At 35.7% G+C, this 280510-nt stretch overlaps 36 protein-coding genes, 8 non-coding genes and 3 pseudogenes across 53 annotated transcripts in view; 28 read left to right on the top strand and 19 right to left on the bottom strand.

Moving 5' to 3' along the window:
- The window catches only part of LOC130709907 (tubulin alpha-5 chain), a 2590-nt gene extending 1085 nt beyond the window's left edge, over positions 1-1505 (top strand). Inside the window, exons 3-4 of the mRNA XM_057559037.1 lie at positions 1-353; positions 952-1505. The exon at positions 1-353 is cut by the window's left edge and continues 156 nt beyond it. Coding sequence (XP_057415020.1) covers positions 1-353; positions 952-1264 — 666 coding nt within the window. The 3' untranslated portion in view covers positions 1265-1505. The remainder of the gene's footprint in view (positions 354-951) is intronic.
- Positions 1506-3208: 1703 nt separating this feature from the next.
- Positions 3209-3281, bottom strand: TRNAE-CUC (transfer RNA glutamic acid (anticodon CUC)). The gene has a single exon. It is a non-coding gene; the product is annotated as a tRNA-Glu (tRNA).
- A 375-nt stretch (positions 3282-3656) lies between these two features.
- Positions 3657-4819, bottom strand: LOC130710019 (ethylene-responsive transcription factor ERN3-like). The gene has a single exon (XM_057559169.1). The coding sequence runs from the start codon at positions 4670-4672 to the stop codon at positions 3992-3994; it is 681 nt and encodes a 226-aa protein (XP_057415152.1). The 5' UTR covers positions 4673-4819; the 3' UTR covers positions 3657-3991.
- Positions 4820-5096: 277 nt separating this feature from the next.
- LOC130710017 (uncharacterized) lies at positions 5097-13380 on the bottom strand. Its single transcript, XM_057559168.1, has 20 exons — positions 11956-13380; positions 11600-11803; positions 11122-11226; positions 10946-11011; positions 10692-10856; positions 10513-10587; positions 10275-10429; positions 9740-9875; positions 9573-9642; positions 9309-9436; positions 8936-8992; positions 7981-8166; positions 7782-7874; positions 7043-7128; positions 6881-6947; positions 6717-6783; positions 6503-6639; positions 6248-6339; positions 6085-6151; positions 5097-5746 (listed from the first exon to the last, which is right to left on the bottom strand). Exons 1-20 carry the CDS (start codon positions 13186-13188, stop codon positions 5582-5584), a joined length of 3354 nt encoding a protein of 1117 aa, XP_057415151.1. The 5' UTR covers positions 13189-13380; the 3' UTR covers positions 5097-5581.
- A 4078-nt stretch (positions 13381-17458) lies between these two features.
- Positions 17459-27592, top strand: LOC130715472 (peptidyl-tRNA hydrolase, mitochondrial). Its single transcript, XM_057565577.1, has 8 exons — positions 17459-17791; positions 17880-17964; positions 18063-18130; positions 24147-24197; positions 24293-24366; positions 26659-26717; positions 26804-26880; positions 27001-27592. The coding sequence occupies exons 1-8, from the start codon at positions 17684-17686 to the stop codon at positions 27130-27132; spliced, it is 654 nt and encodes a 217-aa protein (XP_057421560.1). The 5' UTR covers positions 17459-17683; the 3' UTR covers positions 27133-27592.
- Positions 27593-31051: 3459 nt separating this feature from the next.
- LOC130714324 (uncharacterized) lies at positions 31052-32878 on the top strand. 2 transcript variants are annotated; one of them, XM_057564223.1, is made up of 4 exons: positions 31052-31869; positions 31973-32232; positions 32454-32607; positions 32683-32878. In XM_057564223.1, the coding sequence occupies exons 1-3, from the start codon at positions 31321-31323 to the stop codon at positions 32458-32460; spliced, it is 816 nt and encodes a 271-aa protein (XP_057420206.1). In that variant the 5' UTR covers positions 31052-31320; the 3' UTR covers positions 32461-32607; positions 32683-32878. The 2 variants fall into 2 exon arrangements, with proteins under 2 accessions (XP_057420206.1, XP_057420207.1); XM_057564224.1 differs by lacking the exons at positions 32454-32607; positions 32683-32878 and having other exon boundaries at positions 31973-32378.
- A 5456-nt stretch (positions 32879-38334) lies between these two features.
- On the bottom strand, positions 38335-41067 carry LOC130713371 (protein FAR1-RELATED SEQUENCE 5-like). The gene is made up of 3 exons (XM_057563141.1): positions 38806-41067; positions 38652-38720; positions 38335-38553 (listed from the first exon to the last, which is right to left on the bottom strand). The coding sequence occupies exons 1-3, from the start codon at positions 41065-41067 to the stop codon at positions 38335-38337; spliced, it is 2550 nt and encodes an 849-aa protein (XP_057419124.1).
- An 857-nt stretch (positions 41068-41924) lies between these two features.
- Positions 41925-52469, top strand: LOC130712067 (uncharacterized). 2 transcript variants are annotated; one of them, XM_057561901.1, is made up of 4 exons: positions 41925-44417; positions 51575-51631; positions 51718-51794; positions 52119-52469. In XM_057561901.1, exon 1 carries the CDS (start codon positions 41925-41927, stop codon positions 43092-43094), a length of 1170 nt encoding a protein of 389 aa, XP_057417884.1. In that variant the 3' UTR covers positions 43095-44417; positions 51575-51631; positions 51718-51794; positions 52119-52469. The 2 variants fall into 2 exon arrangements, with proteins under 2 accessions (XP_057417884.1, XP_057417883.1); XM_057561900.1 differs by having other exon boundaries at positions 51495-51631.
- Positions 52470-60658: 8189 nt separating this feature from the next.
- Positions 60659-63691, bottom strand: LOC130713369 (uncharacterized; annotated as a pseudogene).
- Positions 63692-71242: 7551 nt separating this feature from the next.
- LOC130714641 (IQ domain-containing protein IQM2-like) lies at positions 71243-75070 on the top strand. Its single transcript, XM_057564562.1, has 9 exons — positions 71243-71445; positions 71989-72496; positions 72588-72702; positions 72817-72882; positions 72984-73072; positions 73185-73272; positions 73508-73747; positions 73870-73971; positions 74081-75070. Exons 2-9 carry the CDS (start codon positions 72033-72035, stop codon positions 74864-74866), a joined length of 1950 nt encoding a protein of 649 aa, XP_057420545.1. The 5' UTR covers positions 71243-71445; positions 71989-72032; the 3' UTR covers positions 74867-75070.
- A 3264-nt stretch (positions 75071-78334) lies between these two features.
- Positions 78335-81539, top strand: LOC130714224 (vacuolar protein sorting-associated protein 29). Its single transcript, XM_057564120.1, has 4 exons — positions 78335-78592; positions 78736-78904; positions 79916-80053; positions 80954-81539. Exons 2-4 carry the CDS (start codon positions 78773-78775, stop codon positions 81242-81244), a joined length of 561 nt encoding a protein of 186 aa, XP_057420103.1. The 5' UTR covers positions 78335-78592; positions 78736-78772; the 3' UTR covers positions 81245-81539.
- A 778-nt stretch (positions 81540-82317) lies between these two features.
- Positions 82318-84871, top strand: LOC130713810 (uncharacterized; annotated as a pseudogene).
- A 905-nt stretch (positions 84872-85776) lies between these two features.
- Positions 85777-90434, bottom strand: LOC130713702 (probable hexosyltransferase MUCI70). Its single transcript, XM_057563502.1, has 8 exons — positions 90242-90434; positions 89844-89953; positions 89559-89738; positions 88676-88744; positions 88383-88582; positions 87853-88268; positions 86652-86836; positions 85777-86245 (listed from the first exon to the last, which is right to left on the bottom strand). The coding sequence occupies exons 2-8, from the start codon at positions 89923-89925 to the stop codon at positions 85875-85877; spliced, it is 1503 nt and encodes a 500-aa protein (XP_057419485.1). The 5' UTR covers positions 89926-89953; positions 90242-90434; the 3' UTR covers positions 85777-85874.
- A 918-nt stretch (positions 90435-91352) lies between these two features.
- Positions 91353-95912, top strand: LOC130714935 (protochlorophyllide-dependent translocon component 52, chloroplastic-like; annotated as a pseudogene).
- Positions 95913-96979: 1067 nt separating this feature from the next.
- LOC130711936 (protochlorophyllide-dependent translocon component 52, chloroplastic-like) lies at positions 96980-101234 on the top strand. The gene is made up of 7 exons (XM_057561727.1): positions 96980-97586; positions 98396-98583; positions 98918-99003; positions 99097-99260; positions 99362-99550; positions 100288-100478; positions 100746-101234. The coding sequence occupies exons 1-7, from the start codon at positions 97062-97064 to the stop codon at positions 100999-101001; spliced, it is 1599 nt and encodes a 532-aa protein (XP_057417710.1). The 5' UTR covers positions 96980-97061; the 3' UTR covers positions 101002-101234.
- Positions 101235-102342: 1108 nt separating this feature from the next.
- Positions 102343-127422, top strand: LOC130715916 (PLASMODESMATA CALLOSE-BINDING PROTEIN 3-like). Its single transcript, XM_057566072.1, has 4 exons — positions 102343-102740; positions 125457-125720; positions 126441-126471; positions 127106-127422. Exons 1-4 carry the CDS (start codon positions 102410-102412, stop codon positions 127209-127211), a joined length of 732 nt encoding a protein of 243 aa, XP_057422055.1. The 5' UTR covers positions 102343-102409; the 3' UTR covers positions 127212-127422.
- Positions 127423-129503: 2081 nt separating this feature from the next.
- LOC130710385 (uncharacterized) lies at positions 129504-131774 on the top strand. Its single transcript, XM_057559619.1, has one exon. The coding sequence runs from the start codon at positions 129746-129748 to the stop codon at positions 131498-131500; it is 1755 nt and encodes a 584-aa protein (XP_057415602.1). The 5' UTR covers positions 129504-129745; the 3' UTR covers positions 131501-131774.
- Positions 131775-133401: 1627 nt separating this feature from the next.
- LOC130716384 (small nucleolar RNA Z196/R39/R59 family) lies at positions 133402-133489 on the bottom strand. The gene has a single exon (XR_009012000.1). It is a non-coding gene; the product is annotated as a small nucleolar RNA Z196/R39/R59 family (small nucleolar RNA).
- Positions 133490-133790: 301 nt separating this feature from the next.
- On the bottom strand, positions 133791-133869 carry LOC130716383 (small nucleolar RNA Z195/SNORD33/SNORD32 family). The gene has a single exon (XR_009011999.1). It is a non-coding gene; the product is annotated as a small nucleolar RNA Z195/SNORD33/SNORD32 family (small nucleolar RNA).
- Positions 133870-133958: 89 nt separating this feature from the next.
- On the bottom strand, positions 133959-134040 carry LOC130716422 (small nucleolar RNA U31b). Its single transcript, XR_009012035.1, has one exon. It is a non-coding gene; the product is annotated as a small nucleolar RNA U31b (small nucleolar RNA).
- A 275-nt stretch (positions 134041-134315) lies between these two features.
- On the bottom strand, positions 134316-134396 carry LOC130716420 (small nucleolar RNA U31b). Its single transcript, XR_009012033.1, has one exon. It is a non-coding gene; the product is annotated as a small nucleolar RNA U31b (small nucleolar RNA).
- Positions 134397-136210: 1814 nt separating this feature from the next.
- Positions 136211-140479, top strand: LOC130710585 (glucan endo-1,3-beta-glucosidase 4). Of its 3 annotated transcripts, none has more exons than XM_057559906.1 (5): positions 136211-136519; positions 137189-137317; positions 137672-138919; positions 140138-140165; positions 140265-140479. In XM_057559906.1, exons 2-5 carry the CDS (start codon positions 137251-137253, stop codon positions 140404-140406), a joined length of 1485 nt encoding a protein of 494 aa, XP_057415889.1. In that variant the 5' UTR covers positions 136211-136519; positions 137189-137250; the 3' UTR covers positions 140407-140479. The 3 variants fall into 3 exon arrangements, with proteins under 3 accessions (XP_057415889.1, XP_057415888.1, XP_057415890.1); XM_057559905.1 differs by having other exon boundaries at positions 137181-137317; XM_057559907.1 differs by lacking the exon at positions 136211-136519 and adding an exon at positions 136855-136981 and having other exon boundaries at positions 137181-137317.
- A 253-nt stretch (positions 140480-140732) lies between these two features.
- On the top strand, positions 140733-142616 carry LOC130710587 (uncharacterized). 2 transcript variants are annotated; one of them, XM_057559909.1, is made up of 3 exons: positions 140733-141277; positions 141364-141534; positions 142297-142616. In XM_057559909.1, exons 1-3 carry the CDS (start codon positions 141143-141145, stop codon positions 142309-142311), a joined length of 321 nt encoding a protein of 106 aa, XP_057415892.1. In that variant the 5' UTR covers positions 140733-141142; the 3' UTR covers positions 142312-142616. The 2 variants fall into 2 exon arrangements, with proteins under 2 accessions (XP_057415892.1, XP_057415891.1); XM_057559908.1 differs by having other exon boundaries at positions 142287-142616.
- Positions 142617-154205: 11589 nt separating this feature from the next.
- Positions 154206-160041, top strand: LOC130715067 (methanol O-anthraniloyltransferase-like). Its single transcript, XM_057565067.1, has 2 exons — positions 154206-154995; positions 159903-160041. The coding sequence occupies exons 1-2, from the start codon at positions 154558-154560 to the stop codon at positions 159987-159989; spliced, it is 525 nt and encodes a 174-aa protein (XP_057421050.1). The 5' UTR covers positions 154206-154557; the 3' UTR covers positions 159990-160041.
- LOC130715068 (constitutive photomorphogenesis protein 10) lies at positions 159989-161980 on the top strand. Its single transcript, XM_057565068.1, has 4 exons — positions 159989-160175; positions 160251-160324; positions 161041-161188; positions 161546-161980. The coding sequence occupies exons 1-4, from the start codon at positions 159989-159991 to the stop codon at positions 161641-161643; spliced, it is 507 nt and encodes a 168-aa protein (XP_057421051.1). The 3' UTR covers positions 161644-161980.
- Positions 161981-162888: 908 nt separating this feature from the next.
- On the top strand, positions 162889-168534 carry LOC130715066 (probable CoA ligase CCL12). The gene is made up of 14 exons (XM_057565066.1): positions 162889-163339; positions 163432-163561; positions 163659-163918; positions 164237-164438; positions 164591-164631; positions 165532-165660; positions 165826-165899; positions 165975-166195; positions 166306-166400; positions 166475-166691; positions 166952-167077; positions 167654-167752; positions 167850-168056; positions 168151-168534. The coding sequence occupies exons 1-14, from the start codon at positions 163050-163052 to the stop codon at positions 168262-168264; spliced, it is 2205 nt and encodes a 734-aa protein (XP_057421049.1). The 5' UTR covers positions 162889-163049; the 3' UTR covers positions 168265-168534.
- A 5890-nt stretch (positions 168535-174424) lies between these two features.
- LOC130711134 (F-box/kelch-repeat protein At2g44130-like) lies at positions 174425-175913 on the top strand. The gene has a single exon (XM_057560630.1). The coding sequence runs from the start codon at positions 174580-174582 to the stop codon at positions 175624-175626; it is 1047 nt and encodes a 348-aa protein (XP_057416613.1). The 5' UTR covers positions 174425-174579; the 3' UTR covers positions 175627-175913.
- Positions 175914-177242: 1329 nt separating this feature from the next.
- On the top strand, positions 177243-180876 carry LOC130711132 (uncharacterized). 2 transcript variants are annotated; one of them, XM_057560628.1, is made up of 13 exons: positions 177426-177633; positions 177712-177807; positions 177921-177998; positions 178136-178216; positions 178310-178529; positions 178614-178672; positions 179066-179115; positions 179211-179298; positions 179391-179657; positions 179767-179859; positions 179975-180079; positions 180204-180320; positions 180402-180876. In XM_057560628.1, exons 1-13 carry the CDS (start codon positions 177568-177570, stop codon positions 180465-180467), a joined length of 1386 nt encoding a protein of 461 aa, XP_057416611.1. In that variant the 5' UTR covers positions 177426-177567; the 3' UTR covers positions 180468-180876. The 2 variants fall into 2 exon arrangements, with proteins under 2 accessions (XP_057416612.1, XP_057416611.1); XM_057560629.1 differs by lacking the exon at positions 180402-180876 and having other exon boundaries at positions 177243-177633; positions 179795-179859.
- A 1869-nt stretch (positions 180877-182745) lies between these two features.
- On the bottom strand, positions 182746-184838 carry LOC130712046 (probable polyamine transporter At3g13620). Its single transcript, XM_057561872.1, has one exon. The coding sequence runs from the start codon at positions 184317-184319 to the stop codon at positions 182898-182900; it is 1422 nt and encodes a 473-aa protein (XP_057417855.1). The 5' UTR covers positions 184320-184838; the 3' UTR covers positions 182746-182897.
- A 1596-nt stretch (positions 184839-186434) lies between these two features.
- LOC130714690 (probable polyamine transporter At3g13620) lies at positions 186435-188321 on the bottom strand. The gene has a single exon (XM_057564612.1). The coding sequence runs from the start codon at positions 188059-188061 to the stop codon at positions 186634-186636; it is 1428 nt and encodes a 475-aa protein (XP_057420595.1). The 5' UTR covers positions 188062-188321; the 3' UTR covers positions 186435-186633.
- Positions 188322-189962: 1641 nt separating this feature from the next.
- On the top strand, positions 189963-193010 carry LOC130715284 (uncharacterized). The gene is made up of 3 exons (XM_057565362.1): positions 189963-190305; positions 191063-191446; positions 192159-193010. Exons 1-3 carry the CDS (start codon positions 189963-189965, stop codon positions 192869-192871), a joined length of 1440 nt encoding a protein of 479 aa, XP_057421345.1. The 3' UTR covers positions 192872-193010.
- Positions 189964-190035, bottom strand: TRNAG-UCC (transfer RNA glycine (anticodon UCC)). The gene has a single exon. It is a non-coding gene; the product is annotated as a tRNA-Gly (tRNA).
- A 1241-nt stretch (positions 193011-194251) lies between the features above and the next one.
- On the bottom strand, positions 194252-201682 carry LOC130710984 (serine/threonine-protein phosphatase PP2A catalytic subunit). The gene is made up of 11 exons (XM_057560404.1): positions 201370-201682; positions 198741-198797; positions 198485-198568; positions 197630-197701; positions 196978-197049; positions 196521-196561; positions 196135-196201; positions 195182-195373; positions 195014-195103; positions 194830-194937; positions 194252-194699 (listed from the first exon to the last, which is right to left on the bottom strand). The coding sequence occupies exons 1-11, from the start codon at positions 201454-201456 to the stop codon at positions 194634-194636; spliced, it is 936 nt and encodes a 311-aa protein (XP_057416387.1). The 5' UTR covers positions 201457-201682; the 3' UTR covers positions 194252-194633.
- A 6474-nt stretch (positions 201683-208156) lies between these two features.
- On the top strand, positions 208157-212332 carry LOC130711501 (F-box/kelch-repeat protein At1g55270). 2 transcript variants are annotated; one of them, XM_057561165.1, is made up of 3 exons: positions 208157-208270; positions 208348-208559; positions 210766-212332. In XM_057561165.1, exons 2-3 carry the CDS (start codon positions 208497-208499, stop codon positions 212014-212016), a joined length of 1314 nt encoding a protein of 437 aa, XP_057417148.1. In that variant the 5' UTR covers positions 208157-208270; positions 208348-208496; the 3' UTR covers positions 212017-212332. The 2 variants fall into 2 exon arrangements, with proteins under 2 accessions (XP_057417148.1, XP_057417147.1); XM_057561164.1 differs by having other exon boundaries at positions 208196-208559.
- Positions 212333-214548: 2216 nt separating this feature from the next.
- LOC130712029 (uncharacterized) lies at positions 214549-215186 on the bottom strand. The gene has a single exon (XM_057561850.1). It carries the CDS (start codon positions 215129-215131, stop codon positions 214655-214657), a length of 477 nt encoding a protein of 158 aa, XP_057417833.1. The 5' UTR covers positions 215132-215186; the 3' UTR covers positions 214549-214654.
- Positions 215187-216482: 1296 nt separating this feature from the next.
- On the top strand, positions 216483-219692 carry LOC130713655 (uncharacterized). The gene is made up of 2 exons (XM_057563439.1): positions 216483-217078; positions 219468-219692. The coding sequence occupies exons 1-2, from the start codon at positions 216590-216592 to the stop codon at positions 219510-219512; spliced, it is 534 nt and encodes a 177-aa protein (XP_057419422.1). The 5' UTR covers positions 216483-216589; the 3' UTR covers positions 219513-219692.
- A 2603-nt stretch (positions 219693-222295) lies between these two features.
- LOC130711554 (mediator of RNA polymerase II transcription subunit 10b-like) lies at positions 222296-226719 on the bottom strand. Its single transcript, XM_057561228.1, has 6 exons — positions 226567-226719; positions 225551-225806; positions 225368-225448; positions 225163-225265; positions 224954-225043; positions 222296-222619 (listed from the first exon to the last, which is right to left on the bottom strand). Exons 2-6 carry the CDS (start codon positions 225787-225789, stop codon positions 222548-222550), a joined length of 585 nt encoding a protein of 194 aa, XP_057417211.1. The 5' UTR covers positions 225790-225806; positions 226567-226719; the 3' UTR covers positions 222296-222547.
- Positions 226720-228365: 1646 nt separating this feature from the next.
- LOC130711552 (non-specific lipid transfer protein GPI-anchored 6-like) lies at positions 228366-229946 on the bottom strand. The gene is made up of 3 exons (XM_057561227.1): positions 229478-229946; positions 229189-229287; positions 228366-228749 (listed from the first exon to the last, which is right to left on the bottom strand). Exons 1-3 carry the CDS (start codon positions 229815-229817, stop codon positions 228601-228603), a joined length of 588 nt encoding a protein of 195 aa, XP_057417210.1. The 5' UTR covers positions 229818-229946; the 3' UTR covers positions 228366-228600.
- An 8192-nt stretch (positions 229947-238138) lies between these two features.
- LOC130716136 (S-protein homolog 21-like) lies at positions 238139-238715 on the bottom strand. Its single transcript, XM_057566337.1, has one exon. It carries the CDS (start codon positions 238672-238674, stop codon positions 238270-238272), a length of 405 nt encoding a protein of 134 aa, XP_057422320.1. The 5' UTR covers positions 238675-238715; the 3' UTR covers positions 238139-238269.
- Positions 238716-244290: 5575 nt separating this feature from the next.
- Positions 244291-245922, top strand: LOC130709956 (PLASMODESMATA CALLOSE-BINDING PROTEIN 2-like). The gene is made up of 3 exons (XM_057559092.1): positions 244291-244713; positions 244862-244901; positions 245765-245922. The coding sequence occupies exons 1-3, from the start codon at positions 244383-244385 to the stop codon at positions 245829-245831; spliced, it is 438 nt and encodes a 145-aa protein (XP_057415075.1). The 5' UTR covers positions 244291-244382; the 3' UTR covers positions 245832-245922.
- A 662-nt stretch (positions 245923-246584) lies between these two features.
- On the top strand, positions 246585-252283 carry LOC130710597 (PLASMODESMATA CALLOSE-BINDING PROTEIN 1-like). Its single transcript, XM_057559924.1, has 3 exons — positions 246585-247170; positions 247336-247369; positions 251765-252283. The coding sequence occupies exons 1-3, from the start codon at positions 246828-246830 to the stop codon at positions 251988-251990; spliced, it is 603 nt and encodes a 200-aa protein (XP_057415907.1). The 5' UTR covers positions 246585-246827; the 3' UTR covers positions 251991-252283.
- Positions 252284-252782: 499 nt separating this feature from the next.
- On the bottom strand, positions 252783-257919 carry LOC130713367 (uncharacterized). Its single transcript, XM_057563139.1, has 12 exons — positions 257627-257919; positions 257313-257457; positions 256977-257072; positions 256256-256332; positions 255994-256073; positions 255780-255840; positions 255022-255089; positions 254731-254941; positions 253887-254018; positions 253729-253806; positions 253504-253623; positions 252783-253140 (listed from the first exon to the last, which is right to left on the bottom strand). Exons 1-12 carry the CDS (start codon positions 257792-257794, stop codon positions 252964-252966), a joined length of 1413 nt encoding a protein of 470 aa, XP_057419122.1. The 5' UTR covers positions 257795-257919; the 3' UTR covers positions 252783-252963.
- Positions 257920-260292: 2373 nt separating this feature from the next.
- Positions 260293-266023, top strand: LOC130713794 (vacuolar protein sorting 38). 3 transcript variants are annotated; one of them, XM_057563597.1, is made up of 6 exons: positions 260293-260667; positions 261092-261298; positions 261757-261937; positions 262812-262960; positions 263839-264066; positions 265760-266023. In XM_057563597.1, the coding sequence occupies exons 1-6, from the start codon at positions 260476-260478 to the stop codon at positions 265880-265882; spliced, it is 1080 nt and encodes a 359-aa protein (XP_057419580.1). In that variant the 5' UTR covers positions 260293-260475; the 3' UTR covers positions 265883-266023. The 3 variants fall into 3 exon arrangements, with proteins under 3 accessions (XP_057419580.1, XP_057419581.1, XP_057419583.1); XM_057563598.1 differs by having other exon boundaries at positions 260526-260667; positions 261070-261298; XM_057563600.1 differs by having other exon boundaries at positions 260530-260667; positions 261043-261298.
- On the top strand, positions 264608-264736 carry LOC130716418 (small nucleolar RNA U19). Its single transcript, XR_009012031.1, has one exon. It is a non-coding gene; the product is annotated as a small nucleolar RNA U19 (small nucleolar RNA).
- LOC130716431 (small nucleolar RNA snoR138) lies at positions 264929-265073 on the top strand. The gene has a single exon (XR_009012044.1). It is a non-coding gene; the product is annotated as a small nucleolar RNA snoR138 (small nucleolar RNA).
- A 2259-nt stretch (positions 266024-268282) lies between the features above and the next one.
- Positions 268283-271058, top strand: LOC130714590 (small ubiquitin-related modifier 1-like). The gene is made up of 4 exons (XM_057564498.1): positions 268283-268454; positions 268825-268920; positions 269811-269963; positions 270839-271058. Exons 2-4 carry the CDS (start codon positions 268825-268827, stop codon positions 270902-270904), a joined length of 315 nt encoding a protein of 104 aa, XP_057420481.1. The 5' UTR covers positions 268283-268454; the 3' UTR covers positions 270905-271058.
- Positions 271059-274711: 3653 nt separating this feature from the next.
- On the top strand, positions 274712-279260 carry LOC130714329 (TBC domain-containing protein C1952.17c-like). The gene is made up of 9 exons (XM_057564230.1): positions 274712-275034; positions 275132-275224; positions 275655-275759; positions 276089-276238; positions 276793-276891; positions 276983-277111; positions 277536-277715; positions 278149-278265; positions 278844-279260. The coding sequence occupies exons 1-9, from the start codon at positions 274771-274773 to the stop codon at positions 279003-279005; spliced, it is 1299 nt and encodes a 432-aa protein (XP_057420213.1). The 5' UTR covers positions 274712-274770; the 3' UTR covers positions 279006-279260.
- The last annotated feature ends 1250 nt before the right edge of the window (positions 279261-280510 follow it).

The following is a 280510-nucleotide window of genomic DNA, read 5'->3' as shown; positions in this document are numbered from 1 at the left end:
AGGCTTATCTCTCAGATCATTTCCTCATTGACTACCTCTTTGAGGTTTGATGGTGCGATCAATGTAGATATCACTGAGTTTCAGACTAACCTTGTGCCTTATCCTCGTATCCATTTCATGCTTTCGTCCTATGCGCCGGTTATCTCTGCTGCTAAGGCCTACCATGAGCAGCTTTCGGTGCCTGAGATCACCAATGCGGTGTTTGAGCCTTCCAGCATGATGGCGAAGTGTGATCCTAGGCATGGGAAGTACATGGCTTGCTGTTTGATGTACAGGGGAGATGTTGTTCCGAAGGATGTCAATGCTGCTGTTGCCACCATCAAAACTAAGAGGACTGTTCAGTTTGTTGATTGGTAAGCATTCATGAACAATTGAATTGTATATTGTAATGGCGAGTGGTATTGCTTTGTGTTGTTTGGATATGTTTGTAGAAGATTTGTATAAGTAGTGATAAGCAAACTTGTTGGTAAGATGTTGTATAGTATATCTGCATGTTTGGAAACTTGTTCAGGTACCTTGATTGAGCATTAGATCCCGCTTCAAAGCACAAGCTACACGGCTTAGCTTCTATGAAGTTTATGTGATTCTGAGGCTTCATAGCCAAAATCTATTTGATTTGGATTGCAATGGTCTTTTGATTGACATGATTAATAATATGCAATTATTACTTTATCTTATTTATGTAGCTGATAGTAAGTATTTGGATATGTATGAAGAAAATTCATAGAAGCAAGGATAATGAAAGTAGATCAGATGTAGGATAGTTTGATAGTTAGAGGTAGAAAAGTGAATAAGGAAAACAGCAGCTGAATTATTTTGTATTTGGATAATCAGACATGATTTGTGATATGCTTATTTCGTTATTTGATAAATGTAGCTTACTTTACATAATGGAAAGAGCTGTTGTTGTTTGTAACATGTGTTCTGACATGATAAAATCTCTAATGATAGGTGCCCAACTGGTTTCAAATGTGGTATCAACTACCAGCCTCCTTCAGTTGTACCTGGTGGTGACCTTGCTAAGGTGCAGCGGGCTGTTTGCATGATCAGTAACAACACTGCAGTTGCTGAGGTGTTCTCTCGCATTGACCACAAGTTTGATCTCATGTATGCCAAGAGGGCCTTTGTCCACTGGTATGTTGGTGAGGGTATGGAAGAAGGGGAGTTCTCAGAAGCTCGTGAAGATCTTGCTGCTCTTGAGAAAGATTATGAGGAAGTTGGTGCTGAGGGAGCAGATGATGAAGAGGAAGGAGAGGACTACTGATTGCTTTAATATTTTGTGACTCAAGACATTTTCCTTATAATTGTTTCAAGTAAGGAGGGCAATGCTTCGTTACATTGCCCTCCACCCGTTTTGTTCTTTTTTGTTCATGTGTGATATAGTTCCCATTATTCAATCTGTGAAATGGCCAACATTATGTTTCTGATTTAGGATATGCTGTTTGCGACTTCAGTTGTGTTCATGTCAAAAGTTGATTTTCGATAAGTTTACTCAATTTCTGCTAGATTTACGATTTGATTATCTCAATTACTCAAGATGTACCGTGCAAAACTTGCTACCCCCTCCCCAATATGCAATTTCTTGTTGTTCAGGGAATCAAGTTCGGCTAGATGCAATTTTTATGCACTTGGTGCCCATTTGGATCCAGTTCACCTGAACCAATTATGGCTTGTAACTTGTCATTTTACATATCTTCATTTTTGAATCGATCGGTGATATGGAATGGATTCAATATCTTGTGGATATGTATGGATAGGTCATAGGGAAATAAGAATGTCCTCCACTTCTTTCTGATTGCTTGTCAAATTGCAAGTCATATTTTCTTTGTTATTGCCTTGTAGCATTTTCTTTCTATTAGAACACAGCACTCACAATTAATGGATATCAAAGAAAGTGTAGTTAAAGTAGTACCCCCGTTCATCTGTGCTCCAGCCGCTTCAGAGATCCTCTAACTTCTTCAACTTAACTGGGAAGTTTGTCTCCATCATGCCCCAAGAGTGTGCAATGCAGTGGGCATATAAATTGGCCAAATTGGCTTACCTGTAAAGTTCTCAGTACATCTCACTCACAGTAGGACAATTTTTTTATTTTAAAATAAAATTGGAAATAACTTGTCATGTTGGATGTCATGCTTTAAGTTGAATAAAAAATGTACTAGAATTTAATATTGATACAGTGACAGTTAAGCAGAGACGGGACCAGAAAAAATGAGTAAGGGGACAAAAATTTAAAACACTACATAAAATCAAGAATGACTTATTGAATAAGACAATATAAAACTATTTCCTTGCTGTTCTCCATTAACTACAACAATTTCTCAACTTCCTTTGTCATGTCAATTACACATCCTTTTTCGGCACTTTTGTTTATTCATTTGTGTCCTGCAACTTGACTATTTGGTCCTCATAATTGAAGGCCATATATATTTCATTCCAATCCACCAACACCTTACCCAATGTCTCCAGCCAAGTCACTCCTATTCATATTCACTCCTCCAAGATCCAACACATATACATTTATGGTAATATGGATTTCTCTAATTGCATTATTAAACCAAAACACTCACCTTTTGTCACAACTCTATGATCATCACCGGGGCCACTCTTACCTTTTTAGAAAAACTCACCTCTATATCCAAGGCTGAAGTGATATATGAGAATTGATGAACTTGAGACTTACTCCATTTTCAACTGATACAACTAAAAACGCTCATTTAATTCTTTCTAATATACTCTAAATTTTTGCCTTTGAAAGAACATTGTTTGAAATAATATCCCCAAGGTATTCAATTATAGAGCTTTTTGTTGTATTTAATTGCTTTTGTAATTTTGAACCAGGTGAGATTACTATAGGCGGTAAAGTTCTCCTTATCAAATATTTAAGGTAGTATTCACAGAGACTAAAACCCGAAACATCTGATTAAGCTAGACCGACCCGGCAACCCCGAAATAGTTAATCTATTGTTTGTTGGTGGTTGTATTCTTACAACATAGTGGAATTTTATGTAAAAATATCCATCAACTAGTTATATTAAATAATAATCTCTATCAACTAGCTTTTTTTATTTGATCAACTAGCTTTTGAGTTATTTGTTGTAGATGATGGGGCCATGCCAGTGTGTGCTGAAATCACGTTCGTTCCTTGACGGAAAATGACTACTTGTGTTGTTTACAACAGAATGAAAAAAAAAAAAAAAAAAAAAAGAAATTCCGTTGCCGGGACTTGAACCCGGGTCTCTCGGGTGAGAGCCGAGTATCCTGACCAACTAGACTACAACGGAATGATGTGATAAGTACCGTATTTAATATATGTAAACTACACATAACTATATTTGAATGGCTATTAGATCCTTCATAATTTTATGGTAAAGAACTTTCTATAATGGATATGATCATTTTTCCAAATTCTTTTGTTGTAAGACGATGGCTAATGATGCTCAACAAGTAAGTGATGTGTTAACTCCACCAAAGACTCAATCTCAATTAAATCTATCCACCAAGTGGCCAATACCCCTTCAACTTGGTGTGGATTGTGGATCACTTCAATTACAACACTAAGGGTGGGTTTGGTCATTTTAACACATGTTGAGGGACAGTACAAATAGGATAATTCGATGTTGATTTCAGTTTGGCCTTGGTTTCAAATTGAGAACATGTTAGTTATGTAAAATTCTCCAAATCAACAAATCACTCAAGAAAATAGGACAATATGAATAATCGAGTTACAACACTAATCAATGCACATCATGAGTATCTTTTGTTTTGTTATACCTACCTTCCATACGTGTATTATATACATGATTGATCCCTAAATAAAATGAATCTTGCACTAATGAGTCATGGAGAAGGACCAATCGGTGTAAAGAAAAATCATGTAAAAATATGGTATACAAATTGCGGCGCACACTAAGGCACAACCAAGTACAAACCATGAATGGTTTCTCAGAACTCCTTTCATTATGTGTATCACAAAGGGATAAGAAGATGGACATCAAGTGAAGTTCAACAAACTGGAGAGAGGATAATTGACATCATATTCATACTTAGATTCATATGCATCCTCCAAGTAGCACTCATTCATGCCATAAACCGAGGTTGACAAGTGTCGTTCTACATCCAAATCATATTTCGGTATTGGTAACTCGTTAATCCTCTGTTGGGGTAATGGCCAATAGCAATCAAAATGGGATGTATTTGGTGCGACAGACATTGAGCAGTTGATCACATTCATATCTAACCCATATGGATTATCAGAGACTTGGTTCTGAACCGTAAACAAAGACAAATTCTCACCACTAGTACATGCAGAATTATTGTCTTCCATGACCATGATGCCATTTGGACTAGCTGCAACAGAATCAGCAACTTGGAAAGTAGGATTAATCATAATGTTATGGTTTCGAATTTGGTTTGAGATGGCTTTACGATCAAGTAGTTTTCTGAGTTTTAGAGATATAGGAGAATTGGCAGCAATGCCATGAGTGGAGAAGTTGGTGCGAGTGTTTGAACCTCTGAGGAAGCAAGCAGCCTCATCGTAAGCTCGAGCAGCTTCTTCCGCGGTTTGATAAGTCCCAAGCCATAATCTGATCTTCCTAGATGTGTCTTTGATCTCTGCTGCCCATTTCCCAGAAGGCCTTTGTCTCACACCAAGAAAATTGGACTTGCTCTTCATGATCCTTGCTTGCCCTTTTGTTTTTGATATTTCACACACAAGATAGCCAAAACACAAACATATAAATATGCGTGCGCAAGTTTGAAATAGAAAAACTCAGCTTACATTCTCAGTTTGTTTGGAGTAGTGGAGAGCTCGTTAAGTCTTGACCCTAATATCTAAATGTGGGGTTAGTACTATTTGGCTTGTAAGTGTAGTGGTTGACTGGTTGTTGCCTAATTCGTGATGACCACTTAGATAGAATATTTTAACTTTCTCACCTAAATTTTAATATACTTATTCTATAGAAAAAATAATAAAAAACACTTGTTACATTATTTCCAACTAAAAATCACGCCACTTGTTCTAGTTGTAGAAAAGCAAACGAGCATGCTTTTCCCTTATTGTCCACAAATTATTGATTGGATAAACAAACAATCAAACATGTCTGCAACCTTGATGAATAAATAGCATGAGTATTTCATATGATACATTTCATATTATCTGATAATTTAGAAAAAAAAATACACTTAGGCCAAAACTGCACGAATTGCCCAACAGACAACCCTATATTCTCACGCAATATGCGAAGAATAAAAGAAGGAACAGAATGAGAAGCTCCCATGCCCTCAACTGTCTAGCCTCCACTTTAAGACTCAATTGCACCAGTAACACTTGTAATATACACATTCTACAGAAAGATCCCTTTCTCAATCACAATTGACTCTGCATTCTCAAAACTGAAGCCATGTATGTGGCTATAAAACACCATGCAAGAATGAATGATGGAAACCATCTTATGGTGAAAAGAATGGATAACAAATAGAGACCACCAAACTGGAAAAAGCTTGTTTCCAAAGAGAAACACCAATTGCCAACCCAGATGCTTATGAAGAAATGATGAACTGTAATGCAGCAAATGTATGAAAACTATGACGAAAGGATGGATTGTAATGCAAGCTGTTGCTGCGGTTGCAAGGATGACCAAGTAGAAGCTAGAGTAGCAGGTGGCAAAGTTTGCTGAAGCTGTCTGAGTAAATTAATCATACGGCCAGCTGTTTGTTCAGTTGCAAGGTCTTTACCAGCACATAAAACCTATTTCACATAAAAACAGATTCCATTAAATGGACGAACAATATCAGGCAAATCCAATAAGTATTACCCCCAAAATTTTGATTGTTTCTCTTTCTGGAGGGAACACAATGCTGCTCATTATATTTACACACAGTAAGTTGCTAATCATGTGAAAAAGTAAACATATGCATGACTGGTCAAAACAATCTAAGTCTCCATATTTTATAGCTTTCTTTCTATGTAGCTCTTTAAACAAAAAAATCATGCTAAAGTCTATGACTAACCCCCCCAGGAAAAAAAAAATCTTCCTTCTTGGAAGGCACAGGTATGCAGTGGCAAATTCAAGATAAAAAACTAACCTCAGCGAATACCGAAACTATCTTTGGAAGGTACTGATTGTTTGGGCCTAACAACTCCCTGTCAGACCTGCAGATAAAAAAGAATAACAATTGGACTTTGAAACATTGGAAAAAGAAAGTGCAGGAGTATATCACAATTTAAAACAAGAGCTGAGCCCCTAACCTCTCAGCCATTGAACAAAGTTGATCATGAACAACTTTGGCCTCAATCAAATCACCTTTTATCGGCAAACAGTTCAACCATGCGGGAACCACCTACAAATATTAACAGAGGATATAAGCAAAAACATTAGCTGAACAGATGTTATCTACACAAAAAAACAAACTAAGCAAAAACAATGAATAGATCATAATATTGCTGGACATGATTGAGATGATAAAACGCAAATGCAGGTCATCACCAAGGATAAGTAAATACCTGGGTTGAATCAATACTGTCACGATGAAATTGGCAAATTTTTCCCAGAGCAGAAACTGCATTGTCATATGCCATAACATTATCTGATTGAAGAGCATTAGGATGTTGGATCACAGCATTTAACCTCGAAAGAGCCTCTGCAATAAGCCACTAACATGTCATTCAATATTGTACAGCTTTATTCCAAGTTTATTATTATTGAAACAAGATGTACCTCCAACCAGAGGTTTAAACACAGAACCACCAAACTCTGCACAAACACCAAGGCCATATACAGCCGCCTGCACAAAGACAAAATACCAACATTAACCATCAAACAGTTTAAGGAATCAAAATGGTATTCAAAGTGTTAACCAACAGAGCATGACTGATACTAACCTGTCTGACATCAGGAGTCTCATCATTACAAGCCTCCAACAGGAATGGGAGATATGTGTCATAATACCTGTTAAATTATCATTGTAATAAAATGAAGTTGATAACATAATGATCACTATCACTGCACGCTGAAGTGGGAATATAACAAAATAAAGTACTTACTTCACAGCTGCTTCACGACACTGCTCTGCAACATCATCAAAAATGCAAATTGCAATCCTTCTTTCTTCTGGAGTCTTGTCCCTTCCCTATATCCAAAGCAATAAACTAAACATTACAAACATGAAATAAATGTCTTAATTGTTCTAGAAAAATTAGACTCGAAAGTAATCAACAGGCATAAATCCTACTGAAATCAACTTTGCAAGAGAATAAACCATTCAAATTGCAGAATGATACGGAAATCAACTAGTTGCAAGAGAATAAACCATTCAAATTGCAGAATGAAACACAACAATAGTCACTCACGCAACCTTAGTCACAGTTGAACAAAATTTCATAATTTCATGATTTCAAGAATTAATAGAAGAAATCCTCGCAGGCTAAGTCCAATGGAGAATGAAGTAATGTGGGTTCAGAGATCATAGAAAAAAAAACTGAACTAGAAGCCAAGCACAGATACATGCAAACATGTGCACAACAGGTTTTTATCTATAAATCTTTACATAATGTGGCGCTCTCCTCCTGACTTGGCCAGGGTAATATCACTCAGATTCTAGTAGAATCTACATTTTTTCTCATCTTTGTAATTTAACAGCTAAAGCTGAGAAAATAAGTAAAATATAGATATAGAATCACACAAGAGATAAGGCTGAAAGGCCAGCCAAATGAATAAGCAGAATGAAACATTAATAGAAAAACTAATGAAATATAGATATGGTAACTTGCTGGAAGAACTTACCCACATAGGTGTCAAATATGATGACAGTTGATCAAAGAAAGGCAAGAAGGAGGCTTTGAAGGTTTTGATCAAGGTGCCCAATATCTCACCCACCTGAGACAATGTATAAATAGTTTAAAAGGGTGACAAAAAGCTGATCTGCATAAACCTGAACTTAAAGGAAGGTTTATAGTATTTTAGATGAGTATAAATAACTAACTTGATCAAAAACTTCTTCCTCTTGTTCATTTTCCTCCTTAATCAGCTCCACCTCTTCAGCATCAAAATCTTCAGCTTGGGCCCTCTCAGCTCTCTCTGTTTTTCTACTTGAACTAGCTGTGATCACCTGTTTTATCTCATCAACAATGGATCGGACCTGGCTTTCATCCAAAAGCATTCCAGAGATCTAAAAACCGAAACAAAAAGATCAGAACACATCCAAAATGGATTTTTACTAAATGCACTAATGAAGACAACTGAGACAGAAGGAAGGTGATACAAAAGAAAGAGCTAATTGTTTGCAAGCGTTTCATAAAACAATTTATTTAACCACTGATGCACAACAATCAACAAAAGCAAACAACGCACTTGAAATTGAAGAAACTGAGCAATAAATATAGTGAACAAAGTGAGATGAAGACTGCATGGACGAGAAATTACCTCACCTGATGAAAAAATGCAGTTGAATATGAACATATATAAAGCAATAACAAATTGATGTGCAAGACAAATTAATGAGCAGCCACCATGCAAGTATAGGAGTGCCAAATTTTTGCACTGACATATCCTAATTCCTAACAAAATCCACAAGCCTAGAAAATCCACAATAAGGACAAAGTGAAGGGCGCCCAATTATCGGGCATTAATGAGTCAGGAAGTTGTTTCAGTGTGATTGACAAAGTTTGTAAGTAATTCAAATGAATAACAATGTAAAACGTCTAACAAACCAATCATAAATCAGGACGTAATCAAACTGTTAAATTTTGTTTCTACATACCAAGTACCAACAAACAATGGAACCTTGCACAGATTCCACAGACAGCATCATCATTGAATTTATTTTTTATTAATAAAGATCAGCATAAACAGTGCCAAGGTATACTCAACAGCCCTAATTTTGTAAACAAACTGACGAACACACAAGATATATGATCAAGTTATCTCGAGAGCCAAACCTGTAAGCATTCATTTAATGACTCCAACATACTTCCGCAGATCTCTGTGTCAGGTTCCTACAAGTGCATGAAGGAGGGAGAACTTTAGAAAGAAAAATGCCAATGTTAAACACAGCCAAGTCAAGGAAAGTGCATCCTGAATATCACCTAGATTAATCATGCCTGGACTGGCTCTTGTAAACTAACAAAAATGTACATGCTGCACTCAGAAAGAATCGTTGGCTTATATTTTGAACCTATGAGGTTTGGTCATAGCCCTTATGCAACGACCCAAACCCCCCACCGGAAGGCCAACCCGAGTGGGTTACTTACTACATAGAAAGGATTGATTTTGGCCTATATGAAAGAATGGATAAAGTTGAATGACAATTACCTTATGCAATGCTTCCACCAGAGCTGGGATGATACTGTCAGTCAAAAACTTCAAATAGGACACATCCCGGCCCTGAGATAGCCCTTTCTCTATAGCTAACTTCGCAGATCGCAATAGCTCCGGCATTGCTAAAGATATTAGAAATGATAAAAATTGAAACAGTTAGGGGAATGACATAAGGCACATGCACAGAAGAAACTGCAAAGGAAATATCACAGATAAAAAAAAAAGATGCACAGGCATAATCATTATTATTTCTTATACCTGAAACAGCTGCTTTTCTAACCTCCTCATGGAAATAAAATTTAAGGAGCGGAACTAGAGTTCCTGCAACCTACATCACAAACAAATTATTGGTAAGAAAAAACTGTAGAGTAACACTAAAACAAAACTTATTGTGTAAAGGTGTACAATAGTGGCAGAAGTCTAACCTGATCAATCCATGGAAAGAATCCTTCCTTCAGCTCATCAGCATAGCAACACAACATGTTGCATGCTGTAGCTTTTTCCTCTAGAACACTAGTCTTGATACCAATTCTTTTGTCCCCGAGAGTGATAGTCTCCATACTGTAAGGAACAAATTAAACATGGTTGGATTTGTATTGTCAAACCAAAAATGCACCAAAGCATACTTTTGATTCTCCAGTTAAATGAAACTGGTACTAGCACTCAAAGAGAAGCAAGCGTAGATAATTATGTGCATATTAGGATTTTATGTGTGTTTGCACAGATGTGGGGGGCTTGAACATTTGATTTTGAAGAAAAAAGGAAGAGTAAAACACAGGAACCCTAATACAAAATTTAGTTGAGCTACAAAACATTAAAATCCTAAACCCTAGTGCCAACACTATCAGCAAACATACAAGACCAAAATGACAGCAAAATTGTGTGATAGATGGGGTACATTATGCAATGATAATTGTTAATTGTTTAAACTTTTATGAAGAGAAGGACTAAAATGGAGACCTTTCATCATCAGAGTCCTCAATTTCATTGTCCGAGTCTGCTGATGTAATTGTGACATCCGGCTTAAGTGAAGCAGATTGAATCAATGGTGGCATGACAAATTCCATGTAAGGAAGAAAATCTTGTCCTAGACACTTGCAGAGTCTAGCCCATGCCTGTGACAAATTAAAATTGTTGAGACAGACCATAGTCCAATTGGCACTTTATGTACAAGCTATCAGTAAAATAAAAAGCCTACCTGTAGCATGTAACTTGTTGTTGGATCATCGGTCTCCATTTGAGATACTTGCAGGGACATGAGAACTTCCATGACCTAGTAAAGAACCAGAATATGCAGGGGATCAGAGATCTAGCTGACAAGAGAAACAGAAGTACTTAACAGAAAATAAACTCGACCCAGAACCAATAACTACCAACCTGTTTAGCATCAGCCCGGAACTTCTCCTTCCCAACAGCCATTCCAACCAAACTTATGCACTCCATAGATTTGGCACGAAGCATACGGTTAGACTTATCAGTTGCATTCACCAATATAGCCTTAAGATATGGCATGACGGCATCATAGTATTTTTGGAAGTGTTCCTGAGGATGGCCATAGTATTGATTGAGTGATCTGAAGAAAATAAATTATAGAGGCTGAAGAATGCAGATTATAACTTTGTGTAGAATACCTGAGATGAATCAGCAACTGATGCCAAAGCAGTTAAAGCACCCTCTTGCACCATTTGCTTACCATTCTGAAACACATAAATATCCAAAACTAAATGAAGGAAAATGAAATCATATGATGATTAAGCCAAACGACCATAATAACATTACAATTGAGAATAATATTACATAACCATACCTGAAGGAGTACAAGCAATTTACTAACAATTCCATCCAAATATGGTGTTAAAATATCAGGCGTACAATTCTCAGTGAAGTTGAGCACTGCAGAAGCAGCATGTGCCTGTGTAAACAAATCACAAAAACGTTTGTACTATGAAGCATATTTAATTGAAATAAGATAACTTGAAGTACAACATTCACAAATCTGACAGACTATGATGAATAAAATAAACAAAGATGACTAAAAAACTCAATTGATAGGTTGAACACTGACACCATATTATCATATACTCTATCCTCAACCAACTATAACATACGCAGACTAATGCTCGTTATCAATGTTACAGTTAAATAGTTCATATTTGTGTGAAGTTTTATAGCAATAACTGCTCACATTTTCCATTGAAGTTTAAATCATTAACTTAACCCAATGCTTTCATTTGATCATTGTAGGAAAACCCATAGACCAATTAAAATTAATAAGGGCAGCTAACCTGCACACGAGGGTTTTGAAAATCATCCATGGCAGAAGCTAGTGCTGGCAACACCCCTTGATGGTATTTAACTTGCAAATCTGGACCCAAATCAGTGGAGAGTTGCCCAATTGCATTGATTGCTGCCCATCTTACACGGGGATGTTGATCTGGAAATGAGTTCAGTACCATAGCCACCACTTGCTCCAAATTTTTTACCATCACCTGAAGCAATAAGTACACCAATGATTCAAACTCAAAATCACAATTTACAATGCACAGCAAAACCTATTAGTAACAAAGGAGCTATGATTGTGTGGAAAAATTAAAAAAAGCACAACAACAACAGCAGTGAATTCCAATAGCATCATCACTACCTTTGAGCAACCCTCTGCTATTTGGGCGAGCGCAATTAGTGCAGCATGGCGATTCTGCCACTCAGTAGCAGCTAAATAAGCAGGCAATTGTTCAGAAGCAACAGGAACAATGGTATTTCCACCCAATGATATAGCAAGCCTATCCAAGCACTCTTGTCCAACACTATAATTGCTCGTTTCACCAGCATCCTCGTCTTCAACTTCCGCGCTATGCCAAGCAGGATCATCCTCAACATCCAATAACATCTTCATGAGAATGGCAAACAACCTGCTAATAAACTGTGGCAGCTTCCTCATCATACCCGGGGCACGCTCCCTAGCCTCAGCAAGAGTAATAACAAATTCAATTGCCAGATGCCTCGTTCCTTCCTCCAACGACTCAGCCTCCGCAATCTGAAGCATAGCCCCCACCACATCAACAATCTGCCTCCGGAGAAACCTCGGCTCCGTGCCCGCGAGCTCAATGAGCAACTCAAGCGCCTCCTGCGCAGTAGCCTCCTGGCCGGAATTCAGCGCCTCCGTGAGCGTCCGCATCATGGCAGGCAGCAAGTCCTGGAACCGGTCACGCTCGGCCGACCCGGAGAGGCACTGGATGAAGTTGATAACCGCGTTGAGAGCCGCGATTCGAACATCAGGATTCACACCATTGGATGTGAGGCACTGCAGGAAGATATCATGGAGGTGCTTGATGTGCGGCGTGAGCGATTCACCGATGTACTGCGACAATTGCGCGAATATCAGAAACGCGGACTCCTGAAGCTTAGGCGAATCGGAGGAAACGCACTGGAACATAAACGGCAGAAGCTCCGGCCATCCGTTATCAGGGAGAATACCGGAGGCGAGTTCGGAGATGGTATCACAAAGCTTCTTCGATATGGATTTGGTGCTTTCTGTTTGAATTGACGAGAGGAGGATTGATTTCAGTGTGGATTGCGTCTGCGGGGAGAGGCGCGGCCAGAGGTAGGAGTCATCGCGGGTGAGCTGCTTGCGGAGGAGGATGGCGGACATGGCGCGGGCCTCCTGGAGCGGCGAGGAGTTAAGGAGGTGGCCGAGCTTCAAGGATAAGGTATCAGGATCGGTTTGTTTGCAGAGATTGAAGAGCGCCTCGGCCTGAGAACGCTCCTCATTGGAGGCCGTCATGAGTTGAGAGATCAGGCTCTCAAACTGCGATGGATCCGCGCCGAGAACAGCCGCCAGTTGCGCTTGCTGGAGCTGAGTTGACTCGGGATCCATGGCGGCGAGTCTGCAAATCCTAGGGTTTTCTGATGAGGATGGATAGGTGTTGAGATCAGTAGTCTGTGTTGATAATAGCGCTGTTGTTTTTATACGGTTGTGGGTTTTGGTATTGGTGTCAGAGAGAGAGTGAGAGGGCAATGAGAATGGCGCTGTGAAATTGGGAAAAGGGTTTTGTTTTGAGTTACGGTGGGTGGAGTGTGGCTCAACTGGTAAACGTTTTGGGTGAAAAGTGGGGCTACTTAGCGCAACCCAACTTCATTACTGGATCATGTTTATTAGCTGTATTAGGTTTTTTAGGTCATGAATCATCATTAGGGTTTTGCCTTTTTTTTCTTTTTAAATCTATTTCCTAGTTTTCAAAAGAATATATTTTCTAACCATATTAAAAAAACATTTAATTTGTTTAAAATCCTTCCATCAATTTCTGAAAGATAACTCGAGTGATAAGAGTCAATAAACAAATAGCAATTTCCACTTGCATACGGGGATCCCGCGAGAATTGTCCCATATGGGCTTCGATATTGGCAAATTTTCCTATAGGGAAGGGAATAAAAATCCCCTTGAGACGAGTTTGGGGATGAGGGTGGATATCACCATCTCGCCCTGCCGGATCCCTGTCTTGTATACATAGGTAAAAATTCAATAATACCCTTAATAATAAATTCAATGTTATTTGAACTTAATTATATATTATCATGAAAGTCAACATGTTTAATTCTTATTTGTGGTTTTTATATTTAATCATTTACGGTCTAGGTAAAAATTTACGTATTTTTTATATTTAATTTAGTTTTATTTTATTTTTAATGATGTGTTAATGAAACCCGTGGGAAAGTAGGGATTGAGGATGGAGCGAAAATTCACCCGACCACAGGAATGGGAAGTCGAGATGGAGACATGGAAGAGATGGGGGGCGGGAGTGGGGCACTCTCCGTCCCCGCTCGAGCGGGTGCCATCGTGGACATATGAGTTTGGAAGAAGGAGGTCCAACGATCAACCCTAAAAGCTGTAATTTATTTTTCTGCTGTACCAAAAAAAAATCTTACATTGATGACAATTATTAATTATTTACTAATGAATTTAAATGTTATTATTGTAATAAATATTAACCGCACCATAATAAAATATTAACTATAAAATCTCTCGTACACATAATTGAAATATTAAATATAAAATTATCTAAAAAATTTACATCAGAAATATAAATTATATTATCAATAGATTGATCACATGACTTTCTTCTCCCCAACTCATTTGTCTCTCAACTCTTACCACTTGAGTTATCATTCAGAAAAGTTTTCTTGCACTAATGAAAATACTGATAATTATTAATTACTTTTTATTGTTAATTATTTTAAAATTTAATTCTAAAACCTCACACGCATATAATTAAAATATAAAAATTATTTAAAATAATTTCTATCAGCCAAAAACATTCAAAATTAGTAACATTGAGGACTTGAGGTAAGTCATTTTTTAATATTAAAAAATAAAATAGTCAGTTACACAATCGTACTTTCTGACTATATTAAGAAAATATCAAAAAACTTTAATTGTATTATATGGTATTTACTTTTAACTATTATGAAAATAAATATATAGAATAAAGTAAATTAATTTGATATATATAGTTATATACTCTATATGGGATGTAATTAATGAGCATGATAATTTTATGTGAGAATATGAGAATAAATCACGACAGTTATATTTAATCATAAACGGTTCAGATTAAAGCAAATTATTAGTCATGTGATATTTTAATTTAAATCATTGATGATTAAATATAACAATCGTGATTTATTTTAATGTATATGCAAATTATTTAACACCAAGTATCAAACTTGTAGAGTTACACTACTTAATAACTTTTTACATAATGAAACTTGTCAATCCAATTATTGAGGTTTAATATAAAAAGTTATAAAGTGATGTAAGTATTAGGTCGATTTCAATTGATACATTTCTATATAGTGTAACAATGCTGCTTTTACTTTAAAAAAAAATGCTGCTTTCTACATTATATTCATTATAAAACGTTGTATACTTTTTTTTTGTCAAACTGCTTACATTGAGATTTGATTTCAGTTCAGGGGCGGGGTTCGGGAAAGTGGGGGAATAATTTTGTTTAGATTATAGTATAAAATCTTACATATGAAACTTCCATCCTATTTCAATCTTAATTCTACTACTAAAGCCATGTCATGAAAATAATTATTTCAACAGTTGAAGCCAAATTAATGGAATGATAGGTTGAGAAAATGATTTGGTTAAATCCATGTGATGCATGTTTGATTAAAAAATTACGAAATAAAATAAAATGATTTGGACCCATTGATTAGGGTGCTTTATTCGAATTGATATCGTCCAGCTACAAAAGTATAAAAAGTTAGAGAAACCAGCAAAAAAATGGACGGCCAATTTGATAATGAAGGACTGCGGGGCATTCATCACATGCCGGAATTTCAAGATTTATTTACAAAATTGTTTTCTATATTTGTATTGTTGATCATCAAAGTATCACTTTTTAGTTCTTACATATATTCATATCAGTAGTTTTTTCTTTGTACTGGTTCTAGTAATTTTGGGTTGATTATATTTCTGGTCATTGAGTAGTAAAGCAGTTTAGTTTTAGTCTAATAAGTAAAGTTACAAAATTGTTCCTACGTTTAAGAGAAATACCTAAGGAGAGAGTTCATACGAGGTTGTTTATGTTCAATCAAAGCTTATATGGCACGCGCATGTGTTATAAGAAAGACTAAAATCAAACTTCAATTTTACATCTCGTCATCCACATATAAAAACATTAAACAGAGAAGCCAAAAGACTCACCATATCATATAACGTCCATAACAAAGATTCAATAGATGGGAGCTTGAAAATTGATTTCCTACCTTCCGAAGCGGTGAGACTGTCCACGTGACATCACTGGTCATATAGTCTTTTGTAGTTTTCATCTTTATACTCGTAAGCATCGATGAAAATGGATGGTGATCAGAAAGTCCAACCAATCACTAAGACAAGTGTTGAAGTCACGAAAATGAATATCATGTGACGATCGTTGGCTCTGGTACTCTCAATGGTGATGATTATGACTTAATGCCTTCTCGTTGATAATACTTGCGAAGACACTTTGACGTTCAAGTCACAAGGTGAAGATGAAGACAACTATAAACTTGAGAACTAGAAAAACATACATGTTGCTCTCTTCTTAGCTTCCTTAAATAGATCGAGGTAGGCGAGGTTGAGGTAGCATCATCATGCCACTCTACATTCCTTGTAGAATCCTTTAATGCATACCCTTTGATCTCATTGAGGCTTGGATGATCAGCAGTGGGGCTTGTCGAGGTTTATGTGTTGATCGATATGTGATGATCATGTAAACGTTGCATATTAACTTGTGTGCAAAGATCAAAGGTGTTAGGGATAAATATGCGTTGTATCGTGCTTGTGGATAACATACATCGTGACCATAGGGCCGGCCAAACACTAAATGATGCCTAAAACCAACTTTAAAGTGAGGTCTTTTTGACTTAGTATTCATGTTTGGTTTTTTGGGGGGCCTTTTTACTTAGTAAAAAAATATTTTCTGAGGCATTTTTTCCTTAGTAAAATTTTTTTTGAGACCTAAAACCCTTACTTGGGTGACTTTACCCTTGGGGCGACCCTGCGTGACCAGTCCTCTGATCCTTTATGCGTTCTTTAAGTTTTAGGAGATGAGGGGTGAGGATCTGATGAGCAATCTAGGTGCCAACTTGTCCTTGGGTGTAAGCGTGTAGCACCCTGCCTTGCATGACGCTTTTGCCAATGGCTCTGAGGCGACAAAGGTATCTTTTCGACCTTTACTTTAATTGTCCTGCCTGATTTCATTAAGCATGACAGTGTGGAAAGAGGATGGTTAAGTGAGTTCTTCTTAAGCTTTCATTAGGTTTTTTAAAATGTCCGATTAACTAAAAATACTAGGTTCAGACTATTAAAAAACTAATTTGACTTGATAGGATAGTCTCTTAACATAATATTATTTTTATTAATAATATAAATAAATGAAAATGTAATGATATGTAAAAGTATCTGTTAACTTACTTATTTAAGAGAACATTTTTCTATTAAGCTTGCAAAAAGACTGATAGTGGTCTAGTAGGTCAGATCAAACCTTAAAGTGGGGCATATCACAAGCCATAAGTCAAACTTGAGCCACGAAATGAGAATGCAAATCAGGCTGAACAACCAAAAAAAAAAAAAACTTATCCCGTCCTTGGTTAAGTTATCCGCGCAAACCGCCCGGTCCGAACCTTGAACCGCGATTGAACTGCCTCAAAAACTTGGCTGATTCGATTCGATTCGATTTCTGGTCCTTGTAAACGGAAGTACGGAGCAGTAGTGAGTATCTGGCTATCTGCGGCGTGCAACCGGTGGAGCAAAGTGTCTGATTCTAATTCATTTTCTCCAGTGTCACAGTTTGGTGAGAGTGGAATCTTCCCTTCACCATCACATGCTCAATCGGCTAAGCAAGCGGTGCTTCTCCACCCTCGCTCCACGCCCATGGCTTTTCGTAGGGTTGGGCAACCCTGGCGACAAGTACAAAGGAACCAGACACAATGTACTCACTCTTCTTCCTTTTCAATTTCTCATGCTTATAGCTTCTGCTCACAATCTGTTAAATTCGAGAATGTTTTCGTCTGAATCAGGTCGGATTTGAGATGATTGATGCGTTTGCTGAGTCACAGGGGATTCAGATGAATGAACTTCATTCCAAAGCCATTTTTGGAAAAGGTATCTTCGCTAATCGCTGCATGCATTTGATGTTCCTCTTTTATGTTTGTTTCTCTTTCAGTACTCGTTGTAATACATGAATGAATTTAGGGTAGCAGGTTTTGTTGGTGAAGTTCCTGTTTTCCTTGCAAAGCCTCAAACTTACATGAATCTCAGCGGTGAATCGGTAAGTAATTTAGATCTTCTACACTTAATTTTCCTCACACGCATTTACTTATATAGCTATTCTCGTCGGCGTATTGAAATTCACTCTAATTGATTGGCAATTTGATATTGTTGTGAGGTTAATGTGTACCATTGATGATTGTAAAGGAAGCTAAAAGATTGAGAGAAGTCCATGAGATTAATATCATGGTCACTACGATATGAAAATTTAAACAAATTTCCATAGTGACAGAAAGGACAATGTTTAATTCTGAAGTATCTTCTCCATTTAAATACAATATCTGTGGACTGGTAGAGCTTAGAGGGTATGAAAGCTAGGTTGACACTTGACAATGATGATTTGATGACGAATTGCTGAGCAAATTATGGATTGGTCATAGAAAAGGAGCTTCTAAGATTAGTAGTAACGGACATTAGACTATATAGAGAGGATAGTCTAATGGGTACCATTGATGATTGTAAGGGAAGCTAAAAATTGAAAAATCCATGAGCTTAATGTCATGGTCACTATGAAAAGTAAATTTCGAAATTGATAATGGCGGCTAGAGGAATGACTGGGAAAGGAATAAGAGACAATTGAAAGGAATAAGAAAGTGATAGGGAAAGGTAATTTTCTAAAAGTGTACTATGGATTAGTAATTCTTCTGTCAAATAGAGGTCCTCAGTGAATACCATTAAAATCCCCTCTCCCTTTTCCTGTAAAACCCAAGAAAAAGGAAAAACAAGATACTTCTATGACTGACTGCTTACTTCTTTCGTGAATTCCTATCTGCTTGCTGGTTTTATTTGTATTGAAGTTACTGCTGACTATTTGCTGGCACAAGGTATTATACTAAGATCGATTATATGGAAGGTTTCTATTTTTTAGGTAGCATAAACTGATAGGAGAAGAAGTGAAAGAGAGGAGAAAGAGAGAGAAAGAGAGAGAAGGGAACTGAGAATTGAGATTAGAGAGATAAAATTCTTGTTACAACTAACATAACATCTCTAACTGCCTAATGGCCTTATTTATACTACTTTGCTGCCAGCTGTTATGACAGCTGTTCTAATTCTTATTTAACAGATGCTAACAAGTGCATCATATTCCTAATTAACAGATGCTAAGTGATGCTAAGTGCATCATATCCCTCCCCTTAAAACTCTCCTTGACCTCAAGGAGAAGCAGTAACATCAAAGAAGGGGAACTGCTGTTCAGCTTATATAGCAATTCCCAAGTGGCCTCTTCTGCACTTTCCCCTTTCCACTGCACTAAGACTTCAGTAACAGCTCTATGGTGTTTCTGCACAGAGCGCCTCTTCAAAATCTTGAATGGTTCCTTAGGATTATCCATGCTGCCCCAATCTTCCGGAAGAGGATAAAGAGAAACTGTAGCATCTGGGCAAGGTTTCAGCAGGGAAACATGAAAAGTGGGATGAATGCGTGAGGTAGCAGGTAAATTGAGGGTGTAAGCAACCTTGCCTACACGATGTAGTATCTGATATGGGCCAAAGAAACGAGGGGACAGCTTTTGTGAAGCCCTAGAAGTGAGAGAGGATTGCCTATAAGGCTGGAGCTTCAAGAAAACCCAATCTCCAACTTGAAATTCTCTATCAGACCTGTGTTTATCAGCCAAGGTCTTCATGCGAGCTTGAGCTCGAGCCAAGTTACCTTGCAACTTGTTGATCATCTCCTCTCTAGCAACAAAGCTTCTGTCCACAGCATCCACCACAGTGCTTTGAGGGCAGTAAGGTAAATGCAAGGGGGGCGGCTGACCATAAACAACTTCATAAGGGGTAGCTTGGATTGCAGAGTGAAAAGTGGTGTTATACCACCATTCTGCCATAGGCAGCCAAGCAGCCCACTCCTTTGGTCTCTGCCAAGTCATGGCCCTCAAGTAATGTTCCAAGCAACGATTGAGGACCTCACTCTGCCCATCTGATTGAGGATGATAGGCAGTAGACAAGCTCTGAGAAATGCCCAATTGTTGCAGAAATGCTGCCCAGAATTTGCTAGTAAAGAGGGGATCCCTGTCACTCACTATATTTGCTGGGGCTCCATGAAGTTTGTAAACATTGTTGATGAACACCTCAGCCAAAGTGGAAGCTGAGAAAGGATGTGACAAGGCTATGAAATGAGCATACTTACTAAGCCTGTCAATAACCACCCATATGGTGTCCTTGCCATGGGACTTGGGTAGCCCTTCAATGAAGTCCATGGCAATACTTTGCCACACTCCATCAGGTATAGCCAAGGGCTGCAGCAAACCTGGAACAGCATGAGGTTCATACTTGCATCTCAAGCAAGTCTCACACCTTTGAATAAACTCAGCTACACTCTTGCTAAGTCCTTTCCAATAAAATAAGGACTTGATCCTATGAGTAGAAGCCCTTATACCCGAATGCCCCCCTTGATGAGAGGAGTGCAACCATTGCAAAATAACCAATCTGACTTGGTCATTATTGGGAACTACCAATCTGTGTTTCCTGAAAAGGAAACCATCCACCACCCTGTAATGAGGATGCTGGTCAGGAGAAGCATTCACCTCTTGCATAAGATCCTTGAGGGAAGAATCTGCAACATAGGCTTGTTGTATTAGATCCCACAATTCTGAAGAAATGGAAGAGACTGCCAAGTGTAGCAACTCTCCATGATTGGCCCGGGATAAGGAGTCCGCAGCAACATTGTCCTTTCCCTGCTTATACCTAATTTCATAAGATAGACCCATCAATTTAGTAACCCATTTATACTGTGCAGGTGTAGACAACCTTTGTTCCAGTAAAAATTTCAAACTATGTTGATCCGTTAAGATGAGGAAAGGTTGAAGAGACAGATATTGGTGCCATTTAGACACTGCATGCACAAGTGCTAGTAATTCCCTGTCATAAACTGATAGCAACCTATTCCTGGGAGAAAGAACCTTGCTAATAAATGCAATAGGGTGCTTGTCTTGCATCAGAACTGCCCCAATTCCTGTACTGGAAGCATCAGTCTCCACTACAAATGGCTTAGCCATATCTGGAATAGCCAATACAGGAGCAGTACTTAAGGCTTGTTTGAGCTGATTGAAAGCATGGGAAGCCTTATCAGACCAAATGAAGGCATCTTTCTTGAGTAAGTCAGTGAGAGGTGATGCTAGCATGCTGTAATTTTGAATGAATCTTCTGTAGTAACCTGTGAGGCCCAAGAAACCTCTGAGTTGCTTAAGTGTCTGAGGTTCTGGCCACTCTTGAACTGCCATGATCTTGGCTGGATCTGTAGTAACCCCTTCAGGAGTAATGAAGTGGCCCAAGTACTCAATTCGAGTAGTAAAGAAGGCACATTTACTTCTCTTGACATAGAAGGAATGAGTCTTTAAAACAGTGAAAACATGTCTAAGGTGTGCCACATGCTCAACTATGGACTTACTATAGACAAGGATGTCATCAAAGAAGATGAGCACACACTTCCTTAATAGACTAGCAAAGATGACATTCATGGTACCTTGAAATGTGGCTGGGGCATTGGACAACCCAAAAGGCATGACCACATATTCATATTGTCCACCATGAGTCTGAAATGCAGTCTTAGCTATATCTTCTGGTTTCATCCTTATTTGATGATAACCAGACCTAAGGTCCAATTTAGAGAAAATTTGAGCACCCCCTAGCTCATCCAGCAAATCTTCAACAAGAGGAATAGGAAATTTTGCTTTAACTGTCATGTCATTAAGCTTCCTATAGTCTACACACATCCGCCAGCTGCCATCCTTCTTCTTAACCAAGACCACAGGAGAAGCAAATGGAGAAGAACTAGGTTGGATAACCCCTGAATCCAACAGCTCTTTCACCATGTTGTCAATGACATCTTTCTGTGCAGGAGGGTACCTATAAGGTCTCAAACTAACTGGGTTGGACCCTTCCTTCAGAACAATCTGGTGGTCATGGATGCCTCTGAATGGGGGTAGCTGTGTAGGCTCCTCAAAAACATCCTTAAATTCCTCTAGGACAGTGGTTTTATGTTCTTTAGTTGCAGGATCCTCAGGTTCCTCTAAGCCAAGAGCACAACACACTTTCTCTTGGGAACATGGAAACAATTGTAGCATAAAACAAAAGCTTTCCTCAGCTACAATTTGATTAAGTTTAGCAGCTGAAACTACTCTATCCTTCCCACTCTTATCAGCTTGCAATCTCACCTTAAGGTGTCCCATATCAAATTCCATAACAAGGGCTTTGAAATCCCATGATATAGTTCCCCACTGAGTTAACCATTGTAAGCCTAAAATCAAATCAAAACTACCTAAAGGAAGAGCAATAGCACTAGTGAAGAAATCATACCCTTGCATCTTCAACTGTATTCCATCACATAGGCCTGTACCTTGCATGACTCCACCACCTGCTACAGTAACTTGTAAAGGCTTCAGTAGAGGATGCACGGGTCTAAGGTAGCTCAGGCCTTCCTTGCACAGTTTTTGATCAATGAAGTTGTGTGAGCTTCCAGAATCAATGAGGACATGAATCCTCTTCTTTCCTATCCATGCAGTCAACCTCATCAAAGGATATTCAGAGTCCCCATGTATGGCATTCAAGGATAATGTAGGAACAACTGGTTCAGAATCAACAGAACTTGCAGAGTCAACAGCTTCTGGTTCACCTTCCTCAACCTCCATTAAGAAAACTTGGAGCTTCTTCCTTTGCGGACAATCATGCCCTGGAGAAAATTTCTCATGGCAGAAGAAGCACAAATTTTGTGCTCTATGTTCTTCCATCTCTTTAGGAGATAATTTCCTCTGAAATGTGTAATTAGGTTTTCCTAAAATTCCTTTCTGATTGGAATCACCCCCTGGTTTCTTCTCTGGTAACTTCTTCTCAACAAATGAAGAGTTTCCGCGCTTGTCAGACCATGCGCCGGTGCTTCTGACACCCGAAACAGTGCGTTTCTGGAGCAATTCGATGCTCCTCTCCTGCAATTTCGCGATTCGTGTAGCTTCAAGCAACGTCCTTGGTGCAAACATCTTCACACCATTGCTCAACTCAGCACACAATCCACCCAAGTATACTTGCAATTTCTGAGGTTCTGACAAATCTGTACGCGCAGCCAAGGTATCAAAAGCCTCTTGATAATCTTCTAGAGTTCCAGTTTGAACCAGGCGCTTAAGTTCCTCTAATGGTGAATCGAATTCAGTACCAAAACGCACCTTCACTGCATCGCTGAACTGCATCCAAGAAACTGGACCAGTCGTGCTCTGTTCCAAGGTCTGGAACCACCGGAAAGAACTCTCGTCCATTGCGATGCTAGCAATCGCTACCTTCTCTGCTTCCGGCGTGTTGTCAAGCGTGAAGAATCGTTCGCACTTCACAAGCCACGATTCAGCTTCGTCGCGGTTGAATTTCGGAAAATCCAATCGCGTCAATCGCGTCGGCATGCGGTGCTCGCCGTCGTTCGCGCCTCTCCGCCGCGACGACATCTCCGTCATCTGCAACCCGAGGCCTCGCATCGCCTCCTGGAACCCGTTCAGTTGGAGCTCGAACCTCTGCTCCAGCTCACGCAAATGCCTACTGATGCACGGCTCGATCGTCGCCGTAATCCGCTCCTCCGCCTCACGGATTGAGCTCTGCAACCTCGTCGCTTCCGCCATTGGTCACCGTGAATCGAGTGCTCTGAATACCAATGATAGGAGAAGAAGTGAAAGAGAGGAGAAAGAGAGAGAAAGAGAGAGAAGGGAACTGAGAATTGAGATTAGAGAGATAAAATTCTTGTTACAACTAACATAACATCTCTAACTGCCTAATGGCCTTATTTATACTACTTTGCTGCCAGCTGTTATGACAGCTGTTCTAATTCTTATTTAACAGATGCTAACAAGTGCATCATATTCCTAATTAACAGATGCTAAGTGATGCTAAGTGCATCATAAACTGGTTTCATTTGGTTGTATTGTTAATATTTAGCTACATATGAAGCCTTGTGCTGATTATTATTAATATTATACTATGTCTCTTCATTTTCTGCCTGCTAAAGAAATATTTTATTAATTTAACTATGGCTCTTCATTTTACCAGACAGGACCACTGGCTGCTTATTACAAGTTGCCTCTTAATCAAGTGCTTGTGGTAAGTTATTCTACATTCCTAAACTTTTTTTTTCAAGTGTCAAATTGGCGATAGGTGTATGGTTCTTTATTCAATCTAGAGTTTTTTTTATGCAGTTCCATGATGACTTGAACTTGCCTTGTGGGGTGCTTCGTCTTTATGACAAAGGAGGTCATGGGTGCCACAAAGGGTAATACACTGTGATAATTGTGAAGAAAATTTAGTGTTATTTTTATCCATATGTTTTTATCTTTTACAGGTATAGTTTACATTGACCATGATAAACTAATTTCCTAACACAAGTACATACTCCTGTGGATATATTATGGTGTTTGTCACGTATTAGATTATATAATTCACTAATAACATAACCCAATGAATATCTGGTGAAATCTTTTTTTTTGATAGGCAAATGTTAGTTAGTAATGTTAGTAAATTAGTCCCTCCTCAGGGTTCGAACCCTGGACCCTTCACCCTCATCCCACCCAACCCTTGTGTCCCTAGCTCTTTACCACTTGAGCTATCCCTAATATGTTAATGTTATCGTAGCCATAATCCAATAATCATTATGTTCGATTTCAATTCTAATTTTTGTTATGATGATGATCTAGAAGACCTTCTAGGTAGGTGTATATTGTGATGCAGATAACCCTTGCTTTTATATAATCAGCAATTCAACCTCGTTGAAATATATGGATATTTTTAAGCCCTTATTTGAGTTGCATCATGGTTTTTGAGGGATAAAATCCCATTACTTAATAATTCTTTTCCATTGACCTTATATATTCATGTTTCAGATCTTAGTCTCTCCCTCATTTGAATAGTTCATATTTTTACATGTCTTCTTTCATTGTCTCTCACGGTGAGAAGCGTCTTGGACTTGTACTGCTGTAACACATTGATTATATATTTTATTGTCCCATTTAATTATTGCCTTATCAAGCATTTTGCAATCTTTGTTCTCTTCTAAATCTACTCGGATTTCTGTAACTTGAGCATGTTATCCTAGTCTCCTCTTTCTTTGTTCTGCACTTCAGTTTTTGAGGCATTTTCCTCCTAAGTATTTCCATTTTCACTTGTGGCTTTTTGTCCCATTTAATTGTTGCCTTACTAGGCTATTTGCATCTTCCAGGGGGATAGATGTAAGAACTGGTACCAAGACTGTAAAGTGAAACTCAACAGTGAAGAAAGAATACCCTAATCAGTACCAATGTGATGCTGAATTAGGAATTGATATGATATATGTAGAAGAATACAAGTGGTTCTTGAGAGAACAGAGATACCGCCAACTCCGAATGAGTCAGCCCCAACCAAGCCTCTAACTTCCCCAAAAACTAACCAACTTCTCCTCTAGGCAAGTATTTATATCTAACTCACAGCTAACTGAAGTATTATTTACATTCCAGTTACTCAGTTAGACTTCTCACTAACTCTATTAGTTAGACATCCTTCCTATTCCTCCTAACATAGACTTTCTGGACAGCCGGTCTAACCTTGTTCCTATCAATACCCCTGTAAAAGAACCACCTTGTCCTCAAGGGAAAAGTAGGGAATTGCCTCTTGGACTTGAGCTGCTAACTCCCAAGTGCTGTCACAAGTAGGCAATTGAGCCCACTTAACCAACACCTCAATATGGCCCGTGTGGGAAGATCCTTGCTGAACACCAAGATATCATCAAAGAATACAAGAACAAATCTTCTAAAAAAGAAAGCTCTCAAACCAGCGGGAGGGACGTCGCCGGAGATGGCAGATCGTCCACCGGCAAGCCGCCAGACTTTGTTACCGGGATTGGCGGCAGTTGGTTTGCACATCGCAAAGTTGGTAGAGCTGTGACGAGACAGGAAAAAATGTACACAGCAAAGTAAGGAAAACAGAGGATAAAATTGGACTTCCAATGTTGGGTTAAATGTTGACCATAAGGCCCAAGCCCAAAGGACAGAAAAAAAGAGAAGGGCCTTATAGAAAATAGATTTAAATGCTTGTTGGACTAGAAGCAAAACAGGTCCAATAGATACTTTAAAAAAACAGGGGTCAGATGGAATGGGCTTAAGGGAAGAGAGATGCACTCTTCTCTCTAACTACACATACGGGCATCGATTGGAATTTTTTGCATGCTCTATCTTTCTCCTTCTGTAAATGAACTATTAGGATTCTGTGTGGAAAAGAGTCTTTCTTTTTTTGTTTTTTCATTATCAATTCATAGTGGAAATATAACTTCACCATTATTAATGATATTTTCACTTGTTCAGGGGGCATAAATTGTCATATTTCATTGCTTCATTATTTTAGGTGAAAAGGAAAATTATTTTTCGTAGTAGCAACTAGCAAGCAGGTTTTTGTGATTCAACAGCATTGTTTACAAAATGAGTTTCTGCTGGAAAATGAGTTCATGGAATCTTTTCAGCCCTGATTTTTTCTAATCAAGTGCTTGTCGAGTACTATCTCTCATCTTGTACTGTACTCTTGCTTTTCACTGAACCAGGCTGAAGAGTGTGATCTATCACTTCAGAGGAAATAGAGAATTTCCTCGGCTAAGAATTGGTAAGTACTTTTGTTGCAAACCCTTTGTTCTTTCCCTACTTTTCAGATCACTACTGATTATTATTTTCAATTTATTTTGTTACTAGGGATTGGGAAGCCTCCTGGGCAAATGGATCCTAAAGCATTTTTGCTTCAAAAGTTCAATGTAACAGCTAGACAAAGAGTAAGTTCTTGGTTCACTGCTCAATGCACTGCAGGTTCCCTCCTTTAATGAAGGTTTCAGGTGGACTTTCATGGTTCAACTTAAGTGATTTCTTTTTCTCTTGTATTTCCCGTTGGACAGATTGATGAGGCTTTGCAAGAGGGTGTTGATGCATTGAAGATCCTTCTATCTAGAGGTTTGGAAGTAAGTGCAAAAAGGTTTAACAAAGAGCAGAAGTATAAGCACTTAAGAGTGCAGACTTTACCAGTTTGATAGGATTCCATGAAGGCAAGTTGCGGTATTAATTAGTATGATTAGCTCTTCGCTTTTTAGGTTGCAATAGATTGCTTGAGCACGTTTGAATGTGTAAAACTTAGGGCTGAATTTTGTTAACATTTCAGAGGCATGTATAGCTTTTCAAGTGATTTGATACCAATTGTTTTCCATCTTGAAATCTGATTGATTGACCGTGTAAAAAATCTTTACACCGTCAGTGCATTAGTGTATCATGCAGCACAACGTTATGGGCCGAAGAAGAAGACAGTTGAGTTATTGCAGCCAGCTGTTCTCATGATACGCGCCATCATGCTGGAAAACTCAGAAACTGGCTTTCAATATTTAAACTATGGACTCATTTTGCTGATTAAAGAAAACATTGGAGTAATTTCCATGTGTTCCTCATCCCAAAGGGAACTTATTAAAAGAATTAACAGATTGATTTTTCGTTGTACTATATGCTGGCTCTGTACCTTTCGCATGTTTCTTTGCTAGCTAGTATTCACACTTCATATTATGTTTAGGATTCTTAGGAAAAAGACCACAACACTAGCGCCTCAAGAACGAGGTGCCGTAGTAGCCATTCGTCAATTAGCGAATTTTTGAAAATTCAGTATGTAAGAAGTTAGAAAAAATAAACTACCGAGTGTTTGAAAATTCAGTTGATGAGTTATCGGGTTATAAATCCAAATAATGTTAGTGCGTACCTTTGGACTTTTTAAAAATTCGGTACAATTTTAATTAAATTTCAAGGAAACATAAGTTTATAAAGTGTCTCGGAAACAATTAAATTTTTTAGTGTACTGATTACTAATTCCGGATAGGAGTTCCAAAAAAAAAAGATTACTAATTCTGGATAGGTTAATAGCGAAAAGTTAGGGTTGAGTTTTAGGTTTTGCCTAGCGTGGGCAAACTGACCCACGGTGGATCAGTTCAACTTTCCACCATTGGATTTAATGTTTTTTATTTGAATGGTTCAGACCAGCTAATAATAATTCATTAATTAAATATATACAACTTTACTAAAATACCCTTGTCTCTTCCAATGCTTCCTTCAATCCCACTACCGTCCTTGACCCACTATGCTCCCACCGCCAATCACCCTCAACCTACCAGCACCGCCACCATGGATCCACCAAAATCCCAGATCCGAAGTTGAAGCAACATGCAATCCCATCATCTCCACCCAAACCCAGATCTGGTGCCACCGTTACCTAGATTTGAACCCTCTTGCTCTAGTATGACACCACCAAACCTGTTTCAGTAATCAAGTCTTGTTCTGCTTAATTTTACCATGCAATGTAAATTAACATTCTTCAAGTTTTGGATCTCTGTTCAGATAATATTCTCGTTATTTTAAAATTAGTGTGTTGGTGATGATGGAAGGAGAAATATGGAAAAATTTGAGCAAGAAAGGTTATTTTTGTCTTATCACAGATATAGTCAAATTGACCCACGGTAGGCACAGTCGAGTTTTAGAGGTGATTGACAAAGTTAAAAGTTATACAAAGTTTTTATTTTTGAACTAAGTTATACAAAGTTAATCTCATGACTGAATGCAAGCTTTTTAATGCCATGAAATACAACAGGCCCGTTTGGTGCGACGTATAGTATAATGCCTGATAGTATAAGACCTGATAGTATTAGGCCTGATAGTATAAGCCCTGATAACTTTCTTATACTATCCAACGTTTGGACATACTCTGTATAATTTACCATATCGTTTAAATTAATGCAATTTTATGTTTAATGAAGTATTGAATAATGATATATAATAAAAATCAAATGTGGTGGTGATTATAACTGTGGTGGCGGTGGTAATGGAAGTAGTGGTAGGTTGGTGGTGGTGGTGGCAATGGTGGTAGGTTGGTGTTGGTGGCGGTGGTGGTGATAGTGGAGATAGGTTGGTGGTGGTGGTGGCAACGATGGTGGTTGTGGTGGTGGCTATGATAGTGTGGTGGTGGTGGTAAGGCGGTGGCGACTACAGTGGAGGGTGAAGGCAATGGTGGTGGTGATGGCGATAGGGTGGTGGTTGTGGTGTCGGTGGTGGCAATAGAGTGGTGACGACGATTATGGTGGTGGTGGCCCTAGGGTGGTGGTTGTGGTGTCGGTGGTTGCGGTAGGGCGGCGGCGGTGGCGGCAACACCGGTGGTGGCGGTGGTGGTGATCGGGTGGTTGCGGTGGTGGCAGCGATGGTTGTTGTGGTGTTGGCGACGATAGGGTGTGGTGGTGGTGGTAAGGCGGTGGCGACTTAGTAAGGTGTCAGCAACGGTGGAGGGTGGAGGCAATGGTGGTGGTGGTGGCGATAGGGTTGTGGTTGTGGTGTCGGTGGTGGCAATAGAGTGGTGGCGGCGATTATGGTGGTGGTGGCGGTAGGGTGGCGGCGGCGGTGGTGGTGGTGGCAACACCAGTGGTGACGGTAGGGCGGTGGTGGCGGCGACGGTGATCGGGTGGTGGCGGTGGTGGTGCCAATGGTGGTGTAAGTTGGCAGCAGTAGAGGGTGGTGGTGATGGTGACTTATACGTCACAACCTTATCATGCCTTATCCATCACTCACATGATGAATTAAATAATACGTCATTTTAACGTATAAGGGGACTTTGATGGATAAGTTTATGAGTTTAATTTCTATGCACCGACGGTGTAAAGTTTTTTTACACCGTCAACCAATCAGATTTCAAGGATGTGAGAAAATCTCGCATTTTATTTAATTTCCTTAATTGATGTGGCACATCCTTAAAATCTAATTGGTTGACGGTGTAAAATAACATTACACCGTCGGTGCATCAAACTTTTTCTCTAAGTTTATACAATACAATGTCATCATCAAACAATTGATAAACTCATAATGTATTATATAAGCTTATACTATCATGCCTAATATGGCGTGCCAAACGAGCCCTACATATGACTATAATTTAGTCATATTTAATATTTAATTGGTGCCTTCTGTGGTGCCTCCTCCCAGGCGCAGGTATGGTGCCTCTGCCTATTTGGACCAGTAAGAATGTGGCATGTATTAAATGAGTTGACTTTTTTTTTTTTTTTTCTGAAATGAATTAAAATAATAGGAAATGATTTTCAGAAAATATGGTTTTATAAAAATAAAATATTTATTAATTTGCTAACAGGTCCCTCAGTTAATTAGTTACCACAGTAAAAGTAATACCCTCATTTGAATTGATGTGACTATTGATGTTCCCTCTGTTTTGATAACTGATACACTTCAATATTTTCATCATTTCTCAACACCATCTTCATCCTTCCCAAAGCAGAACATTCCAGAGAAAGAGAAGTGTGAGAGACTGAGTGGCGGAGACGACGAGAGTGATCGACGGTGGAACGGCGGTGGAATGCGACGACGAGGACCGACGGTGGAACGCGACGACGTGAGAGAAGAAGGCGCCAGCGATCTTCGCGATTTCAACATCACGGTATGTTCTTCATCTTTTCTTTTCGTAGTTTTGATCTTCAAGTATTCTCTTCTGGGGTTTGGATCTTAATGAAAGAATGGTTTTTTTCTCAGGGTTTGTGTTCTGATATCGTTCTCATATCTTTGTCTGAGTTAAAGTTTTGATGTTTTGATGTTTACGGTTATTTTTCATAACTTGTAATTACAATTATTCCGAATAGGCTGTAGATTTGAAAACCAACCTTGTATATCACATGCATGTCATTCCCCTTTCTTTGTCTGCATTAAAGGTTTGATTTTTATGTTATTTATGGTTTGTAGATTTGTTATGGAACCTTGTTTATCACATGAGTGTTCTTTTTTTGGTGGGTTGAACCATATTTTTATGTTGATATTGAATTTTAAACGTCTGTGTTCACATTCTTAATCTGTGCTTTGAACTGATTATTTGTGTTTTTGAAGAGATGAGTCAAACAAGTGCTTATGGCCCTTACACACCTGGTTTCAATACTGTGATAAAGTTAAACCTGGTAATTTTTAGCTCCTTCCATTTGTGTTGGTATAGTTATATGGTTTAAACATCAATTTTAATAAGTTTTATTGGAAAAACATTAGGATGACGTGGAAGTTCCATTAGAGTTTATTGCACAATACAAATCTATGCTGGGAAATCATGTTGTGGTTAGGGATCCTGTAGGGGGGAGTTCACCTTTCAGTTGGTTGTGGGTAATAATGGAGGTTTGCTCATTGATGTTGTGGTCAAGTTTGTAAAAATGTATGATTTGAAAAGATATCATTGGGCAGATTTCTCCTATTGTGGAAAGAACAAGTTTTCTATCAGGATATTTGATAGACTGATGAATCAAATAAGCTATGATGCTGGCCCTTCTGTAAGGCAACCTGATGTTGGGAGTTCAGGTAAGAATGGTGAAGAGGTGGTTGTGTCTGATGTTGGTGATAAGGATGAAGTTGGTGGGGAAGTTCCAGTGGCTGATGTCGGTGGTAAGGTTGAAGTTGGTGGGGAAGTTTCAGTTCCAGTGGCTGATGTTGGTGATAAGGATGAAGATGGTGTGAAAGTTCCAGTTCCAGTGGCTGATGTTGGTGGGCAGTTTATGGATGTGGATAACATTGAAGAGAATGATGTAATTATGATATCAAGTGATGATGAGGAGGATGATGGAATTGTGCAATTAAGTGATGAGGAGGAGGATGATGGAATTATGCAATTGAGTGATGGTGAGGAGGATGATGGTGTGGAGAGGGTTATTCATAATTTTGATAAGGTCATTAGCAGCTATGATTCTGGTGGAGGCCAGACAATGGTAAGAACTTGTTTTTACATTGTAGTGCTACTTGTTTTTAAAATTTCATTTGCTGTATGTGATATCTTACAATCTAATACAATGTTTATTTTTTTATTTTCAGGCATTGCCTAAGTTGTATGTGGTGAATCATATTAGGGCAAACTGGGAGAATATCGTTCTACAAACCCCTAGGGGTAGAACTTATAGTTGTCTGCTGAAAAGAAGGAATCCAAGGAAGATTGATACTCCAATCCACATTGCAAAGGATTGGTATCAATATGTGAAGGATCATGAGTTGAAGTATAGGGATGTTGTGCACTTTAGGCCAGTTAGCACTCACAACAATTTGGTTAATGTTACCATTACCCGTGGGCAGCCGTAGTGAGTTTGATGTTTTGTTGATTTCCTATTATTGTTTTCAGTTTGGACCTTGTATGTTTTGCCTTTGTTTTGTGCAACTTTTGGACTGGCTTGATGCCCCTGGCTTGTTAGACCTTTTTGGATATGTTTTGTGCAACTTGGTGTTTTATGGATCTTAGTTAATCAATGACTTTATATGTTATTAAAGTTTCAATTATTTACTTATTAGTATATTTTTGTAGTGTATAATATATGGCATCTCAATCATTCTCTTCGACACAAAGAAGAAATGGGATTGCTGATGGAAGGCTCTGTACTTGCGGCCTTACCCCAGCCCTAAAGACTTCATGGTCCAGTAGTAATTATGGACGAAGATATTTTCAATGTCCTTTGAAGGTAAACAAGGAGTTTTTGTTATGTATTCAGTTTGACAACAAGGAATATATAACTTATGAACTTAAATATACGCAGGCTTGTGGGTATTATGATTGGCTTGATCCCCCTGTGCATGGGCAAGTTGTTGAAGCCCCCATGACTGCTGCTGTGACTCCTGGTCAAGTTGTTCAAGCCCCCATGACTGCTGCTGTGACTCCTGGTCAAGTTGATGATTGCTTTGAAGGATTAAAGAGGGCAGAAGCTTTGATCTCTGACTACAAGAGAAGGGAACAAATGTATTTCATCGTTGTTGTTGTCTCTTTGGTAGTTGATGTGCTACTTATTTTGTTTAAGTGATTTACACAAGCTTTGGATATGTAAAACTGTTTTTGAGAAGTGGTCACATGTATGTGTACTCTTTTTGAATTATTAACTCTTTTATGAGAAGTGCTCACATGAGTCCTCTTTTTAAAATATTAACTTATCTAAATTTACATTTTTTAGTCTACATAATAATTTAATGAAACTGTGTAAGTAGATGATGAGAAACCTCCCAAGATGACTATGATAAAACTATGTAAGTAGATGATGAGAAACCTCCAAAAATGACTATGATAAAACTATGACAAAAGAGCATACAAAAGAACCAAGAACATTTGCTATATTAAGTGAAAACTGGTCCAAATAAAATAGTGAGTAAGTAGTGCTCTTGTCAAACTTGACTATGATTTACTATGTCAAAAGATGTTACTATCGCTATGAAACATGTTTTCAACTGTTTTTAAGTGAAAATGGGTCAAAATAAGGTTGCTCTTGTCTAAGTTAGGTTGATCTTTCTATTGCTATGAATCATGTTTTTATTTTCAGTAGAAAATGGTCCAAATATAATACTAAGTTGCGCTCTTGTGTTCTTGTTTAAGCTATAGCTATTATTGCATTTGAAGAAAACATGATCTAATAAACATGATATAAGACAACCAACGCATAAAAATTTATAAAAGGGTTTTTTGGCAACTAGTGCCTTAACAGGCAAAATTTGGCAACTAGTGCCTTAACCTGATGAACAAAATTTGGCAACTACAAGTGCCCTGAAAAAGGATTCAATGCGTCCACGCTTGCGCATACACAAAGATAAAGCACAGAATAAAAAACATAGATTGTGTCTAACAATAACCAAGATTACAAAATCAGCAAGTTTTTGGCACCCCTTTCTTCTTGTTTCCAGCTTCTGATATCCTGTTGTAGTACACCAATGATTTTGATAGCATAACTCCTTGAAGCAAATTATGTGAATGGAGAACAAGGTCCACAGCAAGTTTCAATCTTGTGAAGTTATCAACCTCTATCTTGTATCCATTTATCCCCATCTGGTTCATCCAAGTTGCAACAAAAACTCCACAGTCGTTTCTGCATGACAGAAAACAATTTTCAATCAGTGAGTTACATGGTTTCAAAAGTATAAAAGAATTAAATTGTTATATGTAACTTACGAATCTTTCTTTTGAACCATAAGCCCTTCTGGGATAACCATTTTGAATTCAGACACAATAGGCTTAGGGCTATCATCGATGAGATAAAATGACTGGTCTTGCAGAAGTTCTTCCAAATAAATACACTACGAGCAACAAGTTTTCTCTTAGTAACAAAATTAATAACACAAATCATGTAATCAAAAAAGTAAATTCATTATAAGGTTATACCAGTAGTTTGGTACGCCTAATTCTGGCAAGCATCCTGCCTTCTTCCGGATAGCTGTCGAGATACACTACTTGCTCATTCTTAAAGTCCAGGACTATAAGGTACCAGTGCTTATTGTCGTCGTTAACAGGAACAAATATCTGGCAGAAAGCAACCATGTAGATAAAGCTCAAACAAGCTACATTTTGAATGAAATAATATGTTACACAATTATTGAGTTACCTTTTCAAGAAGGTCTACTTTCCCCATGAAATTTGCCTTAATTAAAATCTTCATAGAATTAGGGTTTGTAGTCCATGACAATATAGCTTGCTACAGTGGAAAAGAACAACTTCAGTGAACTTTATATTTCATTTCTATTAAACAGAACTTGCCATTAAGAATGAGCAGATGATATTACCGAAACATTTGTTGGGAAAAACCATATGGGTGGATTTTGATTAAAAGACCTCTCCTTCTTGGTCAACAAGCAAGCGAGCAAGTTAAGCAAATCCGTCACCAACTTTCCTTTTGGTTTCAGGCACTGCAGCACACCACGGGTTCCATCCGAGAAAGGGATTTCAGGCTTCACCAAGGCCTCTTTCCTGCCATGAACATAACATGCATATTAAATTAGCTCTTCTACTGAGTATCAAAAAATAATTTAACTACGTAAATAAAAACTCAGACATTTTACCAAGCCATGTCATCTTTATTGGCCTTCTTAAAGATATAAGATGCCACAACCGTCTCAGCATAAGATAGTTGGAATGTGTTCTCATTCTTGAATATCTTGTTCAGGAACTACAAGATACACATGTATGACAGTCAATTTAACAAGTAAAGTTCTTAATTAATGGGTCAAAATTTTAAAAAAACATAACTTACCGGTGGAACATAATGAGGGGTAACTATTTTCAGGTTTTTGGGGGATTGAAAGTCAGCATTGGTAATTTGGTTTTCTGGATTTGTGTCCTGTGACGTAACAGGTGGGCTGAAAAGCTTCCTAACAAGTGAACTGTGATTTTCTGTAGATGTTGGTGCGATCTCAACGGTTTCAGTTTGGATTTCAGTATTTGGTGTTGGTAGGTCAGCAATAGGTGTTGGGAGTTCAACCGTTGGTGCAACAAACTTTTGCATGATTTTCTCTATCGCTTCAGGTATTGGTTCAACTGATGAAGATGGATCTAACTGTGTTCCTTCTGTGGGAAGAATCTGGACACATTTGGACTTTATCATTGTCTGTGTCAACCACCCAATACTAGCCATAATAGCTTCCATGTTTGCCCCCAACGTATTAAATTTCTCTTCATTAACCACTCCCTGCATTGTAAAATATAAAAAAAAAATTAAACCTTGGCTATAGGTTTCACAGCTGTAATTTAAGCAGGGATTCAAGGGTTTCCTAATTTGAATCCATTATATGAAGTTTAATTTGGCATACTACTATGGTAAGCAAGGGAATAAGATGCGGAAAATTCAACTGAAGCAATTTAAGCTATTTAAGTGAAAAGTAATTCATTTTACTTCAAAACATACCTTTTTTTTCTTGTCATCTTCTTGTTGATCACCATAATATGGAAGATTCATGTTCAGCTGCAGCCCAGAATCTTGATTACTGCAAATAAGATATGAATGTCAAAAACCTACGAAACCTAATACATAAACACGACATAACAGAAACATAGTTTTAGATGAGTAACACTGATTACCTCGAAGATATGAGTACCAAAGAAGGGTTAGCGTTCTGATTTGGGACGGTGAAATCCAAGTCCGGCGAATTGACGGAGATGCAATCCACTTCTCGACGATTTCGCTTCCGGTGGCTTCGTCGAACAACTAGGGCTCCTTTCGTTTTCATGGTAGACATCAATCAGATGATTTTGGACCGTAAATCTTCCACTCCTTGTTAGACTCTGAATCCCATTCATAATTGAAGCAATTTTATAGTACTAGGGGGAATTGATTGAAACCCTAAACCCCTTTACGAGTTTTGAGGCTGGAAGCTCAAACAACAAAGCTGCAATCAATTTTCCTCATTACTCCCCCTCTCATAACCCTATCAAGCATGCGGCCTCTCCATATTCCAATTTTGGAGCCACCGAAAGTGCTTAACTTCACCATCTCCTCACCTTCCATTTTCGAAGCTTTATGGCACCATGGTTAGGAAGTTAAATGTTTTTTAATTTTTTATATTTAACTTATTTTAGAAATAATATTTATAAATAGGTATAAAAATTATTTATTAACATTATTTATTAATAAATACTATATAAATAATATTTAATGGTACAAGCTTTAAGTTTGACCTAATATGGAGAGCGGCGGAGCAATAAGAGACTCGGCAGAGCTTAAGAAGGATAAAGGCCTAATATGAAGATTCGGTCTTACTTAAGCTTTAAGTAAGCCCTAATATGGAGAGCGGCAGAGCAATAAGAGTCTCGGCAGAGCTTAAGAAGGATAAAGGCCTAATATGAAGATTCGGTCTTACTTAAGCTTTAAGTAAGCCCTAATATGGAGAGCGACAGAGCAATAAGAGTCTCGGCAGAGCTTAAGAAGGATAAAGGCCTAATATGAAGCTTCGGTCTTACTTAAGCTTTAAGTAAGCCCTAATATGGAGAGCGACGGAGCAATAAGAGTCTCGGCAGTGCTTAAGAAGGATAAAGGCCTAATATGAAGCTTCGGTCTTACTTAAGCTTTAAGTAAGCCTTGCTGTGGAGAGCGACGGAGCAATAAGAGTCTCGGCAGAGCTTAAGAAGGATAAAGGCCTAATATGAAGCTTCGGTCTTACTTAAGCTTTAAGTAAGCCCTAATATGGAGAGCGACGGAGCAATAAGAGTCTCGGCAGAGCTTAAGAAGGATAAAGGCCTAATATGAAGCTTCGGTCTTACTTAAGCTTTAAGTTTGACCTAATATGGAGAGCGGCGGAGCAATAAGAGTCTCGACAGAGATTAAGAAGGATAAAGGCCTAATATGAAGCTTCGGTCTTACTTAAGCTTTAAGTTTGACCTAATATGGAGAGCGGCGGAGCAATAAGAGTCTCGACAGAGCTTAAGAAGGATAAAGGCCTAATATGAAGATTCGGTCTTACTTAAGCTTTAAGTTTGACCTAATATGGAGAGCGGCGGAGCAATAAGAGTCTCGGCAGAGCTTAAGAAGGATAAAGGCCTAATATGAAGCTTCGGTCTTACTTAAGCTTTAAGTTTGACCTAATATGGAGAGCGGCGGAGCAATAAGAGTCTCGGCAGAGCTTAAGAAGGATAAAGGCCTAATATGAAGATTCGGTCTTACTTAAGCTTTAAGTAAGCCCTAATATGGAGAGCGGCGGAGAAATAAGAGTCTAAGTTTATTAATATGAAGCTTCGCACGACCTTAAGTTTAAGTTTATTAATCTTAACTCAATTAAATACTCGCATTAACTCAATTAAATATTTATGTTTACAGTTTCATTTCAATAGTTACTTCTAGCTTAGTGGTTAGTAGCATCCTATATTTCCCACATGTCCTAGGTTTGAATACTCCTATAATAAGTTTTTAATTATTTTTTTATTTGGTTATCCACTCAATAGCAACCAAACCGCATTAACCGTATTAAACATATTATTTAACTGTTTGTTAGTAATAATGAGTGGTATCCCAGTGGTAAATATCCTCCTGTTGGTTCTACATGTCCCTGGTTCAAATCTCATGTTCTTCTTTTTTTTACCCATTTTGTACAGATTATTGCAAACAAACTATAACATTGGTCTTTTTTATACAAGTACTGGATTGCATAAATATGGCACAAAGATGGTACCTGAAATATTCTAAACTAAGCATTTGGATGAAAAAACTCAAAAACTATGAATTAATAATTCAGCAATAAAATTCATTGGTCCAACATTCAATCATAATAAGTTCAAGACTTCATAAACAAAAAATACTTCAAAATCAGCGAGGACTTCAATAACATAGCCATATTAGTTCCCAGCAAAAATTACATGAAAAAAAACAGGTCCATTAATGGTTTAAGCAACACAATGCAATAGCAATTCCAAGCAAAATTCAGAGCCACATCCAATATTCAGTCTTCTACTGAGTGCCATAAGGTGATTGCTGGTATGAAGCAAAAGGATGGAAAGATTGTAAAATCTGGCTCGCAGGGAATTGGGGAAACAAATTGAACCCACTTGGGAAACTCATTGGAGGGGCTTCAATATCAGCTTGAGGTTGCTCAATAGTTGGTGACACCATAGCTTGGGAACTTCCAGTGTTGCGTTTAACATCATTTTGGGTTCTTCTATCTTCCACCTAAAATTCACAGCCAAATATAAACCATAAACAACAATTTTACAACAGAACAAGCCACTCAAATTTATACAACATAGTAAATATGACATATAACATGCCTTTCTTTTGGCTTTGACTGTACTCATTGAACTGGGCCCTCCATTATCTCCTCCTAATGATGGCACAGGCTGTATACAATTTAAAATATTAATGTCATACACATGGTAATTGGCTGCAAAATAATCCAATAGAAAAATTATACAAACAACTTACAGTATCAGCAGTGTTATCACCATCAATTTCAACAGATGAATCTTCATCTTCTTCAGCATCTGCAAAACTTTCTCCAACTTCATTACCCTCAAATAATGTAGGACATGTCCTGATTGTGTGGCCACCCTTTCTGCAATTAGAGCATAGCCTTTTCGTCTTCTCATACTTCTTCTTCCGTGGAGCGCCCTTTGTTTTGACAACAGCTGGGTCACCAATGACAAATAAATTGGTTGCAGCAGAATTGGGATGGCGACGTTTCTGAAATTTCATGACAAGCTTGTATATGTCCTCGATAACATTTGAGAAATCAAAAGAGTCATCAGCACCATATTCACTCAGAAATTTGCATGCAGCAGAAATTGCACCTCTACGCAGCATTTTCATTCTATCAGTATCAACCTCCATAGCAGGGATAGATTGTAATGAATCAGCCTTTGCAGTCTTCAGCCACCTTTTAGAAACAAGACTAGCAGGGAATTCATTCATGTTCTCAGTTCTCATTGCACATATAATGTGAGAACAAGGTATGCCAACATATTCAGAAAACCCACAATCACAATCAAACATGTTCTGATTCTTGTCATAAATGACCAAGAACTGAGTGTTTGGATGACGACAAATGCTAAACTTTATCATCACTGTGGTACCAATCTCTGATCGTTCAACAAGATTAAGGTTAAGTGCTCGTTGAATCATATGTCTCACTTCCCTAAACATATTCAATGTCAACAACTTTGCTGCCCCTTGTTCAATGTGACTCAAAGCAGTAATCAAGACATGCTCACCATAACTTGACTTGAAATCAGAGGCTAACTCATTATGCCTATACTCCTCCACAGCTCTCTCAAAGTTATAAATGAAATCAAGGATGCTATTTTTGCACTGCACATACCTCTTAATAAATGAGTTAATGCCTTCACATAGAGAGGTAGTCCTGATACCGGAAAAAAATTTCTCTCGCATAAACGCAGTTGCCCACATCTGCCTAGTTTCATACGTCTGTTTAATCCATTTTTCCTCACCAATACCATACTTTTCAATCACTTGCAGCCATTTAGTTTCAAAACATTCTGGAGTGAAATTCCCATAAATCAAAGTCTTAAATTCATTCAAGAAATCTGGAATCTTAATTTTCTCAAGACAGTTTTGCTGAATATGCCATCCACAAAGCCTATGAGTAGCATTAGGAAACACAACCTTCACTGCTTCACGCATAGATTTGTCTCCATCAGTCACAACAGCTTTGGGTTGCTTTCCAAACATAGCTTCATCCAAGGCTTTCAGGACCCATTTGTAAGTCTCAATGGTCTCATCACAAACCAAGGCACATGCAAAAATTGTAGTCTCCTTGTGATGATTGTAGCCAGAAAAGATAACAACCGGTTTGTTGTACTTGTTCTTCTTGTAGGTGCTGTAAAAAACAATGACATCTCCAAACGCTTGGTAATCAAGGCGACTTGTTCCATCGCACCAAAACAAGTTTTCAAGATTTTCTTCACCTGATCTTGTGAATTTGAAAAAAAACATGGGATCCTTCTCCCCCTTACGCTGCAAATAACTCAATGCACTGGCTGCATCTCCAGCACCTAAACTTATCCTTTTCTTCTTATCAACATGATTATATAAGTCCTTTTTCAGAAAACCCACCGATTCATGCCCACCTTTCTGACCCATCAAAAGCCCCATTATGTTGCAACTTCTCACCCCATACAGCTTTAGACTGTCTACTTGAGCCTTGTCACCATCAGTCAATCCCCTGAATGAGGGCATCAAATGAACGTGGGATGCAGGTGTCAACCCATGATTGTGTTCTGGTTCAAATAGCACAACCTTCCACTTGCTTGAGTCTGCATGAAAACGGACACGGAACTTTGCTGGGCAAGCCACTCTGGTAATAGGCTTTGCTTCTTTGACTCGGCTAACCTTATTCAAATGCTTCTCATGTCTCTCACCTTCCCTATTACACACCAATTGACGACTAATAATATTACCCTTTCGATCACGACGGACATCATCTTTCCTTGCACCAAAACCTTTGAAATGGGCATAGTGTTGGTAAAATTCAACAGCATCCTTCTCAGAACAAAACACCAGCTCCCTTATCTCATCAGCTGTCAAGTCAGGGATTAATTTGCAACGATCTGGATTAGAATTCTCATTATTGCCATTGCCATCATCAGCCACTGCCACAGAATCATCATCCTCACTCATACCTCCATCATTAGACAAGTCAATAGAGAAATATTCATTCACATCTGCCATGGCAGCAAACCTATGCAACAAAACCAATAAATAAGTACAACACAAAGATTTTAAATAAACAAAACCTGATTTTCGAAAACAATGAAATCAATTTTGTAAACCTTAAACGAAAAAAATTTCATTCAGATTTTTTAAACCCTAAACCCACCGATTCAAAAGCCTAAACCCAAAAGCACAATACCCAAAATGCGATTTAAACCATAAACCCAGATTCAAAACCCACAAATATAAGAACCCCTGAATTTGAAATCAAACAACAACAACGAATAATAGATTAGGAAAATGCGATTTTAGAACCAAAACACACTAAACCCAGATTCAGAAACGGACCGTGCTATTTGATGAAGAAGCTGGAACGTGAAGAAGCTCGAACGACAATGAAGAAGCTGATGGCGACAATGGTCCTCGTCTGCGAAAAACGAACGATGAAGAAGCTGGAAGGTGAAGAAGCTGATACTATTTAGGGTTCAAGGAAGAAGAAGAAGAAAATGGGTTGAACTCAGAATACGAATAAGCTTGGTAAAAATTCTCAATGATGGTTAAAAGATAATATACAACTTTCAAACAATTGCTAAAAGGCCCCTCTGAAAATAAAATATAAAACATTTTTGATTTTCTAAAAAACAATTCAAATTTGAACAGAAAAAGAAAATTTGAAAATACTAATACACATGGCAGCATATTATTTGCTAAAAGGGTTGGAGGCACCACACCCTTAAAAAATAGGGAGGCACCCCAGAATTTGCCTATTTAATTTTATTTATTTATTTATTTCTCGACAACACTATTTCTTATTAGTCGAAAGGAGTCAGTGTTCTCTGTCGTTTTTAAGGTTTCGAGAATTACTGCGTTGTTGGATGAGTCGAATCTCCGATCTCATGTTTCACGGTCACCGTCGTCTCAGAGGTTTTCTCCACCGCAACACTTTCTCCCAACCACCACCACCAACCTCAAAATGTCAACTGAAACCCTTCTTCCCCTACCCATTATCAATAGTATCTCATAACTTGTTCTCAACCACTTGTGATTCTTCTGATAAACAATCCTTCACCGTTTCCTACTTGACAAACACTTGTGGCTTCTCATCCCAAGCTGCTCTCAAAGCATCCAAGCGAGTTCGTTTCAACGACGCAAACAAGCCCGATTCGGTTATCGCCTTCTTCACAAACCATGGTTTCTCCAACTCTCAGATACACAGCATCATTCGCAGGGTACCAGAGGTTCTTCTATTCGACCCCACCAAAAGGGTTTTGCCAAAGTTTCAATTTCTAGCCTCCAAAGGTTCTGACATTGTCACCACTGTCACTAGGACCCCGTATTTCATGCTTAAAAGCCTCGAGAATCACATAATACCTGCATTTCAATTTGTAAGGAGATTCTCTCCATCTGATGAAAAAGCAATAGTTTGTGCCCTTTTTGGTTCCACTAACATTACTATTCATCACATGAAATCAAAAGTTAAATTGTTGCTTGATATGGGAGTCACTCCCGCAAACATATACCTTTTGCTTATTACTGGGCCCTCTTTGCTCAGATGTGCTGACTTGAAGGAGGCTGTGGAGGAACTCAAGGGATTGGGATTTCATCCCTCCAAAGCGCTTTTTGTGGTAGCATTACAGGCCAAAAGGGCTATAACCAAATCTCTTTGGGATGCCAAACTCGATGCCTTCAAGATATGGGGCTGGTCTGAAGATGCTATTCTGGATGCATTTAGGAGGAATCCCCACATTATGCTATACTCAATCAAAAAAGTTAATGCAGTCATGAGTTTTTGGGTTGGCTATCTTGGTTGGGACCATTCAGTGCTTCAAGCACAGCCGGCTCTTTTTGGATTTAGTTTGGAGAAAAGGCTTAGGCCAAGGGCTTCAGTTCTCCAGTATCTTCTCTCCAGAGGTTTGATCAAGAAGGATGCTAGCTTAACTACACCATTTATGTATACTGATAAGTTGTTCCTGCAAAAGTTTGTGAATAGTTTTGAGGAGGAGGAAACATCTAAGCTACTAAGTCTATATCGGGAAGAACACTAGCATCTAGCACTCACTTAGAGCCTTCTGTTTAAGTCACAATTCTGATCTATATCACTAATTTGATATTTTGCATTTAAGTGGTGCAAGAAAATTATTTGTTTCATGGTTAGAGAATTTGTTTCTTTCATTGCACATATGTTCTGTTTCAAAGAGGTGGATGGATTCATGTCTAATTCTCAGGAATCATGGATTAGAACGTTGCTTGAAGAGTGCAAGTAGGTAAATGATTCAAATGTCCTTTCCCTTGTTTTGGCAGTTCAATTAAGCCGAAGCAGAATGATAAAATATAAAAAAAATGCTTGTCTGGCCTAGGGAAACTTGAGTGATTGAATAGTTTATTCTGACTATGTTGTAAGCTAATTTTGTCGTGAAAAGTGCATAGCATCCCTTCTCTCATATCTTTTTCTTGCCAAATGACACGTATTGAATGGAGTTGTAGATACTATTCATAAAGAAGTTAAAACTATAACTGTTGCTTGGAATTTGGGGATTTGTTGAGAATTTTGACCAGGTCCCTGATATCATAAGTTCATTCAGATCTTGTTCTTTGTTTATCAATGTATGCGTTACACCTTTGAACTGTATAAGTCATTTTTGCTTCAAGAATTTGTTTCCTGTCTGAAAAGAAAAACATATCTGAGTTCAAGTTTATTGATTTGTTGGTCTAACCGGCTGAGGTTAAGCTGAGTTGTATAACCATGGACACAGACATGCGGCGGGCATGGTGTGTGTGTGTGTGGAATAATATCAATTTGCTTCTTCTTCTTGGCTGGTTCCACTTGTGTGTGTGTGTGTGAGCGGGAGTGGTGTGTGTAAATAAAAATGAGATTGAATTGCTCTAGATGGATGAGTGGTGGGAATGGATCCTTCCCCTCTCTTTCTAAAACATCTCTTTCTAAATGTTGATAAATAGCAAGAAACTTATCAGTAGTCATGGATGCTCACAAATAGGACAATAGACATATTTTGATGAAGAAGGATGCTAGATTAAGTAATCCATTTTTTTACTGAGGAGTTGTTCCTGCAAAAGTTTGTGACAAGTTTTGAGGAGGAGGAAACATCTAGGATACTAAGTCTATATCAGGGAAGACGTGAGCACCTGACTCTCGGTTAACTTAGAGCCTTCTGTTTAAGTCACAATTCTAATCTATATCACTAATTTGATATTTTCCACGTAAGTGGTCCAAGAAAATTAATTGTTCCATGGTTGGAAAAGTTGTTTTTTTTTCAGTGCACATATGTTCTTTTTTCAAACAGGTGGATGGATTCATGTCTTATCCTCAGGAATCATTGATTAGAACGTTGCTTGAAGAGGGCAAGCATGTAAATGATTCAAATGTCTTTTCCCTTGTGTAAGCAGTTCAATTAAAGCTGAAGCAGAATTGATAAAATATAAAAATGCTTGCCTGGCCAAGCGAAACCTGAAGTGAGTGATTGAGTAGTTATTCTGACTATGTGGTAAGCTAATTTTGTTGTGAAAAGCTTTTCTATGCACTATAGTATCCCTTCTCTCATATCTTTTTCTCACCAAAGGACAACGACTTTTGTTATGAGTTTGAAGAAAGTTTATTCTTCTTATATGACACTTGTTGTTCGGTTGTTTTGCATGCAATAAGGGGATAATGCACATTTTGTTTCTCTAAATAGTGACTTCATGTTAATAAGGTTATGTTTAGTTTTAGCAACGGATGGGTAGGTACGTGTTAGTTACAGACAGCTTTAGTATTATATTTGAAGAAGGCTAGAAACAAACTCTTTTTGATAAGTTTTGTAACTGATGTAATCCCTGAAGAGTATGTTAAGAACATGAAGTTTGTTAGTCTGTTGCTGGTATTGTAATATTCTATTATAGTAAAATGAGAAGGTATGTCAAAAGACCTTCAGGCCTCCGATAAAACACGTATTGAATGGAGTTGTGTTAGGTTAGATGAAACAACAAGATGATACTTAGAGGGAAGAATGGAATAAACTGCAATTGTATTAGCAGAAAAGGAATTGCAGAGATAACAGAGAATAGAAAAAGTGTTGATAAAGACTATTATCAACCCCAAAAAGCACTACGGCTTCCCTCTCACTAGTGAGTCTAATTCTCTCTCTATAACAGAAAATAAAGATCAATGATGATGATTCCTCACTCTACTCTCTCCCCCTTATATCATAACTAACTTAATATTCTCTTCCTCAAATATCTGCCAGCTCAGTCTCTTGTAGAACCTTCCCACGCTTCCTCTTGTAAACTCTCCAAACCTTGGGCTTCTTATTGTTCACATCAAGGCCCACATCCTCGCTATCATCAAGGCCTGCTTCATCACTCAGGTTTCTAACAATTCCACCCCCCTTAGTTACAGCCTTGTCCTCAAGGCTAAAATCTGGAAATTGGCCTCGAATAAAGGCATCATCTTCCCAAGTAACATCATCAGCAGACTTGTTCTTCCACTGGATTAGACTTTGGGGCACTGAGATCCCTCCTTGAATGATAGTCCTGGTACCAATAACTTGCTCCGGGTAAACTTCATCCTCAGGGTTGAGCTCCAGCTCCTTGGGGAGTTCCCCTTGCACTGAATAATTCCCAATGGCTTTCTTCAGCAAAGATACATGAAATACAGGATGTATCCTTGACTGAGCAGGTAGCTGAAGCTTGTAAGCAACCTCCCCTACTTGTTCGATGATCTGGAAAGGTCCATAAAAACGTGCAGCTAACTTAGGATTAATCCTCCTTGCCACTGAATGTTGCCTATGGGGTCGTAGCTTGAGAAAAACCCATTCTCCAACCTCGAAGTGAACCTCCCTTCTTTTCTTGTCTGCATACTTTTTCATCTGCTGTTGTGCCCTCAACAAATGAGCCTTCAACTGATTCAGGGCCTCATCCCGGTCACACAGCTCCATAGCCACAGCAGCAACCTTAGTCTCATTGCTCAGAAAACGAAGAATACTTGGTGGCTGCCTACCATAAACCACCTCAAAAGGGGTCTTCCCAATGGACACATGATAAGTAGTATTGTACCAGAATTCAGCCCATGGTATCCAATGAGACCATGTCTTAGGCTGTTCAGATGCAAAACAGCGCAAATAACTCTCTAAGCATCGGTTAGTGACTTCAGTTTGTCCATCCGTTTCTGGATGGTAGGCTGAATTCATCCTCAATTGAGTACCCTGCGGCTTGAACAGTTCCATCCAAAAGTGACTTACAAATAGAGGGTCCCTATCACTAATGAGAGACAAAGGAATCCCATGCAGTCTGACAACCTCTCGCAGAAATAACTCAGCCACTGATTTGGCAGTGTAAGGATGCTTCAGCAATAGAAAATGACTGTACTTGGATAGTCTGTCCACTACTACAAGCACTGCCTCAAACCCCTTAGACTTAGGTAATCCAGTGATAAAGTCTAATGACAGATCCTCCCAAATTGCATTTGGGATTGGCAAAGGTTGAAGGAGTCCTCCGGGAGAAGTGGCTGCATACTTCTGCCTTTGGCAGATGTCACAAGCTCTAACAAAATCTCTTACCCTTTTTTGCATTCCTGGCCAATATAGATTAGCCGCCAGCCTCTTGTAGGTTCTAAGAAACCCAGAATGCCCTCCCGTAGGTGTTTCATGAAATTCCTGCAGCAGTAAAGGTATGGACGGTGAATTAGAAGATAGCACCAATCGTCCTTGGTAAAATAAGATGTCTTGTTGGATGGTGAACCCTGACTTAGCTTCAGGATCCTTCGTGACTGCCTCCACTGTTTTCTGCAGATTAGCATCTTGTCTAACTTCCTGTAGCAGCTTCTCCCCATCCAACCAAGAGGGGTAAGATAACATAGCAGCCAATTCCACATCACCATGGCATCGTGACAAAGCATCAGCAGCCTTGTTCTCCATACCTGGCTTATATTTTACTTCAAATTGATAACCCAAAAGTTTGGCCAACCAACACTGTTGATCAGGAGAAGTCACCCTTTGCTGCAGGAAATGTTTCAAACTCTTATGATCAGTATAGACCACAAAAGGTTTTCCTAAGAGGTAATGTCTCCAGTGTTGAATTGCAAGCACCAAAGCCATCAATTCTTTTTCATACACAGATTTGGACAGATTCCCATCAGATAAAGCTTTGCTGAAATAGGCTATTGGCTGCCTCTTCTGCATCAGAACAGCACCAATACCTCTCCCTGCAGCATCACATTCGACCTCAAAAGCCACAGCAAAATTAGGTAACACTAGCACAGGAGGAGTTGTCATAATCTGCTTGAGTAGATTAAATGCATCCAAGGCTTCTTTTCCCCATACAAAGTTGTTTTTCTTGGTCAATTCCGTAAGAGGTTTAGCAATCTTCCCATAATCCTTCACAAACTTTCTATAATACCCTGTAAGCCCCAAGAAACCACGAACTCCTTTAACAGTCTTAGGCTCGGGCCACTCCAAAACACATTGGATTTTGCCAGGGTCTACTGCCACACCTTCCCCAGATATGATATGGCCAAGATAATCAATCTGACGACAGCCAAACTTGCATTTTGCCTTGTTAGCCACAAAGCAATGTTGTTCCAGAACTGATAACACTATCTTCAAATGCCCCAAATGCTCAGTTTCAGTTTTGCTGTAAATTAGAATATCGTCAAAGAATACCAACACAAAACTTCTGAGAAAAGGCCTGAAAATGTCATTCATCGTGGCTTGGAAAGTGGCAGGTGCGTTCATTAATCCAAAAGGCATCACAAGATACTCATAATGTCCATTATGAGTTCGAAAAGCGGTTTTCTGGATATCATCTTCATGAACACGAATTTGATGGTAACCAGCCTTCAAGTCCAGTTTAGAAAAAACTGTAGCTCCATACAACTCATCCAACAATTCATCTACAATGGGAATGGGGTACTTATCGGGGATTGTAGCTTTATTCAGCGCCCTATAGTCCACACACATCCTCCATGAGCCATCTTTCTTTTTAACTAAGATGACAGGGCTTGAGAAAGCACTCATGCTAGGCCTGATTATCCCTGCGGCTAACAACTCTGTCACTTGCCTTTCAATCTCTTCTTTTTGATGGTGAGGGTATCTATATGGCCTCACATTTACAGGACCATGTTCTGGAAGTAACTTGATCTGATGCACCTGGCTTCTTACAGGAGGTAGAGAGATTGTTTCTTGAAATACTTGTGAAAACTGGCTGAGTAAATTAGCCAATTCCTCATGTCCTGTAGTTGCTTGGGCAGACTTCTCAATTCCATGATGAATCCACCTCCAATCTTCATCTCCTCTTCTATGCTTGTCCTCGAGGAAAGAGTGGAGGCAACTTTGCATCACTTGGTTATTACCCTGGCCCTGCAGATTGATCAATCTCCCTTCATACAAAAATTGCATCGAAAGGTCTTTCCAATCTGACAACACCTTCCCCAGAGTTTTCAACCAAGATACTCCCAACACAACATCTAACCCTCCTAAGTCCAACACCAGAGCATCCACCACAAAGAGTTGAGGTCCCAAATCAATTCTGACCCCTTCACAAATTCCTTGAGAAAATACCTTATGACCATCACCCAACTTGATTTTCTTCGCTGCACGAGCCACCGGCAGTCCTAGAGCTGTTGTGACCTCTGGCGAAATGAAGTTGTGGCTAGCCCCACTGTCGATTAGAACCACCACATCGATGCTGTCAATTTTCCCAGAAATCTTCATCGTGTGGCAATCTCCCATCGTTCCCAGCACTCCCATCATAGTTAACTTGCACTCAGCCTCAATTTCCTCTTCATCCCCCTCAATTTCAGTGGCCTCGAGAGCTATGATTTCTCCCTCTTCGTTCAATCCCTCATCGTCACCCAAAATCAGAACCCGCATCGAGCGTTCGGGACACTTGTGAAGAGTGGGATGATACTTTCCTCCACACTTGAAGCACAACCCCTTTGCTCTCCGATCTGCGATTACATCGCTCTGGATGCCTCGAACCCCTTTCCAGCGATCAGGCGACGAGGTTTGGGTGGTGTTTTCTCCCTTTCTACCTGTAGAGCTCAACGCTGGCGTCGAAATTGAGTTCGACCCAGTAGAACCCGAGAAACCCATTTTCTGGGTCGGGTTGCTCCAACTCGTGGTAGATCGGGTAAAAGGTTTGGGCTGCAACCCGCTGGACTCGACTCAGCCCATGCGATTCTTCCCATAGCTTCGAGTTCCGTCATCGTCTTCCTCCTTCAACTCATCTTCAACATCCTTAGCCATCCTCATCAGCTGCATTCGATTCTGGGGATTCAAGGTTCTTACCCGTCGTCGGATTTTTTGCTTCAATCCACTCATGAAGTAACCTAGATACTGCTCCTCAGGTAAACGACCCACTTGGGATGAAAGCAGCTCAAATGCTTCCACAAAAGCCTCCACCGATCCGGTTTGACGGAGTGTAGATAACTCCTCAAACGGATTCTCCAGTCGCCTTCCTCCATACCTCGCAATCAAAGCCTTCTTCAATTTCTCCCAGGAAAGGTCATCCTCTGTTTCCAGCAACAAATTGAACCAGTGGATTGTGGAACCTTCCATGCTCAATCGAGACAGCTTCACTCGCATCTCATCAGGAGTGTTTTGCACGTCAAAATAGATTTCTGCGCGCGTAATCCACGCCACGGGGTCCTCACCTTCAAACACCGGAAGTTTTACCTTCTTACCAGCAAGACGAGACTCGCTCTGCGATGATTCAACAACAGAGGTCTCACCTTTCTGAGTCGCTCCCTTCTGGCTTATCTGCTTGCTGAGTTCGGTTAAAACCAAGCTCTGTTGTTGCAGCTGTATAGCAAGTTCTTGCAACGTGGTGGTCACGTTCCCCATCTGTGCCTCCAATGCATCAATTCGATCTCCCATTCTGAGTCTCGTTAGCATCTACGTTCACTGGTTACCGCGACGTATTGATCCGGCAGGTCGGACCAATTGTTAGGTTAGATGAAACAACAAGATGATACTTAGAGGGAAGAATGGAATAAACTGCAATTGTATTAGCAGAAAAGGAATTGCAGAGATAACAGAGAATAGAAAAAGTGTTGATAAAGGCTATTATCAACCCCAAAAAGCACTACGGCTTCCCTCTCACTAGTGAGTCTAGTTCTCTCTCTATAACAGAAAATAAAGATCAATGATGATGATTCCTCACTCTACTCTCTCCCCCTTATATCATAACTAACTTAATATTCTCTTCCTCAAATATCTGCCAGCTCAGTCTCTTGTAGAACCTTCCCACGCTTCCTCTTGTAAACTCTCCAAACCTTGGGCTTCTTATTGTTCACATCAAGGCCCACATCCTCGCTATCATCAAGGCCTGCTTCATCACTCAGGTTTCTAACAATTTGTAAATACTATTCATAAAGAAGTCAAAACTATAATTGTTGCTTTGAATTTGGGGATTAGTTGAGAATTGTGACCTTGGTCCCTGATATCATAAGTTCATTCAGATCTTGTTTTTTGTTTATCAATGTATGTTTTTCACGTTTGAACTGTATAAGTCATATTTGCTTCAAGAATTTGTTTCCTGTCTGGAAAGAAAAACATATCTGATTTCTGGTTCATTGGTTTGTTGGTCTAACTGGCTGATGTTATGCAGAGTTTAGTGAGAGTATCTTTGGGATCATTTTGTAATTGAGAGTATGAGTATCTTTGGGATCATTTTGTAATTGAGAATTAGGAAAAGTTGCCAAGACTCTCAAGTCACTCCACAACCATTGTAGTTTCTATTCTAGATTAATATCAATTTTTTTCTTCTTATTGCCTGGTTCCACTTCCAGTCACCTATCTGAAAAGAAAATATAAAATTAGATTTTGTTGCTCTAGATGGATGACTGGTGGGAATGGATCCTTCCCCTCTTTCTAAATATTGTCAATTAGGTAGAAACTTATCAGTAGTCATGAATGCTCAAATAGGAAGATTGACACACTTTTTAGTTGTAATGTGAAAATTGATCATCTGCTGATTAATTCTCTTGCTGCAAACGCTTGCACTAAATAGTAAACGTTAATCATGAAATGTGCTTCACTCTCATAAATGAGGACCAAACTCTGACCTCATAATTAAGGGAAGAGAGATGCACTCTTCTCTCTAAATACACATACAGGCATCGATTGGAAATTTTTGAATGCTCTATCTTTCTCCTTCTGTAAATGAACAGTCTATTAGGATTCTGTGTTGAAAAGAGTCTTTCTTTTTTTGTTTTCATTATCAATTCATAGTGGAAATATAACTTCAACATTATTAATGACATTTTCACTTGTCAAGGGGGCATATATTGTCATATTTCATTGCTTCAATATTTTAGGGGAAAGGAAAATTATATTGGGCGAAAAGGAAAATTATTTTTTGGAGTAGCAACTAGCAAGCAGGTTTTTGTGATTCAATAGTATTGTTTACAAAATGAGTTTCTGCTGGAAAATGAGTTCATGAAATCTTTTCAGCCCTGATTTTTTCTGATCAAGTGCTTGTCTCGAGGACTACCTCTCATTTTGTACTGTACTCTTGCTTTTCACTGGACCAGGCTTCAATGTGATCTATCACTTCAGAGGAAATAGAGAATTTCCTCGGCTAAGAATTGGTAAGTACGTTTGTTGCAAACCCTTTGTTCTTTCCCTACTTTTCAGATTACTACTGATTATTATTTTCAATTTATTTTGTTACTAGGGATTGGGAAGCCTCCTGGGCAAATGGATCCTAAAGCATTTTAGCTTCAAATGTTTAATGTACCAGCTAGACAATGAGTAAGTTCTTGGTTCACTGCTTAATGCACTTCTTGTTCCTCCTGTAATGAAGGTTTCATTTGTATTCTCATGTTCAGGATCCAGAAATTTTGAGTTGTGGGGGAAATATATATACACACATACATAAAAATAAGTAGTGGGGGCAAATTATACATATAGTAGTAGAAAAATAAAATTTTTGTAAGACAAATATTACAAACAACATATACTATTAAGGAAACATCAAAAGAATTGTGGGGGCAAATGCCCCCATAAGCTATAAGGTGGATCCGTCCCTGCTCATGTTTAGTGATTTCTTCTTCTCTTATCTTTCATGTTGGACAGATTGATGAAGCTTTGCAAGAGGGTGTTAATGCCTTGAAGATCCTTCTATCCAAAAAACTTGGAAGTGAGTGCAAAAAACAAGGAGCAGAAATATAAGCACTTGCGAGTGTGGATTTTAACAGTATGATAGGATTCGATGAAGGCAAGTTGCATTGTTAGTATGATTAGTTTTTTGCATTTCAGGTTGCAATAGATTGCTTGAGTACTTTTGGATGTGTAAAACGTAGGGCTGAATTTTATAAACATTTCAGAGTTATGTATAGCTTTTCAATTGATTTTATACCAACTTTTTCCCATCTAAAAATTTGATTCATTGACCGTGTAAAAAATCTTTACACCGTCGGTGCATTAGTGTATCATGCAGCATAACGTTAAGGGCCGAATAAGAAGACAGTTGAGTCATTGCAGTCAGCTGTACAGTTCTTATGTTACGCAGCCACCATGCTGGAAAACTCAGAAACTGGCTTTCATTATTTTAACTATGGACTCATTTTGCTGATTAAAAAAGAAAACAGTGGAGTAATTTCCATGTGCTCCAGCTCCACATCCCAAAGGGAACTTATTAAAAGAATTAACAGATCTGATTTTCCGTGGTACCATATGCTGGCTCTGTACCTTTCGCATGTTTCTTTGCTAGCTAGTATTCACACTTCATATGTCTAGGGATTCTTATGCAGCCATGGTTCATTAATGTTCATGAAATGCAATTAATAGTCACAGGCAAAATAAATGTATAGCCACCACCCTGTTTATATTTTAATAGGTTGCATAATGTTTTATGAGATGCTGCATGCAGATCCTCAGGCAATTCCTTTGTTTCTTTATTTTTAGTTATTTTTAAAGGATTTTTTTATACTAGTTTTTGATTTATTAATAATTTCATTTGCAACTGACATATTTTCTTTAATAATTATAAAATATTACCTTGTTTTTATTTGCTTCTTATTTGAGGATATTATGATTTTCAATTCTCATATGATTCTTCACAAATTCATAAAAATAAGAAGAAAAATAATGTGACATTTTCTATGTTGTTAATGAAAGCATAGCAGCTGATAGAAAGACATCAAACACTACCTTTCACATGTCTGTTTTATGGAAATCCAATTTGCTTTTACTAGTAATCATAAAAATGAAACTTTTTATTTACAATGTTCAAATGCATTTTTTTTGCTAATTTATAGTTATAAGAATGTCACTTTTTATGTGGACAAATTTGATAGGTGAAATGTAGGTATGAAAACAAGAAGCAAAACTAAATGCCAATGTTTGGGTGAAAATGATCAGAAGGAATCCATTACAAGGAAGTAGGAAGTATGAGAAAAAATATTTAAATTGAAACAAGTAAGTTGTCATTATATTAACAAGCTGTGCATGTTGATCCAGCTCGTGCAATAATGAAAATTTAATTAATGCGTATTGTTATCCGATAAGGAAATAGTGATGGTACCTTTGGTTGGTGGTTTGTTTCAATTGTTTGTGCATGAATCATATATATGCCAGCTTGTTGTTTATTTGTAGTTCATCCTATCTTCTGACTTTTGAAAAATTCACTTCCTAGCTAGCAGATCCTGTTTTTGGACAGTTTTTGAGATGATTAAAAGTCACATTATCAAATAATTAATCATCTCGTTTTGGGAACTAGGATTAATTATTCAATTTCTAGCTCGATCAATTTTTAGAGTTCTTTAGTTCACTAGGTTAATTACAACTTGATAGAACTCAAACAAAACCACATGGTGCCTGCAACATTGAGACGAAACAATGTGCAGGCGTGCAGCTAAGCTGATCATCTTGGTCTTTTTCTAACCTTTGATTTATTAATATTCATATGGTTGACAAACAAGAATTATAGCATTCAAAATTATTAGAAGCATAATTAGCATTAACAAATTTTTCATGATCCAAAAAACCATTAGCAAATTTTTCTTCCATCATAATTTGGTGTATGTAACTCGAGATTTTTCGGGCCATTCATTAATTATGACTACGAATATCATTGGAGAATTATTGAATTAAGAACGTTTAATTGGTTTAATATAAATTTAGTTCAACCACTGGCAAAGTGAAATATTTCTTCCTGGTTTTTTTATAGCTGTAGGTGTTTGCGAAATCATAAAAACCTGCTTCTAATTAATTAATTTGCTTTTGCATTATTCATGCAATTCTTACATAATCAACGAGCATGCATTTCATGCTGTACATAATTGAATTCATGTGATCTTATTTTATTTTATATGTGATCACTCTATTCAATGGGTGTTGTCGCAGTTGCTAGAAGTGGTTGTTTGAACTCCTAAGACTGAGAGTTCGATCTTTAGGAGCTGCATCCGTAGGTAGACTTTTGTCATTCACCACACTCAGGACTAACAAGATTTTCTCAAAGAGAATATATACTTGTGGTTAAAACCAAAAAAAAAATGACACCAACGACATATGAGTCACATACATTCATACAAATTTCACGCTCCAAATCAGATATCTGGCTCCTAAAAGTGAGTGGTGCGTTGAAATGTCTCACATTAACTAAACATATATATATATATATAATCAAATTAGTGTTCAACAACACGTTTTTTTTTTGGACATAATTAGATCTATTCAATTGACGATAAGTCTATGTGATTAATTCAATTTCAATTAATGAGCAATAGTTATTTTGCAGATTTTATTTTATTTTATTTGCATATATATGCATGTTATCTTCCACTCTTACATTAGTTACATATTTCACAATCCACACATAGAATTGAGTGGGCTTAATTGCACTTTTGCTCCCTGATCTTTCACCTTTGTGCGATTTACCTCCCTCATCTTTAAAATGAGCGAATTCCCTCCCTCTTCTATTAATATGTGCGATTTAGGCCCTTCCGTTAGTTAGCCGTCCAATTACTAACGGCGGTTGCTATTTTCACCCTCCCTTTTACTAACCACACCCCTATATCAGAAATAAAAATAAAAATAAAAATAAAAAAGGAGGTAAATTGCACAAAGGTGAAAGATCAGGGGGCAAAGGTGCAATTAAGCTAAAAAATAAAAAAATAAATGAAATAAATTAAATAAATTAAATACAATTAATAGAAAATAAAAAAAAAAACTGAAAAAAAATATTTTTATAAAAATCAAAGAAAAAATAATAAAATAAATGAAATAAGTTAAATACAAATAATAGAAAATGAAAAAACATTTTTATAAAATAAAAAAAAAAAGCTGAAAAAAATATTTTTATAAAAATCAAAGAAAAAATGTTTTTATAAATTCAAAGAAAATAAAATATTTTTTTTAATTGAAGATAGAAATTTAAAAATAAAATAAAATAATAATTATTTTTAATTTAGTGTAGGTGGTGCAAATAGAAACAAATTCTTCTTTTATTTTATTTTTAAATTTCTATCTTCAATTAAAAAAAATATGTTATTTTCTTTGACTTTATAAAAACATTTTTTTCTTTGATTTTTATAAAAAAAAATTCAGTTTTTTCTTTGATTTTATAAAAATATTTTTTCATTTTCTATTAATTGTATTTAACTTATTTCATTTATTTTATTATTTTTTCTTTGATTTTTATAAAAATATTTTTTCAGTTTTTTTTAATTTATAGTTTTTTTTATTTTCTATTAATTTTATTTAATTTATTTTTTATTTTTTTATTTTTATTTCTGATAAGGGGGTGTGGTTAGTAAAAGGAGGGTGAAAATAGCAACCACCGTTAGCAATTGGACGGCTAACTAACGGAAGGGCCTAAATCACACATATTAATAGAAGAGGGAGGGAATTCGCTCATTTTAAAGATGAGGGAGGTAAATCGCACAAATGTGAAAGATTAGGGAGCAAAAGTGCAATTAAGCCAATTGAGTGTCTCGGACTCGTAGTACTCCTACACTGTTTCAAATTTAATTACTAGTAGCAAGTTAGCATCATGGTTGACTTCTACATATCTAATCTACTGCACTGAAAGCATTAATTTTATTAATTCCCCTCAAACACACACCGAGGACTCAGGAGGCACGCGTTGTGGAAAAAATTCAAAAAAATGCTTGTTGGACAAGTACTTGTTTGGTTGTTGACCTTAAATATTTGCAGTGAACACTTGTCAACTCCACTCTCAAACAGAATGGGAAAAATACAAGGAAGTTATGTATATATACGTGTATATAAATCTATGATCACTATAACAGCTTAATTTCCAGTGATCCAGATCCTTTTTTTTGGCTGTGATATACAGATCAGACTAATCAAGTCAAACATATATAACATAATTTCAAGCAACTTCCTGGATATTTCCAAAATTCATTTAAAATTTTATTTGCTTTATTGTAGAAATGCCAAAGCACATCAATGAGACCAAGTCACCGACTTGCCTTACAAGGATCATGGACCGACCACACAGATTAGATTTGGTGCATGCAGTGGCAGAATGTAAAGGGTCTAGCTATAAAAAGATTAGAACAAAGAAAAAATGAGAAGAAAAGAAAGGGTGAATTCAATGATTAAGACCTTTTCTTTTGGTTTATGGTCTAAGGATTTCATTAATTCTTTTGGTTTATGGTATAAGGATATATGAAGAAAACATTGTGGAATGTTTCTTTGGGTACAGAAACATTGTGGAATATGAGTGCAGAAGATTGTATGGAAGCTTAATTAATTTCGCAAACAGTACCCTAGCTAACTTAGGAACATATACGATTTTTTCCACAACAATTATTATCCATGAGAGGCAAATCTATTGGAATCGAAAATATTCATATCATAGATGAGCTAACTCTTAATAGTCATTACCATCGAAACTAGTAATCCATTTTAGAAAGCTAGAGAAGTCAGAAGCAAAAGAACTTGTACCAATTAATGAGCCAACATAGAATTCACTAAGAGAATTAGACATTATACAAAACCTTAACCATATTAAAGTGAGGTTTCAATTTACGGTTGAATTAATTTTCAATATTCTCCTTTTTAAATGCGAGTCACTATAGCAACCACATTACTTTTCTTCACTTCAACAATTATTTGTACCGTCATTCATTTCATTTGTGTCAATGGGCCTCGCCGTTGAGTTTGTCATTACATTGCAAAGAAGATTTTTAATATGAATAGTTAGTTACATCAACCATCGGGTTTTACACATAATTTTTCAATAATCAAATGATACAAATATATATCATCACTTAGGAACTTAATTCACGTGTGTTGAATATCATCATTGCTTTCACATTACATGGAACTAGTTTAGGTTAATAAATGGTGATTTTTATGACTATTTGACGAGTTCAAAAATATAGATTGCCCGGTTGGTCAAAAATAAATTCTCAAAATTAAAGCAAGACATAAAACGACATCACTGTTTGGTCAAAAAGAAAAAAAGAGGTGATGCCGTGGGTCTAAAGAGAGATTCTATTATACAGTGTCATTGCTGCTACTTGTAATTTTAATTTGTAGCTAGTACAACACTTTTTGTACGTGTGTGACTATTGACAATTGACCCAAATCAAAGTTCTCGCTCTTGACAAGCTGTTTGCACAATAGGGGCATCGATCTTTCTGCTTCAAAAGCGATTAAGCGAGTTCTGGTGAATCATTATTTATGTAATATTCAACGTGCTGCTCCATGTTAAAATTAATAGGTTAAAATTATGTATCTCTAATTCCACATCAAAATTTAATATAGTAAATTCTAACTTCTTAATTTTTTTAAAAGGCCAAAAGAAATATATTAATAAGAAGAAGCACAAGGGGTGCTTCACCCAAAAAATACAAGATATACACGACAACTCTAACTTCTTCATTTAATTTGAAGATGAAGTGATATGATGGCAGTAACCTCTTATCCCTTCATTTATGCATCTCCTCTTCTCACAGAAGCTCCAAGCTTTCGATATATGGGCAATGAGGCTGACGATTAATTTAATCAGGTTTTTAGAAGGTTTCCTTTGAAACAGACTGCTATTAGAATTGTTTCAGTGTTGGCGGAGGAAGGCAGAGGACACCTCTTATTTAGATTCAATTCTTAGAGATTGTCGTTATTTTGTTTGTTGTTTTATCTTACGTGAATTCAGTGTGGGTGGAGAAGATTCCTTCCTAGGTATCTCATCTTATGAGCGTAGATGTAATGACTTAATTGCCTTTTGATGGTTTTTAATATATGTTTAGTTATCTTTCTAGAAAAATTGACCATTAATATATTGAGATACATGAAATCATATTGGCGTTGATGTTAAATTAAGCATGCAGATGATCTCTGTTTTGTATGGTAAAACATTTGTATTTACATTTATATGAAGATTAATTAAAGGACTATAGAACTGGGCGAGCCCCCCATCCCCTAGAGGGACTCGCCCGGGGACGGACCAGACCCAAGAGAAGGGAACTCGCCAGAGGCGAGGGAAAGGACTTAGGAGATTAGGGACCCCTCTTAGGAAAAGCGCTAGGGGCGGTTGATATATGTAAGGGAGTTGAGGCAAGCGAAGTACGGCCCAACAAACCCCATTAGTAGCAAAATTAAGGCTTTGTGTGACCTTTGTAAATTAAAGGGATTTTATGATCATTGAAGATGAATCACAATTTCTTAATTAAATCTTAAATAACTAATTTTTAATAATAATTTAATTAGTAAATTACATTTATTTGCTATGACAACCGGCGAACCACGTCAATTAATGAATGTCTCAACCGTCATTTTTGTAAACAATTGAATGTCAATCTAATAGAAAGACCTAATTTTTACAAAGTAAAAATTTTGGGACCAAATTAAAATCCCAATTAAGTTTTTTTTTTCACTTGTAATTGTAATGCGTGGGCTTACCCATATTCTCAACTACAAAATCTCAAAACAAAAACATAATCAAACAACTTGAGAGTTGAGTTTGTTCATGTCATAGCTTATGGTTGAAACTTGAAAGTTAGGAGTGGGACTAATAAATATAATATTTGTCTTTTTCTGAACCGGCTTTAACCGGACATGTCTTGAATTAATGGTGATTTGTCCTTCCAAACAAACATGATGAAAATGATAGTTACACATCAATTTTTGCGTTTATATATACCACTTTATACGCTATTTGCCTCACTCAACATTTTAAATATTAAAATTAGACACGTAATAGTTTCAAAAAAATAAAATTAGACACGTAATAAAAAAACAAAAGTAATGTACAAATATCATTGTCATGATTCATGAACTCTTTCGTTATAGTCAATAATGTAAATAAAGACCTTTTTGTATACATTTTAATAAATTCTATCTGATTCTGATCATATCAGCTAGTTTAATTTATTGTATTTTTTACGCGCTAGCTAGTTTATTATTGTAGATGATGATGAATTGATGATGATATATATGTGCAAATTATGTATGGTTAATTTTAATCAAAGTCATGTTACCAACACGATATTAAGAATAACTAGTCATTTTCACCCGTGCGTTGCACGGCGATTAAGTTTATTTTGTAGATATATTTGTAGAATACCAAATAACAGAGAGTAGATTTAATCATGTATGTGAATAGACCAACGTAAAAATTTTAAATAGACTTCGTTGTATGACCTACCAATGTCAACACATGAACAATATTTTTTTTATGAAAGCGAAATGAATATTAGTAAGAAAATGCTTGAGGCAAAATAACTCAAGGCAAGAGTAACGTACAATCTGAAACAGAATGATTCCTGACAAAACCAAGTGCTTAACAGTGCACCAAACCCACCACCAACCCGCATGATGGCTTCTAACATGTTCCCAAGAAGGAGTCTCGTTAAAACCTTACTGAGAAAACCCCATTGGGAGAAAAAACTCAGTAAGGAAAAAGAGTACCACCAACTTGGAAAAGCCACCACGCAACTATAAAACATGAGGAATAGCCCAAAAAGCAACTGGAAATTCGTGTACAGTAAAAACAACAATATTCCAATCTCTGTAGCATCAAAACAGCTAATAGAAACAGCAACCAGACGAAACAGCAGCAACAACAATCAGCAAAACAGCATCCAGCAAACCCAAACATCAACCAACAGACAGCAAAACAGCAAACCGGACCAAAGGAACAGCAACAGCAGCTTCAGCAACAACAAAGCAGAAATCTGCAACAGCAACATCAATCGCAAAAAACAGCAAACGGCTAACAGGAAAACAACAATATTATAAATCAGGTTTTTACAGAATGCGTTGCAAAATCAAACAAATTAACAAATGACAAAAATGTCAACAACATGATCGCTTAATAGAACTTGCTGACCATGTTCAGTGATAATGACTTCAGACTTGAAGTTGAATTTTGCTACCAATTCAATATTTGAACAACATAACCTACAATGGAAAAAGTAGATATAACAGTAATAATTAGTAAGCAATACAAAGATGAACTTGATATATCATTTGAAAATTAAAAACAAACCTTATAGCAAATGAATTATCCTTCAAGTTAGATGGTCAATAAGCTGCTTTACTTTTATTTTTACTGTCAACAATTAAAACAAATACACTATCAGATTTGGTATTTAAAAAAATATAAACCCAACAAAATTATAGTAAAAAACAGCACTTACATATCAAATATTTTCAAAGACTTCTTGGTAGACAACGTTGCGGGTAGTGTTAGAAACTACTCCTTGGTCATCTAGGATTAGTATCTTCAAACCTTTTCTAGATTTAACCCTTGATAGTGCAACATATAATTGCCCATGAGTAAAGACATGCCTTGGCAAATACAGTCCAACATGAGATAAAGACTGTCCTTGACTTTTATTTATAGTCATTGCAAAACATAAAGTAACAGGGAATTGTCTGCGCTGGAATTTGAATGGAATATCAGAATTAGATGGAGTTAAGCTCATCCTTGGAATAAAGGTTGTTTCTCCCATCGTGTTTCTGTTTAGAACAGTAGCAACAATAATATATTTAGTCAAAGCGTTGACTATCATTCGAGTGCCATTACACAACCCTGCAGCTTGGTCAATGTTTCGAATGAGCATGATAGGAACACTGACTTTTAGTTTAATCTAATGGTTTGGGATTCCGGAGCATTTGTAATCATTTAAGAATTCAGATGTAAATCATTCCGCAATGACACCCGAATCTTCATCGGACTTGCATGGAGTATCACAACTAAAGTACTATGTTTCCTCCCCAGGAATCATAGCTAACATAAAGTTGTTTATTTCCTCTACACTTTCAAGTGTTGGTGCAAGGATTGCTCTTTCTTGGAAGAATGAACTTTTTTCCTAATTCATCAAAAGTTTCAGATATGAAAAATTTACTATTTCAAGTAATGGATCCTTACACGGTTCAATAAGAAGATCTGGAGGAATCTCAATGAGTGATTCGGCTTCATCAATGGTTGTAACTGTTCCGTCTCCCACTTGAAGCAACCAATCAGCAAACTCTTTAATTTCTGCTGCTGAAGAAGATGAGTTAGCATTCTGCAATCTCATATTAACAGTCAACTTCATTACCTTGCAATGCTTCCATAGATATGAAGAATTGATAGTAGAACCCACAATCTCCGAACGGCTTCCTTTGGAAATAACAGGGAGTATTGGTCTAAAGTCGCCTCCTAGTACCACAACTTTCCCTCCGAATGGAATGTCATGACCATAAGTAGATCTAGTCTTCATAATGTCATTTAGAGATCTGTCCAAAGCTTCAAAGCAATGTTTGTTCACCATAGGTGCCTCATCCCAAATAATTAGGCTTGCTTTTTTCAATAATTCAGCTTTTGGGGAACCTTGACGGAGATTACATGTTGATATCTCATTTATTGAAATAGGAATAGAGAACCTGGAATGAGCAGTTCTACCTCCGGGTAATAACAGCGATGCAATTCCGCTGAATGCGACATTTAACACAATAAGGCCCCTTGAACGCAAAGCAGCAGATAAGGTGTTCCAAACATATGTTTTCCCAGTTCCTCCAAAACCATATAGAAAAAAGAATCCCCCATTATCAGATAATACAGCATTCAAAACATTTTTATAAACTTCCTCTTACTCTGAAGTAAGGCAACAAACCAATTCTTCATGAATCTTAAGCATTTCATCTTTATTGTAATTCAACTCATCTGCAACGAATCTATTTTCAAAATTATGTGCTTCAGTAAATTTAGGATATGGCAAACATGGAAATTCCTTCAGTGACCTTCCATTTCCTTGAATAATTTTTTCAATCTCTATCAAACATAGGTTATTTAATTCTTCATCATCTATATGCAGATCTGAATGAAAGCACAAATATAATAGTTAATTTCAATTTCATTACCAAGACAAATTGGTAAAGTTTATTAAGTCGTTTCATTACCAAGACATATTGATAAATTTAATTATGGAATATGAGCTATTCGTGTATTAGTATTAATTTACCGAAGCATGTTAGAATCAATTATGATTGTTTTAAAAAAATAGAATAAACATAAATTTAAACATTGAGCAGTGTCTTAAGTAAATTAAAAATGATTGAATACCTGGAATGTTGAGAGTTTTCCTTCTGTCATTTTAAAATCGATGTCCAATATATTTCAAAAATAGTAATTCCAATGCAAATTGGAGATAAAACTTAATTATATCTTGTGATAACTTAACTATAAAAAAATTGTTAAAATAAATCAACAATATTTGTGATAACTATTTCAGAATATAATTTACCTAGCACGGAGAGGGGCAGCTTCTTGAATCTGAGGATTAAAAAGAACCCTAGTAGCACCATAAACGTTTTGAATGCTAGCCTTACCTGTAAAAAAGTAATTAAAATTAAAAGTAAACCACGTTTAAATAATTCAAATCTTAGTAACTTCTGAAAAATTAATTAATACCTTTGAATGGCTTGATCTTAGAACACTGTACAACCACAACAACATTTGTTGCATCAACTGATGAAAGATAACCAATGACCTCAGAAACATATTTCCCGAAAAAAGCACATTCAACACGAACCCTAATCACAAAAATAGTTTTATCATTGAACTTTCATAATGGTAAAATTAGGATCGATCTTTTGAATAAACAAAGAACATGAGGTGTACCCATCTTGATCAAGTTCTATAGTTATCCTCTTCTGTTTAGTACCATCTTTTTCGAACTCATGTTCTCCACTCGCGCCCGTCAGAATTCCAATTACATCTGGTGAAAAAAGTATTAAAAAATTGTAAGAGAAATTAATTACTTTTTTTTGAAAAGATCAAGATGTTGCAGAAGAGTAAATACCTATAAGGAATGATGTATCAAGGTCCTTATACATAATGTCAGCAAGTGGAACGAAAGAGTACGACGTTATGTTGATAGCCTTGTTAGGTAGTAATCGTACAGAAGTCTGAATATCAAAGTTGATCTTGAATGGATGATCGGTCGGGCGAAAATCACGTCCGCTCTCGCCCACACCAAAGTAGGAATGCATAAGAAAAATAATCTTAAAAAAGTTTAAATAATCAAAAAATAGTATACTTTGTCATCCATCAGTATCATGTCCATTGAAAAGGGTAGCTTTGAGCCATATAGGCTCGGACTAAGTCATAGATGACTGACTTTGGTAACAATTGTCCAGGTTTCTTTGGAGGCATCCACCTTTGCCAGATCGTCGATCCTTGAAGCCATCAAAAAGGAGGTTAAGTTGAAATATGCAAGGAATGATGGAAAATGCTGGAAATGATGGAGGAGAAATGTCACATGAGGGGTGTATATATATATATATAGTCTGAATGAAGGGTTTGCGAAATTGAATTATTTCCCTATGATTGATCAGTATTAAACGCACGGGTCAACAAATTTCCTATTATGACATGGTATGTGTTTGTAATGCGTACATAAAATCAGCGTTTTTTTCCCCTATGGTTGATCCTGTTATAATTTATAATATTTGAATTTTTGTTTATATGATGAAATAGATCCAATGAATATTCGTGTGTGTCCATAGAATCTAGTGGCCATGATTCCATCATTTATTCGTTCAAAATTTCATGATTGAAAAAATTATGTTAAGCAATTGAATGGGCCGAATGGAATTGTCATAGCCTCGTCATCACTCATAATTTTCCAATTAAGACACGTCATCACTCTAAAAAATTATATGAAATTATAGCCTCGTGAATGGAATTATATGAGTGAATGGAATTATAGCCTCGTCATCACTCATAATTTCCCGATTGAATGGGCCGAATGGAATTGTCCATTGAATGTTAAGAAAAAATTATGTCAAGCAATTGAATGGGCCGAATGGAATTGTAAAATTATGATTGAAAAAATGTCAAGCAGCAAAACAATAGTAACGTAATTTTAGTAAAGTCAAGCATTTAATACTAATTTTCCATGTTCCAGCGCAATTTTCCAATCGGATTCTTAACCAATTCCAGATTGATCTCACTTGGTTTCATTTCAAAACGTGTGAATTAATGTGTATTAATGTGTTAATTAAATGTGCGAAATGCTCATTTCATCAAGCATTTAATACTAATTTTACTGATTTATTCCATCTTTTATTGTTTGCGTTGAAAATTATTAAATGGGTGTATTAATGTGTGAATTAAATGTGCGAAATGTTCTCTAGCTGTGACACTTGTCAGCCAGAGAGATGGGGTTGAGGAGAGTAATTCTTAGAGTGACATGTGTTATAAAATAGTGGATAACGATTTTGTTTTATAAAGTATATAGATGTCAAGCAATTGAATGGGCCGAATGGAATTGTAAAATTATGATTGAAAAAATGTCAAGCAGCAAAACAATAGTAACGTAATTTTAGTAAAGTCAAGCATTTAATACTAATTTTCCATGTTCCAGCGCAATTTTCCAATCGGATTCTTAACCAATTCCAGATTGATCTCACTTGGTTTCATTTCAAAACGTGTGAATTAATGTGTATTAATGTGTTAATTAAATGTGCGAAATGCTCATTTCATCAAGCATTTAATACTAATTTTACTGATTTATTCCATCTTTTATTGTTTGCGTTGAAAATTATTAAATGAGTGTATTAATGTGTGAATTAAATGTGCGAAATGTTCTCTTGCTGTGACACTTGTCAGCCAGAGAGATGGGGTTGAGGAGAGTAATTCTTAGAGTGACATGTGTTATAAAATAGTGGATAACGATTTTGTTTTATAAAGTATATAGATTATATTTCATATCGCCAACTGGCAAATAAAGATGTAATGCATTAATTAGTTCAAAAAAAAAATTGTAATGCATGTCAATGAATAAATTACTGTTTTTGGCTTTACCTGCCGCCGTTTCTATTCTTCTTTTTTGTTCAAAGAACAAGAAAAAGGGTCCCAATTTAATTCCAAGCCTCTTAAGAAAAACAACCATCTAGTTCTGACACACCGGTAGCAAAGAATGCTATATTTAATATAAATTCAAATATTTGCCAATCAAGAAAATCCTCACATTTTAATTAAGTTAATTTTTCGAAATAGAGTTACCTCTCCCTTAGCCTCCCTAATTACAATATTAGTAACTTTTATGGATATATAAAATAATAAACAACCTATTCATTAATATTTTTTTTACAACCGGCCTCAATTGAAAATGTGTGTATGAATAAATCATGAATTATCATTCTAACTCGACACAATATGCATGGTAGTTAAGCAAGTAGATAGAAGCAGAAAGGTGGGGGTTTGGCGGTAGAAGATAGCGTAAGCATGACCTAGAAAAGAATCAAATCAAGAGAGCAAGGAAGCAAAATCCAGCAAACGTCAACAAATGAATTAAATTATGGGATGGCTAGAGTTTGACTTCATAGTAACACTACTATTGTAGTAGTATGAGACTGCTTCCACGTACGGTCAAAACAAATTAAACACACTTAAATAAATAAACTCACTTAATTCGTTTGATCATCAGATAAGTCGGTGTTTTTGGTTTTGCGCGTTGCCTCTATCTCTTTGCTTTGCTTTTTACAAGAAGCAGTAGTAGGCACTGACCATCTGCTGAATCTGAAAGAGACCATAATTAACACATCATAAACCAACACACTTTTCAGTCCAGCTGGGAGCTGGCTTTATTTATTAATTCACCATCACCAGCAGCATGCACTCCACCTACATGCATACGTCTTGCTTTGTTAAGCCTATAGTTTTATTAATTCTTATTCTATTATATAGATTGAATGAATACAATATATATATATATATTTGTAATTGAAAATTTGAATAAACATTGTATATTTTTAACTTTTTTATATGAAAGAAAAAGGTAAAACCTATGTCTTGTAAAAAAAGGTGGTGGTGTCTTCTATTCTAATATATATATATTCTAACAATGACTAATTGTACTTATTTTAATTTTTATCTGGTGATCATAAATAATTAAATATTGATTGAATTAATTTTTAAATTTGAACTCTCTCTAGCTTGAGAAATTAGATGAAGTGCTAGTTTAGTAAAAATCAAGTCATAAAAGGATGGGTCCAGTTGGTCTGAAGGAAAAATAGAATCAAGAAGAGTGTCGTGGAAATCAAGAATTACATGTTTGAAAATAATTTTCCTAAAGTAAATAATCAATCTAGCTACCATGTCTATCAAACTTCATATCTTGAATAAAAAATCACCTCTCCTTCACAAGTTTTCACAGCTGTGTATGAGAGGAAAACTTTTCTTGTTGGACCTGTAGTAATTCCCCCCATCCTCTATGTTTTGATGCTACTGTCGCCAAATCAGGAAAAATGAGATTTACATGCCAAAGTCATATACCTAATTTTCTTTCGGTTCCTTCTAAATTCATGCTAAACAAAAGCTAGTCAATCTGTGATTTTTTATAACATACATTACTTAAATTGGAAACATGCCAAACCATTTTCATCACTCTCGTTACCTAATCAAAGAAAACTGATAACCTTTCCTAACCAAATCCGGTTATCAACTTCTTGTTGGTTTAACATGTGTAATAAGCTTTTGTTTGCTATCTTTAATTTATGAATACTCATAGGCCAAGCCTGAAAGGTGTGATACTGTGATTACTGAAATTAAAATATTCACCACACTACAATTTTTAAAGCACACTTCCATTTCGATTGAACCTTAATTTGAGCATATCAGAAAGTACCCATATGCTGGTCTGGAGAAACGGTACGGTGTTACAGAGGCGTCCCGTGTCCCACTCTAAATTTGACACGTGCACATTCATTTAAGGATCATTGCATGGAGATCTGAACTATGACAGTTGGAAGTGACAATGTTTTGTCCATCTATTAATTTGCAAATAAATTCGTATCTATTAGAAAACCAAATAATCAATTAATTTACCATTTTTACGAATCTTAAAATATAGACATAAAGTTGATTACTTCCTTTGTTGACTTACAGGTATTCATCTGTGCATGATGTCATTTGATATGAAGGAAAAAGGATTAATTTAGGTTCCATTATGGTTCATGTTGTCACTTTATCAATTTCCCTTGTGGTCCATGTTGAGACAGGTCGTACGTACGTGAATTGTTCATGAATTTGTTTTCAGAATATAATTGAGATATATATAGTATCGGTTACTCATAAGATTTGTTTTGGTTTTTGTCTGATTCTTATCAAAACTTCATTCTTCAACAATTGTAATAATTTTTGTTTCGTGTAGATATAATATAATGTACTACGCTGTGTAAGATCTAAGCAAAACAAATTACTCTGTATCATTAATTTGTTGTCCTAAGATATAAGCAAAACAATCAAGATATATAAATTAAAAACCATTATATGATTTAGTCTTTCATCTTCAAGTTTTCTAATTTTCTGATGATAATACTTGATATTTTGGTTATTATTATTGGATTATTATAACTAATTTTTTATTCAAAATCAAATGTCACAATTTCTAGAGTGAATTATAAAAATGGGTTGAACGTACCACACCCGGTTCAAAGACAAAATAAAATAATTAAAAACCTTATTTAATGAAAATAAACTAATCTACCACTAAATGATCAATTAACAAACTGGGTCAACACCCTCCAATATAATCTCTTGTATGAAACGAAAGATCCTTTTGGCCTTGTTAATCCATTATTTATAAGTCTTCTGAATTTGAAATGTTATTTAAAATTAATTAAATGACCGAAAGATGAAACACACACCAGCAGATTCCAACCGATGTTTCCTTAATTACCACCTAAAGTAGTCATTTTCAATTTCTGTAATAATAAACAAGAAGAAAAATAGATAAAGAAGTTTAGTTTAATTATATTTATTTATATACATGCTTATGCTGTATAGCACTTCCCGACACCGTACGCTTACATACAATTATATACAATTATTATAATAACATGTGTCTGGTTTTTGGGTTGCGCGTTAATCATTCTCACCAGGAAATTTGTAGTCATAAAACATAAGTATAAGCAAAGCTAGTAAATAGTTAATCTGGTGAAAGTTGTGAGTGCTCATGATTTTATCTTTGGAAGATAAAAAATGGTTTAAAATAATATTTGAATGTCTAAAAATCAGCCACGTTAATCTATCCCCTTAAATCATTTAGTCAAAAATTTAATGAAATTGATCTTTCACCTTCAATTTAATCCTTACGTTCTCCACACCACCACCCCTAACCCTCCCCCCTAAACTCAGACTTAAATTTAGTTACTTGTGGAGTACATATGCTAAGTCACAGCAAAAGATGGATGCCATGACAAAAGATACACGATACAAGGGCAATGGATGCAGTGGTGGTACGTAGGTGGTAGGTGGCGTGTCGGCACAACAGAGAGCGATGTGTCATCATGATTGAGTGCAGTGCTTCGACACTAGTGGCAGAACGGGGTTGCGTTGCCGTGGAACTGGTGATGTAAGGGGAAGGAGGGTGTGACCGAGGGTGACAAGGGAGAGAGAGTCGACACTAAGTCGTGGACCTACCAAATGGGTCGGCTGAGTTCAACTCAACATCGCGGTCATAACAAAATTAGTGTTGGCAGTGATGAATCACCACTAATTGACATTGGGCGAACGCTAAGTTGGCTGGTGGCTTATAGTACCATCAGTCCATCCGACGTTGGACTTAAATGTAATTAAGCTTTCACTTAACACTTTGCATTAGCTTAAATGCTAAAAATTAGAGTAAAATACACTCACCCCCCTCAAGAGTTAAAGGAATATTCCGTTAGCATCTTTTGGATGATGTTAAAGGGGTGAGGTGGAGTGAAGATTTCAGAGAAGAATTGAGCTAAGTGTAATTATGAGATTATTATTGGGGTGGAGTGTATATTTTGGATAAAAATGGAGTTAAGTGTTATTCTCACAAACCTTGAGGGAGGTGAGTGTATTTTACTCTAAAAATTATCATCGACCCGGCCGACCCAACACTAAAACATAAAGCAAATTTTAAAGTGAGACTTTATTACCTAAATTAAGACTATATCAAACTTTATTTTTGGGGGCCTTTTTTACTTAGTAAAAAAAAATTGGAGGCCTAAAACCCTTACTTGGGTGGCTTTACCCTTGAGCCGGCCCTGTCATCAACGTTTAGATTGATAATAAATTTTGAAATTTCTTGTAGTGAAATGTGACACTTCTTCATTTTATTTATAATCTGCAGGTGACCGATGAGCGTAAGATTTAAAAAATTTATCTTCCACCCCCAAATATAAGATGTTTTGTACATTTAAATATTTTCTCTTACACTAAATATATATGCCATGCATTTAAGAGCCACTTTTTGTTGTTATTAGCCAATAATGCAAGTTCAAGTCTAGTTGCCGTGGGACATCCTGAAAACATTAATTAGGAAGTTTCTGTTGGCTTTCACATCCGAAAAAACATATATATAATCAAATTAACCATAGTTTTGGAGGTACCTTAATGAGTATCTCAAAAATAAAAAAAATTGAAACACTTTTCGTCATCCATTAGTCACTACCAAATCAGCAAGGTTCATGTCACAAATTCAATTAGATACATACTTTAATTTATTGGTTAGTTTTGGAATAATTATATTCAAAAGCTTGATGGTTAAGCTAACATAGACTGAGTTAGGAGAATTATCTGAGATGACTTAAGCTCTGACGGAATGGTTGATTTATTCTGATAAAGTCAATCTCATTCTCACTTGGATGAAAAATTGGAGTTTACTTCGAGACTTTGTCATGAAAATGACCCCCCGTATAAGAGAAGAAACAAAAGGCTACCTAGGAAAGGACTGTTTCCCAGAAAAAATGTGAACAATTTCTTGGGAGGTTTGGTCATATGTGAAAACGAAAAAATACATTAAGTCAAATCACAAAATACACTTTCTTATGTAGCAAAGATCAAAATGGCCAAAATGAAAGTGGATATACTGATTATAGTATATATAGTACTAATTAACGTATTAATAAGACAATAACCAACAAACATATATATTTTTTGAAACTAACAAACATATATTAAACTAACCGATGTGGTTAGAGCTAAATTAGTGTAGAGAGACATAGATAGACAAGAGACATGGGTGTTCTTGTGAGTCGTGACGGTTCAGAATATGTTGTGTTTGTCTTTCATTCAGCTTTAAATATTGGTGATGAAATAAATAATTCAATGAAATTAAGAAGTCAATAATTAAGTATTTAAAATTTCATTTTATTTGTAAAAGATAAAATTTCAATATTAAAGTGTTCAAAATTAGTTAATAATGACATTGGTTCTAAATTTTAATATATATTAATCTCTAAAGGGAGGAAAATGTATATTTTGAAATATAAGGGGAAAGAAAATATAAGTAAGCTTTTCTAAAAAAAAGGGATATTTTTTATATCTCATTCGATGATCTAAGTTACTCAATAAAAGCTCACCAAAGTGATTCAAAGTGAATTGAGAATTTGATTCTTATAAGCCACACTGTTTAACAAGATAGTCAAAATTTCTCAATGTGTGAAAAGAAGTTATTTATTTTTCAATGTGTATTATCATCTTCTTTACATTACTTTTGGGGACAAACGAATCTACCTAATATATATATGCAGGGATCTGCTGGCAAAACAAAATAAGAAATCACAGTCTTTCTAAAAAAGAAAAGAATTTCAGAAAAAGTAAAATAGAAAATGTGAGTTTACTTGTCGCCACCACGTGGTTGGAAACACTGTTTCTTTCTCTCTCTAGTTTCCTACCTCGTCCACACTGTCTACCCCACTTTCTCTCTCTTCACCCTCTACCGTCTCATATCATGTATATATATATATGTATAAATTACTAAGGAATCAAGGATCCCATTCATTCATTCATTCATTCCTTCATTACCATCCTTTACAACTTCAAGCTAGCTAGCTACTTCAATTTCCCAGCATTACCATTTCAAAAGATTACATCATTATATCTTACTTCATCCTCATCCAAGTTGAATATCCACTACAGATTCTTATCTTATTCCTTGGCTTTTGGTTTTCTTTGAATCTTGAGGTACCCTTCTTCCCCCCTCATATCACTTTGTTGCTCTAAATTTTCCTTTTATTCTTTAACAATCTACTTCAATGATGGTTTGTTATCATGGAAGAAAATTTCCCATTTCTGCATTGAATGCCAATATTCATTTTTTGATAAAGATCTTTGCTTGTCCTTAACTGGGTTAATCTCAGATATTTGATTTGGAAGATTGTTGGTTCTTTTTGGAACCTGTTTTAATAGAATGAAATGGTGTTCCCTTGGTGTTATGCTTCACTTTTCTTAAATTTTATTTGTTTGGCTAAAAATGGAAGCTTTTGTTAATGGGGTTTGCGGATCCGTGGTGATTTATTGAGATTTCTTTTTCATTTTCTAGTAACATATATTGATTCTTTTTGCATTTCTAAATTTCCAAAATTTGTTACTTTCTCATATGGATTTATGTGGTTGTGAGGTGAACAAGCATGCTCTTAATTTGCATTTCATAGCAATGTTCATAGCATTAATAAACTGATGCAATCAATGTTTATCTTGTACTCAAATTGATTTTCCAATTTTCAGGAACAGGTCTTGCACAAGCTTCAGCAGATTGGTTTTGTTGTCATATGGGGATTTCCTTTTCCCTTTCATGCCCATTTGTGAATTACAGTGATGTGGAAGATGACTTAGACTCAGTAATTGTAAAATCCATTAACTTTGGCAATGATGAGATCAGAACTCCGCTACGGTCAGTTAGTTTCAAAGATCAAGATTTAGAACCTACCATCCTTAAATCTCTAGGTTCTGGAAAGATGACAATAGAGACATCTGTGAGCTTCAAATCAAAAGATTTGGAGAACATGATCTCAACCAGAACCCTCTCATTTGACAAAGAGAAAAACATGCCTATCTCAAAGATTTGCAACAGCAAAGAAATGGAGGCAGAGTGTCAAGTGGAAACAATCCAATCAGCACTTTTGAATCCAAACAGCCCCAAACACATTGCTGCACTTAAATTGCAAAAAGTATACAAGAGCTTTCGCACAAGACGAAAGCTAGCTGATTGTGCAATTCTTGTTGAACAAAGCTGGTACTTTTTTATTGCCTTGAGAACCTCTTACCTTCTTTACATTACATTTTTATGTTTCTAACATCTTTTTAATCTTTAATTTTGTAAATAGGTGGAAGCTCTTAGATTTCGCTGAACTCAAGCGCAGTTCTATATCTTTCTTTGACATTCAGAAACATGAAACCGCCATTTCACGTTGGTCTAGAGCTAGAACTAGAGCTGCTAAGGTACTTTTGTCATGGTTTTGGAGTTTTATTTATTCTATTGTTTGAAATGGCAATTGTGATAATCAAATTTTCAAGCTTTTCGTAACTGAATTAAACTTGTCTTTGTCATTGCAGGTTGGAAAAGGTTTATCAAAAGATGACAAAGCTCAAAAGCTTGCTCTGCAGCACTGGCTTGAAGCGGTTAGTCAAACATGATTTCACTAGTTCTTTGTGACTTATAAATTGATTTGTTGGTCATTCTTCAATTGTGACTTACTGAGATGTTCTTACCTGTGATATAGATTGACCCGCGCCACCGCTATGGACATAATCTACACTTTTATTATGATAAATGGCTTCAGTGTCAGAGCAGAGAACCCTTCTTCTACTGGTAACATTCTTTGTAAATCATGTTTCTGGGTTTCAACTTATGTTACTGTATTTATATAGATCTTGAATCACAAGAGTTTGAAATTGATTAAGCTTCTTCCTTGAAATTTCAGGCTAGATATAGGAGAAGGGAGGGAGGTAAATCTTGAGAAGTGCTCTCGCTCGAAACTTCAAGTACAATGCATTAAATATCTCGGTCCGGTAAGGTTCTTCCACTTATGTGATTATCATTCTTGTAGACATATTTACATAAAAACATGTTTGAATCGGCTTCCCTTTTCTAAGAATCAATTCTTACAGATGGAAGTTACTCATAGAAGCTTCTTCCCATAATCGATTTTGGCTTTAGAATCAATTGTAGAAGAATTTCCAAACATGTACTAAGCTACCTTTGATTTGAATTTTTATTAAATGTTTTCATTTTTCTTTCTACCAGATGGAAAGGTTGGCCTATGAAGTTGTTGTGGAGGATGGAAAGTTCTTCTACAAGCAGTCAGGGGAGCTCCTTCACACCGGTGATGAAGATGCACATGCCAAGTGGATTTTTGTTCTTAGCACATCTAAGACACTGTATGTTGGCAAGAAGACAAAAGGTTCATTTCAGCACTCTAGCTTCTTGGCTGGAGGAGCTACATCTTCTGCTGGCCGACTCGTGATTGAAAATGGTGTCTTGAAGGTATAAATCTGGCAGAAGGCTCGTGATTTTCTTTCCCTTTTGCTGTATTCTTATTACCAGAGTGACTGATTATGCATGTTATGTGCTTAGTTAACAATAATTTTGTTGTTTCTTTTCAACAGGCAGTTTGGCCTCACAGTGGTCATTATCGTCCGACCGAAGAAAATTTCAAGGAATTTATTGCATTCCTCCAGGAGAACAAAGTGAGCCTTTCAGATGTCAAGGTATTCACAACTTAAAAAATACAGGCTTTGCATTATTTTCTGGTTTTGATCTGTTATTACATGATGTGAAGGAGCATGTTTTGATGAAATTTATTTTGCTTGTACTCAGATGGCTCCGGTTGATGATGTTGATGAATTCTGTTCACTGAGTCGCCTTGGTCATCTTAGAAGCCACTCGTCCGAAGAGGACTACCCTGAGAACATCAATGACTTGGAGACTGAAGAGGCTATTGTCCAATATTCAGTTCCAGAGAGGGCCAATGTGATGGAAACTGAGGAGGATTCTTCATCGGTAGAGCCTAGCACAAGTCCATTCAAGATGTTTAGAAGAGAATTTCCAAATCTTGAAATACCAAAAAGGGGCCAAGTGTTTGAAGGACTAGAAAATGAGAGTAGAGGTTTTGTGCAAGAAACAGCACAAGAATTTGTACCAGAGTCAGATCTCACAATTGCGAAGGAAAACTTTTCTGATGAAGACGGTGATGATAGTGGCATAGAAATCATTCCGCAGGAGTCAATACTCAAAAGAATCAACTCGCACAAAGAAATGAAATCATACCAACTGGGAAAGCAGTTGTCTTGCAAGTGGACCACTGGAGCCGGTCCGCGAATCGGGTGTGTGAGGGACTACCCTTGTGAGCTTCAGTTCCGAGCTTTGGAGCAAGTTAATCTGTCTCCGAGAAGCGGATCCCGAACTAAATCAGCCTTTGCTCCTAGAAGCACCACTGGATTGGCCTCTAGTGCTTCAACTCTAGCTATTTTATATGGGGACACAAAAACTGAACCACAGCTTGAAAATCAAAGCATGTTCCAAAGAGGTGATTTCAGTTCAAGATCAGAATTCTCCCCTTTGATCAGAGGATCATCAGTGATACCAGTTATTCATATGGCATGAATTAATAGGATTTCCCCATTGTTTCATTCTTTTCTGTGAATAGGTAACAAAAATATGAAATTTTGTTATTCTTTCCATTAATTATCACATAGGCATTCTTTTTACACTCATGTCTGTTCTGACATGTATATTATAGGATGAAAGTTGTAACATTATTTTAGGGTCTATATGCCCCCCAATATAAAGGAAACATTTTATCTTCCACCATTGAACTTGATTACTGAACTAAAAAGTTACTTCAGGTTCCTGGATTCAAATATATTATTCTGCTTTCACTGAAATTTAAATCCAATCCACATTTATTGAAATGCAGTTGAGAGACATGTTTGGACTTCAAGTGTCTTATCCTGTTTTCCACAAAAGGTCTCTCTAATCAAGTTCTAAATGACCCCATGAATCATTACTCTTAGTTGAAAAAAATCTCTACAACCTTCAGATGTTAATTGACACTGAGAAGTTTTATTCAAGCCAGTATTATTAATTTAGAAAAGAAAATTAGTCACCATTCAAGTTGTTATTACTTAGTCTTAGAGAATCTTGGCTTAGACTAAACTATGAACTCGGATTCCACATTCTTCTCCAAGCTCTATAGAGAAAATTTTTAATCATTGATTTATACATAATTGACCAAGATTGAGAAACTGAAAAAGCAAATTGTTAATTTAAGATATCATGAGTCATTTTTGTATAGCTGGAGAGAATCCAAGCTAGCTAGCATATCATACCTATGAGACCAGATTGACTTCATCGACTTTTAAGGGAAGGAAATAGCTGAGTTAGGTTGATTATATAACTTAAAAAGTTCTATGAGTGGTCATCATGGTCAGCCAATAACATGATGAATCTAGACTTTTCACCATCTTGAGAATTTGAATTAAACAACAAATTTCATTATCCATTATAAGGGCTTTTTGGTCATATCCCTATTCCATATAGAGCTTTTAATGGTTGTGGGGCATTTCTGTAAGGTGACCGACCACATTTTTTTGATTTCAGTGACATCACTCAAGAATTGGAAGAGAGTGTCTTCTTCAGCCAACCGACATTGCGAGATTTCTATTGAATATAATTATCTTAATGATTATTGCGGCATCTTGTACAGTGACAGACCATATTGTCTGATTTCAGTAACATCACTTAAGAATTGGAAGAAAGTGTCTCTTCTTCATGAATATCAACCGACAACGCGAGATTTCTACTGAATTTCATTAGTTTAATGATTAATGAAAGAAAGATTTGGAACTCATTAAATGGTGTGAATGGTAACAACATATAATAAAAGGGGACTAATTAAGCACTAAGCAAAAGGAAGAGATACTCACTTTGGTATTGTAGGCTGATCTAGGGGAGTTATTTTGACTTTAGCTTGGTTTCCTACCTTTACCATAAGAACACTTTGTACCATGGCATGAAGTCATGAACAAATGTGAAAATGATGATATCAATGCAAGTATGCAACCACCACTTCAAGACCATCTTAAATGCAGCTGTTTATTTATAGTATAGAAAAGTAATACAAACTCCCAAAACCACTCCTTGTACATTGTGTAGTCGTTGTGAGTTGTTGCATTACATGGTAACTGTTCTACGCCGCGTATTGTCGGTCATGATATGTGCCAGTGCCACTATTCATTCAATATATAAAGAAAATCTATACGAGTTGTTGCATTGCATGGTAACCATTTTTTTTCTCTGCAATATAATTGACTGGTCCGGGTGAGGGTGATGGTGAATCTTTCTATTCAAATTTAACTAGTGGCGTTTTAAAAAGTGGTGAATATATAACTCTCTCAACACTTGTAATTTTGTATAAACATTTATTTTATATGATGATGAGTTTAAGTCATAGTTTATTATCCCAAAATGATCCTTAACATACTGTTTTGTTCAAAGGAAGGGAGGGGAGGGGAGGGATTTTAATGGAGGGGAGGGGAAGAGAGGGGAGAGATTTTAATACTTATTATGTTTGGTTCATGGGAGGGAAGGGGAGAGAAAATAACTTATTTTTATTTTGTTCATAAGGGGAGGGAAGAGATTATATAATTTAAATTACTTTTATACCCAATAAAAATATTTACTTGAATTACAATGCCATTACAATATAATCAAAGCAAACAGAAACGTAACAGACCCAATTTTAAGACAAAAACAGAATGGCAGAGTCCCAAATCGCCAAAGAACAGAGTCGGAAATTACAACCAAATCAAGGGCAATCAGAAACTCGACCACGTCAGGAAAGAAACTCCAAATCGTCAAAGAAACAGAGCCTCGATTAAGAACGCAAAAAACAGACCCAATTTTAAGCAAAGCTGAACCAATTTTTCCACCCAAAATAAGGGCGAACAGAGCCACGAATCTTCCAGAGTCGGAAACCAAATAAGAACACCAAAACCGGCACACTACAGAGGCGAAACACCGCCAGACCATGCAAAAGAGGCGGTTGCAGAGAGAGGGGCTGGCAGTTGGTATGAAGAAGGAAGTAAATAAAAGAAGGGAAACCCAGGATAAAAAATTAAAAATTGTAATTTTTAGATTTGTGTAGGGTTATTTTTGTCTGAAATTTATTTCCCCTCCTAATTCCCCCACTTTTGGGGGGAACAAAAAATTGAGGTTGGAGGGATTTTGCTCCCCTCCATTTCCCTCCCCTCCCCTCCTAAAGTTTGAACCAAACAAAATCAGATTTTAAAAATCCCTCCCCTCCCCTCCCCTCCCATCCGTTCTCCTCCAACCAAACAATCCAAATGATAACTCAAGTAGTAAGAATTAGATGACATATTGGTTAAGTGAGAGAGGTATAGAGTTCAATTATTAGAGGATGCAATTTATCTTTCTAATATACAGAAAAACGTCATAATTTTTTTATTAATATTGCGTTAATTTTTTTTTTGTTATGGCTATATCAAAGTCATACATGAATAATTTTATATTATTATTCATAACGCACCCACGTAAGAGACCATAGATTAATCCCTAGAGTCTGGAGATTGATCCCTGGACCTCCCCTATCTCTTACCACTTGAGATTTCATTTGGTAACTATTTCTAACAACTTTTCAGTTATTCAGGATTGTATGAGTTTTCTTGGCTTATTTGACTTTGTTGATTTATCCTTTGTCCGTAGACAAGGAAATAATTGTGCTGATTATATGGCTCGGAACGCCTATAGCATGTTACAGGCAGATCTTTTGGCTTCCATCCCGCTTTGGTTTAATTTAAAGGTTGCTACGTTAAAAAAAAAACTATAACTTGAGAAAAACGAACGGGAATTTTTCTCTAAAACAAAGAACAAAACAGAGAAAGAAAGTAAAGTCTGGCCCACAAGTTAACAAAAAATGTTTCATGGAAAAAAATTCACGTTTTTCCAAAAAAAACTCTTGGGGTTTAGGGTCTTAACGGCCCATAAAGATGACATTGGGTCCTAACTTATAATAGGAGGTATAGGTGACCGGTTGTAAAAACTAAGATTCCAAAAATACCCTTTTGTATTCTCCTCTCTCTTAGCCTTCCACGATCACAACCCATTTTATTCTGGTTCCCCTCCTCCACCACCAGCTGTCACCACCGTGACAGAACCCTACCGTCCCCGCGCCGGAACCCTCCGTAACAACCAACCACCAAACCGATTGAACCCTAATCCCCAAATTTCGAAAGTCAAATTCCGCTGCAACGTTGCTTTTTGATTCAAACATCGTCTATATCCCACTTGTCTGTTAATCGATCAACTCAGGTAACGCTAATCCATTTCGTATTTTTCCTCGTTGATCTGCATATCATGTGTTATATATTTGTCTATACGCATTATGTTGAATTAATTGTTATAGCAATTTGTCACTGTTCTTTGTGTTTATGGGCAGTATTTTGTTTGTGCAGATCCCAAAAGTCAACTGTCAGTTTTCAATTGTTGAAGATGGTTCTGGTCTTGGCACTAGGGGATTTGCACATACCCCACAGGGCACCTGATCTTCCTGCAAAGTTCAAATCCATGCTTGTCCCTGGCAAGATCCAGCACATCATTTGTACTGGAAATTTATGTATCAAAGTATGTTTATCTTTCGAAATTAGTATTTATGATTCTGATTGTCTGTTCCCATGCTAGGTTAGAATAGAATTGCCTCAACTTTCTATTTTTCAAATTCTATATTATGAGATGACAAGGGACAGGGGTATAAAGCTCATTTTTTTTGTGACCAGTCGTTTACCGCTTAATGCAAGCACCTGCGACAAAGAGATTAGTCACTACTGTCGGCGGTCGATACCCTGGGCTCACCGAAAAAAACATTAACAACCATTAACCAAAGCCTTTTCCCTGTTGGATACATGGATCAGATGATACCATTATAACCTTGTATGAATCATATGTCGTTTGCTGCAAAGAAGGAATTATTTTTCGCTTAAAATCTTGTAGTTGTAGGATTTGAGCTCGTTAGGAATGTTTAACTCATACAGTCTGAGCGTGAACTTCAACATATAGTTGTAGGACACATCCAATTTCGTTCTTTCCCATTATCTATGTTGTGTTCAATGTCTTTGTCATTGTCTGACCTTACTTCGGTAGAAAGTAGATGAAAGATGGACAACTAGTAAAGTTGGGTACTTGTAGGCTGCTGTATGGAAGGCTTGCGGCTAGTGGCGAAGCCATTTGGGGCCTGGTAGTATGCTTCTTGATTTTTGTATAACATTCATTGTCCACCATTTCCGCAGGGCAAGCCAAGTCTCTTTTCTTTTTGACCACCTCTCTTAAGAATTAAGTTCAATGATACTGTATTATTTATGACCACAAAAGGGTTGAATAATGATTATATGTTCTATAAATCTGCCTTTGGTAGCATGTGTACTGTCATATTACTATGGCAGTATGGCACTACTTTTGTTCATGTGTTATTATCCCCCTTTGCATTGCATCAATTATCCATTTGCATCCACCAAAATAATTTAGTACATTTGTTATGGTTCTATATTCTTTATATGGTATTTTTTTATTCGTATATGGAAATAGATGAGCTTTTAATGATAAAATTTGTAAGTTAACTTTTACGTCATTTATGTTCAGGAAGTCCATGACTACTTAAGGACTCTTTGCCCAGACTTGCATATAACTCGTGGTGAGTATGATGAAGAGACAAAATATCCGGAGACTAAGACACTAACCATTGGCCAATTTAAGCTGGGACTATGCCATGGTCATCAGGTCTGATATTTTTTTTTTTGACTCAGATATTATTTTCCCCATTTCACTTCTAGATATTAACAGTTTAAGATTTTCTCGGTAGTGATAGGGGGCTGCACTTTGGGTTTCTTGATCAAAAATATATGATTTTAGGCAACTGTAAGAAGTTTGTGGATTGGGGTAGTAATATGAAGAGCATGTTTACTTTTCGTATCGAAAGCGCCTAAACGGATTAGCATGAGTAGTGTGTCATTGGGTGCAACAGACTTTCAACCTCTGGCAACAAGTAAACAGTCACGTTAGAAATAATTTCTGTTGCGTAGATTACCTTGCTGCTTCAATCTGAGATGAATGATTTTGTTCTTTAGGTTGCACTTGTATAGGTTCAATTGCTTTCTCATCTTCTGTTTCTTTATATTTTTACTAACAGATGCAGTTTACATCTGATAGAAAACCTTGGGCTGAATGACCTAGAGGGATTTGGTCGCAATCAGTTATTAGGGCTGAGCCCGAGTAAGTCATCCATGTGGAAGGTATATAAGTATATTCCAGAAAGTGGGCTAAGCATTGAGGAGGTGTTTTTGTCTTTTATGGGGATCTGCTGACATGGCCAAGTTAGTTAGGCCAGCAACATTTTAGGGATGGTGGGGATAGGTGTGATGGTCTTGAAGGAAGTTTTCTAATTGTTGATTGAGAGAGTCTCCAGAGGAGCTCATGCTCTGGTAATCATAACAGTGATAATAATAGTTGGAGCACTATCAACATCTGTTTTATTTTATTTTGTTCTAGCTGCAACTTTTTCCAGTCGGTCAGTGGTTGAATTTTTTTAGGAATCTGTTATTGGTTCTGTGTAGAAGAGACTGAAAATGTGCCTACTATGTATTGTGATATGATGCTTATGAGTTCTTAATGATTGTGAAGGTTATTCCATGGGGTGACCTCGACTCACTGGCAATGCTACAGAGGCAACTTGGTGTAGATATCCTTATCACAGGTCACACCCATCAGTTTACAGCATACAAACACGAGGGTGGCGTGGTTATAAATCCAGGCTCTGCAACAGGTGCCTACAGCAGCATGACTTATGATGTCAACCCAAGTTTTGTTCTTATGGACATTGATGCCCTCCGTGTCGTAGTTTATGTATATGAACTTATTGATGGCGAGGTTAAGGTTGACAAGATTGATTTCAAGAAAACATCTACAAGCTAGTCTGCGCATTGAACACTTATTTTGTTGATACTCACTTTTATCTTTCTTTTTCCTATTTGGATGTTTAGTTTTTTTTTCTCTTCAAACTTTTCAAGGGTGTACTGTGTTTCTAAGGTTTATATTGCTTTGAACAGTGTATTTGGCCATATCATATAGGATTCTTAGGATTTGATCAATCTGTGATCTATTCGAAACTTGTATGACTGATTAGCAATGACTTTGTGTACTCTTGTTATCAGTGATTGGCACAAGGATGAGACACAGCAATAACAAGTTATTTGGCTTTTAAGGAAAAGCGACATAAACATGTGGTTATTCGAAGCATCCGCTATTTGTTCCTTGTTTATTAGGATCAGTTTGTAAAACAACTACTATTCAAAATGAAGATATTATTATAAAAGTGAGTATTCAAGGTCTGCATGAGCTTGAGCTTCTCACTTAATACTTGGAGTCACTTCTTTACAAATTTCTCCATTGTCGTGATCTTATGATCATTTTTCTCTAACTGGTATTCCTCTGATATGTCTTTCACATACAACGCATGCTTATCATCCTGTGCTTCATGACGGTGACAAGTGCTCTACCTGATCTACTTCTCCCCCTCCCTTCCTGCGTCCCCCTCACAATCTACTCCGCCCAACCTCATGGGGAAGACAGCACGATGTTCGAGGCTTCTCACTTGGGTTCCGTCTAACTGGTTAACCATTGGTTTCATTGGTTCATATCGTCATCACCTTAAACATTGTTTATTCTTTTTGAAAAATCTGTTACCAATAAGATTTGAACCTTGGACTTAGGAAGTTTTGTTCCATCAAGTTCTAATTAGACTATCCTACCAGTAAACATTGTTGATTCTTGTTTTCGATTATGATATGTTGTTTTATATTACTAATATACTAGCATAGTAATAAAAATTATAAAATAAATAAATATTTATTAATCATTTTTTTTAAAGAGGATAAATAAGTCGGTCGGTACATTCTTTGTCTAAGCCTTTTTAATTATATAGCATGTAAAAAAAATTAGAATATATGAGAAAACAATATAATGCCAAAGTTAAGAATTTAGAATTTTAGATAGTTGTTTACAACAAGAAGTCTTATAGATAGATAGGGTTTGCACCTAATTAAATTAAAATCGAATCAAATTATTCCTCGGAAGCTTTTCATTTTATATTGCTGATCCTCAATCTTCGTCTCATCACTGCAATCTTTTTCCCCTCGCAGGTTAACCCTAATTTTCCCCTCTGAAATTTTCTTTGTTATTAATTTTCCTTTGCTGTGCGTTGTTGTTCAACGAAATAGTCACCTGTGATTCTGCGTTCGTAAGTAAACTACTACTCGTTACATGATTCAGTGCTTTCTGATAACCAATTTGCTTTAATTCTTGTGTTCTGTGATGATTTATATGAAATTGCTTGTGAAACTGGCTGATTAGTAGTGATTAAGTGCATCAAGGTTTGCAATTTTCTGAAATTTAGTTATGAAGCTTCTGATTTAGTAGTAGATATCTGTAATCCTGATCAGAATTCATAATTTTTAAATACAATTGGACATTGCAATTATTTTTCATTATGTATTGCTATGATGAAAAAATAACATTAGCTGTAAGGAAAAAACTCATAGTAGTCAATCGCGCATGACCCCCAAAAATGAAATCCCAAACAAGTTTCAAGGTTTGCAATTTTGAAACTTGTTTCATAATTGAAGAGCTTTTTTTTTGTTTTATTGGGTTTTTCATTGGGGATGCTGCATAGTTTAGGTCAGGATTTGTCAAGAATGAAGTTTTGAATGATGATCATTAGACTAGGGTGAGTAAGAAGTTGAAACAATGTTTTTTTACTAGATATTGCTTCATTGTTTCTGACATGTTACACTTCAATTATTGAATTTCAATTTGGTAAGTCTCATCACTTAATGTTTTTTGGTTGTTTGATGAAAGGTAGATTTGTTTTAAGCTGCAACATCTCAAGTTTCAGAAATGCCAAAAGTTAGAAGAGCACAGTCCCCATCTATTGATTCCAGTCGAGCATATCCTTACCCTTCCAACTCCAAAAATGTAGAGTCACATAACCCTATGAATTTTTCAGGATCAGTTAATGAAATGAAAGAATGGGAGGACGCTAGGTGTTCTATTTGCATGGAACACCCTCACAATGCAGTTATTCTGAAATGTTCTTCCCATGAGAGAGGTTGCCGACCCTACATGTGCAATACCAGTTACCGGCACTCCAACTGCCTTGACCAGTTCTGTAAGTCATTTGCTTCTCATCTTTCATCCGCAATACTGGAAGAAATTCCTCTCACAAGCTCAGCCTCTCATGGTAGGGACGTTCAATCAGAGCCCGGGAACTCCTTTCGACGTGGGAGCGAGTTGAAACCAAAGCTTAGCTGCCCTCTTTGCGCCGGGGAGATATATACGGGTATATGGTTTCAGAGGCTGCTCGAAGTTACATGAATTCTAAACCAAGGAGCTGTTCTTCTGAGACATGTGTGTTCCAGGGAACATATTCAGAACTCAGGAAGCATGCCAGGTCTGAACATCCTTATGTTCGACCGTCGGAGGTGGATCCGTCACGACAGTATGATTGGTTAAGGATGGAACAGGAAAGGGACATGGAAGATCTTTTTAGCACAATCCATGCAAGTTTTGGTTCAGAAGAAAGGGACATGGAAGATCTTTTTGGCACAATCCATGCAAGTTTTGGTTCAGAAGAAAGGGACATGGAAGATCTTTTTGGCACAATCCATGCAAGTTTTGGTTCAGAAGAAAGGGACATGGAAGATCTTTTTGGCACAATCCATGCAAGTTCTGGTTCAGAAGAAAGGGACATGGAAGATCTTTTTAGCACAATTTATGAAAGTTCTGATTCAGAAGAAGGGGAGATGGAAGATATTTTTAGCTCATTCCATGCAAATTCTGGTTTTGTAGAGACCATTTGGGGTCTTGGTGACTTGATGTCCTTGTTCTTTGACATCTGTTTCCCCAGGGAAGATGCTGACGGGATGGCTAGTTTGTTGTCTAGTTCAAGGCCAAGAGTGTCATTACATGACAGAAGGGTATCAAATGATGCACAGGAAAATCTGTCTGCTAGATGGAGATCCAATTTACCTTCACCCCATCAACTGGAGAGGATTCATAGAGGAAGATGGACAAGTAGTTTATCATCGTCATCACGTAATCTAGAAGCAAATCGTACGGCTAGGTGGAGAACAAATTTAACATCTTCATCACGCAATCTAGAGGCAAATCGTACAGCAAGGTGGAGAACAAATTTAACATCATCTTCAAGAATGCCCCGTGACGATTATAGAGAGATGAGTCCTGGGCCCAGAACATCCTCAACCAGGATGCCTCGGGCCTCACATGTTGCTCAGAGTAATCCTCGGAGTAATGCTTCTTCTTCGGGAAGGAATCGTGGTGGTCGTCGTCAATTACGTTGGCGTGATCAAAGATGGTCTACATACCATAACCAGCCATGAGTGGGAGTAGTTGATTATTCTGGTTCTCTGTTACATATATAACTACGAAACTTTACTTTTGCTATCGATTGTGGAGATACTTCAATTATCATTTAGCGTCATTTTATTGGATGATTTGGATCAGTGAAATTGCATTCCAACTGAATTTTTTTTGTCATTCGTTATACTTATACTGTTAAAACTTTAAGTGTGAATTAGCGATCAGCTTTTCAGCTCTAGAAAAAAAGTCATAAAAAATTACTGAAAGCAAAATTTATCCGACAGTCAAAAGGCAAACGCCCTTTGGAAAACTAGAATTTAAACCTCACTCAAAATTATAACTTAACTATAGTGAAATCTAAGCAAAACTGAATATGAAATGTATAACTGTAGTTATCTGCTCTGAAGCTTTAATAAAACACTCGACAATAATCATCTTCATTATCTTGAAGATAATTGACATGAGGACTTGACGTGGCTTCTTCTCTTTTGATGTCATTGACTTGTATTGATCTAAGCAACTGCAGTCTTGATTCAAACTCTTCTTGTGTCATTGCATAAGCTAATTCTGCCATAATCTTGGACTTTTCTTGTTGAAACTAAACTTCCTTGTCACATTGTATTTGTGTTGGCGAGGATTGTGATGACTCAAGCTGTTTTTCAACTAATTTGGCTAAGACTATAGAGTCTAGCCCATTCATTGAACTTTTGCTTTTGAACTAAACAAATATTGAACTTGATCCACCACTCAATTCTTAGTGTGATCAAAACAATCAAGTACTTATGTCAAACAGTAATCCCATGCATCTCCCATGACATGATGCATGTGATACATAGCTGTGAAAGCCGTCAGGTAATTATCCTTTGGGGAAACTTCTCTTTAAAATATTGATACGTTTTGAGTAAGATGTATGCCAAAAGTAGAAGCAAGGAAGATTGGGGCGCGGATATGAAGAGTGCTCCAATAACATGGGAGATTTGACTGAGTTTTCACAATCACAATTCTAGTTATTGAGCAAATGAGAGGAAGGGTAAAAAGACAAATATAGCTTTGTTTTTAAACTCTAAAAAGAAGCTTGAAGAGCTTTTACTTTACTTTCATTAAAAGATTAAACAAAATCAACATCAAGAGATCATTGGAGTAGATGTTAAAACAATAAACAGAAATGTCAGCCAGCTTTTGATGTTCTTGTTACATTTGGCAGAACAACTGAATCAAGATCCCCTGGATAAGGGGTAAACAAGCCTAATCCTCCCCTACTTTCTTTTAAATTGCTATGCTTCTTAAGTTGATCCAACTCTTTAACCCATTCAATGGGAGAAGAGTGCTCTCTTGTGTGAGGGTGCAACACAAAAATTGAATTGTATTCACAGTTTGGAAACATGAAGAATTTGAAGGCATCGCCTAATCTGTACGCGACATAGCCGAAGCTCAGTTGATCTCTGGGAGTGAAGAGGTGAACCTCATTGAACCACAAGCAACTAAACAAGTTGTTGATGGAAGTATGTTCGCGAATGATAATGGCTCCCTCTGGGACATCTGAAAAATCATAAATTATTATAACAAATATAACATTACTGTGCACAAATACAAGTACTTGACATGCAGTTCACTAGTTGAAGCCTACATAAAGCATTGACATTGGCACACCATACATATCAACTGAAGTCAACAGAGAAATAGATAAGCTCATATTCGCATGGTATTTTCTGTGTGACCTTTCATTTGAACCAAACAGGTCATTTATTGACAGGAACCCAAATTTTGAGATTTAAGTCCAAAGGCTTACTTTCTATGGTTATTTTGATTTTTGGCAGACTAACCATGGCTCAGGTGTAAAAATTCCACAGATTTCCCCTTAGAAGTTAGAATATAATCCCAAAATTGTTGAAATCAAACAGTCAACATAAAATACAAAACCAGGAACTCTCGATTCCTGTCTTACCACTAACAGTCTTTTTATCTAAACTCCATGGCTTCATTCCCTCATAATAGTAGATTTTCATATGTAGATCAATAAGGGGCCGTGCATATCGCTTTCTCCTCTTGTTTGCATCAGCCTCCTCATATATACTGCGGTGATGCTTATGTTGAGCAATGGCAAATGAATGCTTCCCTCGCCACAGGTATCTGCATAGTAAAGATAACCTTACAAAGTTACAGTCATCACAATATCCAACATCAAGATTCTAACTGTTCATATAAGGTGTAACAAGTGCCTTTATTACTTTGGGGCTTGGACCCCTTGTGGTGTTGAGTGTTTTCAAAATGTAAAATCCTATATCACATGACATGAGAAACAAAAAGGCGCATAGAAATGGTTGGCAGATTATACATCAATGCAGATGCAGTAAGCTCTGATGATGAAACTTTAACGGAAGAGATTATGCCAATGGTTTCACTGTAGTTTTTCCTGTTGGTTGAAATATAAACGCTTTTTCAAAGTTATCCTGCTTTATATTTTGGAAACTAGGATTTCTTGTGCAATGTATAATTATATGAACTGATGCTCTCCAACAAAACTACATATGTTGTTATCCTACAAGGATCTAAGTGTCAAATGCAAATAAACACAAGGGAAGTAACCCTGGGGAAAAATATTTGTTCTGGTATAAAACATCAATATTAACAGTTTCAAATAACATTTTTTATTTGTTTGGGAGGAAGGAGGGGGAGTGTTAGTGTCAAACTAATCACAAGAGGTGACTTGGGAAATCCATTAACACACATTACAAGAAAATTCCAAGCAAACATATATTTTGCTTCTATAATGCACCAACTTCGTGATTATAAATCTCTAAGCCTATATACAAGACAAACAGGAACACAAAAAATTCAAGATTGAACCCTTCAAATCGATGAGCCTACGAATGGTTATTGTGTAATTAACTGGTAAGAGCATGAGATATGTCATCAAATTCAAAACAAACATCATCCAAGCCTTTACTAGGTGAGGCCCAACCCTAGACAGGTGGTGGAAACTATCAAGCGTCGGTAATATCAAATTCAAAACCAAATGCTTTTTTCTCTTATCCTTCTAACAAGAAACAAAAAGATAGCAGTTTAAATAACTATCAAGAGAATCAGATTGAAAAGTCCATATTATCACAAAGCCTAGGCATACACTATGACAACGGATACAGTACCTCTCAAGGATAAGCAATGGATCCACGATCAACTCCATTTTACCATCAATCCATATACTATACTGTGCTTGAGGGAATAACCTGTGGGTCAAAATTTTAGGAACCTTCCCGTTCCTTCTTGGTTCATCATAAGGTTGATTCTTAAGAAGCACAAGTCGCCAAATTCCCACCCATTTTCCACCAGCATTGTCTTCTTTGACAGTACTATTTTCCCTCATGAATTTTAAAGATACTTCATCCACCACCATAAGAAAGCAAAAAAGCTTCTTTGAGCGATCGCTTATATTTGATGGTTGATGAGGGATGTCATAGCCATCAAAAATACCAGATGCCACGACAAATTTGCACTTCTTAACATATTTGATGTCTAAAGGATCCATGTCAGCACCACCACCTTGGATAAATCCACAGTGCACCTGAGGGATGAAGTGAATGGGAACCATGACATATTTATGGTGGCAACAACAACATAATCTTACAAAACTGTGAAGCAATTGCAATTAAAATGGACTGAATCAAATTATGGTTACCTTCATATTTGATTTTAGTTCGAAACTCTGCTCCCTCTGTTTCCAACTTTGATGGCCTCCAAACAGAGGAGATGACTGAGAACCATTATGTGGAACCTCATCTTCCATAACATACAATAATTTTTTGACATCATTGTCAGGAGTTCTTCCAGTTGGGATAACTATCTTATCAGGGTCATTGGAAAGAGGAATTGGACACCCTAATGAATACAGGTAGCATCGATATCAATCATTAGTTATTATTTGGCTAAGTCTAAAAAGAATGGATGGATGAAAAACTGCCAAAATCTTACTGTGAGGTTTTGATACAAGTCCCATAGTGTCTAACATGGTATAAACCTTGCTATCTTTATTACACATAGCTGCAGGTCAAGTAGAAAATTGCTGAATTTTCAGAAATGATGACATAATATTGTAATTTTGGAGAAGAAAATAATTGATAAAGAAAGAATGCCTATGTTGAACAATCTTTCCTTGAAGCATGCCTTTTAATAACCTAACAGAACCTCCAACCAAGTGATTATCCTGTATTCCTACTCATAGGTCATAGCAAGTTTGAATCTAAACCCATCAATCAAATTCTAGGTATTTTCGCTTCTAATGTTAGTCACAAAGAGCTATATATAAAATTATAAAATATAAGACAAGTGCGCAGTCCTATTTCCCTTGACGAAAGCCCTCTTAACCATCACGTGAAAGGAAAAATAACAAGAATGAGTTGCATTAAATTCAATTCACTACCAGGATGCATTCTAGAATTCTTATCCTCAAATATAAATTTGGTAAGCAACCTACTACACAGTTAGTACTAGCGTACTACTAGATAAATATGCTTTTTTTTACAACTAATAGATTAGAGAGAGAGAGAGAGAAATGAATCTCCAAACTGTTCTTTTCAAAGGCCAGTGTTTATGTAAGGCAAGAAACTTCCTATGACTGATGATTTTCTAATACCAGGCATCATTAAATTTTGCAGGCATAGTGTAGCTATAAAGCTCAAAGCTAAAATATAAAATGATGTTATTCATTCCCGTTTACCTAGTTCCAAATTATCATCATATTAAAAATAGACAGAAATGAAAAAGTCTATGTTATGACAATCAGAAGGGTTACAGACAAGAGAAGAACTTAAGAAGACTCCCAAGAAGTAACCAAATGTATTAAAAGATTACTAACCTGATAAAAAGGAAACAGAAGATTGACAAGACCATATATGGAACAACAATGCAATAAGAATTAGTAACATCCACAAGATCCCTATTACAAGAATCAATCGAATAAACCCTTTCTTCCAAACAATCTTCATGGGGTAATCTTGGGGTACCCTCCCTGAGGAAAAGAAGCCCATTTCAAAATCTGCATTACCAACAAACAAACTTGGCTTATCCACCAAAGACAATCTAACTAATGACTTCACCCACATTTAGAAAAAAAATATACTTGATAACAGCCCTTCCTGACCTTTAGCTTGTGGATTTTGATTACTTCGGTCTCCTCTTCGATTTAGGCGCGAAGAAAGAGACTTTTGAAGATCAACCTCCATATTTGATTCTTCCTTCAACTTATCATTACTGCAATTGCATAACAAAAAGTTGAAAATATAAGCAATAGATACACACACACACACAAACACAGTTATGGAAAGGCATTATTAGCATCTGAAATGAATGACAAGGAAAACAATACTAGAACCCCATGCATATAGCAACTAATAACCCCATAAACTCCTTGAGAAGATTCAATCTGAACTAATTAAAAAACAAAACTTTGACATAGAAAAGAGTGAAAGCAAGGGAGAAAAAGAAAAGGGTAAGACCCAAATGGAGATTAACATTGGTATACTGAGAAGAAGCTGATACCTGGCAATGGTGAAGGTTATGATGACAGTGACACAAAGGAAAAGGAACAGATCTATGTGTAATTCAAGCGAAACAATCGAATCAGAGGAGGCGAATCGAGGATCTACTGCGTCTATGCCTTCGTCACTGGTCGGTCGTGCTCAATTTCCAAGCTCTTAAGGACGAGGAAGAAGAAGAAGAAGACAGACACAGATATTGTAATTTGCCATTCATTTGAGGGGTAAATATGTCATTTAAGAGGTAATTTCAGAATCCCATGCCTATTCATTCATGTCAACCCTTTCAAAAAATTAAAACATTTGAAAAAATACAAAATGCATACTTTAATTTAAAGAGTAGTAACGTAGACTAAGTGTGTGGGAAGAACTCTCGAGTTCGATCATACACAATACACTATAAGGAGGGATAAAAAGTCTTAACTGTGACTAAATCCTAAATTTGGTGGCATCCAAAAGGTGATCGGGTACCAAATGTTTATACAAAAAAAAAGAGTAGTATGTATTTTTTTCCATCCGCAACATAAAATGTACTATGATTTATGAATATGTGTGAGGACGACACTAATAGATTTTTCTTTTTATCTGACAATAATGTTTTGTTAACACTTCCACTTATGAGAATGAGATCTAAGAATAGAAAAGAGATAAATGAGATGTGATGATATAATGGGAATAGAAACATAAAGTGAAAATGAAATGAAAGAGGAAGTAGAGTGTGAATGATTTAATGCTATTTATCTAATTCAACAATTGTTTGACCTAATTTTCTTTTAGGAAGCTATATTTAGTTAAGAAAAAAAAGTTAACTGTTCACTTTACTTGTTTTGCAAGGGAAGCTAGTAGCAACCTTCCATAAATAATGAACCACTACTTTCCATCTAAACTTGTAGTTGTTTGTTAACCAATCTTGGCATTGTCATTGCTGATCATGTCTTAACTATCCTTTAGTCTGTTCATTATTCGTTTGCCATTACTTCTTTAGACTCTTGCTGGCTTTTTGATCATTTATCAAAGGCCAGCTACCATGTGATTAAATGTTAATTATTCCTTTGTTTAGGTTCCTCTCAATTCAAAATTCATTGAAGACAAGAAACAATAGCCAAATGCACATAATGGTGTCTTTCCTCACAAAATTGAATTATAAAACCGAGCCTCTAGTTTCATTTCATTACATAGAAATGAACACAAACGTGAACCAATTGTCTCAACATTTCCTGAGTTAAAGTGTTTTAACTAAAGCTTGTAGTGTTCTTTATCTGTTGACTAAAGCTTGTAGTGTCCTTCCATTGGTTAGTTTGTAGAAGGGAACATGGAAGCTGCAGTAGCTTTTTCTGTTCATTCACTTCACATCCCATCAGCTGCACTTGGAACATCAAACCCACTTAGGAAATCCATGTTCTTGAGCACACAAGTCAATTTACCACTTCCATTAGTTCATAGGAGAAATTCAAAATCCAAGATTTTCGCTGCATTATCACCATCTCAACTGACAAAAACCAGTAACATTCCCAAGGATGGGCCAGGAGTTGGATCCCATGCAGAGAAATTTGACTGGTACTCACAGTGGTACCCTCTGATGCCAATTTGTGACCTTGACAAGAGAACACCTCATGCTAAGAGAGTGCTGGGAATCGATGTGGTTGTTTGGTGGGATAGGAATGAGGGTGCTTGGAAGGTTTTTAATGATGCTTGTCCTCATAGATTGGCACCTTTGTCTGAAGGAAGGATTGATCAATGGGGCAGGTTGCAGTGCACATACCATGGTTGGTGTTTTAATGGCTTAGGAGAATGCAAGTTCATTCCTCAAGCCCCTCCTGAAGGCCCTCCGGTAAGTGCTCTTGATCATAATCAGTAGTCACTTAGGAAGGTTGTGTTAGGCTTTCAGCATAAAACTCGCCAGTATCTTTAATATAGATTTGTGATCCATTTAGACGACCTCACCTAGTGGGATAAGGCTATGGTTAGCTACAGATTAAACAATTTTATGCTTCTTTTGCTGTGTAGAAAGTAGCCAGAACAAATTTGAGAAGTCTTCTTAACTAGTCATTTTTAGTCCCCTAGTCTGTAAACAATTCTAACAGTTAAATAGGTCCTCAAAGATTCTAATGAAATTCATTTGAGTTTCTAATTTTCTTTTTCAAATATTCATGTTAGTCCTTACAATGAGCAGATTTTCCTTTTGCATGATAGACATGAAAATCCACCCATTTTTCTGATAGTCTCCTATATCTTCACGAAGCAGAGTAAAAAAACACATCCAAATCTTGTTTTCTACATCTATTATGGAATATGCTATCACTAATATTTGATTATTGGCATCTTAGGACACTGCAGACAACAATTGTCCACTAAAATACCCTTTCAGGAAACATTCAAGAAGGCTAATAAAAACTATCAAGCAGCCATAAATCCACTCTTACAACCTTCAAGACAAACATAAAATCTTTGGAATTGTGGTGGTGCATCAGGCATTGGGATCACATTCAAGTTTACCTATGGTCCTAGATTACTTTTGAGAATCTGAGGGGAATAATCCCATATCTTGGCATATTGTCCTGCTTCACTTTCCTCCACCAACTTCCTTGCCTCCTTCCCAGACTTAAATCTTAATATTATCCAAATGCACTTGAAACTCTCATATAATCAAAATGCTGATTGTGATTCATATTAGGTTGTGTTCTAGAGACCTTTCTCCATCCACGGAGAATCTTCCATCCACATTCTTTCACTCTTCAAATTGCTCGGGGCCCTCTGATCATTCCTATGCTACTTAATCTATCCCCAACTGCATATAGTGTTATCCTTAAAAGTATTCTAAGTAACTCCATCTATAAACTCCATTCCTATCTCCAAAGACATATGCCTAAAACCAACCCCCTCATTATATAGTGGAAAAGTTCTTTTATCTCTTCTGTAATCCTCATTATCTGTACTTAAGGGAATTCTTAACTCTTCACAATGTTAACTCAAATACCCTTCATTTGATAACGTCTCCGTCAATTAAATTGAGATCCCTCTACATGTTCAATATCTTTCATGTTCTAAGCATAATCCATTCTAACTTCCGTTCTATCAGGTACACTTAATCCAAAGTTTGAGTTTTTGTAACCCTTTTTTTCTCAAAATTGTTAAATGCCACCAACTAAATTTCCTCTACTTGTGATCACTGGTGCAATAGACCAGAAGTATGGAATATATAAGGGTTGCAGTAGATTGATTCTTCTACTGTTTGTTATCTTCTCTCCCTCTCAGCCTAATAGTCATATGCTTTCTGAGTTAACTTCATGTTAATGTGCCTGGAACATTTCAATGCTTATTAGCTTTTCATTAAAAAATGTGCAGGTTCATACCTTTAAAAATGCATGTGTAGCTGCTTACCCAAGCACTGTGCAGAATGATATCTTGTGGTTTTGGCCAAATACTGACCCTCAATACAAAGATGTTATTGCAACAAAAAGACCCCCTTTCATACCAGTCCTGGATGATCCATCGTATAGTAGATCAATGGCAACCAGAGACATTCCTTGTGGGTATGATTTCATGACTAGAACCTATGATATTTCCTGTTTTGTAGAACTCTTGCACATTTGTACATGGCTCACTACTTTCTTTGAACTAAGGAAAAAAATGGAAGCTCCTCTAATGTAATTGTTGCATGTAATATAATTATCTTAGCTGATTCTGGAAGATATAAACACAAGCATTACATTGAGCATAACCGAGAGAGTTTTTCTCCTTTTTCGCCTTTGACATGATGGTATGATGAAATGTCTGCAAGAAAAAAAGAATATAATTTGCATGCTAGGCCACCAGAAACCATTTTCCCTACTTAGTATATTTTTCTAGCTGAATGAATGTGCAATTTCAGGTATGAGGTGCTGATTGAAAACCTTATGGATCCTTCACATATTCCATATACACAGTACACACTATGGGTTAACGCGTGCGCCAATACATATGTTGGGCTTGGTTAACTTAACAGATAAAGCTGATAGAGAAGGAGGAAGACCACTTGAATTGTCAATTGAAGAGTTTAATGTCAATGGTTTCAGAGCTAACCAGGGTTTGTTGTACAAAAGCAAATTTATGCCACCATGCATTTTTTATGCATATCATCCTGATGAAGATGCTTCATCTGCTGAAACCCAGGTGACATGTTTAGTATATATGGTCTTTAGATTAGATAATACCTAACCAGTTTTTAAGGGTGTTGCATAATATGTGTAAAACTTATTGCAGAAATCATTAGTTAAGAAGAAATCTGCAGTAGTCGTTGTTTGTATTCCAGTTAGTCCTGGTAAAAGCAGATTGATATGGAGCTTCCCAAGAAACTATGGAGTGTGGATTGACAAAATTGTACCACGATGGTTGTTCCATCTGAGACATAACCTGATTCTAGATTTAGATTTATATCTTCTCCATCTTGAGGTAATTGCTGTAATGATTCATAAATTATAATTATATTGACTTGTTGGTTCCATCAGTCTCCTTTTTCATCTACCAGTTATTACAAGTTCTGATGATCCCATAAACAAAACTATCAACTGATTTAGAATATTTTGTTATCATATAGCGCAATGACAGAAAAAAAATTAGTTTTACCATAGCAATATCAAATTCAAATTCAATCCCTGGCTGGGGCATTTTTTCAACAGCTTAGGTTATTCTGTCTTTTTCTTAATAGTAACCATAGTGGTTGCTATGTGGACTTTATCCTAGTAAAAACAGAGAAAAAAGTTTGATTCCTCATGTTTGGTTATTAAACTCTTTTGATAGGAACATAAAATAATGGATGTTGGTCATGCCAATTGGAAAAATGCTTGTTTTGTGCCAACAAAGGCAGATACCTTTGTGATTGGTTTTAGAAAGTGGTTAAAGAAGTATGCAGGTGGTCAAGTTGATTGGAGAGGAAAATATAAGGGTGGGGTTCTTCCTCCAACACCTCCTAGAGAACAGCTTTTGGACAGGTAGTAACTCTCATAAGATTGAACTTGAACATGGAAACTTGGCCAAGGTCTCGGTTCCTGGCCAGTCCAGTTCTAAAAACATTTTGACATTCTTCATCACAAATGAAATTTCAACAGGTACTGGAGCCATGTTGTGAACTGCAGGAGTTGCAATTCTGCTTATAAGAGCCTCAAAGTGGTTGAAGTCATGTTGCAGATCATATCCGTTGCTTCAATTGGGATTTTTGCCACAATGAAGCAGGGTGGAATGTCAGTGGTAACAAGGAATTCAATGGTTGTATTTGCAGTACTATCATTTGCCTTGTCTCGATGGTTAGCTCACTTCATATACAAAAACTTCCATTATCATGACTACAACCATGCCTTTCGCTGAGGTGTGTTCCCAAAGTTCTTCATGTCCAACTATGTATGTATACAGTGAAGCTCTCCAAGAACAAAGCCACCAAATATAGGTACTTCGGAGGAGTGTGCATATATGTCAGTGTTTGAATCAAAGAAAAAATTATAAGTATGCAGTTTGATATTTTTGGAGGCATGGCACTGCTCCCTGTGGCACTCCTTCTTGATTACCGCACTGTTGCATTTAGTGTCAGAATACCACTGTATACTTCCTTGTTAGTTAAGTTACTAAATTGATAAGTATTGTTTCTTTTGTATTGTTTTTGTTTGCCTACAAAAAGGCAAGATACTGTATGAGAACCAGTATAAAAAATTGAATGCAAAGAAACATTTCTCTTACTCTCTCAAGGATTGTGAGTGTGTGTGAGTTCAAAAAATTTGTTCCCCTGATCTTAAATTGGCATAAGAGCTTGAGAACATGGTAATATGAGCGTCAAAAATAAATGTGAATCATCAGAGAGCTTTCACCCCACAACTAATTACAATATTGTTGGTTCAATCTCAAATAAGATGGGAAGCTTGATTCTATTGCAATTAGGTGGGTTACTCTTGTGAGATCCTAATTGTATTGAGCCTTTGGGCTTACCAGGATTGCCTGGACTACTAATGCAATTAGGTTTTTGGACCAAAAATAGAAGATCACAAATATGTGAAGCTTTATTGAACCAGATACAATAAGGGAAACCTTCTTACTTTGACCAAAAAAAAAGGGGATGAGAGTTGATGACACTGTTCATCAAGGTGTAGATTATTCGAACCACAATGTGTGGCGTCGTGGTTAGCTCACTTTATCCTTAACCATGAGATTAGAGATTCAATCTTCGGTCACGGGAATGAGGCGCATTTTGTGATTAGCTATTTACCACTTAGTACGAGTATTTGCGGTGAGAGAATTAGCCATCACTGTCAGCGGTGGATACTCTCGTCTAACAAAAATTTATAAATTATTCAGATTGGTAAAATTGCAAATGTTAGAATCTTATTGAAGTTGTCATATAAAGGATATAAAGGAGTATAATTACATGAGTCAATTTTTTGTATAATAACATTTGGTAACATACAAATACGTTGCTAAATCAACATATTTGGGTTGAGGATTGTCATAGATACCTTTCTTTGCTTATGATGTTGAACACTATGTTTCAGTTGGTTAATTGATTTCTTATTTCCTCAAATAAAAATGAATGAGCTGACATGGAAAAATATACAGATCTTATATCCAGCTCATAATTTCAATTTCAATAAAATACAAATACACACTCATGTCCAAATAAATTGTAAAAAAAAAATTAAAAAAAAAATTTCTAACAATCTCTTATCCTTTAGTTTGTTCTTGTGGCTCTTGATCACACACGCAGCCTTGTGATCACTCATCAAGTTATTCAGTTTCACTTCATTACATGTTCAAGTGTTCTCCTTTATCTGTTGCCACTTTCCTGTCTTGTAGAAGACAACATGGAAGCTGCAGTAGCTTTCTCTGTTCGTTCACTTCACATTCCAACACCACTCGAATCATCAACCCCACTTAGGAAATCCATGTTCTTGAGCACACAACTGAATCCACCACTTTCATTAGTTCATGGGATCACTTCAAAATCCAAGCTTTTCACTGCATTATCACCCACTCAGCTGACAGAAGAATCCAGTAGTAATAATCTTCCTGAGGATGAGCCAGAAGTTGAAGCCAATTCAGAGAAATTTGACTGGTACTCACAGTGGTACCCTCTGATGCCAATTTGTGACCTGGACAAGAGGGCACCTCATGCCAAGAAGGTGCTGGGAATTGATGTGGTTGTGTGGTGGGATAGGAATGAGGGTGCATGGCAGGTGTTTGATGATGCTTGTCCTCATAGATTGGCACCTTTGTCTGAAGGAAGGATTGATCAATGGGGTAGGTTGCAGTGTGTGTACCATGGTTGGTGCTTTAATGGCTCAGGAGATTGCAAGTTTATTCCTCAGGCACCCCCTGAAGGCCCTCCGGTAATTACTCTTGAATCTTTGATCATAATTACTAGTTAGTATGTTGTTGTAATGTGGTTTATTTTATTGAACAATTCTATGCTTCATTTCCTGTGTAGCTAGTAGCCGGAACACATTTGAAAATTCTGTTTTAACTAAACTTTCAGTAGTCCCTGCCATCATAAGATTGTAACTTGCTTGCATGTTTGGATACACGGTAGAAAAGGTCAAGCCAAAGTCAAGGTGGACATAAGCAATTTCCCTTAGAACTGTCCACCATGATTTTGGCCTCACTGTGGTTTTCCACCGTGTATACAGACATGCATGCAAGTTACAATCTTTTGATTGTCATAATTGATAACGCCCCAGGTAAAATTTTAAGGTGGGATCATATTGGCCTCAACTCTTACATATCCTTCTAGTTGAAAAATAACATCTCAGAAAAATTGGGGGAAAAAACTCTTAGCTAGTGAATGTATGTTGGTCAAATACGGGTCTTATCGCATTTATCTAATGATGAGCAGGTTGTGTGACTCTTTTTGAAACTCAGGAGGTAAATCATACATGATCCAGATCCAGAGCTTGTGTTTTTGTACCTCGTTTTTCTCAAAATCTTTAAATGCCACCAACTCAGTTTCTTCTACTTGTAATTCCTTGTGCAATCAACTAAAACTATGGAATCTAGATTGGTTGCAGTAGATTGATTCTTCCATTGCTTGTTATCTTGTCTTCCTCTCAGCCTAATAGTAATATGCTTTCTGAGTTAACTTCATGTTAATGTGTGTGGAACATCCGAAGCTCATTCGCTTTTGCCTTAAAAAAATGTGCAGGTTCATACGTTCAAAAAAGCATGTGTCGCTGCTTACCCAAGTACTGTGCAGAATGATATCTTGTGGTTTTGGCCAAATACTGACCCTCAATACAAAGATATCATTGAAAGAAAAAGACCCCCCTACATACCAGAGCTAGATGATCCATCGTATAATAGATTAATGGGAAACAGAGATATTACTTATGGGTATGATTTTAAGACTAGAACCTATGATATTTCCTGTTTTGTATAACTCTAGACATCTGTACATGAGCTCACTTTCTTTGACCTAAGAAAAAAAAATGGAAGCTCCTCTAATGTAATTGTTTTTGGTTGATAATTATATAATTATGTTAGCTGATTCTGGAAGATTCAAACACAAAAATTACATTATGCATATCAAGAGAGTTTTCTCCTATTTGTCTTTGACATGTTGTGATGAAATATCTGCAAGAAAAAATATATAATTTTCATTCTAGGGCATGAAAACCATATTCTCAACTTAGTATATTTTTCTAATTAAATGAATATGCAATTTCAGGTATGAGGTTCTGATTGAAAACCTTATGGACCCTTCACATGTTCCATACGCACACTATGGACTAATGCGTACACAACAACCGAAAGGCAGGCATATAAGATAAATCTTTTTAACACCACTACATTTCTGTTTACTTGATATATGGCACTTACATGTGTAGGTGTTGTTTAACTTAACAGTGAAAGCTGATAGAGAAGGGGGCAGGCCACTTGAATTGTCAATTGAAAAGCTAGATATCAATGGTTTCAGCGCAGATCAGGGTTGGAGCAAAAGCAAATTTATGCCACCATGCATTTTCTATGCATATACTCCAGATCAACCTGCATCATCTGCTGAAACTAAGGTAACTTGTTTAGTAGATATGGTTTTTAGATTACAATTAATAGCCGGCCAGTTTTATAAGGTTGTTGCGTAATATCATATTATGTGTTAAACTTAATGCAGAAACCATCATTTCAGAAGAAATTTGGTTTGATCTTCATTTGTGTTCCAGTTAGTCCTGGTAATAGCAGATTAATATGGTGCTTCCCGAGAAACTTTGGACTGTGGATTGACAAGATTGTGCCTCGATGGATGTTCCATGTGGGACAAAACCTGATTCTAGATTCAGATTTATATCTTCTCCATCTTGAGGTAATTCCTATAATGATTCATAAATTATATGTTCTGTTGACTTGGTAGTTCTATCAGTCTGCTTTTTCCTCTACGCGTTATTATAAATTATACTGATCAAATAAACTAAACTATCACACTGACAGATTTAGAATATTCTTTTAAACCGCTACTTCAGCCAACATATATAGCCCAGGTTATTCTGCTTTTTTTTTAGTTCATAAGGCCAACGGCGGCAAAATTTCTGATCAAAATATTAGGTGATGATATTTTCACTAAAATGCTTGGTATTTGTAAGCATAGTGGTTGCATTCAAGTGGTATTTTAGGTTAGATGTAAATAGTGCATTCATATTCTCTACCTAAATTATTTTTCTGCTGGTCGAATTGTTGAGGAAGATTTTATCTTAGATTGTAGCTAATAAATAAGTCAATATTACAATCTATACTTCAGCTTTTATGATTGAATGTCTTTTAGAATAGTGAAAAAATTTCTCAACAATGATGCAAATATCAAAGTCTTACTAATTTATGTTTTAACAACCAAGTTCTAGTGTGTCTCTGCATGTTTCCATTGGTATTATGTTCTACACCTGACCAAAATTGGCTACCTTTGTTTCTTTCTCTTTCTACTTCCCCTTCTTTTCTGGCTTGTTTTATTTCACCATGTTGAGGTGTCAACAGAGCAAAAGTATTATATCCCTGGAAAACAATTTCATGGTTTGATTCCTCATATTTGTTTATTAATTATTTTTATAGGAACAAAAAATAATGGATGTTGGTCAAGCTAATTGGCAAAAGTCCTGTTTTGTGCCAACAAAAGCAGATGCCCTTGTGGTTGGTTTTAGGAAGTGGTTAAAGAAGTATGCAGGTAGTCAAGTTGAATGGAGAGGAAAATATAGTGGGGGTGTTCTTCCTCCAACACCACCTAGAGAACAGCTTTTGGACAGGTAACTCTTGTAAGATTGCACTTGAACATCGAAACGTAGGAGTTCATGGTTTCAATTTAGTTATTTGTATTTCAAGAAGAGTGACAATATCATTCAATATGTGAAGTTTTAAAGTAAAAACTATGAATATTTACTGACAATTCAAATGCATATATGCTAATAAAAAAAGTGGAAAGCTTTTCTTTTGGGGTGAGGGAGTTGCTTCCTTAGCCCCTTGAAAGCTCAGTTCCTGGTCCTGACATTCTTCATAACATTAATTTTCCACAGGTACTGGAGCCATACTGTGAATTGCAGGAGTTGCAATTCTGCTTATAAGAGCCTCAAAGTGGTTGAAGTCATGTTGCAGATCATATCTGTTGCTTCAATTGGGATTGTTGCCACAATGAAGCAGGGTGGAATGTCAGTGGTAACAAGGAATTCAATGGTTGTATTTGCAGTACTATCATTTGCCTTGTCTCGGTGGTTAGCTCACTTCATATACAAAAACTTCCATTATCATGACTACAATCATGCCTTTCGCTGAGGTGTGTTCCCAACGTTCTTCATGTCCAACTATGTATACAGTGAAGCTCTCCAAGAACAAAGCCACCAAATATAGGTACTTCGGAGGAGTTCTTGAACTTATGTACATGCATATGTGTATTAATTAAGTTCAAAATCTTCAAATTCATATGTATTATTGGCTAGTTAAAATGCTAAACAACATCACCTATAGAAGGAATAATCATGTTTTCAATGTACCAGAGATTTCATCAAGTGATGCAGAAACTTGCATCATGAGTCAGGGAACTCAGATCTAAAGGGGATCAATATGAAACAAGGATTTTATCACAAAGAACCCATTAATATGAATGTGATTACTGATACTTTGAGCAAGAAGTTCATAGGTAGAAACCAATGGTGAATAAGTTCCAAGTTCATAGGTGACTTCTCCCGTGAGGTCACTTCCCAAGTGATAGTCTTATACCTATATTGCAATGAATTGTTACTATTAAATCTTAAAATTCATTCTTAATTGTATAGTCTCATACTTATATAGCCTAAGATAATTATTTTGAATTGCGATATCATATATAATTCGTGTATTTAGTTATCGATATTATTTTTAAAGTTGAATTTTGAAAATGAATTTATTCAAGCGAGGCGTCGGATTATCTTGTTGATCTTGTGATAGGGATTCTCATGTTGTTTTGACTAGAAAAGTATTGGTTCTTTAGTTGTCCGTGTGACGCACCTCGCTTTTTTAGGAACTTCTCGGATGAACTGTCACTTGTGAAAATAATAAGTTTTAATTTTGAACTCACAAAATGGTCATTATTTTTGAAATGTTACTAATGTGACCCATGGTTGCCAAATTGGAGCGTTACAAAAATACTATACATATTAAAAATTATAGAATAATCATTATAATTTTTTTATAATTGTAGAATATAGATTGATAGAATTAGAAGAACGTGAATTTTTACATCAAAAAGATAAACTACAGTCCCCGCCAAGGTTATCCCTCAATTTTCTCATCCTCAACTTATATGTCCACCAATTTTTACTACTTAAGCTATCGGACAAGAACATGAAATATTAACTATATAAATAAATATGACAGTAATGGTACAAAAGGTCAAACCTCTTATTTAAGTGTAAAATTAATAAGTCTTGACTTTAAAAAAATAGTAAAATTAATAAGTCTTGACCATTAAATCCAACAATAAATAACAAATATTAAATATTATTAGGTAATGGTCAATGTCAAACTTTAATGCTACAAACTTAGTAACGTCAAAACTTGAGACTTGAGATTACTTATTTTCATATATATAGAAGTCCTTGTAAGAGAGTGAGAGAGAACAAATTGCAGAGAGCAAAAGTGTTCATTCCTTTAGGCATAAAAAACATTTCATACCTCTCTAGTCCTTGATTATAAACTTTCTTCAATGGCGACATCTTTTGCACCACAAAACTCGTTTTCTCTATTGTTATTAATCATTGTCATCACAGCAAGAACCATGAATTTGATGACTGTAGCTGCAACTTGGTGTGTAGCGAGGAGTACTGCTACCCCAGGTGAACTACAAGTAAGTTTAGACTATGCATGTGGACATGGAGCTGACTGCAGTGCCATTCAGCCCGGTGGAAGCTGTTATGAACCAAACACCATCTACAATCATGCTTCATATGCTTTCAATAGCTACTATCAGCACATGCATCAAGCCCCTGACTCGTGTTCGTTTGGTGGCACAGCCACCATTGCCCTAACTGATCCTAGTATGTTGATATCCTTTTTCTCTTTTATTACATATAAAGTACATGCTTAGAAATTATTTTACAATTGATTTTAAAGTCAAAATCAATTATAAGGAAAATTTTCTCTTAGTAGCTTCTAGATTTTAGAATTAATTATTGGAAAAGAAAAGTTAATCCAAACCTGATATTAGAGTTATAGGCGTAAAAAGTCCCAACACACTCGAATAGTTTTTAATTGCATATGTTATCATATTAGCAGTCATATCATAATCTTAAAAATCTTAAAAAGTTACAGATAAATGCATCTGATATAATTTTAATTCAATATTTACAACCATAATTGCGACCACTATAGTAAGATTTTGGAGGATTTCATAGCAGCATCACAACTAGAATTGTTGATATTATTAAACATATTCAGCTCTTCCTAAACACAAATTGTGAGAATCATGATCCAGATAAGGAAAATTACAAAGGAGAAATTAAGAGCTAATTCCCTTCTCTGCCGTTGCACAAATCATGGGCAAGGTTCTTCACATTAATGGTATTTAAATACCAATTATTTGGTCCATTACCGTTGCATAAATCATGGGCAAGACTCTTCACATTAATGGTATTTAAATACCAATTACTTGGTCCATCACTGTTGAACAATTCACGTATGATTACCAATTATTGGATCATTACTCCTTTCCTTTCTTAGAAATCAGCCGTTGCTGTGCTTAAGTCAATATATAGTGCTGCTGCAGCTTTATGTAAAAAATCAAGACAAGAAACAAGCAAATAAAAGTGTTCACGTTTTTATCCTTTCCCAACTCTGTGCCCATGATTTGGGAAAGGATAAAAACGTGAACACTTTTATTTGCTTATTTCTTGTCTTGATTTTTTACATAAAGCTGCAGCAGCACTATATATTGACCTAAGCACAGTAACGGCTGATTTCTAAGAAAGGAAAGGAGTAATGATCCAATAATTGGTAATCATACAAACGTGAATTGTGCAACAGTGATGGACCAAGTAATTGGTATTTAAATACCATTAATGTGAAGAGTCTTGCCCATGATTTATGCAACGGTAATGGACCAAATAATTGGTATTTAAATATCATTAATATGAAGAACCTTGCCCATGATTTGTGCAACGGCAGAGAAGGGAATTAGCTCTTAATTGCTCCTTTGTAATTTTCCTTATCTGGATCATGATTCTCATAATTTGTGTTTAGGGAGAGCTGAATATGTTTAATAGATATACCAACTACATTTATATGTGATTTTCTAGAATATTAAAATTAGTGACACGCTCGCGATTGCAATTACAGTTTCAAACGTTGGTAACTGATATGACTGTAATTACAATCAAGATAAAGTTGTAATGACTAAAATATCTCAATATAAAGATTTTAATTGTAACCGGAGAGCGCAATTTAAGTCATTACATTGTTGGTGATGAATTATATATATTGTAGATTTGTTTAATCATGTGATATTTTTTCTTGGTGTGTATAGGTTTTGGGCAATGTGTGTACCCTCCTCCTCGACATTCTCAAAGGTACATAATATTTTCCTTAAATAGTCTTGTAGAATTTGATTGGTTTTATACTTATTACTATGTTGCCGTAAATGCTTTGGTCAAACAGTACAACATCAAGTAAAAATATGTATTGTGTGAGATTCCATATGCGTGCAAATAAGTAATATTTGTGTGGGATTCCATTTTAAACTGGTTAAGTGATTTCTATTCCTTGATCATGAAGTAAAAACGAATTCTCGTTTTTCAGTTGTATTTTTATCTTCTGCTATTTTCTGTTCAGGCTCGACTTGCTGAATATGATAGATAAAATTTGAGACAAGACTTCATATTTTTATAACAAAAAAATTATTTCGCATGTTTTACATCATGTTAATCGTTTTGTTCCATATTTAAATATTCTTCTATAACCGATTTTGAAGTCAAAATCAATTATGAAAATAGAGTTACATGAGTAGCTTCTTAATGTTAGTATTGATTATGAAAAAAAATGATCTATATCTCCTGCTATTAAGTATTGAGCCTTGAGAATATTTTCAATGGTTACTTCAATTACTTCAATGGAGTACTTGACAATTTATGGAGATCAACTAATAATTGCTTTAATTTGAATCTATGCATAGGTTTACTGAAGGAACAAGCACATCAATCACAATGCAAGCAAAAGACAAACAAAGCGCAACCATTGACTCCAAGCCTAAGACTTTCTCTGCTCAACGCCCACATTAATAGTTGTATATATATATATATATATATATATATATATATATATGTGCATTAATTACTTCGAAGATTTACTCTTTATAAGAATAACATAATAATACTCAATAAGAATCATTTATCATACCTGAGTTTTGCATGAAAGTTAACTTTAATATTTTACAATGAGTTTAATTATTATACACTGATATCGTAAAAAAAATTATGTAGATATTCAATTAAAATATATCAATTTGTCATATTACGGTTAAATTTAAATCTAAAAATATTTAACATGAAAAATAGAAAGCTGTGATTTAGAGCATTAGTAAAACTATTTGTTTCTTTTTTTTTTTGAACTCAAAACTATTTGTTTCAAGGTTCCTAATATTTAGGTTAATTTGTTTCTAGTGAGAAATTTCGCTTCTCATCACATAAGAGTAATACTTAGTATTATGAAAAACTTAAATACTGAATATGATAGATAAAATTTGAGACAAGACTTCATATTTTTATAACAAAAAAATTATTTCGCATGTTTTACATCATGTTAATCGTTTTGTTCCATATTTAAATATTCTTCTATAACCGATTTTGAAGTCAAAATCAATTATGAAAATAGAGTTACATGAGTAGCTTCTTAATGTTAGTATTGATTATGAAAAAAAATGATCTATATCTCCTGCTATTAAGTATTGAGCCTTGAGAATATTTTCAATGGTTACTTCAATTACTTCAATGGAGTACTTGACAATTTATGGAGATCAACTAATAATTGCTTTAATTTGAATCTATGCATAGGTTTACTGAAGGAACAAGCACATCAATCACAATGCAAGCAAAAGACAAACAAAGCGCAACCATTGACTCCAAGCCTAAGACTTTCTCTGCTCAACGCCCACATTAATAGTTATATATATATATATATATATATATATATATATGTGCATTAATTACTTCGAAGATTTACTCTTTATAAGAATAACATAATAATACTCAATAAGAATCATTTATCATACCTGAGTTTTGCATGAAAGTTAACTTTAATATTTTACAATGAGTTTAATTATTATACACTGATATCGTAAAAAAAATTATGTAGATATTCAATTAAAATATATCAATTTGTCATATTACGGTTAAATTTAAATCTAAAAATATTTAACATGAAAAATAGAAAGCTGTGATTTAGAGCATTAGTAAAACTATTTGTTTCTTTTTTTTTTTGAACTCAAAACTATTTGTTTCAAGGTTCCTAATATTTAGGTTAATTTGTTTCTAGTGAGAAATTTCGCTTCTCATCACATAAGAGTAATACTTAGTATTATGAAAAACTTAAATACTGAATATGATAGATAAAATTTGAGACAAGACTTCATATTTTTATAACAAAAAAATTATTTCGCATGTTTTACATCATGTTAATCGTTTTGTTCCATATTTAAATATTCTTCTATAACCGATTTTGAAGTCAAAATCAATTATGAAAATAGAGTTACATGAGTAGCTTCTTAATGTTAGTATTGATTATGAAAAAAAATGATCTATATCTCCTGCTATTAAGTATTGAGCCTTGGGAATATTTTCAATGGTTACTTCAATTACTTCAATGGAGTACTTGACAATTTATGGAGATCAACTAATAATTGCTTTAATTTGAATCTATGCATAGGTTTACTGAAGGAACAAGCACATCAATCACAATGCAAGCAAAAGACAAACAAAGCGCAACCATTGACTCCAAGCCTAAGACTTTCTCTGCTCAACGCCCACATTAATAGTTGTATATATATATATATATATATGTGCATTAATTACTTCGAAGATTTACTCTTTATAAGAATAACATAATAATACTCAATAAGAATCATTTATCATACCTGAGTTTTGCATGAAAGTTAACTTTAATATTTTACAATGAGTTTAATTATTATACACTGATATCGTAAAAAAAATTATGTAGATATTCAATTAAAATATATCAATTTGTCATATTACGGTTAAATTTAAATCTAAAAATATTTAACATGAAAAATAGAAAGCTGTGATTTAGAGCATTAGTAAAACTATTTGTTTCTTTTTTTTTTTGAACTCAAAACTATTTGTTTCAAGGTTCCTAATATTTAGGTTAATTTGTTTCTAGTGAGAAATTTCGCTTCTCATCACATAAGAGTAATACTTAGTATTATGAAAAACTTAAATACTGAATATGATAGATAAAATTTGAGACAAGACTTCATATTTTTATAACAAAAAAATTATTTCGCATGTTTTACATCATGTTAATCGTTTTGTTCCATATTTAAATATTCTTCTATAACCGATTTTGAAGTCAAAATCAATTATGAAAATAGAGTTACATGAGTAGCTTCTTAATGTTAGTATTGATTATGAAAAAAAATGATCTATATCTCCTGCTATTAAGTATTGAGCCTTGAGAATATTTTCAATGGTTACTTCAATTACTTCAATGGAGTACTTGACAATTTATGGAGATCAACTAATAATTGCTTTAATTTGAATCTATGCATAGGTTTACTGAAGGAACAAGCACATCAATCACAATGCAAGCAAAAGACAAACAAAGCGCAACCATTGACTCCAAGCCTAAGACTTTCTCTGCTCAACGCCCACATTAATAGTTGTATATATATATATATATATATGTGCATTAATTACTTCGAAGATTTACTCTTTATAAGAATAACATAATAATACTCAATAAGAATCATTTATCATACCTGAGTTTTGCATGAAAGTTAACTTTAATATTTTACAATGAGTTTAATTATTATACACTGATATCGTAAAAAAAATTATGTAGATATTCAATTAAAATATATCAATTTGTCATATTACGGTTAAATTTAAATCTAAAAATATTTAACATGAAAAATAGAAAGCTGTGATTTAGAGCATTAGTAAAACTATTTGTTTCTTTTTTTTTTTGAACTCAAAACTATTTGTTTCAAGGTTCCTAATATTTAGGTTAATTTGTTTCTAGTGAGAAATTTCGCTTCTCATCACATAAGAGTAATACTTAGTATTATGAAAAACTTAAATACTGAATATGATAGATAAAATTTGAGACAAGACTTCATATTTTTATAACAAAAAAATTATTTCGCATGTTTTACATCATGTTAATCGTTTTGTTCCATATTTAAATATTCTTCTATAACCGATTTTGAAGTCAAAATCAATTATGAAAATAGAGTTACATGAGTAGCTTCTTAATGTTAGTATTGATTATGAAAAAAAATGATCTATATCTCCTGCTATTAAGTATTGAGCCTTGAGAATATTTTCAATGGTTACTTCAATTACTTCAATGGAGTACTTGACAATTTATGGAGATCAACTAATAATTGCTTTAATTTGAATCTATGCATAGGTTTACTGAAGGAACAAGCACATCAATCACAATGCAAGCAAAAGACAAACAAAGCGCAACCATTGACTCCAAGCCTAAGACTTTCTCTGCTCAACGCCCACATTAATAGTTATATATATATATATATATATATATATATATATGTGCATTAATTACTTCGAAGATTTACTCTTTATAAGAATAACATAATAATACTCAATAAGAATGATTTATCATACCTGAGTTTTGCATGAAAGTTAACTTTAATATTTTACAATGAGTTTAATTATTATACACTGATATCGTAAAAAAAATTATGTAGATATTCAATTAAAATATATCAATTTGTCATATTACGGTTAAATTTAAATCTAAAAATATTTAACATGAAAAATAGAAAGCTGTGATTTAGAGCATTAGTAAAACTATTTGTTTCTTTTTTTTTTTGAACTCAAAACTATTTGTTTCAAGGTTCCTAATATTTAGGTTAATTTGTTTCTAGTGAGAAATTTCGCTTCTCATCACATAAGAGTAATACTTAGTATTATGAAAAACTTAAATACTGAATATGATAGATAAAATTTGAGACAAGACTTCATATTTTTATAACAAAAAAATTATTTCGCATGTTTTACATCATGTTAATCGTTTTGTTCCATATTTAAATATTCTTCTATAACCGATTTTGAAGTCAAAATCAATTATGAAAATAGAGTTACATGAGTAGCTTCTTAATGTTAGTATTGATTATGAAAAAAAATGATCTATATCTCCTGCTATTAAGTATTGAGCCTTGAGAATATTTTCAATGGTTACTTCAATTACTTCAATGGAGTACTTGACAATTTATGGAGATCAACTAATAATTGCTTTAATTTGAATCTATGCATAGGTTTACTGAAGGAACAAGCACATCAATCACAATGCAAGCAAAAGACAAACAAAGCGCAACCATTGACTCCAAGCCTAAGACTTTCTCTGCTCAACGCCCACATTAATATATATATATATATATATATATATATATATATATGTGCATTAATTACTTCGAAGATTTACTCTTTATAAGAATAACATAATAATACTCAATAAGAATCATTTATCATACCTGAGTTTTGCATGAAAGTTAACTTTAATATTTTACAATGAGTTTAATTATTATACACTGATATCGTAAAAAAAATTATGTAGATATTCAATTAAAATATATCAATTTGTCATATTACGGTTAAATTTAAATCTAAAAATATTTAACATGAAAAATAGAAAGCTGTGATTTAGAGCATTAGTAAAACTATTTGTTTCTTTTTTTTTTTGAACTCAAAACTATTTGTTTCAAGGTTCCTAATATTTAGGTTAATTTGTTTCTAGTGAGAAATTTCGCTTCTCATCACATAAGAGTAATACTTAGTATTATGAAAAACTTAAATACTGAATATGATAGATAAAATTTGAGACAAGACTTCATATTTTTATAACAAAAAAATTATTTCGCATGTTTTACATCATGTTAATCGTTTTGTTCCATATTTAAATATTCTTCTATAACCGATTTTGAAGTCAAAATCAATTATGAAAATAGAGTTACATGAGTAGCTTCTTAATGTTAGTATTGATTATGAAAAAAAATGATCTATATCTCCTGCTATTAAGTATTGAGCCTTGAGAATATTTTCAATGGTTACTTCAATTACTTCAATGGAGTACTTGACAATTTATGGAGATCAACTAATAATTGCTTTAATTTGAATCTATGCATAGGTTTACTGAAGGAACAAGCACATCAATCACAATGCAAGCAAAAGACAAACAAAGCGCAACCATTGACTCCAAGCCTAAGACTTTCTCTGCTCAACGCCCACATTAATAGTTGTATATATATATATATATATGTGCATTAATTACTTCGAAGATTTACTCTTTATAAGAATAACATAATAATACTCAATAAGAATCATTTATCATACCTGAGTTTTGCATGAAAGTTAACTTTAATATTTTACAATGAGTTTAATTATTATACACTGATATCGTAAAAAAAATTATGTAGATATTCAATTAAAATATATCAATTTGTCATATTACGGTTAAATTTAAATCTAAAAATATTTAACATGAAAAATAGAAAGCTGTGATTTAGAGCATTAGTAAAACTATTTGTTTCTTTTTTTTTTTGAACTCAAAACTATTTGTTTCAAGGTTCCTAATATTTAGGTTAATTTGTTTCTAGTGAGAAATTTCGCTTCTCATCACATAAGAGTAATACTTAGTATTATGAAAAACTTAAATACTAAATAGGAAAATATAAACATTAATCCTAAATTTAACACAAACACCAATTTCTTAGCGTCAAAAAAAAAACTCAAAAAGTAACTTCAAAAGCTTCATGTTAAGTGTTAGTGATAACTAGTATTAATCTCGCGTCATGCACTGATGAAATACGAGTACAGTGTCAACATACATCATATATTTTCATAGGGAAAACTTACATACAGTTGCTTATGTGCTGTTTGACCTGTTTGTCAATCAAAATATGACATGTGTTAATTTTTTTCCACATCAGATTTAAGAAAATATCACCCACTTCATCTCCTTCCTCTAACATTGGTGTCGAACGAGTAAATGCCCAAACTAGCATCACCAAGACCATCTGTCCATAAATTCCCCTAATGCCAAAAGCCACCATCTCCAATTTTCCCCCACAACCAATTCCACACCAAATTTGACAAAACCCCAAAATTAAAGCTCACCCATCACCCATGTAAAAGGGGCCAGGGATGCTGCACAACTCAACACACATGGGAAGAAGGAAATACAGAGGGAGGAGAAGGATTGAGGGAGAGCAACGTTGAGAGGGGGAGAGTGATCCTGGGACCCTTGACGGCACGGCGGAGACTGGGTGCGTATGGGGTTGAGGCGGCGAAGGAAGGGAAGGCTCACACGATGGGAAGTCCCCCTTGGTGCGGTGGGGCTCTGTTTATGTGGTTCCTGGGTTGTTCACTATGAAGGGAAGGCTGCGATGGCTAGGGTATCTGCTGCTGGGTTGTGGTAGCTAAAATGGAGATGGTGGTTTTGGGCAGTTAGAGGAAGAAGATGAAGTGGCTGGTGTGGGTGTGTGGGATTTTGATAAACCTGATGTGGAAAACAATTACACATGTCATATTTTGATTGACAAACAGTACAAACAGCACATAAGCAATTGTATGTAAGTTTTATTTATTCTCTCATTTTTTCTTTTTTAAATACGTATATCACATATTAATTTTTTTTTCTAATACTAGTTACATTATAATACCATTTTTTTCTAATTTGTTATGTTTTGAATCAATATACCAAAATCATTTTAATTTTACATATATGACAACATAAAATACAAAAAAATTGAATCAATTTCCAAATCACTCATTTAAAACTACTTGATATCAATTTTTCATGACATATTTGATATCATTTTGAACGTAACATATTGCATTTATTTTTTTGTAATATAAAAAATAACTATCATTAGAAAAGACTTTGTCAGCATTTATCTTAATGATGAAAAAATCACAATTAACTTTTATTAATTGTTCTAATGTCATTAAAAATTATTAAATGTCAAATTAATATTGTAGTTATTTTTGAAAAAACTCACAATTGGTTTTTGCTAATTATTCTAATGTTATTAATGACTATTAAATGACACATTAATAAATTATTTATTCTCAAAAATATGAAAGTATTTAATATTTAAATTACTAAAAAAATCAGAAAATATAAACATTACATCATATACCAACTAATTATAATATGAGAGAGAAAACTTATGAAGAAAGACAAAAAATGAGGGGGTCACACTTATCGAAGTTATCACATTTTGGTTTCGAAAATAATATAGGATTAGTTTGTTTCCCACAAGGTCCGGCGTGGTAATTTTTGGTGTTATGCGTGCGGTTGTTCGGTTTTTGTAAGGTTGGTCCTTGCACTTCTTGAGTTTTCGCGGAGGTTTTTGAGGCGACGGTTCCCTTTTGGACTCAACGACTTGCTCCATGCAAGTTTTTAGTTCATGGATCTCCTTGTCGACTGCGGCAGCGGGTTTGAACGTGTTTGGAGGCTTTTATTGACGATATTCGTCATCGTCTGAGGGCTGAGTGTCCCATTTATGGTAAGGGTCACATGAGTTGGTAATGATCTATTCATTACTATAACAAAATCCAAACCAATAAAAAAATTCTCAAATTGGTTTAGAACGGATATCATGTTTGATAACTTTCAAACTAGAACCGAATCAAGCTGATGATGCTCAGGTCCGATGGATTGATCATATCTCAATTAAAACAATATTAAATGTAGAATATAAAATGCAAAAAATATATAATAAAAATAACATGAAGTAATGTAACTTGGTCTTAAGTTAATCAAACAACAAGGTATTGAAGTGAATCAACCAGCAAAGTACTAATTTTCCTTGACTATATTGTTTTTCTTAAAAGTTATATTCAATCGTAATAAAGTAGATATATGTTTATTTGTCAAAGATTATGTGAACATCAGTTCTCCAAACAAATATTGATTTCAACAAATGCTCACTCTTAGTTAAGAGCAGTAGGGACATGGAGATTTCAAAAAAATTAGTGGATCATGGAGATTTAAGTGATTAACCTACGAAGAGATGAGAGTAAAATCCAAAACTTGACGGATATGCCCACCCGCAAAAGAAAGAGTGGAATTTAGTAAATGTAAAGGCTTCGTTTTACAAACTCAGAAGGAAGTGGTAACAGTGAAAACACAGTGAAGCAAGGTGAAGAAAGAAACACAGTGTGTGAATCGGTGAGTGACTCACCGCCAGATTCAGATCCACCATCGCCATCATCATCACCAATGATGAGGACAAGGACAAGGACAAAGGTCATGGAGCACTAAAAGGACTTGGAGGACCAATGACTAGGGCAAGGGCTAAAAGGGCCAAGGAAGCACTTCAACAGATGATAGCATTAGCTCTTGAGGAAGGAACCAATGTGCACGAACTTGAGCCCAAATTGGTGAATTTCCTCATGAACTATGAAGAGGAAGTCGTCCAAGATCAGCCCAATTAATTGGAGCTGAGTTCGAATTTTATTTCTAGTTTTTTTTTCAATCCAATAAGTCCCTAATACACCAAGGATGCATTAGCAATTAATGGACCTGAAGTGGAGGCATGTGGGGCGTGAATAAGAAGGCTTTAAGGGAGGAATATTCCAAGTTTGCATCAGCTCTTGATGGCTGAAGTAAAACTCCAAGAATCTCTTTCAATTGAAGTTAATTTCCTGTTTTTGTTTAATGTAATGAGAGAAAGTTTAGGGGCTGTTACAAGCTGAGCTTGACCAGCTCATTAGGAGTTTTTATTTGAATTTTCAGCTCAGAATTGGATGTTAAAACTCCATAATTAGTCATTAATTGGAGTTAAGATCATGTCTCACCTTTGTAATTCAAAACAAAGCCAAACTCTTTTAAAAGGGAGGGACGGCCAAGCATGGAGATCATGAATGAATAAGATTATTTTTTTTCTGAGTTAGTTCAGTTTGTTGAGAGTGATTCTCATATCCCTTGAGTGATTCAGGACCTTGACTTATCAAAGGTTTGCCACCACCTTTGTGTGACGTCTGCACTTCCATATCCATAAAGTTCCATTCCAATTCTGTCCATCTTTTCCTTGCACGAAATTCTTCTTTGTTTTTCCCTTCCAACTCTGATTTCTCAAGTCCTAAAATCATCCTAGACGATCCATCAAGCCCTTGCATCAACTTGGGGCATATCATGAGTGATGTGTGAGAGGGACTCACACTTGAGGGGGAGATTGTTGGAATCAAGTGTTAGAGTCAAGTCCCACATTGGAAAAGTCAAGGTAAGAGGGAGAGTTTATAAGGAGATGAACCCATAAACCTAATGCCTTAAGGTTTTGGGTTAAGATGTGGTGTCCAAGATCTCTTATGTGTTTCCCCTCGACCTTGCCCCATGGGTCCTCGTCGTGACTCTCCCCAACAAGAATGATATGCCCCAAGTTGATGCAAGGGCTTGATGGATCGTCTAGGATGATTTTAGGACTTGAGAAATCAGAGTTGGAAGGGAAAAACAAAGAAGAATTTCGTGCAAGGAAAAGATGGACAGAATTGGAATGGAACTTTATGGATATGGAAGTGCAGACGTCACACAAAGGTGGTGGCAAACCTTTGATAAGTCAAGGTCCTGAATCACTCAAGGGATATGAGAATCACTCTCAACAAACTGAACTAACTCAGAAAAAAAATAATCTTATTCATTCATGTTCTCCATGCTTGGCCGTCCCTCCCTTTTAAAAGAGTTTGGCTTTGTTTTGAATTACAAAGGTGAGACATGATCTTAACTCCAATTAATGACTAATTATGGAGTTTTAACATCCAATTCTGAGCTGAAAATTCAAATAAAAACTCCTAATGAGCTGGTCAAGCTCAGCTTGTAACAGCCCCTAAACTTTCTCTCATTACATTAAACAAAAACAGGAAATTAACTTCAATTGAAAGAGATTCTTGGAGTTTTACTTCAGCCATCAAGAGCTGATGCAAACTTGGAATATTCCTCCCTTAAAGCCTTCTTATTCACGCCCCACATGCCTCCACTTCAGGTCCATTAATTGCTAATGCATCCTTGGTGTATTAGGGACTTATTGGATTGAAAAAAAAAACTAGAAATAAAATTCGAACTCAGCTCCAATTAATTGGGCTGATCTTGGACGACTTCCTCTTCATAGTTCATGAGGAAATTCACCAATTTGGGCTCAAGTTCGTGCACATTGGTTCCTTCCTCAAGAGCTAATGCTATCATCTGTTGAAGTGCTTCCTTGGCCCTTTTAGCCCTTGCCCTAGTCATTGGTCCTCCAAGTCCTTTTAGTGCTCCATGACCTTTGTCCTTGTCCTTGTCCTCATCATTCCCTCCCTCTTGAAAAGGATTTGACCTCAAATCAAATTCTCCTCCATTTGCATCGAAGAGAGATAAATCAGAGACATTAAAGGTTGAGCTGATGTTATACTCACCTGGAAGCTCTATTTTGTAGGCATTGTTATTGATTCTCTCAAGCACTTGAAAAGGTCCATCCCCTCTAGGTTGGAGTTTGGATTTCCTTTGTTCTGGAAACCTTTCCTTCCTCATGTGCACCCAAACCCAATCTCCGGGTTGGAACACCACCTCCTTTCTTCCCTTGTTAGCTTGCCTAGCATAACTCTTATTCTTTCTCTCAATTTGAGCCTTCACACGCTCATGCATCTTCTTGACATATTCAGCTTTGCCCTGTCCTTCCTTGTGCTTGAAAACAGAAATGTTAGGCATAGGCAACAAATCAAGAGGAGTCAAAGGGTTAAATCCATACACTACTTCAAATGGAGAGCAATTGGTAGTGCTATGGACAGCCCTATTGTAAGCAAATTCAACATGAGGCAAACACGCCTCCCAAGCCTTTAAATTGGCCTTAAGGACAGTCCTAAGCAAGGTGCCTAGGGTCCTATTAACCACCTCAGTTTGCCCATCAGTTTGTGGGTGGCAAGTGGTAGAGAACAAAAGTTTAGTGCCTAACTTCCCCCATAAAGTCCTCCAGAAGTGACTTAGGAACTTGGTGTCCCTATCACTAACTATGCTTCTAGGCATCCCATGAAGTCTTACAACTTCTTTAAAGAACAAATCAGCAACGTGACAAGCATCATCAGCTTTCCTGCAAGGAATAAAGTGAGCCATTTTTGAAAACCTATCAACAACCACAAAAATGGAATCCTTACCATTCTTTGTTCTAGGGAGGCCTAAAACAAAGTCCATAGACAAGTCAACCCAAGGGTATTCAGGGATTGGCAAAGAAGTATACAAACCATGTGGCATCACCTTAGACTTAGCCTTCTTGCAAACAATGCAATGTTCACAAAACTTGATCACATCATGTTTCATTTTGGGCCAATAGAAATGTTCCTGTAAAGTTTCTAGAGTCTTTTGGACTCCAAAATGACCCATTAATCCCCCAGCATGGGATTCTTTAACAAGCAGTTCTCTAATGGAACTTTTAGGCACACACAACCTGTTTTCCTTAAATAAAAATCCATTGTGCCTATAAAATCCATTTTGAGAAACTTTCTCACAAGCCACAAAAATTTCAGCAAAGTTATCATCTTTTTCATACATTTCTTTCACATGTTCAAGTCCTAGCAATTTAGTCTCTAACATGGAAAGCAACACGTGTCTCCTGGATAAAGCATCAGCCACAATGTTACTTTTCCCTTTTTTGTGTTTTATGACATAGGGAAATTGTTCCAAAAATTCAACCCATTTGGCATGCCTTTTGTTCAACTTACCTTGCCCCTTCAAGTATTTCAGCGACTCATGATCACTATGAATCACGAATTCCTTGGGCAAAAGATAATGCTGCCAAGTCTTCAAAGCTCTCACCAAAGCATACAATTCCTTATCATAAGTAGAATAGTTAAGGGCAGCTCCGCTTAACTTTTCACTAAAATAAGCAATTGGGTGGCCTTCTTGAAGCAACACAGCACCAATACCTACATTTGAAGCATCACATTCAAGTTCAAAAGATTTAGCAAAGTTAGGTAAAGCAAGTATAGGTGCATGGGTAAGCTTATGCTTTAGGGCAGCAAAGGCCTCTTCTTGATTCTTTCCCCAATGAAAACCCACATTCTTTTTCACCACTTCATTTAGGGGTGTTGCCAAGGTACTAAAGTCCTTTACAAACCTCCTGTAGAAACTGGCCAAGCCATGAAAACTTCTTACATCACCCACGGATTTAGGAGTGGGCCACTCTTGAATGGCTTTGATCTTTTCCTCATCAACCTGCACTCCTTTCGAACTCACAACAAAACCAAGAAACACAACATGGTCAGTGCAAAAAGTGCATTTCTCAAGATTGGCAAACAATTTTTCCTTTCTAAGCATACTCAAGACAGATCTTAAGTGCTCAACATGCAGCTCAAGAGTAGTGCTATAGACCAAAATATCATCAAAGTACACAACCACAAATTTCCCAATGAATTCCCTCAAAACATGGTTCATTAGTCTCATAAAAGTACTAGGTGCATTAGTTAAACCAAAAGGCATAACCAACCATTCATACAAACCATATTTAGTTTTGAAAGCAGTTTTCCATTCATCCCCTTCTTTAATCCTTATTTGATTGTAACCACTTTTCAAATCAATTTTAGAAAAATAACATGCTCCATGCAATTCATCAAGCAAATCATCAAGTCTAGGAATAGGGTGTCTATACTTAATGGTGATGTTATTCAAGGCTCTACAATCAGAGCACATTCTCCAAGTCCCATCTTTCTTTGGTACCAAAATCACCGGTACAGCACAAGGACTCATGCTATTTCTTACCCACCCTTTGTTCAAGAGTTCTTCCACTTGTCTTTGAATTTCAGTGGTTTCTTGTGGGTTGCTTCTATATGCTGGCCTATTAGGCAAAGAAGCTCCCGGAATGAGATCAATTTGATGCTCAATTCCTCTCAGTGGTGGTAGACCACTTGGAACACTTGTTGGAAACACATCCTCAAAATCCTGCAAAAGAGATTTAACACTAGAAGGCAGCTCAAAATTTTCAAAAGTGTTAGTGTTCAAAATCTGATTTTTGCAAAACATCAAGTATAGGATCTGTTTTGAAGCTATCATCCTTTTCACCTCTCTCTTTTTGATCAAACAAATTTCTTTTCTCTCAAGTATTTCACTCTTTTCTTTTTGCTCTCTCTCAAGTGTTTCACTATTTTCTTTTTGCTTTCTCTCAAGTGTCTCACTCTTTTCTTTTCTCTCTTGTTCAATCTTTTCTCTCATTTTCTTTTGATCCTCACGCACCTCCCTAGGGCTCAAAGGTTTGAGCGTAATTTTCTGGCCATGATGTTGGAATGAGATCTTGTTGGTGCTGCCATTATGATCAGAGTTGGTGTCATATTGCCATGGTCTTCCCAGCAGTATGTGACTAGCCTCCATGGGAACAACATCACAAAGAACCTTATCCCTGTATTTGCCAATGGAAAAGTCAACTTCAACTTGCTTACTTACTTGTATTTCTCCATAGTGGCTGAGCCATTGAAGTTTGTATGGCCAAGGATGTGGTTTTGTGACCAGGTTAAGCTTCTCCACCATTCTTTCACTAGCCACATTAGTACAGCTCCCGCCATCAACAATCATCAAGCAAATCTGCCCATTGACAGAACATCTTGTGTGAAAGATATTCTCTCTTTGGCTTTCTTTCTTTGGCTTTTGTTGGCTACCAAGCATTCTTCGGATCATCAACAGTTCACCATTCATGGCTGCCTCCTCTTCTTCTTCACTTTGTTCTCCTTCGGACTCACTGGTGTAGTCTCCATCATCCTTAAGAATCATGGTCTTTTTGGAGGCACATTCATAAGCATAATGTCCCATACCTTGGCATTTGAAGCACTTGACCTCTTTGCTCTTTTTGGATGGTTGTTCAAGAGGTTTTGAAGAAGCTGAAGCTTGTGGTTTGGTGGCTGGTTTGCTAAGGGTGCTCGGCCCTTCATTCTTCATTCTGTCTCTCCAAGATGAATTGGAATTGGTAGAACTCTTCCTTGCAAGCCCTTTCCTTTTGAGTTGTTGCTCAACTTTAGTGGCCTTGTGCAGCAATTCTTCCATGTCTACATATTCCTGAAGTTCTACAATATCTCTAACATCATTAGATAAACCATTAATAAATCGAATCATGGTTACCTCTTCATCCTCCTCAAGATTGGCTTGCAACATAAGCACCTCAAGTTCTTTGTAATACTCCTCAACACTCTTGCTGCCTTGGGTAAGTTTTTGAAGTTTAAATTTTACATCCCTAGCATGGCTTGAAGGGACATATCTTTTCCTCATGATTCGTTTCATTTCAGCCCATGTTTCCACCGCTGGCTCCTCATTTCTCAATCTCTCTTTTGCAAACTTATTCCACCAAACAAGAGCATAGTCTGAAAAGTGAGCAGCTGCAAGTTTCACCTTTTGGTCCTCCTCATAGTTGTTGCAAGCAAAGACATGCTCTATTTTGAGTTCCCACTCCAAGTATGCCTCTGGATCACTCTTTCCCTTAAAAGGAGGAATTTGGAATTTGACTCCTTCAATCCGAGCAGGTCTAGGATTTTCATGAATTCGTCGTGGCCTCCCGCCTTCACTGTCACTATTGTTCCGGTTCTCCATTTGATCCAGCCTTTCGTGGATCTCTTCAGTTTGCCTCCTCATTAAGTTTTTCAGATGTTGTGTAAGAGCCCGCATTTCGATGGTCGAGAGTCGCACTGCTGGTTGCTCCTCCTCTTCTCCTGACATCTTTGACAAATGAAAAGATTCAAGTAGAACAAACAAATGTTAGTGTTTACCTCACTTCTCTCGTGTTTCCCTCAAATTGGCTTTTCTATGATGTGCACTCTTGCCTTTTTCCACTCAAAAATTCTCACAATCTCTTGAGTAAATCAAAGTTAAGACACACAAAGAATTATGCCACCAAATTTGTGTAGAGTCACACAGATTAGAATAGACTTTAGAATATGAAACAAAAGAAGACAAGACTTCACCACAGAAATGGAAAGGACTCCAAATATTTAGAGACTAAAGAAGAATTCAAGAACAAACAGAAAGAAGAAAATAAATTGGAATGCTAGCAACAAAATTACCTTGAACAATTGAATTTGGCTAATTAAACAAGAACCATTCAGCCATTTTTTTTTTTTTGAATTTTCGTTTTTTTTTTTGAATTTTCGTTTTGTAATTTGTTTTTGATTCTGAACAATTAACAAGGCTTAACTTTTGCAATGGTTCAGCCAAAAGAAACAAAAACTAAAATCAAGGTAACAAGAAATGACAAAGAGTTGCTAACCAGAATTCCAGATAAGAAAAGAAACCAAAATCCTAGAACCGGAGCTCTGATACCAAATGATATGCCCCAAGTTGATGCAAGGGCTTGATAGATCGTCTAGGATGATTTTAGGACTTGAGAAATCAGAGTTGGAAGGGAAAAACAAAGAAGAATTTCGTGCAAGGAAAAGATGGACAGAATTGGAATGGAACTTTATGGATATGGAAGTGCAGACGTCACACAAAGGTGGTGGCAAACCTTTGATAAGTCAAGGTCCTGAATCACTCAAGGGATATGAGAATCACTCTCAACAAACTGAACTAACTCAGAAAAAAAATAATCTTATTCATTCATGTTCTCCATGCTTGGCCGTCCCTCCCTTTTAAAAGAGTTTGGCTTTGTTTTGAATTACAAAGGTGAGACATGATCTTAACTCCAATTAATGACTAATTATGGAGTTTTAACATCCAATTCTGAGCTGAAAATTCAAATAAAAACTCCTAATGAGCTGGTCAAGCTCAGCTTGTAACAGCCCCTAAACTTTCTCTCATTACATTAAACAAAAACAGGAAATTAACTTCAATTGAAAGAGATTCTTGGAGTTTTACTTCAGCCATCAAGAGCTGATGCAAACTTGGAATATTCCTCCCTTAAAGCCTTCTTATTCACGCCCCACATGCCTCCACTTCAGGTCCATTAATTGCTAATGCATCCTTGGTGTATTAGGGATTTATTGGATTGAAAAAAAAAACTAGAAATAAAATTCGAACTCAGCTCCAATTAATTGGGCTGATCTTGGACGACTTCCTCTTCATAGTTCATGAGGAAATTCACCAATTTGGGCTCACCAACCTCACACTCTTCCTTCCACATTACGCTTCTCTTCTCTTCACCATGTCCATTCCATTCAGATTGGATCTCAAAACCGGAAATAAAGCACTCGAACACCAGAACCAGTAGCATAACCGAACCCATTGCTCAGAACCTCATCAAACTCATCAGCAACCTCTCCTTCTCACTCTTCGTCTTCTCCGTTCTCATCTTCACCGTCATCACCATCACATACCAACCACCAGACCCATGGCTTGAATCTTCGTCGGCACTCACCAACCTCTTCACAAAAACAGAAAACACCACTTTTCACATCGACCAGTGGCGGATCCAGGACCCCGGGGTCAGGGGGTTCAAATTTTTCAAATGAGCACATCGATAACCCAAAAACATTTGAAAAACTGGGGAACTCAATGTTAAGAAATGTTATAATCGTCAATAACGAACCATCAACTTTAGCTAACAGGGGTCATCATATGCAATTATGCACAAAGTATTAAATGACATCATATGCAATTAGCTAACAGGGGTCAAACACTTCGGCAATCAAGAGGAAAATTCATACAAAATCTAGATACTATACAAAAAGCAAACTATCAATCTGATATAAAACAGAGATAAGAACACGAGCAGCACAGAAAATCATGTCCCTCACCCAGGTATTTGAGAGACCATGACTCCCCTTCCCAATTTCTACAAAAGCAATCACTACAAATTTCTTGCCATTATTCATAGCATGTTATCCCTCTTTCTTTGGCTAATTATTTCACTAACTATTCCAAGTAACTAAACTCAATGCTGAATAGAAAACTTGAGCAACATCTAACTCAACTACCAAGCATCATGAAGACTGACCTTAAGAGCTAACGCTCTGTCAAAGCTTTCAATTGCATTAACCGGCTCACCAAAATTCAGCTGTGCTCTGCCAAGTGTGACCCATGTCTGGAAGGATAATAACCAATATTGAAATAAATAAACCAATTTGGAGACTTCAAAATGAACTAAGATTTCTCAGGTATTAAATGACATCAAACTAAGCTAGTCATGTATCAAAATAAGTGTCAAGAAGATAGCTTAATAAGGAACAAGGTAAAAGGTTTCGAAATGCCTACCAAAGACAAAAGTTGAGCCCCATACCAACTAGGAGTTCCATGATCAGATTTTTCATTGGTTTCCTCCGTGATAATATCAATCCGAACACCAGAAATCTCTCTGGAACCCCTCGCCCTCCCTCACTTTCTTACCCAAAACTGCCAAAAGTTGCTCGCCACTATCAATTTATGCCTATAAATCCCTCACTTCATTTTATGCCTCTAAATCCCAATCAATCTGAACACTATCATTCTATAATTCTATTTCTATCAATCTAATTTCTAAACCATTTAAACTAACATTGCACAAAAACACATCTGCAAAGTGTAAACTCATTTCTCTACAAAACATCAAAATTCTAATCTCAAATCAATTACTAAATCAAACCATTTAAATCAAACCAATTACTCTCATGTAAATCAAACCAATTACTCTCAAACCAATTACTCCCATTTTAAGCAAACTAGTGTATGTAAAATACAATATCAATATATCATCTAATCATCCCAATATCCCAGCCAACAATTCAACATTCAACAATTGACAAATTCAACATTCCAGCCAACAATCATCCCAATATCCCAGCCAACAATTCAACATTCAACATCCGAAAGCTCCTGGACCTGGTACTGGTAGTGCTCCTTTTGACAAATTCAACATTCCAGCCAACAATTGACAAATTGATTTCAGCAAATTCAACAATTGACAACATACACTACTTTCAAACTCAGCAAAAGGGAAAGCAAATCAAAATAATAGAAATTAGGGTTTTCAATTTGGGGTTTAGGTTTTCAATTTAGGGTTTTTCAATTTGGGGGTTTTCAATTCCAACCAACCTTCAAGCTTCAACAGAGAGAGAGAGAGTGGGTGGTGGCGTGCGCCGGCCGCCGGTGGTGCCGTGGTGGTGGACTGGTGGCGTGGCCGCGTGGTGTCACTGGTGTGTGTTGTGCTTGAGAGTTGAGAAGTAGAAGTGAGGAAGAACCAGAGTCGTGACTCGTGAGAGAGAGAGAGAGAAGGTAGTGAGCAGAGAAGGATTGTGGTGGGCTGGTGGCCGGTGGCGGTGGTGCGTCGGCTGGTGCCTGGTGGTGGTGGACTGGATCGGTGGAGGTGGTGGTCAAGAGAAGGAGAAGAATCGTTCGTGAGTGTGGTGAGAGAGAGACTGAGAGTGAGAATGAGTGCGTGAGAGAGAGTGAGGCTGTTGGGACCTGGGTGCAATTTTTTAATTTCAGGGGGTTCAAAAAAAAATTACTATAGGGGGGTATGTAGGAATTTTTTTTTTTTCAGTGAACCCCCTGAACTGAACGTGGGTCCGCCCCTGGTCTTGACCATTAAATACAACAATACATGACTTTATTAGGTACGAAAATGTTATGTGTGTCAAACTTATAAATAAATAAAGGCTTATTAGCACTTTTGGTCCCCCAGGTTTGACATTTGTGCAAACGAGGTCCCTTAAGTTTAAATATAGCATTTCAGTACCTCCATGTTTATCTCCGTCAACAGTTTTAGTCCCCCAGCACCTTTCCGTCCAAAAGTTAACGGTTTTAGGGACTAAAATTGCAATTGAACCCAAAAATTAATTTTAAAAATAGAAAAAAATTAAAACCCTTGATCTTCATCTTCTTCCTCTATTATCTTCAAACCCAAATCTGAAATTGACACAAAACATATTCTCTCATGAAACTTTCTCTCCTCAACCACCACTCCTCCTACTTCCTCAGCCACCACCACCTGAAACCCACAAAATGGAGAACAAACCCAGAAAAATAACTTTTCCCCAAACCTCATCAAAATGGAGAACAAACCCAGAAAAATGATTTTTCCCCAAACCTCATCAACATACGTCAAAAAACCAGAAAATTATTAAAATCCAAATATGGAAAACAAAACAAATCCACTAGAAGCAAAAAGAGTCCATCTTTGGAAGTAAAAATATGTATGCAACATCATTCATCAGGGCAAACAATACTTAGCTCTTCGTATCTGTACAATATCAGGGAATAAAATTAATTAGGAATTCTTCACATTGTAGTATGCAAGGTTATAATAAGACATCATCTGTATTCTAAGAACTGCAAGTAATCCATGGTTCACGAGGTCCTCCTTCGAATTCAAACTCCAATTGTACTTGCCCTTGAAACATAGATCGACACAAAAATTCCTGCCACCATTGGTTCACGGGTGCAGAAGCAGAGGCACTGCTGCCTCCAGTTCCTTCCATTCAATTCACAATCTGCAACTCAAAACAACCAATTCATTCCAAATCTGACAAAAAAAACTCGCATCAACGAAAACAAGAAAATCAAGCGAATATGGTGTCGTTTTATTGATCGCGGATCAAGACTTGTGTTATTAGCGGAATCGGGAAACCCTAACAGTAATGGAGAATGGAATCACGGGATCCATGTTCTATTCACCAAATTAGAGCCGCCGGCGCCACCATGGAGCTACCAGACCTCTCATTTCGCCGTCAAAGCCTACAACCACCATGACACCGCCATAGCTTCCACCCTCCTCCTACAATCTGCACTTCGCTCTTTCCTTCTCTCTACGATTGAAGGAGTTGTTGGCGGTTGGTTTTCTGCTTCTTGTCTCTCTAACATTATGGGGTTTGAGGGATAGGGAACAGAAGATGGAGAGGTCGAGAGGTAGAAGGAGGATGTGGATTGTGCTCAGCTTGGGGCTCTGCGTTTGGAAGAGGAAGATTTTTTTTTTCTGGGCAAGGTGATGAAGATGATAAGGGAGATGAAGAGGAGATATTTTTCTGGGTTTAAAATTTTTATGTTTATTTTTTAATTAATTTTTTCGTGCTTAATTACATATTTACCCTCAGAATCGTTAACTTTTGGACGGAAAGGTGCTGGGGGACTAAAACTGTTGACGGAGATAAACGTGGAGGTACTGAAATGCTATATTTAAACTTAAGGGACCTCGTTTGCACAAATGTCAAACCTGGGGGACCAAAAGTGCTAATAAGCCATAAATAAATTAAAATATATATATTGATTAAAATAATAATAATATATTTACCCATAAGTATTTAATATATATATATATATATATTAATTTATATATATTTATATATATATATTAAACAATTATTAAAATTAATATTATATTAAGATTAAAATATTAATATATGTTTATAATATTTTAATTGTTATATGTGTTCCTGACTTCAATATATGCTACAAACTTAATAACGTCAAAACTTAGAAACTTCAGATATATACTTAGTAAGAGAGGACGAATAGCAAAGTTGTCCCTTTAAGCATAAAAAACATTTCATACTTCTCTAGTCCCTGATTATAACCTTCTTCAATGGCGACATTTTTTGCACTACAAAAATTGTTTTCTCTATTGTTATTAATCATTGTCATCACAGCAGGAACCATGAATGTGATGATTGTAACCGCAACTTGGTGTGTAGCAAAAAATACTGCTAGCCCAGATGAACTACAAGTAGGATTAGACTATGCATGTGGACATGGAGCTGACTGTAGTGCCATTCAGCCCGGTGGAAGCTGCTATGAACCAAACACCGTCCAAAATCATGCTTCATATGCTTTCAATAGCTACTATCAGCACATGCATCAAGCCCCTGACTCGTGTGACTTTAGTGGCACAGCCACCATTGCCACAACTGATCCTAGTATGTTGATATCACACATTTTTCTCCTTTATTAGTACATATACATAAAGTAAATGCTTAGAAATTATTTTATAAACAATTATAAGGCAAAATAGCTTCTAGATTATAGAATTAATTTATGGAAAAGAAAAGTTAATCTAAACGTGGTATCAGAGTTATAGACGTACACAATCGCAATACACTCAAATAGTTTTTAATTGCAGATGTTATTGTGTTAATAGTCACATCGTAATCCTTGAAGTCTTGAAAAATTATGGATAAATACATCTGATGTAATTTTAATTTGAGATCTAAAACCATAATTGCGACCACTATAGACTATAGTAAGGTTTTGGAGGATTTTATACCTGCATCACAACTGAAATTGTTGATATACCAACTACATTTATATGTCACTTTCTAGAATATTAAGAATAGTAACTCGCTCGAGATATCAATTACAATTTCAAACGATGGTAACTGATATGACTATGATTACAAGATAAAGTTGTAATGACTAAAAAATCTCAATATAAAGACTTTAATTGTAACTGTAGAGCGCAATTTAAGCCATTACATTTTTTTTTTGATTTTTTTATAAGCAAAAGAAATGCATTAAAGGGAGTACAAAATGTACTTCAACCCTTAATTATATATATTGCACATTTGTTTTTTTTAGTTATAAGAGGAAAATATTGCAGATTTGTTTAATCATGTCATTTTTTTTCTTGGTGTGTATAGGTTTTGGACAATGTGTGTACCCTTCTCAAAGGTACATAATACTTTTTCTTAAATAGTCTTGTACAATTTGACTGGTTTTATATTTATTACTATGTTGCCGAAAATGTTTGGGTCAAACAGTACAACATCAAGTAAAAATATGTATTGTGGCTTATAAAAAAAAAGTAAAAATATGTATTGTGTGTGAGATTCCATATGCGTGCAAATATGTATTGTGTGAGATTCCATTTTTAATTGGTGAAGTGATTTCTATTCCTTGATCATGAAGTAAAAACGAATTCTCATTTTTTAGTTGTATTTTTATCTTCTACTATTTTTTGTTCATGAGCTCGACTTGCTGAATATGACAGATAACATTTGAGACAAGACTTAATATTTTTATAAAAAAATTATTTCGCATGTTTTGCATCATGTTATAAATCGTTTCATTCCATGTTTAGATATTCTTCTGTAACTAATTTTAAGGCCAAAATCAATAATGGAAATAAGGTTACGTGAGTAGCTTCTTGATGTTAGTATTGATTCTGAAAAAAGAAAAATTGGTCCATATCTTATGCTATTAAGCCTTGAGAATATTTTTAATGGTTACTTCAATTATCAGGGAATTATACTTGACAATTTATGGAGATCAACTAACAATTGTTTTAATTTGAAACTATGTATAGGCTTACTGAAGGAGCAAGCACATCAATCACAATGCCAGCAAAAGACAAACAAAGCGCAACCATTGACTCCAAGCTTAAAACTTTCTCCGGGCAACGTATACATTAATAGTTGTATATGTGCATTAATTACTTTGAAGATGTACTCTTAATAAAAGAATAATATTATTAGTTTTTGGTCCTAACATTTACCATATGTTTGACATTGGTCCCTCGTCAGAGTAAAGGTGGGCTTTAGTCCCTAACTTTTGTCATAAGGTTTGGTTTTAATCCCTCCGGAGATTTGGGTCAACACTAGAGCTCCGGTGGCCCATGTGACATGGTCACGTGGGATTAATGAGGTCAGGTGGATTTTTTATTTATTTTTCATTTAAATTCTAAAAAAAGGAAATTAACCTCTGTAATTAAAACCTAATTTACTAATTTAATCCATCACCTAATTACTAATTATAAATCTCTTCATCTCCACGTCTTTCATCAAAAACCCAGATTTTGTTCTTCATCTATCTCTTCCTTCTTCTTTCTTCTTTATCTTTTCTTTCACGTACCTACACAAACCCACTCATCCATCCTTGTTCTCTCTCTCTCTTTGAAAGCTTCGTTCGACCCACTAAATTTCTCTGCAAAGTTCGAATCTTTAGCAGAAGAATGAAAAATAAATATCTGTTTTAGAATTTAAATGAAAAATAAATAAAAAATTCACCTGACCTCATTAATCCCACATGGCCATGCCACATGCGCCACCGGAGCTCCGGCGTTGACCCAAATCTCCGGAGGGACCAAAACCAAACCTTTTAACAAAGTTTAGGGACTAAAGCTCACATTTCCTCCAGCGATGGACCAATGTCAAACATATGGTAAACGTTAGGACCAAAAACTTATTTAAGCCTTCTTATTTTAATGTCAATTGGATCAAATTTCTAACATAACCTCAAATAAACACAAAAAAGCTTAAAATAGGGTTCACATGAGATTACACGGTGCGGCATGGTGAGATTCCAGTTTCACATTTCATAAATTCGAAGCCCTTTAAGGGGTTGAAAAACGAAATAAAGATTTAGTGTGTGTTTGGTTTCAAATCTAGAGAGGCCAAACGTGGATCCAGAAATTCAAAAGCAACTATTTCTTGCTTCTGCAAACGTGGATCGGGGCCAAACGTAGATCTGCAGAAGTTTTCCAAACACACACTTAATTATGATAAATCGAAGTTTGAGGAGAGAAGACATAACCCAAATAATAGAGAAGACAAAAAAAAAAGAGGAAGAATCGTGGCTGTGAGATGAAGCAGGTAGTAGAGAAGAACTTGTAGAACTCCGAGATGTTAGGGTCGGTACACCGACAATTTAGAACGAAAAGAAAATAAACAATGTGATTATAATTACAACCATGCCACCGCGTGTTTTCTTCATTCTCGTTTCTGTTTTCATTGAAAATGTGAAAACGTCTTTTTTTTTTCTTTCAAAAGCCAACCCATTTTCGGAAACATTTCCAAATAAAATATTTTCAAAATTTTAGCCAAACACATTTTTACATCTATTTTATGTTTTCTTTAAAAATGAAAACAGAAAATGGGCAAATCAAACATGCCCGAAGGCTTCTCATCACGTAAGAGTAATACTTAATATTATAAAAGACTTAAATATGAAATACAAAATGTAAACGTTAAATCCTGAATTTATCACAAACACCAAGTTCTTAGCGTCAAAGTCTCAAAAGTAACTTCAATGGCTCCATGTTAAGTATTGGTGACAATTAGTTTGTTTCCCATAACGAATTAGTTATTTTTGTAGTGAAGAACGATTCCTATTTTATGAAAGATTTAAATATAAATGAGACGAATGAAAATGTGACATCCAATTTTCCCACAAACACCAATCATTTATTGTAAGGGTCGTGTGAGTTGGTTAAGATTTGCTATGACCATAATAGAATCCAAACCATAAAAAACGCTCGAATTGGTTTAGACCGGATTTCATGTTTGATTACTTCCGAACCAGAACCGAACCAAACCAAACAAATGAGAATCAGATTAGGTATGATGAATTGATCGGATCTTAATTAAAACAATATTAAACGTGGAATATAAAATACAAAAAAATTATTTAAAATACTCTAATGTAATAATTTGGTCTAAAGTGAATAAAAAAACAAGTTATTAAGGTGAATCAACCGACAAGTTACTAATTTTTGTTAATTGTAAAAGTTTATGATTCAATCATAGTAAAATAAAATAGATAGAGGTTTATCGTTATCAAAGATTATGCGAACATCAATTCTACAAGCAAATATTAATTTCAACAAATGCTTACTCTTAGATAATTGATTCTCGCATTTATGAGTAAGCTAAAATTGAGCGGCGAGAAAACGAATATATAGTAACAATAAAATCAATCAAAATCAAAATTGCTTGAGTAAAAGCAAAGTCTTCGTTTTCCCTTACAAGAAGTGGTAACAGTGGAAACACAGTGAAGCAAGGTGAAGATAGAAAGAAACACACTGTGTATGTGAATCGGTGAGTGACTCACCACCAGATTCAGATCCACCATCGCCATCACCAACCTCACACTCTTCCTTCCACATTACGCTTCTCTTCTCTTCTCTTCACCTTGTTCATTCCATTCAGATTGGATCTCAAAACCAGAAATGAAGGACTCAAACAACACCAGTAGCAGTAGCAGTAGCAATAGCAGAACCGAACCCATTGCTCAGAACCTCATCAAACTCATCAGCAACCTCTGCTTCTCACTCTTCGTCTTCTCCGTTCTCATCTTCACCGTCATCGCCATCACATACCAACCACCGGACCCATGGCTTGAATCTTCACCGGCACTCACCAACCTCTTCACAAAAACAGAAAACGCTACCTTCCACATCGACTCCTCCATCATTAAAACCGGTGAGGATCTATCTCCTTCCCCTCAGGACCCGCCGCTTCCTCCGCCTCCAACCGCCACCGCCGCCGTCACTGAAGCCGTCATCGAGAAAGCAGAGGAGAAATTCGCCAATTCCACTTCCACTTCATCCGCCTCAGCTGACGCTGACGCCGACATTGACGCCGACGCTCCCACCCCCTCTTGCGACAAAACCCTAAATTGCTCTGACCCTCGAATCCTCATCGCTATCCAGAGGTTCAACCTCCGCGCCTTCAAGTCAATCGCCTTCTTCGACTACCAGCCGCCGGTGAATGGTTCCTCTCTCGGTGAGTGTGACGTCGCGTGGCGCTTCCGGAACAAGAGGGAGAAGTCGTGGCGGAAGTACCGCGACTTCCGCCGCTTCAAGATTACTGTCACCGATGATTGCCGCTACAAGGTGGTCCATGCCGGTGGATGGCATTCTGGAGGAAATGCGCGGCGCAGCCCGACTCGGCCGAGCGGAAATGCCAGGGGAAGGACTGTGCCGCGAGTTTCGACACGCGATGAGGAGATTAACGACACGATTCCGAGCTTGGGATCGGAGAGTAACTTCAGGAATGGGAAGTATTTGTATTACACGCGGGGTGGGGATTATTGCAAGGGGATGAATCATTATATGTGGAGTTTCTTGTGTGGTTTGGGTGAGGCTATGTATTTGAATAGAACCTTTGTTATGGATTTGAGTGTTTGCTTGTCTTCAAGTTACAATCCTAGTAACAAGGATGAGGAAGGGAAGGATTTTAGGTACTACTTTGATTTTGAGCATTTGAAGGAGGTGTCTTCCATTGTGGAGGAGGCTGAGTTCTTGAGAGATTGGAAGAAATGGGATAGGACCCATCTTAAGAAGAAGAAGGTTCCTGTTAGGAAGGTTGTGACACACAAGGTGACCCCTATGCAGCTTCAGAAAGATAAGAGCACCATCATAATGAGGCAGTTTGATGATGCCCCTGAGCCTGAGAATTACTGGTACAGGGTGTGTGAAGGTCAGGCTGCAGAGTATATTCAGAGGCCTTGGCATGCTTTGTGGAAGTCGAAGCGATTGATGAACATTGTCACGGAGATCAGCGGGAGAATGGACTGGGATTTCGATGCGGTCCATGTGGTTCGCGGGGAGAAAGCTCAGAATAAGGAGCTGTGGCCTCATTTGGATGCCGACACGTCTCCGGATGCTCTTGCTGAGAAGCTTAAAGGGATGGTTCAACCGTCGAGGAATTTGTACATTGCTACCAATGAGCCCTTTTATAATTTCTTTGACAAGTTGAGATCGAATTACAAGGTCCATTTGCTTGATGATTATAATGAACTGTGGGGAAATGCAAGTGAGTGGTACAATGAGACCAGGCTTCTCAACAATGGGAAGCCTGTTGAGTTTGATGGCTACATGAGAGTTGCAGTGGATACAGAGGTCTTTTACCGTGGAAAGACTCGTGTGGAAACATTTTACAATTTGACTAGAGATTGCAAGGATGGAGTTAATACATGCTGATCAGGTTGGCACCTTGCACTACCGATTTTGTTGCTTACTCAGAATTTGTGGTACAATCAGGGCCTTTCTTTTTTATTCAGTTTCAGATTCATATCTTGAGGTTAAATTTAGTCTCATTGTTGCACTTGCTTGTTCTTTTATTGTATTGATAGTTGATGATCCATATTGAATATCATGATTTTGTATACAATATACTATAGAATCCCTTTCTCTCCTCTTACTCTTGACTTATGTACTTTTTGAGAAGTTGCTGAATCCCTTCTTTCATTGTTTCCTTGTATTTTTCTAATTATAATAGTTGTTTCTACGGTGACCGAACCGAATTGAAAATTAAGAAGCCAATGCTGAAGCCCTTTAAGATTCTATTTGGCATTTAGATATGGATTGTGCCTCTGCATTATATTTCTCACAAGCTATGATGAAGTGTTAACATATATGCAATGAATGCTCACATTATTTCATCTTCAAACCCTAATTTTCACTCTGGTGAATACAACACTTTTTTACCTCAATCCTACTAGCTCTTTATAGCCCTAATTTTATTCCTCCAATTGTAACACCATCTCTCTGTACTAAATTTTTGAACAATGTAGGTCATGTATATTTTTCTTGTCTCCTTGCACATATGACATTGCTTGTTCCCCTATAAATCTGTTTTAATTCAAATTCCTATTAATGACGTGTGCCATCACTAATTTAGTGACCACTAGTTTATCTTTCTGCTGAAACCAAAGTTCTTGAGCATTGACCAAGAGTTGTCAATTTGTCATAAACCTTCTGGTATTGTGAGTTACAGAACTGAGTTACTTGAGAGACATAAGCTTTATATTAGAAAATGAATTAGATCAGGATGCCTTCCTTTTGTGTTTGAAATCCGCTCATTTTAACACGTCTGTTTTCCTATATATAGTGAATTGTACTGTAGTTATGGATACAACTAGCTGTGTTCTGCTCTCTTTGGCATATGAACTAACTGCATGCTATCTTGTAAGTTAAGATTCATCTACCAGTATAATCATGTGAGGATGCAAATAGGATAATCCTCCAGGAAGGACAAGTGTATTTGCTTTTCCTGATCAATTTTTCCTTCCTTTATAAATTCTCGGTCATGACTTTTAAAAAGAGGGGTGTTTGTTTGCTCAATATGAATGTCTTCAGTATCACCTGAACCAATGACTAAGAACGGATAAATGGTCACTTTGGTCCTTGAAAGTGTTCAAGGGCTTCACATTCGTCCCTGAATGAATTTTATTCATCCTGCGGTCCTTGGTCTTTGGGGACCGCTGGATGGATAAAATTCATTCAGGGACGAATGTGAAGTCGGTGGACACTTTCAAGGACCAAAATGACCATTTACCCAACCAAGAACAGACTGTGTGACGCCACTAAAGGGCATATTTTGAACACGAAATGTTACACATCGATATGTTAATTGTACATGATCATTATACAATAGTTGGAAAAAAGAATTTAAAAGATCAAAATTTAGGGTCACAGCAGAGTGACGCCCTACAAAAATGAGTCAAGCAGACTATTCATCCTCCTGGCTTCGCAGTCTAGCTGTTTTGTTAGTCACAACAACATCAAGCTGCACAGCTCTCTCAACTATACCCTTTCTCTTCCTAGTGTATACATTGTGTGCAATCTCAGCACAGTAAGTTCTGTTATGCATCACTAGCAGCTCCAAATCCTTCACAATAGAAACAACAAATTTCTTAAAACAATTAGGGAGATAATGACGAGTCTTTTTGTCTGAAGACACAACAAATATTTGGCATCAAAGTGCATCCCTTGAACTTTCTCCTAACACGATAGGTCTCCGCCAGTTCTCCTATCAAAGTTAACAGAATATTCAACAATAAAAAATGTGATATGTTTAGCATAGGCAAAACAGCTTGATCTGCAATCTCAGCCGAAAGATGGTGATATGTTTAAATAATAATCACATGTTAATCAGATTATTAAGGACATATTTCATCATAGATTGCAGGACCAGAAAATTCAAATCATAAACATTGAAATGACATAGAATTACATTCAAGTATAATTTCAATTTGAAAACTAATTATTCAAGATGTAAACAGGGAAATAGTAACAGATAGGCCATTTGAAAGTAAGCCAACTGTGTCGCAAGACCTGTAAGAGTTTACTATATGCCCTTAAAACGAGACATCCAGCTATAGGAAAAAGACTGGACATCAGATACCACGGGCATATAAACAATATATTTAACAGTGAGACACTAGTCGAAATTCAAAACTCAAGATGGAAAAAGTATAAAACAATTTGCAAGAGATCAGATGGTAGTGCATGTTATAATGATCATCATCCAATTACAGACGCTATGGATAAACATCATCATATCTCATTGCATTTCAGAATAGAAAAAAGCCAAAATTGAGAAAATAAAAGTAAATATAAAAAAATATACATTTCCTCATGATTCATGAATAGATTAGGATCAGAATGTTTTATCTATCACCAGAGTGCACCAAAGGAGCAACTAAGACTGGGTGTCAAAAAAACATGTCATCAAATCCAAATATTCAAAACAAAACAAAAGAGAAAACCCATGTAATTATTTTGAAAAAAAAATAGAAAATTCAGAACATAAATTATAATTCACAACAGGTAATTAGGATCAGATAGTCGATCTCTCACCAGGTACAAAATATATAGTAAGACTGGGTGTCAAAATCTTTATCCTCACATCCCATTTGTCCATGGTAAAACATCACAAAAATATTTAAAACCAAGCCAAATCAAAAGGAGAATGAAATTAACAATGAAATAGCACATTCAAAATTAAATATCAGGATCAGATTAAAATGTCTATCACCACCTTACACCTTTAGTGCAGATTAAGACTGGGGCGACAATCAATATCATCATATCCTTACAAATCACCACAACAATTCAAATGTAATTATCAATTGAAAACTCGAATCAGAACAGAAATCAAAGAAGCAGAATGGAAAAGTGAAGATGTATGTATCTTGAACTTCTTGACGATCTTCTTGGTGAGTAACGGCACAGCCATTTTCGCTGACCTAGCTTGGGACGAGAAAACTAGGGTGTATTGTTCAGTATATATAAGCGCTACTGCGTCTAGGGTTTATGATTCTGGAACGTGACTGAATTCTAGGGTTTTATCGGATCGGATTGACTGCGTAACGGGATTGGGCCAAGCTGGGCTAAAATTGAGTCCGGCCCAAAGAAGCAAAACGCAGGCCTGGTACATGCACATAATAAATTTTTAGTGTGTGTTTTGATCCATCACAAGTGATTTGGGATAAAATTAGATTTACTAAAATTGATTATGTGAAAAATGAATTGAAAGTAAAATTGATTTTATAATTGAAATTAATTCTTTAAAGTAACTCTCAAACATCTATGGACTGTGTCTGGATTTCTTGGTGTTGCGATTTTGGTGGTTTGGTTCGAAATGATATTGGTTGTTGGGTGAAGGGGTTTACTAGCAATCTTTTATGGTTCGGTTGTGTGTTGGAACTTGATATGCATGTTTCTATATAGTTGCTGTTTTTTTTTGGCGCAAGCTCGTCAACTTGTTGGAAATAATATCCCGGAGTTTCACTAGCACTCCTCCATCATTAGCGCTTATAAGAATTAAGAAGTAAGTAGTCTCTATAGTTAGCTCAAAAGGTAAAAGTTATGGAACATAAAGGTTGGGTATCACTAGCACTCCTCCATCATTAGCGCTTATAAGAATTAAGAAGTAAGTAGTCTCTATAGTTAGCTCAAAAGGTAAAAGTTATGGAACATAAAGGTTGGGTAATGAAGAGTGAAGGGCTGGAGTTCAAACTCTAATGAAGGAATTATTTTACTAACATTTATCTATAAAAAAAGCTAAAAAGTTAGTAACTAGAGATTTAGTTGTTTGTTTTAAGCATATTTCGTGATAGGGGATGCAACAATGTTTTATAGTTATGTTGGGATCAAGTCTTTGTATGACTTTGCTCCCCTCGATTATCTTCTTTGAATTTTACTAATGTTCTTTGTAAGAAGTAAGAACTATAAAAGTATAGTTACTCTTAGAAAGTAATTTTCATTTCTGTATGCTCTTAAAAAACTGCAATAATGTATAAAGTGGAGAGATTAAATTCGTATGAAATTTTTTGGAAAATCAAAATTGTATATCAAAGACCAGTATGCTTAGAAGTTGATTAGGAACCCTAAAAAATGAAAGTTGTTTATTAGAAAATGTATATTAATTAAATACCAAAAAATACCACTTTTGTTGAAAGTTTACATTTACTTTCTTTTAGGAAAAAAAGTATAAGTATATGCCTAGCTTTTAGATAATCCAGAAGTTGAACTGGCATCCACTTTGAGATTCAAACTCTAGCACTACTGAGTCACAGTCTTACGGACACAATACAGCACACTCTTAGCTTGATAAAAAATTCGGATTTAATCGTGTAAAGTATAACTTATGTGTGTTTTCTATATATAAGTAAAAAAAACAAGGCTAAACTAAATCAGTTCACACAGTGATTCAACACATTATTCAAATTGTTTGAGTGGTTGGAGGTTCGATTCCAAATTCTTAGAAGTAAAAAAACTCATTAATGAACGTCTTATTACTGAGTGCGCTGACTGCGAGGTGACGAAAATTAGTCTCACGACCATAAAAAAAAGAAAGAAAAAAAAAAGCTGAGGGAAGGGACAAACAAAGGGCAAGTATCTAGGCCGCGCGTTATTGTCCTGTAATAACTGATGCACAGTGACTCAGTAAAGTGAGAGTGAGACCCCCTTCTGTGCCTCTTCACTTCACTTTCTTCTCATCCCTCCCACTTTAGATTTATTTTCATCATCATCACATTCTCACTGCAATCTAAGGGTTTCAACTTTGAATCCAACAATAGTTTAGTTGCTGGGTTTTACTTCCTGCTGTTGTTGGGGTTTAGGTTTTGTGTTTTGTCCCAACCCTCAGCTACAAGAGAAGCTAGGAACAGTGAACTGAAAAAGCAACTCTCACAGACAGGGTTTGTAGATCAGGTATGCTCCTATTTACTTTCATCTTCCTGTTTCTGATTCTGGGGATTGGTGTTTCTATTATCCTATTTTTAGCTCTGTTAAAAAAAATGCATTTTTACACTACCTTTCAAGCTTATTTTCGTTTCTCTGTAAACCCTTTGTCTGGTGTGGGAGTTAGGTTATCCATGAATGCCCCTTAATGCATTTTGTAACATTGTTTTTGTTGACCCTAGCTGTAAAAATATTAAAAATGCATTTTAAAAAAAAATGAATTATGTCATTTTAGCTAAGCCTTATTATGTATATGGATGGGATGGGTCTACTTCTCTTTATGGGTGGTTTTTTTCCTATTATGTACAATGCTCCTATTTTAAGCCAATTTTTCCCAACAGTTATGACAGAGTTTGTTGTTAATAATGTAGTTGGAATTTTATCACGGCAAAGCTTGTTCTAGCTTCTTACTAGATTTGATTTTGTCATTATGTATGCATCAAATTTATTTGAGTCCATATGTGCATTATAGTTTCTTCTTCTGACCTCTCTTTCCATTGTTCTTGAAACTTGAAAGTCTTCCATTCTAAATGTTTCCTTTGGGCGGTTGGCTTTGTTTAATTATCTTCTTGCTTTCTGTTTATGTTGGTATGTTCTTGTTGAAATTGTAACTTCATATTTGTTGATCAAGTTTTGTAGTTGAGGCTTTGCCTGGCAGCAATATTGGGCTGAACTTGCTGTCTGAGGTGATATTGGACGTCATGAAGCTTAAAAAATGGCTCGCAAGCGTTTTATTGCTCACTATTGCTACTCTAACCTCTTCATTAGGTAATATATCTCTCTCTTTTGTTTTCTTTCCTTATCTATCTCAAATTAACTTCCATATTTTTCATTTTGTTCTCATGACTAGTCCACATTATTATCCAGAGTGAATTTGCATTTATGTTATGTGTTCTTTAAATTTTTATTCAAAGATATCAAGGAATTTTAATATTGGAAAACATTTCAGAATATTTTTGACATAATAACTATATACACAGCACACTTACCAGCTAATTTGTTTTAAGAACCTGATTAAGATTGACACAAGAGGAAGCAATTAGGGGATGTAGTTATATGAAAGATAACTGAATGAATATTATCCTTTTGAGTTGATGTTGGATCAAATTGTTTAACTTGTAGGTGCGTTTGTGGGGGTAAACATTGGCACTGATGTTTCTGATATGCCATCCGCTTCAAATGTGGTCGCTATTCTAAAAGCCCATCAGATTACTCATGTGCGTCTGTATGATGCCAACGCACACCTACTACAAGCCCTTTCAAACACTAGTATTGAAGTAACTGTTGGTGTCACCAATGAAGAGGTATTGAAGATTGGAGAATCTCCATCAGCAGCTGCAGCCTGGATTAATAAAAACGTGGTTGCTTATGTACCATCGACCAATATCACATCAATAGCTGTTGGCAGTGAGGTTCTTTCCACAATCCCGAACGTTGCCCCTGTTCTGGTTCCTGCCATGAATTCTCTTCATAAAGCCTTGGTTGCTGCGAACCTTAACTTCCGGGTCAAAGTTTCAACTCCCCAGTCTATGGATATTATCCCTAAGCCTTTTCCTCCTTCTGCTGCCACCTTTAACTCTTCATGGAACTCCACAATCTACCAACTCCTCCAGTTTTTGAAAAACACAAATTCCTCCTACATGTTAAATGCCTACCCTTATTATGGATACACAAAAGGAGATGGCATTTTCCCTATTGAATATGCTCTTTTCCGACCCCTTCCTTCAGTGAAGCAGATTGTTGACCCAAACACGCTATATCATTATAACAGTATGTTTGATGCTATGGTGGATGCTACCTATTACTCTATAGATGCCTTAAATTTCAAAGGTATACCCATTGTTGTCACTGAGACTGGCTGGCCATCGTTTGGTGGAGCAAATGAACCGGATGCTACTGAAAAAAATGCTGAGACCTACAGTAATAATATGATTCGGCGAGTTATGAATGATTCGGGTCCGCCGAGTCAACCAAGCATACCCATCAATACATACATATATGAATTATTTAATGAAGACAAGAGGAATGGACCTATATCAGAAAAAAATTGGGGCATCTTCTATACTAATGGAAGCGCTGTTTATCCATTGAGTTTCAGTGCTTTTGGCCAGGTCACTGGAAATTCTTCGGCAATTTTTTGTGTAGCGAAAGATGGGGCAGATGCTGATGAGCTGCAAACTGGCCTGAGCTGGGCTTGTGGACAAGGCGGAGCAAACTGTGCTGCCATTCAACAAGGGCAGCCATGCTATCTTCCCAATGATCTGAAAAGTCACGCCTCTTATGCTTATAATGATTATTATCAGAAAAAGAACAATGCTGGGGGAACATGTGACTTTGATGGTACTGCTGAAGTTACTACCCAGGATCCAAGTAAGTTGATATGACTTCTTATTTCTATGTTAACTCAATTTTTCTCTAGACTGTCACAAGTATAAAACTGTATCCTTTTCAAATTGCATACGTGCTAGCAGTCGTAGAAATTTAACGACTTGTCTTCCTCATTAAAAACAGCTTGTGCAGTTAAACCATAGATTGGAAAGTCATTGGTTGTCATCTCTATCTGACTTACCAATAAGCCGAGAAAGCGGTTATATTTATAATAACTATTCAGTAGTAGTAGTAGTATTACCGTTAACTGGGTGGATCTCGTGGCATTCCTGTTAATTCTATGGGTCTAGTTACCCCATATATCTGATTTAGTGGTGTCTTACCTGTGAAACTTAGTATTTAAGACCACTTGCTGCTTTGATGCTTGATAGGGTTTTGGGAGCCTTTGTTTGGTTTGATGATGTTGTTGTATTTGTGATCCCCAGGACCCAGATGTAAAACCTTTTTGAAATCTCATCAGAACTCCTAGGCTGCTAGAAATGTTGCATCCCGAAACTGATTGCATAATTGAAAAACTAGTGGTGGGGAGTAGTGAATTCTCTCATTGAAATTACTAATGATAAATGTCATGTTAAAATTTTGTTTTGCTCCTATAAGTTGAGTCATTTTAGAGGGTAAAGTAAGTCATCACTACTGATAATTGAGAAATCAATGGTTGAGATTTAAAGAACAGTTTATTCTACATGTGCAAGTATACGATCACAATCTTAACTGTTAATTTCTCGATTTATGGGCTGTGAGAATTACTTTACCCTCTTATAAGTGGCTCTCAATTTAGAGGACCAAGATCCAAATAGATGAGGCCTTAATCCAAATTTGTTAATAACTTAATATTTATCAAGAGAGAAATGCATACAGAAATTTTACATGTGAAATTTAATATAAGATGATCCATTCCTCTAGTGCTGGACTTTTCCAAGGACTTATTTTAAACCAACACCTTGTTGTTTTGTTGGTCAAACCCCGAGAAATTCGCCTGTTAGGAGGGACTACCATAGTTTTCTAAACGGGATTAGTCCTGCCCTCAAAGGGGGTCGGGACACGTCTAGGAATAAAAAAACATTTTGTGGTATTTTAAGTTTCTATTCCATTCAGTGTGGTTTTAATCACTAAATTATTTCCTTGTGAGTACAGTAATATTCTTGTGTTGAGCATTTGTAATCTGTTACTTAAACAATTAATGCTGGTACCCTGTTGCAGGTCATGGATCCTGTATATTTTCCGGAAGGTTAGAATCTTAATCTTTACACATCCATGATTAATCAGATTTGGATATATTTGTTGCTTTTATAAATTCTTATCTGACCATGGATTATTTTGATATCAGCTCTAACCCTGGTGGGGTGAGTTTACCTCCTACGGCCCTTGGACCTTCAAGCCCATTTGGAGCAAGTATGAACCTGCAAGTGACAAGCCTTCAGTATTTGATATCTGCTATTGCTGTATTTTTTGCTCTGGTGATGTTGTGACCGAAAGGTTGATGTACTCAAGATTACAATTCAATGATTCGTGTAATGTAGTTTTCATCGATTTTGTTTCTAACTTATCTTTTGTCCATTTGATTCTTCATTCCTAAGTCTCATTGTGCATTCATTTGGGGCATTGTAATTTATCTCTTTGAAGATAGATAGTCGGTCAAATCTAGTGCTTGTCCCATCCTGTGCATTCATTTGGGGCATTGTAATTTATCTCTTTCAAGCTACGTAGTTGCTCAAATCTAGTGCTTTAGCTGAAGGTGGCAAACAGAACACAGGTTTTTGAAGTTGCCTGCTTTTGGTTTTCAAATGAAATTTGAGAACAAGTGTTCTGCTAAAATGCATATGAAATATTGTTACTTAATTTCAAAATGGTTTCATCCTAATTTTTTGAAACCATAAAATATAATTGTGAATATAGTTTAGATTCAAAAACATGTAACATATGACTAACACCGCTGCCACCACCACTGCCCTCATCCACAACTCTCCACCACCACTAACCTCTAGCACCACCACCACCCCAACTATTGCCACCCCACCTCAAAAAGAGTTATACACTTATACTCACTTCAATGATCTCTTCGCCTAAAAAAGAATTAGTCTCGGACTATCGGCTAAGCCGGGGCAAACCTAAAGTTCAGCGCGAAGGAGACCGCATTCAACATAAGAGTTAAAACTGATATCTTCGCCTGTGTTTAATTAATATTGTCATTGATCAGATCGGAAAATGGAGGAGGGAGCATCATCATCAGCATCATCATCATCATCATCAACCCCAAACCCAAAAGGGTACGCGTGGGCAGTTTCCGCCGGATTCAATGCCGCTCTTGCTGCCATTTCCGTCAAGCTCCCTCTTCACCAGGTTTCTTTCAATTTCACCATTGCTATATACTATGATTCTTCTTCTTCTTCTTCTTCTTCGTTGAATCTTAAATTTGATTGTAACAGTTTGTTAGGTACGGGCTTGTGTTACTGTTCAACGTCACCATGTGGGGTTGTTATGTTAACAGTCTCAAAGCTCTCTCTTCTCTTCAAGCAACTGTCACCAATTTCGCTACCAATTTCATTTCTTCTGGTTTAGCTGGTTTCTTCTTCTTTCGTGAACCACTCTCTTTCCAGGTACGTATCAATCAACTACTATATCAATCTATTTATATCACCCTTCTCCTTTTGCAATTGCAATGTTTACACAATTGATCTAACTTCTAAGTTCTAACCCTGATTGAACTTTCTTTTATCACTATTGCACAAGTTTAGGGTTCGAAATCAATTTAGGAAAATGATCCCAAAAGGGTTTGACAACTTGGTTTGAGCATGTTAACTTAAAAGCAGGGTGTGTTTGGATTTAAGTTGAGATCAACTCGAAAGCACTTTCAATCCAACATAAGCTAGGAGTTAGGAGTTGCTTTCACATTCGCACATTGAAATTCGTGTTTTTCAGTTGAAAATGTCTCGTAACGTGTGTGAACTCAAAACCAAACACACACTAATACTTTCCATCAACTCACGGTTAGTAACTGGAATTAGTTGTAGGTTAAAAATTAATGAGGTGATCCTACCAAATACTTCACAATTTAGTTATAGGCTTGGAGTTAGTTTGGTTTCCCCTTTTACAATTGGGCTGAACTGCTGAATGTTTCAGGGTTAATGTTTTGATGTAAATTTTCATGTATACTTTGTTTCTGGGTTGCAATTTTTAGATGGAACCAAACTGATAACCCTCTGAGTCTTGCTTCTAAAGAACTAATTAACAGAGTAGAGGACTAATTGGCATTCGTGGTTTGTTATTGATCTCGACATTGGTTATTCGCTTCTTCTTGTGTTCAACTTCTTGGTTCATGCATTTTCTGATTGAAAGAACTGTTGCGTAGTGGTTTGCAGGTGCCCTACTCATAATAATTGGTGTGGTAATACTTAGCAACTCAAGCATTAAAAAGAAGGTTAACACTGATTAAGTGTTATGGTTCAGCGTGGTACCTTTCAGGCTCAGCTTGTTAAAGACAGAGGCTAGCATCTGCAACTAGAAGTATATTTTGAACAAGAATTTGGAATATCAGGAACTGTCAAGTTTGATCATTTGCAGGGTATATCACCTCACTGAAACACACACGGCACAAGTTGTGTCTTTGCATTTGCCAAATATAACTCTTGTTATATTTCTCATTCAAGTTGTTATTAGCCAAAAGCACCTTTTAGTTGCACTGCATGGAAGTATATTTTATTTCTATTGAATTTTCTCTACTAAGTTACTCATTCCATTTTCAAAAACCTGCTATATGTAGCAATATAGTTCAAACTTCATTTGCAACTGCTAGTTTTCTTGCTGTATCTAGCTGCCCTCTTTTATATGGTATTCACTCAATTCATATCACATGGGAAAGGCTTACATCTGATATGAGAGAGTATTGCTTCTATCCCATAAGAATATGGCATATGATACACTTAGTAGTTAGTTGTACACTAATACTGCTAGTGATTCAAAATTGGTCCCAATTTCACATTATTCCCTATCAACAAAAATTAAATCCCAATCTCCATTCCATTGAAACCCTGATTTCATACCTTAGTCCAACCCACTTTGATTCCTATTCTCATTTTAGAATTCCTTGATAGGATATCATGTTTATTATGTTGATGATGTCAACGACCCATTTGGTTACTTGCTCTATTCACCACTGCAATACACTTATGTAACTTGACATATTGGTCATTGGCACACGACACACCCCTTGAAAATGTGTTTGGCCACTCTTCTTGTATTGAATGACCCCTGCATGGTTATCCTAATATAGTTTTTTTTTGTTATTTAACTTGGTTTTTTATGACCCCCCATTTTACTATCTCTTATTTTAGCAACATATGTTGATCTAGCATTACTAATGAAGCATGAGCTATCAGTTCAAAGCAAACTTTAGGGTCGTCGATAATTCGCAACATACCTCACCATGCATCAAGATTCAGTTCATTTCATGAGGAAATATGCAGATTTTTACTAATATAACTAGAATGTATTTTTGGCAGGTGAAATCCTTGGCCTGTAAAAAAAATTGTGGAATGAAAATTCTAGTGTACTCAAGTGAATGAAACACAACCTTAGTATTAGTCAACTATGTAATAGTGGCTATGAAGTTGTATTCCAACCAACATTGCATATAATAAGAGAATCATCCACTAGAAATTCTCTATTTTCTGTAATTCGAGACAAAATCTTTATAAAGTGTTTTTTGAAAACCTTTCTGATCAAGCTTGTTTTACGACCATTAAAAACAATAAATGGATTTGGCATAGAAATTTTGGTCACCTTCACATGAAACACTATTTCAAAAGTTGTCACATGTTCAAAAATATTTTTGTTCTAAAGCTATAAACACTTAATGCCACATTTGGTACAAGTTCCAATTATAAACATTATGAATTCGAATAAGATTCCATATGAATGGTGGAAATGAAGAAAACCAAACATCATGGTTTTCATGTTTTTAGATGTAAATACTATGTGCTTTACAAGAGAGACAAGTTAGGAAAATTTTATTCTTAATTAGCGAAGGTTTTTTTGTGTGGCTATTCCACATCTTCTAGAACTCAGTGGATTAAAGAAAGTCGGCCTGTTAACTAACTCAACACTTGCAAAGAGAAGCTTCCAGATTTAGAATGTTAAATGGAAAGAACAAACATCATCATCAACAACAACAACAACAAATATGATTAATACTATGTGCTTACAAGAGAGACAAGTTAGGTTCACACAAAAAAAAAAAAAAACCTGAGTTAGGAAAAATTGATTCTTAATTAGAAAATGCAAGAATAGCTAGATGAGCTTGACTAAAAAAAACATAAGTACTTATTACTTTTACAAAAAAAATTCATCAAGTTGTCATCAATTTTGAATCAGATTAAAAGTTTTTTCATGAGTGTGACTATTAATAATCGAACATTCGTGACCTAGGGGCATAGTGTGTTTCAAGTTGAAAGAAATTTTCTCCTATACTTTTAATCCAATAAAAAAGATATTCTTACTTCTACTTTTTGTGTTTTGTAATGTGTGTTGAGTTGGTAAGTGACAATTTGACAAATGAACTGAAAAACAAACCTTATATTTAATAAGAAATTTTGTTTAAATAAATAAAATAAGCCAACTCACAATTAGTTAACTTTTTAATTAGGCCGAGTGAGTGTGGTCAAATTTTACACGCTTAAAGTTGATAAGACCATCTCCCACATTTTAGGTTGTGTTCTTTCTTTGTAGCTAGAAAAAAAATTATATGGTCTTGATTCATAATCACCAACAATATTGATTAACGGCATCCACCATGCACTCAATCTCTTTCTTCATATCATATTTATCATTTATTTCTTTTTTATTTTTGGCAAATTATATGTGCCCCATGAAGCTGTAATCTTTTTGCCACCTCTGGATTTCCAACATTATGGAACATAATTAATTGGATTTGGATTGGGTAGCTATCGTGCTGGGAAAACAGGACAAATGTCCCTTCCTTCGGTTCAGACAAGAAAATATCATAATATCATAGACTGTCTATGACAAAATGAAATGTTGACATGCAATTGGCTGCAAAGAGATGAAATGCAAATTAGAATTGAAATCACAGTTCAATCACAAGAAAAGTAGCAGCAGCCCGTAAGAAGCTTTCCACCACCGCAACAATGTCCATGACAACGCCATCCACACCGAAACTGAACCAGAGACAATGACCCAAGCGCACTAGATAACGCCTAAGCGAAGGAGATCGGAATATAGTTCAGGGTCGTAGATTCCAGTTGGTTCAGTAGTGCGGTTATCATCTAGGTTTTGGTCTAGTTGTAGCAAAAGAAAGATGAAAAGGCTTTAGAAGAAAAAGTTGGACATAGAGAAAGGCAAAAGAAAAGAATGATGTGCGGCTGCAGTACTAAAGTGAGAAGTGTGAAAAAGTAAATATTAGGGTTTAGTAATTTGGACTTTACTATACAAGGCCCAAAAGTTTTTTTTTAGATAAGCCAAATTTGTATTGATCGAGAAGTACAAGGGGTACTCCAACCCAATACAAGAGGAGAAACAAAAGCTCAAAGCACAGAAAAAAGAGAATTAAAAACAATAAAAAACCAAAGCTCCACCCCTGTTAACAACCAGCCTGCGTCTACCCCCCTTTCAATTCCAAGTCACGCAGCAACCACCAAAGCCCAACCAAACCAGCCAGCAAACAACTCTACAACAAATGAATATCAAAATCATCCACCACAAGAATAGCAGACCAACGAACATGACAGCAATTAAGAGGAGCACACACACAAAAGAGGATTGTTGTGCCATTCAAAAAGAGAATAAGAGAACCCTTTCATATTTTCCTTATTCCATTGCCATGACCGCCACTTTACCAGTTCTAGTGCATTATCCCAGCAAATTTGCTCATTCCTAAAAACCATTCCATTCCTAAACAACCAAACAGTCCAAACCGTGGCACACCAAACTGAAATCATCCCTAGCTGATGTTGCTCACCCCACCCGAAATTAAATTGCAGAAAATGATCTTTAATACTCCTTGGAAGTGCAGTTTGATAGCCAATCCAACGGTAACAATTCATCCACAATCGCATTGAAACGGGACAAGACAGTAAAAGGTGTGAAACTGTCTCAACCTCCTTCGAGCATAACTTGCACAACTCCGCTCCATTCTGCAAGATAACACCACGTTTCAGCAAATTATCCATACACGGAAGACGATCAAGAATGCAGCGCCAAGCAAACGCCTTAATATTAGAAGGAGCAAACGACTTCCAAATAAGCTGAAACACCCGATCAGGAGGTTGCAACTTCGGTTCCTGCAAAAAGACATAGGCAGAATGCACTGAGTATAAACCATCCACCGCTGGTCTCCAAGACCACTTATCTAAGGCTCCCTCACAAAGAGGGACCGTGTTAATAGTCCCCAACATAGTTTCCAGCATAGCGTGTTCACGTGCCCCCAACGGTCGCCGCCATGGAAGATTCCACTGCCAGGAACCATTAGACAGCGCCCCACAGTCCTTGATCACCGCATGCTTGACCCTTGATAAGTTATACAGCCTGTAGTATCCTTCCCTAAGAGGACCACAACCAGTCCAATCCTCCAGCCCACATACTTGTACTATCTCCTCCGTTTACTGTTTTAGTTACACCCTCCTCAAACCAGTTTCTGGAGTCCAAACAGCATGCCGTTTGCACATCACGCCACCAAGCAGATTCCTTCATGAAAGACCCGTCAGCGTACTTAGCTTTAATTATTCTGCACCAAAGGGCGTCCTTCTCAATCTTCCATCTCCACATCCACTTACCAAGAAGAGCTTTATTAAACAAGACTAGATCTTTCAAACCCAACCCTCCAACCTCCTTCGGAAGACAAACCTGATCCCAGTTCACCCAAGCAATTTTCCGATCCCCTTCACTGCCACCCCAGAGAAAGCTGCGCATAGTAAGTAATAAGTATTTTTTTAGAAAATGGGTTTAATAGAACCGTTGTCCAGCATAGTAAGTTTCCTAGTTTTCTTTCTTTTCTTTTTTATATATCTCAATTTCTTACTTGACCTTAAAACAATAAAATGATGTGTAACCAAACAGGTTAGTATATAGAAGCAAATAGCAAGGTTATTTACGTGGTAGTGTTTTTAAATTTGGATTATAAAGTAATGAAAAAATGATAGCTACTAGTCTAGTATTATTAATTTTTTTAAAATTTTTAAGGGTTAACCGAGTCAAACGGTTCAACCAGTGACTCAGTGATTGGACCAGTGACCCATTGACCCAGTGCCCTGACCGAGTCGATCACCGGTCCGAGTTTAATAACACTGCCCTGAACTATGTACGAGTGGTTTTCCAAATTGATTTTGACGGAAAGAAAGAGCTCTACCTCAACTTCATTTTATTTATTTATGAGACAATGAGATAGATAAGGAGAATGTCCATTTCATATGTACTTTCTGAAATTTCAAATTGTGTCGTTTCACCATCCAAATCCAATGTGAAAATCAAATGCTTCCAGAAACCAGGAGGTAAATTTTGCTTGTTTTCTAGAAATATTTGCTTAAATTGTTTTTTCATAAATTAAAATTCAGAACATGCTTTCAATTTTAAAATTCAACTTTTTTCTCTCTCCCTCATTTATTAGGTTATTTCCCTTTCTCTCTTTGTCTTCTCTTTCTACATGGGTAACCTATTCTTCTGCTCTCCTTCCTCATTCTCCACTAATCCATTCTTCATCTTCACCTGAAAGGTAGCACGCTGAACCATAACACTTAATATTTTCCAATGATGGTCAACGTAGAGCTAAATGTGAAAATCATAATAATTTGGTTCCATTGAAAAAACGAGTATTATATTCAGGGCAACATTTATACCAACAAGCTGGCTAAAGTGTTGAAGTAGTAGTGGACCATTCTGTATTTTTATTTTTTTGAACTTGTTTGAGTTAAAATAGCAGCGGACCACCTTATTGTAAAGTTAAAAACTTAAATGTGAAAGTGACTTTGTGAGGCTCGAACCGGATACAATGTGTAAAGAATGAAAATCAAATACTAAAAAGATAAAAATTTAAAAATAAACAACTTAAATCCTAAATAAATCTATCATTTAAAAATTACTAATTAATAATAGATAAAACTACTAAAATCTAATAAATCAAAATAAAAACTCATAAAATCCTAAATTAATTAGAAATACAAAAATTATATAAAAATACCATAAAAACTAATTAAAACTCATAAAATAAATTAAAAATAAAATAAAATAAAAGACTCACAAAAATACCCTTATATCCCCGGGTCAACACCAGGATACCGGTTGGAATCTTAACCGATTATATACTATCCTTCCTGCTGATGTTACTCAGAAGTTGTTGATGAAGCAACCGTCTCTGTGTGCGGCTCGAAGCGATGGTTGGATTTGGACGGTGGGTAGCACTGGGATATATTCTGTTCGCGACGCCTATGCTTGGCTCAATCATGCTCAACATAATCAGGAGGAGGATCGGAGACTTGGCTGGGTTTGGAAGCTCCAAGTGCCCGAGAAAATAAGGATGTTTGTTTGGTTGATTCTCCATAATGTTATCCAGGTGAACCAGCTCAGAGTTCGTTGCCATTTAGCTGTGGATGCAACCTGTATGCGTTGTGCGAGCGCCATTGAGGATGGTCTTCACTGTCTCAGGGATTGTCCGCGATCTTGGGACCTGTGGCAGCGGCTTGGTGCAACTAATTGGCCGAATTTTCGATGCTCTGATTTGACAGTTTGGGTGTCCTCGTTGGCTCGTGGCACGCATGGGATTAAGTTCTTAGCAGGTTTGTGGGCATCCTGGAAGTGGAGATGTAATTCGTTGTTGGACCCGCATCCTTGGCCCTTCGAGGTGGCGTGGCGGAAATTATCGCATGATCATGATGATTGGGTGCGCAACAGTTCTGTGAACAACTCTCTTCTTTGCCATGCCTGGTTTCAACCGCCACCGGAGGTGGTAAAATGCAACTCTGATGGGAGCTTTCGCGATATGGACCAGCGGATTGGTGGTGGTGGGATCATTCGAGACCACAATGGTCGTTGGGTGGTGGGATGTTTCTCCGGGAACGCCGGATATAATGCGTTTAAGGCGGAAGCGGTAGCGCTACGGGAGGTACTCAGTCTAGCGTGGGATCGAGGCTTTCAGAGAGTCATATGTGAGGTTGACTGTGCTGCTCCTGTGACCACCTTAGCGGATGAAGCAGCTGTTCATTTGCATTCAGATTTCCTGGTGTTGTATACCATCAAGCAGATGTTGAGGTGAAGCTTAGTTGTATTCATCGGGAGAGCAATGCGGTAGCAGATCACTTGGCAAGGCGGGGGGCAGCTGCTAGGTCCTCAGGATTCTGGATCATTAATGTCCCAGACCCTGATGTGGAGTACCTTCTATTGAAGGACACTTTGTCAGTTCCTTAGTTTTATTTTGCTGGTAGTTTTCCGATGTATAAAAAAAAATTATTTTTTTTGGTATTTTTAAAATAAGATAAATTAAGATAAAATCAAGAAATAAACAACTTAAATACTAACCAAATCTAAAATTTAAGAATGCACTAATTAATTTGATGTGATGAAAGAACATAGGAAATAAAATGGTGTTTGTAGTGTCGGTACTATTTAAATTTCCGTGGGACCATTGTAATCACTAATCAATGTATACTAGTGTGATAACCCGTGCGTTGCACGGAATTTTAAGTCGTAATTTTTTAATCATAAATAAGTTAAACGTGTATATGTTAACTGTGTAAAAATATATGAAGTGAAAAATGAAATAAATGAATGAAATTGTATACCTCAAACATTTCCAAAAACTTCCTTAAGCACTACATTTACAATAAGTCTGTTGTTTGCCCTCCTCATTCAGTATACAAAGTTTAAGACCATTTCTTGAGCGTACTCTAGATAGAGCTAGAGCTACATATAACTGACCATGACTGAAGACGGGTCTCAGAAGGAAGAGCTCAACCAGAGATAGTGTTTGTCCTTGTCTTTTGTTTATGATCATAGCAAAGCATACTGCAATTGGAAATTGTCTTCTTCTGAATTTAATTGGACATTTGGAATTAGAAGGAACCAAGTCCATTCTTGAAATGTGCACCTTGTCATTAGCATTTGTTCCCATGATAACAGTTGCACCGATAACACGTTCACCAAGTTCATCCACAATTAACCAGGTACCATTGCATAAACCTGTTGCTTGGTCTATATTTCTCAAAAGCATGATTGAAGTACCAGCTTTCAATAATAGTTTGTGGTTAGGCATTCCTGAACTTTTGGTGTCGTTCAAAAATTATGTGGTAAACCATTCACCTTGGATTTCATAATCCTTATCAGATCGCAATGCAAAGTCGGAGCTTAGATATTCGTGTTCTGGTGCAGCTATCATGCAAAGCATATAAGTGTTTATAATTTCAATAGCCGCCAGTGTAGGGGTCAATATTACTATATCTTGAAAGAATTGAGGGTCTTTCATTTTGTGCGAAAGGTCAGGATATGTATATTTAATCAATTCCATTAATGAGTCAGGACTAATTGGGATGAGCAGATCTTACTGGATTTGAACATCGTACTCTCCTGCTTCAGAATCAGGATGATCGACATTTCCAATTTTAAGAATCCAATCTGCAAACTCTTTAATTTCTTTTGCTTTATCAGCCGTCTCAGCTGCAGTTAGCCGCACATTCTTAGACAATTTCATAACTTTGCAATGCTTCCACAATGTGGAAAAGTTTACAGTAGCTTCGACGATTTCCTATCTGTTTCCTCTAGTTATTACAGGTAGTATTTGTCTAAAATCACCTCCAAGTATTACTACTTTTCCTCCAAAAGGCTTATGAACATTGTCTTCATTTTTCAACCTCATTAAATCTCGGAGTGTAACGTCTAGAGCTTCGAAACAATACTTTTTCAACATTGGAGCTTCATCGCATATAATAAGGCTTGTTTCAAGCAGAAGCTTTGCTCGTAGACTTCCCTGCTTAGAATGAGTTGTTCTGCCTCCAGGTAAGAGTAATGATGCTATGTCATAGGAAGTAACATTAAGCACAATTAGTCATCTGGATCTAAGTGACGCGGATAAAGTGTTCCAGACAAAAGTTTTTCTGGTTCCACCATAGCCATATAAAAAGTAGAATCCTCCTAAGTTTGACAACACAGATGTGAAAACCCTCTCATATACAAAGGTTTGCTCAGGTGTGAGCATACTAAGCAACTCTTCACATTGTACCTTTCATGCATCCTTGTCATAGTTTAGTTCATCGACAATAAATCTATTGTCAAATTGTAGGACTTCATCATATTTTGGAGTTGACAATGATGGGTAATCACTTAATGACCTACCATTTCTTTGGAGCAACTTCTCAATTTCAATGAGACATAAATTTTTCAAATCAGCATCTGCAATTCGTAGTTCTGTAATCGAGAATAAAGATTAACTAATGATTTTTAATTATATCGAATATAACTAATGTTGTTCACACACTTTGCATAATTATACTGTGCAACGTGATTTTCTAAAGTTTTGAATTTCAATTAAATTAAATCCAAGCAATAATTATAATATTAACAAAATTTTCTTAATAATATAACTTGAAAACCTACATACTTGGATTATGAAATGTTTTTCTTTTATGGTGTAAAATGCCTTCTTATAAGAGATGCCAGCATGCTTCCCAAACATCATTAGGTTTTGATATTGGATTAATCATTAACATTCTTACAAAGGGTTTCCTCATTTGTTCACCGGAAGTTAAATCAAAGACTTCTTTAATTGCATCAATATATTCTTTGTCATCTGTTAGAAACCACAATTGATCGCATGCTTCCTTAAAAGTATCATATGTTATTCCCTTCACCGTTCTGATACTTCTATATGGTGTACAACACTTTTGCATAGTTAGTATGATTCTCATGTAATATAACTCTCCGATACCTGGAGGCATATACTGTAGTGTGCCAATTTTAAAACTCATATTTCTTCATTTCCAGATTCTATCTTCATTTCCAGATTCGCTATTCCCGGTATTTCTCATTAGCTGCAAACCAAGTCATAAACATTGTGGATTTTGTACCACTCTTTTCTAGAACATCTTCAACGTCTTCTTCATCATTTTAATATACCAAATATTCATTTGGAAGATGAAAATTTAGTTTTTGCACAAATGGTCATCGTTTGTGTATGGTAAAGCCAAATGCTCTCCAAGCTGCCTCACATAGAGAAAGATAACGACAATCATAATATTGTTTTACCTCATCCACTGACTCTTTTGCTTGACCATCGTTGTCCTTATTTGAAATTTCAAGCATTGCTCGGTCTGCACCTTTGTTAATATATTTGAACAAATATTTTCTAGCATTGAACTTGTTATAATACTCCACATTAATGTGAGCTTGATACCTCATAAGGAGTGTGAGATTATAAGGCACAACATACTTGCAATGTAGAACATGCCGCATGCAGATTACAATTGTAATAAGTAACATATCTTAGTTATTTTTCATTTTTTCACGAAGTTATGTTTTTTCAAATTGGTATCAATTTAATGCATTCACAATGCATATTACACCTGTAATAAATTACATACTTGTTATCAATTTCAATGTCTTTTTTATTGATTACAATCTCTGTTTGCATTCTTCTTTTATAACATTAAAAGTGGAAATTTAGAAGTTTTTTCCTTCGATGATTTATGACCCAAAATTTAAATACTAACTATCTGATTTGGAAAAAATAATATATTTTAATATTTTAAGGGATATCATTGATTTCAAATAATAAAAAAAGAATAGTAATTTAGATATTAAAAAAAATTTATACATGCGTGTAAAGGGATGGAGACTTGATAAGTGGAGTAGTTGCAGCAATTAAATTTTCATTATTTATACTTAGTACTCCTTCCGTTCCTATTTATAAGAACTAAATAGAAAATTCGCTTGATCCTTTTTATAAGAACCAACTTGGTATTTGTGGAGAATTAATTATTTTTGGCAAAGAATGCCCTTATTTAATTGAATTTCTCTCTCTTTCCACTTGCTATAGCATTAATGATGCATAAAAATTAAGAATAATGGGTGGAGGTAACCTTGGAAAGTTGATATAAATTGAAAACAAATTTAATGCAATTATCTTGATTAGCTAAATTTCTTAAAGGGTGTGAAGTGGTTGTTTGGTTCTTATATTAAGGAACGGAGGTAGTATCTAGTAATTATTGCTATAGATTTAATTGTTAAAAAACGATTACCAACAATAACATGTAGGGATTCAAAACATTTAATAAATTTTAACCAACACCATTGAATTTGATTTCTGCACTGGAAACCAAAAATTCATAAACCTGTTTGGTTTGAGAAAACATTTTCTGTTTTAATTTTCTATTTCTATTTTTTCAAAATATTTTTCTTTTTCCAAATTTCAAAATTTAGAATTCATGTTTGGTTTGATTTCCAATTTCCTGTTTCTAAAATTGGTTTAACCATTTTTAATAAAGATTTGTCAAATATCATTTTATAAAATTTAAAATCAATTTTTAAATAATAACATTATATTTATATTTGTGCTTATAAAAAGTATGATATAAATTAATAATACCAAATATTATTAATATATCTATAACATATGTATTTTAAAAACAAATATACATATAATTATGTTAATTTATTTATTTTGCAATGCATGTCTTAAACGGTTTTTTATATACTCAATGAGTCTCGGTCGCAGTGATAAAAAGTGGTTGTTTGAACTCTTAAGTAAGAGTTCGATTTATAGAAGTCGCACTTTTAAAGAGACATTTGACCTTCATTACACCCGAATAGGAATTTCAAGAGCAATTTAAAAAAAAGTTTTTATAAACATAGCTATATATATAATATATAATTATATATCTTGTTATATATAAATTAATTTATTATATATTTATGCTTTACAAATGTAAAGCGTCTGTATCAAATATATATGTAACATATTAAGAAAAAGAATTCATGCTTTTATTTCTACCGTTAATGGCTTAATGCTCTCGATGGCTCCATCTCCTGAATTTTTTTTTTCAATATAGCAAACATGGTGATCTGTTGAAAGTTTATTTGTGAAAAAAAAAATAGGCACTGTTATGTGTCATCGCAGATTCGATCCCGGGTCTGGAGCGTACTTGAAATGAAAAAACATAAATTTTAGTTAAAATTTATAATATTTACTACCATGCCACTGTGTTTTCATATTTGCTCCTATTTTTGGGGAACTATTTTTTTTTGGTTACATGGCGGGCGTGAAGCCCAAAACTACCGAAAACCTCTAGGGAAACCAATTCCACAAGCATCTGCCAAGAGAGCAGCGGAGCACTCTACAGGAGCATTTTCCAGAAACAGAGTATCGGTACCTCCCTTGTGAGCCAAACCCGCAAGGAATCTTTTTATTTAATCTTTTATTCTATTAATTGTGTACACAATTTGGACCAATAAAAGAGATACATGTGGAAAATAGTAAGGAAGAGCCAATCAGGAAAATACATGTGTCATTAAAAACACAATATGACCCACTTTAGTGGATCAGCTTTATATATTATTAAGATACAGCTCCCTTTCTTCCATGGTTTCTTTATTGACATTGTGTACTCAAACCTTAAACTCAAGATTAGATGGCAGGGACAAGTTTTTCCTTGGCGCACAGTGAGCCAAGACTAGTGGCGCCAGCAGGACCAACTCCACAAGAAGTAAAGAAGCTCTCAGACATAGATAGCCAAGAAGGGCTTCGTTTTCAGTTTCCTCTAGTAATGTTCTACCAAAACAGTCCAATCATGGAAGGAAAAGACCCTGCTGTGATAATAAAACATGGTTTGGCTGAAGCACTTGTTCACTATTACCCACTTGCTGGTAGGCTCATAGAAGGGCCTAACAGGAAGTTAATGGTGGATTGCAGTGGTGAGCTGGGGATTTTGTTCATTGAAGCTGATGCTGATGTTTCTCTCCAGCAGCTAGGGAATGCAATTCTTCCACCTTGTCCTTACATGAAAGACCTCCTTCTTGAGGTGCCTGGATCTGAAGGAATTCTTGGATGCCCTTTGTTGTTGGTTCAGGTAAAGCAGTCATACTCCATTTAATTATGGCATACATCTAATACCTCCTGTCTCATGAAAATGGAAAAATGTTTTACACACTGCATGATATACAAAACAATGCAGGAATTAAAGAAACACCATATTTTACTTGAAACTAATATTGACTTCATTATGATTTTATAAGATCAATAATTGTTCTTATCAAATGAGATGAATTATTCTCTCCATCCCTACTTGTAAGTGAATTCTACATACCAAATTTGTTCTTTATTAAGTGCCAGAGATTTTATATATATATATATATAGATAGAGTAAAATACACTTACCCCCCTCAAGGTTTGCTAGAAAAACACTCCACCCCATTTTTATTCAAAATATACACTCCACCCCACTCATTTTATCAAGTTACCTCATTCAAAAAGATGCTAACGGAATATTCCATTCAAATCAAAATTATTTAATGTAAACTTATTTTTCCTTTTTTTTTCTGGTTATTTTTTTTTCAGAAAAAAACGTCACTTTCTAATATTTGACCAAACAAATATTCTCAATGCTTACATACTGTTGGAGCTGGTATATAAAGTAACCATTTTATAAAATAATTCAAGAATAAATATGTATGAAATAGTTTTAAATTAAAACTTATGGTAAAAGTACGTTAAACTTCCACTCCATAAAAGAATATAAAGTTATATTATTATTTTAATTAATTAATTAATTTGGATAATATGATCGCGTTGGTTATAACATGTTAAATGTTAAAGTATATATTACTTTTAGTAATTGAAAATGAGGGATGTTATTGATATATGATAAGATAATTTTATTAAATAATATCCATACATAACTCAATGAATTCATAAGCAACATTTTTTTTATAAATCTAGGAAAAAGAAATTTAATTAGTATTTATTTGGTGAAATTTTAATTAGTATGAAATTAATTTCGAAATATTTTTATATAATTCACTATTTATAAAAATCTTTTATAAACTGGGTATTACTAGTAATTGTGATGTTATATTCTTTTTTGTTGAAACTAACGTTTTTTTTTTTAAATGGAACTAACGTTAAACGGTTTTTATTTGAAAGTGAGGTTTTTTTTTGAAAAAAATAAAATAAAAAATAACCAGAAAAAAAAAGAAATGGAAAAATAAGTTTACATTAAATAATTTTGATTTGAATGGAATATTCCGTTAGCATCTTTTGGATGGAGTTAACATGATAAAATGAGTGGGGTGGAGTGTATATTTTGAATAAGAATGGGGTGGAATGTTTTTCTAGCAAACCTTGAGGGGGGTAAGTGTATTTTACTCATATATATATATATATATATATATATTTAACAACTTAGAATTTAAAGATAACATTCATTAATATTTCTCCAAATAATGCACTTATACAAGAATAAGAGATATAATACATTTTAAATACATTTTAAGAATAAGAGTTGGAGGACATACGAGCTGGAGGACATATGAGGACTTAGTTGTTGAATGCAAGTCACTACATAAGTGGAATTTGATAAGCTGCTTTAGGCCTGTACATTCTTAAGTTTTTTTTTTTACTTTAAAAAAAAAAAGAAAAAGAGTCTTAGGTTTTCTTATTAATATCATAAACTATAAAGTAATTTATATTTAGAAAATATAATTTATAAATAGAGATAGAGGCACGTAACAACACATGGATGAGTTTGCTATGATTTTACTACTATCAACCTTAAACTCTTCGGTGAGATAGGATGAGTTGTTCTGTATCACTAATTCACTATCACATAATAAGACATTGGACATGGATGGACCATTTAGTTGATTGCAACGAAGAAGGATAACTTATTCCGCATCTCACATAAAGACATGGATGGACCAGTGATTGCAAGGAAAAAGCTATAAGGCACAATACATGTCCTTCACGGAATGCACAAGTTTTTGTTTTTTATGGTAATTGGTAAATGCACACCATAGACCATATGCAATGGTGAGTTGAGAGAGATGTTGAGAGTTATTGAGAGTTTGTAGTTTTTTTTTAGATAAGCCAAATATTGTATTCACACTTAGCACAAGGGGTGCTAAACCCAAATACAAAAGAAGAGGAAAAGAATAACAAAAAAACTAAAGCACTCTAGAAGACCAGCATACCAAACGCATGGACAACTAGAGCAAATCAAGAGCATGAAAACCAGGACAAACAAAACTTCCCAACCTACACAAAACAACCCACAAAACTCATGCTCAACCCCAATAAAAACAAACCAATTGAGGGTCTGTAGTGTTTGTTGAGGATGAGGTGGACGAGTGAGATGTTGAGAGTGTTCAACAAAGTTGAGAGGGGTACTTGGTGCCACGTGGCGGAGAGAAGGCAGAAGAGAGAATCTGAGTGGAGATTTTTTGTTTTTAAAAATTTTAAACTGAATTATCTTGTTGAACAAAAAAAAATTTGAAAATTTTTTAACCAAAATTCATAACTTTTTTTCCTCTATAAATAGAGACTTGGTTCGTTTGATTTGGACACAGAAAAAAAAACCAATTTTTTCACCATCTTATTATTTTTCCTCTATAAATTATTGTGTGCTTAGTTTGTTGTCTTCCATTTTTAAGTTAAGGAAATAAAATAAATTATTGTCTATATTTAAAAAAAATTAAACTGTTAAGTGTTTATTGTTTTAATTTAATTTAAAACAATAATTATAATTTTATGTAAATAATAAAAACAAAAATATAAAATTAAATAAAAATATGAAATAAAAAAGTGTTGGGGTAGGGTGTTGAATGAAAACCATTGGAGTGGGTAATTGTTGAGAGAGTGTTGAATTGGAGAGACAAGATGATGTGGAGTGTTGGGAAGAGAAAAAATGGTGTTGAGAGTGTGTAATTTAAACAAACCATTGTAAATGGTCTTATATAGGTGCATATATACTTGTACCATTTCAGTTTCAATTTCTAACTTCATGCGTTTTTGTTTTTGTTTTTTAATCAAAACCCCTAGATGAATAATTTTCTTCACTTCCATTAGTGACTTTATCGTGTTATATATTCTGGTCAATGTAATACAAACACTAAATGAGAATTTTGTATACATACATGATACACCCTTAGTACACTATCACAATGTCATTGAATTTGTCCATGCATCTTGATGATCAAATTAACAAGTAACTCGCCTCACGTGTGGGGGATTCATTTTAACCACACAATCTGCGACACACTGGGGCTAGTCCAATTCCTCACCATGGTGAGTGAGATTGCAAGAGGAGCTTGCATATCCCAGTACCCAGTATGGCAAAGAGAACAACTCTTCAGCACAGGTGATCCACCGCGACTCGCACGTGCACACCCCGAATATGATCATGATCATGATCATGAAATTGAGAATATCAACAACAACATGACCCATGAATCATTTTTCTTTGGGTCCAAAGAGATAGCATCAATTCAGAATCACCTTCCACAAAACCTTAAAAATTGCACAACTTTTGATATGATCTCTGCCTGTTTGTGGAAATGCCGCACCAAAGCACTTGGGCTGAATCCTAATGAGGTAGTGGGCTTATCACCTTTATCACTGCTAGAGGTAAGCCTGGTTTGGAAGTGCCAAGTGGGTACTATGGTAATGCCTTTGCTTTCCCAATTGCACTCTCAAGGGCTGGGCTTTTGTGTGAAAGCCCATTGGAGTATGCATTGGGCTTGATAAAAAATGCAAAGGCCCAAATGAGTGCTGAGTACATGAGCTCTGTGTCTGATTTTATGGTTCTTAAAGGCTATCCAAAGTATAGGACAAGAGGGAACTACCTTGTTGGTGACACTACTCGTGTGGGGTTTGATGATGTTGATTTTGGGTGGGGGGAGCCTGTGTATGGTGGCCCAGCTGGAGCTATACCATTTGTTAGCCTTTATGGACGGTTCAGAAACAGTGAAGGAGAGGAGGGAATTGTGGTACCAATGTTGTTGCCACCCCTTGTCATGAAGAGGTTTCTTTCTGAGCTGGTGAAGATCACAACTGAGGAGCATGTTGGTTTATCTTATAACATGATTATGTCCAAGTTCTGAGATAGCTGTCTTGGATTGGTCAAAAGTACATTTTTTTTGCATGTGCAATCAAAAGTAATAATGGAATATGTACTAGTAATAATGGAATATGTACTACTGTCCAGTAGTTACTACTAGGCTATATCCAGTGACCTAAGAACTCTAAATGTTGGTCCTTCATTTTACATCATAACATATATTATTAAATGTAATAATGCAAGACTCACAAGAACCTTATCTCGAATTCTCTCTCGAACCGAATTCAATGTTCTTTGATGATATAATTTATCTGACGGATATGAATATATCGTCATATCACAATTCTATCTTTAAAGATTAAAAAATGATATGTTGAGTCCATTGTCATCTTGTAAGAATGAATGTTGAGTAATGTGTGTATGACGATTATTATATGACGAATCATTTATCATTTGTAATAATGAGTCATTTATCATGTGTGTATGGTGCTGCTTATCAAAAAAAAAAATGTGTGTATGGTGTGGTCAAATATAATAGCTTTGCTTTGGTAAAATATGTCAAAAGTGATGCCAAAAAACTCATATTGCAAAATAGTTGATTGTGAAAGAAGCTCAATTCTAATCTATTTAATATTTTTTTTCTGAGGTAATCACATAGCACGTAGATTAATTTACATAAAATTAATTTAACTTATCTCAAGTTCGAGTCCTTACAAAATGTAATGTAAATGCATTAAATTTTAGTAGAAAGAGTTTTATCGGAGTCTAACTCGGCTCAAATATGATTAAACTTTTGGTAAAAAAACAACACTTATTAACAATGTACTATAATAATGAAATGATCAAATGAGTTTATCAATTTTCCTCATTCCTCAATTGAAGTGTAAAAACTAAAAAGCATAACAAGCTTTTTTTATTGGTAGCAACTACTTGGGGTTTTTCAAAGGAAAATAATTGACTTGTGGAGAAGAAGAAGAAGACATCACACAGAAGAGAAGAGAAATAACTGATGATCTCAGGTGGAGGAGGAAGTTCATCAACATCCTCATGGGGACCAACGACGTCGGTGTCGGCATCTGGGAAGAGGATTCAGAGGGAAATGGTGGAACTCAACAACGACCCTCCTCCTCATTGCTCTGCTGGCCCCAAAGGTGATAACCTCTATCACTGGATCGCCACCATTATTGGCACCCCAGGTACTCTTTTTCCCAAAAATAACATCTTTTCACTATCCCCATCAAAACCCATCTTCATCGAGTTCTTAATTGCAGGAACTCCCTATCAAGGTGGCATCTTTTTCCTTGACATTATCTTCCCCAGTGATTATCCCTTCAAGCCTCCCCAGGTATTGTTTTGTTACAATTAGGCTCAGTTTGGAAAATATTATTTGAGAGAGCTTATCTAAATAGCTTATGACCTACCCGTAAGTTGCTCCGATGTTATTTGCACAAGCAACTTAACTTAGCTAATGAATAAGCGCTTATACGTTACTTATAACCTATTTTGGGCCTATTTCAATAAGTTTATCAAATTAGCTCATGAATAAGCGCTTATACCATAAACGCGTATATTGCTCTAAGCCTTTAAGTTAGCTGTTTACCTGAACAAACCCTTATTGTCTTTTGGTTGGTTGTTATTCTGTTATGTTTCTGAGACTGTTATCTTGTATTGGCTGTGGGCACTAGTACTACTTATGGGGAACCTTAGTCATCTTTAGGGACATTTTTGGATTGTTTACTAGAGACAAAGGACATTTCTTCTCTAGGAGGTAGGAGCTTAGCTCTGGGGATTGAAGTTTATGGGTTTGTTGAATTGTAAGCCTTGTAACTAATCCTTTCCAAACAGAATAGTTAACTCAAAGTATGTTTCAGAAATGTTCAAACCCTATATTATCCTCCCTCGGACTTTCATGATTTTTCGTAAAATTTCCCTTTTCAAGGGTGGTCTGGTTTGGTTTTGAAAATAAATCAGCAATACATGGACAAAAACTAAAATGTACAGGGAGATTGAAGTAATTTAATTGTTTTCTACTGTCTTAAATTGATGAATTGAGCTCTGCAGGTTGTATTCAAAACTCGCATTTACCACTGCAATGTAGAACCTGATGGACATGTTAGTATGGGAATATTGAAGGATGGTTGGAGTCCAGCACTAACAATTACTAAGGTGCTACTTGCAGTTAGATCAATTTTGACAAATCCTGACCCTTGTAAGTTCTTCCAATCTCTTGTATGACTACTTAGGTTACTGTGAATGTCTTCTTTCAGTATTATCCTTTTTGTCCATTTAAACATTGGCTGATGATGGTTTACATGGTAGTTTATACTTCAACCTTTTGCTTTCAAATGTAAGAGAAGTGTCAAACTTGTCTTGTTATGTGCCCTGTCTTGGAGAAGAATTAAGTATGTTTTAACCGGACTCCAACTACTGATTATGTCTTTGAACTATGGATTCTGTTAATTTCCTTTCAAACACGCACTATTAGCAATGCCAACTCTTATGATCAATCAGTATGCTGAGTAGTCATATATGATATTGGAAGGTAAAATTATCATGGTTGTTGCAGATAATGCTATTGTCCCTGGCATTGCTCAGTTGTATTTGGGAGATAGAGCAAAACATGATGATATTGCTTCAGAGTGGACAGTACGATTTGCCAAGTGAATCTGATACAAGAGTCCTTTGACTTCTTAAATGAATGCTATCTACATGCTTTCTAACTGTATGTTTAGAAATCTCCAAAGCCAAAATTAATTCTGGGGAGAATCTTAGCTTTTGGATGCTGGAATTGATTCGGAGAAGATCCAAAAATGCGTTATCTTGTTGTATGATTTTTCAAGGTCCTACCGAATAGACTAGGCCTAGACCATTCAGTGAAACCCACATAAAATTCACTCATAATAGTGTGTTCAAGAAAGTGTATCAAAATAATTGTTAGCAATTTTCTGTTGTCTTCATGTACCAATATTTATGTGAATGAGAAATGATAGTTTCTGGTTCATACACTTGTAACAAGCTTATCTCCTCCTAACAGGCTTTGATAACAAACAAGGTGGTCTTATCTCAGCTACTAGATGTTCTGCAGAATACAATCATGTGTGCTAGCTTTTAAGTTGACTAGAAGGTCTTATAGCATGTTTTGTATCTTCTAACTAAGTCATTTTAGAGCCGTTTACGGTGGAACAAGGGTACTTAGTTCTTGCAAATATACGGCAGGAATCATATTACTAAATGTTTGCCATTCTCATCTGGCAGTATTTTTATGACAAAATTTGCAAATAAGAGTTTCAGACTTATTTTTAATTGTGCGTAAAAAGTAAAAACAATTACCATATAAATTTACTTTAAAAATTCTGCAGTCTGCCAGTCAAACTACAAGTGGCAGTAGACTAGTTTGTTTAGAATGTTATAAACATGAATTGCACCTAGCTACCAACCAACCAACCAAGTGTATGGTGGCTTCAAATGGCTTTAAGTGGGCACTGTAGAAATAAGATAATGGTTTAAGACGAAAAAAAGATACGAACCTTTTTTTTAAATGGGCACTGGAGAAATAACCTTCTAATTTTTAACCTTAATATTTTCTTACCTTGTAGTCATGTACCAACATGAAACCTCTCAAATAGTGTTTTTTTTAATACAAATGAAATGAGTTTCAAAATCGAATATCGAATCACAATCACATACTTAAAAAATTTAAACCCAACCAACTTGTTGTTGGTAATTTTTCTACAGTTCCCTCTGCATAATCATAACCCATAGAATTTTGTAATCAGTGAGTATAATTAATTTAAGTAAAAAAAAAAACTTATAAAATTAAAGAATTTAAGTTGTTTTATTGACTGCTAGAGAATGTAATAATTTTTTCATTAGTTTCGTGGACCTAACAGACAACACACACAGTAGTAAAAGAGACAGAGTTAGGTGATGTAAAAACATCGCGTGACGGTCAACTTTGTCGCACAATCCAAGCTAACCAGCTACCCCAGCAGTATCAACAATCATCTCCTTCCCAAAACACCATTCAAAAACCCATTGAAGCTTCCAAGTTGGAACAGACAAAGAGAGAGATGGCTAAGAAGAGCATAAGGGAGCTGGGAGTGAAGGATTTTGTGAATGCTGGATTATCAGTAGCAGAAGCCAATCAACTTGATCTTGTTTTGAAGGATGTCCTCTCCCTCACCATCACCAACAACCCAGCTGAAATCTGGCGCCACCTTATCACCCGGAGAGCTCTCAAGCCATCTTATCCTCACCCCTTGCATCAGCTTCTATACTACTCTCTCTATGATCATCACTCTTCTTCTTCTTCTTCTTCTGATAACACTGCTTCTCCCCCTCCTTATTGGTTCCCTTCTCTGTAAGTCTTCTTCTACCAATCTCACTCATTTCAATCTTATACATATTGATGTATGTATTTATTGTTCATTTACACATTTTCATTTTGTTCAGTGAGCAGTCCAGGAGTACCAACCTGGGTCGTCTAATGGAAACTCATGCTTCTAAGCTCTTAGGACCTTCCTACAAAGACCCCATTTCTAGTTTTCATCTTTTTCAAAAGTTCTCTGTTCAACACCCTCAGGCAACTACTAACTCCTTTAACTATCTGTCTTTTTTACAGTTTTATTTCATTCTGTTCCTTTAATTTTGACATGTATTGTTTGTTGTTGTCTTTGCAGGTGTACTGGTCCCTCGTTCTCAAGGAGCTTTCACTTTCATTTGTTGAACCTCCAAAGTGCATTTTAGATACCTCTGACCCTTCAAAACATGGAGGGACTTGGTTTCCCGGTTCTGTCCTGAATATTGCAGAATGCTGTTTGCAACCAAGTGGGCACCCAAACAAACAGGATGACAGTGTAGCCATTGTTTGGAGAGATGAAGGTTTTGATGAGTCTGAGGTTAATCGCGTCACGCTCAAACAACTTAGGCTGCAAGTAATGTAAGCTCTCACCTGACCCTTTTGGTTTTTGGACCACAATAATATGACTTAATATGATGCGTTTAATCTATTGACTATTTCTTTAAATTGCATTTTGTGCTGTGTCAGTTAATCTAATCATTTGAAGAGCTGTGTTTTTAATTGCATCATTGCATTGGATTGGTTTTTGTACTTATCAGAATGATTTGTGTGTTATCTTACTATTGTTTCCACTCATATTGGATTTACACTTGAAGTAGTTTTCAATCTGTAATCCCTTTACATACTTCCTGTATGGAATTGTTTATTTTCTTCATGTTTTTGCCATATTATTTCTAGGTTAGTAGCAAATGCAATAGATGCCACATTCTCGAAGGGAGATGCGATCGCAATTGACATGCAAATGACAGTCAATGCTGTGATTATATATTTAGCCATTGTTTTAGCAGGATGCGTTGTGGTGTCTATAGCTGATAGCTTTGCGCCAAAAGAAATTGCGACTCGCCTGCGTGTTTCTAAAGCAAAGGGTATTTTCACACAGGTGATCTTTTAAATTTGGTATTACCTAGGACTTCAATGGTAAAGCTGTTGTTATCACAATAGGGCAATTCAATGTTTGGAATTGTCTTTGTTATTTCTCAGTTACCAGTTTTTGCATATAATATTATTCATTCAGATTGAATTTGTTTTCAGGATTTCATATCAAGAGGTGGCAAGAAATTCCCTTTGTACAGGTGAAAATTTGTTTGCATTAACTTGTAGCAGTATGGAAATCATATTTTACCTGAGTGCTGCTATGATACTTGCGAGTTGTGTCTACTTTTCCTGATCAGAAGATGACAATTGGCATCTTAAGTTTTACTAGTCAAGCTTATTTCCTGTTATCATTAACTTCGGTTACAATTGCCAATTCAACTTCTGTTAAAAGTATCATTTGTTAAATGTTTCAATTTTATGTTCCACGTGCTAATTAGAAGTCTTTGTTTTTTAGATGATAATCTATTAGAACATGAAATTTTGTGTCAGGGGTCATGCTGAAGTATTTTATGCCATTTGTTATAGGCATGAACCTAGTTATTTCATAGGATCACAAAAGAATGATTTTTGCCACAGATATATATTTTCACTTATAAAATAGAAATGACATCTTAATCCCAGCCATTCTTAAGTAACTTTGTTTTACCTATTCAAATTCTTAAATTTCTAACAAAGGATTCTATCAGATGAATGCTTATTCTTTTCCATGCTAAATGGATGTGTTACATGTGTAGTATTCATCTACCTCATCTCATCACATATTTCCTCTTCATTTTGATTAGCATACTTTTGGGCATTATCATGCTTCAATTTGACTCTTCTACCGGAAATGTCTATTTTCTTTTATTATTATTTTTTCTTTTAATTTTGATGTGTATACACTTTATTTAATAGATATTGGTTTGAAACAAATGCACCACTGTCTCTCATTAGCCTTTAGTTTGTATTCTAGATGCTTGAATGCTGCTCACAGACTATCTATTAACAAAAATTGAAAAGACAAAATATATCAAGCGTGCTTGTAGTCATGTGTGAATGCAATGCTGTTCTTTTTACAAGTACATCACTGGCCTCATTCTGCATATTTCTCCTTGTAGTCGAGTCATTGAGGCGGCTGCATGTAAAGTTATCGTGCTCCCTGTGATAGGTGATGATTTAGGAGTAAAAATAAGAGAGCAAGACTTATCATGGAAGGGTTTCCTTTCTTCTAGCAGACAGAATCCCAGGTAATGTGCATAAAAAATGTGTCTATTAAGCCATATTTTCATCTAAATGAATGTTTATTTTTCCTATCTAAAGTAGTTACTGCTAAAGATCCCACTAACAGAAAAATAACGAAGTTGCACAATTTCTCTTACATTTTTTCTTACCTTAACGTTTAACCGTGGCAGGTCATATCATTACTCTCCATTCTACCAATCAATTGATTCTGTCACTAACATACTTTTTTCATCTGGAACCACAGGTAAAGATTCTCCCTTCAACACAGCAAGTAGAGATACCATTATCATACTTTCTAATTACATATTTTGCATTCCAGGGGATCCAAAAGCTATTCCTTGGACTCAAGTTGCACCGATGCGAAGTGCTGCCGATGGATGGGCTTTCATTGATCTTCAACCTGGAGATGTCTATTGCTGGCCGACAAATTTAGGATGGGTGATGGGACCGACTATAATATATTCATGCTTTCTATCTGGTGCTACTCTTGCTCTGTACCATGGATCTCCTCTTGGCCATGGTTTTGGAAAATTCGTTCAGGTGAGTCCTTCATATCTAATATCTACTATAGTCATGTTTTATTCTGTATCAATAGAATTTGATATATTGTGCCAAAGCACGGAATTATTCATTTAACTACAATTATTCAGGATGCAGGTGTTACCATTTTGGGAACAGTTCCAAGCATAGTGAAAGCTTGGAAGAGTACGCAATGTATGGAGGGATTGGATTGGACAAAGATAAAGTAATGACTTGTAAGTTTGAATAGCAGTTAACTTATATGAAAAATGAATTAAACTGTGGTTATATGCACTACAGAACATTTTGTTCGACCGGAGAAACTTCAAATGTTGATGATGACCTTTGGCTTTCTTCAAAATCTTATTACAAACCAATAATTGAATGTTGTGGAGGCACTGAGCTTGCGTCTAGTTACATAATGGGAAGTCCACTGCAGCATCAAGCTTTTGGAGCATTTAGCACAGCATCAATGACAACTGGCTTGGTCATCCTTGATGAAAACGGAATTCCTTATGTAAGAACATTTCTAAACAGTTTCTATTTTTGATCCTATGATTTTATTTTCTTATGCTTCCATCTACTTGACACTGCATTCCTTGTTATTTAATTCTCTTGATATTTTTTACTCTTCCTAGTTGGGTTGCATTCCCCTAATAGATGACAAAGTTATCTTCAATAATTGTTCATTATCATGTATATATTAGCAACCCTATCTTTCGGTTTAAACAAATTTAGGCTTTCTAATTGATTTTATCTCTTTGGGCAATATGACAGCCAGAGGATGTTCCTTGTGTTGGTGAAGTGGGCTTATTCCCTGTATACATGGGATCAACTGATAGATTGCTTAATGCTGATCATGAGGAGGTTTACTTTAAGGGCATGCCAATTTACAAAGGAAAGGTATCTGCTGCAATTAGTATGCTTAGAATCAATGTCACAAATGATTTTCATATTTAAATTCAGCTATCTTTGAATACTAGTTCTTTCATTCTTAAAGGACAGCATAATCTTTTTAAATCTCATAGTGTTTTGTGGTTTACTTACATCCTGATGGCATTTATAAGGTCCTAAATCAAATTTTCATTACATCCCAAATGCTATTTTGGGGTCATATTATACTAGTATATGTTTGCAATTTTGCTTGTATATCTTTACCAAATAACAAATAGGAATCAGAAAAGTTGGAGAAGATAGGAATACTCGGAAGTTTCCAAGAGTAGGGGTATCAAAATGCTGTTAATACCTCTGGGGGCTATCACTATCCAAATGCACTGTAGAATAGTCAATCCAAATCAAGGATTTTCAGTTAATCCCTTTGTAAACTATAATTGGTTGCAACTGCATCATAATTCTAATTACTCTCATTCTAGCTTACCCCCAAAAAAAAACTCTCATTCTATTATTGTTGTCATCTACTTTTTCAACGTTTTATCTATCTTTAACTTGTCATGTCTTACATGGTATTTGTATTAGCAGGTTCTTAGAAGACATGGAGATATAATCAAAAGAACTGTTGGAGGCCATTTCATTGTACAAGGGAGGGCTGATGACACCATGAATCTTGGTGGAATAAAGGTACCATCACATATAAGTGAATAAGAATGGAAATTACTTTTAACTGATTATGTCGGAAATTTTTTAATTCTTAGAATTTTCTGTTTCTGATATGCAGACAAGTTCGGTAGAAATTGAACGCGTCTGCGATAGGGCTGACGAATGTATTTTGGAGACAGCTGCAATAAGTGTTTCTCCTGCAAGTGGAGGCCCAGAACAACTTATTATATTAGTAGTTTTAAAGAAAGGATACAATTCCAATGCAGAAACTCTGAAGAAGAAATTCTCTAAAGCCATTCAAACCAACCTTAATCCTTTGTTCAAGGTCTGTTCCTTAGTTGATTTTAAGCAATTACCACTATGATTTGAATGATAAAGTTATTGATTTGATTGTTAACAACTCTTTTTGTGAGTTACAGGTAAGCCTTGTTAGAGTTGTGCCCGAGTTTCCTCGAACAGCTTCGAACAAATTACTAAGGAGAGTTTTGAGGGATCAAATGAAGCGTGAGCTATCAGTTCAAAGCAAACTTTAGTGTCATCGTTAATTCGAAACATACCTCACCAGGCATCAAGATTCAGTTCATTTCATGTGGAAATATGCAGATTTTTACTAATATAACTAGAATGTATTTTTGGAAGGTGAAGTCCTTGATCTGTAATAAAATTTGTGTAATGAAAATTCTAGTGTACTCAAGTGAATGAAACACAACCTTAGTATTAGTCAACTATGTAATAGTGGCTATGAAGTTGTATTTCAACCGACATTTCATATAATAAGAGAATCATCCACTAGAAATTCTCTATTTTCTGTAATTCGAGACAAAATCTTTATAAAGTGTTTCCTGAAAACCCTTCTGATCAAGCTTGTTTTACGACCATTAAAAACAAAAAATGGATTTGGCATAGAAATTTTGGTCACCTTCACATGAAACACTATATTTCAGAAGTTTTCACATGTTCAAAAATATTTTTGGGCTAAAGCTATAAACACTTAAGGCCACTTTTGGTACAGGTTCCAATTATAAATATTATGAATAAGATTCCATATGAATGGTGGAAATGAAGAAAACCAAACATCATATTTTTCATGTTTTTAGATGTAAATACTATGTGCTTTACAACAGAGACAAGTTAGGAAAATTTTATTCTTAATTATAGAAGGTTTTTTTGTGTGGCTATTCCACATCTTCTAGAACTCAGTGGATTAAAGAAAGTCGGCATGTTAACTAACTTAACACTTGCAAAGAGAAGCTTCCAGATTTAGAATGTTAAATGGAAAGAATAAACAACAACATCAACAACGACAACAACAATAACAACAAATATGTGTACTATGTGCTTACAAGAGAGACAAGTTAGGAAGTTAGGTTCACACACACAAAAAAAAGCCTAAGTGTTGGAATCAAGTGTTAGAGTCAAGTCCCACATTGGAAAAGTCAAGGTTTGTTGGAATCAAGTGTTAGAGTCAAGTCTCACATTGGAAAAGTCAAGGTAAGAGGGAGAGTTTATAAGGAGATGGACCCATAAACCTAATGCCTTAAGGTTTTGGGTTAAGATGTGGTGTCCAAGATCTCCTATGTGTTTCCCCTCGACCTTGGCCCATGGGTCCTCGCCGTGACTCTCCCCAACACTAAGTTAGGAAATTTTGATTCTTAATTAGACAATGCAAGAATAGCTAGACGAGCTTGATTAAAAAAAAAAACACATAAGTACTTATTACTTTTACATTTTTTTCATCAAATTTTCATTAATTTTGAATCAGGTGATGATTAAAAGTATTTTCATGAGTGTGTATTAATAATCGAACATTCGTGACCTAGGGGCTTAGTGTGTTGTGTTACTTTCAAGTTGAAAGTATTTTTCTTCTACTTTCAATCCCATAAAAGAAATTTTAACTTCTACTTTTTGAGTTTTGTAATGTGTGTTGAGTTGGTAAGTGACAAATGAACTGAAATCCAAACACAAACATATTTATATTTAGTAAGAAATTTTGTTTCAAAAAATAATAATAAAAAAATTAAATAAAAAAAATCAGAAAATAAGCCAACTCACAATTAGTTAACTTTTTAGTTAGACTGAGTGAGTGTGGTCAAATTTAACACTAGCTTAAATTGATAAGACCATCTCCCACATTTTAGGCTGTGCTTTCTTTGTAGCCAAAAAAAAATTATATGGTCATGATTCATAATCACCAACACTGATTAACGACATTCACCATACACTCAATCTCTTTCTTCATATCATATTTATTGCCCCATGAAGCCGTAATCTTTTTGCCACCTCTGGATTTCCAACGTACATGAAACACAATTAATTTGATTTGGATTGGGTAGCTATCGTCCTGGGAAAACAGGACAATATCCTAATATGATATATATGTTCACATGCAATTGGCTGCAAAGAGATGAGATGCAAATTAGAATTTTGTTTTTGATAGGCACTTAGGTAGCAAATTATAAATGATGCAACCGTTCCCTGAACTATGTACGAGTGGTTTTCCAAATTGATTTTGACGGAAAGAAAGAGCTCTACTTCATTTTATTTATTTATGAGATAATGAGATAGATAAGGAGAATGTCCATTTCATATGTACTTTCTGAAATTTCAAATTGTGTCGTTTCACCATCCAAATCCAATGTGAAAATCAAATGCTTCTGGAAACCAGGAGGTAAATTTTGCTTGTTTTTACTCTTGGACCACAAGCATTCATGGGGTTCTTAAAAACACCACTCCTGTTCCAACCACTGTATCACTTGGGTTATGCTTAGTAATTTTTAGAATATATTTGCTTAAATTGTTTTTCAAAAATTAAAATGCTTTCATTTTTTACGGGCTCGGTAGTATAAATCTCAAAATAGCTTTTGCACACTGAACTTTCAGTATAGTTTTTTGTGCTTTATATTCCGTAAATTGAAGTCTTCAAAATAGTAAACAAATAGCAACTGAAAATTCTAAAAGTTGGTATTCAAATTTAAGCTCAAATTTTAAAATTTAGTATAATATTTTGACGACCTTTTGCACTATTGGAAGGCCTAACTCAACCCAAAAGCTAGCTCAAGAGTTAAGGTTTGCACAATATATATATAAGCACTTGCTTGGCCACATCTCTAGCCAATGTGAGACTCTAACACACCCTCTCACACCCAGTGTAGAATATATGGAGCGTGGAATGAAACGGGTGGCTCAAATATGAGAGGTCTCCACAACAAATGGATCTAGGATAGGGGTCCAGGCCCATGGTCAAACAACCATTGGCTCTGATACCATATTGGAAAGCCTAACTCAATCCAAAAGCTAGCTCAAGAATTAAGGTTTGCACAACTATATATAAGTACTTACTTGGTCACATCTCTAGCCAATGTGAGACTCTAACATACACTTTGTATATTTAAATTTCCAGAATTATAAAGTAAATATACTGGAGATTCTAAAATTCAGTATTTAAATTTAAGCTACCGAATTTTAGAATTCGGTTTTTGTTTTACAAATGACAATGTCATATTCTAAAATTCAGTATTTAAAAAACGCATTTGAAATTTTAGAATACGATTGTGTAAAATGACAATACAAAACACTTTCACAACTTCCGACTGAGACATATGTCCTCACCATAATTGTTTCATCACGAAAAAAAAATCCTTACAAATTATTTTTTTTTATTTGTCAATGGGTGTAAACCATATTAATTAATATTCTACTTTCATTTTACAAAATTGTACTTTTTATATTTAATTTCACGGGTTGTCTAAATGACCCTTGATTAAAAATGGGTTAAATCACCCTTTGATAAGGTGTTCCAATGATATTGTAACATGTGTTTTTACAAATTCCAACTCATTTCAATATTCTTTTTCTTTTATATTTTTATAATACTCATTTTATTAAATAATCTATTTGCACAATAAACCAATTAATTAAGATAATAACACATAACTCCTTTTCCCTAAAGAAACAATTGAGAACCATAATCCCTAATTCTTCCATTTGATCTATTATATTTTTATTAATTAAGATAATAACACATAACTCCTTTTCCCTAAAGAAACAATTGAGAACCCTAATCCTTAATTCTTCCATGTGATCTGAATACGTTTTGCCCGCTCTTCTTCTTGGCCTCCTTGCTTAAGGAATTGATCACGAGATCTGGCAAAGAAAATCAATAAGGCTTGCCGGAATTAATCTTGTGTGCAAAACTCAACCAACAAGGATATGATTGATACCAGATTCAATTATTGTTGCAGTGCTACAACATTGCAAAGCGGTGATCATGGTCAGATGAAAATTAGCTAGACACAACATAGTTTTACTATTATTTTCTGAAACTTAAAAAATTGATTTAATTGTTGTTCCATACGACAATTATTCTTATATTTTAAAACCATTAGTGCTGCTGCAGCTATGGTAGGTTAGAAAAAAATGGCTTGGAGAGCTTCATAAATTTCGTAAGGATTCTTAGGGTTTTTCTTTAAAAGGAGTTATGTGTTAAATAATCTTAATTGATTGGTTTATTGTGCAAATAGATTATTTAATAAAATAAGTATTATGAAAATATAAAAGAAAAAGAATATTGAAATGAGTTGGAATTTATAAAAACACATGTTACAATATTATTGGAACACCTCATCAAAGGGTGATTTAACCCAATTTTAATCAAGGGTCATTTAGACAACCCCTTAATTTCACTCATCTCAATTTTAATTTTGGTGAACATAATATTTTTTTCCAAGTTTTAAGCCAAAACGTTGTAGATGTATAAAACACCACACCTGAACCAAATTTCACAGACATGAGAGCTATCACGAAGTATTGAAGAGCTGCTTCATGGTTGCCCGAGCAAGCGAGCAACAATTTCATAAAGGAAAAGCAGCAAGCAAACGAACATGTCTGAGACAATTTGTAGGAAGCGCCTCATGAAGAAGCAACAAAGGAACAATTTAATTTTTTCTGACACTTTAAGTTGACTACTAGAAGATAATATTTATATTGTATTAAATTAATATAATATTAAATATTTGCAATATTTCTTTTGAAACTTTAAAATTATCATATCACTACACGGCATGCTCATAAATGTAATTAGTATGAACGTTTAAAATCATGATAAAGAAGCATGTGCTTTCACAATTCATAGTCTTGTGGTTGCTTTCGTGAAACAAGCAAAAAATTAGTATGAACGTTTAAAATCATGATAAAGAAGTAAAAGTGTGTTTGTACTATATATTACTCCCCACTAATCACTCTATATGGCATTACTCTAATCACGGTCATCACAATTCAATTGCTCCCCTTCCCTCTTTTTTCTCTCAAGCATGCATTATCGAGTTCTTTGAATTCCAAGTTCCCAAGTCATGCAAATTCGCAACGCATCCTATAATCCCTCTACGCTACCCTCTCTTTATGTTTATATTACTTTTCATGAGTTTAATCTTCCATTTCTTTCTCATACAATTATGATATTTACATAAGTCAATTTGTCATCATATATAGTAATTTTCATTTTTTATAAACATTCAGGGCTCGATCATCATTTGAATGCCGTCAGATAGTAGTGTTTTTAGTGTGTGTTTAGTTTGTATTAAAAGTTAAGCCTTAAAGAAGTTAATGGATTCATTAGCATTTGGTAAAATGCCTTATAAAAGACCCATGTGTCATGTAGCGGTTCTTCTTCAAAACTGGAACGATGAGTGATTCAATCGAGATATCAGACTAATGGCTCACTAGTTTAATTGGTGGGTCATTGGTCTAACCAGTTTTTTATAATTAGATATATAATATTACCCCGTTCTAATTTAACTGTTTGGAGGAGAAAGAATAAACACATGTATTAATAAGTCCAATTAATTTTTTTAAATTTTCATAAAAATATTAATTGTTTTCCTATATATTTTATCATTTAGAGTGTATTTTATTTTTTCTCATTTATTATTCCCACAAGGACCTTACTTGAAAAAATATCATTTCATACTGTCTTAAAATGCTAAGTGTAAATTTCTTAGCAACGGAGATAGTATATTTTAAAATTAGATATATTTTTATTTTTCTTATTTTTTTTCAATTAATATCATATTTTCAATTAATCAACATTAAGTCAAATATAATAATATCATTAAATTAAATATTTAAGTTAATTTTTAACTTTCATAATTTTCAATTTCGAAAAAAAAAATCATAATTTTCTACATTGAAATTTTTAAATTTATTATAGAATATTTAAAAAAAAATTAATTAAAAAAATTACTATGTTTTATAAAAATATATTCATAATGCATGATTGCATATGTACGTAAGATAGTATCATATTCATAGTACTATACATTATCTGCCGCGAGGCAGGTCTTAGATGAATTTGGGTTTCCCTACACACGTATGCAGCCTTATCCACTTTCATGTCATGTCATGTGACCCAGTTGACAGTCACACAGTAATTGTAAGGAGTTTATAATTAATGTCAAAAACTGACATTTCTTTTTTGTATGAAAGAGTTCAATAGTTCTATATCTTTTTTGTCACCTAGGAAAAATATAATGCTATGTCCATTTTATTTTATTCGTTTTTTATCAACAAATTTTGCTTACTAATATGCCCCTGGTAGACCAATTTTCAATTCTGTAGTGAAAAAAACATATTTAATCATTCATTAAACTATGCCATCAATGATCAATATAAATGAATGGCATGAAATTATCTAAATCCAACAATAGTCTCACAACTGTTCCAACCAGATGGACGCGACTACTCGATGAACCGGTACTTAACGGCTGGTCTCTCTATAAATGCTTCATCAAACTCCTTCGAATCTTTCACACTCACACTTCAATATCAACTAAACAAAACAAAAACAAAAAACCATGGATATCACTGAGTTCATCGAGTTAATTCCCGGGTTACCGAGTGAGCTCGGTCTCGAGTGTCTCACTCGCTTGCCCCACTCGTTACACCGAGTCGCGCTCCGAGTCTGCAGCCAGTGGCAATGCTTGTTCCAGAGCGATGAATTCTACTCTCACCGGAAGAAAACCGGCCACACCAGAAAACTCGCCTGCTTGGTTCAAGCCCAAGAACCGCCACCGCACAATGAAGAGAAACAGGCAAACGGGTCATCGCCACCGAGCTACGGGATAACCGTGTTCGACCCGGAGAGTTTTGTCTGGGACCGGGTCGACCCGGTTCCGGAATACTCTTCCGGGCTGCCTTTGTTCTGTCAACTTGCGAGCTGCGAGGGGAAGCTTGTGCTGATGGGTGGGTGGGACCCGGCGAGCTACGAGCCTCTCACGGCGGTGTTCGTCTACGATTTCAGAACGGGTGAGTGGCGGCGAGGGAGGGACATGCCGGAGAAGCGGTCGTTCTTCGCGACCGGGTCGGGTAACGGTCGGGTTTATGTTGCTGGCGGGCATGATGAGAACAAGAACGCGCTGAACACGGCGTGGGCGTATGACCCGAAAAAGGATGAATGGTTCGGGATGGCTCCGATGGGTCGGGAGCGTGACGAGTGCGAGGGAGCGGTGGTTGACGGCGAGTTCTGGGTGGTTAGCGGCTATGGTACTGAGAGGCAAGGAGCGTTTGATGGGTCAGCTGAGGTGCTGGATATTGGGTCGGGTCAGTGGAGGCGGGTTGATGGTGTTTGGGAACCGGGTCGGTGCCCCAGGTCTTGCGTTGGAGTGGAGAAGAGCGGGAAGGTGGTGAATTGGAGCGGGGTGGACCCGGGGCTCCGATCCGGTGTTTGTGGTGTGACGGTCGGGTCGAGAGCGTTGGTGACTGGATCCGAATATGAAGGGTCATCATCAAATGGGTTCTATTTGATTGAAATGGAGGAAGGGCAAAAGTGTAAATTGAAGAAGATGAGTGTGCCTGATGGGTTTTCTGGGTTTGTTCAATCAGGGTGTTGTGTTGAAATCTAGTTAATTAGTAGTTAGTGTAAGCAAAGTGAAGTGAGAATATGCCATCTTCCACAAATGGAAAGAATGCTAGTTAAGTAGTTATTTTGATTACTTTTCTTTTTTTTAAAGTAAGTGGGAGGTTAGAACCTGATTTTTTCTTTTTCCAGGTTACAAAACAGATGCTGCTAATGTTTTGTTTTGGAAAAGAAAAAATGTTAAAACATGTGATAAATTCAAGATATACTTCAGAAAATGGATAGACAGACTGTTTATCTTTTGAAGAAAACTTTGGCAATTTAGCATTGTAATCTTAGTTTATGGACCAGTCTCTTGCATCGTATAATACGCTGCTTTGCATCTATTTGCATAATTTTTTGAGCTTGGAAGACGTGGACATGGATTACCTACACTAGAGAATCTCTAGATTCACTTGCTCATAGAATTTGAGCCGTGCAATGAGTTTAACTAATGCAATTGTATATAGAGTAATACATTTTTCTAACATTTGGTAGGGTTATTATAAGAAAAGTGCCGAAATATTTCTAATGGGTCTGTCTTATAATTAATTAGTAACAGATTGAGTACTTTTATTAGTACTTACTAGAGAAAATTAATTACACCATTACCTTAAGGCTAAAACTTACCTAAAGTACTACAAGTACTTTTTATGATGTTACTTAATAAAAACACGAACTCACCCACTTTCTCTTAATATGAAAGTTTCCCTCAACTTCTCATTTTCAACCTACATGTCATGTAATATTTAGGCATCCGTAAAAACAACACATGTGAAATTGTACATGTTTGCTTGTAAAATTTATGAACTTAAACAAGTGATGCAGTCAAGGTAGGTTGATTAGTGCTCCGGGGGACCCTAACCAGGAGCGGTCAGGGTACCCGCGGCGACCGTGGCCCTCTGGGATGTCCCTAACGTGGGACGACTTAGCGTGATATGATATAATTATAATATCATGCATATACATAAGTTATAAAATATTTGCAGAGAATAAATGCGTGATATGATATAATTATAATTGTGAATTTTTTTTTCTCAAGTACATAGAACATAGTTACAAATGGGCCAATGTTTTGTGCCTATTGTTTTATATCCTAATAGTGTTATTCCAATATGAGTATCTGATGGTTTAAGATGCTTGAAATGTTCAAATCTATGATAATTCTCTCATCTGAAACAAATGTGATGCTTGACTTGCCCCTTACTCATGCACTCGTGATCCGAGATAAGCTTATAAGTTCATAAGGCAAGTGTTTGAGATGATCATATCAGGCTTAGTCTCACGATTTGTCATCCGAGATTCTTCAAAATGAGAAAAGTCGTGTCTTGTCACAAGTTAGTACATGAAGATAACTATGTGTGCATCTTCAACTAGCGATGATTGATTCGATGCAATCTCTAAAAAGTACGGTAATGATGAGTCGTGAGGTGCAACATGTCACTTTGACACTTAGACGAGAGGTGAAATATCCACTTTACCTGAGACTCATTATCTTTAAATCCAAAGAAAGTGTGACATCTCACCTTCTTCTATTTTGTTGCATTTGTTAAGTATTTGATTTTTTTTTTTGTTTTTAAGATGAAACGAAACTGAACATCGAACTCATGAAATGCGACACTTTTAGTTATGTAAAAAAAAAGAGTGGAATGAAGGAGAACATAATAAAACACTATCTTAAAACTTTTATACAGTTAAAAAAAAATACTCTATTATATTTGAATCTTTTTAGTTTTTTCATCAGCCTTCGAATTTAGTTATATAGAAAAGAATTATGCATATAAATATTATTGTGAATAAAAATTATTTACATAAATGAATATTAGTGAAGCGTGGGTTGTGTAGTAATTGAGATTTGAGAGAAATAGTAGAAAGAAGGAAGAAAGAAGAAAAAGAAAAAGAAAACCCTCCGAAAATCTCAAACCCTGTTTGTTTGTTTGGTGCGACGATGGATTTCCAAGTCGTCGTTCTCGGCGGTGGCGTCTCCAAGAACCTCCTCCCTCTCGTCTCTCAGGTACCTAACCTACCTTCCTCAATCTCATTCTTCTCCTTCAATTCGCAAAATCAATTTCAATTCGCTTTGCATTTGCAGGAGCTTCCAAAAGCGTTACTTCCGGTAGCGAATCGTCCAGTTCTCTCTTACGTTCTTGAGTTACTGGAGCTCAGCAACCTCAAAGATCTCATTGTGGTACTTACTCCATTTTTCTCTTCTTTCTTTAATTTTTGTGTGCATATTTCATAGGTAGGGCAAACAATACAAAATTAGTAGCAGTAGTGAGTGTTTTGATTTGATTTGAGTAGGTAGTTGAAGGCGAAGACGCCGCTCTTCATGTTGGAGGTTGGATTTCTGGAGCTTATGCTGATCGCCTCCACGTCGAGGTAATAATCCATATAAGATTCAGTTAAATCATTAAATTGTTCTTCAATTAGTGACACCTTATTCAATTTTTACCTTAATGTTTTGATAATCTGTCCAACTGTGTGATTTTATTGATTGTATTTGAAAAATGTTCCAGGTTGCTGCGGTTCCTGAGGATGTGGGAACAGCCGGTGCGATTCGGGCCATTGCACGCCACCTAACTGCTAAAGACATTTTGGTGAATAACTGAATATATATCCCTTTACTCTGACTCGTAACTTGTAGAGGTCGAATTAATGTTGATCGTCATGGTTGTGTTAATTTTCTGCAGGTTATTAGTGGTGATGTTGTTTCTGATGTGCCGCTTGGTGCTGTTGCAGCTGCTCATAGACGGCATGACGCGGTTGTCACTGCGATGCTTTGCCCTGCACCTGTTAGTGGACCTTCGGAGTCGGTCTCGTCTGGCGGGAAGGATAAAACCAAGAAGCCTGGACGCTATGATTTAATAGGGCTGGACCCAACTAAACAGTTTTTACTTCACATAGCAACTGGTTAGATCTATGCCTTTCCCTTACGTATGGAATTTACTGTTTGTGTTTTGAGGTAGATTCTCACAAGTCACAGCTCTTTTTCAGGAGCTGAAGTTGAAAAAGATCTTCGAGTTCAGAAGAGCATTCTCCGTGCAGCCGGACAGGTGTGTTTTTTTCTTCCTTGTCTCTCAACCTGCGTAGAATTTATTTGATGTTAAAAAACCATGGCTTTTCTAGTGTGAAAATTAAGTGTCTGCTCTAAAACAGTTCTATCAATCACATTTTTCTGCTATTTGCAATTATTGGCTTATTGCATTTCTTATTCAGCACATTGTCCAAAATTATTAATGGATTTCTTTTCTGTCTAGAGATGGGGAGTTATTATTATGCGTACGTTCAGTCTAAGAAAAATGTTATACTGTATAGAAATAACCTCTTTAAGTGGAAATATGAATTTGTCATCCGAGGAATTGAAAATTGAATGAAAGACTTTTGCAGGTTCTTATTTCTCTTTGTTTTTTCTTACTATTTTTTTTTATCATGTGTCCCCCATGTAGATAGAAATAAGAGCTGATCTAATGGATGCCCACTTGTATGCATTTAAAAGGTATATTCATTTACATTTTAGCTGCCGCTATGTTCTAAATCTTAAATTACTCATATGATTGTATCCTGAAAGTCTGAAAATTAATTTTCTTGCAGATCAGTTTTACAAGAAGTTCTAGATGAGAAGGTTGCATTTCATAGCTTGAAGCATGACGTATTGCCATATCTTGTCCGGAGCCAACTGGTTAGTTGTTTAATGTTTTTGCAGAGATGGGTTAAGGGACATTACACTTTTAAGGATTCTAACCTGGTTCAAATTTTCTAAATGAGAGTTAGAAATCAGAAGTATTATTAAATGGTAGTCCGCAAGCAGAAGAAAATGGAAATGAGAAGGTTATTTCTCAAAGCAATCAGCAAATGCTATCTCAAATACTTGCTAATGCATCTGAACTGACTTTTCATCAACGACATGCTCTGGGTCCTAATGGTTATGGTCCTACTTCTGCTCGAAAAACCCATAAATGCTGTGTTTATATTGCTGGAAGTGGCAAGTACTGTGCTCGTCTAAATTCTATACAAGCATACAGCGACATAAACAGAGATGTGAGTGAGATACATTGTTACGGCTTTAATCCAATACTTGATGTTTTATATTTTTCTTTGGTAACAGTTTTTCTTGCTGCGGTTTTTATTCATTTTCTTACTTTGACAGTTAATAGGAGAATCCAATCATTTGTCAGGGTATTCCTTCTCCGCTCATAATAACTTTATCGATCCTACTGCGGAGCTGGGGGCAAAAACCACTGTGAGTTAAACGCACTGCAGAGGACTTAATTGTTCTGTCTGGTAATCTGGTATACAGTTTCAGAAGCATTGTTTTTGGTTTTCCCATTTTGAAGTTCCCACATTTGTGATTTTAGATTGGACCACATTGTATGCTGGGGGAAGGTTCACAGATGGGTGACAAATGCAGTGTAAAACGGTCTGTCATTGGCCGTCACTGCAGGATAGGTGCGAATGTTAAGGTGGGAAGTGCTATCTTATTAATTCAAATTAGCAGAAAGTTAGTTCTTGCATCTTTTGATTTATCTGTGACAATGATTCATTCAATAATTTGATGTTTTCTTCCATTTGTTTTTATGTACGCAGATTGTTAATTCAGTAGTGATGAATCATGTTACTATTGGAGACTCTTGTTCAATTCAAGGTTCTGTTATCTGCAGCAACGTACAGCTCCAAGAACGTGCTGTGCTAAAAGATTGTCAAGTAATTCATCTCTCCTTTTCTTTGTTTTCTTTTCATTATTACAATTTTTCAATTGCAATGTGACATTACCTGTATTTGCAGGTTGGAGCAGGTTTCGTGGTCACTGCTGGTAGTGATTACAAAGGGGAGGTGTTGGCTAAGAAATGAAACAGATGTGAAAATCCAGGGTGGGGAAATACATAGCAAATTGACTTTAAGCAGAGGTTCCAGCAAATTTTGAGACTTTTGCTGGCAATGCTTACAATCTGGTGATCTTGGCAGGAGGAGCGAGGAAATTCTAATACTTCCAATTTGTATTTCTATCTTTGCATTTTCATTTTCTTACTACGCAGTTTGAAAATGCCTTCACTTGGTGTTGAGGTTTTATTTGTATAAATGACCACCCATTGTTTCCTCTTAACGATAGTTTTCTGCCTTCAAAATCCATGTTACAATAGATTTGATGGTTGGTGTCTAATTGCTGTAGTAAAGTGGTATGATCCTGAGCCATCAGTTTTGTATTGATCAAATATATAGTACTATTGAGAATGGTGATAATGTTGAGGATGACTTTGTATTTGCTTGGGTGGCTTGCATGTCACTTCATTGATCTTTCAAATTCATTCGTCTGTCAGTATAGTTTTCCATCAATATAAATTTGGTGGTGCTTCAATTTTTTAAAGATGATTTTGGTAAAAAATTTAAGAGGACTAATGTTACTTGATTATCGCCCAATACATGCAACCTGGTCATGTATATCCTTGGATTGCAGTAAAGCTGAAATGAAAGGAACAAGATAGAGTTTTTTGAAGAATTTAATCTAACTCATTGATCTTGTGATCATTGATACTGATCCATATATATATAGAGTGCAATTACAGGAGCTATAGAAGCTTACTAACTGCAAACTGATCAAAGCTATAGAAGCTGACTAACTGCAAACTGATCAAAGCTATAGAAGCTAACTAACTAATAACTGGTCAACAGAAAATGAACTATGTAACTGACTAAAAACTAACTTCCTACCTCATAACTAACGCTTACAAGCAAAAAACTAAATAGCTTGATTTAATTAAACAAATAGAAACTATTAATCCGGGATTTTAAAGGTTTAGTGAGTAAGTGTGCCAATTGAGCATGAATAGAGATAGGTAGTAACTTGGTGAAAAAGACCAACTTGTAATTTCTCATAGACAACGTGATAAATTGATAATCAATTTCGATATGCTCTGTGAGTTCATGGAAGCTTGGATTGGCGATGATATGGCGAGCAGATTGGCTATTACAATTTAACAATGCATGTGAGATAGCTGCAGCCTGTAGATCATGAAGGAAACTCGTGGGTTAATATGTCAACTCACCCTGTTTTAGACTGCTCATCTCGCACTGTTGAGTGTCAATAACTCACAAATCATAAATTTTTATTTTTAACATGCCAACTCGTGGTAAAACAAGGCAAGGTGCATTATCGACCTACTTCTCAAATATGAGACTGGGCGGGTTGACAGTTGGGCGGGGACTCTGCGGTGTAGGCTGGCCTGTTTTGCCACATCTTAACAAAATTTATATAAACATAAGGTTGACTTTTGAGAACACTAACTTGTTGATGAGCTATGACATCTCAGCCCTACCCCCCCAATCATGGAGAACACTCTTATCGTCTAATAAAATAAGTCCCGTGCATAATGAGGCTATTATTTTAGTTTGATATCTGGATCCCATCTTCAAAAAACTTTGACCATATTCATAATTAATATTAGGCTTAAATACTCTAGGGGTCCCTGAAATTGTACCCCGTATCAAAATAAGTCCCTGAAATTTTTTTTTCCGATTCCGGGTCCCTAGAAAAATTTGTTTGATCAAAATAAGTCCCTACGCCGGAGAAGACAGTGGTTGCCTCCTCATTGTTTCCACAAACCATGAAATAACATGTTTAAAACACTCCTAGACCTTCATATATCTGATCTGGGCGAAGAAATCGCAAGAAACAAAGCTAAAACGAAGAAACCGAGAAGCTCCATAAATTCCGGCGAGAAGAAATCAACTTGCGACTGACCTTTTCTCTTCAACTGTGACGACCCAGCCCACGAGACCACCACCACTGAGTTCCTGAGGACGAGACGAAGCCGGCCCAACACCCTGGTCGTAGCGCCGCCATGACCGCCGTCGTCAACCACTGTCTTCTCCGGCGTAGGGACTTATTCTGATTAAAAAAACAATTCCAGGGATCCGGAATCGGAAAAAAAAATTTCAGGGACTTATTTTGATACGGGGTACAATTTCAGGGACCCCTAGAGTATTTAAGCCTTAATATTACTCCATCTTTCTCTGATATATTCAAATACAATATAACACATAAAATTGGAATGGAGAACTTCCCATTTCAAAGAAAACAACAAATCAAACTAAACAATAATAGTTTCCAAATTGATTGTGGAATCTAATGTCATTCAGACGGTTGCCCATCAAATTATAAATGAAAAATTCATTGATGACCAAGGAGAATCCAATTTCTATTGCAGAATTATACATAGAAAAAAAAAAAACCAAATATGACAATGTGATACAATCATACTTGTAACGATCATTACCCAAATTCTATATAGCATTGTCATCTTCATCCAATTTATCTCCCACCTTACTGAATTCAATCCACCTCTTGGTCTTGGAAAGATTCATCAAAAAATACAACCCTATCCCAACAGAGGTTAAGAAGGCACTAGCCACATAAACAGTTCTGGTAGCAACAACCATCACACAGATCAAAAGTACAGATGGAACCAAGCACATGAGGACCACACCAAGGAATCCCAGTGGAACCTTATATGGCCTTTTTAATGCTGGGAATTTTCTCCTCAACTTAAGAAAAGATGCAAACTCCAAAAGCATCCCCAAACTGTACAAGAAATTCACAGTAGATATAATCTTTGTGAATGTTAAGAAGGACACAGCAATTGCTATAACTGCTGAGACCAAAATTGCCATCCAAGGAGTATTAAACCTTGATCTTTCCCCAAAAATTCTAGGTAAAAATCCTAACTCTGCCATACCCAGAAGCTGGTATGCAGCACTGCTCAATTGAGCTTCAAAAAGGCCAATAATTGATAAAACAGCACCAATTTCCATCCAATATTTCAACCACTTCCCAGCAATTATCTCAGCAATATCTGCAAAATACCCACCAACCCAACTCTGTTGATCAAGTGGCATGGCCCCAGTGGAAGCCAATAAAGGAATTAGAAAAGCCAAACAAGTAAGCAACCCAGCAGAGAACAAAGCCTTTGGAAATGTCTTATGAGGTTGATCAACTTCACCAGCTAAAGTACTAGCATTGTCCCAAAAATTCAAGTTCCAAAAGATGGTGTTGAAGTAGAGTGCCCAATCCTTCTTCTCCTGACCCAAGCTCAACCATCTGCTGGGATCAATTTTGGGCAAGCAAAACAATGACAACAACACAAAAGGCAAAAGAGAAATAACTCCCAGAGCAACTGCAGTGTACCCAACTATGACCAAGCCAGAGTAATTGAGAAAGGACAACACAGAAGTGGACAGAAATATGGCTACAAAGTGAGGCACACCTGAAGACAAAGCTGGAATCACAAGCTTGAGATAATCTATGCAAAGAACTGGGAATGAAGCCAAGTTGATAACCCCACTGAAGAACTTCCAGAAACCCATGAGAGAGCCCCAGAAGGGACCAAAGGCTTCATTAGCCCATATGACAAACCCACCATTACCAGGGAAAGTTGTAGCTAGCTCAGCAGTGAGAAGAGCCTCTGGGATGCTCCAGAGAAAAGGGAAGACCACAAATCCAAGGATGGCAAAGAGAGGGCCTGCTGCTCCCACTGCATACTCTTCACTATAAGGGCCACCAGCAACCTCAAAATATATAAGAAAAATCAGAGGAAGAAGAGCTAGCTTCTTGTGTGGTGGTTTGGGATTGGAGCTTGGATTCTCTGCCTCTGCCTCTGCCCTGTGATCTAATAGAAGATGTTGCTGGGAACTTTGAGATTCTTCCATGTAAGAGTACTGTGGATTGGATTGAAACTAAGAGTTGAAGACTTTATGATGATGATGAGTATATGATTCTAGTAAGATATGGTTGTCTCAGAACATTTCATGATTGTTCTCTATCTACCCAACAAGACCAAGTCATGTTACATAATTCATCAATCTTGATTTTGATTTTGTCAACCCTTTTTGGTATAGTGCAGAATTAATAATCAGATATAATAATAAAAAAATTGGAAGAAATTTGATCATGTAATGTAACAAATCTCACTCTACCGACAACACTATGTCTCTCCGACCACCATAGCCGCCGCCTCCGCTGCTGCTACCGTTGCGGCTGCACATTCACATCGGTGATCGCCATCGCATCCTCCTTTGTTGAAGACTAGAGGATAATTCGCCATCTTCATATGTGGAACAATAGAATCATCTCCTCGCTATCAAATCTACTGCTTGTGTTGTGTCTACAAAATTAGTGTTATTTGGTTTTGGTCCTCATCTTTTTATAACATTTCACTTTCATCCTCGTGACTTGGGAATATGGCTATTTTTAGTCACTCGCATTAACTCCTTTTTATAACATTGAGATACCAACTATCTTAATATTTTATTATTGCAATGATTTCTTTATCTGCTCATTTTTCTATCTATGTGTTATGTTTCAATTTCACAATAGTAATAACCGCACATATAGAATTTATTCGGGTTAGGAAAATTCGAACCTAAGTATAAGACATAGGTAATGTGAAAATGTTGTTATATTCGGATTATTAAACTGCTCCTCTATAGAAGAGTCTCATTCTTCTCATATTTCACGATAGGTAGATACCTGCAACTAAAGCTGGGTACGCGGGTTGGCCCGCCTCGTACAAGCCCACCTCGTGCTGGCTCGCCCCACGTAGGCCCGCATTTTAGCGGTCCTCTATTTTTCGGGCTATAGCCCGCACTAGTCCGCGGTTTCACGGGCTAGCATGTGGGCTTTTGCCTCTCTTACACCTTTTTTCCCTCGTAGGCCTGCCTGTATTAGCCTGCCTCGCGCTGGCCCGCTCCGTGTAGGCCCGCATTTTAGCGTTGCTCTATTTTTTGGACTATAGCCCGCACTAGTCTTCGGTTTCGCGGGCCAGCCTGCGGACTTCGACTCGTTTACCTAGCTCTACCTACAACGCTTAAGTCAATAAGACACTACTAGAAATGTGTCAAAAACCGCTAGAAATGTACCATAAATAAATTTTTTAAATAGATAAAGTATATCTATCTTCTATTTTTATCATACTAAACAACCTATAAATCTACTATATTTTTCACCTCTTTCTCTCTTTTTTACCTCTTACTTCTCTACCAAACTGAGTGTTAGTATTTCATGTTAGATCGCAGAACTCGAGCGCACAACATACAAAGGAGAAGTGGTCCATCTTTACCCACTAACCCTATCACCTCTTGATTATATTTCAGAAACATCTTACAACAAGCTAAATGTTTGTTAACATATCTTCCTTTTAGAAAAAAAAAACAATAATAACACTTCAGTTGAAGAATGAAGACGCTATTAGGGACACATTTCAAGTTTTTTCTGGGTCAAATTCGACATTGTTTCATGAATCTCCACATTCTGAACCTAGACGCCAATTACCATTAGGTGCTTAGTTATTCTTTTACAGTATAAAATAATTTACTTGTCCTCTTCAAAGTGAAAATGACATTGATTGATTCTTAAACAAATTAACAAGTAACTCTAAGTTTGCTTCAACAGATATATCGATCAAACGAGGCCACAATATTTTGGGAATTTTATAATGTGATATATACTTTTAATATTCATATTCATTTAGTAAATGCAAAAAATTAAAATAGAAGTCCCGTGCATTTACACGGTGTATTATTCTAGTTTGTTTTATTTTCCTTCTCGAGACATTCATAATTTTTGTCGCAGGTATCATACCATCTTCAACAAATTTTAACTATCTTTTGTTATTATTATTTGGGTTTCCTATGGTAGAAAAAAGAGAAATAGATAGAAATGAAAGTGGAAAAAAAAGTGGAAGTGTGCATATATCATAACTCAATTAAAATTGATATTTTCATGGACTAAATTGATTTTAAATTTAAATTTCTTAACCATAACAATAGATAAACTTATAAATATTATATTATCATGTCTAATACAAGGTAAACTATCATTCAATTTCTCATGAACAAATATACATACAATATGGCTATCGGATTCATAAACCCAAAAGAAAATGAGATAAAACCAACATTACAATTTTGTTCAGTAAAAAATAATGATGATGACAACTAGTATTTCATCAAGAATGAGCTAGTTCTATATCATATCCTCCTCTTCTTCCAATTTATCTCCTACTTTACTGAATTCAATCCACCTCTTAGACTTGCAAAGGTTCATAAAAAAATAGAGCCCTATCCCAAAAGTGGTTAAGAAAGCACTAGCCACATAAACAATTTTAGTAGCAACACTCATCACATAAACCAAAAGCACAGAAGGAACCAAGCACATTAGAACCAGACCAAATAATCCCAATGGAACCTCAAATGGCCTTTTCAATGTTGGAAATTTTCTCCTCAACCTAAGAAAACAAGCAAACTCCAAAAGCATCCCCAAACTGTACAAGAAATTCACAGTAGATATAATCTCTGTGAAAGTTAAGAAAGACACACCCATTGCTATCACTGTTGACACCAAAATTGCCATCCAAGGAGTGTTAAACCACTTTGATCTTTCCCCAAATATTTTAGGTATGAATCCTAAATCTGCCATACCTAGAAGCTGATATGCAGCACTGCTCAATTGAGCTTCATAGAGTCCAATAATTGACAAAACAGCCCCAATTTCCATCCAATATTTCAACCAATTCCCAGCAATGATCCCAGCCACATCAGCAAAATACCCTCCAACCCAATTTTTTTGATCAAGTGGCATAGCACCAGTTGCAGCTAACAAAGGAATTATATAAGCCAAACAAGTAAGCAATCCAGCAGAGAGTAAAGCCTTTGGGAATGTCTTCTGTGGTTGATCAACTTCACCAGCTAAAGTACTAGCATTGTCCCAAAAATTCAAGTTCCAAAAGATTGTGTTGAAGTAAAGTGCCCAATCCTTTTTCTCCTGGCCTAAACTAACCCATCTGCTAGGATCAATTTTGGGCAAGGAAAACAAAGACAACAACACAAAAGGGAAAAGGGAAATAACTCCCAGAGCAACTGCAGTATACCCCACTATGACCAAACCAGAGTAATTGAGAAAGGATAGCACAGAAGTGGAGAGGAATATGGCTACATAGTGAGGTAAACCTGAGGATAAAGCTGGAATTACAAGCTTGAGATAATCTATGCAGAGAACTGGGTATGAGGCAAGGTTTATCACCCCACTGAAGAATTTCCAGAAGCCCATGAGGGAGCCCCAAAAGGGTCCAAAGGCTTCATTAGCCCATATGACAAATCCACCATTGCCAGGGAAGGTTGTGGCTAGCTCTGCTGTGAGAAGAGCCTCTGGGATGCTCCAGATGAAAGGGAAGATCACAAAGCCAAGGATGGCAAAGAGAGGCCCTGCAGCACCAACTGCAGATTCTTCACCATAAGGGCCACCTGAAACTTCAAAGTAGATGAGGAAGATGAGTGGGAGAAGAGCTAGCTTCTTGTGTGGTTTGGGATTGGGGATTGGAGCTGGATCATCTGTGTGGTCAGAAAGAAGATGTTGCTGGGAAATTGGGGTTGGAGAGTAAAGTGTGTCTTCCATTTGTGAGTAATGTGCAATGATTAGGGACTAATAGTAAAAGGCAAGGCTGCCTTTATGAAGAACAATGATTACAAGTTTGAAAAGATTTCTTGTATGTTTAGATACACACCGGAAAATCACGATTGCTCAACGTGATTTTGTCTTCATCCCGAGTTTCACCGTAATTCCAAACATGTATTCTACCACTAATGGGTGGCTTGTTATGTGGTACATTTTTCTTAAATAAGGTGGGGTTCAACCTTTATGTTTGGAATTTTTTTTGCTCTAGGAGCTAAATGCAACAACATGTGGTTGTTTTCAGCTCAATAGATTCCATCACTAATGGGTTGTTTGTTATGTGTCGTTTGTTCGGGTGGTACATTTCTTTTAAAAAAGGTAGGGTGGAAATGTTAAATGCAACAACGCGAGAATATGTGTCATGTAAATGTTACCGACTCAAATACAATAATCTTTTGTGTGGAAGATGTAATAAGATATCAACTAGTTGCGTCTATTTCATTCACTAACTAGCACATTTCATGCTTGTACTCTACCAGCGGTGAGTCATGTTGCTTAACGTGTACTGTATTTGCTGGTTCCCGAAATTGTAGCGAAAGAAAGTCATCAATCTTACGTTTAATTTTAGTGAAACCTTTTTTTTAATGTAATAAAGTAAGAAATAATATTCTCTGTTAAGTAGTTTCGAGTTAGTTAAGGAAAGTTTAAATTTCAATATTCAAATACTGAACATCACCAAAAATCTACCTTAAGTACTACCTACGTGTCTTAATAGCTGCCAAATAAAATCTGTTTATTATAGTTTGATTTGAATGGATAGCTTATGAAAATGGTATAAGAAATTTGATCTAACTTTCTTCCTTCAATTATTTCTGGATATAATCCGCATAGTTTGGACGATCACGTGGTTAAAATTTGGTTGGGTTTGACATTCCAATTTAACATGTTTAGGCTATTGTGAGCATGTTTGGACTTTGGATACAAATAAAAGTAATACATAGGATTAAAAATGACTTCATAAAATTGATGACATGTGGACAGGAAAAACTCATTTGGGTCGACCTAAAATAAAATTAAAAAATTCATGAATATGTTGAAAATGATTCTTTTATAGGAATTAATTTAGAATTTTTTTCTTGATGAACCATGCGGGCTAAAACGGTCAAAGAAATAACAAAAGAAAAACTATACACTCTTCTGTAAAACGTAGATAAACTATTAAGTAAAAACAAAACAAAACTAGGAAGAACATAAAAAAAATGCGTAAGGCACCCCAGGTCTAAACCAAATTTAGTTAAGACGCCCTCGTAGAGTTGGCCTCCTAAAAGACATGACCCTAGATAATATGAGAAAAACCTACAATAAGATCATGAATCTAAGTTAACCAAGATGCACAAGAGTGGAAACTCGCACACCCAAATTTCAAGAGTTAAATGCTACAAGCCAAGTCCGAGTCAATACTCATTTATGTTTTTGTTTGGTTTAGATGAGAGATAGGTCGAGAAGAGAGAAAGAGCGAAGATGAGTAGAGATAAAGATATAGAAAATATAGTAAATTTTAAAGTTTGTTTGTTATAGTAGAAATATAAAAGAGAAAAGATGCCATGAATCACTTTTTTTGTTTTGGTTAAATAGAAAAAGAGAATGGAGAAAATCATTTTTTGTATGAAATGACATCTACACTCTTCAGATAGTTTTTTATATTATAACATTTCTGTTCATATTTTGATTTTTATAATTTAATATTTATTTTGGTTTTGTGATTAATTGTTTTTTATTAAATATATTAATATAACTCGGAAATAAAATTAGACTAATATCTAATTAGTATATTAATTAATTGAACAAAGTAAAAACGAAACATAAGCTTGTTCAGAGTGAAAACTCAAAAAAGGGAAATAAAAATGCGTTTGCCGGGAGTCGAACCCGGGTCTATTGCTTGGAAGGCAATTATCCTAACCGTTGGACTACAAACGCTGTTGCTTGTTGATTCTCTTGTTTTAATGTCTATATACTACTACTACTCTTCGACTTCTTCCATTGAAATTCCAGATTTTGCAATTCGTTGCGTGTGGAATAGGATTGGAGCTATGGAGACGATTCCTGTGAGGACGACGATGATACCTTCAACTTCAGCTCATGCTTTCCATCGGAGAACAACCTTCCAACCCTCATCTTCACCAATTCATCATAACAGACACTTACGCTTTGCTCTTCGTGCCAAACTGTCTGATACTAAATTTCAAGGTACCCCATCTCACAATTTCTGAATTAAACTGTTAAAAATTTGAACTTTGAACGTTTAGCCTTCATTCAAATGGATTTCAATTGTTTTTGGTTGTCTCTCCCTTTTGGATTGATATAATATAATATAATATTTCATAAAAACTATTGCAAATTCTGAAGCTTTTCATGAAGCTGCTTTTTTGTACCTAGGTTTTTGTCAGTTTTTTAATTAACTTTGATGAGATCATTGTTTTTCTTTTTTGCTTATTTAATTAAAAAAAAGTGACTACTTGTTTGTTGTCAAGACTGATATGATTTAGGCTTTACTATATTCTGCATCTATCTGGCCCCATCAATGCAAGTTTTGATTATCATAATCATAATTATATTGTTTTATTAGTCCCATCTTCACTTTTTTAGTGCAGACAACATTTTTTTATTGCAATTAGTAAGGCTTAGAAAATTAATTATCTAAGTGTGGTGTGTCCCTAATGATTATAGTTTGTTGATTTTTTTCTGTCCAAATGTGTTTTGGCATCATCTGATTTGTGTATCTACAAGGGATTTTATGAGAAGTACAGAATTTTCTATTTACTGATCACTTTAGCATCCTAGGTTTGTAGTTTTGTACTATCTTTTCTTAGCTTTGAGTTGTGTTCTACACTCAGGAAGCTTTGGATTTTAACCAAATTCTGTTCTTAGCTTGGATTTGTAGTTATGTTCTAAATTTGTTCGTCCATCTACGATGTTATTGAGCTCTAAGTGGTTTGTGCTACAGATTTTCAGAGCTATGTGAAGCCTTCACGTATTTTGCCTGCCTCTGAAGTGAAAGTGTATACAAATGCATCAGCAGAAAATCTTTTATCTTCCCTGAAGGGGGATGAATCCAAATCGTTATTCAGGGTCCAGTTAGGTACCAGCAACTTATATGGCTCAAGTATAACTGACTTCAATGCTGGAATTCTCTTGTGTTTGATAGATGAAGTCGGAAATTCCATATTGAAGAGGATCCCTGTGAGTTTGATGACTGATCATTCCACAGAATCGGGGGATATAACCAATGGTGACGCGCTTCACTTCCAAAGAGGTTCTGTTGATGAATTCATTTTTGAAGGTCCTAAAGTTGCAAGACTTGAGGCTCTTTGGGTCAGTGTTGAATCGGGTATGTTATTATTCTTGTTTAGGCGCCTCTTGTTTATTTGTTTTTTGGATGTTTAAGATTCAGTTACCTTTGATCAACAAGTTAGTCTGCTCCCATTTTTGTTTAAAGCACTGAGGGAAATATCTCTTTATCATTATTTGCTAGGAAGCCTGTCTAGAGTTATAATCTTATTACATTTTAAAAAACATTGTACATCCAATATATGGTTTTATGAAACTTGAAAACTAATTGATGGTATAATCAAATTAGTTCTAGCATGTTTGAAAATACTTCTACAATTGGTTTTAAATCCAAAATCAATTCTGGGATGTTAGGATCAGCATTTGTCACAATTGATTATGGATAAATTGATTATAGTAAAATTGAGTTGTAAGAGAAGTGATTTATGTTTGGATACATTATGAAAAAAGTTTTTTTTGTATGGTTATGTTGTGAAATCTGGTTGTAAAATCTCAAAGCTGGTTATGTTCAACACAAAGCTACTCTCTATTACTTCCACCAGAATTGATTTTGGGACTGATAGCAATTCATCAAAATGAATCACAAATATCTATATCGGCTATCAGAATTGATTTGCTCTCTCAGAATTGATTCTGAGATTCCTTGGTGAACCAAACACATAGAAGTGTCAGAATTGATTCTGAGGAAAAATTAGTTGATCCATTGAAACGAAGGCTTTTTAACAACATTCTTGTTCTCTCTCTAAGGTCAGGTCAGTGGCGCCTAGGAAGTGTATCCTTAATGGTTATTAATAGTGAACGGCAACTATCATTGCCAGAAGATACGGCGGAACTACGGTACACCGGCTTTCAGTATGACTTTCAGATTGAAGATGTGTTGCTTGGTGAGGGAAGTGATATGTCCATGTTGGAATTAAGACCTACCCTTGTCACTGAGCTTGAAGGAACTGATCCTATAAGCTTGTTCAACAAAGGAGTTTATGACAGTAGCACCTTGCTCCTGAGTACTGGGATCTCAAATGAAGAGAGCATGAGGGAATATGCAAGCTTGAAGTTCTCATTGCTATTTTATGATGCTGTGCTGACACTAATTGGAACATCAATTGCTTCACTCTCAGCTGGGGAAAATTTTGGGTTTGCTTTCTTGATTGGTGGGATTGGAGGGTTCTTGTATCTCCTACTGTTGCAGAGATCTGTGGACGAATTGCCAGCTTCAGAATTGATCACCAGTAACAAGGGAGGAAGTAATGCATTGTTCAGAGGTTTGAAGGGCCCAATAGCAAGCGTGGCAGTGGCTGTAGGTTTAGCTGTATTGGCAGTGAGGTATAGTGAAGGAGGTCCAGTGATGTTCACTCCAAAAGATCTCATTGTTGGAATGATGGGATTTCTTGCATGTAAGGTTTCTGTTGTGTTGGCTGCATTTAAGCCCATAACACCAGGTCTGAAGTTACCAAGTGATATGTAACATTGTTATACTTTTTTCTTTTAAAGGAATGCTATACATAGCTTGTTTGGCAGCTGTATTATACAAGATAGGGTAAATGAGGAATAACTTTACAAATTGTTTGGAGCAAGCATTATAGTACACAAGTTTATGTATCAAATGACTTATATATTAAAATGATGAATAGCTTGATCATGCCTTAAGATATTGAGATTGGGCTTGATTGAATGTTGATCTATAAGTTCATGCGAAAACTTTCCAATTACATAAGTAATAATTAATTTGATACTATCTTTTAATTTAGTGGAGCGAGTAGTCATTTTAGTCTATAAAAAATCTTGGTCGGTCATTTTTGTCCTTACGCTATGCAAATTAGCAAAAATGCTCCTAACTTTTAGATATGTAGTAAAGGTCGCAATAGTCTTTCTATTACTAAGTTTCATGAAGTGTTAACAAAGTTGCAATTGTGGCGGGCTAAGTGCACAAATTAGTAAGATAGGAAAAGACTAGGGTGATCCCTTTTTACCGGGACCATCGTTAGTCCTTTACTGAACACCGTTTAGATCTTGAAGTTCATCAATTTTTTTTTTGATGAGTGGTTAGGATTGAATTAGAGATAAAAGAGTAAAATTATAATATGTCATCTCTTGAATTCTCTCATCACTTCTCTTTCTCTCGAATCCTCTCACAACGCACATGTTCCCTTTCTCTGCTTCATTAGGAAGGTTTCGTAAGCCTCACAAAATTCATCACATTTCCCTTACTGTTGGACGAATCACCACCACCAAGGAGCAAAGTCGAAGGCCACCACCATGCAAGGAGGGAGGACACCGCGAGCTCGTGTTCATGAGGAAGAAGTGAAAAAGAACCATCAGTAGGACCACAAAAGTGAAGAAAGAAAATTACGAAATAGGCTTTGAGACTATTGGTGGCCACGGGAAAAAAAGGGACCACACTATCTTTGCTGTAACGATTTAAAATGGAGATTAAGAGCATACATCTAATGGGAATCGAACCTGGATCTGTTCTTGAAAAGAAATCAAACTACACCAGTTAAGCTAGACACTTGATGTACATTTCAGAGGAATAAAATGATTTTTTTCAAATATTTCTATAACGAAACAATCAAACGGGTAGTCCTAAAATGTGGAGCGCAAATTATTGTAATTATAACATTCTGAAAAAATCTGCATAAATAGCAAGGCAAATTATTGTTACAAATTGTCTCTCAACTCATTGTCATTGAGGCTACAAATATCTCAATCAATTCTGTAAATTACCTTAAACTCATTTCAAGTCAAAATTAATTAACATTAGTATAAATATTTGGACAAAATAAAATTCATTTCAAGTCAAAGCAAGAAAACAAAACTGACTATTACTACATTTTTCTCACAAGACTGGAAAGAAAATCATAAAACACCCATTAGAAAATATGTTAAAGCATTATCCATCTACAGAAACCAATTCCCTTAACAATAATCCTAAAATGAGAAAAGAAAGGTCAAGAGTTGCAAATAAATAGAAAAAAAAAAGGGAAAATTGAAGAAACATTAAAATTGATACACTGCATGTTGGAATGCCACATATGCCCACAATAGCATCGCCTGCTCCTCTTCCTCTTGGCTAGATTCAATTATAACTAATTAAATAACATCCGGCGAAGCATGACTTGGAAAGTAATGATCAATTTGATTCAAGCCTCTGAATTTGACAAGTAGATGAGCTTGCACTTAACTGCAAGGCACTAGTTGCAAGTAATAGCAATTTAACCAAAGTTGCTTCATAGGAAATAATCAGGTGTTCTTCTAGTTACATCAGGCTCTCCCCTCCTCGGAGCTGGCTCAAACTGTGATTAAAAAATAATTAAGACAACTAACTTCATGTACCAAAGACGTAAAGCAAGACTAAAAACATTTTAGTTATGGATCCATTATATTGCCTAGTAGTTAATTAGGTAACGAAATAGGAAGCTCAACCTGAATGAAAGTATGTCCTTTGCAGTCATCAACTTCAAGGATGGATGCCATGTTCCCACAGCGATAGCAATAATTAGGTGCACTAAATATGGTTACCACCTTTTGATCCTGCAAGAAGACCCTATGAATTAGCTATGTACTCATGTATGAAAATAAAACAAACAATATGAGATCAAATACTTACATGACCCCAGTTATATCCTTCCATAACCAGCTGGTGAGCTCTAGCAATCAGCTTCAAGTTATTGGTATGGTTAAATTGCTCAGATATGTCCTATAAAAGTAACATGCATAAGCAATTGACAAAGATTACAAGAAACGTACAAGCTTGATGCACAACAAACTAGATTACCTGGCCAAAGGTATACCCAGCACCCCTAGGAGAGATACCCCAGCCACAGCGATCATCCGGATCAGACCAGAGAAGATCACACATGGGCCCCTCATGAGGAACTTCTTGTACACGATCAAAATTACGAATGTTATCAAGGGTTTCAATAGATGGGGACAGCCCACCATGAAGACAAAATATTTCAGATTCGACCTTCAAAAGAGAATACATCACTTCAGTAACATTAAATTATTGAAAACTGATAGGATTTCAGTACCCAGAAAGTGGAAGTATTGAAGAAATTTAATGTATTATTGATGCAGAACCCTAATTCCCCAACCTGCCCAATGTGGACTACTTCAGGAAATACCGAAATAGAGCTAAGAGATATAAAAGGTTGCTAAGAATTTACTCAACTCTCTACTAATTCTGAATTACAATCTGCTGCATACCCTCATAAGCACTACTATCCAGTATCCCCTACTTTTATATTACTCCAACTAAATATCTTCATTTGTAACTACTAACTCACTCTATGTTGGTTAGCTTTTCTATCGGCCTATATGTTGGTTAGTTAGTTGTGCAATGAAAATGACTCCTATGGGTTACGCTCCTGTAGAGCTCTCCTACACCTCTCATAGAACTTCTTAATTAGGACTTATTCCTATAAAAAACGTGGAAACCTCAGTGAACTATGTGAGCTGCAATCAAGTTGGCAACATATCAATAAGTTTATAGAGCAAGATAATAAGAGCTAGCACCATGAGCATATTTTTTTCAGAAAGGAAATAAGAGATACAGCAGGTAACTAGATATAACTCAAAATAAGCCTACAAATTTAAGACTCCTAGGATCAATATGTACAACGTGGAGCTAAGAATCATAACAACCTAACCAACATACTAATAAATCCAATCAGAGGCAAAAACAGAATATCTTGCAGTGCTTTACAAAATTATGTAAAGGATACTAACCAATGCTGTCAACGGAAAGTAGTCGAATAAATCAGTGAAGATCTTCCAAACATTAGCATTGCCATATCTGCAAATCAAAATATGAAAATATTCACTGATACAGGATTGCACAAGTTCATATATTCACTGATACAGGATTGCAAAAACAAAAAAAAAATTATCTCTACAAAAAAGCCGCCAACCAGAGAATGAGAGAACTATTTATCATTTTCATCACCAAAAAACCCATTAAATTAAATCCGAAAAATATAACAAAAAGAGAAGAATACACATTAATGATAGTAGGGATAAAGGAAAAGATTGTGTCAAACTGAAGACAATGATAGCCAATATCAAAGTTACTGTACAAAGATGTCATTTAAAAAATGGATTTAACAGGTACTTACTTCCTTAGGCACTCATCATAAAACCCATAAACTTGAGTAATCTGCAGCAGAAAGTTAAGATCAGCCATTACTATTCAAAAATAATCCATACAAGAGCAACTAAACAAACAAGCAAGTCAAGTTGTACTCTGCATTTCAGTCTAACATAGTCATTTAGAAGTATAAAGCTCTGAACATTACAATTACTTAATCAAATCCCCTGGTACCATTCTTTAAGAAAAGCAAATTTTGGTCCTCAGATAGAGCAGGCACCAATTGTGTACTCAATGGTACATTATTTCCTTCTGAAGGGTGAAAGCATTCAATTGGTAGCAATAAAGACTTTCAGGCAGTAACTGAGAAAAAGTTTCTCCAGAACTAAATTGATACCGACTATTCTCCGAGGACCAAAATAAGATTTTCATCTCATTCAATTCCCAACTGTCAGAAATGTCACATGATAAAAACTAGAACAAACCTGTCGGCTTTCATGATTCCCCCTTAGAATAGTGATGCGCTGCCGATAACGCACTTTAAGGGCAACCAAAAGCTGCATTATTATAACTTAATTAGTGCCAAAAATGTTACTTACAAAAGAAATATCACTTCAAAGCAAAATAAACACAATCCAAACATGCAATTAATAAAATAAAAGTCATAAGCTTGTACCACAAAATCATAACCCCACATGTTCTATAGATATAATGCATTATTACATATGCGGCAACATCATATACTCGCTTTACTTTCTGGATAGCAGGTTGGGCACAACAACAAATACTTCAATTATATAGTGAACACAAATAAATGCAACAATTGCCACAAACAAGGCCTATTGCACGAACAAATGATAATCCATCATCCTCACTGCACAGGTATGCCATAAGAAATTTTAGAATGACAATCTGGAAAACAGAATTTTTCAAGGCTGAACACAACTGTAATTGAACTAATGAACTAAGTAATTTTAAACTCTTCTAAAGCAGATATCAAACTACTGATGCAAAATATACAAATGTAGCATGGTCTCTTCTAAGACCAAATGAGGTTTTACTGAAACACCCTAATGAAATAAACCCACCAAGAGTTTGAAATACTAAGAAAAGGAAAAGTATGCAGTTCATATTTACCGTTACGGTTTCGACAGAATAATAGCCACGGTCAACATAATCTCCCATAAACAAGTAATTTGTATCTGGACACTGCCGACAAAAAGTTGTAACCAGAAATAAGTATTCAATCACCAGACTTCATAAATACGCAAGTATGTAAGTACGAGAGACAATTCTAAAATTTTAAAAAAAAAATCTCAAATTTATAATAAGGCTAAGGAAGAGAGACTGAGTATGTAAGGCTTCTTATGGGTCGTCAAGGCTAAATGCTGTTCCTGAATTAAAAGTGAGACTTCCTGAGAAGCTGCTTTAGAAATTTATGATTAGATCTGCCTGAACCCAGGGTCAGAGGAATCAAAAATACTAAAAATACATTATATTCCTGATCCAAATAACCAAAAATAGAAAAGGTCCCTCAAAAAAATAAACTTTTATGCCATATGATTGAACACCAGGCTTCCCCTTTACGTATCATATAATTTCTTCTTGCAAGACAATTGCACCAATAGAACTCAAGCAAAAGTACAACCCCCCTTTTTCATGTATGTGTAAGTGTCTATCCAGTAAGTTTTACACTACAAGGGTAATCTGGAAAGACATTTTTAATTTATTGCAGATAACAAATTTGCGAAATTGCTTAGTTACTAGCAATATTGAGAGGACTACACTGTCATGAAATTTTAGAGAAGGCCCTACTACTCTAAAATCAGAAAATAACTCAAATCTGATTTTTCAATACTTAAATGAAGGTGCATGGGATTTCCTGATTTTCCAACTTTCAAGTATTATTTAGTTTAAGCATATTAAGTTTCGGTAGCTTCACAAATTTATTAAATACATGCTGACTATAAAATCTACTATCAGAAAAAATACCTTCCCTCCAATGCGAAAAAGCTCTGCAAGATCATGAAATTGGCCATGAATATCACCACAAATTGTAACAGGACTTTTTACAGGCTGCAAATGTTGCCAAATAAAGTAACCTTTTTAGCTTTTTCAGTCATTCAAAACCATCATAAGTTAAGCCCTATTTAATACACTTAACAAAGTAAAAATCAGTAAAAACGGAATGCCCAGCAAAGCCAGACAGTCGATAAAAACTTGACAGATAGGCATTGGACAAACATACCTGGACATTGCTCTCTTCCATTAAAATCTCCTTTGCCTTCTCACACAAGACCCTTACCTGCATAAATAAATGTAATTGTGAAATAGGAGTTGGATCACTAAATGAAAAAGAACCACACTATTAATGGCAAAAGGCTTATTTAGGAAGGAAAGAAAATCAAACGGAATACAATATTAAAAGAACAACTATACTAGACTAACAAACTGTTTTTCCAGACACTAGACTGAATTCTGTTCTCGCCAATTTGCTGCTAATTGGGCCATGAGAAAGAAAAATAGAAGCCCAATCTTTTTTCTTACTTAAAAAAATGTGTTGAGCCAAAAAATTGATTGGAAAAAATAAAACAAACCTGATGGAATCTTATTTGTTAGGTTCGCCTTTCAATTAGAACAAAATGGACCCCAAATAGGAAATGGATTGGATCATTTTGGAAACTTTTTCATGTTATAAGTATAATATAAAGCCATTCATGTAGTGTCTCCACCCAACAACTTAAGCTTTAGGGATAGTTAGTGCATGACATGGTACCAAACCCTCAATGACCAAATACTGATGAGTACAATCATTGTTGCCACAATTATTCTAATTGAGGTTGAATTTCAGCATGTGCATTGTCCATGTTTCAAGCCTAAGGGCTCATGCGTGAGGGGGCGTGTTATAAGTATAATTAAAAACCATTCACGTGTCTTCTAACAACTTAAGCTTTTGAGATAATTGGTACATCTCAATCCCAAAAGACATATTGGTAGTCTTGCATGACATAGCAAAGCAGCCATATAATGTTATAATGGGATTGTAGATAGGAGGATGGCCACTATGCCTATACTGAAGATTATCAATGCAAGAGTAGAAAATTTAGGCTATATAAATTCTCAACAAAAAAAAATTGAAGATGCCAGGATCAACTAAGCTGCGTGAAACATATGCACAGAGCCAAGATGGGTTTGGGCAGAATATGTTTAGGCTAACAAAAGGTAGTTAAAAAATGTGTCTGTTACGGATGAAGGGTTTCCAAGTATTCGAAACCTAAAATCCATCTGATTAAAAATAAAAAGTGTACAAAAAATCTCCCAAAAAAATAAGTGGAAAACAGCCAAAACAGTGGAGGAAACAAAGATTTTGCCCCTGTTCAGAGTAGCAGCAGCTGTAGACACAATTAGATCTGCAAAAGGCCATAATCTCAGCTGTAATCAGCGGCAAGCAAAATTGCAACACGACAGAGAATTCAAAGTGGCCAGAGGCTGCTCTATTGCTGGTTTATCAGTGTGATTTCTGTTATTAACTACTCCCCTAAAAAAACAAATCAAGGCAAACCTACAAACATCTGCTGCCTGTTTGCCCCAAATCGCTGCTTTATCAGTGTGATGTCCAGCATTAACTACCCCACTAAAAGAAAAAACCAATCCAAACCCGCAAACATCTGCTGCCCGTCTGCCCCACAACGCTGCTTTATCAGTGTAATTTCCAGTATTACTAAAAGGAAAAAGTAAAACCAATCCAAACCCGTAAACACGTGGATACTGCTTCCCTCTCTAATTTTCCAAGCACCGATTCATAAAATTCAATGACTCAACACATAAAACCAAAATGGAAATTTTAACTTGACTATTGGGGTAAATTAATGTAGAGAGGGTTTTTTATTTATTAAAAAGTGCAATCCCAGCTGTTTTGGATAATTCTCTATGGCTTCACTCGCAGCTTACACATTTAAACCGAACAAAATAAATTTGTCGTTAACTGCTAAACTTGAAATTATCAGAGAAGCCAAACAGAAAACATCATGCAACTTATCTGATCTTGTGGTTGTAGCCCTGACATAGATAACTAACAATACGCAACACCAACCAAACAAGGCCAAAACAGATAACTAACTCTTCCTAAACACAAAATCAAAAGACAACACTCCATGTGTCAGCAATATACTTCAGAAAAATCCAACCCTCATAACTTGTTGTGATGAAAATAACCCCAGCAGGTCTAGTATTTTACATTTCTTAGAAGCGTGAGACACAACTCATAGGCGTTGACGCACAAGCATTCATTCCCTATCACCTATTCCCCTCACCAATAGAGCCTAAGTAACAGCCCAACCAGCCTGCTTATGTAGCTCCAACAAACAAACAAAACTTACGACCTTAACACACAGGCATAAGGAAAGAAGAAATTTCCTCCGCCACCTAACGTTCGTCGTCGTTGTTGTTGTTGTCAAATAAATCTCTCAATGACGATAATCTTATATATCCGCTCTCAAAATGCAGAAATGTCAGCATCCGTCTCGAAAAACTGGCTTAGATATGAAACTAACAAGCTTTCACCACCCAAAATGGTTGAATAGCCTCACAAGTCACAACAAACCCTAAAATAATCTCAAAACCTATGACCACAAGGACGAATTCCGCAAATCTAAGGGAACATTCAAAATAACGCGCAATCTAGTCGCTATTCCATTTATAGGAGAAGCCAGATTTCACGAAAGAGGAACGAGTTATTCAATTTTCGGTACAACAAGCAACAGATCGATGCGATTTCAGCTAAAGTAGAGAAGGAAATTAACAATTAACAAGAGATTTTCCGATCTGCGAACGCGGATTTGAGAGAAAACAAAAATGCGGAGGAAAAGTGAGATTACCTCTTGTTCGGACAAGGGTTTGCACTGCATGAGCTGAGCAATCTGCTCATCGAGGTTTCCATGTGAATTCGAAGGCACGGAATCCATGCTCAACTCCTTCTCCGCCACCGAACGTTCGTCGTTGTTGTTGTTGGATCAATTTGCAGTCTCGGAATCGATGGAAACCCTAGATCTCACTGGGAAAACCCCTTTTCGCTTTTTCGGTTTGTTGTTGTTTGTGAATTTTAGAGAGAGAAAGAGAGAGGGGAGGAGAGAGAAAGAGAAAGAGAGAGAGAGAGATGAAGGAGAAGTGGTGATGGAGAAATCAAAGCGTTGGAGGGTTCGCTGGGCTCGTTTTGTTCGATAACCACACCTTTTTTGGGGGGCAAAATGAAATTAATAATAATTGCACATTTGCACTGCTAACTAACTTATTTACTTTCATATTTCGATTTCAAAAATCAAACCGATTATGATATTTTTTTGGTTTCGCATGCTCAACTCTATTGGCAGCTATCAGATTAATCTTCTTATAATTTGAAAATCATATTAAATGAATAGATATTTCTTAATAAATTGTTCATTAAATGAATCATTCAATGATTGAACTTTGTATTAATTGTTTAATAAGATTGTTGTTAGTTTAGATGATGATAATTGATGGCTACTAAGTTACTTTCTCCGTTTCTTTTTGTGTCATTCTAACAAAAAGCTATCCAACCAAGATAGTGGGTTATTGAAGTTTTTTTTTCATTCTACCCTCTTGCATCCTAATCATAAAGTTATAAAGTTTTCCAACAAAAATAATGAATAATTAATTTTTTGTTATACTCTCTCTCATATAACTAAACTATTTATCATTATTCCCTCCCTAATAGCAATAAAAATTTATAACTTCCCTCAAATTTGTAATGTTAACATTTTTTCTATGTAACTTTGAAAGTTCTTTTGGGTACTTTTATTGTAATTTAATTTCCACTTACTAGATAAGACTTTGAATTGATGTAATGTGAATTTAATTTCCACTTATTAGTAAGGGTATAATTGACAAAATGAGCCTTAAAACATCAAAACGACAGTTAAATATGAACAAAAAATTTCTTCTAAAACGACACTTAAAGGAACGAAGGGAGTATTATTTTATTTTCATAATTATAGTTTCATATTTGATTTTGTAAAATATACTTTTTCCGTTTCAAAATAATTCAAATAATTGTTTAGAAAGAGAAGAAGCGTGCGTATTAAGAAATATATAATTAATAATGTTAAATTTTTAAAATATAGGAGTAGTATTTATTTTTCTAATTTGTCATTTAAAGTGTATTTATATCTCTCATCATTTATTGTTCACATATGTGCATTATTCAAAAAAACACCAATTAATGCTCCTTTTAAATTTTAAGTGAACAATTATTAGATAACAATTTTTTTCTCCAAATAAACAACAATTTTTAAATCAACAATGATACGTTTACATCTCATTTTGTATACGTCTTATTTTCACCTATTTTGATTTATATTTCTCTATTTTATCATCTATCACATCTCATACTTGCATTCTCTTATTTTTTTCTTTTCTATTTATCTCGCTCCTCCTTCCACATATTGTGTGAAAGCAACATTATTCATTTTGAAATGGATAGATCATAAATGGACAATTATTATAAACTAATTTTTTTCTTCTAATTGGACACTCAAACAAACTTTCTATCCTACATTTTCATATTTATTTTTAAAAATCCAATATCCTAATTAATATTAGTTAGAGCACATATTGGGGTTGCAGATGTTTTGGTGAAGACTTGAGCCTTGAGTTTAGAACTTTTGTTTCTTTAATGCCTCTACTATGCATTTTAGAGGCATGTAGTTAGTTGGGTTTTTTCTTTTATTTTGCTGGGCTGTTAAGTCCACCGCTCCATCAAAAAAAAAAAGAATTATTTTCCACACTCTTGGTATAAAAAGGTGGAAGGGATAAAAAAAACGGTACATCAAAAAGAAAAATTATGATAAAATTAGAAGAGAAAGATATAATTATCAAGTGAGTATAAAGAAAATATTTATATTTCAGAAAAAAAAAATCTCAAATCTTTTGGTGGCCAACAAGGAGAATGAGATCAATGCACCTATTTAAGAAGAATTGGGATCATCTTATGTGAAAAATTATCTCATATTTAATTTTATTGAAATTTTGTGTTTATTTATCTCTTCACATGTATGCATTAAAAATGTTTTTTTGTTACAAATAAATATGTTATTTTTATGAGTGAAACTTCATGAATATGTGATATTTTTATTTTTATTTGCAGCAAAAAGAGGAGTTTGATAATTTGGTTCATAAGGAGAAATTAAGAGTTTAATAATTAAATTACTTTTATAACTTAATTAAGAACGATCCTGCTTCAAAATCAAAAGGAGAACACCAAATTACTAGTTAATGAGAAGTATATGATCAATACTTTAGTAGAGAAATGAACAAAAAATATTATCTCCATGTCGATTTGCTGGAGAGAGCGAGAGTTTCACCGCAGATGATCCGATATCTGGCCTTAGACGAGGCTGACCGCTTTTATCTGTGTATGACATACTTCCATCCATGTTCTTGCATCCAATCTACCTTCATTCCAACTTACCTATGAAATCTATCTATCCAGAGCTTTTCTCAGTTGTTATGTGCCACATTTCCAAAAGAAATGCCAAAGCTTTTCACAATGACTCTCAAGTCTCAATAGACTCTCTTGGAATGAGTTGTTCTTGGTGATCTGATGCTTTTAGACATTTAGTCAAAATGCATGTGTTTTGATTGTTCACAAAAGGACATTAATGCAGTAGGATATGTAGAAGGTGGGTGTAGAGAGATAGGTGAACAAAAGATAGGTAATTCCTGCCTTGCAAAATAAACTCATTTGTTAAAATATCATTTATGGACTCCTTCATGCATGATTTTGATTTTACTCAGCAATCTTTGACTTTAGTTTTTGTGGAGACAAAGAAGGGAGCTGATTCACCGGAACACCGGTTATGTCCTAATGGTTTTCCTGCTCATGTCCTCATTTGTTGGAATGGGTTGCTTGAATGGCTATATTAATTAGTGTAGAGAGCAGCACTGCTATGTAAACAAGAGTGTGAATCTAGGTTTAGAATGATGCTTCTTTTTCTGTTGGGGGGGGGGGGGGGTGGATACTTAATGATCAATACATTTTATTAGGAACATCCTTTGCAGTCATTACCTGATGTACCAGTTTGTTGGAAGATGAAGATCATTACAATTGGTATACAGGCTCTTGTGTAGGATTAGTCCCCTGGTTGTTGATTACCTGGTTTATCTGTTTATGGTTCTGAATTCTTGCATCATGCTCTATTGCTTGGTAATTAACTATGAAAATTGCTTTAATTTGTTAGTCTTTGTTTGGTTTTCAGTTCAAAACTACATTCAGTACCTTATAAATCGGGATTACGATTTCCAACGCACATTCACTGAACAGAATGCACCTGCTGGTTTGGGCGAATGAGCTTTGCCCATGTAGTCAACTTTGACCTTCCAAATGACATTGATGAGAGAGGGAGGAGCCGTCGAACAGGAGTTGGTGGTGGTCGATTTGGTAGTCATGACTTTCGGAGAGATGGCTCTTTTAGTAGAGGCGCTTCAGACTACTACAATGGAGGAGGAAATAGCGGTGGTGGCTGATACGACGGGGCCTCTGGTGGGTATGGTGGAGGTGGAAGGTATGGTCTAGTGCCTGGGACTGACTTTTCAACATATGTGGTGTATATGGGGTCTGGTTTCCACATCAAATAAAGATTGTGTAAGTACTAACATATTAGGAACATTTTGTTGTCTTCATTTGGGTGGTAATTTTGGCGGAGACTGGTTTTAAATTCTGAAAAGGGAGAAGTTGAGCTTTTTCTTTTATAGTTGAGCATGTTTCTGTTTTAAACATGCTGATTCTAGTTTCAACTCATATATACGTTGGAATGTAATGTTCCCTATTAAAGGCTCTGTAACATTATAGTGGTGGCTGAATTTAATGAATGTTTTCCACCAGATGTTTTCAATTGATCATACCATCACCATGTCCTGAGTCTAGGTTGGCTAGTATAATGTTTGTTCATTGTGTGGTGAGGTTTACTGGACCAAGGTTATTTACTGAGCAGCATATTTCTTCTCTTCGCGTATGCAAGATAAAGCAGTTTTGACTTATTCATGGCTAGGCAATGATGTGTGTTTATGGATCAATGTTGTTGGCACAATTGATTTTGGATAAAATTGATTGTAGTAAAATTAATTATAATAAAAGTGAGTTGAAATTCATTGATAATGAAGTGATTTACGTTTAAATGTGTTTATGAGAAAAAATGATCTTTGTAAAATAATGTTTATGAAATCTCATAATCGATTATGAACGGCAGAAGTTACAGTTTTTAGCTTTGAGCAGAATTGATTTCTCAAATATCAACTTTTAGCCATGCTTCTATCTATATTGTCGTCTAAAATGAATTTTACTCTATTAGAGTTGATTATGAGATTTGCATGAGGAATTAAACACACACTTAGTATCTCTAGACCTTTGGGTAGATAACAACAGATTAGTAGTGATTGATCTCGACATACTTACAGGAGATTAGTCATGTACCAATTGATCTTTTACGCTCAATGGTGCAAACACGAGATTAGTAGCGATTCTACTTCCCAAAAAAAAAACAAATATCACAAATTCTGATTAATGAAATTAATATTCGGGCAATTTTTTTAGAGAAAAAGTTTGATGCACCGACGGTATAAAGTTTTTTTACACCATCAACCAATCAGATTTCAAGGATGTGAGAAAATCTCTCTTTTCATTTAATTTCTTTAATTGACATGTCACATCCTTGAAATCTGATTGGTTGACGGTGTAAAAAAACTTTACACCGTCGGTGCATCAAAATTAAACTCATTTTTTTATTCATATTTTAAGAGATTGCATTGGTTTTTGGGCGAGTTTTGTTCTCTTCAGCATATCTAGCTCAATCTTTAAGGGGAAAGACTGAAAGAGTGAGTGAACTGGACCATGTAATCCAACTACCCTTTTTGATGATCAAGTCAATAATTCCAATTAGAATTGAACATGGAGTGAATTACATGCAAAAGGTGTCCTTTATTCATAGGTGTGGACATGATTCATTATCGTGACCTGCAACAATGAATAACTCTTCTTAAATAGAAAGATTCTATAGTATGAAAGACAACTAAGGTTGGGCCAGTCTTCCTAATTGAATGTTGAAAACAATAAAAGCTTATAACATCAAGCAAGAGACTTCTATTCTATTTTCAGTTTGTAATTCCATAACCTAAGTACTCCCTCCGTTCCTAATCTTTTGTTGTTTAAGGTTATGCACATTGTTTAAGAGTGCAATCATTGATATATTTGTTGACATAAACACCCCTATTTAATGTTCTCTTATAGTGAAGAGAGAGAATAATAGTTATTGGTTAAGAAATTTGTTATGATTTTGATTGGTGAAAATAAGAGGTGGTAGGTGAGAGGTATAGTATTAAATGAGGGTATATATAGAATAAATTGAGAAAAAATGCATTGGATTTATAAAACAACAAAAGTTTTGGAATTTAGGCCAAAAGTTAAAACAACAAAAAATTAGGAACGGAGGGAGTAATATTTTTTTTAAAGGCCTGACCCAAGTAATCTTATCATCAAAGTATTAAATTTTTACTGTTTATCCATTATATTTTATGCAGAAAATACATTTTGAATAGGGGTAAGAAAATCAATATGGTTTTTTTTTTTTGAAATTTCATTATGGGATTACTTGGATTAGATTGATTTTGAGGGTAAAAATCATCTGATTCAAGTTGATAAAGTTTTTTTTTTTTGACGGAAAGTTGATAAAGTTTTATTATTGTATCAACTGATAAATTCGTCATTAATTCAAGTTGATCCAATCTATAGCAGTATATTTTAGTTCAACTTTTTTCCCTATTTGGTGTAGTATATAAATCTTAAAAAATATATTATGTATAATCAATACAACGATAAATAATTTATAACATAATATAACATTTATAAATTATAAAATAATAAATATTTTTTTAAATTATAATTATACGTGTTCACTTTAATGCATATTTATTTAAATAATTACTTGAAACTCTATTAATCAAATATATTTTTATAAATAAGTACGTGTCATATAATAAATATATAAAAATAATATGAAATATTTATGAACAAAATTATATATATTCGCAAACATTTAATTTGAATTAAATTAGTTTAGTTTTAAAATAAAAATTAGAAATATGATACAATCTAATAAAGATGTTCAATTTTTTCAATTTCCAATTTGATCGATTGATCTAACATTAGTTTTTTCTTATCAATTTTATATTTTATTGGATTTGATTGGTTATGAACACCGATAACTCTAACTCTAAAAGGTTATGAAGTATAAATTCAAATTTCCCACTTCAAGTTTCCCACTTCAAGATTCACAACAATGCAAACATCAAGCGTTAGCATAAGTTAAAGAAAGGAAAATCTCAAAAGCCCAAACAAGTTAAAGAAAAGAAAAAGACAAAAAAGCTATTTGAAGGAGCCATGTGATGGCCTATCTATTTTCACAAATTCCACAAAAAGAAGATATTTCTGAGATCAATAAAAATTTAAATTAATAAAAAAAACTCTTGACTTGTCTTTCTTTCTCACTCTACTTTTTGGCTTCAAAATTGGGTTTGGTTTGACCCGTGAACTGCAACACATTTATTAAAGAAGGACCATCGTCACAACTCACAATTTATTACTATAAATAATTTCATCAATTTATTTATTGCACTCAATTTAACATTAATTAAATTAAAAAAAAAAACTCATTAGATTTCTCAAATCCCCAATTTCTGTGCTCTCTTTCTTCACTGCAAGTGAAAAAGGTGCTCCTCACGATTCATAGTTCTCTGAATCTTTCAAACGTGAATGACCCTTTTCATTTTTTGCCATTCTCTTGCAGTTTCTGTGGTCAAAATCGTGTCTTTTTCTCTTTTGCTGCTAACTGGATCGGGTTCCTAGGGTAGGCTTAAAAGGGGTTTGTGTTGATCTGTTCCAAGATGGGGAATTTGCTTTGAAAAATCGATTTTGTCAACGAGAGAAAGCTTGGAGATGAACCAGTTAGTTGAAAGCTCTGCGAATGGTCAAAGGGTCACTAGAGTTCAAGCTCCACTGGTTAGTCCAGTTGACTTCATTTTGTTTTGGTTATCATGATATTGGTTGTGTTTTTCTCAAATCGAATTTGTGTTGTTTTTGCTTTTCATTTTCATGGCATTTGAGATATATGCAGATATTTTCTTGTTCCATTTCTAGAAACACCTTTTTGTTTGTGTGTTTGTTTGTTAAGGTTCAAATTTGGTTGCTCTGTGTTTGAGGTTTTGGCAAACCTGGATTCCTACATTCTATTTGTGTTTGGAACAGAAGCTAAGAACTAAGTTGTGATTTCAGCTAATTGGGTAGTCTATAAATCATAGACTTCTTAAATTGGAAGAATCTCTCTGTGAGGGGCTCTTTTGACTAAATCAAAGTTTGATATTATAGGTCCCTTGTTGCTTCAGCATGCATTATCTATTGGCTTCTTAAATCCTAATCCTACCTAAACTTGTGTTATGATATATGGTAGTATTTTCTTAAAATAATCAAACTACTATATCATATCTGAGCTTTGTTTTACCTGGTAAATAGTTGTAATGGTAATGTTTGAATTTCCTAGTGTTGACATCTTTTTGGTATGTCAAGAGCTAAACCTGTGGTCTCTATTCAAGTCCCACTGCCACAGTCATCTGAGCTTTGATATTGTATATGAATCAATCATTAATCGCATTTTATACGCTATTGAATCTTGGAATGTGAAGTAGGATCCATTTGTGCATATGCTTCTATCCTTATCTTTGAACTTAATTTAGTTGACCTGTTACATCTTGTCATAGAATCATCGTCTGCTCTCTTGTGAATGCATGGTAAGGCTTTCTACAGTAGACCCACAATGAATCTAGCCCTTCCCTTGAGAGATTTAATAACTGGTTTCCCTTTTTTATGGTTGCGTCTTGTGGTTGGTATGGGTGTTTTAGATGACATTGTTTTCTGGACTTAGAGTTATATTGTTTGTAATGAAACTTCCAGCGCATAGAATGTTTATCAATAACATTAAGGAATGACAGGAATTGTCACAGGACAAACATTGCTTGATTTTTTATGTCCCATGGTAGATCCCTAGAATGTCAATGTGCCCACAAGGATGTAATTTGGGTTTTTTAAGTGCTCTATCTAAGGAAGATCATAAAGCATGTTGTGGATAGGGAGGATTAGGTTGAAAACTGTATGTGTCTTCATTTTCTTTGTTATGTCTCAGCACTTCATAATAAGGACCCTGTATTGTGACTTTTTGAATTGGGTTCATGAAAACACTTACAAGTCAGAAGACTATGTCTGTCACATAAGCCATCATCAATATCACTTACCAGTGTACATTTTATTTCCTAAGATGTCAAGATTTGTAAGAATGGAATAGGTGCATAATGTACCCTGCCTTGTCTTCACCATCGTAATACCTTCAAAACTCTACTGAGGGGTATGCTGTTGTGTAACTAGGTTCTATCTATGATTGAAGCATTTTAGGAAACATCATTGTTGACCTCTACATCTTTCAATCTGAATCTCATTAGGTGTCTACCTTCTTTGGAGCTTTTCATTACTAATGCAAAATATGTTTTCCTCCCTTGCACTTGTCTTTAGTCAGATATTCTCCTGACTCGGACTTATCATTCTTCACTCTGAATTTGAACTGTCATCATGTCGATGGTGATGGGGTTCTATATGGTCACTTATGATTATCTATTTGTATTTTTGATGTTACAACTTACTATGTTCCGATTTTATTAACTCAAGATGTTGGCCTTCTTCACAAATCGGAGTTTGTGAAGGAAATTTCTGGTGCATGTATGTGTCAGAAGCTCTTTTATTTTTATTTAAATATGTAACTATGAAACTAGTGTTGCCTTGGATGGTCTGGTGATCTCATGATGCATGTGATGAAACGATCATTCTCATTGCCCCATCTGCAGCATTGGAAATAACTCATCATGTTCATATATGATAATTTATAACTGAAAATTTACTATCTAAAGAAAATTCAGTTTTATAAAATAATTTATCCTCTGATAAGTCATTATTTTGTGAAGTTATTTGTCTGGAACATCAACTTTTTATTGCATAAAAAATATCAATTATTATTTTTTAATTCATTGGTATCCGAAACTAGAAAGGATATAATATATAGAGTGAGCTGTGTGCATGTGATATGCTCTTGGACATTATGCACATGCATTTCTTAGTGATTTTTTTTGGTACTTCCAATGTACTAACATGGAAAGTTTCATAGGTGGACTCTGTTTCATGCTACTGTAAAGTAGATTCAGGCCTGAAAACAGTTGCTGGGGCAAGGAAATTTGTTCCAGGATCAAAGATATGTATCCAACCTGACATAAACCCGAATGCACATAGGAACAAAAACTTGCGTAGAGAGAAGACAAAAGTTCAGCCTCCTCTGTTACCTGGTCTTCCTGATGATCTTGCTATTGCTTGTTTGATTCGTGTACCCAGGGTTGAGCACAGGAAACTGCGTTTGGTTTGCAAGAGATGGTACCGCCTCCTGTCTGGAAATTTCTTCTATTCGCTCAGGAAAAGTCTTGGAATGGCAGAAGAATGGGTTTATGTCATCAAAAGAGACCGTGAGGGAAGAATTTCATTGCATGCTTTTGATCCCATTTACCAACTATGGCAATCCCTTCCGCCTGTTCCTGGGGAATATTCTGAAGCATTGGGATTTGGCTGTGCCGTTCTTAGTGGTTGTCACTTGTACTTGTTTGGCGGAAGAGATCCACTGAAGGGGTCTATGAGACGAGTCATTTTCTACAATGCCCGTACAAATAAATGGCACAGAGCACCAGATATGCTGCGGAAACGACATCTGTTTGGCTCTTGTGTTATAAATAACTGTCTCTATGTTGCTGGTGGGGAATGTAAAGGAATTCAAAGAACTCTTCGATCTGCTGAAATTTATGACCCCAACCGGAACAGGTGGAGCTTTATCTCAGAGATGAGCACTGCCATGGTTCCTTTTATTGGTGTTGTTCATAATGAAACATGGTTTTTGAAGGGACTTGGGACGAATCGCAATGTCATCTGTGAATCCTATGCACATGAAACTGATACCTGGACCCCTGTAAGCAATGGAATGGTCAATGGATGGCGTAATCCAAGTATCTCGCTGAACGGACAGCTCTACGCCCTCGATTGCCAGGATGGTTGCAAGCTCAAAGTATATGATGGAGCAACAGATTCATGGAAAAGGTTTATTGATAGCAAGCTTCATTTAGGTAGTTCTCGGGCTCTCGATGCTGCTGCTCTTGTTCCCCTTAATGGAAAGCTATGCATTATCCGCAACAATATGAGCATCAGTCTAGTTGATGTCTCGAGTCCGAACAAACGCGTGGAAAGCAATCCTCACCTTTGGGAAAATATTGCTGGAAAAGGACCTGTCAGGTCTCTGGTTAGAAATTTATGGTCAACTATAGCAGGGAGAGGTGGTTTGAAGAGTCACATTGTTCACTGTCAGGTTCTTCAAGCCTGATATCAAAAAGAAGTTCTCTGATAATCTTGGTTATACAGTTAGGGAAGTTGTTGGATTTTTTGGGGAATCAGTTGAAACAGGTTTATAAAGATGAAGTTTATTGTTGATTTTGGCAATAGAATGAGGTCATTCCTTCACAATTATGAATAGGGAACAAATATTGTAAATGTTGGTTATCTCTAGAGCTGTGCCTTTTCCTTCAGTTACAATATGTTAGGAATTAGGATTTTATGTCATGCATTGCGGTTGTATATGATTTATTAGACAACAACATGTTACTGTTGGCATCTCTGGTGAAGTTGATTTATTTCTGTTAGCAGAGAAGAGCATATCAGATCCCATGTTGTGGCAAAAGCTGTTTCAGTGCATGGTTTGAAAGTGTGTTGATTGTTTTTGAAGACTATGAACTTTGAATTACTGAAGATTTTTCCATAAATCTAAAAGTTATATTAATCACTATTGTATTGTTTCTCAATCTAAGTAAAGAATTAAACTTTTATTTGGGATGTAGTAATAATCGCCTTATTGACGAATGCCTCAGCTACTTCATTGATGTCTTCCCTTTCATTCTGGACCTGAAAATAATACCTTCAGTTCCATCCCACACTAGAGAGAGATAGGCATAAAAGAGAGAAATATGATAACTAATGTGATATGAAGAGAAGCAAGAGATACGAAGAGGAAATGATTGAAAATACGATGGAAGAGAAAGTAAGTATGATGTATCAAAACTGTTCTCCAAAACTATCTCTCTGCTCACCAATAATTTATCCCTGTTCGAACTTCCATTGCTGCTTTTCTTGTTGGTGCCGGTACCAGCGAAGATGTTTCCTTGATCCATTGATGAGGTAAATGGCTAAACTGCTAAAGTATGAAAGAAAGAAAAAGAGAGTTCATGCTGTAATATAAACTATGGCATTTTGATTCTAGAAATATCACCATACATTTGCATTTACAATCTCAACAAGGGAAAAAACAGAGAAATTTTAGTGTATGTTTGGAAATCTCTCTACAATTAATTTTGAAGTCAAAATTAATTTTGAGGAGAAACTTATATATGTAGCTTCTGGTTCTGGTTGGTATAAAGAGACTTGAAGCAAATGTTCTATATTTGACTGTTATTTGTCATCTTGTTAGAAGAAACTAGACTTGGGTTTGTTAAGTGGATGATGCTATTTGCCATGTGCCAAGTTGCCTGAGGCATAATTTCTTTTCTTTTTTGAGCTACTGTTCATGAAGGAAAGCGTTACTTTTAATAAAATATTTCATGGTGACATTGTTAATTATGGCTTCCTTCATAAAATGGTTGTGAATTTGTAATAATCTTTACGTGTTTAAATCGGTGGCCTAGAATTGACGTATAACAAACAATCTACTAGTGAACAAAGCTGGGTTACATCATGAACAAGGCTAAATCAAATGGGTGAGGGATGGAGTTTTGGGTTTAAAAAGAATAACAATTAGTTTTGGGTTCAAAATCGCGTGTTTATAAAGGGGGTTTGCGTGCGTGTCCTCTCACCATCAAAGATGGTTTTGGCGTAAATAAACTTCAATTATAACTCTAGAAACAGAAATGCAGCTCAGTCACCCAGCCCAGCTACCAAGTGTAAGTGTAAATATGATTAGTTAAAATTATATATCAGTGAGGGAGAAAGTAATGAAAAGAGAGAAGTTAGATATCATGGGTATAATGAATAAACTTTTATTCTGTTTTCTTTACCTTTTATATCAAAATGAAAATGAGTGTTATCATCCTTTGCACTTATTTTAGCCAAGTTTTGGGAATATTATATCAAGTGTTAGATACAAGCCCTTACTCTAGAAATCTAGTGGGGAGTGAATATGCCTTTTCCCTAAATTTGAATTCTCTTTTTTTTTATAGGGAGGGGGAATTCGAACATTTTCTTATGTGAATTTTTTCTCATATTCTTTTATGCCAAGAATTTTGTGTTTATTTCACTCTTCATGAACTTTTAAATGATTTCACATGCATATATTTAATGCATACAAGTGAAGAAAGAGATAAACACAAAATTTTAATATGAGAAAACATGAGAGAATTTTCACATCAGATGATCCTAATCAATTTTCCTTTCACTGTCTAGGGTATTTATAAGGTTTATGGTTGTCTCTTGAGTTTCTAGTTGCCTTAGGGTTACATTGTTCTTTATGGTACACTTAGTGGCTTAGAAATTATCTTAATAACAATCTTAATGGTCGCGCGACTATTTAAGGTGGCTCCAGAGTCCTTTTGTTAAGGTTGATCGTCCTTCTTAAGAGAGTGTTTAAGGCTTTTAAATTCGGAGAGTCATAATTAAATGACTAGTTTAAACGACATTTTTTTTTTTGTCGAACTTATCATTCAAGTAGTCGGATTTGGGCTTCCAAACTTAGAAGGTACAATGTTCAATCATTTCATGTGTCATTAAATGTTGATGAAAAAAAGTTTAATAGTGAAGTATATCCATAGATTAAAAAAAAAGTATATCCATAAAAATCATGAAACCAAAACTAACATATCCAACAAGAACATTTAAAAAGAATTTTTATTCGTTTATGTTCAGGTAAAAGTAAAACAGGGATTCATTAAATTTGAAGAAACGGTAACAGAAGATGAAAACATATCATTGACTTTTGTTCACACGCGATCCACGAGGTTGGTTGCAGTGGATCCTCCTTGACAAGCCTTGGGGGAGCACCCCGGCACATTCACAAACTCCTCCGCCGGAAGTTTCTGCGACAAAGCTCCAGCAAAGAACTCGAGCATGCCGGAGTCCTTGTGGACCTTGATTCCGGTAACGGAGGGCCAGAGGAAGAGTATCTGGGCCTGGATCCCGGAGACTCTTGTGACGGAGCCGTAGGAGAGTTTTCCGGTGAGGCGGGTGTGGAAGTAGACTAAGTACTGGTCGGAGAAGTGGACGTAGCAGGGGGAATCGAGCTGGATTGTGAAGAAGCCATCGGTGGAGATGGTGTAGGAGATTGCGTTGTTGGGGATGAGACCCTTTGGGAAACCGTATTCAGGGAGAAGGTCGTGGATGTCTGTGGATGTGGAAGAAATCACATGGAATAGGGATGTGGAGCACAGAATTAACAAGTTTAAGATAAGAGGAGACATTGTGCAAGATGAGAGAGCCTTTGAGTTTGAGACTCTAATGGAATGGATTCATATAATTAAGGTCGAATAAAAAAAAAAACCTTTAAGATGATAACTTTTGTGAATGATTAAATTAACAAATAAAGATAAAAAAAATATAATTTTATGAGATAGAAATTCATCCTCTATTATTCGGGTGTCATGGTGATAGAGCACATCATTCATGAGCCAGTTGTACCTTCTATAACTTAAACTTTTGGAATAATTGATTACTTGATATGGTTTTAGAGGTTCCATGACCAAAATGCAATAGGGTGAAATGTAGGAACCAAAATCAAATGAATCATATTTTATAGGGACCTCAAAGTAAGTCTTATTTTTTTAATAAAGGAAGTTATCATAGGTCAAATAACACATCGACCAAAAATCAATAAAACCATAGGTTAAATACTTTATTATTATTGTTTCTTGTTGAGAGCTACCAACTATCAAGATGCTTTTATGATTCATCATTTTTTTTAGTTCAACAACTACGAAGATGCTAAATGCAAATCACTTTCAAAAAGAACAATGCAAATCAATGTTATTTAGTTCATTTTTTTTTCACTCAACCATATTTTTTGTTATTCTATTGTTAATACTTTTATGCTAAATACAACATTAAAATATGTCATTTTAAAAAAAAAGTCACAATATTTTGAAGTGATTACATCAACAAACTTTTAATCTCAATCGTTCATGATCAAATTTAACAATTCGTTTACCCCCAATAAATAATTTTTTACTACTTTATAAACATGAACAATCTTTAAGTTTACATTTCAATATAATTTTCAAATGCAAAATTCATTTCCTCACAAATAATTCAATCAAATATCATGATAATAAGACTTTTTTTTAGTACACTTAAAAATTTGAATAAACTTGTACCAAAAAAAAATTTAAATAAACAAACAAGCAAACTACACTAGTAAATCTAGAGACAAACAAGAAATAATAAAAGATGGAGAAAACTTTCAGATACACATAGGAGACTCCTCTGACAAAGCTCATCAAAGCTAAAGCATCAACAACGATATTTCACTCACAAGAAACATGTAAGATGCTAACATTTCAATTCCAACTCAGCATCCCTCTAATTCTCAAAATATCATTCTTCATATTACTCACACCAATTGTAACTAAGCAAATCAATAACAATCTTGTAATGTGATGCACGAGTAACTTCCATGTACCCCCAAGGCCCCACTCCCAACTCCCAACTTGAAACCAAATACTACAAACTTGAAAGATCATAAATTATTTTATTCATATTAATGAAATAATATTATTCACCAATTTTTTTGGTAGTATAAAACAAGCACATGGTCTATGTTGATATTTAAAATTGAAAGGGGGAAGACTCGAGGACGAAACATAGCAGCATCATCGTTACTCTCTAGCACTTTGCCACCGCCACTATTCTCCTTCTCTCAATCCATGGCAGCAAACGCGCCTCACGCGCTGTTCATCGTCGCAACCATCTTCACCCTCCTCTCTTCATCTCTCACCCTCTCCACCGCCGAAGAAACGGCCTACGACATCCTCCCCAAGTACGGCCTCCCCAGCGGCCTCTTACCGGACACCGTCACCGGGTACACCCTCTCCGACGACGGCCGATTCGTCGTCAATCTGGCCAAGACGTGCTACATCAAGTTCGACTACATGGTTTACTACGAGAAGACCATCACCGGTAAGCTCAGCTACGGCGCCATCACCGACCTCAAGGGGATACAGGTCCAGCGGTTGCTGATTTGGTTCAACGTTGACGAGATCAGGGTCGATTTGCCTCCTTCTGATAGTATCTACTTCCAGGTTGGGATCATCAACAAGAGGCTTGACATTGACCAGTTCAAATCTGTTCGGTCTTGCCGCAAATCCCTAGCTTCTTCTTCCCCTTGCCATGGAAATCCAATCACATCATCAGTGGTATTTTGATTTTATCATTTCCTAATTTCTTGTTTCAGCTGTTAATTTTGATTTAATTTGTTTTTTTTTTTCAAATTTTATTGTGAGCTTGTGAATTGTTATCTTATTTAATGTTTCTGGAACAGTAGATTAGGTTTAAATTTTGATAAGGGGTTAGGGGTTGCTCTTGATTTAGTGGAATTAGGAGAGAGGTCCTTTGTTTGTGTGTCAATGCTGGATCTTGTTGTGTTTGGTTTTACTATTTTCAGGATCTTCACAACTAGGTTAGGTTTGACATGTGACAGAGCATGGCTTTATAAATAGTGTTTGAGATTTTGTTGGTAGTTTGAGGGGATGATGTTCCAGTTCAAGGACCCTATTAGATGCTTGTGAGACTATGTTATGCTCCACTTGACCAACAGATTGTGGTTAGGGGTAGCTCACTTGGTGAGCTAACAGAAATGAAGAAATTTGCTGGGTGAAGGGTCAGGGATCAAACCCTGGCGAATGAACTAATTTACTAACAATTAACAACTAACATTTGCCTATTAAAAAAAGTAGGGTGTGAGGTTAAGGTGGAATAAATAGTTGTTATATATGGTTATTGAATTAGATTCATGTTGGCTATATTAATTGCTACTATTAAAGGAAAAATATAATCGGATTTGGCTCCTTTATGCTTTGTTTGGATGCAGAGGTGAAAATGAGTGGAAGAAATGTAAGAGGAAGAAATATAAAAGGAAATAATATGAACGGAAAATGAGATGATTTTTAAGTTGTTTGGATTTGTGGAAAAGGATGAGAGAATGAAAGGAAAAGTGAAAGTAATGATTGTATAATTATTGATTATTCAATATATAATTTAATTAAAAAACCAAAAAGTGCATTTAACTTCACAACAATATATATTTATAATGAAAAATATTCAACTTCACATGCATCAAGACACCTACACGGCCTTTTGTCATTTTTCTTGCCAAGGATGGGTGGAAAACTTTTAATCCACTATTCACCATCCATTTTCCTTCCCCCTCCATTTTCATGTCTCCCCAAAACAGCCCAAGATTCCATTTTCCACTCATTTTCATGCTTAACAACTTCCTTCCTTGCAAAATGACCACAAACAAACAGACTGTTAAAGTAAGCTAGTTCACTCTAGAGAGAAAAGCTAGGTATCTCAATTGTTAATAAGAAATATTTTGAGAGTAAATTTAGCGAATTCATGATTTCTTATGCATGTCATGAAATATGGACATCTTAATTTTTCTCATCACTTTCTGGGATTTCTTACTTTAATCTTTAAAGAAAGGATTTATCTATAGGAGTCAAATTATACTTTTAGATGATGTGATGAGGGTGTTTGGATTTCCTTTGGACAGAAATAGTTAGTTGATGTGTGTGGTTCCAGCCCAAATATTTTTATGTAAGTATTGAAGCTCTGTATGGGAAGATGCTATTAGCTTTTCTGTTTGAATTTTGATGGGAATCTTTGAACTCATATATCAGTTTCAATTTGATATTATCTGCAATTAGCTTCCTTAAAGGTGTGATTTATGCTATAAGATTCAGGGGTGCTGTGTATGTTATGAGGCATAGATCAACTATACTAGTTTTTAGAAAATATAAGGTATGGTTGATGCGGTTAATAAATGCCCTACAAGGCTGTTCTAGGAACATTAAGATGCCATGTATGTAGTTGGTGAAATATTGAATAATATTGCTGGGTGTTCAGCTGTTTAGTTAAGGCTCTAGTTGCCCCACAGTTGCTTAGTTTTGACAATTTTACTTGAGCACTTTCTACTTAGATTGAATATCTAATGGTGAGTGGAATGAAATAAAATGAGATGGAACACAATAGAATGAAGTTATCGTTTTATTATTTGGATATTTTTGTAATCGAAAAGAAGAAAAAGAGTCATGCCATCTCATATTCCCAACCTGAAAGGGATGAGGAGGGTATTGGATGGAAAAAAAATGGAATACATTACCATATGTTAAGTGTTAACTAAACAGTATGCCCCTTAGAATATGCACAGGCAGCCATGAAGTGATGTTATTGAATTCACTCTCACTCATATCAGTTTGTGTAATAACATGTGAATGAAACTTTTATTATGAATTGAGGTAAAAGTCTCTTCACATTGCACTCAATTGGTATTACAGACTAAATCTTAGGACTCCTCAGCCTATGTGACATCAGTTTGATTGTGGTTACTAGTTGCTTTCGAAACATATATGTGTTTCTCAGAACTACAAGTTTTCCACAAATTAAATGCATACAGCTATTCAGTTTGATGAAATGATCATGCAATTATCTACAATCTTTTCCCCCTGCCTTTGATACTATGTGTTTGGACAGTTAATCGTAGTCTGAGAAAAACTAACTAATACAACTTTTTGCAACTTGCAGCTTCCTGAACCAGTGAAGGAAATTCCGATGCTTCTCACGGAGTAGATGTCATTTGATACTGCAGTTTTATGGCTTGATGAAATGACATTTTAATCTGTCAGTGTACTACTATTGCCTCGCAGAGTCAACACTCACCATTGTGAGTCTGGTTGCGTTATGTAATATCCTTATGAAACCCTTGAGAACCTATAAAGTATATATGTAAGTTCTGAGATTTCAATTTCAGGTTTGTTGTCTGTTTCTCGTAACGCTAAGATTTGTAAGTGCTTTATAATGGATGGCAAAATCGAATCATGCTAAAACTAAAAAGGACTTGGAGTGGTACCTCCAATATAGTGACTTATTATCGAGAAAAAAAATACATTATGGAAATGCTTTAGAATATGAGTTTTTTCCCCATCTGCGGAGGAATGAAATGATAACAAACATTATAACAAGAAAGCATTAGCTAAAAGTATCAAGGAAAGCTGTGGGGCGAAAATTGAACCCATTGAGCAAAACTAATAATGACTTATTGGAGGAGGCAACATAATTTTTTTAAAGGAGATTATAATTATATGAAGAATACTTTTTCTTCTTTGCCTCCATAACTACAGCCTAACTTATTTCTTTATCGTCGTCATCCAATACCCTTCATCGCAATCACCACTTGGAACCATCCACTAACACATCTATGAGAGGAGGAAACCACCCTGCAACCACCGGCGCCGCTTCCGGTTGTGTACTTGTGTTGATACAATGGGTAGAGTCATATATAACTTGTGTTGATACAATGGGTGGAGTCATATATAACTCTTACACTTAATATTTTCTATTGATTTAATTTAGATCTAATGTATGTAATTAATTGAGATTATGACATCATGTGACTCCAATTTCAAATTTCAAAAAAAAAGACATCATGTGACTCCAATATCTTCTTTCTCCACCGAAGTAACCCTTGTTCCTTTTCTCCCTTAGCTCCATTATTGGCGAAGTCATTGTACTCGGATTTTTAACCATTAACGTATCAAAAATTTAATTTTCACAAAGTATAGTTATAATAATAATTTCCTTAAATGAGGTGATTTGGCTAGGTGGATAATTATGTGGAAATGAAAGAGCACAGAAACAAACACCACTTATTAATTCTTTTTTGAATTTAATTGTAATGCACCGTTAGTGTAAACATTTTTTACACAAACATCCAATGATAGGTTGCCAAGTCATACAATAAGCTTTTAATTTAATTAAAATAAATAAGATATTAAATGCATTTGAATACATAACATTCAGTTATTTGACGTCTGTGTAAAAATGTTTTACACTGACAGTGCACAATCATTAAACTCTTTTTTTTTTCAACCACTTATTAAAATTTAAGTTTCAACGCTGCTAACAATGGTTTGATGTGACGAATGGGCCAAACAGTGGCCCCTTGTTCCTTTGTAGGTGTAACTTAAGGTGCCAACTAGGGTGGTCAACTTTCTTTTTGGTCCACCGGCGGACCAGGGGTATATCAGACTTTACACCAAGGATATTTTAGGTTATTCCCCCCTCTTTTTCTTTCCCCCTTTAATCTCCTTCTTCCCCTGCCACTGAAATTCAGAATCTATCATCTTCAACCATTAACATCTTCATCAAAGATTTTCCCTCATAAAACTCAAGAAACAAATCCTAAATCCGATCAATACTTCAACATGATGAAGTACACAGTTTAATCTTTATTAATTTAATTGGAATTGATGCAATAATTTTAACACGTGTTTCATTTTCATACTGCAGCATTAACAGATTTGATTTTTCACCAATATTTCTGAGTTTACAAAATTGTTCAATGCTAGTACTCAGTCTGAAGTTATAATCGAATATGAATTACAAAAAGGATCTGATGCTAACACCAAAATATCTCAGTCTATGGAAATAGATTAAGATCATAGCTATCTGAAAACAGCGATAGCAAAATAAACTTAAAATTGAAACATGGTGTCTCAAAACTCATTTCTTCTTTCCTCCCTTGGCAGCATCAGAAGCCTTGGTCTTTTTCACACCCCAGATCTTCTTGGCTCTGTGTTCTTCTGCTCCTTCAACTGCTTCCTTGACTTTTCTACCTTATTGTCAAGACCGTTCCTGATAAGTCTGTACTTGGGCACTTCTTGGCATTTTCCACCAATATTTCAACGTGATGAAGATACTAACCCAGATGAAGTTCGGGTTTGTACCCTTCCCTCTTGTTCTGTCAAAACAACCCGATCTAGTAGCAGAAGAAACAATAACTTGCAATTTTCATATTGTAGCTTAGTGGTGCCCCGGCCAAACCGCCGCCGTGCACCGCCACCGGAGGCGATTCCCGGCGTAGCTACGATGACCTCCTTTTTCAGAAAGGAAGGTACTTTATCGAAGATCTTCCTCCCCTCTCTTCAAATCCGAGGCCAGAACAAAGAAAGGAGGAACCTTTCATCCAAATCTGAACTGTCCCAGTTCTGGATTTGCGACATGAACGAATGGATTTCTGGACCACCACCGCACCTGGGACAGTTAACTCATCGATGAGAGGAAGCAAGTCTGTAATACACCACCACCGCGCCTCCTCCTTCCTCTTGAACAGCCACCACCGTCCCTCTTTCTCTCTCGGCCACAACACCAAGAGCCACCGCCACGAACCCACAACAACCACACGAGCTCCTCTCCCATGGCTGCACCACCGCGAGTCACGACCACCTCCCATTGTCCAGCTGCAAGCCACAACAGCCGCAGCACCACCACCTCCATAGGAACGATGAAGAAGCAGGAATGAGATTGGGTTTGGGGATTTTGGGGTATTTTGGGGGACAATTATACCCTTTGAATTGAAATTCAATCCTGACTATTAATCTAAATAATATTCTTATATTCCAAGATCCTACGGTGTTTAATGATGGTCCACCGGTGGACAAAAAAAATAAGTTACCCACCCTAGTGGGCACCGTAACTTAAAAGAGAAAAGAAAATCACAGAAAAACCATTTGTAAACAAAATGTTTAGATGAGGCAAAAGAGAGAAATAGTTTTTCATACTACCATGGTACTTATAGACAAGTAAAGGCATAAGAAATATATCATTCAATGCTCTGCTTTAACCCTCACATCCCCATTTGGTAGTGCACTTTGTGCTTGTGCCAGACGTTTCAACTCCTGCAAAGATGCAATAAGACCAAGATATGTTAACTCAAAACGAAAAACAAATGTTAAAACATTTTAATTCACTAACCAGGTTTCATCTTTTTGCATTCAAAGCCCATTAAAAAATATTAGCAACAAAGTAGCCAAGTACCAAATTAACCATGTGATATGCAGTGTAAGCAGCAGAAAGAAAACCCAAAATATTTAAATTGTGTGGGATTAGTTATTGAGAATATGTAATCTTAATCTGAACAAGGGATCCTAGATGTTATAGGTAGCAACAGGTAACTGTTAACCAAGTACCTATAAGTGGTTCAATGTAGTAGAATCGAATGCAATAATAATGCATGCCAAGTTCTTCATAAAATATGTACAACCTCTCTTGGCTATATCATTTGTTTAATTTCTTTTATCTAGCTCACACAAATCTTTCATTGGAGACAATCTAGCTTGAGATGGGATGATTACTATGGGCCGCAAAGCTCTGTCTTCAAGTATTTATAACACAACTGCATGTCCAAGATTCGAACCTGACACCTATGGTTAAGCTGGATCAACTTGTCAGTTTATCTACTCACTTGGCAGTATATCATTTGGTTTAATTTGAGAGTCCAGAGAAACTTGATAGGCATGCCGTGTAAGGGCCCTAAGACAGTAGATCGCCACATGGATAGTACCATGAGGAAGGGAGGATTGATATGTTAGCCATAAGGTCTGATATGTTAGCGAAAATTATTAGAACTAGAGAGTGGGAAGGAAGGGACAAACTGGGTGAGTAAGTGGGGGATGATTGCACACCCTCTAAGATCTGAACTACCCTTTTTCTGCATTTCCTTTCTTTCTTAGATTCTTGAGAATTATATCTTTGTTTCTCTATTCCTGGGGTTTATTGCTTGTTTTCTTCCATCAAAAGTTCCGGAAAGAAGATAGAAGAGTAGTATGGTAATCTGGTTAAAATAGAGTTCTATATCAGAACTCAAGGTCATGCCTGATGCGGGTGCGTAGGTGATGAGGGAAATAAGTGGACAGATTGCTAAGATGGCTACCAGTCAAACCATCAATCATTCCAGTGAAGAAGGTTGATAAGAGAAAAATGCAGAAAGCAAGGTTGTCAAAATCATAGATGATACCTAAGTCCAGTAACATGAAACATAAGATCCTATCTGTCATAAACAATATTTCAATAATATATAGGGGCATATCAAGTGAGGGCATGGGAAGTGAAGAGTCAATCTTAATATCATATATACATGGATTGTCAGGATTAACTCTCCTAACACTCTCGCACGACACGCTCCCTACACCCACCCACAGATAAGCCAGAATAACAATAGAATACCAATCCACAGCTGACATTTCAATATCTTCTGTTTCAAAATGCATAATAGATAGGAGTAGGTTGTCTCAAAAGTCAGCTAAAGGAAGTTATAATGCTACAATCATCACAAGTCAAAAACAGGAGATTAACTCTGTCTCATAACACCCAGAAACAAGGAATGTCAAAAACAACACAAGAGTCAAGAGGAACTAACACAAACCCAAACACAGGAGAAGTCAGAGAAGTGAGAACTAATTCCAAATCCCAGTCCCAAAGACCAAGTTACTCGATCAAAGTCTGACAAATCTTAGTCAACGTCCATTCCACAACCCAGACAAGGTTACACAGCCCAGCCAAGACCAGAGACAAGTCACACAGGGAAAGCATCAATTGTGTGAAACTTCAAAGGGTTGGTGTCAAATATTTTGGACAGATGAAATTAGGTTCAGTTGGGTAAAAGAATGCAGTAAAAAATGTCATTCAAGTGTGGATAGGTAAAAGTTTTAGGCTATGCTGGTTTTTAGTTCTTCATCTACCCAATACATGAATCATCTATATGAAGGGCTCAGATGTCTGGTCAGAAAATCACACACTGTGACAATCTTGCACACGTTTCACCACTGATGCAGCAAAATGATGCGCCAAGAGGGTTGCAGAAGCCAGAGAAACACATAAAACATGTAACAGTCTACAAGTGGGAGCATGATTTTGACAACTATGGAAAAAAGGGCAGGAGGCAATATAAATGTAACAACTCAGCACATCCGGATGGACTTCTTTTGTTATGGAAGAAGTAAGCCAACCTAGTGGCTCTAAAGAGAATGAATAGTGCTTTCAGTATGAAGGTATGCCTCCCAGATTTAGGTACCTCTCGTTTCTTTGAACTTTGAAGACAACCAACAACTACAGAGAATATATCAAAATAAATTTGTGGAGTTCTCAAAGGAGTCTTCGGGCATATGAGTTGTTGTGTGGTCAGGTCATAGAGTATGAGAATCACGACAAGGCACGAGATAAGTAATACTTACAGCAGCAGCAGCAGCACGACTCTCTCTAAAAGTTTCAACCTCATCAGGAAAGTTTTGCTCCAATTCCTCGAAAAGGTGCTTGCGAAAATCCTGCCCCAAACAGAAAATGCTAAGTTGGACTAAAGCAGCTAATTAAATATATGTGAAGAAAAAAAAATGGAAACAAAATGAGTGCTCATATCTAATAAAAATCAAGAATGAGAATCAACCTTTAATGCGTCAGTTTTTCCTTTGGTGATCTGATTCTTTGCTATGCAGTTGTTTATAACATCTTTGGTAAACTCATCTGGATTCTTCCCATCATCAATCAAACTAAACCAGCAATAAACAATTAGGTTTCAAATGAAAAAAGAAGAAGCATATATTATGTTGTAGAAAAACTATAGAAGCACAAACACAGGCAAAAAGACTTACTTCACAACCTCCATAGGAACCTGAACATTGCACTTCTCTGCCAATTTAACCATGGTGTCAAGCTCCCCAACCAGCACATTGCTGGAAAATTGAAGTAAAAAATGATCAATTGTGAACATGGAAAAAGAAGTGAAACAAAGAAGAATAAAAATGCATGACAGTAAAAGGACCAGAGGAAGATACATGCGTTGGAGGAGAGGCATTTGAAAGGCAGCATTGTAGGTAGATACAGTAAGGTAAAGCTGATGGATAATGCCCAGAGTTCTCTGAATAGAAATGTCAAGCTGGTGCAGCTCCTGAATAGATTCATAACCTCCTGCTGCAGCAGCAGAAGCTGTTGTGTCATTAGCTTGAGAGGCCAACGGTCCATTTCCACCACTCCCACCATATCCCCCCACAGCTGCACCTTGTGATGAATCCATTTGTGTTCTTCAATAAACTGAAAAATATAATGAAAATGTTTAATCCAAAATGCAAAAGAAAAATAACAATATAAAAAAATAATCTAGCATTTCTCTTAACGACAAAGAAGACCTTTGGAGGCACCAGTGAGAAGGGTTGATAACATGGTAATTAGTCATGATTCATGCGAAGAGAGGTAGAGGGAGGCCAAAAAGAACTTGGGAAGATATTTGTTAAAAGTATCTCATTATCAATAATATCCCTCATAATCTAGTTTTTTATCGAGCTCAATGATGTACTGTCATCAACCACAAGGTGTGGCGTAGTCACTTCATCCCTTAATCATGAGGGTCGGGGGTTTGATCCTCACCCATGGGAATGAAGCAAATATTGTTGTCAGCCGTTTACCTCTTAGGGCGAGATGATTAGTCATTGCTGTCGATCATGGATACATTAGGGTCACCCAAAAAAATAACGTAATGTGATTCATATAGCCGACCTCATTTAGTGAGATAATTTCATTTAGTGGGATAAAGCTTTTGTTGTTCTAGAAATTTAATTATCATGCACAAGGTTCTCCTATCAAATTCAAAATGAAAGAGGGAATCAAATAAAACATCATTCAAAATTCAGAAACCATGAATTTCCACAGATATAAAAGATGGAGTGGTGAATACATTCATCAAATTCAAATGGGTTAGTGGAATTATCCTCAAATTCAAATTAAACACAAATGCAAACACGGAACCTATTGAACGAAACAAGAATTTTCATGACAGCTGCGGATTCTCGCTTACCTGAAGAATTGGTTAAGGCCAGACACAGTGAGTCGCAAAGATGGAGAAAGCCTGAGAGAGAGAGAGGGAGAGAGGTATGAGACGAAGCAAAAGAGCGACGAGAGAGATACGCAAGAACTTGGAAGAGAAAAGAGACCGTAACATTAATATTTCACTTTTATTTTATTTTATTCTTGTTTTCAAATATTTCCCTTAGGAATAATAAAACATGTTATTTTCCTCACTTTATATTTTTTAAATGCAGGAAATATTTTCTTACATATCATTTTTTGATTACATATTATTTTAGTTGTGAGATTTTCAGTTTTTAGTATTTACATGTAAATTTAAAAACAAAACGTGTGTTAAAGAAAAAAAGTTGAAATTACTTTTTACTTAAACTTGATTTTAACCTAGTTTTCAAAACCACAAAAAATTATCTTGCATTATGTTTTCTTAGTTTTAATAACGTGAACATCTCCACCCTTACCATTTTTTATCTCCTCTTTCTAGCACCATCATCACAATTGTCATTGCCACCTATCAACCTCCACTGTCGTTGCCACTTGGTACCACTACCCCACTGCCACCACTGAAAACCTTGATCAATGCTATCAACACCACCAACACTTTGTACACTCCATTGCCCACACCCTCCACTACCTCCTACACAAACTCTTACTACTTGACACTCTCCTTTGTTACCATTGCACCACACCCACCACTACCACCACCAACATTAATTGAAAGCACATGTCGTGATAGCAATTTGTTCTGACATCCTCCACCTGACTAGTACAACTATTATTACTCGATACCACATCACCACTTGTTAACCTCGACCACCACCGCCCGATACCTTCCAGGCTTCAGCCCTTCCACCACCACGACTGTCACAATCAAGAAAACCCATCACTGCTATGTTCACTTGTTATCCTTCACAACCATTGCGACTTATTATATATCCTAAACCACCACTACTATCTTGTACACTTTTCCATTGTTGTTGTGACTTGATATTCTCAACCTTTACAATTGTCATCGCCAATTGATTCCCTTCACAACGAATATGGATTGACACCATCTAGCACGATCGTTGCCACCATCACTCAACCTTTGCAACCACCGCACAACTAATCCCTGAATCGTTCTCACCCAATACCCTCCATCGCAACCATCATTGATAGCCTCTGTCATCACCAACACCAGCATTTCATTTATCACGCTCCAATACTTCCTTTGCCACCCTTTCACACCCACGACCACCCAATAACGTCACACACCACTGTCAACACACTCTACCATCATCACTTACGCATGCTATACAGTGCTAAGTGGTAGTGAAATCTTTGATTTTGGATATAAAAAATATATAGTTTTACATAAATCTCAAAAAAAAAATCTTATTACTAAAATAAAATAATTACATTATGAATTTAATTTTAAAACTCATTTCATAATAAAATTTCTTTTTGTAGATTAATTGTTCAAGTTTATCATAACTAACCCAAGAGGGGTAGCTTAGTTGGCAACAAAGACTGAGTATGTGGGAATAGCTCTCAGGTTCGATCCCCACACAATACACTTTGGAGAGGGATGAAGAGTCTTAACTGTGATTAAATCCCGAATCTGACAGCATCGAAAAAGTGATCGAGTACCGGATGTGTATAATTTTTTACCAAAACTGAACAAATACACAATTTTGAGGATGTCGACATCCATCCAACCAATCATGGAGGTAACTAGAACTAGATATGAAGAGGATGTCCTGTTTTGTGTGTTTTCTACCACAGAGATATTTAAAGCAAACAACCTTGAGGTCTCATAATGGGTCCCTTATGAATCCAATAGTTGGAAAATTAATCACACAGACAACTCAAGATGGGTACACTCGAAATCAGAGAAAAAGACAATTCAACACCTAGTTCTAAATTTAAAATATTACAGGAATTAATTGCATTCACCAAAATGTGATATGTTAGGAAACTTTGAAATAAATAGGCATAAATACCAATACATCATCCTACTCTTGAAACTTGACATCTTGATAATGGTTCAGACTAGAAGGATGTGGGAGATGAAAACAAATGGAAAAATCACACATAGCACCTCCACTACCAACCATCTCTTCCCCCAGCCTCCACTGTTCTTATCTTTAGTGCTTGTGCTTGTTCCATTGCTAGCATGAGCAGCGCTGTCACTATCTGCAAATAATTTTCAATTTCAACACCCACAATATTAAAAAGTAAATGTAAAGCAAAACCACAAGAGTACAAAACAGAACAGAAAATAATCAAGTATCTATTTAAAATAATCATGTCTGAGTGCAACGATAAAGTTGTTGTCAAATGATTTTGCAGTCACAAATTTGATTAATATTAGATTTTCAGAGTGAGTCCGGTCTAGACCTCGCTTTATAACATCTGATTTGCCCTTTTCACATAAGTACTTACATAGCTCTAACTTTGTCTCATGTGGTTTTTCAATATCAGAATTTCAGAACATGTTTAGGTGAAATTTTTATAAGCACATGGAACTCACAAAATCAAGTTGAGAGCAAAGAAAAATATTAAGCTTTTAAATTAACATGAAAGTAATTTTGGCTTTTACATTATTGACAAAAATCAAATAATAATATCTTACCACTGGGAACTGCGGTGGAAGTACTGTTTTGAGTCGCGGCTTTGTCATATCCCTCAAATAATTTAGCTTCTTTAGACTTAGGTGCCAGATGCAAAATATCTGCAACAAAAAATCAAACTTTTATTAAGCCCATACAATGAATTCTGAAGCCAAAATCAATTATGCCACGAAGTTTATGTGAGTAGCTTTCGTGTCTCAGAGTTTCTATGAGATTCATGCTACGAATTGAAGGCAGCACAAGCACAAGAGGAACAAAGGGTCATAGATTAATAGAGATTGATATACTTACCAACACACTGAGTTATATTGGTTGGTGATTTACAAACACCTGGTAACTTGAGAGCAAGAGGAACATTGATTTCTATGCCAAGGTTGGGATCATCATGATCTTTGATGAGGATACAGAGGCATCTCTTGCTCTTATCAACAACCTCTTTGACTCCAGTGCAGCAATCTACGGTAGGGATTTTGGATTGGCCACCAACATAGGGAAGGCAATTAGCTAGAGCAATGAGCTTGTTGGTGCACTCTGCTTTGTCTTGCTCTATGTCTGAGCTTGCAAAACCAACCAAAAGGACAAGAAGAAAGGTAGAGGAGAGTGCTAGATTCATTGCACTTTTGGAACCCATTTGGAGATGGTTAAAGTTGACCCCAAAATGGAGAGAAAAGACTAGAGTTAGGGGTAATGAATGATGATGATGCAATAGCGATACCGCCTTTCCTATCTTCTTATACTCTGCTTTTCCTTGTGAGTTATGATGACTATAAAGTATGAAGTATCTATATTTGCTTGCACACCGTTTTTTTAATTGTAAGTGAAAAAAATGCAATTAAAATTTGTACACTGCTTCAATTCATTAGTGCGGCTCAAATTGTAGCTTTTTTTTTTATTTTTTTAAGAATTTAATAACTATACATACAAAGTTGTTTGGTCCCTTCCTTTTTGACTTAGAGTCTCTCATGTTGACTGATTGACTTAGGATTGTGTAGATATAGTTTGCTTATAATTTTTAGATTCAGAAAAAAAAAATTATCTAAAAGGATATACGTTAATTATTGTGGCTACCCCGGTTGTGCAGTACTTTGAGAAAAAAAAATTGGAGGCCCAAGCAATGAAATGGTTGTAAGGTCATCGTGGACCTAGCTAGCTATACCACAATGTTATGGTACACGGTACCTGCAAAAGACACTTAACGCTAAATCGGTAGGTATTTTAAGTTTTTAACATAGTAACTTTAGGGTAAAAGTGTGTGGCTGATGAATGGTGCCTCATTCTATTTAACCCTTCTATTTATAATTTCATCTATATTGCAAGTCACCCTAAGGTGCTTGTACCAACCCTTGTGTATATTTGGACGGTGGATATATGTGGTCCATTGTTGGATCATAGCAGAGTCATTTCTCCACTCAATCTATTTGGACGGTGGATATATGTGTTTCGACCTTTGGGTTCCTCAACAATCTAGTGGCATGCCCTTATTCTAGCACCTTCCATGGAAACATCTCCTACGATTGACCATTTGACCTACTACGGTTGACTTGAGTTTGAGAGAGAATATGACTTCTCTTTTTCCTCTCACACTTTTTTTTCCTCTCTTGCTAAAATGATTTCACTCTAGCTTATTCTTATCTGACTCCTCTGCACAAGGATAAGTGAGACAAGTTGGCAATTTCTCCGCATAGAAGGGAGGCCAAAATCCAAAAAGCTAATAAATGATTTTTTGTTGTTTTGTTTTCGGTCGAGTCCTAAATGGTAATTGTAAGGAATCAAGGTTTGAGCCCTCGATGGGTCATCACAAGTGTTTATCATCTTTAACACGATTCATATCTAATCACAATTGTTCCTCAATTTAGTGTGTACGTAGAGTTGTCAAGGGTAAAATCTAACCAGAGTCACCAGACAAGTTAATTACTCCACATCTCCACTTCACCATTCCCTTCTTCTTCAGTGTCGCCCTCAACAACATAGATGTTTCTTTTTCTATGCCTAGCCACTCTTACCATCATCTTCCAGCAAGCAGCAACAATTAATTTATTACACACACATGAGTACATGACGATGGGAGGTTTCTATGCACGATTATGTTCACGAGAATGGCTCTGGGAGTTGGGGGTCAAGAGAGTTATTGACAAAGAGGCATTTGAGAGAGTTCTTAGCTAGTGTTGAGTTTTATTAATGGAGACACAATTATAATTTCACAATCCATCAAGCACTTTATTGCAAAATAAATAAAATATCAAATACATGTTATGACCATTTGAAGTAAGAAAATTGCTAACAATTTATTTTCAATTTCAACGTTTCATCATTAATCGGTTAAACTTTATGTAGGATCCATTAAAAAGTAATATTCACATTTTCAATATAGTGAAACTCACATGAAATTCAATAAATCTAAAAAAGTGTTGAGAAGATAAAATGTAAAATGAGTGTTACTATCACTTATATATTAAAATAATTGATCAAGTGGTGGATCACTTTGAACGCTCTCAATTTCAAGTTATTAAAGATTTAAAGTGAACCAACTCAGTTCACCGGGTTAATTTGTCATGAGTTGGTTAAAAAGTGAGTCAATCTAATCCAATCAGAAATATTAATTTAAATGAGGCAAGAATTAGCCAACTAGATCAACTCACTCTTGAAGTCTTGATAGAAGAAATTTATATAAAATTAATAATTATTGAAAAAACAAAATAAAATTCAAAATTATTTTTTAAAAAATGGTTATAGAAAAAATAATTAAAACACAAAGAATATAACCAATAAACGATAAAAGAAAATTCTAGCCAACTAATACACAAGGTAAGTGAGTATAATATGAACTAATTAACTGGACTGACGTAGTGGTACAGTATTTCATTATTAATTAAGTAACTGGTTGAGGGTTCGGTTGTAGGATACCTAATTAGTTAGCACAGAAAAAATCTAAGTAAATATGAGTTTTTTTGTTGTAAATTTTGTGGTATCCTGAATTTTTTTTTGGGTATGGTACCCGTATTAAGTAATTTAATAGATTATTATCATGTTATTCAAAGTAAATACTACATCTTTAGATTTTACTTCACTTATCAATTAACTTTATCTCATGAAATTCATTTTTTAATTAAAAATGGACGAGTGGTGGAAACGAATGATGGTGATGAAGATGTGTGTAAAATGATCATGGTTGATGGATGAACAAAGCTCCGAAAACACAACTCACATATCTCATGTCCCTATGAATGGAACACAACATTACTATGATAGAACAAAATCAAAATTTTAATCGATATATGAGTCTTTACTATTGAACTAACTCAGTGAAAGTACATTTTCTGCCTTTCTGTAAAAATAACGAAGCAAAGCAATACCTATATAGTTGGGGAGGTGAATGGATAATTAAAAAGAAGAAGGTAGGTGGGGGTAATTAATTTAAAACGACTCGAGGGCGACAGTGGCTGGTAACTAATCCTAATCCATGAAACTGCATTCAAGAGAAGAAAACAACAATGAAAAATGGGTAAGTTTTTTTTTTAATAAGCAAAAAAATATATTAAAAAGAAGTACAAGGGTACTTCAACCCAATACAAGTAGTAAGTACATATAGTTAATGAAGGTAGAATACTAGAGATAAATATGAACACAATGCTGACATGCAGAAGAGGAGATATAAGTGATAAATATGATCTAAAGTGACTATCCCTTGTATATTTTGTATTTGAATTTTTAAATTTTAGTGTACCTTAGCATATGTTATGATAATTGATTATAAATTTCAAATCACGTTAGACCATGGGCTCCTATATAGAGTTGTGAAAATCGGTTGTATAGCCGATTCAACTCATGATTGGTTCAAGCCCTCTTAGCATATATAAAGGACTCATTGATACATACACATGCATTCATACATTTTGATTTAATTTTTATTTTCGATCAAACAAAGAAGCAACTACAACATTAAAATACCCTGACATGCACACATGAAAAGAAATTATACCAAACAAGAACAACTATGTAAAACAAAGTTTGTTAACTGTTACTCAATGGTGCAATTCATGACCATAAGTGAAGTTTATATGTTGTTTTCAATCAGCTCTAGAGTAGTGCTTAGCCCACAAAAGTTTCTTGTGAGGGTGATTGCACCGGCAACTGTAGCAGCGAGCGAAAAACGGATCAGAAATAAGTTGATTCCAGCCTTTGGAGACACTTTTAAACCTGACCAAAGATTTTATAGGAAGAAACACTAGAATTTCCATCAGAACAGTTTCATCAATGTTACCAATCTTCAAGGTTTCTTCATTGTTATTACCTTGATCTTCCATCAGAATGGTTTCTGGCAGCTCACAAACTTTCATGGTTTCTTCATTGTTATTATTACCTTGACCTCCCATTTTAGAAGTATTTTTCAAGTTATGAGTGCCTTCATGTTAACCCAGTTGTGATTATATATGCTTGACTTCATATAAACTTTCAATATGTGTATTTACTAATAAACGAAAAACAAGGACCCTTACAGGGGTATAATAAATTGAGCATTAATGTTTGCTTTTATCTTTTGTTTGGTCAATATAGATATATTTAGATTAAACGGTCGTGGCATTAATGATAACTCACAAAGTCAAAATTATATACAAATATTCAATAGGTATTTAATGAGAAGGAATGGAGAATAATCTTACCCACTACCATTTGGGCTTTGGGCTGATGTCTTCGTATCCTACTTTGAACTCAGTCAGGCCTACATCTAAGGCCCAATTGTTGACCTCCATAGACAATAGGTGAACCCTAAACCCACAATATTTCTCAACTAGTATTGTTGGCCTACATGTTTACTAAATTCAATGTCGGTGTATATTTTACAAGTACGTCGTCATTTTTCTCTCGCACTATTGACCAAATTCTTTAGAATTCTCAATGCTTTGCGTGAACTTAGCTTCATCTTAAAGTTGACACTGATCTTTTGTTATTGCCTATGGATCTGGAATTCTCTTCTAGAAAGAGAAGAAAGGCTTGTGTTGGGGTGATGAATCCACCCTTTATGTGAATTCAAAGGCCATTTTTGAAATACCTAGTTCAATTTTAGGTTAATTTTGTGTTCTTTTTTGAAAGGTTCACTATCCCTGTTAATTTATATATTATTGTCAATGCACTTTTGGGTTTATGATTTCGGGTTTGACTTTTAAATTGGATTGAGTTAAATACAAAGAGTTTAATGGATATGCACTGACAGTGTAAAATAGTTTTACATAGTCATCCAATTGAATTCCGCCAAATCAGAAAATATCTTATTCTTTTAATTAAAATTAAAGTCAAATGTAATTATCTCTCCTATGTGGCATGCTTTGATTGGATGACTGTGTAAAACTATTTTACACTGTCAGTGCATATCCATTAAACTCAAATACAAAATGTTCTTTATTTATAAATACACTTTTGGCTTGTGGCTCAGGTTAGGCGAAATCATCCAAATTTTATGCAATTATTCTGTCGTTTGGTGGACATTGAATATGGGTTGCCTGTGGTTAACCTGGAATGTGAGGGGCATGGGTCGATATTCGAAGCTAAGAGTGTTTAAAAAACATACTTCCTCCGTTTCAAATATAAGTGTTCACTCAGAGCAAAAATATTTGTTTCATAATAGCTGTCTACTTAGAATTTCAATGTTGCATTAATTGATGTTTTTCCATATAATACTCCTATGAGAACAATAAATGATGAGAGATAGAAATACACCTTAAGAGGAAAACTAGGAAAACAAATAGTCTCTTCGTTCCTAAATAACTGACACTATTTCTAGCTGAACTTTATTCATAATAATCTGTCACTTTACAAAGTTCAAGAGAGAGAGAGCATTTATTATACTTTACCAATTGTGTCGTTCATTTATTGGTGGTAGGTGAAAAGTTAGAATTAATAAGAGAGATAAAGAATCAAGTGAGTTGGTGTAGTGGTTCAACACTTCATCTTTTAAGCAAGTGGTTGGGGGTTCGAATCCCAACTCTTGCGAATAGAAAAAACTCCTTAGCCAACCCCCTACCGCTTAGTGCGCTGACCGTGGGGCGAGGGATTATTCCCACAACTGTCGGATGTGGGGATACCTTGGTCAAGACCAGGGCCGGCCCTGGGCCTGTGCAAGCAGGCCCACAGCCCATGGCCTCCAAGAAGAAGGAGCCCAAAAAAAAATCTCATTAAACTTTCCCCTAAAATAAAATTTAGTTATAATAATTAGTGTTCAAGTTGTTATTAATGACTTGAGCTGGTATAGTGGTTAGTTACTGTGTATTTTATTTATGTACCAAAGCAAAAGGTCGCGTTGCTTGGATTCGAACACGCGACCCCTGGACGGGTTGCAAGAGGTCAGTTGTCAAACGAACCAACATAATGGTTCTAATGAAATTTCGAACGTTAAAATTATTAGGGGTCCATTTTTATTATTTGCCCAGAGCCTCCAAAATGTCGGGACCGGCCCTGGTCAAGACCAAAAGAATAAGAGAGCTAAAGAGTATAATAAGAAGTTAGATTGTAATTTAAATAAAACATGAACATTAATTGTTGTTTTTTAATACTTGTGCAAAAACCTTAAAGTGTCAGTTATATTGGAACGGAGGGAGTATAACATATTTTAAAAAATTAACAATATTTATTACACTTCTTAATATGTGTGCATCTTCTTTTAGTTGACACTTATTCTGAAACGGAGAGGGTATTTCTTAGCTGAAACCTGGTGTGCTTCTCATTCAAGAGACAAAAAAATTGGGTCTGGTAAGGAGAAGTTTTTAAATTCATGAAGGGCATGCACGGTCCCTAGGTATGCGTTACTGTTTATCTTTGGCGAACGGTAGTGCAGGAGGGTTGATTTCATTGTGGCGGAATAGTGAGCTGCAGGTTAATCAGATGGTTACGGGTCAGAGGTTTATATATAGCTCTAACAGCAACTGTTCCGAATTCAGAGGTTTGGAAGGTGGTGTGTATGCATGCAATTCACGGTATTTAAATGCTGGCTGAGTAGGTTTGCTGCACTATGGGAGCTGGTTTAATTTATGTGCAATCTTGAAAGTAAATGTGCTGCTTGTTGTTAATTGCTTTCAAAGTATGCAGAGGACTAAGGTGGATCTTTCCTGCCTATTGTGCATTGTTGGTGGGGTCGTGGAATTGAAACTTCTTACACAGACGAGGTTTTTAATTGCATAAGCTGTCATGGGGTTTCTTTTATTGGTTTTAAAGACATTCTCTTTTTATTGTTAAACTAGTTGTAGCTTGGTGGGTATGTGTGGTATGTTATTGTACTTTGGCTCTCTACAGTTTGGAGTACTTTTTTCTTTCACTAGGTTTTTATCTCAATTGGTTTTTCCCAATAAGATTTTAACGAGGTTCTTACTGTAGGCTCAAGAATGGGTGTTGGTTTTATGTACTTTACCCTATCATTGGGTGTAGTCGTTCATCAATAAAATTATCTTTTTGTTGTTAAAAAAAAAGTAAATTCTAAAGTTAAATTTATAATTAGTATTAGTTTAATAGCATAAAATAATATTTAGTAAATTTCAATTTATTCAAATTTGGTCATAATTATTTTCTCAGGTAATTTCGACTAATATATAGTACATTTAAACTATAAGGCATTTACTATTAACTATATATCATATGCATGTATTATTTGAGAATGAATTTTTAAATATGTTTTTTGATCTATTAGATAGTAGTAAAAGTAACTTGAGAAAGCATGATAGAGAAAAATAATTATAACCAAAAATGAATAAATTCAAATTTACTAAATAATATTTTACGATGTCAAAGTTATAACTTACTATAATTTTTTAAAATTATTTAATTGATGATAAAAAGTATAATTTTTTTATTATAACTTATTTAAAAATTTATCATTTGATTTGAAATATTTCAAGTTCACTTAATGATTTTTCATATTACTAAATAAATAAATAAATAATTTAAATGATAAGATATGATTAAATAACATAATGATATATGGGGAACAATTTTCTCCTAAGTGAGTACCAATATTTTGTTACAACCTTATTATGGCAAATCACGCCCTTCCAGATCCGAAAGCATGACAAAAAAACCCAAACAAGAACCAAAGTCAATAGAACACATTCCAACCCAAGTTGTTAAAATTATATGAATGCTAAATATTAATTATTAAATTTCAGTAATATACTTTATTTACATAAAGAAAACTCTAATACAAATAATTTAATACATAAAACATGCACTTTAATACTATTTATTCAGATGACTCTAAACAATTATTTTTTTGGTTCTATTTATAATGAAAAATTATTTTAATATTTAATGTTTATGTAATTATAAAATAGTAATTTTAATATAATATTAAAAATTATTGTAAATAAATTCATGCAACGCACATATATTCTATATAGTTAAATAGTAAAATAATTTATGATTTCAGTTAAATATATATATATATATAATTATAATGGTTCATTAAAGTTCTTTATTTCTGTAAAATAATTTACTTTATTAGTTATAAAAAAGCATTTCATTTTATTAAATATATTTTCTATAGACGGCTTAAATTTTTTTGGATTTTCTATGAATTTTACTGAAAATGTATTTTAATTTTTTTAATATTTCAAATCCACTAATAAATTCGCAAGAAAATTTCGTAAGTAAAAGTTCCGGATTTTTTCTTAGAAAAATAAAAAAAAAAGGAAATTTTATTTATGAGTCGTGGACGTTAGGATCTACATCGTGCAACACCATTCAATTAGCCGCATAATTGAAAAAATTCAACCAATTCAAACAATCCATAGAAACATATGGAATACCATAATTAGCAAATAGACTATTTTGAGGTTTTCTAGATAAGAGTTTATGAAATCATTCTGTCACCATGATTTACATGAGAGGAAGATATAAATAATTTGGGGAGTCTAAAATAAGTTTGCGAAAGTAATAATTATAGGAAAAAGAAATGTGATTATAAATTGGAAAATAAAATTTCATTTAATTAGTAAAACAGATAAAGAGCTACATTTATTAATAAAACATAGTTTGTAATGCTTAATAATTTTTATTTTTATTTTTCCATTAGATAGAAAACTACTAATGGCTTAGAGCTTTCACCATGAGTATTTCTTGTCCCAGCGCCTAAAGGGTTCTGCCGAGTAAAAGTAAGCTCCATCAGGTCTAATACTTCGCCAGCATTGCGATCCACATGAATCGTCTGAGTACCTATAAGCAGTAATAGTCTGGCTCACACTGTTCCATCCCAAGTGGCACCAAAACAAGGTAGTGCCCCAAATGTTATCTTTAAAGGACCATTGAAAGGACTGTCCACTTTGAAGATAATGTATGCCAAGATCATCATCCTTTGAACCGCAATGGACTAAGAGCTGAGTGAAACCACTACCCTTCAAATCATTTGTAATGCGCACAGTATTGCGGCGGCCGTGCACAGGTACTATCAACATGTTTGTTGCAAGAATCACCAACAGAGAAAAAACTGTAACCAACACCTTCAACATGTTTCTAGGATACTAATAATCTCACCTCTTATATTTTCCTTGACCGTACAAAAACTTTCAATTTATCTATCTATATATATAAGTAAAATTTCTTTAACTTTTATATTAATAACAATATTAATTTGTTATTATTATATTACTAATTATAACAATATTAATTTGTTATTATTATATTACTAATTATAACAAATACTAGTTATAAAATATCACAACAAAAACATTACAGTGGATTCACTCTTGCATAAAAGGGGTTTCACTCTTATCCTATCCTTATCTTATAGAAAGTAACATAATAGTTAAGAAATATGTTAATTTGTCTTATAGAAAGTAACATAAAAGGGATTTCACTCTTATCCTATCCTTATCCAACTCTCTATCCTATCATCATCTTATCATATCCTTACCATCAAATAAATCCTTAACATCATTAATTTTAATTAATAACATTTAATATTATCAACTTATATATTAATTATATTACTAATAGTTAAAAAAATATCTTAATTTCTCATATAAAAAATAAAATGATACACAAGTTTTAAAACAAGTCCTACATTATTAATTGACTTAAATAAGTTCTTAGTTCCTGTAAAATATTTTGTGTTTAACATCCTATAAAATTACATATTTCGTGTTTAGTCTTAAGGTCACATTTCTCATCCAAATTAAACAGAATTACACGTGGCATGAGTTAAGTAGTTATTATGTTAAATGATTATTGTGTTTATTCATTTATATTCTTGCATTAATTGTGTTAATTCTACTTAGTTTGGATGAAAAATGTGTAGGAAGGGACTAAAAACAAAATGTATAATTTTTTGAGGATATGTTAAACAAGAAAAATATTTTCTAAGGACGAAAAATAAAATGATGTTTTTTGCTGGGACCAAAAACTTATTTAAGCCTTATTAATTATACACAAATTCTATTCAAAAAAAAATTATACACAAGTTTTAAAACAAAAAATAGAACTAATTAATATGAGCGTGATAAGATAGAAAGTTTAATAAAGGTAGATAGGATAAGAACATGACATACTCTTATCCTATCATATGTTCGAGGTGGAATAATGAAAAAAATATTACATATAGAATGAGAAATTAATGAAAATTTTAATGGAATATGTTTAAATTTAATATCCTAAATGTAAAATTTTAAAAATTAATTAATCTATTAAATTTTTGTATTTTTATATGAATTTTTGTTTTTAAAATGAAATAAATTTATATCGTATTTTATTAATTAGTTTACTTAAATTAAAATTATATTGGTTTTGACTTAATAGTATATATATCTAAAGGAAACTTGGACTTTTGCATTAAATACATTGAGCAATGTTCTGGATTGAACATTCAAGAAGGGTATAGACCCCAAACCTAGCCATTTTATGATAGATGCCAAAGTCCTTTACCATGATCCTGAAGCTCCCTTTAATAGGGTAAATACAAGAGGTACTAGTTCCTAAGCTAACTGGGCTAGTTGGGCCTTACAACGTTCGACCCAACTCTCATACATAACATGACCGCCCTATGACTATTGGTCTAAAACACTATGTGCTCGCCCCTGGCGTGTGTGCTCCAATACCCCTGACCGTCCCTGAGCGAGCCTCCTAATAGGGTGGGGGTCTCGCCCAATCCACAAGACACTGAGCTCGAAGCACGAGAGCGCAACATGTCTTTAAAACGTGACCGCCAATTTCTGTTCCCTTATGATCCAATTAGTAGGTTGCCCGTTGCCACTTTCCACTTGGTACAACGTTCCTCAGCTAGCAGTTTCAACCAAGATGTAACACCCCGGTTTCTCAACTGAGGAGTCACATTAGTAACCTAACAAAGTCTAAGGACTATTCTGCAATCCCTAAAATCCAAGGGAATTTTTTTTTCTGAAAAACAACTAAACACTTCGGCTAAAAGGTTGGAAACATATCATAACTTTATTTAAATAACCTGTTTCCCGATATACTCTAATAATAGTTTACAACACCATAAGTAAGGTTCAGAATAAGTATGCGCACTTTAATAGTGGCGGAATCAAGGCTTTAATAACAGAGTTCTCATATAGGAAATGAGACTCAAACATAATCCATAAAGGAGAAGCAAAGTTGCTTCTTACACCTCTACTCTACCGCCTACGACCCGATCTCCAACTCGAGCAGCTAAGCTTCGGCGGAAGGATCTTCATCGCCTAATAGCGTTAAGCGCCCAAACAACAAGTAGCAAATAGAAAGGGTTAACTCCATGCCATTACCACGTATAAAAGGGAAAAATCATGCTATTCAAATTTAATTACCTAGCATGGTAAATTAACTAGCAACATAACTAAACTCATATATCAACAACTTAACATAGATTAACTCAGATAGTAATAACCTCAACAATGTAACATCAAATCAGATATCAATAAACCAATAACTAAAATCCAACAACAAAGGGTCAGGTGTTAGTTCCCTATAATGCAACTATATGCTGCTACCAAAATGAATCGATCAGCAACGTCTCTCAAGACGGGACAGACGTGGAACGACAACCACTGAATGCCACTTAATAACGCCTCAAAAGACGGGACAACCATGTGGAACGACAACCACTGGATGCCACTTAATAACGCCTCAAAAGACGGGACAACCATGTGAAACGACAACTACTGGATGCCACTTAAATAACGCCTCGAAAGACAGGACAACCATGTGGAACGACAACCACTGGATGCCACTTAATAACGCCTCAAAAGACGGGACAACCATGTGGAACGACAACCACTGGATGCCACTTAATAACGCCTCGAAAGACGGGATAGGCATGTGGAACGACAACCACTGCACTGCCACTAAGTTTAGACCTATATGCCAAAATCAATCAACAATAATCACGTCTTATCCACTTGAAAGCAGTAATGACGGAAACCAGTAAACGGCCAAAGCCTCTCAGAAAACGGAGACACACGTCTCAATAAGTTCACTCGGCCGAAGCCTCTAGAAAACATTTTCCAAATTCAGCACAATAATCATAATCCAATGCCAATCAATATAAACATCTTCATCTCAAACGCAGGCAATGCGATAAAAGCAGGCAAGACTCAAAGACGCGCTAAAACTGAGTTACCCTTACCTTCGTGAGTAGAAGTTGTGCATGGAAGTTGTGAACCTAGAACAAGGAAACACAATCATCAACACAAGCCTCACTAGGAGCAACACGATCTAATAATACTAATCGAAATCGTAAAGAACGCTTTTAAAGCTTCAGAGTTCCTATTTAGGCACAAATGGACAACAAGGACTTCGTTCGCTAAAACGAGCATAACTCAAGCTACAGAACTCGGAATGACACGAAACCAGAGCCAAAATTTCGATAATCGAAAGAGCTACGCTATAGCTCAGGTCATAGAGACCCAAAAATTATTTTTGGACACGGTACCCTAACAAATAGGTTTCGGCCACTCTCAAAAATAGGGTTTCCGAACTTTTTCTTCGATCTAATTTAATTCCTAGGTATTCTTAGGCGATATCTAGGTCAGGGAAACTCTCAGAAAAATTATCGGATCGAAAACTAGAACAGAGGTATTTTGGTCAAAATTTTTAGCACGGAAACTCAAAATCAGAATTTCGAAAAACAAATTAGATGGAGTCGATACCAACGACGATTATGACGACTAATCCTACTAACGCTAAGCTAAGTCGAGAGTTTTCAGTCCAAAGGATGAAACTTTGGCTAAAAATGGGTTTTTCAAGCAAAATTGAAACTCGGCGACATTCGGCAAAATGTAATCCGCTAAACATGCTCTTGGGCATGCAGGGAACAAGTTTAGACAGAGAAATCAAGTTATTTGGACAGTTTTACAAAAGGCTCAAAACTTTGAGCACAGAAAGACATAGAGAAAAACGACAGAATTGACGATCAGAAGTAAGGAATAGCATCAGTACCTTGAGGCCTACGCGTAGCAACGAACTGTGTGACGATCAGGCAAGAATCGGCGAAAATCTTTCTCTCCCCCTCCTCCCTTGAAGCTCGCGGGTTGTGTGTGTGTTGGTGGTGATGTTTTTGTTTTTTGTTTTTGTTTTCATTTTTTTAAGCTATTTATAGAAAATGGAAAACGCGGGAAAAAGAATATTTCGCGATTCCGATTTTTCCTGCACATACCTCCATGAATTCTAAGATAGGTTCTGGCGACAGAATTCCAGAACTCAAAACAGGTTTCTCAGAATTAAAGCAAACGATCCAAAGTCGGTGTAAATCTATTTTACCCGAAAAACTACTTTTTGCAGTTGATGTCGGATGAGAAAACTTCTTTCTGAAGAAAGATTAGAAACATCGAAAGAAATGAGTGTACGCGTGTGGAATCTTCGTTTGAAGCTCCGAATAGAAAAGTCTTCATCAACCGTTTATTCTAGGTTTCTTGAGCTATCAGGGTTTTAGTTTCGGCAAACCTCCGAGAACTAGAATCGGACGTTCGTACATTCTTGGGTTTCGTATCGAAACGCTTGTCATGGAAGGATTAAGAGAAGTTCTAACATTTCTCTGAAGATTTTTGGAATTAGTTTCCATCGTGTCTTTAAGTGTAAATTAGTCGTTTACTGACGCTCTCGTCCTAGGTATAAGCGAATGAAACTCGTGCTATAACCTATAGCGATATATAACTATTCTTAACCATTTCCTGAACTTTCTTCTTCATAACGCTAATTCAAACATTAAACACGAGTCAAGTTCCTCTCACGCTTACACATAATCCCATGCGTGAGTTGGAAATTAATTATTTATTTAATTCTAAAATCTTGGGTCTTACACAAGACATAAAAGGAGAAATCAGAGGATTCCTGTAAATATGCAGTAAATTAGGCTTGAGACTTTTCGTAATTTAAAAAGATAAAGATATAATTATTTTTTTTTGGATGATTTGGTTTTAAATTAAAATAGGTCAAGATTGATTTGATTTTGAAATAAAATATGTCAAGATTTTATTTAGCAATTAAGGTGTGACACGTGTCAACAAAAGAGAAGCTCAAATGAGAACTAATATGGGAGTAACACCTCATTAAATTGGCTTGAGAATTAATCTGGGAGTGACACCTCATCAAATTGTCTTGATGAGAGTTTTTTTTTTCTAATTGATATATTGATATTGATATTGATATATAACAATGAATAGGTTATTTTAAAAATTTATCTAACACTAAAACTTTTAGGTATATTTATTTATTTTTAATATTGACATTACCTTTTGACGTTTTTATTGTATATATATATATATATATAATATTAATATTTTTATCCCTTTTTTATCTTAAATTTTTTTATTCAAATATTAATATATGCATATAATAATATTTCAATTGATATATATATATATATATATATATATTAATCTTGACATCACTTTTGACTTATCTTGAGCATTAAATGTAACAATGAATAGGATATGTTAAAAATTTATCTAACACTAAATTTTTTAGATATATTTATTTATTTTTAATATTGACATCACTTTTTGAATTTTTTATTGTATATATATATATATATTAATATGTTTATCCCTTTTTTATTTTAATTTTTTTATTCAAATATTAATATATGCATATAATAATATTTCAATTGATATATATATATATATGTATGTATGTATATTAAAAGGGAAGACAAAGTGTAGAGCACAAAAGCGACTCTTCAAACAAAAACAATATTTCATATCTTCTAGTCCTTGATTAACTATATTCAATGGCGACACCATCTTCACCAAAAAACTCAGTTTCTATGATGTTGTTAACTATTGTCATCACAACAATGACCATGAATGTGATGATTGTAGGAGCAAGATGGTGCATAGCGAGGAGTAGTGCTAGCCCTAGTGCATTGCAGGCAAATTTAAACTTTGCATGTGCACATGGAGCTGACTGCAGAGCCATTCAGCCAGGTGGAAGCTGTTATGAACCAAACACCATCCTAAATCATGCTTCATATGCTTACGATAGCTACTATCAACACATGCTCAAAGCCCCCAGCGCATGTAACTTTGGTGGAACAGCCACCATTGCCGTAACTGATCCTAGTATGTTAATATCACCTAGCTAGCTCCTTTTATGAATCTTAATATCGTGGTTATTGCAATTTAAAACAATGCACACTATACTTTTTTTATTAATTATATAAATTAGAGATTAGTTTGATCTCATCTTCTTTGTTCTTGGTGTGTATAGGCTTTGGACGATGTGTGTACCCTCCTCGATATTCCCAAAGGTACAAAGTAATTTTCCTTAAATGGTTTCCCTAGTATCTGTTAGGTTTTATTTCTGATATATACTATATGCTTATGCTGCCAAATACTTTTTGCATCAAATAGTGCAATATAACATGTGTTGTGATTTAGCACTGTTAAAAACAAAGGACATCGTTACAATACACAAGTGTACATTCTTTGTGTTAGAGTGAAATTTAAAGTTTTTTAAACGATTTATATTACTAGATCATGAAGAAAAAATGGATTCTCATTTTCAATTATATTTTACTATTTTTTGGTTTTTTTCGTTCTGAATTCCCAATGGCTTGTAGAATATGGCAGTAACTTAATGAGTACAACATTAGAGGAAAAACTTAAAAACTTTCCTGTTTATTTCAAAAAAAAATAAAAAATTCTTCAACTTTAGTTTGTATATCCTATAAAGATTTGGTTGGATGCTCCATTCTTAAGCTGTAGTGAGGATGGTTTGAGGAAACTATATATATATATTGGGGATGTATCTTATGAGAAAGGTAATCTTATGTGAGAAAATGAGAATAAATCACGACCGTTAGATCTAACAATCAACGGTTAAGATTAAAAGAATTTAATGGTCATGTGATTGTCACATGATCACTTAAAAAAGTCACATGACTTAATGTTTTAATCTTGACCGTTGATGGTTAGATCTAACGGTCGTGATTTATTCTCATTTTCTCACATAAGATTACCTTTCTCATAAGATACATCCTATATATATATATATATATCTTATGCTAATTAAGCCAATAGAATGTTTTCCAATGGCTACTTCAATGAATAATATATTATACTCGATATTTTATGGAGACTAATTGGAAACTGTTTTAATTTTTATGTGTAGGAATGATGAAGGAGCAAACACACCGATCTTGATGTCTGGAGAAGACAAGCATAACGTAACCATTTGAAGGGTTCAAGCTAAAGACTTTCTCCCGTAAACATGCACATTAATATTGTACATGTACTTTTTATAAGAATAATAAATAAAAACAATTTAACATATATGAGTGATATGAAAGTTCATTTCATTAGTTTACAATTTTCTATATAAAGATGAAGTAATATTTTTTAACTCAAGTAACATCATAAAGATGTTCCTAGCTTCCTTGATAAAATTAAATAAAATAAGTCTGGCTCGCGAGTTGGCTCAACCGACAATGAACTGATGAGTTATGTGCATGTTTGTGAGTTGTAGAGGTGGGATACATGCCGACTCACCCCAGCCTTCTCCGCCAAAGGGTGGGTTAGCGGGTTAATATGCCAGTCCGCGAGCCAAAAAAAATGGAAAAACCAGAATTGTTTTAGCAATAATAACTAGAATTATTGTTGTCTTATTATTTGTTTTTTTGTCAAAAACAAGACACACTCACATGGAAAACTACCCGGCACATATTTGTCTAACTTACCCGGCACACACTCACATGTTAAATTGAGGGCCAAAAGGGGGCAGGTCAACAAGTTTTTGGGCTGTACACCCCAGCTTAGCATGCCTCAAAACATTGGCATTGGCGTTGCGAGCTGGCCCGATATTGCCACTCTTAATGAGTCGTAATTGTCTAACTTACCCCGACTTGCCTTTGTGGTTCGGCCCCGCAACTTGCCACCCATATTTGGCATTATGTTATTTGTTCATCACCCCCCACCCCCCGGAAAAAGAACAAGCTATGGGACTTGTACTTCACAAGTTAGTGAATTGCTGTTGTTGGGACATTAACGTTCGACCTTCGAAAACAGAGATATACACTCTTATTATAAATTTATATAATTCATTTCTCTGATAAAGAAAAAGAGAAGCCAAAAAGAAAGCAAAAGCACCTTCAATTCCCCTCTTCACATTCCATTTTACTTTCCTCTTTTCCTCTCAACACTTCCTCCTGTTTCTCACAATATAACTTTCTCCATTAATGGCACCACCACCACCATCACCAGAGCTGGTTTCTGCTCTGTTTTTCACAGCCATTATCACGATTTGGAGCATGAATGTGGCGATTGTGTGTGGACAAGGAGCAACATGGTGTGTGGCGAGGAGTGATGCGAGCAACGATGCTCTGCAAACGGCTTTGGACTATGCATGTGGGGTGGGGGGTGCTGATTGTTTCCCTCTTCAGCCTGATCAACTCTGTTTTCTACCAAACACCATCCAAGCTCACGCTTCCTACGCCTTCAACAGCTTTTACCAGCGAAAAACCAGAGCTCCCGGTTCATGTGATTTTTCTGGCACCGCCACCATTGCCACAACCGATCCCAGTATGTATCACTCTGTTTTTTGCATTAATCACTCTGTTTTTGCTCTGTTTTTTTTCTCTCACTCTGTTTTGTGTGTAAATGCATTCTTCTTTTATTGTTTATGCTGTGTAGTATCAATTTCAATTTCATCTCATTTTTTCATTATTTTTTGTGGGTTTGTTACAGGCTATGGATCTTGTGTGTACCCATCTACTATAAGGTATGCCCATTTTCTTCATACTCTGTTTTGAATGTGTTACTGAACTAAACATGTTTCCTTTAAGTGAGGTTTGAACTCTGGAGTGTGATTTGGAAGTGGGGAAAGTGAAGAGATTTGTGTTTCTTGATGATGAAGCAAATGGATTCTATTCTCATTCTGATCTCTAGTTTTTTTTAATGTTCTTTCTTTCTCTGCTTTTCTCCTTGGTGCTTTTTCTGTTGTCTGGTCACATTGGCTTGTCAAATAAGGTAGGGGGTAACAGGGGATGCAGAACAGAACAGAGGAGAAAATGCTGAGGGAGAGTGCTAGCATTGAATAGGACCCTTTGCAAGATTTGGTGGGCCTGTGACACGTGTCTTTGTGCATGAGTGGGTCCATCGTCATTTTTCATCTTTCCAGGAAAAAATGTTTCTTGATTTTGGTTGAGAATCAATATTCAATCATGTTAATCTAAATGTGACAATAACTAGTTTCTTCATTGTTCTATTGAGATTTGTGTTTGCTCTAACTTCAAAATAAATGAGTTGTGTAAATTGTTTAATATGTTAGAAATCATCTCATTTTTCACTCTCATTCTTTTCATTCATTTCACTTTTTTTCCTCTTACTTTTCTTTCACTACCAAACACTTCATAAGGGTATGGACCTAAAGTAAAATTGTCCCTCCCTCTTGTTCATGCTACTCTGCCATCACTTCTTTTCTGTTGTTCAAATTTTCAAAATCTTGGGTTGCACAATTTTGATGTGTGCTATTTGACTGACATTGTGTAACTCCCCCAGAGGGTGTTGGCTACCTTTTTCTAACCTTGTGATCCAACCGTTGGATGAGTCTATTTGGCTCACTTCATCCAACCACTCAGGTTATCTTGATGATCGGTTATGTTTTTCTGACACACTAGAATCATGATGTGATATTCACTTTACAGTGATAAAGTGACTTATCAGTGTGCTAACAGGGGAAGTATCTGATGCAAGGTTGAAGGAATTGAGAGCAACTCCAACGCTGGTTTCTTAACCAAGCTGGAGTTGCTAAGATACGGTTTCTTATTTTTTTCAGCATTGGAGCTTGCTCAGTTGGCAGGTTCAGTTTCTTAGCTACAGTGCATGGTTGCTTCTGCAAGCAACTATGCTTTTTGGTTTCTTAGCATTAAAAATTATTATTTTCTCACTTTCTTCAACCGAATGCTCCAGATTTCAGAGGGAAAAAAACAGATTGAAGGAACTTGGAAGAAGATGAACAACAGAACTCCAAAACAACAATTTGATTACAACAAAATTCAAACTTTAAAATAAAAATTATTACTTTACAATAAAAATTAAAACTTTACCCTCAAGATCCTGATTACATGAAAAAAAAAAAAATAAGGAAGAGGGAGCAAAGTGAGCAGCAAAAATTTCTCTCTTGGACCACCGATCAAGCACCTTGCATGTCTGATCCAGAAGCTTGAGGGGCGATCTGGGTCTTGATTGAAGCTTTGGTGGCGGCTGGGGTAGGTTTTAGCTGCGGTGGTGGGTGTTTGGTGGTGGTGAGGTGGGTTTCGATGGGTGTGAGGTGGGTTTTGGTGGCGGTGGATGCTGCATCGTGGCCGGTGGTGGGTGTTTGTTGGCGGTTGAGGTTGTTTGTTGGCGGTGGTGGGTGTTTGTTGCGGTGGTGGGTGAGAGGAAGGGGAAAAGGAGACGCTGCAGGTCCTGAAAGAGGAAGGGGGAAAGAGGAAGGGGGAAAGAAGAAGGTGAGTGAGAGCTTGAGGAAGAAGGTGAGTGAGAGAGGTTGAAGAAGAAGCTGAGCGTGAGAGAAGAGAGGAAGAAGAGAGGAGCGGCTAGGGTTGAGGGTTGGGTCTGAGGGTGAGAGTGAGGAAAAATAGATTATATAGTGGGTGACCGGCTGAGCCGGTCATCCCACCGGCTGGAGCCGGTTTTCTGCCCGTTTGGGCTTTTTTTTTTTTTGAATTTTTTTAAATTGACCGGTTTTCTGACCGTTTTTCAATTCTCAGCTTCTTTACCGACCGTTTTTTCAATTCTCAGCTTCTTTACCTTATATATAGTGCAGTAGACCATTTGAAACACCAACATTTACTCCCACAATTTCTCTCTTGTCCAAAAATTCTCAAATTTCTCAAAATGTCTAATCCTTATGAGCAATATTATCCACTGCTCGACAATGAAACACCTCCTACAAGTGAAGGTTTGCAACCTTCGCCTATGTTTCCGCCACAAAACCAACCTCCGCAGATGATTCACCCGCAAAGCCAACATGTACTTTTTTATTTTTGTTTCAAGTTAACATGCCGATATTTAAATTTAATTGTTTTAAATATTAAGTAAAATTAAATTTAAATTAAATTCGTATTAATTTTAATTAAATTATTTTTAAGTTGAAGTATTGATTTAGTATTAAATGTTAAATCTAAATTGAGTGAAAATAAATATTATTAATTTATGTTGTATGGTGGGACACGGGTGGGACCCTTCAAATAGTAATTTAAGAAACCATGGGTTGGAGCAAAATCTGGTTCAGTTTCTTAGGAGTTTCTTAAGTCTGATGTGGCAGTACGGGCCCACAGGAATAGTGCTGAATAGTGCTGAATAGTGTGTTAAGAAACCAGATAAGAAATTGTGGGTTGGAGTTGCTCTGCATAAGTTTATGTCAGTAATCATGAATAAGGAAATCTCTCTAGCCCAGATTGACCCATCTATAGCTTTGCATGTGAAAACTCATTAGATGTGCATTCATTATTTCCTGGAATATTCTCATCCTTCACTTGATCCACATCTCAACCTTTTTTCATCCATTCCTTGATTTGAATGTATAATATCCAATTGCATATAACTTCTAGGATGATGGAAAGAAAAGTTATAGATCGCCTTTAACTACATTTGGGTTTGGTAGATGTTTATGTTTAGATCAGAATTGCTTTGGAATAAATTTGATTTTGGTAGAATTGATTATAATTAGAGAGTTTAAGTGAGTTAAAATGAAGTGGTTTTTGTTTTTATATTTGTTTATGAGAAAATTGTTTTTTTATAGGGTACTATTGTGATATAGAAATATGAAATCTCACAATTTATTATGTCTACTACGGAAGCTACTTTCTAGCTCTTCCACTTTGAGACTAAAATCAATTCTGAGTTGATTATTAAACATTTATATAACCACCTAATGATTCTAAGGCTCGGGAACGTGAAATTAAAGACAAAGTTAATCTGAAACTTGGTAATAATGTACTTTAGAAATACCAAGTTTATGTAGAAGACTCGTTAATCCATTGCCAGTAGGTGCTAATCTGGTGCTGGTTATTTAAAAGAAGAAAGAAAGAAGACACAAGGGTAGAGGAGAACTTGATGGTACTTTACTTCTCTTTTTTCTTATTGGTAAGATATAGTTTGGTGGTAGGGTGATTTACACGGAAAGAATTGTTAAGATGGATAGCTACAGTTAGGTACCATGTATCAAAACTCAGTAGTTACTTACTGTATTGAGCAATTTGAGCCAAATAATCACCGTATTTGATTTATGAGGATAACTAATTTGCTTTAAAATGTCCACACACTCTCTTGGTAGGTAGTATGTTTAGGCTCCATTGTCTTTTTTCTTTATTTTATTAATAATGACAATCAGATTAGATTCTATCGTCTCCTACAAACTACTCAAACTTTTCACTATCAATCCAATTCTGATGGCTTTGTTTAGGCTCCATAGACGAATCAAGACAAACCATACCTATTGTAGCATAACATGTTGAGTTATCATTCTAATAGTTCAATGTATTACAACTTTTGCTTCTAATGGTAGGTTGAGTGGTAGCACCATTGAGAGACACAAATTATGAGATGTAATGGAAGAACTAGAAAGAATAATTTTATCAAAAATAGAAAAATTAAGTTATGCAGTAAGTATCATGAGAGTGACATGTACATGTGTCTATATTAGAAATATAATATAAAACCATTCATGTGTCCTCTATCCTATAGCCTTTGGAGTAATTGGTTCATAACATGGTATCATAACCTCTATGAATAAGTTGTCTAAAGTTCGATCATTGTTACCCTTGTTTTCTCTATTGTGTGAGGGGGTGTATTAGCTTAAGCTATAGGTTCATGACATATGTATAGTTTATTTATACAATTCTATATGGCTTGTCCTAGCTAGAGGTGAAATTACTCTCAATTCATTTATGAAACAAATTTACTTCCTCTGCTTTAATAACTGTTTTGCATAGTTTCCTTAACCAGCAAAGATGTAGGGAAAAACATTATTGTAAGCTAAATTTAGGAGAACTAATTTTTTACTTTTGTGCTAAGCCTTTAAAATGCTTTCATTGGTCACTTCAGTGGGCAAATTATACTTTGCGCTTTATGGAATCTAACTATTAACTGTTTGATTTCTTATAATGTATAGTGCTGCAGGAGGACCAAACACGCCAAGCACAACTCCTCCATTGAACAATCCAAATATGCCACCATCTTCCACAACAACACCAATCTTTGGTGGGGGCAACACTGGTGGCCTAACTCCAGGAATGAGCACTTCACTCCCTGACAGTTCTAGGGCACCTTCAGAAGCAATAGCCACCTGGCTTTTAGTTTTCTTTTCCTCTCTTCTCATTCTGGCCATGATTTCTTAGCAGCCTGTGTATGATCTTGTGGAGGCTTACAGTTTTGTCAAAAGTTGAAGGTAGCCTTTAGTTGTTTATAACCTTGCTTAGTGCAACTACCTCTTATGAATGTATAAGGTTATAAACAAGTTAAGCATGGCTGGCCTGGACATGGTTATCCAGGGAAAGCAGGGTTAGGGATGTAGCATGGCTGATGAGATTCCTGATTTATAGGGCTCAAATTTAGTTCAATAGCTCAATTTAATTGTTATCTTTGCGGACAATGTTTCATGAACAATGCAATATCGTTAGCTTTTTAGTAACTTTCTTTAAGTGAGATACCTTCCATATCTTTTTTTGCATTTCTAATCTCCTTCCTCATATCTGCAATTCCTCCAAAACTGAAACAATACTATTTCTTGGAGAACTCTCTCATTTTAAAGTCATAATTTGATTGGGCTAGGGAACGCGATTGTTAAATGTAGTAAGCAAAATCTAGTGTTAATTTTGGAAACCGTTTCACGATTTCCCTTAAAAAAAAGGAATTCAGCAAATACTTCTTTTATGAATTGAAATGAAAATCTGTTGCACACACTTGCATTCTGCATTTCTTCTAGAGCAAATCAATGTGAAACGGACCCCCCCCCCCCCTCTTTGGTCTCACACCAACTCTCAATTGTGACAAGGGTACCATATTATTTGATACATTTTAATTAGTGTATCATTAAAATAAAAAAAATTGATACATTCTATTATTGAAATCAAACATTGAAACGGCTGAAGAGCATAATGAGCGAGCTGCCGCATGCAATAGATACAAGATTCTCGAGTCATGAAACCAAATTTTATGAACCGCAAGAAATTATATGGTACACAAGCAAAAATATCTCTACAAATACCTTGTAACTGAGTAAATAAAAGAGGAATTGTAATGAACAAACTATAGCACTTCATCTTGAAACATCAAACCGTAATTGTCAAGTGACTATAGCAATTGCCTCAACTAAAGAACTCCAAAAAAGGGATTCTTTATTGCAGAGTCCAGTTCAGACCCAGCTGAATTCAGGACTGCAATATCAACCTTGTCCCTAGGCAAAAACAAAAACTCACCCCCGTCGATCTTCTCAAACCCACAAACTTCCAGGAATTCTATCCCTCCTTTCAAGCCACCAACTCTATCCTGTTAAACACAAAGAGATATTGATAAGCATACAAAAATGACTCACCCAACTTAAATTTAGACAAGAGAAAGCTTATATGATGCAATTGAACATTACAATGACTAAACACTGGACTTGTCCCAATTCCGAGCCAAAAAAATTCCTGAACTAAAGCCTAGGTTTTTTAAGTTTTAGATTCATGTGGTAAATGCAGAACTCTACCTAAACTCAATAATTTGAAGACTTAGGGTCCCAACCACTTGTATAAAGCCCATCCCAAATTTCAAAATTTTGCTTTGATTGATTATTTTTTTAATTTTGGGTTTACAGGCCGCTCTTTTTACGCTCCCTTGGTATTAGTAGCGTCTGCTGAAGTTCCTCACCTGAAAAGTTTGGTTACTAAGACGAATCTTCCTGAATTTTTCTTCATCAGGATTTCTGGCAACATTCCCCACATAAGTTAGAAGAGTTTGGAATGCTCTCTTTACTCTGGCATCATCCTCCTGCTCCAAGAAAAACACAGTCAAGCCAACATTTACAAATACAGTCAACTAACTAGGGTAGGCAGATGTTCAGAAGAATTCTCCATAAGTGACACATAAATGTACCTTGTGGTTCTGCTTGAGAGAACGCAAGCACTCTCTCATTTGGTCAGCTTTTGTAGCAGGCCTAACTGGCAGAAAACTCTACATGCAGAAATTTCAAATATTCATATAAATAGGCACCTAAAAAACGAAACCCATCATATTTCCGGACAAGCTCATACCTTTTTCTCCTCTACAACAGTTGAAGGTTTGGCTGCTGATGGCTCCTCCGGAGGCAATCCAAGTTTGCGCCTTCTCAGCCTGTCATAAATAGAGAAAAGGTGTGAGCTCATATAAATCCATCTACATGTCATCTATTGAATCCTCAAGTCTTCCGCAAAAACTGGCACTGCAGCCAACATATAGCAGGTTCCAAAAATTGCTTTTCTTTGGCAAAAAACTTTAGTTCATAACGAATAAGCCCCTATCTTCCCAGCCCAACATTATTTGTTTTTGGTCCCCTGATTTTCGGTATTTTCTTTGATGCTTTCTTCTTTGTTCTTTCATTTATGAGGACTTACTACTCACTTAGTAATTTTCCCCTAATGAATTGCTTCATTTATCCATAAAATAAATAGCATTGATCCATATCAATTTGCATAACAAATATAAGTAAATAGAATCCTATCCACAACATCATGAGACAGTTGCTTTTGTCTATGGTCCATAAGTGCATCACAAAACCTTTTTTTCTCTTTGGCTTTGGTGAGGATGGGGGCATAGAAGCATAAAGAACCTACATTTAAGTTGACCTCCACTTTTAAGGTGCCCTACTTGCCAATTATATTCCTATAATTAATGATAAAAATCTGAAGTTTTACATAAATTAAAAAGAGAAAAGTAAGAACAAAAGAAATCTACAGATGTAGGCACATAGCATAACAAATACAAATAAAGACTTCAATAGTAGAGAGCTCTTTAGCTACCAAGGAGGCTGCTATAAAGAAGCCATGAAGTCAAGCTATAGAGAGATGAAAAGAATCTTTACTTTTTTATATACAAGAAAATTTTCATAAAACAATCTCATGACCTGACTTGACAGTCAAATAGCAACCGTTTGTAATTAGATTGGGAAAGATAATTTAAAACAGAAGAGAAGAGTGTTGACAACAACAGAACAAGAGGTAAAACAAAATGATTAGAAAAAGTATAAACCTTGTCTTCTTCCAACTTCTGCTTGATTTTCTCTCTAGCCCTTCTCTCCTCCTCTTTCTCTGCTTTTCTCAAAGCCAACAATCTGCGAAAGGAAGCAGAAATGTCTTGTAGTTGGGTGCATTCAAAATAAAACACAGTGTGATACAACTAAGAGAGTCAGACCGTTTTCTCTCATTGTCTTCTTCAATCCTCTTTGCTTCCAGCAACTCTTTGCCAATTCGAATCCTCTCCTGAATAAAAAAGCATATTAAAGACAAGAACATAAAGATGTAAGTCCTTAGCAATTATGCACAATTGTATCTAGAAATGTGGTATTGCCATTTTCTATACTAGCCCAACCTCAAGAAATCTATGTAAAATAAATGAACCCATGAAATTTTGAAGATGACCGAAGAGATAAATGCTACTTTGGAATATGATGCACAGCACATATACATGGCAGATTGAAATTCATACAATGATAACAAGATATTTCCATATTTTTAACGAGTTTTATTCTTATTCATGATGTGAGAGATTGTTCAGTATGGGGGCTTAAAAATCAGTAAGAAACTATGTCAAATAGCATTTGATAGCTATTTACAGGTGATTAGATGCATTGGCTAGGCTTTTGTCCATTTAGCATCTCAGGCATGAAAGTTTTATTGCCTTCCAACAAATTATGTAGAACGGAGGAGGAAAGGATCAAGATCTTAACCAGACGGTCATAGTCGCTCGTACCCTGTCAAGGATCAACTCTCCCAAAAACATTAGCTTTTAAGTGGAGGTTCATGAATCATGATTGGTTTAATATCTAACAGTGAGCACAGATGCACACCCCCGAAACATCCTAAAATAGAATAATAAATTCAAATACCCACTTATACCAGTGAAGAAAGACAATGAGCATTGGGAAAGAAATGGATGAATTTGCAAAATACCTTTTCTCTTTCTCTCTCCATTCTCTTCTCTTCCTCTTCTTTCTTCTTGCGAGCCCTCTCCCTGAAGATTATAGTTAGAAAAATGAAATGATTGCACAAACTAGTAAAATAACATTACTTAAAAAATAACTACATATAGACTATAGTTCTGGATGCAAGATACACAAGCATGCGTTGAATTATAGGATATAAAAAAATCTAAATATGGCAATACCTTAGTTCCTGTTGTTTGGCCTTCAATTCTTCAGGGGTAAGAGAAGGTTTAGAGGCAACAACTTTGGTGTTGGCAGGTACCTGAGTGAATCATAAGGTAAGAAGCTAGAGATTGCAACTTAACTACAGTGAATACATTTTGACATGTATTCATGACATGAACTAGTTTTTTTCTGTTGAATTATGCGACATCAAAATCTATAACTTATGAAGCAGTGCGCCCACAATGACATTAAGCCTTATTAAATATAAAAAAAAAGTACCAAGGGCATCTGATCTATGTCAGAGTCATTCTCATGCTCTACTATCCAATTTACAGCAGACTCAAGGCCAGCATTACCTGTAGAGGAGAGGGGCATAAGTTCAATATCTGGAGAGTCAATAATAACCAATGTTCGGATAAAAATAACATAAATAATGTATCGAAAATACCATATAAATTAACTGATGATTACATGCATCTTAGGTCCAGAGACTTTAGAACATAAATATGAAAATTATTATTTGCAGCTGATAAATTTTTAACTCTAATTCATCATATGCAAGTCTTATGAAGTTTTTAATCACATGCCCCCTCTAAATCCTTAACCTGGTTATACTGTTCATCGTAAATCCACCCTATAGGATCTAACAATGTTACTGCTCTTCATAAACCCACCCCATAGGATCTAACAATGTTACTGTTCTCCCTAAACCCACCCCATAGGATCTAACAATGTTCTCTTAAAGTTTCCTTCAATAGGTAATAATGGTCAAAGATTACCAATATTAATCCTGATTCATGAGAATAAGACTAATTATTTCACTGTCCTAATGACAAATAGCACCTTGAGAATAAATGAAAACTACTTACAGATACATAAAGATGCACCCAACATACTGATTAATTGTCCCGTGATGCACAGGTAACTACAGAAGTCCTCAAACTAAATGAAGAATATCATACAACTACAGTCAAAAGAATAGGACAGCATGTAAATTCACCAGAATAATGAAGCGCCCGTGTTGCTCGTGCGGTTGAAAACCCCATTGATTCAAGTTCTTCGAGCAGCTTTTTGTCAACTTCCGGAACAATCATCTCTGTGTTTTACAACATAAACAAAATCAGGCAAATACACAAAAAGCAACCGAATCACAACTAAGCTTACATAACAAATATCAGAAGCCACCACCACAATACTAAAAAAAAAGCATTGATTATCAGACAGAACTTCCAATAAAAAACGATACAATACACTCCCAGATCAGAAACATTCTCATTCACAATCTTAATTAACCAGAGCATAGCTTCAACCCATAAAGGGAAAAAATGAAATTTACCTTCAGTTTGGTCAGTGGTTGCACCAATAGGATCCTCTGCCATTGCATCCACCTTCGGAGCCTCTAAACTTATTGGCTTCACTGTCTCTGAAGTCTTGTCAGTAAACTCAGTGTGTCCAGTTCTCTTCGTGTGCAAATCACTCTCCTACACAAATCAATTTACACAAACAAATACAGATTCTAAAACCCTAAAATAACTGAAATTGAAGGCGAGATCAGAAATTGAAGCGGGGAAGCGATCGAGGATTGCTAGGGGCATCATCGATCAGAGGGGAAGAGGGGGGTGAATTGAAAGAAGAGAATCGGAGACGAACGGTTTTGGATCGGCAGGGTTTGGAGCAAGCGGAGCAAACGAGGTTGAGAACGGGTTCGGTGGATTCGGAGAAGTTGGAGTGGGAGGTGAGCTCGGCGTGCTCCTGAGCTTCTTCTACGGACCTCAGCAGAACGCCGCAGTCGCCGCACATGAGCGAAACGCCCGCCATGGATGGAAATTTGGTTCAGCGCCGACGAGTGTTGAGAGAACCAGTGCGGTGAGTGGTGACCGCTTTCTGAAGTAAACTCCACCGCGTGCGTGAGTGGGTGTGGGAAGTGAATGGTGATGAAAAAGGTTTTCTAGTGTTTTATTTAGATTTTAGAGTGAGTTTGTTAAAAAATATATGTATAAAAGATTATTTGTGTTGATTATATAATTAAGGTCTTTTTTTATTTTCTCTTTCATGAATCTTATAACAACTTTATTCGATAAGTTTTTTTAACGGTCAACTTTATTCGATAAGGTAATTAGCTTTTCCAAATTCATTGATGGCGGGACGAGCATGGTGATAGCGGTGGATGGTAGTTGGAACCCGACGTTGGGTCGCATGGGATGTGCGGTAATGGTTAGGAAGGACGATGATAGAGTTTCAGGGGTTGTCTAGAGCTTGAGCAATGGCAGTGCTTTCATGGCAGAGGCCAGTGGCGGAGCCACCATCTGACTACCATGGGCTCTTGTCCGAGCTCCCTGGCGTGGCTTTGTCTTCAAATATGGGCAGTCTCAAGAGCAATTTTGAGGGCCACAAAGGCATTCTGGATCCAAAGCGCTTTGTTCATCTCTGAAAAAAAAACTCTCTTATTACAGTAGATCTCAGCATAACCTTTATCTACTTCTTGCATGTATAGATTTGTGTTCGGTCGTCGGCCACTGTGAACGATAATGGAGAAAGAGCAAATGTCGTAACTTTGGAAATGCAAAAGTGAGAATTTGCTGATGTGGGACTTAGACAGTTAGGCTTAAGCTACCTTGCTCATACTCCACAAAAATCCAGACTCCGCCACTAGCGGAGAAGTTGGTTGTCAAGCTAGGAATAGAGCATACTCTTGACTTGGGATGGAAGAGTGTTGTGTTTGGGTGAAGATCCTTTACTTATGAACACTCTACTTGATGACAAATTTAAGTTCTATGTGACAAAGGAGGGGGATTGGAGAATCATCACCTTTATCTCAATTTGCTATTTACTTACTTTATAATATAAACTTCATTTTATTTTTCGGATGCATAATAATTATTTTTTTGGTGAAAAAAATGGTTATCAGAACCGGACCGGACCGGCCGGTCTGACCGTTGGAACCGGAAACCGGACGTATGGCCGGTCCAAAACGACCATAGAACCGGGTGACTTAAGAACCGGTGGTGAACCGGGCAAACCGGCCAGAAACCAGTCAACCGGTCAAAAACCGGCGGTTTGGGCGGTTTAGGAAAAAGATGCTGGTTTTTTGCAACATGAAAGCAAAAAAAAAAAAGAACAGGAAGAAGATGGTTTTTTAGATCTGGTTCTCTACTGCGAGCAAGACTATGCAAATCTGAAAGTATGTAAATGAAATCCTGTGCGAGAAAGAAACCAAAGTAAGTGGGAGAAGGTTGAGTTTTATAATTTAGAACTCATTCTTTTGAGCCTATATTTTCCATCTTTTGATTCTTGTCTCTCTTTTATGATTTGGGAGTGAGAAGGTTACCTTACTGTGTTTTACGGCTGCAGCAAGATTGCTAGTAATGAACACTTGAAATTAGAAATAATAGGTATTGGGGTTTTATTGAATCTTTTAAACATATGAGCCTATTTTTATTAGATGTGAGAGCAATTATTGGGCTGCCCACTTTTTTTTTTGACGTTATGCACCTATCTCCAATAAAATGATTAAGAAGTATCTTTTTAACTATTTAATATTTTGAACAAAAAAAACTATTTAATATATAATAGTACCAGACATAAAATATCAATTTGTTGAGTTGATTTTCAAATTAATATTTTAAAACTATTAGAGAAATCAATTTGAACATATTTAAAGTAAACAGAAATTTAACTTCTTAATCAAGTTTGGTATATGATATTTAGTTGTTGTGGTTGGGTAATTTTGATTATGTATGTAATTTTGATTTTTTTTATGAATATTTTTTTTATTCAATATTGCCTTATATATTATATATATTTATTATAAAATGGTATTTTTTAATTAGGCTAAAAAGTATTTTTGATGTTTCAAGTTTGTGCAAATTCTGCCCCTATCTATTTTTGTCGATGTTTCTACCTCTCATGTTTTCAAACAGTGCACCGTCTACCCCTCACGGTGCACTGTTTGAAAACATGAGACGGTGCACTGTTTGAAAACATGAGGGGTAGAAACATCGACAAAAATAGAGTAGGGGCAGAATTTGCACAAACTTGAAACATCAGGGGTCAAAAGTGTTTTTTAGCCTTTTAATTAATAGTGGTAATACCGGTTGGACCTCGGTTCAACTGCGGTTGGACCTCAGTTCAACTGCGGTTGAACCAATGAACCGTGAATCAGTGCCCTCACCGGTTTGGTCACCGGTCCGGTTTTAAGATTTATGAAAATAATAGTTAATCATATTTAATTACTAAAGTATTTGATAAATAAGAAAAGAAAAATCAGATTAAGAAAAAAGTAGAAAACTAAAATCCCGCATTCCACATGTTTATTACGATGCGGTTCACCAACAGAAACCTAATTCTTGCAAGATCCTTCAAACAGACACGCATTTTCTCATTTTCCCCAGAAAATCGACCCATTTTCCCGAGAAAATCAGCAAAATTCACTTCAAAAGGGGTCGATGAGCTTCGCCCGGTGATCAACCCCTCCAGGACGATGATGAGGTCGATCCCTCATGGAATCAAACCAAAATCTCTCATCGCGTACGACGAACACGAACAAAACTGACCCGGAAGAAGATGTCAAAGTGATTCAGTGGGAGGATTTTGAGCACGATCTTGCCAGGTTGTCGAGTCTTTCTTCTGCGCTCAACGAAGCTAATGAGAAGAAGCGAACCCTTCAGCAGAAGCTCGAGTCCCTCATCCAGGTAGGGTTTTAGCGATTGCTGAATTACAACACTGCTTGTGTAATTCTTGGTTTCTGAAAACCCCCAAATTGCATTGCATTATTTACTCTTGATGAGTTGAGAGTGTAAACTCATCTGGGCAATCAAATTACTTGGAAAATGAAATGGATTTCGGAAAGAGAGGCGATTTTGTAGTCTTTATTAAGTTTAATTACATTTATTATAAATTCGTTATAGTAGAAGCAAACTATTTGTTTCCTAATTTGTTGCACATTTTCCATTTAGGGTTTTTGTTTATGTATTAGGATTTAGGATGCATTTTAGTGGAGAATGGCAATGTCTGAGTTTCTGATAATATTGGTGCCTGATTGGTTTTTGTTTTTTTAATTATTCCAGTCTTTAATTAATGAGCCCGCGTTTTAGCGGGCAATGATTATGGGAGCAGGTCAATGCTGAATCATTGGGTCGATCGAATGAACTCGAGGGGATGCGGCAGAAATTGGAATCGAAGAAAATGATGATGGAGAATATGTCTATACGTTCTAGGCTGGCAAAGGAGGATGCTAGCAAGCAGGAGGAGCAGCTTAGTGGTGCAGTGCAATCACTTTTGGTGGCGGGTGGTACTCTCTCTGTATCTCGCAGAAATCTTGAGGTTAATATGTTAGAGTTTGTAGTGGGTTCACTGCGTGCTTTGTGTCTTCTTTTTTTTGTCTGATTAATTCGAACTAGAAGTAAAAAATTCAGTTGATTATATAAGCTTTTCTTTCTTTTAAACTTCCTGAAAAATGAAATAAAGTAGCTAATGTTAAGTGTTGGAAGATAATTGGGAGGGAGCTCATGGGTTGAATCTTGTCGTAATCCTCTTTACTAAACCATTTTGAGTATATGAGTAGAAGAAGGGTCTTCTACTTTCAATGCTTTATATTTTTATCTCATTTATGATGATTTATTTCTTCCCTTCTTCCTGAATAAATAGCATCTGATGATATTATTTATCTGAATCCAATATGTTATCATTATTTCTCTGTGGACCTTTTTTTTGAACAAAGAGTAGTGTCATATGTTACTGCTGTTATGGTTGTTAGAAAGCTGATGAGGCTAATATTATAGGAGTCAAGTAGATCACTGTCTGAAGAAAATGGTTATGTTCGTCTGAGAAACTTGCAAAAGATTCTAAGGATGCGACAGCAATACATGACATCTCAAATTTCAACGCTATATCCTGTAAAGATTTTGGTTGGACCAGCACAAGAGCAAGAACTTGAAGCATATCCATTAGGTAGCCCAGCAGGTAATAGTTTGCTCAATAATTGTCTTTTTCTATGTGGACAGGTTGTTCAGCAGCATGAAGCATATCCCTTAAGTTAATTAACGACTGAGGTTATATGAAACAAGAATGTTGCAATTTAAGTAAACTTCGAAGCTTTGTACTAGATTGTTCAGTCACTATCCCTGAGATCCTCATGTTCTTCCTTAAATTGGGTTGTTGTGTTGAAAGGGTCTCTCTCATTCTGTACTTCATCTACCTGATGTGCCTCGCTCAGTCACTCCTTGTTATTTTCTTTGATGCTTCTGCGTAGTTTCTGCTTCATGTCACCTGCCTTATGTTATCATTTTATCTTTTATTGCCAAATAGCAAAAAAAATCTGATGGCATCTACTTAGTCAATATCTGATGTTTATCTATACTTTCTTCATTCATTTTCCGTAGGAAAACGGTAGTATTCTCCACAGTGAAGTATTAGAACTTGTGGATTGTGTCAATGTTGCTCTATATGGAAGTCCTATGAACAGAGTGAATTTTTAGCTCTTTTGGGGCTTTGTCATGATGTCTTTTTTTTTACTCTCACTTTAAGATCTCATTAAATTTGTAACCTATAAATTGAAATATTAATAGTAAAATCACAAATCCTTTGAAAATTCATCCAACAAATTAGTAATGTTGGTTTTTCTTATTACTTTTCTTCGTATTGTAAGAGACTTCCATGAAATGAATTACAATATAGCAACGATTCACTTAATAACCATAGCAACTCACTGGATCTTAAGTCTAGTTTCTCTGGTGCTAGTTTTGATTATCATGAAGTCTAGGATGATATTTACTGCATTTCTTAGAGATTTTTTCACTGGATTTTATTGCTAAAGTGCCTTTATTTCATCTCCCAGGGTCTTCTACCGGACTTAAACCAATTAATCAAGGATCATTGACAATTCAGGGTTTGCATTTAACTATGTTATCCTTTAGGAAGATGAGTTTTTTCACTGATAAAAAGGAAATTCAGAGGTCTGCTACAGCCCTAGCGTATGTTGCACATGTGAGTTTTAGTATCTCCCTGGTCTTCTCTTGCCTCGGAATTGATCCATTGATGCTTTATTTTCTAGTGGTTTTTATCTCCTATTTTGAAATTCATGTAATGTACTTGTTAGGAATAGACCTCCGATTAGGTGAGGAATAGGTGAGGAGCAGGGAAACAAAACCCCCGAGGGAGATTGTTACTGACCCATTGATGAGAATTACCGGAAATGACAACAAACTAAAAAGCTGAGGTCTTAGTTGGGTACAGGGGTTGGGAATAGTAATATCGGGGGAACATAAATGGCAGTGGGTAGTAGATTGTTTATTGGTGCTTTGAAGAGTGCCAGTGCTTTGGGACAGGGATGTGCGATTAGGATTGCATCAATAAAGATTCTGATAGGAACTCAAGGTTAGGGGTTAGTTAGTTAGTTAGTTATACTTAGGGAGTTAGTTAGAATGTTATTGAGGCATGTAGCCTATAAATAACAGACATTAGAGAGTTAGGGGGCATCTTTTGTATCATTTGGGAATTGGGTTCTAAGGAGGGAAGTGGTTCTCTCTTGGGTTAGGGAAGGTGTTTGGTACATGCCTCAATAACATTCTAACTAACTCCCTAAGTATAACTAACTAACTAACTAACCCCTAACCTTGAGTTCCTATCAGATTCATTTTTTATCCTTCTATTACTAGTTTCCTAGTAATACATTTTGTGAACTGTAATATATTTGACATGTGATAAATGTAGCAAACTTAATTGATTGTCATTTCTTTCTCTTACAATAATCAAAATTTGGTGTTTCGAGCTGCAGCATTTTTTTTGTTTCCTCATGTGAACGACTTTAAATGTTACCCTCATAACTAATGAAATATACTTTTACCTGACTAATTTTCTTGTAGGCTGTTTCACTTGTAGCCTCGTACTTGCAAGTTCCTTTGCGATATCCTTTACGGTTAGGTGCCTCTCGTTCACATATTATTGACAATGCACCTTCAGTAGAGCTAACATCTTCTGAAGCTTCATCAAGTGTCATGTCTTTCACAAATGCCAAACATGTGGAGTTCCCCCTTTTTTTTGATGGTCAAGACACCACAAGAGCAGCTTATGCTGTATTCTTGCTAAATAAGGTATGTATTTCTATGCATATTTTCTCCGGTGCAATTCTCAAGCTTTGAATTTAAGTTAAAATGTAATAGGATGGGTAGTGTCCCTCTTCTTCAATGTCTCCTTCATATATGATATATCTTTTCACTGACATTGTCTGTCCCTTTATCATTTTTATGACTTATTTGTTTGGGCTGTGGACTTTTCTTATTTACGGGTGACTTTTATACCTTCCGTAGGATTTTGCGTTCTCCAAGGTTGAAAGCTTAGTTTGCATCTGTTTCACTGAAATGGCTTTTTTCAAAGATTTGGCCTTGCTCTTGTTTTTCTGTGTTTTATTCTCCTAACCATTGCGTCATTTCATGGCATGAAAGATAAGTTATATTTTTATATTAGATGCTTGAATTAAATAATGCGTGTTTAAGAATTCATTATGTTCTGGTGTCTGGCTCTCAGGTTCTCTCAACTTCACTCTAGATGGGTAATCGCTTTCCAATTCCAATACCTCACCTTCTCTTTCTCAAACGCCCCTTTGAGTAGTACAATGAAAATAACCAATTTCATATGTGGCTTAGTTAGGGGGCGAACATCAACTTGAACCAAATGTTAATTTGGTTCCTTTCACGGAGAGGCTTTTTGAAGGGACTCTCTGCGCTCTCGAATCAGTTGTCCCTCAAGCAGCCTTTTACATTCTTCACTATTTCCTTAATTTCTAGGAAATTCTGCTTGCATACATAAAAAATTGACATAGTTGATTGAATGATAGTTTTTTGAAATAGTTGATCGATTGCATGATATGTTTTTATGTATTGTCTTGCAATTCTTTTTTATCCAGTATTATTGCAGATTTTTCAATTAAATCTTTGGCTGTGCTTTCTCTTATCATATGCCTTCAGAATAACTGAATGGTGATATGAAAAACACCGTTTGGTAGACAGAGGCACATATCAAATATCAAACACCCAAATTTGTTTGAGTGCACGGAACGATACAACTTTTATGTTCCTTACCTAGATTAATTCGGATATTTTATTTTTCCATATTTTTATTAATTTATTTATTTTTTCTTCTACCGTTTTTTTAGTTTTGAATCAAAGAAATATTGATGTTAGGGAATAATATTAGTAACTCAGTCTGGGCATTCATGGTCGAGGTTAAGCCTCACAAAAACCAGATGTTGTGATTTATACCCGCTGTTCGGGCCGGATCGAGGCCCAGGACAAATGGAAGTCCTTCCCGAGGAAGTTTGAGATATAGGAACAAAATTTTGTGGTAATTTTGGATATTATTTATTTACCCAAACTCACTTTTATTTTTGATATTTTTATAGCTGATGTGGCAAGATTGACATTTACATTGAAGACTGTTTATTGTTTTTCGCATTGGCGTTGTCAGCATAGATTGGCTTAGGCTTTTTGCTTCTGAGTTATTTCAAATATGGGGAATGTCTTTGCAGCTTTCATCTCATGCTAGTTTTTTTTTCCTTCTTTCTCTTGTGTGGTTTTGTATGAGTAGACACTTTTAAAGTGCGAACGAAAGAGAGGAAAATATATATGATGTGATAGTGATAAGAAGTGAGAGATAGATTGAAAAATAGTAGGTTGTATGTGCAGTATCTGTACTGTTCGGTGTCTATGTATCATAATTGTTGGAGCTACTATACTACTGAATACTGAATCCCCTTGACTTACTGCTCCTTCTTTCTCTTTTCTATAGGATTTAGAGCAGCTTCTGAATTTCATTGGTGCCAAGAGTCTGGGACCCCGCCATGTATTGGCTAATTTAAGGGAGCTTTTAAGGACTATCCAGTCATCAGCTTATATAGACGACTTGATCTAGTATTTGTGTAACTTTTTTGTAAATTTGTTTTTGTTAATTCTTACACGGGTGCAATTTTTTTGGGTGCACCTTCAAATGTAGCATTGTTATCCAAATGGAATCAAACTTTCTATAATAGATTTGGTATTCTTTTCAAAAGTATATGCAGCTGCGGAACGTACTCTTCTTTGTGAAGAACATAAATGTCATACATTTCCCGCAAGGCTATCATGTATATGGAATTATTGGTAGGATTTCAATTCTCAACTATTTCTCTTATTGAAGAGGGACTAGTGGAGAAATCATCAGTGAAGAATATGAAAGAAAGGTACAGTTTTTTTATTTCATTGGATATGCACCTTTCTACGTATTATAAAAGTACCAATAGTGATATTAAAATTAAGTGTGTTCTCAATGATAAAATCGAATTCCAAACTCATCCTTATCTGAATTTTAAAGGATGTAACAAAATATATACAAAAAACTTTTACCTTGTGATTTAGGTGTGTCTGGAAGAGTTTATTAGACATATACAAGTGTTTGCTAAAGGTTTTGAAAATAGTTCGTAATTCATATTTATGTTTTGAGCTTATTTTTATAGGTTGCTCAGATTGATTTATGAACAAATATTTATGACAAGTGTTTACTGTGGAGAAGAATGAATTTATATTTGATCATAAGTCCTCTAAGCGAGTGATTGTGAGTTGTGGTTGTTCATTGTTAGAACCAACTTCATGTTTCTCACTACATGCATAGTCACAAGCATGCACTAGCACTAGTGGGTGTATATATAGTGTGTAGAGTTGTATACAAAGAATAATGTGAGTCCTTTTCATCCTCAAATTGACCTCCATTTGATGGTACCCGACCCAAGGGTCTGCGTTGTCTATCTAACGCTTCAATGATGAGAAACATTCATTCATCTTCTCAAGCTCAAGTGCTAGTGCACAAATGTGTCAAATGGCCAATGGGGATCTAACACAAAATATTCAACAATTTCACACTAATTCATCCTACTGAGAATTCAACCTTTTTTTTTTGAATCATTGAATTAGTGGATTCCTTACTATACAGCTGTGTTCCAATAACGATGTACTAGACTACTAGTATACTAAATAAAATAGGTGTTAGGCGTATTTCTACATCTGAAAAACCTTTTGGGGTTTTCCCTCCTTCAAAGACATCAAAACCATTAAAATGGACCACCTCGGAATTAGAAATGCCACCAAACAAACTCTAACTCTTTTGAACACTCAATAGTCAGTTCAACACACTTCATCGTACTCATTATATTTCCATTTATAAATCACTTTTTAGGAGTATTTTTTTTTCTAAATCATCATGAGAAAATTTGGGTTAAATAATTCACCATTCAATCACATTGGAGATATGTGATTAGACAACCATTTTTTCCTAAAATATAAGTTATTTTATATGAATGAAGCATTTAATATTTTTATTCTAAAGTTACCCTCATGTTTAATATGAAATAGATATTGTGATTTTCATATTAAAAACTTTTCAAAATGGTTTTTGTTTAATTTTTAACCTTAGAAAATAATAAAAATTACACGCTCTTGGTCATCAATGGGATATCCGACTTCGTCATATCCCCGTGAAGCTAATGCGTCGACGGACTGGTTGGCGGGTTATGGTGTTGCTCAACAGAGTGTCTTTACTTGTTTTGATGTTCCACCTGACATAATTGTTTTGTTATTGTTCCGAGATGTTTTAGCTTTGTAGTTTGACCGTGTATTTTTCTCATTCACAAAAAAACTTTTAAAATATTCTGTGGAGAGCTTTAAAATATATATTTTTTGTTTTTTTATAAATTAACATTTGGTTACCATTCTCATTGCTTATTATTCTGAATTTGAGATTTAATCATAGTTAAGACTCTTCATCATTCCCCTAAATGTACTGTGCGGGATCACATTGAAAGATATCTTCCGCACACTCAACCCGCATTACCAATTGAGCTACCCTGTCGCGGAGTACTTTTTGTTCAGTATAGGTATTAAAAATAAAAGGTTAGTGTTTGAAAAACATTGCATTTTCGAAAAAAAGAAGTGTCTGAAAATATCAATGACTTTCAAAGTGCAGGAGTTTGTGAGTGGTTAATATTAGTAACCACGTTCATTTTGTTGCTAAAATTGGGATATAGCATTGTCAAATCCATCACATGGTGTCACAGCAAGAATTGATTCCTCTGCAACATTATCTTGTCACCTTAGCAAAAAGTAATACCATAAACGTGATTGCCGAACTTTCATGCCAGTATTTCCAAATGTATATAAACTCTGTTACTTAAGCTTTAGCTTCTGATGTGACCATTTATTCATCCCTATGACCCTATAGCAATTTGTTACACTTGTTTGGAAATAGAAACTGAAAACAACAATTAATGACTCTCTTTCTCTCTGACTCTCATTAATATCTTTGCAAAAATGACAATTGCTCTCCACTTGAACAAAAAATAGACTATAACAGCAACAAACATATCAATGGTTTCTAGTTTCTAGTCATTAACTGCCCTGTGACACCAAAAGCTCTCTCCAAAAGCTCTTGTTCTTTCTTTTGTTCTTCTCCTAAGGTTCGTTTCATTTTTTTCTCCATCTTTCTCTCCATTTCTGATCTGAGGAAAGAATTTGCTTCTGCTCCCCCTTCTTGTATGGTTTTGGACATTTTGTTACACAATGTAACAGAAAAAATGTTACTTTTTTTTTCTTATTCATTTTTGTTTGTTTAATCTCATTACATAATAGATAATGTAACCAGATAGATGCTGAGACTCAAAAAATTTGTGCTATTTTTTAAAATGTTATATGGGAATGGGGCCTTAGTTTGTGGTTTATACTATCAAGTAGGGGTTATTTTCTGTTTTTTATTCATTGTATTAGTACATGTTTGGATGTTTGGTAAATTTGGAGAATTGATTCTGGAAGAAGCTACTCTTGTTGCAGATGAGTATGGGTTCCAGTAGTCAACCGAGCAAGAGAAAGGCCCCAACTGAAGAGGCTGGTCCTGCTGATTATGTCCACTTTTCAATCAAGGGTCAGGTATGTTTGGCTCTTCTCCATTACTTCAATTTCCCTTAGGTTTTCCCTCAGAATCCTATTTTTGTGCTTTTGTTTTATCAACTAATAACTCTGTTTGCGTTAACAGTGTTATAGGGTGATTTCCTACTTTACAAGTTAGTCCTTCATATGTAATAAATTTTCTTAGGCTAGCTTGACAACATTAGGGATTTGTTTGTAGTGTTTTGTTCTGGTGTGTGGTTCATCACCATATGTTGTCGCTGTCGAGTTATGACCTCCACCAAAGTTGACTTACACAGTGGCCGAGTTACGACTTTCATATTTGCCGACTTACACTGTTACACAAGAATGAAGGCCATAACTTGCCACTGTGTAAGTTGGCCTTGGTGGAGGTTGTAACTTGGACACGACGTATGGTGTCAAACTGCACAGCGAAACAATAGTCTCCTAGCTCACTCTGACCTTCACTACGAGTGATGACCTGAGATACAAGGTATGTTGGCTGAAGCGCTAGGTGTTGAACCACACTCCGCAATAGTGTGTTTGGAATGCACCTTCAATACATATGAAGTGTAGCTTGTACTTTTAGTTTTTATGTTTAGATGTGAGATATGTTTATATAGTGTGTTTGAATTAGTGGTAGACACACAATCTAAAACACGGTAACCCGAGAAGGCAGAAGCTACACCCGATAGTTTCTTCCCATAAATGATTATGAGGCTTCCCACCGCAGAAGCAAACACGCCAAATCCAATATAGGGGAGAGTGATTTCTAACCAGCAAAATATACCTTATAATGTGTCCAATTGTCCATATGCTTTTATACTCTAGTTCTCACATTTTCTTCCCTGTTTTCTAGTTGTGTGTCATTCATTCAGTCATTCTCATTCCCTTCATTCATTCAAGTGTAGGATGGGCGTCAATTGTTCTTCAAGGTGAACAAGGAGGCCAAGTTATTTAATGCATTCAGTAGCTACTGTGAGCGAGTGAACTTGGAATATGAGACCATGCAGTTTTTACATGATGGTCAGTATGTCAAAGGGAAACGTCAAACACCAAAAATGGTTAGTTAATTTCTTTCATAACTGCAACACAAAGCTTCTTTGTTTCTGTCATTTTTGTGATTAGTCAACTTAGTTGTTTCAATATCACTTAATTAGAGATCACTTCTTAAAGACTGTGTTCATTCATTTTTTAGAGAATTGGACTAATAAAAATTGAGTGGTTTAAAAAATAAAAATCTCTCTCACTTTTCAACTGTTCAGTGTCCATGTTTCATGCTTGAAACGGTGCATTGGTTGAAAGTTATAAATTGGTCATAGACTCATATCTAATGCCAAAGCAAATCAGAAAGGATTATTGAATATTCCTGCATTCCACTTCAATTTATGAATTTCTTTGGCTTCTTCACATCTCATAGTAAAGACTAATTCTTGGAAATGAAATTTACCCTATTGGCTTGCTCGAATATATAGTACCTGTTTGGGAAATTGTTATCACAATTAACTATAATAGAATTGATGTTGGTAAAATTAGTTACATTAAAAGTGATTTGAAAGTGAAGTAATTTATCTTTGGATACATTTGTGAGAAAAGTGATTTTTGCAAGAGTACTATTATGAAATCAACTTGTGAAAGGTCAAAATTAAGGATTTCTAGCTTTATCCCATAATTAATTTTGGGTCTATTGTAAAATATAACATCCAAACAACCCAAAATTGATTTTGAGAGTAGAGAATCAATTCTTACACTTGTAAATGTGGAACCAAACATGCTATAACAATGTTACAGTGGTCAGGATATTTTCTAATTTTCATTTCAGGATATCTTCGTTTGTTGCTGTACATCTTAAATCGTTACTGCTTGTAAACAAGTAATGTTTTAGATCTCATTGAACTTAATAGATCTGTTCTTTTACATTGATGTTACATAACTACAGCTCAATCTGAAAAATGGTGATGAGATCGTTGCAGTGAGACACCAATCAGGAGGAGGTGTTGCATAACTTAACTTTTAACAGGGATGATATGACTCAGTATTGTTGTTCTACTTGTTAGTTTGTTTAACTGTTATTTACATTCAGAAAAGTAAGTAAGCAAACAGTTTGTAAGTGAATTGAATGCTCAATTTGGCTCAAACTATTATCATATTAGACAAAATATCACTTTTCGCATCTCAAAATATTTCGAGTGTTAAGACTTTTAAATGTGTGCTCAACTAGCAAGTACCTCCTGCTGGGTTTTCGGATTTGAGTCTTGTAGATGGGAAAAAAAAACTTTGCTGAGAGAGCTAGTCTTACTATGATATCAATGTTCCCGCTCAACAAAATTGCCTCATGTCAAATTTGTAGAATAGTTGAAAACCAATTTGGAATTTATAACTTAAAACATAACAATGAAAACTTAATGGGGTGAGTTGAATACACAGAAAAATTTATTTGAAAAGTTGTAGCCAAGTGAATAAGCTAACGAATCCTAGTAGGATATATTGCATAGCCATGTATTGGTCCACGAACTTCTCTGGTTAATTAAGAGATTTGGCAGCATGTGCTTTAATTGGAACAGAATGATGTATAGTTCATGGTGTATACTGTAATCAACATGCAGATGAAAACCAAGAGTGCATCATGCGGTAGAGGAAAGGAGAACGTAATAAATTCAAAACACATAGAAAAGCAACAGGGACTGAGAAATGCACCTATGCTAAAGGTTGAAGTTGTGATAAGTTAAGTTCAGTTTGTTAACAGAGAAAATCACAGACAATAATAAGGGGTAGAAGAGTGGTTTGATCTGCAACTGTCCGAAATATGCATAATTGATAGAATGAAGGTAGGTTGAAGTTTTTTTGGAAGAAATGAGTTGACATAAGATTTTTAGTGAGATTACAGCTGAATTTTAGGGATTTATGAGAACATTTTCAGAAAATTAAAGCAATGATAGCAAGATGGAATAAGAAAGAGTTCAAATGTGAGAAATTTGATGGTAGAACTGAGGATCAGGTATTGTAGAAGTTTGATGAATAAAATGGTTGTAAGGAGGGGTTAGGTGAGCATAAGACAAGTGTTGTTGAATTAGATAGGTGACATTATGTGTATTATAAGCAGGAGGATGGAGAGACCTAGTAGATCTCATAAGATCAGGTGATGTAGGCAAAGGCACATATATAGGATCTAAAAGGGTAAAGAAATGCAAAGAGCAAGCTATATGTGTTGTGGCACCAGATTCCTACATTCAAGAAGAATCATTAAATCAATCCCTTGCAGCTCATGTGTAAAGAGTTGGGAAGACATGGGTTCGAACCCTGCATGTGGAAAAATCCACCAACCCCCTCCCCGACCCAAAAAAAAAGAAGAATCATTAGGATGATGAGAGACTCAATAGAAGAACAACTCATACCAACAAGATGAGAAGAAGGATTAGGAGCCTGAAAGGGTTGAGATTCACCATTTGGTGAAGTGTGCTATTGAGAGCCAAAAGCAATAACAAGAGACAGCTGATTCCTTGTGGAAACATCTTCTTCTTCCTCCTCCCACTCACCGCCCATTTTCTCCACAATTTTTTAATTATTTATAAATATATCATCTTGATCATAATTACATATTACATTCCTAAAAATTTATTAAAAGATTATAATTATTTATGAAAATATATACTTGAATTTAATAACAAGACACGAAAAATAAAAATAAATTTTACACGGTCATTCAATTTAAATTAATTATATCATCACGGTTTTTTTAGTCAGTATATGTTATTTACATTTTTAGATATTTATTTAAATAAAGTATACTTAACTACTTAAGTAACCAAAACTCTATCATTTTTCTTTAAAAAAAAAACTCTCTCATTTTCAAGATTTTATAAATTCTTTTTTTTTTGTTACAGCGATATCTTTCAGTTCAAATCAAATCATATTCATTTCGCAAATGATATTAACTAAATGAATTTAAACTTAATATTATTGTATTTCAAATTAAAATAATAACGTTATTGTTGTAGTCACATATAAGAATATATATCTTAAAATTCAAACGAAATCCTATTTTATATATTTCAAATTATAACAAAGTCAAATCTTCAATATCCTTAAAAAATTGTAGTTCCATTATCATATAACAATATTATTATATAAATAGGGTATCCCTATTCCCTTATTCCTTAACTACTCAAATTAACTCATAACAATTACAAAACTCGTTGTTCATCTTGGTCTTCGTCATGGCTATTGATGTAAAGCACTATTGGAAATCTGACTCACCTTCAAGTCCTATAGTTGGAGATTCTCTGGAAATCCATATCTCTGTTATGCTTGATACCTTGATAGGTCGTGTAGTTAAACCCTCACCTCGTTTCACTTACGAACAACTCCAATCGTTTTTTCAAGGGTGCGAAGATTATGTACGAAAATTCTTATCCTACCATTTGTATACACTCTCAGATCTCAACCAAGTGACGGACGAGATTAACTTTTTTATCCGAGAAAAGTATTCTTCTGAAGATGACAATGATGCTGTTAATACCGTTGCAGCGGAATCAGAACCACCGCGAGAGTTTTGTTTGTTCATTCGTATTGGTAGTGAAGACGAGTTGAGAGAGAAAATCAAAGAAAAGGGTTGCGGTGTGTGTATGAAGGAGTTCTACGGTGATGGTTGTTATGACGTAGCTTGGATGCCTTGCGTTCACGCCTTTCACAGAATATGCATTGCGACTTGGTTGCGTGCCGATGGTTTCTGCCCCGTGTGTCGCATGTCTCTACGAGTAAAAAAAGCTGGCAATTTCCCGTGTTCCACTAATTAAATTATGTTATGTATGTGTGATTATAACAATTATAAGTCCTCCCTAACCTACTAATAATAATGAGTAATGACATTTGCACAGTTTAATTGGTTGTTCAATTTTTTTTTTGTTATGCCATATAATTTTTTGGGGGTTATTTTGTGATTTTAATTTTAAGGAAGACTAGCAAACATTTTTTTAAATGCTCTTTTATGCGATTGGTTTTTTAATTCTTTTTTGTTGGAAAGTGTCTTGATATTAATTCTCTTCTTCTTAAGGTATGTTTTTAAATTTATTCCGATGAAGCAAGGTATGTTTTTAAATAGTAGAAATTATTATAAAGAAACATTGCAATTTATAAAAGTTAGGTCACCTCGTTATATAATGATATTGAACTATTTTTTCCTCATATTCACTAGCTATTTGCACAGGTAGCTATTTCTAGATAGTAGATTGATACATTGAAACTGGTATGTCGTTTGATCAAATTGATGATCATCTTGTTGGCGACCTCAATTTCACCATTATGCATACTCCTAAATGGTGATCAAACTAGGTAATGTATAGAAAATCCTATATGGAACATGTGAAAAGCAATTAATCTTCTACATAAACGTCCCACTAACGGATAAACCTAATCATGACATGTGAAAAATTATATGATTAAATTCACTCATTTAAAAAATGTAGAACATATATCACACGATCATAATAAATGAGATATAAAAATGCAATCAAATGCAATTTTTAACGACTTGAAATTTCCTTAGCGAGACGAGATCATGAGATCTCATGAGTAAAAATGTGTTTTGCTGTCCCCGTAAGATAACTCAAGTGATAGGAGCTCAGATGAATTTGGTAGAGAGGATTCCTGACGGGTGCAATTTATCTTTCCGATGTACTAAATATTGTTTTGCTATTCTCACATAGTGTTAAAAAAAATCAACTTAGTACTGATTTATCTATTTTCAGAACTAATAATAATTAATGAACATGATCAATTCAATAATTAAACTCAAGATTAATACAATGATGTTGATATTACCAAAGCAATGCATTGCAGTTGAATTCCACAAACCCTAATCACCAGACAAAAATGGTGAAGAAGAAAGTCCCCGATTGGCTCAACAGCTCTCTCTGGTCATCACCAATTACCACTCCTCCTTCCTCCGCCGCGGTCGAAGACATCCCCGCCGTCGTCACCTCACCGGAACCGCCACGACCTCCTTCCCCTCCCGTCATCATCCAAGATCCTCCACAGGCACAGAAAATCCAGGACTCGCGATCCGACGATGACGGCGACACATCCCCTTCTTTCTCCGCCCGCGATGTCCCTCACCAGGCTCAGTTGTTGGCCGAGGTTTCCACACTCCCTTCGCTTTCGTAATGGTAATGAAGTTTTGTTGTTGGTTACTGCGTTTGCGAGTACTGATTTTTTTGTAATGGTTTGGTTTCAGTTGTCGAGGAAGGTGATTGATATTCGGGAGTTGCGGAAGCTCGCGTGTGATGGTGTACCTGATGCTTCTGGGATACGCTCCACCGTGTGGAAGGTGATACTCGTTTGATCCAGCTTAATTGTTTCTATCTGTTTCTTGAGTGAATGGAAGATCATGTCATAGGAATGCAATGATGCCTTGTTTATACTCCTATGTTTTCAATGTCAGAATTCATTTGGAAATAGAGAAAGAATATAAATAGTTTATGATTTGTTTAACTAAATTGGAACTGGGATTTTGTTCAGTTTTTGTGATGGGTACTTATTTCTAAAATTGAAGGATGTGCATTTCTAACCTGCCATGCAAATGAGACTTATTCCCAGCCCCTTTCGATCTCACTCCCGAGCGCGTATGAACTTTAATGTAGGGATTAGATTTGGGTGTTTTTGTCTAGTCTAGGGTTTTTCCCTTGTTCATGGAAAGAAGGAAGTGAAATCATAGAGTACTATTGTAGGCTGTAGCTTATGGTTATTTACATTTGCAGCTTTTGCTTGGATATCTTCTGCCAGATCGAGGGCTTTGGTCATCTGAATTAGCGAAGAAGAGAACCCAGTACAAGCAGTTCAAAGAGGAGGTTCTCATGAATCCTGTAAGTTAGTTGCACAGGAAGCCCTTGTGCCTTTTGTGTTATCATTTCAGATGATTTTTGGTGGTTGGACTATAGATGTTTGAATTTCTTTCCACATTCATCTTACTGATTCTTACATCAGACTATGGGCTATGGGAAGAGAGATAAATCTAAGGAATTTGTGGGACATTAGTTTTTTAATCTGATCTGATTTTACTTTGTTTTTTCCTGTTATATTGATAGGGTGCATGTTTGTCCGAGTGAAATCATTGCTGAATTAGTGGTTTTTAATGCATTTTCTATTTTCTTTATCTATTTGGCTCTCTGAAAGTTTTTCTCTGGCTAGCTAGTCAGAAATAACATGGAAGATGTACAACTCCCTTAGTTGTGATAGTGATGAAGCCAAATGTGAGAGGGCCTTGCTCTCCAGATCAGAAATCACTCATGGGGAGCACCCTTTAAGCCTTGGGAAGACCAGCGTATGGAATCAGTTCTTCCAGGTATGATTCAAAGTACTCTTCTACATATCATTTCAAGGGAAATACATGAGATAATTATTATACTGCATTTGTTTTATTCAATACTTCTATTGTGAAGTTCTTGATTATGCATGAGCTATGTTGTGTACATCCCATCAAACTCATCTGATGACACATTAGTTCATGATGCTTATCATTTTACTTAAATGGGTGAGAGCTGAAAAGCATTCTACTTGAAGCATCCTGAATTGCTAATTCCCAGTTGTTGTATCTGTATTCTGTAACGATAATCACCTACCCACTGTCTACTCTGAGCCATTTTTCTAAAATTTCAAAGATAATATGAGCACCTCATGATCTATTTGTTTTAAAGAGGTCTTTATGAAAACAGGCTTAGCAAATTTGTTATGGCGTATACTATTGCTGCTGTCAACAAGCTAATCATTAGTTAACTCTAATGTTCATGGTATTACAAGTCTTGTGCTAATGCACTATATTACTTTGGCATGTAAAGGCTGTTGTGAGTTTTGTGACTCACTGACTTGAGAAGTAAGTGTCCTCTTTTCATTTTGCAGGACACAGAGATCATAGATCAGATTGACCGAGATGTGATGCGCACTCATCCTGATATGCACTTCTTCTCTGGTGATTCTCAATTTGCAAAACTGAATCAGGTTGCTCTTATATTCGTCTTGAAATTCATACGAACTCCAAATTCAAGTTTTCTCTGGCCTGAACCTTTTGATTTATTTTGGACATTTTCAGGAGGCTTTAAAGAACATACTAATTATTTTCGCCAAGTTAAACCCAGGTGTAAGATATGTTCAAGGGATGAATGAGGTATTGGCTCCTCTGTTCTATGTGTTCAAGAATGACCCTGATGAGGAAAATTCGGTGAGTATATAGTATACTCTTCTTATGTGTTTATTTTCCGTCATATATTGTGGATTGCTTTATCAAACCCTGATTTCCTTCTGTTATTCTCGTATGTAATGCATGCTCTGTTCACTCAGCCTGTAATCACATTACTTCTTTCATTTAATTATACTTTTGTTTTGTAAAAATTAATGACTTCGATAAGTTTTTGGTGCCCTTAAAAAATTACCAATTTTTTGTTCTTGTCCTTACAATTTGTTCCCCATTTTTAGTCCCTTGAACATGTGATTTCCCATTTTGGTTTGCTGCAAAAAAGATGCGTTGATACTTGATAGCAATAAGGATGTGATACTGTGATGTAGATTCATGTTACAGTCTTGTTCTATTTTGCTATTGTTTTATTTGTGCTAATCACTAAACAGATCTCCATTACAATATGCAGGCCTTTGCTGAAGCTGATACGTTCTTTTGTTTTGTTGAGCTATTGAGTGGGTTCCGAGATAACTTTGTTCAACAATTAGACAACAGTGCTGTTGGAATCCGTGCAACTATTACAAGATTGTCTCAGCTTTTAAAAGAACATGATGAAGAGCTGTGGCGTCATCTTGAGATCACTTCTAAAGTAAGACAGTTTTTAATAGATATTCTATATTGTTACAGTTGTCCTTTTACTTTATGTGTGGAAATATCGGTAAGCTGAATTATTCGTTTGCACATTGCGATATCTGCTGTTATGGAATTATTTAAGGACTCTGCACTACTCTGTGCTGTATTACATTTGTTTAATAGACTAAATTATAAATAAGTGTGGCTCTTTCCTGTTTCATTTTTTTAGTGACGTGAGTTTGACCTTCTCTATGTTAGATTTTTTTTCTTTCTATTTACAATGTTTTATGTTTCTCCACTACTGCTAATGAAGTGATAAGAGGCTTTAATTAGTCATTGTACTTTTTTGAGTGCATATGCTTGCCTGATTGATTATTCTACCATTATTTGCTTCTGGCTATTGTACGGTTGATCAGAAATGGCTCATTTTTTCTGCTTGTGAATGTCAGGTCAATCCCCAATTCTATGCATTTAGGTGGATCACTCTCCTGCTAACTCAAGAATTCAATTTCGCTGACAGCATTCACATTTGGGACACTATTTTAAGTGATCCAGAGGGTCCACAGGTACAAAATTGTTCGTATTTATGTAGTACTACATTGGACTAGAATTTAGCTTTATGATACACTTCTCTTCTTTGATGACTGTGACAAAAAGAGTTATTAGATATAAATTATAAACTTGTACATATACAAAATAAGGGAATGAATTCAGCTCCATATGAGTACAGTGCAAGGAAGCAACTATTAATGAGAAAATCAATGACAGTTTTAAGTTTTAACAACTGTATTTTTTACTATCAGACTGTTTTTGATTTCTGTGATTGCGGTCCACTTTGCACTTCTACTCTAGAATGCCAGACCTACTTTAGAAGATCCTAATTGTAAAGGAAAATAAATATTCATCAGGGCCGATAGTTATATTAGAGGAACATTAGAAGTTTAGAAAATGTCAAAGTGTGCTTGAGTAATGTGGTACAATAAGTGGTATATGCTTTTGGTGACTGCTACTTGGTACTGAAATTCCATTGTTGCTTTTGAAACTCTTGTGTATTGAACTGATGATGATAGAACTTCTACTTGGGTTCTGTTTATTTTCTTTGCCTCAAAGCATCTTATAGGAAAACTAATACTATAATTCGCAGGAGACTCTTCTCCGGATATGCTGTGCAATGCTAATTCTGATTCGTAAGCGCCTCCTTGCCGGTGATTTCACTTCTAATCTGAAGTTGCTGCAAAATTATCCCACTACAAACATTAGTCATTTGCTCTATGTTGCCAATAAGTTTCGTGTACAGTCAATCTAATGGTTTACGCCCCTGGTATTCTGCATTTTGCTTTTGTACCTCTGTTTGAGTGTTTCTAATTTAGTGCTTGTAAATGACTGAATGTCAGGCTCCGAGTTCGAGCATCAACTGCTTGTTTATTTATTCATTACTTTTATTTTATGCACATTTTTGCTTTTAGAATAAGGTTTCGCTTCGGTGAAATACCTTTGACAATGTAAAACTGTACTACCCGTGCATATATATTAAACTCAGAGAAAAAAAAACTTGCTATTACCGTTTGAGTGCAAATTTCCAGGTCTTTCTAAATAAAAAATTCGATGAAAACTAAAATAAAGTGTGATATCTTTCCAGATTTTTTTAAATGTTTTTTTTGATAAATCTAGTTAATCATTATTATTATCTATATATATTCAATAAAAATGAAAAATATAATGCAATTGATTTGTGTTTTTTTTTTCGCCAAATGAAAGATTTGTGTTTTTTAATAAAATACCGAAATATTTAATTTGGTTGAATGTATCATCTGATTTAAAAGCCGAAGCCAATTCAATTCAAATCAAGTATACCTAAGTAACATTTCAAAAAAAAGTTACCTAAGTAAACAAATTCTATATTTTTAAGATTTTGTTAATATATTTTTAAATTGAAAATGTTATTGTTATAGGAATATTGTCATCTTTAAGTTCAAATTAAATCATACTCAAATTTGCAAAGGATATATTATTTAATAAATCTAAATATGATATTATTTTATTTAAAATTGAAATCAAAATGTAGTTATAATATAATGGTAAGAATATCTATGACGAAAAATAATAATAATGGTAAGTATATCATCTTAAATTCAAACGATATCTGTTTCAAAAAAAAATTTATTTTAAGTTAACAAACTAAAAATTTCAATATCATATTCTCCACAATCACATATATATAAAAACTATTATACAAATAGGGTATCTCTTACATATGTGTATTGTAGTCTGGAGCAGCAAATTTGGAGAGATATTTAACCTTCATTGTACAGAGCCATGACCATTGACTTAACACACTACTGGAAATCAGGCTCACCTCCGTGGCCTATAGTCGGAGATTATTTGGAAATCCATACATCGATTTTGGTTGATGGTCTTGTAGTTGAAACGTCACCCCCTTTCACATACGAGCAACCTCAATTGTTTTTTCAAACGTGTGAAGATTACATACAAAAATTCTTATCCTCTCATTTATCCACACCGTCCGATCTCCACCAAGTAATAGATAAGTTTTTCATCAAAGAGAAGTTTCCAATTGAAGATGATAGTGTTGTTATTTCTCCCGAATCACTACCCCAAGAGTTTTGTTTATTTGTTAGTATCGGCAGTGAAGAACTATTGAAAGAGAATATCAAAAAGAATGGTTGTGCTATATGCTTGGAGGACTATGATGAAGATGATGGTGATAACATAGCTTCGATGCGAGTAATGTTTCATCCACACATCTCTTTTGAGGTGGAGAGGTGGAATAGTGAGAGAGATAGGAAAAAA

Source organism: Lotus japonicus, chromosome 4, assembly GCF_012489685.1.
Source record: "Lotus japonicus ecotype B-129 chromosome 4, LjGifu_v1.2".
Lineage (NCBI taxonomy): Eukaryota > Viridiplantae > Streptophyta > Magnoliopsida > Fabales > Fabaceae > Lotus > Lotus japonicus.
The sequence above is the reverse complement of the archived record's forward strand: the minus strand, read 5'-3'. Positions and strand labels throughout refer to the sequence as shown.

Coding starts and splice junctions, on each gene's coding strand:
- LOC130710019 (XM_057559169.1), bottom strand. CDS start 4,672: ATGAAGAGCAAGTCCAATTTTCTTGGTGTGAGACAAAGGCCTTCTGGG.
- LOC130710017 (XM_057559168.1), bottom strand. CDS start 13,188: ATGGATCCCGAGTCAACTCAGCTCCAGCAAGCGCAACTGGCGGCTGTT. Junction 8,167..8,935: donor CATTAAATGAATGCTTACAG/GTTTGGCTCTCG, acceptor TTCGGTTTTTAG/ATCTCTGGAATGCTTTTGGA. Junction 7,129..7,781: donor CATATTTGACACCTATGTGG/GTAAGTTCTTCC, acceptor CTTTGGATATAG/GGAAGGGACAAGACTCCAGA.
- LOC130715472 (XM_057565577.1), top strand. CDS start 17,684: ATGCTCAATCGGCTAAGCAAGCGGTGCTTCTCCACCCTCGCTCCACGC. Junction 18,131..24,146: donor TGAATCTCAGCGGTGAATCG/GTAAGTAATTTA, acceptor TCATTTTACCAG/ACAGGACCACTGGCTGCTTA. Junction 26,881..27,000: donor ATGTAACAGCTAGACAAAGA/GTAAGTTCTTGG, acceptor CCCGTTGGACAG/ATTGATGAGGCTTTGCAAGA.
- LOC130714324 (XM_057564223.1), top strand. CDS start 31,321: ATGTATGATTTGAAAAGATATCATTGGGCAGATTTCTCCTATTGTGGA. Junction 31,870..31,972: donor CTGGTGGAGGCCAGACAATG/GTAAGAACTTGT, acceptor TTTTATTTTCAG/GCATTGCCTAAGTTGTATGT.
- LOC130713371 (XM_057563141.1), bottom strand. CDS start 41,067: ATGGCAGATGTGAATGAATATTTCTCTATTGACTTGTCTAATGATGGA. Junction 38,721..38,805: donor GTGATAACACTGCTGATACT/GTAAGTTGTTTG, acceptor AATTGTATACAG/CCTGTGCCATCATTAGGAGG. Junction 38,554..38,651: donor CAGTCAAAGCCAAAAGAAAG/GCATGTTATATG, acceptor TGTGAATTTTAG/GTGGAAGATAGAAGAACCCA.
- LOC130712067 (XM_057561901.1), top strand. CDS start 41,925: ATGAGTCGAATCTCCGATCTCATGTTTCACGGTCACCGTCGTCTCAGA.
- LOC130714641 (XM_057564562.1), top strand. CDS start 72,033: ATGGGGATTTCCTTTTCCCTTTCATGCCCATTTGTGAATTACAGTGAT. Junction 72,703..72,816: donor CTAGAACTAGAGCTGCTAAG/GTACTTTTGTCA, acceptor TTGTCATTGCAG/GTTGGAAAAGGTTTATCAAA. Junction 73,748..73,869: donor TTGAAAATGGTGTCTTGAAG/GTATAAATCTGG, acceptor TCTTTTCAACAG/GCAGTTTGGCCTCACAGTGG.
- LOC130714224 (XM_057564120.1), top strand. CDS start 78,773: ATGGTTCTGGTCTTGGCACTAGGGGATTTGCACATACCCCACAGGGCA. Junction 78,905..79,915: donor CTGGAAATTTATGTATCAAA/GTATGTTTATCT, acceptor ATTTATGTTCAG/GAAGTCCATGACTACTTAAG. Junction 80,054..80,953: donor GACTATGCCATGGTCATCAG/GTCTGATATTTT, acceptor ATGATTGTGAAG/GTTATTCCATGGGGTGACCT.
- LOC130713702 (XM_057563502.1), bottom strand. CDS start 89,925: ATGGAGGTTGATCTTCAAAAGTCTCTTTCTTCGCGCCTAAATCGAAGA. Junction 89,739..89,843: donor TCAAAATCCACAAGCTAAAG/GTCAGGAAGGGC, acceptor TTGGTAATGCAG/ATTTTGAAATGGGCTTCTTT. Junction 88,583..88,675: donor ACTTGTATCAAAACCTCACA/GTAAGATTTTGG, acceptor TGTATTCATTAG/GGTGTCCAATTCCTCTTTCC.
- LOC130711936 (XM_057561727.1), top strand. CDS start 97,062: ATGGAAGCTGCAGTAGCTTTCTCTGTTCGTTCACTTCACATTCCAACA. Junction 98,584..98,917: donor AACAGAGATATTACTTATGG/GTATGATTTTAA, acceptor ATGCAATTTCAG/GTATGAGGTTCTGATTGAAA. Junction 99,551..100,287: donor TATATCTTCTCCATCTTGAG/GTAATTCCTATA, acceptor TTATTTTTATAG/GAACAAAAAATAATGGATGT.
- LOC130715916 (XM_057566072.1), top strand. CDS start 102,410: ATGGCGACATCTTTTGCACCACAAAACTCGTTTTCTCTATTGTTATTA. Junction 102,741..125,456: donor CATTGCCCTAACTGATCCTA/GTATGTTGATAT, acceptor TCATCACAGCAG/GAACCATGAATGTGATGATT. Junction 125,721..126,440: donor CATTGCCACAACTGATCCTA/GTATGTTGATAT, acceptor TGGTGTGTATAG/GTTTTGGACAATGTGTGTAC.
- LOC130710385 (XM_057559619.1), top strand. CDS start 129,746: ATGAAGGACTCAAACAACACCAGTAGCAGTAGCAGTAGCAATAGCAGA.
- LOC130710585 (XM_057559906.1), top strand. CDS start 137,251: ATGAAGCTTAAAAAATGGCTCGCAAGCGTTTTATTGCTCACTATTGCT. Junction 138,920..140,137: donor AGTTACTACCCAGGATCCAA/GTAAGTTGATAT, acceptor ACCCTGTTGCAG/GTCATGGATCCTGTATATTT. Junction 140,166..140,264: donor TCCTGTATATTTTCCGGAAG/GTTAGAATCTTA, acceptor TTTTGATATCAG/CTCTAACCCTGGTGGGGTGA.
- LOC130710587 (XM_057559908.1), top strand. CDS start 141,143: ATGGAGGAGGGAGCATCATCATCAGCATCATCATCATCATCATCAACC. Junction 141,278..141,363: donor TCAAGCTCCCTCTTCACCAG/GTTTCTTTCAAT, acceptor TGATTGTAACAG/TTTGTTAGGTACGGGCTTGT. Junction 141,535..142,286: donor GTGAACCACTCTCTTTCCAG/GTACGTATCAAT, acceptor ACTGTTGCGTAG/TGGTTTGCAGGTGCCCTACT.
- LOC130715067 (XM_057565067.1), top strand. CDS start 154,558: ATGGCAGGGACAAGTTTTTCCTTGGCGCACAGTGAGCCAAGACTAGTG. Junction 154,996..159,902: donor GCCCTTTGTTGTTGGTTCAG/GTAAAGCAGTCA, acceptor TTTTATTGGTAG/CAACTACTTGGGGTTTTTCA.
- LOC130715068 (XM_057565068.1), top strand. CDS start 159,989: ATGATCTCAGGTGGAGGAGGAAGTTCATCAACATCCTCATGGGGACCA. Junction 160,325..161,040: donor ATCCCTTCAAGCCTCCCCAG/GTATTGTTTTGT, acceptor TGAGCTCTGCAG/GTTGTATTCAAAACTCGCAT. Junction 161,189..161,545: donor TTTGACAAATCCTGACCCTT/GTAAGTTCTTCC, acceptor TGGTTGTTGCAG/ATAATGCTATTGTCCCTGGC.
- LOC130715066 (XM_057565066.1), top strand. CDS start 163,050: ATGGCTAAGAAGAGCATAAGGGAGCTGGGAGTGAAGGATTTTGTGAAT. Junction 167,753..167,849: donor TGAATCTTGGTGGAATAAAG/GTACCATCACAT, acceptor TCTGATATGCAG/ACAAGTTCGGTAGAAATTGA. Junction 168,057..168,150: donor ACCTTAATCCTTTGTTCAAG/GTCTGTTCCTTA, acceptor TGTGAGTTACAG/GTAAGCCTTGTTAGAGTTGT.
- LOC130711134 (XM_057560630.1), top strand. CDS start 174,580: ATGGATATCACTGAGTTCATCGAGTTAATTCCCGGGTTACCGAGTGAG.
- LOC130711132 (XM_057560628.1), top strand. CDS start 177,568: ATGGATTTCCAAGTCGTCGTTCTCGGCGGTGGCGTCTCCAAGAACCTC. Junction 177,808..177,920: donor ACCTCAAAGATCTCATTGTG/GTACTTACTCCA, acceptor TGATTTGAGTAG/GTAGTTGAAGGCGAAGACGC. Junction 178,530..178,613: donor TTTACTTCACATAGCAACTG/GTTAGATCTATG, acceptor GCTCTTTTTCAG/GAGCTGAAGTTGAAAAAGAT.
- LOC130712046 (XM_057561872.1), bottom strand. CDS start 184,319: ATGGAAGAATCTCAAAGTTCCCAGCAACATCTTCTATTAGATCACAGG.
- LOC130714690 (XM_057564612.1), bottom strand. CDS start 188,061: ATGGAAGACACACTTTACTCTCCAACCCCAATTTCCCAGCAACATCTT.
- LOC130715284 (XM_057565362.1), top strand. CDS start 189,963: ATGCGTTTGCCGGGAGTCGAACCCGGGTCTATTGCTTGGAAGGCAATT. Junction 190,306..191,062: donor GTCTGATACTAAATTTCAAG/GTACCCCATCTC, acceptor TTTGTGCTACAG/ATTTTCAGAGCTATGTGAAG. Junction 191,447..192,158: donor TTGGGTCAGTGTTGAATCGG/GTATGTTATTAT, acceptor CTCTAAGGTCAG/GTCAGTGGCGCCTAGGAAGT.
- LOC130710984 (XM_057560404.1), bottom strand. CDS start 201,456: ATGGATTCCGTGCCTTCGAATTCACATGGAAACCTCGATGAGCAGATT. Junction 198,798..201,369: donor AACCCTTGTCCGAACAAGAG/GTAATCTCACTT, acceptor TTATTTATGCAG/GTAAGGGTCTTGTGTGAGAA. Junction 197,050..197,629: donor ATTCTGTCGAAACCGTAACG/GTAAATATGAAC, acceptor ATAATAATGCAG/CTTTTGGTTGCCCTTAAAGT.
- LOC130711501 (XM_057561165.1), top strand. CDS start 208,497: ATGAACCAGTTAGTTGAAAGCTCTGCGAATGGTCAAAGGGTCACTAGA. Junction 208,560..210,765: donor CTAGAGTTCAAGCTCCACTG/GTTAGTCCAGTT, acceptor AAAGTTTCATAG/GTGGACTCTGTTTCATGCTA.
- LOC130712029 (XM_057561850.1), bottom strand. CDS start 215,131: ATGTCTCCTCTTATCTTAAACTTGTTAATTCTGTGCTCCACATCCCTA.
- LOC130713655 (XM_057563439.1), top strand. CDS start 216,590: ATGGCAGCAAACGCGCCTCACGCGCTGTTCATCGTCGCAACCATCTTC. Junction 217,079..219,467: donor ATCCAATCACATCATCAGTG/GTATTTTGATTT, acceptor TGCAACTTGCAG/CTTCCTGAACCAGTGAAGGA.
- LOC130711554 (XM_057561228.1), bottom strand. CDS start 225,789: ATGGATTCATCACAAGGTGCAGCTGTGGGGGGATATGGTGGGAGTGGT. Junction 225,449..225,550: donor ATGCCTCTCCTCCAACGCAT/GTATCTTCCTCT, acceptor TCAATTTTCCAG/CAATGTGCTGGTTGGGGAGC. Junction 225,044..225,162: donor GAAAAACTGACGCATTAAAG/GTTGATTCTCAT, acceptor TGTTTGGGGCAG/GATTTTCGCAAGCACCTTTT.
- LOC130711552 (XM_057561227.1), bottom strand. CDS start 229,817: ATGGGTTCCAAAAGTGCAATGAATCTAGCACTCTCCTCTACCTTTCTT. Junction 229,288..229,477: donor CAATATAACTCAGTGTGTTG/GTAAGTATATCA, acceptor TTTTTGTTGCAG/ATATTTTGCATCTGGCACCT. Junction 228,750..229,188: donor TTCCACCGCAGTTCCCAGTG/GTAAGATATTAT, acceptor AATTATTTGCAG/ATAGTGACAGCGCTGCTCAT.
- LOC130716136 (XM_057566337.1), bottom strand. CDS start 238,674: ATGTTGAAGGTGTTGGTTACAGTTTTTTCTCTGTTGGTGATTCTTGCA.
- LOC130709956 (XM_057559092.1), top strand. CDS start 244,383: ATGGCGACACCATCTTCACCAAAAAACTCAGTTTCTATGATGTTGTTA. Junction 244,714..244,861: donor CATTGCCGTAACTGATCCTA/GTATGTTAATAT, acceptor TGGTGTGTATAG/GCTTTGGACGATGTGTGTAC. Junction 244,902..245,764: donor CCTCCTCGATATTCCCAAAG/GTACAAAGTAAT, acceptor TTTTATGTGTAG/GAATGATGAAGGAGCAAACA.
- LOC130710597 (XM_057559924.1), top strand. CDS start 246,828: ATGGCACCACCACCACCATCACCAGAGCTGGTTTCTGCTCTGTTTTTC. Junction 247,171..247,335: donor CATTGCCACAACCGATCCCA/GTATGTATCACT, acceptor GGTTTGTTACAG/GCTATGGATCTTGTGTGTAC. Junction 247,370..251,764: donor GTGTACCCATCTACTATAAG/GTATGCCCATTT, acceptor TATAATGTATAG/TGCTGCAGGAGGACCAAACA.
- LOC130713367 (XM_057563139.1), bottom strand. CDS start 257,794: ATGGCGGGCGTTTCGCTCATGTGCGGCGACTGCGGCGTTCTGCTGAGG. Junction 255,090..255,779: donor TGGAGAGAGAAAGAGAAAAG/GTATTTTGCAAA, acceptor TTTTTTATTCAG/GAGAGGATTCGAATTGGCAA. Junction 253,807..253,886: donor CTGTTGTAGAGGAGAAAAAG/GTATGAGCTTGT, acceptor TTCTGCATGTAG/AGTTTTCTGCCAGTTAGGCC.
- LOC130713794 (XM_057563597.1), top strand. CDS start 260,476: ATGGAATCAAACCAAAATCTCTCATCGCGTACGACGAACACGAACAAA. Junction 260,668..261,091: donor AGCTCGAGTCCCTCATCCAG/GTAGGGTTTTAG, acceptor TTATGGGAGCAG/GTCAATGCTGAATCATTGGG. Junction 262,961..263,838: donor CCCTAGCGTATGTTGCACAT/GTGAGTTTTAGT, acceptor ATTTTCTTGTAG/GCTGTTTCACTTGTAGCCTC.
- LOC130714590 (XM_057564498.1), top strand. CDS start 268,825: ATGAGTATGGGTTCCAGTAGTCAACCGAGCAAGAGAAAGGCCCCAACT. Junction 268,921..269,810: donor ACTTTTCAATCAAGGGTCAG/GTATGTTTGGCT, acceptor ATTCAAGTGTAG/GATGGGCGTCAATTGTTCTT. Junction 269,964..270,838: donor AACGTCAAACACCAAAAATG/GTTAGTTAATTT, acceptor ACATAACTACAG/CTCAATCTGAAAAATGGTGA.
- LOC130714329 (XM_057564230.1), top strand. CDS start 274,771: ATGGTGAAGAAGAAAGTCCCCGATTGGCTCAACAGCTCTCTCTGGTCA. Junction 275,760..276,088: donor AGGAGGTTCTCATGAATCCT/GTAAGTTAGTTG, acceptor CTGGCTAGCTAG/TCAGAAATAACATGGAAGAT. Junction 277,112..277,535: donor ACCCTGATGAGGAAAATTCG/GTGAGTATATAG, acceptor TACAATATGCAG/GCCTTTGCTGAAGCTGATAC.